At 49.3% G+C, this 245146-nt stretch overlaps 2 protein-coding genes and 1 non-coding gene across 12 annotated transcripts in view; 1 reads left to right on the forward strand and 2 right to left on the reverse strand.

Annotated features, from left to right (window-relative positions):
* Positions 1-2819, reverse strand: part of WDR87 (WD repeat domain 87) — an 11138-nt gene extending 8319 nt beyond the window's left edge. The window contains exons 1-3 of the mRNA XM_068527125.1: positions 2745-2819; positions 1555-1725; positions 1-1184 (exon numbers count right to left, since the gene is read on the reverse strand). The exon at positions 1-1184 is cut by the window's left edge and continues 1695 nt beyond it. Of these exons, the coding sequence (XP_068383226.1) occupies positions 1-1184; positions 1555-1725; positions 2745-2819 (1430 nt within the window). The remainder of the gene's footprint in view (positions 1185-1554; positions 1726-2744) is intronic.
* Positions 2820-7814: 4995 nt separating this feature from the next.
* Positions 7815-243368, forward strand: SIPA1L3 (signal induced proliferation associated 1 like 3). Of its 10 annotated transcripts, XM_068527222.1 has the most exons (24): positions 7815-8333; positions 23276-23381; positions 23591-23613; positions 101572-101638; positions 145932-147760; positions 151641-151771; positions 159938-160126; positions 161447-161621; positions 163471-163574; positions 166379-166536; positions 172329-172905; positions 179299-179573; positions 186895-187146; positions 187972-188109; positions 196637-196764; positions 202042-202160; positions 204726-205153; positions 217440-217661; positions 228808-228973; positions 229834-230077; positions 234795-234938; positions 237925-238060; positions 239767-239848; positions 241132-243368. In XM_068527222.1, the coding sequence occupies exons 5-24, from the start codon at positions 146239-146241 to the stop codon at positions 241273-241275; spliced, it is 5334 nt and encodes a 1777-aa protein (XP_068383323.1). In that variant the 5' UTR covers positions 7815-8333; positions 23276-23381; positions 23591-23613; positions 101572-101638; positions 145932-146238; the 3' UTR covers positions 241276-243368. The 10 variants fall into 10 exon arrangements, with proteins under 10 accessions (XP_068383323.1, XP_068383321.1, XP_068383322.1 ...); XM_068527220.1 differs by lacking the exon at positions 23591-23613; XM_068527221.1 differs by lacking the exons at positions 23276-23381; positions 23591-23613 and adding an exon at positions 105922-105998.
* TRNAG-GCC (transfer RNA glycine (anticodon GCC)) lies at positions 78641-78713 on the reverse strand. Its single transcript has one exon. It is a non-coding gene; the product is annotated as a tRNA-Gly (tRNA).
* Positions 243369-245146: the final 1778 nt, after the last annotated feature.

Here is a 245146-nt window from a genome sequence, read left to right on the forward strand (position 1 = left end):
ATTAGTCCTTCTAGACCCCGACCCAGGTGGAAATGCCCATAAGCCAGGCATTGTACCAAGTCCTGAGAATCTGGTGAGGTGCATATAAGATACTTGGCTGGGCAAGGGCAGCGGGTTGTGTCAAATACCAGCACATCTGAGCTGCCTGTTGCTACAAAGAGCTCCTCTTTATCTGGGTCATAGGCCCAATCCACAGCCTTGTCCAGGATTGAGAAGGGCCAGGTGATAACCAGAAGATTCCCTGTTAGTGGGGACACAAAGCGCAACAAGCCATCCTCAGTAGTGCACAGGATCCGGAACCAGTTATTGCCACAGCGGACCCGACGTATCTGCTGGGGAGCAGAGCCACAGACATTGAAGAGGTTATAGAAGCAGGGCAGACTGCGCAAGGAGAAAGAATGGGTAGTCTGGCAGAAGAAAGTAGTGCTATCAATAAACTGGAGTTGATACAGTTCCTCGCCAAGCTCTAGCTGCCGCAGCAGACTCCCTGAAGTCAGGTTCCACTCCTTGATTAAGCCTTCTTGGCCGGCTGTTAGCAGGGTGTGGGCTTCTGGCCGGCTGCGGATACAAATCACCGATGAGAAATGGGCCTTGAAACTGTGGAGTGCGTGGCCCTGATTGAGGCTCCACACTTGGATTTCCCCGGTCTTGTTTCCGGCATAGAGAAAGCCCTGCTCAAAACAGGTGAAGCAGCAGGTGACTGAGGAGCCACTGGTGGTGGAAGGGAACCTCTTCACCTCTGCCAGCCGGCCGTGGCCCTGGCGCTCAAGGACCCTCACCACAGTCTCACACAGGGCTACAAGGGAGCCATTGGGGCCATTCAACATGATGTTGTGGACAAGCTCATCACCAGGCATGGAAACCATGTGGGCTATTTGGAGACCCTTGCCACTCCACTCCATGATCCAGGTGACCACTGCCCCCAGGATTCCCGACAGAAGCATCTTCATTTCTGGGTCATAGCAGAGGCAGTTGATGTTAAAGCGGCAGGGCACTATACTCAGGGGTTTGAATGACTGAAAGTGGTCCCCAAAGAGCCGCAGGAGCAGATCACCACAGTAGACCACGAGGATATGAAAGGAACCTGTGTGAACCATGGACTGGATGGGCGGCAGTCGTTCGGTCATGGAGAATGTTCTCTTCTCCACCATGTCCTCAGTTTTGCTCTTCATCCATACCACAGCCTAGAAGAGAAAAAGATGGGAACTGCCTAGAAAAGATAGTAGAAGAAGAAAGGGCAGAATATTCAGCTATTTTTCTCTTGCTAAGGAGAAACTGGAAGACTCTAGAGTGATTTTACCCCCTGGTTTTGGGAGTTGGAAATATTGTAGAAGCAGGAAACCTAGGACTCTTTCCCTAACCTTGGCCTACTTTAGGAGAACCATAAAATCTGTCCAACACAGAGACTGTAATTGGAGAAAGGATGAACGGGGAATCCTGGATCCAGGTCACTTTCATTCAAGGGGTATATCTTCCTGGGTTAATCTAGGGTCAGAACTTACATGGGCATGGCCCCTGTAGAATGGGCTAAGAAGAAAGGCTGGGTAGTTTTACCTGTATTTCTTTTGTGCTTGTTGTCACCCACGAGAGGGAAGCAAAGAAGTGGGCATCACTGAAGTAATAGCATATAAGTGGCATATTTTGAGGATGGCGAGACTCTTTGAACAGGATCTGGGACCGGTCACTCAACACAACCACATCAGTCTTTGGGTCATCTAAAGTTTGCTGGGGAGAGGCATGGCATAAACTAAGAGACCAGGAACACATGCACTAAATATATTATCATACAAGTCACAATTGAAGCAGTTCTCAAAGTTACGCCTCAGCCCCAAGGATCACTCCTGTGACTCCCACACATGAACAATTTATCACCTGTGGGACACTACACTTCACAAGCGTGTAAAAAAACCCCCAACACAAAAGCGAACCAAACCACTATAGGGCCTATATGGGCAAATTTTATGGTGTGAGCACAGGGGAAAACTGTTCTTCCCAACATGTCCTCTAACGTTCTCCCTCCTATCTAAAAGGTACATATGCCATAAAAGACACATTTAACAGATTACAAAGGCAAGTGCACTGCCATATGCCCACATGTAAAGTAACACAGTATCCCAAAAGTCAGTGCAGCTTTATTAAAGCCTAAAACTGCACTAAGTAAGACTTTTAGGACACCCTATCTGGCCTTTAAGTTTGACAGAGGAAGATTTTTTATGTGTGTATATATATACACACACACACACACACATATATACACATTTTTAATATATACATTATATATATATACACACACACACATATATATACACACATTATATATATATAGACACACACATACTATATATATATGTGTGTGTGTGTGTGTATTATCCCACTGTGATAGAGCATGTGCTATGAAACATGCACCTGGGATCCTTTTACACAGAGCCAGCCATAGCAAAACTGAGGTTGGCAGATGTTCTCTCTGCTGCCTTCTCCATTCTCTTTTAGAAAAATCTCTCTTCCCAGAGGGTTGGTTCTTCTGAAATGCTTCAAAGTGTTAACCTCTCACCATCAAAATGTCCTTGCAAGAGGTCTCTAGACTCATGTGGAAGTTGATGGCCCACTTTCTACTAAGGGGACAGTTGTCTTTATCATCTACCCTGCCTGCTTCCTGCATAGAGGATCTATGCTCCTCTGAAGTGCTCATAACTCTTAAGATAGATAGAGGCCAATAACATGTTTATGTTCTACATATACATTACCTTGCTTTTATGTATCATGTCATTTATAAGGTGTTTAAAATCCTTCCACAGGGGAATGAGTCTGGGGGAAGTCATCACCTTGATTATCCCCTGGCCCTCCTCAGGATCGTTGTTTAAAAACCTGTAGGAATACAAAAGAGGCCAGCTTAGCCACTGATACTTTTTGAGGAGCTAGAAATCAGAAGGCAAGATCCATGAACTCATGTTTATTGGACACTTTTTGAATGTCAGGAACTATGCATAAGATACCTTCTCATTTAATCCTCACTGCAGCCCAGTGAGGTAGGTATTACCTCATTTGAGAAAACTGAGGCTTGGAGAGGGTAAATAAAGGAGTTGGAGGTTGAATCTTAGCATTGGCTATCATCCAATAGGATATTATGGGGGAGGGAAGCAGAGAAACCTAAGAGGGGCTGGAAAGGAATACTGTCACAGGCAAATAATTGTTCTTTGCTGGTGATGGGCTGTCAAGAGATCTTTTTGCAAGAACTAGTAGTTCCCAAAGTGTGGACCCTGGACCTCCTGCACCGGGATTCCTGGGGGAGAGGTACATCTTAAAATGCAGATCCTTAGGTACTGAAGCAGAACCATGGTGGTGGGCCCCTGAGTCCTTCACTTGTAACAAGCTCCCTAGGTGATTCTGTGGACATTGAAGTCTGGCTGCTGAAACAGGAAATCGAGATAAAGCGTGCCCAGGACAAAGAGTCAGCTCCATGTAGCCCAGCTGGAGAAAGGATCCAGCCGTTCGGCCTTGCAGGCTTTCCCAGGCTTGTGGAATCAAGTAGCTCTCTTGCATGTGACACATCTGCTATTCATCCTCCTCCTCCCCATTCCCTTCTCTTTGGCCTTCATGAGGACAAACCTCTACTTTTCTCAGTTGGATGGTGAATAAATCCTACTTTTAACAAGTTCCCTCTGTCAGGGGGTCTGTCATTACTGATCGGACGATGGGCTTGTTTTCCTCATGTGTGAAATGAAAATGCCAGATCCTTGCAACTTCACAGGATTGTTGCAAGGATCAACTAAGATAATTCCTGTGAATACTTTTTAAAGTATACTCTGAAGCAACAAACAGTTATGATTGCTGTTTTTAGGCTGGTTTCGTTCTCAGAGAAGTACTAGTTATTTCCTTCCAACCTATACTTTGTACTTTTCAGTTGCTCTGGAAACATTACAGCTAAATTTAATAGTCTGGCCAGCAGAGGGCAGTGGAAGCCACCCTTGTGCCTGCCAGATGAAGGAAAACTGATGGACTTTCAGTTTAAAGTGGTCCCCAAAGCGCGATCCTCAGGACAGCAGCATCAGCATCACCCGGGAACTTGTTAGAAATGCAAATTATCAGGCCCCACCCTAGACCTACTAAATCGGAAACTCCGAGCGTAGGGCCCAAAAATCCGAGTCTTAACAAGCTCTCCAGCTGGTCTTAAAGTCTGAGAAACACTGGTTTGGAGAGCTGTTGGAGTTCCAGATCATTTGGCCTGGGCCTCCTGAGGCAAGGTCAGCAGAACCCACCCTCTGGCATGGCTAAGCCTAGGCCCTGTGTTGCCACAGAGACTTGATGGCTGGATCTGCGGGGGGAAGCAACAGGCAAAACTTACCATCATCTTATGTGTGGGGTGGTTTAGTGCCCACAAAAAAAAAGCTTTCACAGGGACTTCCCTGGCGGTCCAGTGGTTAGGACTCTGCGCTTCCACCGTAGGGGGCGTGGGTTGGATCTGTGGTCAGGGAACTAAGATTCCGCATGCCTCACAGTGCAGCCAAAAAAAAAAAGCTTTCACATCAATCACTTCATTAGTTCTTGAAAGAATTCTGAGAGGCAGATACCATCGTCTCCATTGTACATATAAGGAGCGTGAGTTCAGAGAGGAAAAGGGATGTGCTCAAAGCTACACAGGGCAGATTCAAGACTAAGATCCAACTCACAGTTCAAGATTCTTCTATCATTTGAGAGAAGTAAAAGGTTCTCCCAGCTAACACTAAGTGAGCTCTCTTCCCCACAAACCCACTAATGGGAACTGGGGACTGGCTTTCCGACATTAGCATCCCCTATGTCTTTCCACTCTCCCCAAGGCTGCATGCTGCCCTCCTGCCATACCTTTTTCCATTCTATTCCCCTGTAACCCTGCACTTGCTGTTCTTTTGGGCCACCTTTCAGGAGCCACTGTGATCTGCTGAAATGGATTGGTGGATGGCCCTACGGGCCAGGGCCCCACAGCTCAGATTTACCCAACCAGCTCCTTCTTGGGGCCCCAGAGCTGCTGAGAGAGTAGTCATTTGTAGTCAACAAATTTGCAGTCATTGCCATCAGTTTCCATTTTTCCTAATTATCTCCTCTGGGTCCAACTTCTCTTGACCAGCCTATAAAAAGCAAGCGGTTGGGACCCTTTGGGGGCATATTCTTTGGAGGTTAAGTGAGAAGGAAGGCCTTCAACCCCCATACCTATGTTTGTTGTTGTTGCCACTCTCTCCCATCCCATATACCAGTTTCCTTAGAGGAAATCTCTCCTAAAATGCCCCACATTTGATTCCCTAATCCCATTATCTGTCCTTAAAAGCGAGTCCAGAGAGAGCACCAGATGCCTTAATCCCAATGGTCTGACTTTTTAATATCTTGATAACCCAAAGATGATCTAAAGGGAGAGTTCAAGTCCTGCAGCCAACTTAGAGGAGTCAGAATTTGGGGGCTGAGATATGGTATCTGACTGTAGCTGACTATAGAGACAAACCAGGTCTACGATTGGGCATTGATGCTGGCACCACATCCTTTTTCTTAGCTGCAGTCCATTCCAAGGTACTGTGTCGGTGGTGGTGGGATGGAAAGCCAGCATCCCATAAGCCCTGCCTTTGTAATACAGAGAATTGGCTCTAGGGGGTACTGCACTCCATGACACTATTGGGCCCCTGTTAAAGAAGGAAAAGAACAAAGTATTTTGAGTACATATAACAAGGAGACTGACCACCCAAAAGAAGAGTGATGTGTGCTCCACACTTTGAGGTAAAGCCCTGCATGGATCCTACAGCCTTGCAGGTGGCTCTCACGTTTGGGGACAACGATGCAGAAAGCCCAGCTGGCATCAGTTGACTGTAAAGTCAGAGGGACTGTAAAGCCCGAAGGCAATCTTGGCTTACTCTTTTTGAATTACTGATAAGGATCCCAAGTCTGTCCCCAGGCCTGGGACTGCTACTCTGGCCTTATAAGTGACTTCACAGCTAGGGCTGGGACTGGAATGCACTTAACTTGACAGAAAGAAACAATTTTCCAGGCTGACAAACATATATTACTAGGGTGGGCTAGTTTCTATTGAGTGAAGAATTATCCAGCATGGAAGTAGTGATAGCATCCAGAACTGATTAAGGTTGTAAAGTGGTAGCCAGGCATTTTACATACATTGTTTCGTTTAATTGTTATACAATGATTCTATGACTTAGCTATCATCCTCCATTAATTAAACAACTTTTAAAAATGGACATGGTAAAAATATTCAAAACATACCAAGGAACATATACTGAAGAGAAAGTCACCTGTTCTGTTTCCCCTTCAGAAAGGTAACCCTGGTTGTGTCTTTCTACAGGTGTTCTGTACACACACAAGCATGCATGTAAAAAATATTATTTTTCTTATACAAATGGTAGTATGCTATATACACTTTTCTCACTTAATAATCTTAAAGATTAACTCATATTAAAACATACAGCTCTGTCTCATTTTTCAACAGTTGTCAGCTGCAGTGTATTCCACTGCGTGGCTGAACTACCATTTATTTATTTAAACTTCTATTAATGGAAATTGGGCAGTTTCCAACCTTTTGCTATAACCCATGCCACAAATGAATATCTTTGTTAATGCCTCAGAGTTTTAATTAAATTTTAAAATTGAAGCAATGTAAATCTTTTATTCATTAAGCATAACTTATTTTAGATATACTGGCTTAAATAAATTATTAAAATTAATTTCACCTGTTTCTTTTTAATGTAAATTTTAAAATTGCATATTTGGCTTGCATTATATTTCTATTAGATAGTACTGCTTTAAATTATCACCGTCTGGTGGTGGTGTGGACTTCGCTCCTTGAGAGTAGGAACCCAATCTATCTTGATTTCTCCCGTGTCCTCATAATCACCCAACCTGGCATGAAGTAGGTGCTTAATACATTTTTGTTGAATGAATGAGCAAATGAATGACCCTCTGCCCTCTCTCAGGAAGAAGAAATATATGCTTCCCAGCTCAAGTCTTACTGAGCATCTTCTTGGAAGGAAGATGACGTGCGAAGGGTATTGACTGGGTTTTCTTGACCAGAGAACCTTGCAATTCTAGCCAGTTCCCTCGGTAACCCCTAGTGGAGTAGGAGTGGCAACATCCATTTTTTGAAAAAAAGGGGTCGGATCCTTGATTATGCCAGCAGGTGGACTAAATTTGAACAAAATTTTCCAGGCCGTAAGTACTCAACAAACACTGGTTACCCTAAGAATGTGCGATAAACGAATGAATGGTAGGTAACCGGGCCTCCAGGGCAACCCCCTGGGTGATGGTCATGAGACTCCCGTCGAAGGCAGAGCTCCGGAGCCGCCTAGTACGGGGAGAGGCGACCAGACCCGAATCCCAACACATTCGGTCGTCCCGGCTCTCCGGCCGGAGGGAAGAAGGGCGTGTCCGCCTCTTCAAGACCGGGGCCGCGCCTGTTACCTGCGACGACTGCACTCCCGACTAGGGACGGGCACGGCGTGTGTGGCGGCACTCAGAAGCTATGTGAAGGATCAGACCTAGAATAGGAGGGCCTGAGGAGAGACCTTGGGGATGCTGCGAGAGGACTCTACCAACAGGACGGTTAGCTCCCCAACCCCGTGCCCGGCAGACTGACCGAGGCGAAGGGAGTGAGCGCGCGTGCGCACTAGCGCGCGCCCGGCAGGAAAAAGCCCAGCGCAAGACCCCTCGCGCGCGCGCGCGCGCGCGTTCGAAAGGAAAAAAAGTCCTCCCCGCGGGAGCCCGCGGCAATTTAGGCCGGAGTTGGCCGGCGAGCGCGCGTGCGCGAGCGCGCATAGACGCCCTTCTCCAAGGCTCCCCTCGGTTGGGGGTCTAGCGCGCTGCTCCGCTATTCCCGCCTCTCCCGAGGCTCGCGCCCTCGGGGTAAGTATCTCGCACTTTGCGGAGAGGGAGGAAGAGCGTCCACTGAAGGAAGGGAGGAGGCGGACAGGGCTTGGAAAAAGGGAAAAACCGCCCTCGCCGAGCGAGGAGCGCGGTCAACGGGCTGGAGTCTGCAGAAGGCACGCCTCCATCCCTCACGCCCCTCGGGGCTGCGGAAGTACTCTGGAGACTCCAGAGGCACGGAGGCGACAGGCGGACTACGATTCCCAGAAGGCGGCGCGGCCCCGCGCCTACAGCTCCCGGCAGCACCTGCGCACCAGGCCTTTTTCAGCTTGCTGCCGCCTAGGGCGAAACTACAGTTCCCAGGAGGCATCGCGCGAAGCGGCTTGGAAGTGGGCAGCCTGGAAGTCACTCGGGCCACAAGAGCTGGCGGCGTCTCCAGCAAGCGGCGCGGATCTGGATACCGTGGTCGTGGGGCCCGCTGGGCGGGCAGCCGGGACGCCCAGGTATGTGGCTTCGGGTGCATGGTCGGCCTCGCGCAAGGGTTGTGGGGAATCGGTGTCCCCTCGGACCCCGAGGGTCAGCGCGGGCGGGCGACTGGGCGGACGGCCGGGTGTGGGCACCGGTTGTTGGGGGCGGCGGCGGCGGCGGCGGGACTCTAGCCCTCCGGACCTGGCCGGTCTCTTGCCCGCATGCTTCAACTTTCCAGACGAGCTACCTGGCGCTGTTGCCGAAGAGCGTGGCATGGGAGTCGGGTAGCAGTGAGTTCGGGTCCTGGCTCTGCCACTCGGGAGGTGCGATATAGGGAAACCGCGCCGAACCTCAGTTTCCCCTTTCAGTCTAACCGGGGAAGAATAGTGTCTGTCTTTTGTTGGGAATTCTGTTGAAATGTTGAGATCTGGTGAATACAGCATTTGGCACATAGAAGGCACTTATTACGTGTTTGCGTTATTGTTAGCTCCCGAGGGTGAAGGTATTATCGACCGAATGTGGTAAGTTGAGGGTGAGCCGAGTCCATAGTTGGCCCTCAATGCAGGGTGGCTGCTGTTAACTGAAATTATTTTGTTGAAGAGCTTTGGTTTGGGAGGCAGAGCCAAGTTCAACCATTAGGTTCTACCATTTACTAGCTGTGTGACCTTGAGCGACAGACTTCACTGCTCTATGCCTTCGTTTCTCTGTCTATAAAATGGGATTTTAATAGTAGCCACCTCGTAGAGTCGTTTTGAGGATGCAATGAGAATACCATTTGTGAAGTGCTTAGAGCAGCAGCTGGCACATAGTCAGCATTTAATAAATGGTACCATTTATTCAGCGTTTTTCCAGTTTCTCAGAGACCCCCTGAGGGTGGGGCTCTGGCTGTAGTGTTGGTCTTCCAGTGGGCCAGACTCAAAACTGGTCTGGTTGACTTCCTCTCCTGCAGCGTCAGGTTCCATCTATGTAAAATGGGGTAACAATATCAGCCTCAGAGGGTTGTAAGGATTTGCTGAGATTGTATTCCTACTCCAGAGCCATCTCTCACTAAGTAGCAGCTCTTATATATTATAATTGTTCTTCTTCAGTGTTCTCCATCTGGCCCAGAGACTGCCTAACTGTGGTGGTATGTGACGTGACAGCCCTGAGCTACCCCACATGTTCACTCAGCCTCAGTGTCCCATCTGTGAAATGGTAGTCATAGGATATTTGTGCTAGGGTTGCTTTGATGATCCCAGGAGATAATTCATATTTAGTGTTCAGCACAGGGCCAGGTGCATAGTAAGCACTTAATAAACATGTCTTGTTTTTCTTGATAGGCCTTTGCTGCTTATGTTTGTATTTACAGGGCAGAGCAGGGACAAGGTTAATGTCTCCCCCCCAACCGCCCCAATTTTTATTCACCAGATGTTAAATTGTGGAACATACTGCAGTATAAGGGCCTGAGAAGAAATGGTAGTGACTTGCTATCAGCAGCCCCCCGCTCAGCTCTCACACACTCCTCCCTGCAAGCCAACACATTCACTCTAGTGCTTTATGTACTGTACCACTGCTGCCAGCACTTGATTCTGTCTCAAAGCCCTATTAGCACCCTGAGCTCCAGCTCCAGATGTGGAGCCCGTGTTCCGTGATGTCCTCTGGTGACTGTCCCCTTGGGTACCATGAACTCAAAATGTTCAACCTAAACTCCTTTTCCTCTCAGACCCAGTAGTCACCATCTTGGCAAATGGACCAAGCCAGAAACTTGGGAGTTGCTCTTCTCCCCCAGGCTTCCCAGGTCTAATTGATTGGCAAGAAGGATGGAGCTGTCTTATTTCATAGCAACCATTTCATTGGCCCTTCTTGATCTCCCATCTTGTGGGCACTGAAATTCTCCCTTGGCCACTGAATATGGCCTTTTCCAACAAGGTTGAGTTGTTTCTTTCAAGTCACCGAGGATTGATGTATGTGAAACATTGTATTCGTAGGGTGCCGAGAAGGCACTACGGACTTGGCCAGATTGCAATGGCCACAAGTCGGGAGTAAAGCCCTGGCTTTCAGGGGGCCCATTTCTACAGTTTTAGCCTGGCAGAGCTCGGCTGAGTCGCTAAATTTCTTTCTGAAAAGTTACACCGTGTCAGCGGCTTAGAATATCTTCTGTGGGAAGGGCCATCCTGAGCATTTTGGGAGGTAGCATACATACCAGGGAAGAGGCTGGGCAGGGAATTCATTAGCTCTCCGTTTAGGGTGAATCTGTTGTCAGATCTTTCATTGTAATTGCACTTGGAGATGGGAACCGGTGGTCTCAAATTTGTGCTGACCACTAAATTTGCCTAAGTGCTTTTTTATTATTTATTTATTTATTAAGTTAATTAATTAATCATTTATGGCTGCGTCGCAGGGCTTGCCAGGATCTTAGTTCCCCGACCAGGGATCGAACCAGGGCCTGGGCAGTGAAAGTGCTGAGTCCTAACCACTGGACTGCCAGGGAATTCCCCCTAAGTGCTTTTTTAAATCTGAGGAAATAAAGCAATGACTTAAAAATCTTGGTCTTAATTGTTAGTGACAACAGCATGTGGGTTTTTTAGCAGTCTGTGTGGAATGGTCAGAGTTAAACATGAGCCTGTTTTTCAGACATTGCAGTTGTTAGGCGGTAAATCAAAAATGGAATTTAGAATGTGCAGTGATTGGCGCCTTTTTTTCCCTGTAAAAGGTATCTTGTGGTTATATTTCAAACTTAGGTGTAAAAAAATGACACAGGTTATGATAACAGATTAACCTTGTTATGTGTTTAATTCCCCAAATCTAAATTAAATGTCTGTATGTTTTAATAAAAGAATTGAACAGTCATTTCCTCTAAAGTAAAGGGTTTGTTTTTAGCCGTTAGAATGAGATGCTATTGGACCAGTTTGTGCATTTGTGCTTTCTTTAAGACTGACACTGCTGTTTCTTAGAACTGCTCTGGTCATGGCTTTAATTTGTGTGTGTGTGTGTGAATTGGTTGAATTTGGCTTTTAAAAAGTTATGCGGAGATATACATGCTCATAGTAACATGTCAATACAGAGACACATAAGGAAAACAATAGGTGCCACCCTCCACTCCAAAATCCCATCCCCCGAAGACAACCATTTATTCAGACAATGAGTATTTACTGAGTATCCAGTGTCAGGTTTTGGAGATGTCTGAGAGAACAAAGTAGATTCTCTGCCCTTGGAAATTCGGGTAGATGCTCTCACTTACCTCTTTCTATACTTATATGGATGTATGTATGCAAATATTGACTGTTTTCTTCCTTCTCCCTCACCACTCCCCAAAAAAGGAGGGATCAAGACACACATATTTGTAACTTGATTTTTTAAATATTTGATAGGGTATATCTTTTCAAGTCATTACATACAGATCTGAATCATTCTTTTTTTAAAAAAAAATATTTATTTATTTATTTATTTGGCTGTGCCGGGTCTTAGTTGCAGCATGCGGGATCTGTAGTTGCAGCATGCGGAATCTTTTAGTTGCGGCATGAGAACTCTTAGTTGCAGCATGTGGGATCTAGTTCCCCAACCAGGGATCGAACCCGGGCCCCCCGCATTGGGAGTGCGGCATCTAAGCACTGGACCGCCAGGGAAGTCCCTGACTCATTCTTTTTAACGGCTAGACACGCATTCTTCAGTGTGGACAGACCATGCTCCACACCACCATCTCCCTATTGCTGGACATTTAAGTTGTTTCTGGGATTTCTTTTACATTCACAAACGCACATCCAGTAAGCATTCTGGTACATAGTCAATATAGCATAGTGGCTAACAGCATAAACTCTGGACAGTGAACAAGACAGACAAGATCCTTGCTCACCTAGGGTTTACATTCTAGCTGAGGGGACACACAATAAACAAGGTAATTTCAGGTGGTTTTAGTTTCAGATGGAGGAAATAACAGGGTGGGGGTGATGGAGAGAGGCGTTGGGGCAGACTGGCGGTGGGGAAGGGATTTTTTTTTTTTAATAAAGTATGCTTTCCTCTTCAGATTTTTTTTAATGTTTATATTTTATTTTATTTACTTATTTTTATGGCTGCATCCGGTCTTTGTTGCAGCATGCGGGCTCTTCATTGTGGCACACGGGCTTCTCTCTAGTTGCGGCACACGGACTCCCTAGTTGAGGCACGTGAGCTCAGTAGTTGCAGTGCGCGGGCTTAGTTGCCCCGCGGCATGTGGGATCTTAGTTCCCCGACCAGGGATCAAACCCGAGTCCCCTGCATTGGAAGGCAGATTCTTTACCACTGGACCACCAGGGAAGTCCCAGGGATGGTTACTTTAGCTTGTGTGGCCCGGGAAGGCCTTCCAGGCCTCGCTGAAGGGGAGTCACGTGAGCTGAGACCTGAATGAGCAAGAGGCATCAGCTGTGCCAGGAGCTGGCCGGGAAGACTATTTCCAGGCAGAGGGAACAGCAAGTGCAAAGGCTCAGATGTGAGAATGAGTTTGCTACAAAAACAGTATCGTTGTGGCTGGAGAAGAGTGAATTCCCATTGTTCAAGTTCACACTACTTTAATTTTTGTAAAATAATAATAATGATGATAATAGCAGCTAACGTTTCCTAGTACTTTACTCTGTACTTGGTGCTCTTCTAAGCATTTCACACTTTTCCTCAGTTAATCCTCACAAGGGTCTGGGGAAGATAACTCACTTTACAGACGAGGAAGCCGACTCCAGGGTCCAGGCTCTTCACCCATATGCCAAACTCCTCTTCCCAGGCCCTCTTTAGTAGGCTGAGGCGAGTTTAAGAAGTGGATGCAGCATTTCCTTTCCATGTCGTCTGACATGCAAAGCACTGCGGACTATATTTAGTACCTCATTCATGTGGCAGCAGGAGTGGTCTGACAGTGAGACACGATGGGGTCAGTTTCTGTTGGGATGTTTAATTGGTTGTTTCAAAACTGAAGGCCCTTCAGCAGAACCTGTCCTCAAATAAAACAAGGTTGACTGCGTGGCTGCCACACCAGACGCAAGTTAGCAAGAAATGAGGTGTGGTGTCGAAGGAGCGTGAACAAGGTGGTGTCCCATTTGGGTGAGCTTTGCAAGAGGACTTGGGCCAGCCAGGGAAAGAGTGTTTCTAAGCACCAGACCAGCTTTATGGACTGTTAAAGTATTAAAATGCAGTCCAGTAATTAAGGTGGTGATGCCTGGCCCTGCAGGGGCTCTGGGACCTGTTCCAGCCACCGTGACTGTGTCCATTTTGATCTGGTGTAGCTTTGACCTTAAGGGTTGTGCACTATTTTGAATGAAGGGCAGGCCTGGTTAGATGTGAGGATGGTAGTGGTTGCTTTTAAGACCAGGAAAAGTATGGAGAGCATCTTTCATCCAGCCATCTATGAAACATTTTTTTCTACCCAGCCTATGTGCCAGGCACCATGCTAGACACTGACAGTATGAAGTCAAATAAGAAGACTCTGGTTCTCAAGGGTCTGCACCAGTACTGTCCATTAGAAATATAATGCGAGCCACCAATGTGAGCCATATACATAATTTAAGATTTTATGGGGAATCACATTTAAAAGAGTAAAAAGAAACAGGAAATTGATTTTAATAATATATTTTATTTAGTCCAAAATAGTATCATTTCGGACTTCCCTGGTGGTCCAGTGGTTAAGACTGTGCTTCCAGTGCAGAGGTCACGGGTTCGATACCTGGTCAGGGAACTAAGATCCGTGTGGCATGGCCAAAAAAAAAAAAAGCATTATTTCAACATGTAGTCAGTATAAAAATTATTGAGATATTTTACATTCTTTTTTTTTCACATTAAGTCTTCAAAATACAATGTGTATTTTACACCTTCAGCATCTCCATTTGCACCGGCCACATTTCAAGTGCTCAGTAGCCACATGTATTGGACAGTGTGGACCTAGGGTATGAGACTCATATCCTAGGTGATAGGTCAAAGATGCCATCCCTGTTTTATCTTGGTGAATAAGGGCAGATGAGTGGTGAAAAGCATATTTATCATAGGCAGGGGTAGCTAAACTCACAGCTGTCATCCATCAAAGGCACCTTCTGGGCCTGGCAGTGTGCTTGGCGTGTGTGACCTGTGTTCTGAGGTGGCAGGGACTCGGATCATCCCCGCTCTGCAGATGGAGAAGCTGAGGTGTGGCAACGAGAGGCCACTTGCTCACGGTTAGGAAGTGATGGAGGCAGAATTTGAACTCAGGTGCATACTCTTAAATCTCTTCAATCTCTGTTGTATATGTTGTGTTTGTTTGAGGGTTTGAGGGATGGGGTCTGAGCTTTGAGCCACAGAAACCATAGGAAGGACTCATCACACAAAATGCATTCCCGGAGTCTGTCAGCATTGATCCTCGAGTTGTATATTGGTGCTGGAGTGCTGGTTTAGACCTGCGTGACTGGCTGATCCCCTCTTTACGATGAGCTCGAGGTTTCCTGGGAACAGGTCTTTACTTCCCAGGAAGGAGAAGGGTCTTTGGGCCCTGAGGACGGTGGGCAGGGTGAGTGAAGGAAACGAGAAAAGGACGCAGCCTGCTGAAAGCCCATTCTAAGCAAGCAGCTTATTTGGGTGTGAAGCCTCTCTTCTCTTTTGTCTGCCTCCTGTGGGAGCTGTGTGGCCTTTTCCTGTGAGCTCAGCGACGGCAGAGTTTACCCAGTGTGTGAATCTTGCCCTTGCTCTGATCCAGAGGCATTGCTGGGCTGGGGGATAGCGGTAAGGGGACTCTTTCATCTATGGGAGTCATTGTTCTAGACCCTTAATTGATCTCTTGGTTCAGGGTTCCCCATCTCAGGAGCAAGGAGTGCTTGTTTCTCCTACCCAGACAAGGCAGGTGCTGGAGATTCTGAGTCTGTTCATGACCTCAGGTGGTTGACCTCGTGCCAGCCCCTGTTTCCAGGTGGTAATTCATGAGAGCTTTAACCTCGTAACCACTCTTACCTCCTACTGCTGGACAGTGCCTGGCGTGTAAAAGATGCTCACTAAGTGTCTGTTGGCTGAATTATTGATACGACCCAGCATTCATTGAGCTCTTACTGTGTGCAAGGCACTGCTCCGAGCGCTTTTCATGTAATAGCTCACTTAATCCTCATAAGTACTCCATGGTGTAGGTACTCTTATTATTCACATTGCCTATGTAAAGAAACTCAGATCTTGAGAAGTGCAGATGACAAAGTTGGTGAGTGTCAAAGTCAGGATTCAAATCCAAGCCAAGTCCAGGCTCTTAAACGCTCATTCTGCGGTCTCTCCGTGGACGACAGACAGCCGAATGGGGTGGTCAAGCAAGACCACACTGACTAGTTGTAGCCTCTCTATTCCACGTGTGGTCTCTGATCTCCTGGTCCAGGGTAGCCCCGCAGCAAGTCTCAGGCCCCTTTGGGCCTGGAGGCTTGACCATCACTCTGGGTGTGGGGTTTTTCTGTGATTTTGGAACCTGCACTTCCCCTTTCTTTACTTTTTTATTTTTAATTATTTTGGCCGCGTTGCGTGACGTGTGGGGTCTTAGCTCCCTGACCAGAGATTGAACCTGCACCCCCTGCCTTGGAAGCGCAGAGTCTTAACCCCTGGACTACCAGGGAAGTCACCCTTTTAAGTAACAAAAACGCACTGGATATTTGACATTATTAAGAAATTCTTGTTAATTTTTTAGGTGTGATAATGATACTGTGGTTCTGCTTAAGAAAAAGTCTTATCTTTAAGACTTATATTCTTTTTTTTATAAATTTATTTTATTTATTTTATTTTTGACTGCGTTGGGCCTTCGTTGCTGCGCGCGGGCTTTCTCTAGTTGTGGCGAGCGGGGGCTACTCTTCGTTGCAGTGCACGGGCTTCTCACTGCGGTGGCTTCTCTTGTTGCGGAGCACGGGCTCTAGGTGCGCGGGCTTCAGTAGTTGTGGCTTGCGGGCTCTAGAGTGCAGGCTCAGTAGTTGTGGTGCACGGGCTTAGTTGCTCTGCAGCATGTGGGATCTTCCCAGACCAGGGCTCGAACCCGTGTCCCCTGCATTGGCAGGCGGATTCTTAACCACTGCGCCACCAGGAAAGCCAAGATTTATATTCTGAAATACCTATGAACTGTTAAGACATCTGAGATTTGCTTCAAGATAATGTGGATGGGCAGGGAGTGGAGGGGGCGAAGTGTATGGACGAGTAAAGAGATAAAGGAAGATTGGCCATGAGGTGATTCTGTTGAAGCTGGCTAGAGGAGGTTTATTCCTCTTCTTTTTTTTTAAATTTATTTATTTATTTATTTATATTTTTTGGCTGTGTTGGGTCTTCGTTTCTGTGCGAGGGCTTTCTCTAGTTGCGGTGAGCGGGGGCCACTCTTCAACGCGGTGCACGGGCCTCTCACTATCGCGGCCTCTCTTGTTGCGGAGCACAGGCTCCAGACGCGCAGGCTCAGTAGTTGTGGCTCACAGGCCCAGCTGCTCCGCGGTATGTGGGATCCTCCCAGACCAGGGCTCGAACCCGTGTCCCCTGCATTGGCAGGCAGATTCTCAACCACTGCGCCACCAGGGAAGCCCTATACTCTTCTTTTCACCTTTGTGTGCTTGAAACATCTCACCATGAAAAGTTAGAAGCAAGTATAACAAATTTCACTCAGCGTTTGTGTGTTTCAAGCTCGAGTGTAGTATGGAGGAATTCCCTGCCTCTGCCCAGTTCACTTATATAGTAAAAAGGGTTTTTGTTTTTTTTTTCATCAGACGAGTCAATACTTGGCTCAAAGCTCTGGAAACCCCTTTGGTAAAGCAGCATCCGGCCACAGCGAGGGCATCAGCGAGCCTGCAGAGGCCACACGCTTCCCCAGCTGCTCTGAGCACTGACCACGAGGGCGCTGGTTCTCTGAGTCAGTTTGCAGAAGTCCCTCTTCCCTGAGATCTGGTTCCCTCCAGCACCTGACCGTGGAGCGCCTCCCACATTTTTTCCAGAGACGTGTTCCAGCAGGAGGCCTCAGATCCTCCCCCCATCCTCCCCTCAGGACAGCCGTGCGCAGATCCTTCCTCTGATGTGTCTTTGTCAGGGCCCCACATGGAACCAGAATCCAGCATTTGGTTTGCCTCCAGCCCTGCAGCGGGAGGCAGGGAAAGTGCCCCCTTTCAGTTCTGACTTTTGACTTTTGACAACGCTGCAAGATGCAGCATGTGCCGGTGCCGCGGACCTGATGATATTTCTCATCAAGCCAGCAGGTAAAACTCCTTGACAACATACGTTCACTCTGCCCCCCTTCACATCAAGCAGAGATTCCTGTTGCATTTGTTCTTTTGGGGTCTCTAACTGAACAGCAAGTCAGTGTGGGGCAGAAATCCTTGTGTGAAAGTGGCAGGAAAAGAGGGCACCCTCATTTGGGGGTTTCTGCTTGGGGTTTGCTTGCTAGATGGGTAGCAGCGGTTGATGTGAACAGGAGCTCGGCACTGATCCTGCCCAAGGCTGGCGGCATTTGTTCTGATGCTTAGCTCTTTATACCACGCTCTTGGTTTGCAGGAGGAAGGCAGGCAAAGTCCTGCAGCCCCTCCGGCTCCATCAAGTATCTGCCTCCAGCACCCTCATCAGTTCTGCCTTTCCTTTTCCTTCACAGGCTCTGAGGTGGCGTCCAGCATGGAGAGAACATTAGGATCACTGTCACCAGTTTAGGCGGCTTGCTTTTTCCGGGTTTCCCAGTATAGACCTGGCACATGTTGGATCTGAGGGTGGCAAACCCCAAACACTGACACTGATTCTGAGTTTTTATTTATTTATTTATTTATATTTTATTTTGGCTGCGCTGGGTCTTTGTCGCTGTGTGCAGGCTCTTTGTTGCGGTGCGTGGGTTCTAGAGCGCCGGGCTCAGTAGTTGCTGTGTGTGGGCTTAGTTGCCCCGCGGCATGTGGGATCTTAGTTCCCCGACCAAGGATCGAACCCGTGTCCCCTGCATTGGAAAGTGGATTCTTAACCACTGGACCACCAGGGAAGTCCCTGACTTTTAAACTTACTCATTCAACAGGTGTTCACCCAGCTGAATGCTCTTCTAGGTACCAGGTTTACAGCAGTGAGCAAGGCAGACAAGGCTTCTCCCCTTCCGGGGCTCTCGTTCAAGTGGGGAATTCAGACAGTAAACAGATAAATAAGATGTATACTGTGTTAGATGGTAATAAATGCTAAGCAGAAGAAATTAAGAAAGGGGATGTGAGGTATCAGGGTGGAGGGTGTTGAAGTTTTAGACAGGGTGGCCAGGGATGGCCTCCCTGGGAGGTGGCTTGAGTTCACACCTAAAGGAGGTGAGGCAGTGTGAGCAGTGGAGGTTTCTGGGCAGAGGGAGCAGCCAGTGCAAAGGCCCTGAGACAGTGGCTAAGAGCAGAGTGGAGGAGGATAGAGTGGGAAGGCATGAGGGCAGAGAGGTGTCGGGTTTGCAACTAGTGCAGCCTTGTCTTTTCTCTGAGATGGGCCATATTGCAGGGTTGATTGAGTTATTAAATTTCATTAAACTTTTTTAAAAACTTTTTATTTTATATTGGAGTATAGTTGATTAACAATGTTGTGTTAGTTTCAGGTATACAGTACAGTGATTCAGTTATACATATACGTGTATCTATTCTTTTTCTAATTATTTTCCCATTTAGGTTGTAAAAGGATAAATTTCACTAAGTTTTGAATAGTGGACACACACACGGAACCAAAGGGACAAAAATAAAGCACCGAATTCCCTTCCGCAGAGGCCACCACCATCCCAAATTCTTGTTGACCAGTTCCTTGACACTGCACTGAGTCAGTTTCCTGGCTTATATTAGGTTGAATCGAATGAAATTGCTTTTTTGTGGGTCAAGAATGGTTGAATATTGGCAGTTTTATGACGTTCAGCCTAATAGCTTCCTTTCCAGCGTCCAGGAACTTGACCCATCCTTTCTTGCCCCAGGGGTTGGTGGTCAGAGGTTGGGACCCCCTTTCTGCACCCACACATCTCTTTCAGTGTCAGCGACACCAGTGTGTGAAAAACCCCTGCCCCACCCATAGCCCCTGGCTGCTGTTAAGCCTGACAAGAAGCTGCCTCTTCCCACTGGAGCCTTATCTAGGGGTGGTATTAGTCATTCTTTGGCTTTCTGCATCTTGGTGCCACCAGTTTTGAAATCACAGATAGCTCCCAGAGGGAAGGGCACCCCTGGACTCTTGCCAGATGTTTGGCATGACTTACATGGCAGGGGTGCTCTCTGGGGCTGGGCAGAACTTGTGGCCATTCTGGATCAGTAACTGGGCAGAGTAGCTGGCAGAGTACCCAGCCTGGAGTGTCCAGGAGAAGCTGCTGGGACCGTGGAGGCTCAGGCTGTGGGAGGAGGTCTGGAGAGCGATGGTTTGGACTCGGGAGAAAGGCCTTCCGCCCCTCCTGTGTGTCACAACCCTGTGCTGACCAGAGAGTCACACAAACGGAGCCCCAGGGCGCTGGGCTGGGTCCTGGAGGTGAAAAGATTTATGGATCCAGCTTTGGGGGAGTTCAGTCAGAAAGTTGTGTCAGTTGGTATGCCTTTGGCTGTAAACTATAGTTAATAGCAACAACAGCAGCAGCAAATAGGTCATTTATACAATGTCTACTGTATGCTAAGCACTGTGCTAGGCGCTTCCCACAAAGTGACTCATTTAAGCCTCCCAACAACGCTGTAAGTGTGCTTATTATTCCCCTTTTGCAGATGAGGCAACTAAATTTAAATAACTTGCCCAACAGCTAGACAGTGGTGGTGACAGGATTTGGAACCCGGGAGCCTGACTCCAGAGGCCACACTCTGAACATTTTATCACTTTGTGCTACTGCAGTGGTGCTCAAACCTGAGCAGGCTCCGGAGTCCCCTGGAGGGCTTGTTAAAACACATATTGCTGGGCCCCACCCAGCGCCTCTGATTCAGTAGGTCTGGCTTGAGAATTTGCATTTCTAACAAGTCCATAGATAGGCAGCACCAGGGTAGAATAATTAAGCAGTTCCACAATGCCTGTAAGAAGCCCAGCCCTCTCCACCATCCTTGGTGTGTCTTCTGTGTCCTCAGGATGTCCTTGTGGCCACAGGATGACTGTCACAGCTCTGGTCATCACACCCTGACAAGGCTATATCCAGCAGCAGAAAGAGGGCATCTCTCACTGTGTCTCTCTTAGGAGCGTGGAAACCTTTCAAAGACACCCTGCCTCCCAGATTCCCCTCATACCTCATTGGCCAGCATTGTGACACATGACCATGCTTGGGCAAATCACAGGCAAGGGCCAATCAGGATTTACTGTCGGCGCTGGGGCTAAAAGCATCCTCACCTGAAGGACAGGACTGCCGGGAGGAGTGCCACTACAGGAATAAAATTGGAGTACTATTTAGGAAAAGACTGGGAGAGGGGGATGGATATTGGGTAGGCAAACAATTGGATCTGCTACAGAAGTTAGGGAAACAAAGTGGAAGCATAGTACCTATATGTTTCTGTGTCATTGTCCTTGCCAACTTCATTTTGTAATTACCTGATTCAGGACATAGCTTTTTGTTCTCTAATCATTTCCACCTTCAAGAATGTGTATATAGAGTCCCTGTATCATAGGAATTCTCGGTCTTGACAAGAAACAAAATATTTTATCTGAACATTCAGAGAAACCCAAGCTGGATGACAAGGCAGCAGTCTGAGGGGCAGTGTGCAGGGTCCATGAGTGCACTCAGTCTGCTCAGAAACACTTGGATCTCCTCTCTCTGCTTCTGACCAGTTCCTATTCAAGGTACTCCTCAAAGAGGCTCAGTTTCCCCCTTTGAGGACTGCCTTGTACGGTGGTTGTGAGGATGAAAGAATAGGATGCAGGGAGTTCCCTGGCAGTCCAGTGGTTAGGACTCAGCACTTTCACTGCTGGGGCCCAGGTTTAGTCCCTGGTTGGGATACTAAGATTCCACAAGCTGGCATAGTGCCAAAAACAAAAAAAAAAGGATGCGGGTCAGGTGCTTACCCCCAGTAACTGGCTCACGGTGGTAAGTGCTCAAGAATGTGGCCCCTCTGGGCATATACCCAGAGAAAACCATAATTCAAAAAGACACATCTACCCCAATGTTCACTGCAGCACTATTTACAATAACCAGGTCATGGAAGCAACCTAAATGCCCATCAACAGATAAATGGATAAAGAAGATGTGGTACATATATACAGTGGAATATTAGTCAGCCATAAAAAGGAACGAAATTGGGTCATTTGTGGAGACATGGATGGGCCTAGAGACTGTCATACAGAGTGAAGTAAGTCAGAAAGAGAAAAACAAATATCGTATATTAACGCATATATGTGGAATCTAGAAAAATGGTACAGATGAAACAGTTTGCAAGGCAGAAATAGAGACACAGATGTAGAGAACAAACGTATGGACACTAAGGGGGGAAAGTGGCAGGGGTGGTGGTGATGGTGGGATGAATTGGGAGATTGGGATTGACATATATACACTAATATGTATAAAATAGATAACTAATAAGAACCTGCTGTGTAAAAAAATAATAAAATAAAATTTTAAAAAATGGCAACAAAAATTTTTTTTCTTGGAATTAAAAAAGAATGTGGCCCCTGCTATTAACATATTAAATGTGACATTAATTGAACAGTTATAATTTAATTATCCCACCCTCTCCTCCCAACAACACATGAAAGTGACCATTCATTTTGCAGACTGACATTTCCTATGGGTGCCTGTTGCTACTGCTTATGGACCCAGCATAAAGCCGTTGCCCTGCAGGACTGCCGAGGGACTGAGGAGTGAAGCGCAGGCTGTGGAGCCAGACTACTTGGGCGTAAGTCCTGGTTCCATCTCAGGCTCCCGTGTGACCTTGGGCAAGCCACTAGCCTTGCAGTGCCTCAGTTTCCATATCTTTAAGGTGGTAATGGTACTGTCCTCCTAGGTTGTTGAGAGAGTTCAGTGCATTCAGGCACGTAAAGCATTTAGAGCACTGCAGCGCCTGGCCCACAGTGACCGCTCAGTACACATGCTGTATCTTGTTCTTTCAATATTTTGTGCCAGTTTATTCACAGGAAACTGTAAGCTCCCTGAGGGCAGGGTTTATGTGGTTTTTGTTTATCACTGAGTCCTAATGCAGGACTCAGAGTAGATGTTTTGTATATTTTTTCTGTGGATGAAAAGAAGGACAGTAAGAGTCGTTCTTTTTTTTTTTTTTCTTCCCTTCAGCTGCCCAGAATTTAAACTCCGTGACTATAATTACCCCCTGTTTTGAAGATAAAAGCTGAACCTGATTGAATCTGAGGGCAGCATGTGATAACTGCAGCTGGTGTTTATTGAGCGTTTTTGTGCGTTAGGGCTAAGCGCTCACTCTAAGCTGTCACTGACACCCCACACTCACCCCATTTTACGGATGAGGAAACTGAGGCCCAGTTGGGCGGACCTGTCTTTCCTCTTGAGAGGAGATGTAGTGCAGCGGTTAACAACTGGAAACCCAGAGTTGCTCTGCTTGGCTTAACCCTCTGCCCCACCACTTTCTTGCTGGGTGACCTTTAGCCTGTGACTTCTCTGTTCTTGAACTTTCTCTTATGTAAAATAGGAATGCTAATAGTGCTGACTTAGAGGGTGGCTGTGAGGGTTGGGGGAGGTAATTCACGTGAGGTGCTCAGAACAGTGTTCGTGCAGAGTGAGCGAGGTGGCAGGGTGCGGGGAGGGGGTTAGGGTTCTGGGGGCTGTTATTGTTAGGCAGAACCATTCCGTTGTGCTTCCCAAGCTGGCCGGAGGAGTCCAGCAGCAGTGCTTAATCATTAAGCGACGCTGCCCCTGCGAGCTAGCTCCCCCATCTGCATGGGGAAAGGAGCCCACCTTTGGTGTGTGCGGCTGTGAATGAAGCGGGCAAGCCCAGGGCAGGGGATGCTGTGGGCGCTGATCCAACCCCCGCTCTGTCAGCGAACAGGTGGCCTGTTCCTGGATCCAAGGTAACCGACCAGCCGCCTTTGTTACCTTGAGCTTTCACTTAAGCCCATTCAGGCTCCTCAGACCACGTGTCTCATGAGTAAGGAGTCCTTTTATTTCCCTCCCCCACAGGGACCCTTGGCAAAACAGCCCTCTTTGGGAACTCGCCTGTTCGCAGAGACCAGCCATCTCTCGGGGAACTCCGGTGGCTGGCGTGTGTTGTTCTTGCGGCCGTTGAGTAAGTCGCTGTTAGAAGCTGGCACGGCAGGTTCCCGCTTCCGCATTCCAGACACCCACAGCGGGCTGCGGGGGAGGCACCACCCACCCGACGGGGAGGGCGAGGGCGGGGCGGCCTGCTGAGCGCAGGCAGGTGGCCTTGGCCTGGACGGGACTGGAGCCGAGAGCCTGGAGCTCCCCTCACAGTCACCTGCCTACTTTGTGATCCAGGCTGAGCTCGGGACATCTTTCAGGTGAGTGGTGATTGTTAAGTTTGGTAGTGACTTGTAGAGGAGAGGAAGTTAATAGCGTGTTTTTTCTTTTCGGGAATTAGACCCGAGTTTTTTTTGTTTTCTTTTTCCCTCCACTCCCATGAAATGTTTACCTGTCTGCTGCTAACTGTGAAGAAAGGGTGGGCGGAGCGTTGAGGGAGTGAGAAGGAAATGGAGGATATTTCTCTCCGGAGAAGGCATCGTGAATGTTGAGCTCCCAGGGGATGCAAACTTCTGTACCAGTGGGGCATCCCAGCCTGGTACAGATGAGCTGTGTGGTCTCAGGCGAGTTCCTTTCCCTCTCTGGGCCTCAGTTTCCTCATCCGATGAAGTGAGAAATAGCAGTACCCACTCACCTTTCCAATGAATCACCTTTGTAAAGTGCTCGCAGCCTGGGCACAGAGTGGTGCTCAGTGTCAGCTGTTCCCGCCCCCACCCCAACCCCCAGCCCCCCAAATTCCCTGTCTGACCTTGTCTCTGACTTCTCAGCTGCTGCTGGCTGTACTCCAGCTACACTGGCCTCCTGCTGTTCCTCCCTCAGGGCCTTTGCCCTGGCTGTTCCCTCTGCCTGGAACACTTCCCTGGTATCCCCAAAGCTCCCACCCGCTTCGGGTCTCTGCTCAAATGTCACCTTCTCAGTGAGGCCTCTCTCCTCATTAAACAGCACCTTCTCCATCACACTCTGGCCCTTTACTCTGCTTTAGTTTTCTTCATGGCATGACCACTTGACATGTTTCTTATCCCCTCCTCCCCCACTGTAGGCTCCAGGAAAGCACAGGTACTTCTGTCTCTCCTTGTAGAACAGTTCCTGGCATGTGGTAGGTGTGGGATAAACTGTTTTATGAGTGAATTTATGATGGTGTCCGAGGAAGGGTGGCTGTTCCTATCTGGGTTTTGAGGAGAATGTCAACATATCCTCAGATCTGCAACTGAGGGTGGGGCGGTGGCGTGCACACACCCCACCTTGGTCACCCAGTGGTCCTCGGGCCTCCCTGCAGTGTCCGGCCCTCTGACTTCCCGTCCCTCAGCCCCTCCTGTCTGTGCAGCCTGGGCCCTGGCAGTGGCATGGGTGCATGTGGCATGGAACAGATGGCCTTGGCCCTAGTGAGTGCAGAGGATGTGTGCAGGTTAGTTCAGGTGAGGAAGGCTTTGTCAAAGACACGACACACACACACACACACACACACACACACACACACCCATGTGTATGGAAAGCCGACTTTATTCAGGTGAGGAAGGCTTTGTCAAAGACACGACACACACACACACACACACACACACACACACACACACACCCATGTGTATGGAAAGCCAACTTTATTCAGGTGAGGAAGGCTTTGTCAAAGACACGACACACACACACACACACACACACACACACACACACCCATGTGTATGGAAAGCCGACTTTATTATCAGGCCCTCTTGAGTGTTCCTGCAGTAGTGGGGGTCAGGGAATGCCTTGGAAATAAGAATTAACTGTCCAGGCAGAGTTTTTCGGTCTCCCCTGCTTTAACAGGCAATAATTCTTGTTCTGGGGCTGAACAGGTTTTAATTAAATGGTGAACCTCCAAGAGTCTCTGTAATAGCTGACACCTCCTCATCTGTTTCCTCCCGGTGTCAGCAATCGATTCTATAAAAATATCTTGGGCAGGGCTTCCCAAAGCTCCACAGAGCGAGCTCAGCAGCCCTCTCGGGTTTCTCCCAACAGCATGAGGCACTGAGGGACTGAGGTGTGTACTGCCTTCACACACATCATCACACCTCAGTGCCTGCTGCTACTAGAAGAATGTGCAAAGTGTCAGAGGAGCAGCTTCTACGACATCTGACTGTGTCCTTTGAGCTCCAAGTGCAGTGGTTTTGGAGTTGTGTCGGGGACCCTGTTGCACATAACGTTCAAGTCCCAGCACTGCCCAAGCTCTAGGCATAGCACTTATCTTCACTAAACCTCGGTTTCCTTATCTGGAAAATGGGAATAATTAATAGTACCTGCCTTAAATGAGAAGTTAAAAGTGAGATGGGGTGACCTAGTTAGCAGTGCGTCTAGTGCATTGAGCACTCACTGAGTGGGGATAATAATTATTTTTATGAATTGGTTTCAAGCCCTTTAAAATTTTTTCCAGTCCCTTTTTTGTGGGCTCCTCTCTACCCCACCCCCATGTCAAGCATCCTCCCACAATCCTTCACCCATGGGAACAATCAAGTACTGTATGTATCTTTCCACATAATTTTCCATGGTTATATAATCCTATGGGGGAAATATTATCCTATAAGGGATAATATTGCTGTCAGATTCCCACATTTTGCTTTTCTTACATGGCAATACTGTGTGGAAATGCCTCCAGTTTCTCAGGGTAATGCTCGAATTTGCTTTTTAAGGGCTGTGTAACACATGGAGGTGTGGGTGTACCATAATTTATTTGACCTGGCTGTTACTGATGTGCATTCCCTTTGTTTCTAGTTGATTTTTCCCTCCAAATTATTATTTTTATTGATAGCTTTTAAAAATTAGATTGCAGACATCCAGCCTGCTTAGCCACTTTGTTAAGCTGTAAGCCTTTGAGAATGAATAGGAAGTACCATTAGTATAATGAGGCAGGCCTCTTGCCCAGATAGGAGATGTATTTTCTGAGGGTTCTCACCAGGTCCAGCACAATGTTGAACCACGTACTTTATTTTTATTTTTTACTTTATTTTTTTATTTTATTTTATTTTTTATTATTTATTTATTTGGTTGCATGGAGCCCTGGAGCTGCAACTAAGGAACCCTTCTGCCACAACTAAGGAGCCCACGTGCTGCAAATATCATCACCCCCGTTTCAGAAGCAGAAACAGAGGTACAGAGAAATTAAATAACCTGCCATACGGCTAAGGAGTAGTAGAGTCGACATGCAGTCTCTGGTGGTCAGGCTCAAGAGTCTGTGTACTGAACCACTGGGCTCTACTGCTTTAGTTTGTTTATTACAAGAAACGATTCTTCTTGAAATGAATATGTAAGTGACAGCAGAACAAAACATGAGATAGAAACCATTTACTACTCCATCCCTCACTCCTGCTTCCTGCCTCATTGGTCTTAATCTGTCAGTAAGCTGGTGTATGTTCTTTCTCACCTCTTTGTAAATGCATTCCGTTTTTTAAAGACGGCCTTTGGACACACAGAATCAGATTAATCATAACCCTTGGTGCATGATACAATGGTGTTTTTAGTCTGTACAAAAATGTCTGTTACAATGAATAGCCTTTAACCTACTACCTGCCCAAGAACTAGAACATTACCTACCAATAACTTATATGAAACTGTGGTATTTCCCATTCAATCCCCGGTCTGCTCTCCCAGGGGTGACCACCATCTTCAATATTTTGTTTATCATTCTTTGTCTTAAAATAATTATTTTTGAACTTTTACAAATGATATCATAGTCTTCTGGGACTTGCATTTTTCAGTTAATACTGTGATTGATCCAGACCATTTGGTATAGTGGTATTTCATTTTTTACTGCTATGTAATATTCCACTGGCTGAATATACCACATTTTTGTTTAAGTCATTTCCATGACAATGCATATTTTAATAGTTTCCAGATTTTTTTGCTATTCATGGGCTACTGTGAATGTTGTTACACACATTTCCTGATGTGCACGGACAAGAATTTCTTTGAGGTATGTACTAGGCACAAGATTGGTGGGTGTAGGATATGAGCATCTTTAACTTTGCCAAATATCATCAAACTGTTCTCTAAACATTCCCACCAAGGATGTATAAGAGTTCCTGTTGTTCTGTATCCTGTTACACTCGGTTTTGTAAAAGCTTTTTTATTTTTGTCAGTCTGATGGATAAGAAATGAAATCTCATTGTGGTTTTAATTTGTATTCTTCTGAAGACTAGTAAGGCAGTCTTTTCATTTTTGTTTCTTCTTTTGGATATAGCCTGTTCATGCTTTTTGCTTCTTTTTCTTTTTCTTATTGGTTTGTGGGTGTTCTTTATATAGCCTGGTTAGTCATCCTGGGGCTACAGCCTATTTAACCTAATGAAAGTTTTATGATTCTCATGTCCCTGTTTCCTTGGTTGTCTCTGCTTGTTCTCTCTCTCCCCAACTCCATGATACCTCTTTGTGTACCCCAGCTCACAGTGATTCTCTCTGGAACAGTTCTCAAATTATGGGCATTTTTATACATTTGTATGGATATATGACTATACTTGTTCCACCCACTGTAACATAGCTTTGTAATCCCAGGTGTATCAGGATTAGGTTCAACTGTATATAATAGAATTATTTATTTATTTCTCTCTCACATAAAGGAGCCCAGTGATAAGGAGGCCAGGGCTGCACTCTAATCAGGGACTCAGGTTCCTTCTCCGTTTTTGCTCTACCATCCTTGTGCTGTCACCTCATGGTTCAAGATGGCTGCTCAAGCTCCAGCCATTGTATCTCAGCAAGCAAGAAAGAAGGGATGAAGATGGGCACCCCTACTTAATGGAAGTTGCACACAATAATTCTGCTTACAGACTCTTGCCCAGAACTTAGTCACAGTACCATATATAGTTATAAGGGAATCTGGGAAATGTATTTCACATGGCCTTGTTCTTAGTTAAAAATCAGACAATATTACTAAGTTAAAAGGGGAGACTAAATACTGGATTAGGCAACCAACAACTTTACTAGTTCTGAAATGTTCCCTAAAAATGGCTCTTAAAAGAGTTGCCAGACACCAGGGTGGTACCTCTAGATGATGCACCCCCCTTTTTTTTAAAATTTATTATTTTTGGCTGTGTTGGGTCTTTGTTGCTGTGTGCAGGCTTCTCTAGTTGCGGCGAGCAGGGCTGCTGTTTGTTGTGGTGTGCGGGCTTCTCATCGTGGTGGTTTCTCTTGTTGTGGAGCATGGGCTCTAGGTGCACGGGCTTCAGTAGTTGCAGCACGCGGCTTCAGTAGTTGTGGTGCGTGAGCTCAGTAGTTGTGGTGTGCGGGCTCAGTAGTTGTGGCTCGCGGGCTCTGGAGCTCAGGCTCAGTAGTTGTGGCGCATGGGCTTAGTTGCTCCGCGGCATGTGGGATCTTCCCAGGCCAGGGATAGAAGCCGTGTCCCCTGCATTGGCAGGTAGATTCTTAACCACTGCACCACCAGGGAAGTCCCATAAATATCTTTTTAGAATTGATTTGTTCCAATCAAGACCCAGCAAGTTTCACTGTTGGATTTGGTTCACATGCCTATTATGTGTTGTTTAATCTACAGGTTCCCCGTCCCTCCCTTTTTTTTTTTTTTCTTTTATAATTTATTTGTTGAGAGAAGCCATGTCATTTGTCTTGCAGATTTTGTACAGTCTGTGTCTGGCTGATTGTATACCTGTGGTGATATTTAACGAGTTCTTCTGTCCCTGTGTTTCCTATGAATGGGTAGTTGGATTCCGAGACTGGATCAGATTCATATTTGAGATGTACACACACACACACACGTGTGTGTTGCTGGTGTGTGTATATCCATTAGGGTATGTAAAGCCTGTTGTCTCTTTCTGTGATGTTCTGTAGAGTTAACGACTGTAAATGACCGTTGCCTAGACCCATGCTTTCACTTGGGGTTTGCAAAAATTGCAAACTTCCTCTTCATTTATTAGCTGGAATATTCCTCTAGAGAGAAACCTCCCTCATCTATTATTCAGTTATCCTGAGGGTACTGACTCTTTTGAACTTTTGTTTACATTAGAAATGAGTAGTGAACAATTGGGCTGGTGGTTTCTAATCGGCTGATTTTTCCTTCAGTGATTCCAATCTTCTGTCTTTGTTTTTGTGTTCATTCATTTGTGATATTTACTGGTTTCTGCTACTGCCCACGTCCGTCATGGATTTGGGAACAAACAGATGAGCCACGGTCACAGTCATCTCATTGTATAGGCATGGCTGCCTCAGGCCTTACCTTTGACCAGGTGGAGCCCTATGTGCTTGTCAGTGTAACCAGGGAGAGTCGACTCTAGACTGTTGACATTTTCATTTTTTTCCCCTCTCTTTCCTGGCCATGTATTTTCAAACCTACAGCCTCTGGAGAGTTCCTGCTCTGTGCCAGGGGATTCAACCTTTATGCTTGGGGCAAGAGGTTTTCGAGCATTTGAATTTATTCTGATCTGAAACTCCATTCCTAGACAAAAGAACAATAAAGGGCTGTGCTCCATTGGAAAGGCCAGTCCTTCTAGTAGCCTGGCCAGGGCGAGCTCTGACCGCAGCCACTGTTGTCTGGGTCATAAATTCTTAAGAGCGCAACACGCTTGAAATCATTTGGATGCCTTGGGATCAGTTACACACTATATACCTGAGGATTTTCTTTCCTTCTGGAGATTACAACACATTTATTCCCTCTGGGTGGGGAGAGAAGATTTGATGTGGAATGATGCAGAATTCCTTCATTCAGTCAGTCAATGACTTGTTCATTTGGCAAATATTTATTGAGCTTCACGTGTTCCAGGTGCTGGGGTCAGAGCCTGCGAAGGCCCATACTCTTGGAGTTTATGTTCACGTTGAAGGACACAGATGATAAAGTAAACAAATTGATCAGATATTGTACTTTCAGGTGGGAATGAATAATGCTCTGAAGTCACTGAAGCAGAATGTGAGAGGACACACCTGGTTTAAGGTGGAGGGGGGCTGTGAGAGGCTGGATAGCTGGGGTGGTTGGGGGAGAGCTTTGCCGGGGTAGTGGTACGTCAGCTGAGCCTGGGATGGTACAAAGGTGGCAGCCTTGTGAACGACCTGGGGGAAGAGCCTTCCTGACAGAAGGAGCAGCGAGTGAAGAGGTGGGAGTGAGCTTGGTGTGGCAGGGAACAGCGGAGGACACAGCATGGCTGGGGCGCAGGAGGGTGGGGTTGGAGGATGGACAGGGATGAGAGCCTGGTGGAGAATTTGGGTTTGATTCTGAGCGTCATGTCTCTCATTCCCTCTGGCTGCTGTGGGGAGCGTAGATGGCAGAGGTGGGGGTGGAAGTGAGGTGATGAGGGTGGTGGAGTGAGCAGAGGGGTGTGGTGCCAGACCTGAATGGTCTCATTGGTGCTGGAGAGAAGCGCACAGCTGGACAGAACTTGCCAGGGGATTGGTCAGAGTGGGCGGTGAGTGGGGTGAAAGCTTTTCCAGGGGCTTTGGGCTTTGGTCTGCAGGTTTGGGTGGCAGTCATAACAGTCCCAGGCCCCCTTTAACGTGGGCTGAGGGTCCTACCCACACATGTCTCGTTTAACCATCATTGCAGTAGACTCTTATTCCCCATTTCACAGATGAGGACACTGAGGCCCAGGGAAGGGAAGCCCGTGATCCTTGTCACCCAGCTACTTGGGGCTGGGGTTGGGACCTGGCTAGCCCGACCCGCAGTCTGACCTTGCTCCCCTTTTCTCTCACTGCATCCACAGCTGTTAATTCATTATGTTGACACAGTCTGTGCCCAGGAGGAGCTGAATGTCAGTGTCCTACATTTATGAAATCGGGGTGGAAGGGATCAAGTCCACATCGGTGGCCCTTCCACCATCCTGCTAACCTGGATCCTGACACACCTTTTATTACAGTATTTATTACAGGGCAGAAAACAGGGACTTTCTGGTTGCTGACACAGATGTAACTTGACGTTTGTAACTTGACACTTGGGCCAGATAAGGTGTATATAGGCCCCGGACTTTGAGCTCCCGAGCCTGCTTCACTGATGGGGCAGAAAGTCTCCCCAACCATCAGATCGTTTTTATCTTCTCCTCCAGCGCTCCACGTGTCAAGGGAGCTCACTCCCCACGAGGTGTGTCCTGTGTGATGCCTCAGCCAGACACATGCCTTTACTTGGTGTCCTCTAGGAGAGAGGTGTGACCCCCACCTCCCTCTGTGTCGTGGCTCCTGGGAAAGGCGGTGTGGAGTCTGGTCCTGCTCACCACCTACCCTTTAACGGCGCTGATAGATGCTGATCAGCTGCTCCCACCTGCATTTAGGGCAGGTGGCAAAATTTTATGTTGATCGGTTTTTAAAAATTCTATTTAAAAAAAATCTTTGTTGATTTAAAACTTACAGAAGCCACACACTGGTTGTAAAACAGTCCACAGAGTAGAGCAGCATGTAAAGCGTGGAAGTTCCGCATTCCCATTGTGGCCCCAGCACCTGGCCTTCTCCTCGCCTCCCTCACCTGCCCAGAGGGACATGAAGTGCACCCTTCCTTGCTGTGTGTACTGTGGATTGTGTGTGGTAAGAGCCCGGGCTCTGGAGCCACAGTGCTTGGGTTCAAATCCCAGTTTTGCTGTGTGCTGACTTGGGCCTTGACTTAATTGCTCTGTGCCTCAGTTTCCCCATCTGTAAAATGGTGGTGATGGTTCTTGGCTAGTAAGGATTCATTGCATTGAGCATGTAACAGAGTGGCACCTTGCAAGTGACATGCACTTACACGTTAGCTATTTTTATTACACACATATATGCATATATTGTTTTACACACATATTTTTTCTGGGTATATTGTTCTGCAGGTTGCACTTTCCTTTAATAGTCTATCTTGGAGAGCCTCCCATGGCACTGGGTCAAGGTCAGCCACATTCTTTTTTTCCCCCCCTTTTAAAAATTTATTTATTTATTTTAAAGAATTTATTTATTTATTATTTATTTTTGGCTGCGTTGGGTCTTTGTTGCTACGCATGGGTTTTCTCTAGTTGTGGCGAGCAGGGGCTACTCTTCGTTGCGGTGCATGGGCTTCTCATTGTGGTGGCTTCTCTTGTTGCGGAGCACAGGCTCTAGGCGCGCAGGCTTCAGTAGTTATGGCCCGCGGGCTCAGTAGTTGTGGCTTGCGGGCCCTAGAGCTCAGGCTCAGTAGTTGTGGCTCACGGGCTTAGTTGCTCCGCGGTGTGTGGGGTCTTCACGGACCAGGGCTCGAACCTGTGTCCCCTGCATTGGCAGGTGGATTCTTAAGCACTACGCCACCAGGGAAGCCCTGCCACATTCTTTTTAAAGACTTCACAGTGTTCCATCCTGTCAATGCCCTGTTATCAAACACACTGTTTGTTTCCAACCTTTATTGTTATAACTCTGAACACCTCACACACAAAAACCTTTGTTTGCTTCTTAGATTTTTCTTAGAACAAAGTCCTGGGGTTGCAATTACTGCAACGAAGTGAATAAATATATTTAAAGACTTGTGATACTTACTGCGAACTTGTTTTCTGGGATCTGTTTATTAACCATATGTATTCCTTGTTCCTATTTTTCTAGGGTTTTTTTTTTCTTACAGATTTGTAGGGGATCTTTACATTGTTGAAGGTAGAATCTTTTGTTATATGTTGCAAATTTAATTTTTTTTAATCAAAAAAAAATTTTTTTTTTAAATTTTTTGGCCATGCCACGCGGCTTACGGGGTCTTAGCTCCCCAACCAGGGATTGAACCCAGGCCCGGCAGTGAAAGTGCTGAATCCTAACCACAGGACCACTAGAGGATTCCCTATGCTGCAAGTTTATATTCCTACTTAGTTTACTTTTTAATTTTTTTATGTTATTAAACATACTGAGACTTTTTTTTTTAAGGCTTTGGCCTTTAAGATAAGTATATTCCTAGTTATTTTATGGCTTCATTTTTTACATCTAATGTCTGTAAGTTTTTTTTTGGTGTTAGGTGTGGGATAAAGATCTTAAACCCACCCTTCACCCACCCCCGACCAATAGTTAAGCAGTTATCCCCATCATATGGTCTGAATAATCCATCCTTTCCCACTAACTTGAAAATCTTATTAGCTAGGCCCCAGTCTTAAGTGTTTGAACATTTACCTTTCGGTCCCCTGTCGTAACTCAGTGAAGTAGGTTGGTAATATCTCCATTCTCAGGGAGGAAACTGAAGCACAAAGAGGTGACCTTGCTTGCTTCATGTCTCACAACATGGATGAGGCAGAGTCTGGCTTGCAATATTGTGGATTTATTCAGTAATGAGCTTCCTTGTTTCTAATATATTTTCAGCAGCTTTTCCTGCAGTTTCTTGGCAAACCTTCCTTTCGTCCACTAGTAATAGGCATTTCGATTGCTCCTGTGCTCTTCTCTACCTCGTTGCCCTGGCCAGGACTTCCATGACAGTGTTAAACACCGGTGGGGGTTGCAGACAGGCATGGGTACCTCAAGATGTTTTATCCTGCAGGTCCCCCCTCCATGGGGGCCTAGTTAGGCAAGGGCCAGAAAAGTGGCAATGTCAGTGCAATGAAGGACTCCTCTATCCCCATGGCTGGGCCAAACCAGGGAAGAAGCAGGCATCAAGGGTCATAACTTGAGTGCAAGCAGCAGTGGACAACATTCTGGGGCCTTGATTAATAGGAAGGCGGGAAAAAAAAAAAGGTCCAGCAGCGAGGATGTGTGGAGCCCAGCGAGGAGCTAGCACAGTGAACCCAAACATGGAGAGGGCGGCCTCAGAGTTGGTTGCTGGCTCTGTGGAACTGGTTGCCCACCTGGATCTCATGAGGCCTGACATCAGACTGCCAGCTTCACACTGCACCCTTGCCTCTTCCAAGCGGGTGGCCTTGGACAAGCATCTTACCGTCTCTGTGCCTCAGCTTCACCTTCTGTAAAATGGAATAATTGGAGCTTTTACCTTAGGTTTCTGTGAGGATTAAATGATCCATGTAAAGTGCTTAGAATTGTGGTTGGCACATAGTAAACACTCAAATAAATGTTAGTCATGATTTCTTCTCTGCTAAGAAGAAAATAGATCAGGGCAAAGGCTAGAGAGTGTCTGAGGCTACTATTTCAGCAGAGGTGATCAAGGCAGGCCTCTGAATGTTTGGTCAAGACCTCAAAGATAAGGAGCCAGCTATGGAGACATTTGGGAAAGAGCATTCCAGACAGCGCAGCAAATGCAAAGGCCCTGAGGCAGGAGCTTGCAGAGCATGTTCTTAGAAGTACAGAGAGGCCACTGTGGCCAGAGGGCAGTGAGGGAAGAGAAGATAAAGGAGATGAGGTCAGAGAGGGTGCCAGCTGGGAAGTTCTTAGCCTAGGTTCTTTTGGTTGAAAATAAGAGAAACCCAGGTCAGATCCACTGAAGCCTAAAAGAATTCTGAAATGCCTTGAAACCTGAACTGGTATCATCGGCTGGTGTCATGATCAGTAAATAGGCCCAGGGCCCAGACAGTTTTCTCTCTTCTCTTCCCACCTTGCCTCTTCTTTCTCTTTGCTTCCTTTCCTCTCTGGGTTTCTCCAGGCATTTGGCTGTTCCATAGCTCCTTCCTTCTGTGGTCTCCATTTCCCAGCCACCAGCGAAGACTCGACTGGCTATCTCCATCCCAGGAAGGGGGCCTGATTGGCCCAGCTTTGGTCAGATGGCTCCCTCTCATCCAGCGAGCTATGATGAGGCAGTAAGCATGGCACACACACTTCTCATAAAATGAGGGCTTTCGGAAGCCCAGCAGACCCGCCCCTTTGCTCTCTTGGCCTAGGGCATCATTGCTCTTCTTACATATGAAACATCATCATGCTGTTGAATATGGACCATATGGCCTGGATTCAAAGCTCAACCAGTTGCTAGTTCTGTGACCTTGTGTTTATCACTTCACCTCTCAGGGCCTCAGACTCCTTACCTGTAAAATATGGATGATAAAGACTTGTACCTCAAGGGGCGACTAAGAGTATTAAATAAACTTAATGGAAAGTGTTTATCAGTAGTTTGAGCCTGATGCACTGTGAGCCCTCAGGAAGTGCTCAGGAAGTATTAGTTGTCATCACCATCATTATCCTTATGTTTTCCTCCCAAGACTGGATAGCGTTCTCTTGTTCAGGCTGGGACTTGGCAATAAAGAATCAGGAATTGATCTCAGCTCCACCACCAACTAGCTCTGTGACCTTGGCCAAGTGAGTAACTTCTGAAGGAGCTTTGGGTTCTTCATCTGCAAAGTAGGGAGAATAACAAGCAGACAGGGCTCATCCCCTGGATGTACGTGTGTTGTCTGAGGTTTGGGGTGACTGTGGAAATGCAGGAGATCCCAGGTGTTTGGGCTTGGTGCGGCCCGGGCCCCTGATCATACACCCCACGAATGTGAGCTGATGGCGAGGGTGGTGTTAGGACCTGCCTCGCCTCCTTCACAGAGGTTTGCGCAGGGCTCTTCTGCACATGGCGTGGCACCGTACCTGTTCCCTGGAAGCCCATCTGCTGCCCCTGGACTGTGAGAGGAGCACCCAGCTCTGACCCATCCGTTCCCAGTTCCCTGGCATCAGTGCTGAGCGGGAATGCAGGACGCTCACCCTCTTCAGGCTTCTTCTCTGGTGAAAGACAGACCTGGAAAACAGAGTCTCAGGAAATGCTGTGTTTGTGTCTGTTCATACCCATTCCCCAGACGGTGGTGTTTCTGAAACCTGGCTGGGAATTCGCCTCACCTGGGGAATCTTATTAACAGTTGGGCTTATCTGGCTTCACTCCTGGAGCTCCTGTTTGGGCAGGCGTAGAAGATGACCGTCTGCTGGTTTGGCCGCCTGGCAACCATTCACCATTCTTTTGAGGTTTTCCTCTGGGGAACTGCTTCTTCCATCATCCAGTCCGTTCATTTACTGAGCCCTGCTGTATGTACGACGCCACGTTACTCTAGCACCGGGGCTGGGGCAGTGAATCAGACGCTGAAAGCCCTGCCCTTGAAGATGGAATGAGATGACAGTATCTTGTAAGTTATAAATTATCTTGTAAGTTAAATATTAGGTAATTATACGTTAGATAACACTTTCTGATTTCAGTAATTGTACCATGATTGGGCGTTTTCTTTGGAAACAGCCACTGACTTCTGTAGGGATTAAAGAGAACAAATTCTTAGAAAAAGGAAGGCAAACCAGTATTGGCTGAACAATCATAAAATTGACTAAAAATATTTATCTTTTTTCAGTTTGGGGGTATTGTCATGAACACTCAGCCATAACAAAATGCTTTGTTGTACAGAATACGTTTCTATTGAAGAAATCAGTGCTCATATGCACAGTTTTGAGTTTAAAGGTTCTAAAAAACATTAGTTGGTAGGAAGTTTATAGATTCTTTTCTTTCTTTATACGTCTATGTATTTTTCACATTTTCGAGAAGGAACTTCCAGAAATAGGAGTAAAAAACAGCTTTAAAAACAAAAACCCCTCCTGCCTCGTGGACCGTTCTGGTCCTTGTGGTTTGGCTGTGGAACCACCTCAGGAGCAGGCATGGGCCCTTCCCATCGGTCCGCCCCTCCCTGCCACAGTGATTGGCTCAGGAAAGGGCTCCCGTTAGACCACTCAGAATTAACACGTGTCTTTTGCTGGAAAGCACCAGGAAAGAGGTGCTTTCTTTCTGCTCGGGTCCTAAGTTGTGGGGCAGAAAACTAATGCCGTTGGGGACCATTTTTCCCAAAGGGTCAGATAGAAGGGACACGGAAATGATTGGTTTCTGATAAGCTCTCTGGGTAACTGGGGACTTCCATGATGGCGCAGTGGTTAAGAATCCTGCCTGCCCATGCAGGGGACGTGGGTGCGAGCCCTGGTCCAGGAAGATCCCACATACCACAGAGCAACTAAGCCCATGTGCCACAACTACTGAGCCTGCGCTCTAGAGCCCACGAGCCCCTACTGCTGAGCCCACGTGCCACAACTACTGAAGCCCACGTGCTCTAGAGCCCATGCTCCGCAACAAAGGAAGCCACCACAATGAGAAGCCTGCGCACCGCAACGAAGAGTAGCCCCTGCTCGCGGCAACTAGAGAAAGCCCACATGCAGCAACAAAGACCCAAAGCAGCCAAAAAATAAAAATAAATAAATTTTAAAAAACCCAAAAAACTCTTTGGGTAACTGGAAGTTGGAATAACCTCTGCACTTGTCAGTATGGTGAGCCAAAAAGTTGCTTTTTTTTTTTTTTTTCCTCAAGCCAGTTTGAGTTGGGTCTTGGCCACTTGCAACCAAAAGAGCCCTGTAAGTAACACAATAATCTTAGTGGGCCCTAGAATCTGTAGCTTAAAAATTTTCCACAAATGATTTGTATGAAGTTTGAGAACCACTTTGCTAGAGTTTTCTGAGTGGTAGTTCTCAGACTTAAGTGAGCAGCAGACTTGCCTGGGGGGTGGTCTCATTAAAAATACGGAGTCTCTGCTCCAAACTGCTGGAGATTCTGATCTGGAGGCTGGGGCCAAGGGATCTGAGTTTTGAGCGACATCCTGGGTGATGGGATGCACATCAGAGTTTGAGAACCACTCTGATAAAGGGCAGGGATCATGCCCAGTCTAAGGCTTCACCCGTAGAGGGGGCCCAGGGTCTTTCTCAAATGAATGAAAGTAGAATTTGAGTTTAGATCTTCTTTGGAAAATCATTCCTTTCCTGCCTGTTACCCAGCCTTGCATGCTACGTCATGTTTTAAAAAATCTAACCAAAGGAACTATGGTTAGATATGTGAGCTTTATTAATATAATGGTTTAACCGGCGTGGAACCCTTCAAGTAACTTGGAAACAGGTGGATATTGTGCCTGCTGAAATTGTTGCTGCAGATTCAGAACTAAGTCTGCTCTTGAAGAAAGATTTTGATAGTAGCAGAAAATGTTCAAGAGGGTAATTACTTACTGACTTAGTCTGAGGTAATTTACGGTGAATGCTTCCCTCACGTGTGTGTGTGTGTGTGCGCGCGCGCGTGTGTGTACATGTGTACCCATACTTACTTGGAGGTGAAGGAAGGGCCACAGCCCTTTTACTTGGGTGAAAGGGAATCTTTTGAGTTGACCCATTAGGCCAGAAAATCCCTTTTCAAATACTGTCTTGTAGCAGCTTTGCTTTTGAGACCCCAGAGAGCTGGGGGAAAGGGAGTGTGGAGCCTGAATGACATGCCCTGTTGGCCCTAACCCCAAGCACGTGTGACTTTGCCATTGTCTGAAGTCTTTTTTCCCCCAGGCCTTGTACCCCATGCTGAGTTCCTGTAGCTCAGCCATCAGGAATTAGGGTGTGGGTTGGCCAGGATTACGCAAATTTAAACTGATCATCTTCAAATATTTTTGTGTGTCCCCTCAAGAGAATTTTATAGTGTACCCCTCCGTGTACATTATAAAGCTAACATCTAAAATAATTTTATGGTAACTTAAGATTTTTCTTATTTGTGGGAGAAAGAAAAGACCGCATATTTTGTAAGGTGAGGTAAGATGAAGATTGACTGTAATTGAAATAAATATTCTAGGATATGATTAGATAAGGTAGGTTTTCACTACCTTATTAAATAAAGCACACAGAATCTGAAAGAAATCAATTTTTTCCCTGGGAAGTTTTTCTGGTGGATTTCAAAAAGTTTGGTGGTCCTGCAGAACATTCCATTTAAATGAATTCCAAGGCCACTAACCTATACCGCTTTGACTGTTCTGAATTTAGGAGATCCCAGCATGGGCCAAAAAATTATGTTTTTAAAGCCAAGTTTCATATTTAACAGAAATATGTATAAGTCGGGGAAAGACAGGCAAGTCTAGGAGCTTAAGGAGCTTTATTATTCATTAAAGACTACTTCCCTGAAACCAGTATTTTGATGCTTTCTGTTGTTTGGAGTCCTAGAGATTTTATACACCCCTGTGGGCAGTGCTTTTTGGGAAGAGGTGGGCGGTTGTGCAGTGGGGGATGGACAGCTGAGAAGGCTGGTTGGTTCACAGATCAGTTTCAGGAAAGGAAACTTGTGACAATGGAGGATCTCTTCCCTGAGAGACAGTTGTCCTCTCGGATCCATTGAAAGTCTCTGTAAACCCCTGGGGGTAAGCACTTCCAAGCCTGAAGACTCAGCTGAAAGAATCTCACAGTTTCTTATCTCATAGAACAGGAAGTCCAGAGGTAGCTAGGTTACAGAGATGGTTGACTGGTTCACCACCACCACTACCATCATCATTGCAGATCCAGTTGATCTCATCTCCTGGCCCTACAGACTTCCTCCTCCTGTGTGCCGCCCCAGCGTGGTCCAGGGAGTACTTGCGCAACCTTGGACATCCTGGCCAGATAGGATAGTGTGTAAAGGAGAAGGAAGCCGGCATCTGTCCCCAGAAACCCCAGCCGGTCTCTTCTTGCTTCTTGTTGGCCCAACTGGCTTAGGCCAGCCCATCTCCTACAGATAAGTAACAGACTATCATGTTAGTATGTAAAAGTTCAGAACATCACTTCCTGATCACTAATCAATATGGTGGCTAAAAAACAGCTGTCACATGCCTTCACACCATTATTCCCCTCCAGTCAACAACGTCTAAATTTGCATCACCTATGTTTGTCTTGATCACCTGTTTCGTGTCCACACGTGGTTCTGACCTTCTGATTGTATTTAAAATGTAACCCCTTGCGACTTTTCCTGCTCATCATTTTGTTAAAAATGTTGTAATGAGGGACTTCCCTGGTGGCGCAGTGGTTCAGAATCCGCCTGCCAATGCAGGGGACACGGGTTCAAGCCCTGGTCCGGGAAGATCCCACACGCCGTGGAGCAGCTAAGCCTGTGAGCCACAACTACTGAGCCTGCACTCTAGAACCCGCGAGCCCCAACTACTGAGCCTGCGTGCCACAACTACTGAAGCCCCTGCGCACCTAGAGCCTGTGCTCCTCAACAAGAGAAGCCACCACAATGAGAAGCCCGCACACCGCAACGAAGAGTAGCCCCCGCTCACCACAACTAGAGAAAGCCCGTGCGTAGCAATGAAGACCCAATGCAGCCAAAAATAAATAATTAATTTAATTTTTTAAAAAAGTTGTAATGAGTTTTGAGAGCATAAATTTTTCCCACATAAAAATTAGGTGAGAACACATCAAGAACTATTTACACTCCATGAAGTTCAAGTATTAAAAACCAAAGAGGCATTTTACTGGGAAAAAAACGTTAACCTGGAAGACATTGTTTGCAGTGGTACCTGGCTCATAATAAGCCCTCAATAAATGTTAGTTGTTAATTTTACTGGTAGCGTATTTGTTAAAATCTATAATACCCTTCTTCCCCTAAACTAACAGTGTCTAATAAAGTAGCCATTCAGAAAATGTTTGTTGAGTGAATTAGGAGGAAGCACAGGGTAGTGATTGAATTGACAGCACTGGAATTAGACCTAAATTCGAATCCCACCTCTGCCATCTTTTAACTGTGTTTTTGAACAAATCATTTAACTTATCTGAGCCTTGGTTAATTTTCTGGTAAAAACAGGATTAACTCAAAGGGTACTGAATCAATAAGGATAGGCTAGTTTATGCTGCTAACAAATAACCCTAGTATCTCAGTGACTTAAAAGACAGGGATCGAGTTCTCATTACTACCACATGTTCCTCATGGATTGGTAACGTTTCCCCGTTCTACGTCATCCTCATTCAGGCCCCCAGGTTTCACCATCTGGAACAGGTTCACTCATGGAAGGAGGGGAGGATAGGGGATTGTACATCAGCTCTCAGAGGATCCCACACGGAACCGACCCACATTGTTCCTACTCATATTTCACTGGCCAGTGCAAGTCTTCAGGGTGGTGGGGAATTGTAGCCCTACTCTGTGCCTGAAAGGTGAATCAGAACTAATACAATTGCTAATGGTGTTTAAATAAGGTAAAATTGTGAAGCATCATATTTTAAGTAGGAAATGTAAGTGCTATTTTGTTACGGTTGACAATGATGATAGGAGAATAAGTGGTTTTTACATTAATCCTGCAAATTGCAGTGAGGTCTGGTTGGTGAGCTTGGTGACTACGGTGTTGGCTTGGGTTCCAAAGTCAATTTCCCTACTTGCTAATAACCCGGTCATTGAAGAGAGGTTATAGTAGTGAACTCCTGGGGACGTGGGGATTTGACGTTCATGCATGGAAGGGATCAGTCCAGAGCCTGTGTTAGACACAACCAAAAGTAGATTGTTACTGTTGTTGTCACCTCTTAGCTGGCCCTGAATTATCCTACATAGAGTAAATTTAAAATTACTTACCTTTTCTCTTCTGCTTCTTTCCCCCTATACCCCATTCGCTCCACCCATATCCTACAGGTTTTGATATGTCATTTCTCATGAATCATTCATTTCTAAATGATTAGCAATTTTTAATTACCTTTATTGAGGTACAACTTTTTATACCTGGCTTCTGTCACTTAGCAATATGTTTTTTAGGCTCTCCATGTTATAACATGTATCAGTTCACTCCTTTTGTTGCTGAATAGTATCCTATTGTATGGGTGTACCACAGTTTGTTTATCCATTCACCAGTTGATAGATATTTGGATTGTTTCCAGTGTCGGGCTGGTATGAGTAATGCTGTTATGAACATTCATGTAGGAGTATCTGTGTGGACATATGTTTTCACTTCCACCTAGGAGTGGAATTGCTGGGTCATTTGGTAACTCTGTGTTTAACTTCTTAAGAAACTGCCAAATTGTTTTCCAAAGTGACCACACCATTTTATAGTCCCACCAGCAATGTATTGAGGATTCCAGTTTTTCCATCTTCTCACCAATACCTGTTATTATAGCCATCCTAGTGGATGTGCAGTGGTATCTCATTGTGGTTTTGATTCACATTTCGCTGATGTCTGAGGATGTTGATCATCTTTTTATGTGCTTGTTGGCCATGTTTATATCTTCTTCAGTGAAATGTCTCTTTGAATCTTTTACTCATTGTTAATCTTGTCTTCTTATTGGGTTGTAAGACTTCTTTTACCTTGTGGATAACAGTCACTCATCAGATATATAATTTGCGAATAATTTCCCCCAGACTGGGATTTGTCTTTTCATTTTCTTAATGATGTCTTTTGAAGTGCAGAAGTTTTAAATTTTGGTAAATCAAGTTTATCAACTTGTTCTTTTATGGAACCTGCCTTTGTGTCATGTCTAAGAACTCTGCCTGATCCAGTGTCACAAAGATTTTTTTCTTACGTTTTCTCCTTGAAGTTTCAGACTTTTAGTGTAATCTCACCTAAAGCTCGGTAATCCATTTTGACATCGTTTTTGTGCATTATTTGAGGTAAGAGTCTAAATTTATCTTTTTGCATGTGACTATCCAATTGTCCCAGCACCATTTGTTGAAAAAAGACCATATTACTCCCACTGAATTGTGTTGTTGGCACTTTTGTTGAAAATAAGTTGACTATTCATATAAAGGTATGTTTCTGGACTCTCAGTTTTTTTGTTGTTGTTGCTTTTTTTTTTTTTTTGGTTGTGCCTCGTGGCTTGTGGGTTCTTAATTCCCTGACCAGGGATTGAACCTGGGCCACCACCACAGTGAAAGTGCCGAGTCCTAACGACTGGACTGCCAGGGAGTTCCCTGGACTCTCAGTTCTGATCCATTGATCTAAATTTGTGTTTACAGATGTTAAATCAACTTTGCATTCCTGGGATAAATCCCTCTTGGTCATGTTGCTGGATTCAGTTGCTAATATTTGTTGAGGATTTTGGTGTATATATTCATGAATCATATTGGTATGTAGTTGGTTTGTTTGGTTTTTTATGATTTTATCTGACTTTGGTAGCAGGGTAACACTGGTTCCACAGCACGAATTGGAAGTATCCCCTCCTCCTATATATTTTTTAGAAATTTGTGAAGGATTGGTATTATATCTTCTGTACTCCTTTCATAGAGTTAACCAGTGAAGGCATCTGGGCTGAGCTTTTCTTTGTGGGAAGATTTTAAGTTACTAACTCATTTTCTTGTTAGGTCTACTCAGATTCTTTTCTTTCTTTTTCTTTTTTTTTTTTTTAATGTAAGTTTTGGTAATTTGCATCCTTCTAGGAATTTGTCCACTTCATCTAAGTTGACTAATTTCTTGGCATAAAAGTTGTTCGTAGTACTCCCTTATATTCCTTTTAATTTCTGTAAGGTTGGGATATTTTTTCATTCCTCATATTTTCTATCTTTTCTCTCTCTCTCTTTTTTCTTTTTGGTTAGTCTAGCTAAAGATTTGTTCATTTTGTTGATCTTTTCAGCAAGAACCAACTTTTAGTTTAATTCTTTTCTGTTTTGTCAGTTTTTAATTTTATTGATTTATTTTTTTTATTGAAGTATATTGACATATAACATTATATTAGTTTCAGGTTTCAAATCATTACAATATAATGTTTTGATATTTGTATGTATTGTGAAGTGATGACCACAGTAAGTCTAGTTACATCCGTTATCATACATAGTTACAAAATTTTTTTCTTTTCATAAGAACTTTTAAGATTTACTCTTAGCAACTTTCAAATATGCAATATAGTATTATTAACTATGTTCACCATACTGTATGTTACATCCCCATGACTTATTTATTTTATAAGTGGAAGTTTGTACCTTTTGACCAACTTCATCCATTCTGCCATCCCCACTCCCCACCTCTGGCAACCCCCAGTTTGTTTTCTGTATCTGTGAAGTTGTTTCCTGTTTGTTTAGGTTCCACGTGTAAGTGAGATCATATGGTATTTGTCTTCTTCTGACTTATTTCACTTAGCATAATGCCTTCAGGGACCATCTGTGTTGTCACCAATGGCAAGATTTTATTCTTTTTACGGTTGAAAAGTATTCCATTGTATATATACCACATTTTCTTTATGCATTCATCCATTGAAGGAAACTTATGTTTCCATATCTTGGCTATTGTAAATAATGTCTGCAGTGAACACGGGGGTGCATATATCTTTTTGAATTAGTATTTTTGTTTTCTTTGCATAAACACTCAGAAGTGGAATTGCTGGATCATATGGTAGTTCCATTTTTAATTTTTTGAGGAACTGCCATACTGTCAATTTCATTGATCTCTATCCTTTAATATTTTCTTCTTTCTGCTTGCTTTGAGTGTAGCTTGCTTATCTATTTCTAGTTTCTTCAGGTGAAAGCTTAAATTATTATTTTTTAAAAATTTATTTATTTATTTATTTTTGCCTGCATTGGGTCTTCGTTGCTGCGCGCAGGCTTTCTCTAGTTGTGGCAAACGGGGGCTACTCTTTGTTGCGGTGCTCAGGCTTCTCATTGTGGTGGCTTCTCTTGTTGCGGAGCATGGGCTCTAGGCACGCAGGCTTCAGTAGTTGGGGCACGTGGGCTCAGTAGTTGTGGCTCTCAGGCTCTAGAGCGCAGGCTCAGTAGTTGTGGCACACAGGCTTAGTTACTCCGTGGCATGTGGGATCTTCCCGGAGCACGGATCAAACCCGTGTCCCCTGCATTGGTGGGAGGATTCTTAACCACTGCGCCACCAGGGAAGTCCAAAAGCTTAAATTATTGATTTGAACTCTTTCTTCTTTTCTAATGTAGGTATTTAAAGCTATAAATTTCCTTCTAAATACTGCTTTAACTTATATTCCATAAATGTTGATGTGTTGTGTTTTTATTTTATTCAGTTTAAAATATTTTCTAATTTCCCTTGTGATTTCTTCTTTGACTCCTGAGTTATTTAAAAGCATCTTGTTTAATCCAAATATTTGGAGGTTTATCAAATTTCTTTCTGTTGTTGATTTTCAATTTAATTACATTGTGATGGAATACCATTCTTTGTATCATTTCAATCCTTTTAAAAAATTATTTTACTTAAAAAAAATTTTAAGTCTCACAAGAAAATGTAAAAATACCACAGGTGGAACAAATGGTTATCTACATGCCAAAGAATGAAGTTAGATCCTTACCTCACTCCATATACAAAATTACCTCAAAATAGATCGTAGACCTAAATGTAAAAACTAAAACTATAAAACTCCTAGAAGAGAACATAGGAGTATGCCTTCATGACCTTGGGATAGGTAGTGGTTTCTTGGTTTTTTATTTATTTATTTATTTTTTAAAAAATATTTATTTATGTATGTATTTATTTTGGCTGCTCCAGGTCTTAGTTGCGGCACGTGAGGTCTTCGTTGTGACATGCGAACTCTTTAGTTGTGGCATATGAACTCTTAGTTGTGGCATGCATGCAGGATCTAGTTCCCTGGCCAGGGATCAAACCCGGGCCCCCTGCATTGGGAGCTCAGAGTCTTACCCACTGGCCCACCAGGGAAGTCCCAGGTATTGGTTTCTTAGATATGACACTAAAAGTACAAGCAACAAAAGAAAAATATAGATATGTTGGACTTCATCAAAATAAAAATTTTTTATGTGATTCAAACGACACATCAAGAATGTAAAAACACAAACCATAGAATGGGAGAAGATATTTGCAAATCATATGTCTCATAAGGGATTTGTGTCCAGAATTTACAAAGAACTCTTGCAACTTGACAATATAAAAACAAATAACCCAATTTAAAAATGGACAAAGGATTTGAATGGATATTTCTCCCCTAGAGACATATAAATGGCCTATAAGCACATGAAAAGATGCTCAATACCATTAGTCATTAGGGTAATTCTAATCAAAACCACAATGAGATTCCACTTAACTAGAATGGCTGTAACAAAAAAGATGGACGATAATAAGTGTTGCCAAGGAGGTGGGGAAACTGGAATCCTTATATATGGCCGGTGGGATTGTAAAATGGTGTAGTCACTTTGGAAAATAGTTTGACAGTTCCTTAAAAAGTTACACCAAATTACCATATGACCCAACAATTCCACTCCTAGGTATATACCCAAGAGAAATACAAACATATGTCCACACAAAAACCTATACACAAATGTTCATAGCAGCATTATTCATAATAGCCCAGAAGTAGAAACAACCCAAATGTTCATTGACTGGTGATAGGATAAACAAAATGTGGCATATACACACAACAGTATATTATTCTACCATAGAAAGGAATGAAGTACTGATATATACCACAACGTGGATGAGCCTTGAAAACATTATGGCAGATGAAGGAAACCAGACACAAAAGACCACATATTATATGATTCCATTTATATGAAATGTTCAGAGTAAACAAATCCATAGACAGAAAGTAGATTAGTGTTTGACTAAGCTGGGAATGAATGGTGTGAGGGGGGAATGAGAAGTGATTGCTTTTATCAGTTTATTTTTGAGGTGATGAAAATGTTCTAAGCTTAGGTTATGGTGATGGTTGCACAACTTTGAATATACTAAAAACCAGTGAATGAGTGAATTTCATTCATTCACATTTGATGTAATTATGGATATGTTTGGATTAACATGTCTTTTTGCTGTTTGTTTTCTGTATGTCTCATGTCTTTTTCCCTCTGTTCCTCCGTTACTGCCTTCTTTCCAATAAGTACATATTTCCTAGTGTTTTAGTTTAATTCCTTTGGGTTTTTAAAAACTCTTTTTCTTGTTATTTCCTTAGTGGGTCTCTAGGGATTACAATATGCATCTTAATTTATCACAGTCTACTTCAGATTAATATTAAAACTTAGAGTTAGGGCTTCCCTGGTGGCACAGTGGTTGAGAATCCACCTGCCAATGCAGGGGACACAGGTTCAAGCCCTGGTCCGGGAAGATCCCACAGGCTGCGGAGCAGCTAAGCCCGTGTGCCACAACTACTGAGCCTGCGCTCTAGAGCCCACAAGCCACAACTACTGAAGCCCGTGTGCCTAGAGCCCGTGCTTCTCAACAAGAGAAGCCACCACAATGAGAAGCCCGTGCACCGCAACAAAGAGTAGCCTCCGCTCGCCACAACTAGAGATAGCCCGCATGCAGCAACGAAGACCCAAAGCAGCCAAAAATAAATAAATAAATTTATAAGGAAAAAAACCAACTTAGAGTTAAATATAGAAACTTTGCTCTGATATAGCACCATTTCCTCTTCCCTCTTTTGTGTTATTATTGTCATGTATATTTTTATATGTTATAAGCTTCACAGTAGAGTTTTATAATTGTTTTATGAAATATAACATCTTTTAAATCAGTCAAGAAAAGAAAAGAAAAAATACACATGCAGTCCTTTCTATTTACTACCTATTTACCCTTTCTGGTATTCTTTATTTCTTCTTGTCAGTTTGGAGTTACCATATGGTGTCTTTTTCTTTCACCCTAAAGGACTTCCAGTAGTATTTCTTGCAAATCAAATCTGGTAGCAGTGAATTCTCTGTCTTTGTTTGTTTGGGAGTGCCTTTATTGTGCCTTGATTTTTGAAGGATAGTTTTGCTGGATATAGACTTTTTGTTTGATAGGAGTTTCTTTTTTTCAGCATTTTGAATATGTTATCCTGATGCCTTTTGGCCTTTATTATTTTTGGTGGGAAACGAGCTATTGATTGCACTGATGCTCCCTGTGCATGATAACCTGTTTCTCTCTTCCTACTTTAAAGATTTTCTCCTTCTTTGTCTTTCAACAACTTATGTGTGTCTAGATGTGGCTGTCTTTTTAGTTATCCTATGTGGAGTTTGTTGGACTTCTTGGACATGTAGACTAATGTTTTTCATTAAATCTGAGATGTTTTGGCCATTACTTATTCAGATTTTTTTCCTGCCCTTTTCTCTTTCCTCCTCTTCTGGGGCTTCCATTATTCCTATGTTAATGTCCTTGATAGTATCCCACATGTCTCTGAGATTCTGTTTATTTTGATTCATTTTTCCCCCTTTTGTGTTGCTGTTTCAGATTGGATAAGTTTTGTTGATCCATCTTTAAGCTCACTGGTTATTTCTTCTGCCATTTGAAATCTGCTGTTGAGCCCCTCAAGTGAATTTTTCATTGCAGTTATTATAATATTCAACTTTAGAAGTTCCTTTTTTAAAAAATTTCTATTTCTTCATTTCTCTACTTTTAATCCTTTTTGTTTTTTTAATATTTAGTTAGTTAGTTAGTTATTGGCTGTGTTGGGTCTTCGTTGCTGCGCACGGGCTTTCTCTAGTTACGGCGAGCAGGGGCTACTCTTAATAGCAGTGCATGGGCTTCTCACTGCTGTGGCTTCTCTTGTTGTGGAGCACGGACTCTAGGTGCACGGACTTCAGTAGTTGTGGCACGCGGGCCCTAGAGTGCATGGGCTTCAGTAGTTGTGGTGCATGGGCACAGTAGTTGTGGCACGCAGGCTCTAGGGCACGTGGGCTTCAGTAGTTGTGGTGTGCAGGCTCAGTAGTTGTGGCTCATGGGCTCTAGAGCACAGGCTCAGTAGTTGTGGTGCATGGGCTTAGTTGCTCTGCGGCATGTGGGATCTTCCCGGACCAGGGATTGAACCCGTGTCCCCTGCATGGGCAGTTGGATTCTTAACCACTGTGCCACCAGGGAAGTCCTCTACTTTTAATTCTTTAAACATGATTTCCTTTAGTTTGTTAACATATTTGTAGTAGATATTTGAACTCTTTGTTTGCTAAGTCTAACTTCTGAACCTTCTCAAAGAGAGTTTCTATTACCTGCTGCTTTTCCTGAGTATGGGTCACACCTTACTATTTCTGTGTGTCTGTCACAATTTTTTTTTTGTTGAGAACTGCACATTTCAGATCATATATTGTAGCAATTCTGGATTCTGATCCCTCCTTCCACAGGCCATTGTTGTTATTTTTTTAAGTTGTTTTGTTCTTTTTGTTCATTTAATGACTTTCATGGGCTAATTCTTGGTGTCTCTTTCTCTCTTCCGTGGTACCGAGACTGATACCTATGCTCTTAAAAAAAAAAAAAAAAAAAAAGTCTTACCTTAATTTTAATCTGTAGTTACTAGGGGTTGCCCTTGGTTCAGTATGATTTAGTGGTCAGCTAATGCTTGATCATAGGTTGTGCTGAAAAACCTTGAGCCAGTGGATCTCTGTGTGGGTTGGGGAATATTTTCAAAGTTCAAGCAGTCTATGAATTTGCCCCAGTTACTGCTTTATGCCTGACCATCTGGTGTCTTCTTTTTTTTTTTTTTTTTTTTTTTGTTAAAACAACCTTTTTTTTTTTTTTTTTAAGAGATTGGAGTTTATTTATTTATTTATTTATGGCAGTGTTGGGTCTTCGTTTCTGTGCGAGGGCTTTCTCCAGTTGCGGTGAGCGGGGGCCACTCTTCATCGCGGTGCGCGGGCTTCTCACTATTGTGGCCTCTCTTGTTGCAGAGCACAGGCTCCAGACGCGCAGGCTCAGTAGTTGTGGCTCACGGGCCTAGTTGCCCCACAGCACGTGGGATCTTCCCAGACCAGGGCTCGAACCCGTGTCCCCTGCATTGGCAGGCAGATTCTCAACTACTGCGCCATCTGGTGTCTTCTTTGCATACTCTGAAGGGCTCATGTTCAGCCACGCATATATGGATAGCTAAGGCCCTCTCTAGTCTCTTTGGAGGTTGCATACAGCCTTGTATATATGTACATTCTTCCAGACCAGTAGGGATACACAGGAGCTTACCAAGGCCCAGTATGGCTGTCTCATTCTCTGGATCTTCCTGTGAAATTTCTGGTTAGTCTGCAGGTCTGTTGCTTGCTCCAACCAGATTGTAACCACAGGCCAGCTGTGATGGTAGTGTTTCCCATCTGTTTGCCACTGAGACTGCTGCTGTTTCAACAATGCCCAGGGGTGTGGGGTTTTGCCTTGCCCCGCTCCAATTCAGTCAGCCTCTCCAGCAGTGAAGTTTTCATAGCTTGCTCCGCTTTGGTTAAACTATAGCACAGATGGAGCATGTGATGGAAGTAACCTAAGTTAAATATCACATATTCCCACTGTTCTTACTCAGAGTTCAGCAGTTTTTCTTGAATAAATGCTGCTCAGGTTGTTGTATGCCTATGGGTGATTTCTAGTTTCCTCAAATATTGTATTTAATAGTTTTATCCATTTTTTTCACTGGTTTTTGGAAAAAAAGAATTTTCTGAGCTCCTCATTTCACCACTCCAGAAGTTTGGTTGGCTCTTTTGACTTTTGATTTCCTCTTTAACTTAAGACATACCCACAAGTATTTACAAATTTACAGATTTCAATTACATAACCCTGGCTATACATTTTGATCCATTGGAGAACTTTTAAAATTGTTTTTGGTTTTTTACATTTTACTTTCTATTATGAACAATTGCAAACATGTAGAAGTACAGCACATGTAATCTAATCATGACCGATCTTATTAATATTCTGATTTTGCCTGCTCTCCCACCCATTATTTTGAAACAAGTGTTATACATCATATCCAAACCACAAATATTTCAGTATGTAGTTCTACAAAGAGAAGGGTCACTTTTTAAAAACATAACCACAGGACTTCCCCAGTGGCGCAGTGGTTAAGACTCCTCCTGCCAATGCAGGGGACACGGGTTCGAGCCCTGGTCCGGGAAGATCCCACATGCCACGGAGCAACTAAGCCCGTGCACCACAACTACTGAGCCTGCGCTCTAGAGCCTGTGAGCCACAACTACTGAGCCCATGTGCCACAGCTACTGAAGCCCACGCGCCTAGAGCCCGTGCTCCGCAACAAGAGAAGCCACCGCAGTGAGAAGCCCGCGCACCGCAAGGAAGAGTGGCCCCCGCTCACCACAACTAGAGAAAGCCCGCGCACAGCAACGAAGACCCAATGCAGACAAAAATAAATAAATTAAATAAATTTAAAAAAACACAAAAAACATAACCACAATACCATTATTACAACTAAAACAATTAATAGCAATTGCTTAATATCAAATAGATTTGGGGAACTTTGAAAAATAAGGTGCCCAGTCCAATGAAATCAGAGTCTCCGCGGATGAGCATCAGGATATAGTATTAACCTCCCCAGATAATTGTGACATGCCACTGAGGTTGAGAACCATTAAGTTAGATTTCTCTTTATCCTTTTCCAAAATTGTGTTCATTTCTAGTTTAAATGCATTAGGGTCAGTGTATTGTGATAGGAAAAATTCTCTTTGGGGGGAATTTGAGAATTTTCTTAACATAGGATCAGTTTTTATGAATATTCAGTGGATATTTTATAAGGAATGAATCTCATCTGCTTTCTGGTAAAGAGTTTTTGTTTTTTTTTAATTTTTTTAAAAAATTTATTTATTTATTTATTTATTTATGGCTGTGTTGGGTCTTCGTTTCTGTGCGAGGGCTTTCTCTAGTTGTGGCAAGTGGGGGCCACTCTTCATCGCGGTGCGCGGGCCTCTCACTATAGTGGCCTCTCTTGTTGCGGAGCACAGGCTCCAGACGCGCAGGCTCAGTAATTGTGGCTCACGGGCCCAGCTGCTCCGCGGCATGTGGGATCTTCCCGGACCAGGGCTCGAACCCATGTCCCCTGCATTGGCAGGCAGATTCTCAACCACTGCGCCACCAGGGAAGCCCTGGTAAAGAGTTTTATATCAGCCTTTGAAACCAAGTTGCTACCAACAAGGACCTACTGTGTAGCACAGGGAACTCTGCTCAATATTCTGCAGTAACCTAAATGGGAAAAGAATTTGAAAAAGAATAGATACATGTGTATGTATAACTGAATCACTTTGCCATACACCTGAAACTAACACAGCATTGTTAATCAACTATAATCCAATAGAAAAAAAAAAAAAACCATGTTGCTGATTTGTGTTATTCAGATTCTCTCCAGCCTTATTTTTGGTCGATTTATCTATTGTCACTCTCCTGAAGCATGTGTGTATTTCCCACAGTGGTCATGATTCTGTCAGTTCTTATATTTCTAATGGCTTCTGTTTTGAACAGTTAGATTCACATTTCCCTCATAACTTTTTGCCACGAAAAGTTGAGGCAAACAACAGCAGACTGTCTCCTACCCAGCCCCCAGTTCCTTCATTTCCAAATCCTTAATTGTAGTTGGAATGTTCTCTGATGTCGGTGTCATCAAATGTGTTGGGTGACATCAAATGCCATTTCAGTCCTTTTGTAATAGGCCCTGTCAATCCAAGGTTCATCTTACGGTCCCGGCCTTTGACTGTGCCTCAGTACGTCTGGACGTTGCCACCTCCTGCCCACCTCAAAAGCACCTGCCGCATTTCTGATCTTTGTGCGTGGTGGGCTCTTTGGGGAAATGTGCACATTAGAAGCAGCAAGCTGTGATTTAACACCTGATTTTGCGTGGCTCGGGTGTGTGCTGGGCTAGCTCCCCACCCCCTCTTTTGTTACCATTTGGTCCAGACACAGAGTCGTCGGCCCCCCACCCCACTCCCCTGCTGTGTGATCCACGGCTCACTGTTTTTCCCGAAATGAGTGCTAATTGGTTTTCAATTCCACTTGGAGTTTAAAAACTGCCCACTTCAGCCTTGTCCAGAAACACTGATCTGTTTGAAGAAATGCTCTTCAGGAGGAGGAATCAGCATTGCGGGGAGCTGGCAGCCGCTGCCCTTCCCAGCTTGCCATGGTGGCCGTGGGCCTCTGCCAGCCACATGTGCCACCTGCTTAGGCTCAGCAAGGGATGTTTTGCAGAGACTTGCTCACAATGGCGAGGACAGGTTTGGACAGAGCTCCTTTTCCTCCATGTGTGGAGAGTGACCGGGCCTTGGTTGGTAGGCGCTGGAGGAATGTCATTCGACCAGCTTGGGGTGGTGGGTCGTGGACTCCTGATCTGGGATCCAGGAGCGTTCCTGTGTCTTCTGGAAAGCTCCTGCAAGAGGCTCACCTCCCTCCGCATCCCCCATCTGGGGCCGGCTCTGTTCTCCGGTCTGCCGCGGAAGAGCCTGGATTGTGCCGTGCCAGCCATCTGCGGTGGGGAGGTGATTTTGATCCGCCTCCACCCTCCTCTCTAGTGTTTACTTCTGTGCAGAATACTGTCCAGGTTTGCCCCGCTTCTGTGCTGTCTCCAGAGGCCTGCACCTCTGCAGCTGTTCTTTCATTCTTCTCATTCATCCAGGCTTTGGGGGGGCGGGGAGGCAGATGTCAGTCGTGCAGATGGAGAACAGGGGCACGTGGAGGGCCCGGGGCTTTTCTAGACGCCAGGGTGGGGGATGGAGCAGTTCCCACAGGCGGGAGGAGCAGTGCAGTGGTTGGAAACATGGCCTCCCAAGGTAGAAGACCCAGCACCTCCACCGCTGGCTGGGGAGTTTGGTGCAGGTGACCATACCCCTCTGGGCCTCAGGTTCCTCTTCACAGTATTAGTTTGCTTGAGCTGCCATGACCAAGTACAATGAACTGGGTGACTTAAACAACTAAAATGTGTCATCTCACAGTTCTAGAGGCTAGAAGTCCAGGATTGAGGTGTTGGCAGGGTTAATTCTTTCTGAGGACCGTGGGGAAGAGTGTTCCATACCTCACTCCTAGCTCCTGGGGCTTTGCTGGCAGTATTTGGTGCTCCCTGGCTTCTGGTGCATCGCTTATGATCTGTCTTCATCTTCACGTGGTGTTCTCCCTGAATGTATGTGTGTGTCCAAATTTCTCCTTCTTCTAAGGACACCAGTCATACTGGATTAGGGGCCCACCCTATTCCAGTATAACTTTATTCTAACTTAACCAGTTACATCTACAACAACTCTATCTCCAAATAAGGTCACATTCTGAGGTACTGAAGATTAGGACTTCAGCACATGAATTTTGGAGGGACACAGTTCAACCCATACCAGAAAAAAGCAGCATTAATAATACTACTCATGAACTAGGGTTGTTAGGTTATAAATTAAAGCACTGACTTCCTGTTACATAGTAAGTGCTCAGTAAATGTTAGTCTTATTAATGGGCTCTGGTGACCTCATCTCTCAGACTATTAAAGTAGCCTCCTAATTGGCTCACTGCTTCTATTCTTGCTTTCTTGATTCATTCTCCAAATATAGAAATAAAGTCACGTTATACCCCATATGTAAACCCTTCAGTGGTTTCCCATTTCTAGTAGTCAGGAAATCAGGGTCGCAAGTAACAGAAAACACAATCCAAACTGGCTTAGGGAAATTTAGAAATCATTGGCATGACATAATTGAAGTCCAAGGGTAATCTGCTTTAGGTGCAACTTGATGCAGAGCTCAAATAATGCTATTACCAATACTGAGTTTTTCTCCTTGATCTCTCAGTTGGTTCCTCTGAGCTGTTTTTACTCATAACAGTTCTGACACCAAACGTGTGGGTGTTTCCCTCAAACCAACCAATTCTCCAGCTCTCTGGACACTAACTGGGTGTCCAACAATTCAATCGAGTTCTGAAAATAGCTTCCCCGGGGTTGGTGCAGACCCCACAGGTGAAGGGCTCAGTTCCACATGGCTGCCCTCACTTCAGATGCCAGGTGCAAGTCCCAGGTTGCCACCCATCCTATTGACCAACCGGCTATAAATTGGGGCTTCCAGTGACCCTTTCCTCAGGTTTGATAATTTGCTAGAACAGCTCACAGAAGTCAGGAAAACACTGTGCTTATATTTTACCCATTTATTATAAAGAATGCAACACAGGAAGAGCCAAACGGAAGGGATGCACGGGCCAGCACGTGGGAGGAGGGGCACAGAGCTTCCATGACTTCTTGGCACCACACTCCCAGCGCCTCCACCTGTTCACCAGCCTGGAAGCTCTCCAGACCCGTTGTTTAGGGTTTTATGGAGCGCTTAGCATGTAGGTGCGGTTGATTAAATCATTGGCCTTTGGTGATTATCTCAACCTCCAGCCCCTCTCCCTTCCTGTAGGTCAAGGGGTGAGGCTGACAGTTCCAACCCTTTGATCGTGCCTTGGTCTTTCTAATGACTGACCCCCCTCCTGAAGCTCTCCAGGGGCCTCTCTCTCATTCAAGAGTCACTTTATTAGCGTCAACTCACGTATAGTTACACATAGCACAAGATGTGTTCCTATCACCCCTGTCATTCAGGAAATTCCAAGGGTTTTAGAAGCTCTGTGTCAGCAACTGGGGACAAAGACCAAATATATATTTATCACAGTTCCAGTCTTAAATTGGTTGTTCTTTGATAGTTATGATTGCAAGAACTCTAGCCTCAAATTATGAGGCTCAAGTCCAGCAGTAAAAGAGCTTTCTTGAGCCTTTTTTTTTTTTTTTTTGGTGTGTGGGAATTTCTACAAAAGTTCTGAAGTTCACTATGAGCCAGCGTAGGTCATGTGAGCAAGTATTACCATTGCTATAACCAGGGGAAGTTGGGGCACCTTGATGGGCTTAGTCCTGGGTCAGGGCTAGAGCCCCACTGACATCTCCTGGCCTGAAAGTGGGGGCCATCTGGGCTCCAAGTGCAAATAAGGTGCTTTGTGGGAAAAGCGACAGTGGCTTCCAGTGGGGAACAAAGAACAGTTACCTACTAATTTACTCCTGTACTTAAAATAACTTTCAGAAATCCTTATCATGGCCGGGACTTACCTGGCAGTCCAATGGTTAAGACTCCGTGCTTCCACTGCAGGGGCACGGGTTCAGTCCCTGGTCGGGGAACTAAGATCCTGCATGCCACGTGGTGTGGCAAAAAAAAAAAAATTCCTTATCGTGGCCTACAAGGTGCCCCACGATGTAGCCCCTGCTGGCCTCACTGCATACCAGCCAGTTTTTCATTTAGTTTCTCAAACAAGCCAAGCTTTTCTGACCTCAGAGCCTTTGTATGTGCTCTTCCTTGTCCTTGAAATGCTTTTCCTGATGGCTTTTCTCCTACCCTTCTTTTTCATCCCTTAGATTGCAGCCTAAATGGCAAGGCTTCTAAGAGGCCCTCCCTAGACCATCCTGAATCTAAACCGGGTCCCCTGTTATCCTCGCCTGGCAAACCTTCAGAGCAGTTATCATAATATTTAATTATACGTTATGTTTGCCTTCACGTGTTTAATGTCTGTCTTCTTCACTGGGCTGTAAGTCCCAGCAGGTCAAGCCCAGGCCCGTTTTTATTTCCGCCCATTGCATCCCCAGTACATACTAGGTGCTTCAGAAAAACTCTTTATTAAATGAATATGGTTGAAGTGGAAAGGTTTACTCATTTAAAATTATGATTAACCTGTTATTGAACTGAGTTCAATAACAATGAACTGACAGGAACAGGAAACAGTGACTGACCGGAAGTTTTTAAAAGCCTGGCAGTGAAATTTCAAAGTGAAAGTTTTACTAGTAGATTAAATGAAATGCCTGCTTCAGCCATATTTTTTATAGGCCTCTTGGTATTAATGATGCCCAAAGTGACCTTCCTTTTGGGGTCTTGGGGCCAGTTGAGGTGATATCTCTCCTAACAATAAAAGCTTCACCACATTAACTAGAGAAGGATGATTAACACACATTTTTAATTAGCCTGTTAGTCATCTTGTATCTAAGGAGGCCAGGGAGTGGGAAGCTAAGGTCAGGCGTCTTAACACTTGGTTATTCAAATACCTTCAAGGAACTATCCCATGCTGCTGACACTGACACCATCCTGAATCTCTGCAGGCCGTCAGGGCTCCTGCAGTCAGAAGCCTTTTTCCAGGTGGCTCTGTTCTCTCCTAAAGCCACACTCAGCCTCTCAGTGCAGAGTGGAGAGGTCACCAAACTGGCATGACAGCCAAGGTGGCTGAACCCTCCTTTCCTGCAGGAGGCAGGGGTGGGGACACTTGAGGTTGGAGGGGGGGGTGCATCTCATGGAAGAGTTAGCTTTGGCTAAGAGAGTTAGTCATCGGGTAAAAGCAAAAGTGCTGTAGAGTCAGATCACCTTGGACTTTCTCTTAAGATATTGGGTATTACTGGACAAAACTATAATTCAAAAAGATACATGCACTCCTATGTTCATAGCAGCACTGTTCACAATAGCCAAAACATGGAAACAATCTAAATGTCCCTCGCAGATGAATGGATAAAGAAGATGTGGTACATACGTACAATGGAATTCTACTCAGCCATAAAAAAAGAACAAAATAATGCCATTTGCAGCAACATGGATGCAACTAGAGATTATCATACTAAGTGAAATAAGTCAGAAAGAGAACGACAAATACCATATGATATCACTTATGTATGGGATCTAAAATATGGCGCAAATGAACCTGTCTACAAAACAGAAACAGACTCACAGACATAGAGAACAGACTTGTGGTTGCCAAGGGGGGAGGGGGGAGAGGGATGCACTGGGAGTTTGGGGTTGGTAGATGCAAACTATTACATTTAGAATGGATAAACAACAAGGTCCTACTGTATAGCACAGGGAACTATATTCAATATCCTGTGATAAACCATAATGGAAAAGAAAATTTAAAAAAGAATGTATGTATGTGTATCACTGAGTCACTTTGCTGTACAGCAGAGATTGGTACAACATGGTAAATCAACTCTACTTCAATTAAAAAAAAAAAAAAAAGGTGTCGGGTATTAGTTGAATATAGGTTTGGCTGCTGTAACAGACCCAGAATAGCAGTGGCATCAGTGAGAGAGCAATTGATTTCTCTCTCCTGAAACGTTTGACAGTGAGCAGCCCAGGTCCAACACGGCAGCTCCATAGTCTTGGGGATCCAGGCTCCAGCCATCTTCCTGCTCCCCATTCCTGGGATTTTGCCCTCATCTTCGTGGTCCAGAATGACTCTCCACCATCACCATGTGTGCCTTCCAGCCCATGAGAAGGGAGGATGTAAGAGAAGAGGGTGCCTCCCCTTCTTCTTAAAGCAGGAGTTACTTCTGTTTTGAGAGAGAATTCACGTACCATAAAAGTTACCCTTTTAAAATGTACAGTTCAGTGGTTTTTAGTGTATTCACAAGGTTGTGCAGTTATCTAATCTGGTTGCACAACATTTTCATCACCCCAAAAAAGAAACTCTGAACCCATTTACTCCCCATTTCCCCCTCCTCTCAGCCCCTGGCAACCACTAATCTACTTTGTGTGTCTGTGGATTTACCTTTTCTGAACATTTCATGTAAACTTAATAATGCAATATATGGCCTTCTGTGTCTGGCTTCTCACTTAGCATAATGTTTTCAAGTTTCATCCATGTTGTAGCATGTATCAATACTTCATTCCTTTCTATGCCTGAATAGTATTCCATTGTACAGCTACACCATGTTCTGTTTATCCATTCATCAGTTGATGGATATTTGGGTTGTTTTCACTTTTTGGTTTTTATGAATAAGTAATGCTGCTGTGAATGTTTGTGTGCAAGTTTTTGCATGAGCATATTTTTCAGTTTTCTTGGATATATACCTAAGAGTGGAATTGCTGGGTCATGTAGTAACTGTTTAACTTTTTGAAGAACAGGGCAGAGATGCTTAACATTTGTGTGCCATGGACTCTGGGACATCTACGTCCCACAATCATGTTTTTAAATTCATAAAATATGTGGGATTACAAAGTAAACCAATTGTGTTGAAATATAATTTTCGAAATAGGAAGAGAACAAATTTGTGTTACAGTATGGCAAAACCCAGTGACAGGCCTAATAACTACATGATTTCAAAGTACTAAAGGGCATCGATACTATTTTGAGATGTTTGTAAGTACTGTAGTGTGATTTAAAAGAAAACCCTGTGATTTCTATTGTTGGTGACAAATTCACAGGTGTGAAAACTACTGTGGTTCGCCTATGTTAATAATGGAAGGAAATGCTGAATTTCAGTTAGAAGCTAGTGAAAATAAAGAGGTAATTTCACCCCTCTAAATTAAGGGAGCTCCTGAATTCTGTCACGCTTCCAAGGGTTGATCCAGAAGTCGAATACACCTCTTCCACTCTGTCCTGTTGGGCTGAACTTAGTCACATGACCACACCTAGCTGCAAGGGAGGCAGGGAAATGCAGTCTTTATCCGCGTCAGCCATGTGTCTGGCTAAAATGTAGGAGTTCAGTCATTAAAGAAAAAAAGGAGAACGTGTATTGAGGGACAACAAAAAATATTACACCACACTCCCTACAGCCAGTTTCTTGCCCCGGTTCGGAACATGCATTCTTCTTTTTGACGAGCACCTGCCAGAGGAGTTGGTTTGCCTTTAGAGGCCATGTTGTATGAAAAGTGTGCATCTTGAAACACTGGAATGCTGCTCAGAGTGGTGAGCTGCTCCATAAGGAAGAGCTGAGCCTGCCTGAGGGAGTAGCATATGCTTGACTCCCATCTCACATTCACACCAGAGCAAATGCTCGTGAAGTGGAAGGCTGGACATCTGTTCCACCTTAATGATTTGTCCTTTGAAGGGGAGGAGGGGTCGCTTGCAGCATTAAGTATGTGTGAGGGAAACATTTGATGCAACCTCTCGGTACCTCTTGACTGTGCCATAAGGTGTGCAGTTGGCCTCTCAAATGGCTGGAAGTTGATGTTATATTGGAACGCTTGATTTTAGGTGTCAGAACTCGTCTTAGATCACCCAGGGCAGAAGAGGGACTAATTTGTTGGCTCTGAATCCAAGAAGGTCAGCAACAGAGAGTGTGGACAGCTTAGGCATCAAAGGCAGGAAATCACAGGACAGGTACGGCCCGTTGGCAAGGTGACCTCCCCATTATCTCGGTCGTAGGGGTGAAGAGCAGTGATGCTGATCATGATAATGGTAACAGGTAGTCTTTACTGAGCGCTTACTGTGTGCCTAGCGGTGTTCGTGGGTGAACTAACTTTACAACAACCTTATGAGCTGGATCCTGCTGTATCCCCATTTTCCTGATGCACAGGGGTTAATTGGCCCACGCACGATCATATAGTTATTCGTGGCAGAGATGGGATTTGAACATAGAAGGTGTGGTTCTGGCCTGTGCTCTTAATTAACCCTGTTGTCATGAGGACAGAAGGCGAAATGCAGGAGTAGGAAGCTTGAAATTCTGGACAGAGGAGCGTGTTGACTTTCATGCCTTTGTTTCCCCAGTATTTACTTTTATGCTGACTTTTGAGTTTCCATGATGGTGCCGTCACAGACTCCCTTCCCTCTGTTCCAGCACCCAGTGGCGCATCCCCACTTCCTCAGCTCCACCGCTGAAATGCTCAAGTGACTCTGTTGATCTCTTTGTCTCCCTCAATTCTAGGCCAGCCCTTCACCCTGGTTTCAGTTTTAAGAGCCAGTGTTTTGCTGTCCTAGTTTTAAATGTGAATTTTTAAAAAGTGGTTGATTTGTTACTCAGCTAGTATTGCCAGGGGCCAGATCTGGGCCACCAGACACAGGTACATCATTAAGCAAGTCCCTGCCTTCATGGAATTGACAGTCTAGAGGGGAGGCGAAAGACTCAGGCACTCAACAGATAACTTCACCAGCACTGATTGCCGCTGTGACAAATGCCATTAAGGAAAAATACAGGGAGCTCGGAGGGCACGTGAACGTGTGGAACGCAGGTCCTGGGTCGGGGGAGGGCGGTAGGAGGGCTTCCTGAGGAGGCGCACGTCTGTCTGTGCCGAGGCCTAAAGCTGATTGGTGGTGAGTGGGCAACATCCAAGCAGAGGAGAAGCAGACCACCTGCTGGGCGAACTGGAAAGCCCTGGACACTGGTCATAACCCCGGTCCCACTGGACTCTGAGGAGACTGCCTCCAAGCGAGGCCCCCCCACCTACGAGCAAGTCCTGCAGCCTATCCAGGCTCGGTTTCCTCATCTGTAAGATGGCAGTGACCTTGGTCATGGTGCCCACTTCATTGGTGGCTGTGAGGGTTAAATGAGTTGCTAGATGTAAGACGTTTAGAACAGCTCCTGGCATGTAGCAGGGGCTCTCTCCTTGTTAACACGTAATGAAAACTTGTGTGTTGTGGGACTTAAAGCAGCTAATAGAAAATCAGAGAACCCAGCCTAAGGCCAGAATCCAAGTTAGGAAAGAGCTGGACAGGGGCTACCAGACCGGGGACTTGGTGTGGGGCTCAGGGCTGCAGCCATTGGAAACCATTCCCAGGAGGCATTCAGAAGTGTGTGGGGTGGTTTTGGTCTCACAGTGAAGTGGCAGCGACACCACAGGAGTTTAGGGCCTGGGGACCAAGGATGCTAAATGTCCTGTAATGCAGAGGATTGGTCTAGTAACAAAGGATTGTTCCACCCCAAATGCCAGCAGCAGTCCCTTGGGGAGGGCTCTCCCCTAATGTATCTCCTTGATTCTCCCCTTGCTGTCTGTTTCCTGTTGGGTTCTCCCCCTCCCTTCCCCCCCTTTCTCCCTGCTGTGGAAAGAGGCTGCTCTTGCAGCTGCAGGCTGCCCTCAAATGCCCTGACCACCAACCTCACCTCCTAAAATGTTTATAAGCTGCCCCTGCCCTGTAGCACTTGGAAGCATTTTCTGCCCGTCTGGCAGAAAGTGTGAAACCAATTCCTGGTTTATCAATCAGGGTTCTTGGGTTGCAAGCAACAGAAACCAGCTTGGGCCACCGGCAGTAAAAGAGAAACCGGGGTCAAGCAGCTCTGGGGCACCTCGAGGTGGGTGTTCAGGGCCAGCCCAGGGGTAGAGGAGCCAGTGGAGGGTAGCAGTGAAAAGCTCTGACTCTGTAGCTGGCCTCCTGGGCATGAATCCCAACCTCACTACTAATTCATAAGTTCCCCAGCCTTTCTGTGCCTCAGTTTGTCAGCTGTAAGATGGGGATAAGAATAGAAGGGGCGGGCTTCCCTGGTGGCGCAGTGGTTAAGAATCCGCCTGCCAATGCAGGGGACACGGGTTTGATCCCTGGTCTGGGAAGATCCCACATGCCGCGGAGCAGCTAAGCTCGTGCGCCACAACTACTGAAGCCCGCACGCCTAGAGCCCGTGCTCCACAACAAGCGAAGCCACCGCAATGAGAAGCCCGTGCACCGCAACGAAGAGTGGCCCCTGCTCACTGCAACTAGAGAAAGCTGCATGCAGCAACGAAGACCTAATGCAGCAAAATAAAAAAAGAATAGGGTCGCTGAGAGGATATAAGTTGAAACTTGAGGCAGGTTTAGAGTAGTGCATAGTATAGAGTATGTGGCTAGAGAAATATTAGCTGCTATTGTTTTTATTTTATTGCCGTTATTACTGTTATCACTGGACTTTAAAAAAGTCCACATCAGGACTTCCCTGGTGGCGCAGTGGTTAAGAATCTGCCTGCCCATGCAAGGGACAAGGGTTCTATCCCTGGTCCGGGAAGATCCCACATGCCGCGGAGCAACTAAGCCCGTGTGCCACAACTACTGAGCCTGCGTTCTAGAGCCCGCGAGCCACAACGACTGAGCCCTCGTGCCACAGCTACGGAAGCCCACGCGCCTAGAGCCCATGCTCCGCAACAAGAGAAGCCACCGCAATGAGAAGCCCATGCACCACATCGAAGAGCAGCCCCAGTTGCTGCAACTAGAGAAAGCCCACACGCAGCAACAAAGACCCAGCAAAACCAAAAATAAATTTAAAAAATAAAATAAAATTTCCATCCTGTTGGGAAGAAGTCTCTTGATTTTCCCCTTAGCTTTAAAAAAAAAAAAAGCAGCTGATTGGCCTAAGCTTGTATTGTGTGGGTGGGTGGGGTCCCATGATTGGCAGCCCTCTCCTCCCCAAGCTAGGAGGAATTGGGGAGGAACTGTTGTCCTAGGAAAAGTGGGCTGCTGTCACCCGAAGTTGGGGCACAGATACCAGGTAGGCCCAGACCCCAGACGTCCTCCATGCTCAGTAATTTGACCCGGCAAATGTTGTTATTTGCCTGCCTTGTACCATGGCCTGTGCTAAGCACAGAGGACAGAGAAGGGACAATGATGTACCAGATCTTTTCCTGACAGGTCTCAAAGTTCAGAGGGAAACAGCTGAAAAATGAGGGTCCTGGTTAAGACCGAGTGCTTAGAACAATGCCTGGCTCTTAGGAGGTCAGTATATATTTGTTGAATGAATAAACACACAGTGAAATGCAAGAGATTTGCAGGAGCACACAGCCAATGAGTCTACCCTCCCTCTGGTCTCATCAGTTGTTTTAAAAGAAGCCCGTGTTTGCACCTGCAGCCTCCAGGGCAGGGTGCAGAGGGGGTGTCCACCTGCATATCCTGGCACACTGTAGGCGTTTAATAAATGGGCACTGAGTGATCTCATGGGTGCACGGCCCTGCAGTCCACCCAGTGGGATAGTCAGGGACAGACCCTGGGTTGGGAAGCTGTCTGCTTTCTCTGCTGAACAGGATGTGCAGACGTGGCTCCAGGATGCATCTTTGTGGAATGTGGTTGCTAATACAAATGAGCTTCCTCACGTCACAAGGCGTCCATTATGTGGACGGTCGGATGACTCGCTGTGGGACGGGGCGGCTCTTGAGGGGAATTCTGTAGCCGCAGTCGTGTTTCAGGCTTCCCTTCGGAGAAGGGCTTTTCCCCATGAATGACTGCTAATGAGAAAGATAATAATAGCCGGCACTTTCCAGGTGCCTGACACTGTGCAGAAGGCTTAACCCGTGGAATCTCCCAACAGCCCGTGAAGCCAATGCTAATATTATCCCCGTGTGCTGAGGCTCAGAGAGGGAAAATAACTTGCCTGTTGGGTTCACAGCAAGTGAGGAAAAGTTTGGGATTCTTATTGCAGAGCGTGGGCTCTTAACCCCATACACAGCCTCCTTTCTCATTTAAGCACTAACTTTATTTAATTTATTTATTTATTTTTGGCTGCATCGGGTCTTAGTTGCGGCATGCAGGATCTTTCGTTGCAGCAGGCGGGCTCTTCGTTGCGGCGTGCGGGCTTCTCTCTAGCTGTGGCGTGTGGGCTCAGTAGTTGTGGCATGTGGGCTGAGTTGCCCCACGGCATGTGGGATCTTAGTTCCCCGACCAGGGATTGAACCCCCGTCCTCTGCATTGGAAGGCAGATTCTTAACCACTGGACCACCAGCAAGTCCCAGTACTAACTTTAAAGCAATATTTCGTTAACTTGTACGTGGTACATCATTTAAGAATAAAAAAGTGAGCTTCCTTCCCATCTCTGAAGCCTCCATAAAATTAGCCATTGTGACCTATCTCCTTCCAGAAATTCTCTGTGTATATACAACAAACACAAACATGGTAGCTGTTCTCTACACCAAGGGCAGCAGACTGCAGTCCATCGGCCATTCGGCCCACCTCCTGTTTTGTTTTGTTTTTATTTTTTTATTTTATATTGGAGCATAGTTGATTAACAGTGTTGTGTTAGTTTCAGGTATAGCAAAGTGATTCAGTTATGCATATACATATATCCTTTTTCAAATTCTTCTCCCATTTAGGTTATTACAGAACATTGAGCAGAGTTCCCTGTGCTATACAATAGGTCCTTGTTGGTTATCTATTTCGAATACAGCAGTGTGTACATGTCAGTCCCAAACTCCCAATCTATCCTCCCCACCCGCCTTCCACTGCCTGTTTTTGTACGGCCCAGGAGCTAAGAATGGTTTTTACATTTTTTAATGGTTAAAAAAAAAAATCAAAAGAATATTTTGTGACATGTAAAATTAGATGAACTTGGGGTTTCAGTGCCCATGAATAAAGTCGTGTTGGAACACAGCCGTGCTCATATTGCCAGGGCTGCTTTCACACTGCAGGGCAGAGTTGCGTACTTGAAACAGAACCATGTGGTCCCCCAAAACTTAAAATATTTACTCTCTGGCCATTTACAGGAAAAGGTTTCTGATCCCGGCACGAGGCAGTGTGTCTTCGAGCTCTTTTCTTGTGCAGTAACTGTGTTCCCGTCCCCCTCACCCATTAATGTATTTCACGGAAACGGGCAAGCAGTGGGCTAAGCCCAGGTGTGTGGCTAGAGGTGGGTTGGATGGTGTGTCCACTCCCGCTCACTCTGAGCATTTCTCGGGCACCAGCTGCGTGGGAGGCCCCTGACTGGCAGCCCGAGCATGTCCAGGCTTGACCTCAGGAATCCGCAGGCCACTGGGGGCGTCAGTCATTATCACGCAGTCCCACAGATGGATGTATTCAGGTCTGCGGTCACAGACCACCTCTGACCCTCTGCCCATCACTCCTGCCTTGTTTTTATTTGTGACACTTTTAAAAAAGTAGGTCATACGTCTGTATGCTTCAAAAGTCAATTCTGTGTGCATGCCTGTGTGTGTGAGTGCGCATGTGTAGATGTACACACTGAGCACTCTCTCCTACCCCTTTCCCTGCCCACCTTGTTCTCCACCCCTTAAGTAATCATTTGTATTAGTCTCTTGCATATCCTTTTAAGGTTTCCTTATGCAAATACGAATGTCTATTTTTATCTTCCCCTCCTTTCTTACACAAAATGCACCCTACTCCACACCCTGTCCTGCACTTTGCTTTTTTTTTTAACTTACCAGCACATCCTGAGATCTCTCGTTATCCAGCCCAGTGGCTAAACACTGAAGGATGGGTAGGAGTTAATTAAGGGAGAGAGAAAGATGTGTACCGGGGCAAGAGGGGCATGAGGAAGAGCATTCTAGGCCAGGAGAACAGTGTGTGTCGAGGCCCTGGGGAGTGTGGCTTCCTCCAGAGCAGAGACGAGGCCTGTGAGGCTACAGCAAGAGGGGAGGGGCCTACTCTAGCTGCAAGGGCCTGATGGTCAAGGGAGGGACTGTGGCCTTGATTCTAGGAGCACCTGGGTGTGGGGTTCTGCTCTGCTTCCTTCCATGCCCTGCTTTTCTCTGGGGCCAAGTACACGTGGCCTTTATCACACATGGCCAAGGAGAGGCCAAGAATGTCCTTGAGAACAGGTTACTGAGTGTGGTTAATAATGAAAGAAAATGTCTCCTGCTAGCTATTTCCAAGAGGCGTGATCTGGTGTCTAGGGGTTTACAGGCCTGTACCTCTGACCTCCATGGTCCTTACCAATCATGTGACAGAGGTCAAGTCCAATCACCTCTCAGCTTTTCAGTGGACACGGTCACGGTGCCGAGCACAGGGGGTGTTTGGAGGGTAACACACACTGGGCTTGGTTCTAAGGTTGCCACATAGTAGTAAGTGCTCAGTATGTGGTAGTGATAGCTTCGATTATTTTTACAGGGCTGCCTCAGGCTCAAACTTTGTTAGTGTAGCTCACAGTGAAGACTTTTGATTAGGAAGCCTGGTCACCTGGGTTCTCATAGCCCCTCTACACTTACTATCTATGTTGGGCAGGTTACTTAAACTCTTTGTACTTGATTTTGGTCATCTGTAAATGAAGATGGTAATACACCTGCTTTTTGGTCCTGTGCTAAGGATGAAATGAGGTAACATTTGTATTGCACTTAAAATAGTGCACAGCAAGTAGTGACATCAGGGGATGCCAGCTATTATTATCACATTACTGTACACCCTCTGCTTTCCATCCGGAGGTCTGTACACTGTATACTCAGGGGAACTTGATGTCAGTGATGGCAGTACCACCACCATTTCAGGAGAGCAGTTCCCTTCATTTGCAGTAACATCTTTTCCAAAGAACATCTGCAAATACCTGGAGAAAAGGATTGTCTGTTTAGTCAGGAATGATAATTCCACCAGACTTCCCTTTATGTTATTGGCCATATAAAGTCACGTGACCACTCTTAACTGCAAGGAGGGCTGGGAAATAGTTTCCTAATTGTCTCTCCCAGTAGAATACAAATAACATAACCACAGACATGCTCAGTAAATATTTGCAAGTGTATAAATTCATTTACCAATCTAGCCATCATGAGGCATCCCAGCATTTTACACACGTCCGTGTTGTGGTCAGTTTGCAGAAAGTGACCCATGGAGTGTGGCAAAACAGCTGGCCCCCAACCTAAAGTGCTGGAAGGAAGCTTGTGAGGGACACAGTTTTAAAGCCTCTTGAGTTGTATCTATCTAATCAGGGAAATAATTATACCTCCTAGACCAAAGTCGAGGGGCAGGCTCTGGGAACTGGGCCCAGAGCAGCCAGAGAAAGGCTGCAGAACCGGTTTCTTAAATTTATGGTTGCCAAGGGGGGAAAGGGGGGGAGGGACAAATTGGGAGATTGGGATTGACATATACACGCTACTGTATATAAAATAGATAACTAATAAGGACCTACTGTATAGCACAGGGAACCCTAGATACTCTGAATTTAAAAGAATCTAAAAAAGACTGATATATGTATAACTGATTCACTGTGCTGTACAGCAGAAACTAACACAACATTGTAAATCAACTACACTCCAATTAAAAAAAAAAAAAAAAAGAACTGGTTTCTTGGGGTAGGTCTGTTTACCTGCTTGTCTGATTCCTAGTGAACAATCCCATTGGCTCCCAGAGGCCTCCCAGATAGGCTCCTCCCTTGGGCTGGGCCTCTCTTTGCAGATGGCTAAGCCCCCTGGGGCCACGGAGTGCCTACTGTGTGTCTGGTGCTGTCCGAAGTGCTGGAGATAAAATAATAGGTAACATTTATTGGGTGCTCACCATATGCCAGGCATTACAGGTGCTTGGGTTAGCTCATTTAGTCTTATCAGTAGCCCCATGAGGTGGGTCTTGTGTTAGGCCCATTACAGATGTGTAAAAAATAAAGTTTTTTTGTTTGTTTTTTCCTTTGTTAAAGTGTAGTTGATTTATGGTATTGTGTTAGTTTCAGGTGTACAGCAAAGTGATTCAGTTATTTCAGATTCTTTTCCCTTATAGATTATTACAAGATATTGAGTATAGTTTTCTGTGCTATACAGTGGGTCCTTGTTGGTTATCTGTTTTACGTATAGTAGTATGTATATGTTAATCCCAAACTTCTAATTTATCTCTGCACCCCCTTTCCCCCTTAGGTAACCATAAATTTGTTTTCTATGTCTGTGAGTCTATTTCTGTTTTATAAATAAGTTCATTCCTATCATTTTTTTAGATTAAGTTTGGGGTTTTTTAATTGAGGTATATAGTTGATATAACATTATATTAGTTTCAGGTGTACAATGTAGTGATTTGATATTTGTATATATTGCAAAATGATCCTAAAGTCTTTATTAAAAAACCCTTATTTTACATAATGCTCAATATTTTTAAATTATATTTGTTATCTCACAATAACATAAGCCTTTTCATTGATGACTTATTTTGTTAGATTGATTTTTTTAAAAATAAACTTTTAATTTTTAAAATTAATTAATTAATTAATTAATTTTTGGCTGCTGGGTCTTTGTTGCTTCACGCGGGCTTTCTCTAGTTGCGGCGAGCAGGGGCTACTCTTCGTTGCGGTGCATGGGCTTCTCATTGCGGTGGCTTCTCGTTGCAGAGCACGGGCTCTAGGCACGTGGGCTTCAGTAGTTGTGGCATGTGGGCTCAGTAGTTGTGGCTCACAGGCTCTAGAGCACAGGCTCAGTAGTTGTGGCGCACGGGCTTAGTTGCTCCACAGCATGTGGGATCTTCCTGGACCAGGGCTTCAACCCGTGTCCCCTGCATTGGCAGGCGGATTCTTAACCACTGCGCCACCAGGGAAGCCCTCATATAGCGCTCTTATATGTATTTTATTATATCTTTACCTAAGTATTTCATTTTGGGTGGTGCTAATGTAAATGATAATTGTGCTTTTTTTGTTTGTTTTTTTGGTGCCTTGGGTCTTCGTTGCTGCATGCGGGCTTTCTCTAGTTGTGGTGAGCGGGGGCTACTCTTCGTTTTGGTGCATGGGCTTCTCGTGGCAGTGGTTTCTCTTGTGGCGGAGCACGGGCTCTAGGCCTGTGGGCTTCAGTAGTTGTGGCATGCGGGCTCAGTAGTTGTGGCTCATGAGCTTTAGAGTACAAGCTCAGTAGTTGTGGCACACAGGCTTAGTTGCTCCACGGCATGTGGGATCTTCCCGGACTGGGTATCAAACCGGTGTCCCCTGCATTGGCAGGCAGACCACTGCACCACCAGGGAAGTCCCGATAATTGTGTTTTTAATTTCAGATTCCACTTGTCCGTTGCTGGTATATAGGAAAGCAATTGACTTTTTTATATTAACCTTATATCCTACAACGTTACTATAATCACTTCCAGGAGGTCTTTTTTCCCCCCTCAATTCTTTAGGATTTTTGACATATGATCATGTCATCTGCAAACAAAGGCAGTTTTGCTTCTTCCTTCTTAATCTATATTTTTAAAATTTCCTTTTCTTGTCTTATTACATTAGCTAGGACTGCCAGTACAATGTTGAAAAGCAGTGGTGAGAAGGGACATCCTTGTCTTGTTCCTGATCTTAGTGGCAAAGTTTTGAGTTTCTCACTATTAAGTATGATGTTATGAAATTGACTTTTCTCTCATTTGTCCCCCTAAGCCAAACATTTGGAGGGTGGGGGCATTGCATCTACTTCCCTTAGCCCAATCCTGACCGTGTAATCGGTTTTAAAAACATGTCAATGAATGAATGAATAAATGACTCTAGTGGTACAACTAACAGCTAAACAGAACTTACTTGCAGTATTTTCTGGGCAGATGTCAAATCAGAGTTAGATAGGCAGTGGAGGGTAGTGATTGTCAATAGAGTTTGGAGCCATGGGCTGGTGTTCAAATCTGTAGTTGTGAGGTTTAAATAAATTGGAATTTTAAAGTGTCTGGAAAACAGGCACATGTGTGAGAGTTATCTACTGCTATTAGGTGTTATGTGGTAGTTTTGACTGTGAAGAGTAGTTGAGTCTTAGCTTCAAGTGTGTAGAGAGACAAGCTCAATTCCAGGGGAAATGAAGTTCAACCCATGAGCCTGAGAACAAGTGATTTCAGCCAAAAATGGCTGCTTGGCACTGATGTGGAATTGTAAATCCAGCCCTAATCAATATGCTTGCTTAGTACAGGTATGATTAGAGTTGGAATTTTTGGAGTTGTGTTCTTTGTGGGAGAAGTTGGGAGAAAGACACAGCCTGGCTCAATCTCCTGAGCACAGTGAGTCAGTTTCCCAGATGCCCTGTCGTTCCAGTCTTAGGGAGCACTGCCATACACCCTGTGCAGCATGGGGCAGGGCAGTGGTTAAGGGCTCTGCACTGTATTCAGTCCTTGCTGAAGTGTGACCTTGGGCAAGTGACATAGCCTTTCCAAGCTTCGGTGTCTGTCTCTGCAAAACAACGAGAAAAACAAGATACTACATCTCAAGCCTATTAATGAACTTTGAACTAGTAAAGCACCTTGCACAGTTTCTGACACATAGTAAGTGCACATTAAATGTTAGCCGCGATACTGTTATTATAATTGTAATTGTTACTATCGTGCTTTAAATTGCTGTGGAATATGGCTGGTCTGCTATTCCACAAATATCTCCTATGCAGGCCACTCTGTAGCAAACCAGAGCATCGTGGTCTTGGTGAACCCTTAAGAAGATAATAGTTATTTATTTCATTAACCTGAATAGAAATGAAGATTCATGTATTCATTCAACAAATATATATATATATACATAGATATATATATATATATATATATATATATATATATATATATGTATATACACACACACACACACACACACACACACACATACATATGCCTTCTACTCTGCGCCAAGCACTGTTGTAAGGTTGTAAGCCCCAGGTACACAGTGGGCAAGACAGACCCAGTCCCTGCTCTCCTGGAGTGCAAGGTCCAGTGGGGGAGACAGACTAGAAATAAACAGTGTATATCAGAGGTGATTGGTAGTGCTAAACTAAACTAAAGCAGGATACTGAGATGTGAGCGGTGGTAGGAGGGCTACCTTGGCGAGTGGGGTCAGGAAGATGTCATTTGATCTGAGACTTGAAGGATAAAAAGGTGCCAGCCATGCAAGAGGTGAAGAAAGAAGGTGCCTGCAGAGAGAACAGCAAATGCAAAGGCCCTGAGGTGGGAATGAGCTTGGCAAGTTGTAGGAAAAGAAAGGAGGCTGTCCTGGCTTCAGTTAGGTGAACAAGGGTGAGAATGTGTGGGAGGGATTTGTAGGCCCTGAGTTTGCTCCCTGAAGCCTGCGCTTTCTTCCATCCCTGGGAGTGTTTAAAGAGAAGGGCTGTGGAGGGCTGACTTCAGCACCTAGAAGGAGGCATGGGGGGACCAGAGGCCTGGCCCCTGCCTCACTCTTACAGACGTTCTCAAAGCCCTAACCCAGGGATTTCAGGCCACGAGGAAGAGACCCTTCACCCCACAGCTGATTTCTCTGACTTCCCAGCCAAGAATGTGGTTTGCATTTTTTTTTTGTCTCAAAGGTGGCCTAGCCATGCTGTTATGTACAGCAAAGCCTCAGTGCTCTGTGCCGGAAGCCCACTTTCTTCCGCAAAGGAGGACAGCTGAAAGCTAGCTGCCCTGGAGAAGTGCCAGGAAGCAACCTGGCCAAACCAAGCCTGCTTCTTGGGGATGTGGGAGATTCTTTGTACTGAAGGTGAAGAAGGTAGTAAAGCACCAGGTCTTGGTGAGAGAGACCAGAGCAGCAGTGAGGAGCCTAGACTCTGGGTTTCGGCTCTGGCTTCACCACCTACCAGCTGTGTGACCTTGGGCAAGTAACTTACCTGTGCCTTGCCTTAGCTTTCTCATCTGTAGAACAGGGAAAATAGCTCCGATGCTTAGAAACGTGCACACAGGAAGTTCTGGCTATTATTATCATTACCTTCCGATTTGAAGTCACAGTGACATAAGTTCCTCTTTCTTCTAGTTTCTTGTGAACAGTTAAGACGCTTGGATTTACTCCTGTTTCTCCACATAGACCTAGTTCTTGCCCAGGAGCTTGGCGTCTGGCAGACAGCCAGGCTCTGGGTGCCAAAAGCACCGCTGCTTCTGGGAGGCAGGTTATTCAATGCCAGGAAGCTGAGAGTTGATAGGGTGTTTGTCACCAGAGGTCAGGGATTGTGTGGAGCCTCTACATGGTGACTGTTCCTACCTGCCAGGGAGAAAAGACTGCTTCCTCCAGGGCAGTGCTTCTGTGCTTCTCAGCCCTGAGATTGAATTGTTATTGAATTGGGAGGGTGGAGCTGGACTATTAAAACCTTACCCCCCGACCCCCCCAAAAAAACAACAAAACTTCCCCAGGCCTTCCCCCGCCCCCCCCCCCCCCCCCATGTAAAGGGCCTGAGGCCCAAGCAGGGAGAATTTTTTCAGGGCTCCCTAACGTGCCGCCAGGATTTCCAATCACTGAATGTACCTGGGAATCTTGTTAAAATGCAGATTCTGATTCAGCAGGTCTGGGAAGGGGCGAGTGTCTGCATTTCTAAGGCGCTCCCAGGTGTTATTGATGCCGCTGCTCCCTGGACCACAGCTTTGAGGTTCAAGGGTCTAGAAGTTGGCGTCACAGACTGCAGAATCTCAGACCCCCCACACTGAATCCCAGTCTGCATTTTTACCGACTCCCTTGGTGATTCAACCTCCTTTACAGTTTGAGAGCCTAGACCCAGGGTTTCTCAGCTTCGACACTGTCGACCGCTGGGGGCAGATCGTTCTCTGTTGTGGGGCTGTCCTGTGCAGCGTGGGACAGTTAGCGGCATCCCTGGCCACTACCCATGAGATGCCAGTAGCAGCCCCCCACTGCCAGCCATGATATTCAGAAATGCGACTGTCCCTGGGGTAGGGGTGGCGAAATTGCCCTCAGAAGCGAACCAGTGGCCTAAAGCCCTCAAGCTTAGCCATGCCTGGGAATCTCTGGGCCAGATGGGCACACAGGTGTCCAGGCCCCGCAGCAGAGGTCATGGCTGCTTTAGTTCTGGGTGGGGTCGGAATTCATACGAAGAATAAACACACAAACCTCCAAACAAGCCAAATAATTATAAGTGGACCATAATTACTGCTGTCTCACAGCTGGTCAGCAGGAACTAAGAACCCTACCCCAACTCTAGGCTACTGTGCCCTTTGCCACCAGCAGGCCAGTGGGCTCCTGTGAGAGAGTCTGCTTTTTTAAAAAATATGTAGCTGGTGGGTAATCACAGGGTCTTAGAGGCCGGGTGGAAATCTCTGCCCTCCCAGTGGGTGTGAATGTGCTTAACTGGGCCACTCTTAACTACAGTAGCAACCCATGACATTGGTACCATCATTATCCCCTTTTTCCAGGTGAGGAACTAAGACACACAGAGGGGAGGTAACTTGTCTGAGGTCCCACAGCTAGTAAGTGGCAAAGTTGGGATTTGAACCCAGGCCATCTGGTTTCAGAGTCCTCGCTCTTAAGCACCCTGTGGACATACCGGGAGGTTGGACAGGACTAAGATTGCTCACTGCTTGATCTCTCTGGGGACGTGAGGAAGGCCCTGCCAGTGCAGAAAGGAGCAGTCCCAATTCCAGACCTTCAGGGAAGAAACAGCTCCCCACGTCCCCAGAACAAAGGCCATGGAGTACACCTGAAACTAGCACAACATTGTTAATCAACTATACTCCAATATAAAATAAAAATTAAAAAAAAAAAAAAGAAAATTAATAGGAAAAAGTCAGGCAAGATTATTCATTAAAAAAGAGAGAAGGCTTAAAGAAAATTAAAAAGCAAAAAAGAACACAATTATAGATGCTGCAGAGATTAAACATATATTGTGAATAACTTTATGCCAATCAAGCTCAGAATTCACAGGAAACAGATCCACTCCTAGAGATAGAGAACTTACCAAAAATTGCTCTGTAGAAATAACAAACTGAATAGTACTAAAATAATTACCAAAAATTAATTAGACATTGATGGTTGTACAACATTGTGAATGTGGTTAATGCCACTGAATTGTATGTTTAAAAATCGTTACATTGCAAATTATATGTTATATATATTTTACTACAATTTAAAAAAATGTAAAAAAATAAAACCCTCAATCTAGAAGACAAAAAAAAAAAAAAAAAAAAAGGCCATGGAGAAAACTTAAGGGCAGGGCTGGGGAGAGAGCATTGTCACTGGCCAGTCATCGTCATCCTGTAAAGCCCTAGCCTGGCTCCTTTACCCCACCTGCACCTGAGTTCAGGGGGCTCATTACTGAGAAGGGGGAACAGTGCAGAGCAGCAGTTACCGGGCGGTGTGCAGCTGCCGAGCTGTATCCTGCCCTTGGAATTGACCAGGGCTCCCTGACACTGTGATGCCCTGTAGCAGAGATGACAGTCCACCATGATTTCTTGGAATTAGAGACCGATTTCTCTTAGGGGGCTTGCTGGAAACAGGGTGGAGATTTGGGACGTTTGGAATTTGGGTGTGAGGCTGCAGAGGCTTTCAGCTAATGGCTTTGGAGCCACACTGTAGGCACCTGTGTCCTGGTCTATCCTGTAGACCTGTATCCTGGTCTAGCTGTGCGACCTTGGACAGGTGACTTCACTTCTCTGAACTTCAGGCTCTTTGTTTTTATTTATTTTTATTTTATTATTATTATTTTTAAAATATTTATTTATTTGGCTGTGCCAGGTCTTAGTCGCAGCTTCAGCCTCTATGGAGCCGCATTTGTTCATCCTAAAACAAGGATAATGCTAGTCCCTACCTCATAATGATGCTGTGAGCATTCGGTGAGCCAGAACCTGTGAGGCAGTTAGCACAGGGCCTGGTGCTCATAGCCCCACAAGCATTAGCTATCATGATTTAATCATCAATTAAGAATGGGCCTGAGGCCTAGCAACCAGGTGAGGAGAAAACCTTGCACAGAATAATGTTATGAATGTGCCGGTTTTAGAAAACTCCACTTTGGTCAGCCAGCTTCCCTTTAGGCACAAGAGACAGTGACATGAGGCTCTGTCTGGTTGTGTCAGGGACTCTTTTCCTCCTCTGAGAGGAGAGTTGGCCTCTTGGGGCTGAATAACCTGAGCTAAAAGGGGACGTGAGGAAGCCAGGGAGTGGAGGTGCACCAGGGCCTCAGGCCCGAGTTCCACTCCAGTTCCCTTATGTGCTGGCTGTGTGGGCAGTTATGCAGGGCGAGAGTGAGCGTGGGGATTGGCCAGCCTGGATTCCAGCTCCCAGCTGCATGACTTTAGGCAAATTCCTCAATGTCAGTGTTCAGTCGGCACAGAGCTTGGTCAGCGCTGGCTGTTCTGGGGGCAGCAGGGTAGTGAGGAGGTTAGGAGGGTGGGCCCCTGGGTTAGTCACCTGGATTCAACCCTGGCTGTGTCACATCCATGCTGGGGGACCTTGAGCAAGTGACTTAATCCCTTCTGAGCCTCAGTTTCCTCATCTGTGAAATGAGGGTGATACTGCTTTACATGGGGCCATGTGAGGGTCATGAGTTTTTCTATATAAAGTCCTTAAAGCAGTACCTAGTGCAGGGAAAGTCTTTAGTGCACATTGGCTATTATTATTATTATTATAAACCCATCCTGGAAGACAATGTAAGTGAAAAGTATGAACCATGGATCTATTCCAGGGGGACAGAGCCCTAATGAGGGAGTTTGGGAGAGATCTCAGCCTCCAGAGGGGTGGTTTAGAGCTAGCATTCGAGCTTTTGTGTTTCTAGAATGTAAGTGAAGGAATGTGCAAAGGAAAGGGGTAGGAGCGTGCTGACTAGCAATGATGTCTTATTGCCATAGGGACAGGTTTCCCAAAGTCAGATCATTCCACTAGATAGTTTGAGGTGGTGGTATGAATAAACACCTTACACATTTTAATAGTTGTACTTATATTTTCATGTGTAACAGGAAAAGAATTTCACTAGCTCGTCAAACCCAGTATTCCATGGCTGTTTCTGCTTTGGGTGAGGCTAATGATGGTATGCAAGCCAAAATAAAAGTGAGTGCAGTTAAAGAAAAATGCAAAGTAAGTCATATTACAGGTGGTCTGAGGATATGGCAAAAATGGTGCCAGCGCATACAGATTCTGGCAGTCGGGACACACGCATTAGGAGAAACGGGTCTGAGCTGGGTTTTAACCTTGTTTTTTAGCCTTGGAAAGCCTGAGCCTCCCTCGGGAGGCTGCTGAGCTTTTAGGCCCCCTTTGCCTCTCTTCTCCTTGGCTCTTTCATGCCACTGAAGGAGGGGTTGTAGCTGCCTCAGAGTAGGGCAGCAGCCCCGGTGACTGTAGTTCCCTCCGTCAGAGGCAGCAGGGCGAGTGCTGAAATGTACCAGGTGTCTGCAGCTGGCACCTGCTGTCTCTGCCATGGGATGTGGAAGCTGTGGTATGGCCTCGAGCAGCTCACTGTGATAATGGTAATGATCTTTAACCAACATTGACTGAGCGCCAACAACATACTAAACACTTTACATGCATGATGGCATTGAAACCCTGCTCTGTGAGGTGATGTGTCAGTGAGGACACATGGGGCTGCAAGAAACAAGATGCCTGGTGAATCTTGGCTGAGCGGTAGAGACGAGTGATTCTCTCATTGCAAAGTGTGGTTGGCTCCACAGTGGGTACAGAGGTTCAGTGACACCTCCGAGAACTGGGTGCTTTCTCTCCTTCTGTTTCACAGCCCTTTGTGTACATGTGTTTCATCCTGATGTTGCATGGTCATGGGATGGCCACCCCAGCCCTGTGATCACATCCTTATACACAGTGTCCCAAGCGGGGAGAAGAGGCAGGGGGAAAGGCTTTCTCTTCCTGTGCCTTTCCTTTCTAAAGGGAATATGTGCCCATAGACACCCCTACCCCCGGCAGACGTCTCTGTCTCTCATTGGTTGTAAAGGAGTCACTGGCTGCCCCTAGCTGCAAGGGAGGCTGGGAGAGTGGATGCCCGTACAGTGGGAGGCAGCAGGAGAAGTGGGAGTTGGGAATGGCCATAAGCTATACCACCAAGTGTCTGCTGCAGGCGCGTTCTCTTACTACCCCCTCGGAGGATGAGAAAAATCAAGGATCAGAGAGGTGAGAAGATGACTTGCTTGCCCGGGATCTCATAGAGCTTGTGGTGGCAGAGCAGGATTTGAACCCACGTCTTTCCTTCTGCGGAGCCTGCGGTCTTAACCTCTGTATGGTACTGCCTTGCCAGCAGGGGACACCCAGATGGTCGTAATGCAGGGTGTTGAGTGGTGGACCCCAGGTGCTGGGAGAACTCAGAGGAAAGAGAAATTCTGCTTGGGTATGGTCAGGGAGAGCGAGCTGTAGAGAAGAGAGAAGAGTGTGTAGAGAATCATGGCCAGTGATTGGGCTGGCCTTTGAAAGGTGCGTTGGGGTTCTGCCAGGTGCACAGGGATAATGGCATGAGGAGGGTGGGCCCCAGGCAGAGGGTACAGCATAAACAAAAGTGGGGGGATGGGACAGTGCATGCTGGGTGGGTTAATCAAGGCTCTTTTGATTGTAAGATGAATTTGTCTTATGTCACTGGGAAGTCTGGAGGGCGGAGCTTCAGACCTAGCCGGATAAGGGGGCTCTGTTGCTTTTCCTTGCTCTGCTTGGCTTCACTGTACAGACTGGCTGGGTTCAGGTGCAAATTCTCCTGCTTTATCAACCCAGTGAAAAGAGGCTTTCTTGTCCACTGGTTCTTTAAATCGGCTCTAACAAAAATACCATAGACTAGGTAACTTACAAACAACAGAAATTTCTTTTTTCACAATTCTAGAGCCTGCGGAGTCCAAGGTCAAGGCGCCGCAGATTCGGTGTCTGGTGAGGATCCACCTCCTGGTTCACAGATGACCGTCTTTTTGGCATGTCCTCACATGGAAGAAGGGGCAAGCGAACTCCCTGGTTCCTCCTTTATAAGGATGCTAATCCCATTCATGAGGGCTGTGCCCTCAAGGCCTAATTACTTCCCAACGGCCCCACCTCTTAATACCATCACATTGGAGATTAGGTTTCAACATATGAATTTGGGGGGAAACACAAAACATGCAGTTTATAGCAGTAGTTCATGTGCCCGTCTCTGAAGGTGGTGTCTAAAGCAGGGTTGAAGGATGAGCACAGTGAACCACAGCCTTGCCAGGATAGAGGAGTGTGACCTTCAGCCTCTGTACTCAGTTTCCTCATCTGAAAAATGGGGCTAATATAATTATCCCTACCTCATACGTAGGGTCTGGGGTAGGTAGATTCCACATAGAGAGTGTTCACCAGTGCAGGTAGGAAGTGCTCTGTGGAACCTAGAGCAATGGCCTCTCAGGTGGAAGGCCCTGAATGCTACCTTGCCAGGACCCAGTGTTGTCATTTAAACCTTGATTGCTCGCATACGACTATCAGCTCTGGCACGTAAGGACTGTGTAACCCTGAGCAGATGACTTTGCCTCTCTGTGCCTCAGTTTCCACATTTGTACCAGGGAGAAAAATGCTTAGGACACTGCCAGGCACGTGGTAGACATCAGTAATTTTTTTTTTTTTTTTTTTTTTGGTCTTTTGGTTTGGCCGCACTGCGCGGCATGTGGGATCTTAGTTCCCCAGCCAGGGATCGAACCTGTGCCCCCTGCAGTGGAAGCACAGAGTCTTAACCGCTGGACTGCCAGGGAAGTCCCAGTAAATATTTTTTTTGATGAGTACATGAATAGAAGAGCTGAGTCAGAAGATACATGCAGGTTGTTAAACCTTTTTGGATCCGTATTGCCAAGAGGCCCTGCAGAAAGGCATTACTCCATCATAGAAGCTGAGATGACCCATTTCCCTACTCCTTAGTCAACACTAGGTCTTACCTGCTAGGAAAAAATTCATTGTTATTTTGGTCAGTAAAGAAACCAGCTTAATATTGTGGACACATAAGAACGTGTCTGTATATTTCAGACGTGCAAACTGAAACATGTAAAGGTGAGATGACATAATGTCTAGGATTTACTTTTTTTAAAAAATATTTATTTATTTATTTGTTTGTTTGTTTATTTGTTTAGCTGCGACACACGGAATCTTCGTTGCCGCGTGCGAGATCTTTGTTGCAGCATGTGGGATCTTTTAGTTGCGGCATGTGGGCTTTTAGTTGTGGCATGCGTGCGGGGTCTAGTTCCCCGACTGGGGATGGAACCCAGGCCCCCTGCATTGGCAGTGAGGAGTCTTAACCACTGGACCACCAGGGAAGTTCCTAGGGTTTACTTTAAAGTACTTCAGGCAGAAGAAAAAGGGAGGAAAAGGAATGGATAGGGAATAGATGAAGCTAATAGGGCAGACTTTTTGATAACTACTGAATCTTCGTTTGAGTACATTGGGAGTTCATTGTACCTTTCTCTCTCTACTTTTTTAGAATGTTGACAAAATTGAAAAAACTAGCACCCCCAACACACACACACACACACACACACACACACACACACACACACACACACACACACACACACACACGGAAAGCCTAAAGATTGAACAGTTGTGAAACATTACTGAGCCCCCGCTGTACACAGGCACTAAGAAGTACCCTGGGGCCCAGGTGGTGTTGGAAAAATGACAGCCTTATAGCCCTCTGTTCCCCCAGCCTTTCTCTGCATGGATCCCCTTTGTGGGGAGACCCTTTTGGCTCAGCACCTGGAAGGATAGTAGCTCTCAGACCCCAAGGCGCAACTTCTCATCTCCTTCCCTGAACCAGGCATTCAAGGACCTTTTCCTGAAATGGAGGTTTTCCCTTCCTAGCCTGAAGGGAAGACAAACTCCCTAGCGATTACCTCCTGGGAAAACCCCTCTTGGTTGTGGGTCTGGTTTTGCCGCGGGGTAGAGGGAGTCAGGAGCTGCTTTTCTCCAAAGATCTATGTGATGATGGCAAAATCATAACTGGCTGATCCTCCACAGTGACTAAATATTGACTGTAGCCCTACTAAGCCTCTGAACATGCAAGAGCAGTCCTTGCCCATCCCTGTCAAATAGCTGTGGTCCCCAGCCCTTTCTCCAGATTCACATGTAAATAGGTGGTAGTCGGTGAGTTTTCCGGGCTGTGGGCTGTTCTCTATCCCACTGCGAGGTGAAGTTAGGGTGGGGCTTTCACAACCCATCTGGCACTGGGTGGGGTCTCAGTCAGTGGAGCGTGATCCACCCAGTAACTGACCCCTGGTCCCCTCCAGAAAGGTCATCATTTAAGAATGTTTCTTAGGCAGCTCAGCAGAGACCCACGTGTACATGTGGTCAGCTGTAGCTTCCGGCTGTCTCACTTCTGCTGAATTTCAGCAATTTCTCATTTCCTTTAGGAAACAAAACGAGTCTGGAGAGAAGTATGAATAATCATGATGACAAACTTGGCAATAGGGACGTTGGGAACCTCGCCCTGAAGCTCATAGTCGGTGTCATTGTTGCCAGGTTCTTGAGCAGTTGGACCAGGGGAAAGAGGGCACCTGGGGCCAGATGGCCTGGGTTCAAATCCCAGCACCACCCCTTAACGGCCATGTGACCTTGGGAAAGTTGCTTAACCTCTCTGCCTCAGTTTCCTCATCTATAAAATGATAATAGTACCTGCCTTATAGGATTGTAAAGATTAAATTAAGTACTCTGTAAAATGTTTAAAATGGCGTCTTCTAAAGTAGTTGCTCAGTTAATAGTGGTGGTGGCGATTATTGTATCCTACTGTTATGGTCATGCAGAGTTAGGATTGAGAACCACTGGTCTGTAATAGTGGTTCAGATGGAAACAGAAGTTGGAGGATCAGAAGAGGGGAGCGTTCTTCCATCCCAAGTCTGTAGTTTGGGGAAATAGACTTAATTTCGCCATTTAAAAATATTTTTCATTTGATGTTTAAAATCTAGAAAAGAACAGGTGAAAGACTTAAAGGGGAAAAATCTCTTCACTTCTCTATACACGTACCACACACACCAGAAAAAAAAGACCAGAAGGAAATGAGCTAACGTCTTTACAGTGGTCGTTCTTTGGTGGGGAGATTATGCGTAACTTTATAGTCTTCTTTGCACATTTATTTTCCAGGTTTTTTATATGTATATATAAGCATATACCACTTTCATAAGCAAGAAGAATATTTAAAAAGGTAAGGAATCATGTGAGCTGTGGCTTTTGGGGAAGTTGGGTGGAATTCTCCCAGAATGGAGCTGCCTGTTTAATGTTTGAGAAGCTTGTGTTCCAGCCTTCCTTGACGAGATGTTCTCCGGCCCTAGAAAATTTCTACTCAGGAAATTCTTGATATCAAAGCCAGTTCCTCAACATCCATCCCTCCACCTGCCCGGCCTTGCTGTAGGTATTCACGCTCTCTCCCATCCTTCTCTTGAGATTAAAGAACTCCAGTTTTTTTTGTGGCTCTGACCTTGAGGAGAAGGCTCATCTTTTAAACAGGCCTGACAGTAGTAAGTACCTCATGCATGAGGTGTCGTGCATCTCAGCTCACTACCCTGTGGATACAGGTGCTTGCATGTTAGCTGAAGTTATGAATAGCTATAAAATTGGGAACAAAGCAGTTGATTTACTTATTCAGTGAACATTAGTTGAAGACTAGGTACCAGTGAGCAAGGCAGACACAGTCTGCCCCATCACAGAGCGGGAGGACGCAAGAAACACTTGGCCACACTGCTAAGCCCCAGGTTCTGAACATTCAGAAGAAGGATAAGACTTTTTGAGCCATAGAACAGCGGTTTCCCAGAGGCTCTCCAAGGAAGTAAAGTTTAAGTAACATAATCCGGGTGCAAATGGAAAAAATGAACTTGGTGTGCATCTCTAGATAAGCTCGCTTCCGAATGTTTCCAGCTGTGGGCAGGGATCTCCAGATGGGCGTTGCCATGGAAGCATCTTCCAGTTCTCACTTCCTGACTGAGCTTATTTCCGACTTTCCTGTGCCCATGCCAGTTCCCAGCTGTAGATACAGACGTGGCAGGGTCCAGTCTTCCTGCTGCCTCATAGCCGTGCGGACAACGGATGTGGCTGGCAGCCAGCCAGCAGCCTCCTCCCGACCGAGTTAGTTGTGGAACCTGCCATGTCGTGGTTTCACTTGCATCCGGGCTGTTTCCTTTGTCCTCTCGTGGGACTGTGCCAGCATGTTCCAGCCTGTGTTTTGAAACTTTAGACCCCAGCTTGTATTTGACAGAGAAATGAGCTCACGAGGGCTTCCTCCGCCACCAGCTACAGGAGAAGTTGAGTCAAATCTCTTTCATTCAGATCCCCCACTGAGGCTAGATTTGCCACCCTCCTGACAGAAACTGGGCTGGCTGTTCTTTGGGACTGTTTGTGAATAAAGGACTTGATGACCTAAACAAAGGAATAGCAAACAAGATGGGGGAGGGCTGTAGCTAATTGCTTTCTGGGCTTGAGACCTTTCAGCTACCCTTCAATGCTTTAGAGTAATCATTGCTAACTTGTTGAGAATTTACAATGTGCTAGGTATTCTTTAAATCATTTGTAATCCTCTTAACCCAGTGAAGTGTTTATTATTATTATCCCCGTTTTACAGCTGGGTAAACTGTGGCAGGAAACAAGTTATGTTGTTGGCCAAATTGCTATATTGCTCTCTTAGAGCTCCTTAAGGCCTGCCATTTTAGCAGCTTAGGCAAAACAGGAGGATTTAACTAGAGGGTGCTGGGATGGCCCAGAGAACCAAAGCAAGACCTCAGGAAGGACTGCGTACCAGTTACTTGGTTACAAGTAACAGAAATACCATCTCAAATGGGCATAAACCCTAGGGGAAAGGATTGACTCGCAACCAGAAAGCCCAGAGGTGGGGCAAGCTTTGGCAAGGCCATCACTAGCGACCCACTTTCTTTCTGTCCTTCCATTCTTCCCTCTGCTTCCACGTCATCCTCAAACCTGGCTCCCTTGGAAGTAGCAGACTGGCTGCCAGCACTGGTCCAGGCTTTTGTCTTCTCATCCTTGGCCTAAGAGATAGAGAGGGTGTCTTGTCCTGCAGCCATAGTGCAAAGCTTCAGAGCTCCTATCTAGTTGGAATAGCACAGGTCGTGTGACCCTCCCTGAACCAATCCCTGTGGCAAAGGGGTGGGGCGTAGTACCAGGCTGGTTGCGCCCACCCAAAACCACTCATGGGGAAGGGTGGAATGGGTGCTGGGAAGCAAACAACCTGTGGATTGGAACCAGAACACAAATGCCACTAGCGGGATTCTCTTCCTTGTTACTGCCCCGACTCCTTGTCTGCTTTATTCATTCTTTCACATCTATAGTCTCTGTTTCTGCCTTTCCCTCTGCTGGGTGACGACCATCCACAGACTAAGCTGTACACCTTGCAGTACAGGCTCAAAGAGCCCAAAACAACCCAAGGAAAGGAAACTGTCTCCCTTTGGACTCATTAACCAGGGCCAGGGAAGGGGTTCTTGAGACAGGCCAGTTGAGGTCAGGTGCTCTTTCTGGGCCAATCAGCTGTAGGCAGGGTTGGGGTCATTGTTCCCTCTGTCCAACCCCGCCCCCCCTCCCCCCTTCCCCCTACCTACTGTATCCTTTTCCCAGGACCTCTGAGCTGGGAGTCATTTAAGCAGGACCCCTGAGGATACCAGTTGGGCTGCACTTCCTGACTGTAGTGACACTAAAACCTCATTTTATTCCCAAGCTGCTGGAGGATGAGGGGTGTCCCTTGTGTTTTCCACATTCCCAGAGCAGTTCCCTGCGGAAAGGCCAACTCTTCAACATAGCCCAGCAGGCCGAGCATGCTATGGCCCCCGCTGGCTGCCGGCCCCCGGCCTCATCCTGCAGCTCACTCCACACTCTGCCCTCCAGCCACCTGGCCATGCTTTGGGTTCCTTCAACGCATGGCATTTGTTCCCTATCCCTGGAGTGCTTCCTCTTCTCCCCTGTCTTGCTCCCCACACCCCACCCCCATTCTGGCCTACCCGTGCCACTCCTCTTTCAGATCTCCCTTGAGACATCTCTGCAAGGGGCCTGCCCTGACCGCACACCCCACTCTTCTGTCCTGAACTACTCAGCTTGCATACTCAGGGCCTTTCATCCTCTCAGTGATGTCAGCTCCATAAAGGCAGGGATCAAATCTGTTTGGTTAAAGGTGTAACCTTTTCCATCAAAGATATGCCTTACTAAGTTTTGCTGAGGGAATGAATGAGGCGATAATAGTAACATAATTAACAGTTGCTGGCTTTTGAGTGGCTGCTTCCTAATAGGCACTGTACTAAGCTCTTTTACCTACAAAACCTTTAAATGGTTACTCCCATTTAACAGAATATAATGATGATGATAGTCATTGATTGAGCCATGTCAACCATTGTCCCGAGTCCCTTACCTGTGTCATCTCATTGAATCCTGACAACAGCGCCCTGAGGCCAGTATTGCCATCATCCCGACTTCACAGTTGAGGAAATGGTGCACAGTGACCTTGCCCGGATCACTCAGCTAGGAAGCGGCAAAGCTGGGATGCCAGCCCAGACCGTGTACCCACTAGCCTGTCTCCCTGCACTGATGGTGACACAGTCCTAGAGAGCTCTAGTCATTTGACCAAGGCCACACAGGTAGGAGGTGGTAAGAGCCCATCGTTTACCCATCAGCCATTTTTGGTGGGATCGAGTCACACACCAGCTTGCTGTGTATATGTGTAAGGGAAAGACACACTTCTGTGTGTGTCCTTGACTCACACACTATTGCAGCACTACTTCATTTCTGACACCAAAGGGGTGGGGTTTCCACATCAAGCAACTAACTCGATTCTGACACTCTCTATAGCATCAGACCCCACAGGCTAAGGGCTCAGCCCTACAAGGTGTCCCCCCACCCCCAATCTCCCCACCTGTGCTTCTGACCCACCACCTGTACATCGGAGGTTCCCACAACCCCCTCCTTTGGATTCAGTTAATTTGCTTCAGCGGCTAGCCACAGAACTCAGGAAAACATTCACTTACTAGATTGCAGGTTTGTTAAAAAGGACGTAATTCAGGAACAGCCAGGAGAAGATGCACAGGGCGAGTTATGGGAAGGGGCGTGGAGCTTCGGGGCCCTCTCAGGGTGCCACTCTCCCTGCACCTCCATGGGTCTGCCAGCCCGGAAGCTCTCCCAACCACATCCTTTTGGGTTTTTTCTGCAGGCTTCATTACAGAGACATGATTGATTATGGCAATTGAACTCAATCTCCAGTCCCTGTCCTGTCCTCACAGGTCAAGGGATGGGGCTGAAAGTGCCAACCCACTAACCCAGGTTGGTCCTCCTGGCAGCCAGGTACCACCCCGCACGCCCCCATCCTTAGGTTACCCTAGGGGCCTTTCCATTAATCAACCCCTTAACGAACTCTGGTGTGGTTGGAAGGGGCTTTTCTGAATTAACAGGACACTCCTTTCACCTTTATCACTCTGAAGCTATTTTAGGAATTTAGGACAAAAGACCAAATAATACAAAACAAAAGATTCCCTTTGCTCTTATCACTTAGGAAATTACCAGGGTTTTAGGAACTCTGTGCCAGAAACAAAGACCACCTCTATTTCTTACTATAAATCACAATACCACAATATGTATTTCTATACATTCTATGTGTGTATTCTATATATATTCAACATGGTATATAGTAAGAGAAATGCCAATTAAAGTCATGCTGAGATAATAGTTTTCACCTCTCCGAAGGGCAGGAGCAGCAGGTGAGCCGCTGGCAGTGGTGTGGTGAAGCAGGCAGGCTTGTCCAGTGCCGGGGGGTGGAAGCAGGACCCTCACTTTGGAGGGACTTGGGCAATGTCAGCATGACCTTTGCACAAACCTCCCTTTGCCCCAGCGCTCCCACTTTGAGGAATTCTTGCCTACAGATATTCCTGAGTGTGAGACGTGATGTGTGTCCAGGGTAGTTCATTGCAGCACCGTTTGGCAGAGCAGAAGCTGGGAACTGTCCTACATGTCCAGCACTACGAGGGGACTGGATGCATTGGTGAGGTTCATCTGTACAGTGGAGCACTGTGCAGCTTTGCAGGGGGGTGGGGTCCTGATCCGGAGCGCCTTCTGTGTCTGTGGTTCACCGCCAAGTGTGAAAAAGGGAAGGAAAAGGAACACCTTTTACAAGTAGTCCTCAGTTGGGAAAGGCATATTGGAACCTGGGGGAAGAGTGTAGGTTTTATGAAGATTCCAATCCCAGGCAGCCCTAGAGCACGCATCACTATCAAACTAGATACCTTAGGTTTCCGTAGCAGGGGCTGTGTTCTTGGCTCTATGCATGTGTGTATATTATACATACAGACAGACAGCCATATCCAAAATTATGTGTATGTATGGGTATGTGTGTATATATAATTTCACTACTTTATTCAGGTCTCCACTTGAATGGCTGAGACCCTACCGCAGAGAGGCCTTCCTGAGCACCCCGTCTAAAACGGTCCCTGCTTTATTTTCCTTCATAACACTTGTCACCTTCTGCTGTTATACGTTTGTTTGCTTTCTGCGCCATCCTCCTCAGCTCTGAGGGCAGCGATCATGGTTTCATTCCTTGCTATATCTCAGCATTTAGAGCAGTGTCTGGCCCATAGTAGTTGCTTAATAAGTATGTGCTGAATGAATGTGAACGAGCCTATAGTGAAAATTATCCCCATGTTAGATGTGGACCTGAGGCCCCCAGAGGCCTTGCCCTCCCTGCATGGAACAAGCTGAGGGCCCACTGCTCTTCTGACTGGGGGAAGAGGCAAGAAGTTGCCCTAGACGGCCTTTTATGTGGCTAAAATTCTCCCTTTACTTACATTTCCTTTTCAGAGTCACCTTGAGAGACACGGATGCAGGCCGGGGTCTCTTCAGGGGGGCAGGGGGACACTGCCTGTGAAGCACTGAAAAACGTGCCTATACTGTTCTCATTTGATGCCCGCTTCCCCGACTCTTTGGGGCCCGTCTCTCCTCTCTGGCTTGCATGATGCTTGTTCCGGGCAGTGATGCCACGGAGAATAGGTAGAGGGAGAGAGAAACTTCCGACCTGATGGCCTCTCTCCTCTGGAGGACCCTTCACTTCAGTCCTATGCTCGATATTATCAAAGTCCAGTTTGGCCAAGGGATGTCGTCAGACTTATTATTTCTTCAGTGTTTCAGTTATAACAGTTTTGCTGACATCTTTTAGGGCTTCCTCTGTGCCAGGCATTTTTCCAGTCCCTTGATCCCTGTTACCTCATTTAACCCTCCCAACGGGCCTGTTCAGGGGTGGAAATTACCCTCCCCCCCCCCTTACTGATAAGCAAACTTGGACTCAGAAAGGTCTAGTAATGAGTAATGGGTCACCCAGCTGCTAAGAGCCAGAGCTGGGATTTGATTCTGGCTCTCGCTGACCACCATGAAGGCATTCTCACAGCCACGTGGCCTACTGCTTCCCCATCTGCTTTTGGGATTCTCCCAGTGGCCAGTGGAAGAGGGTCTGATTTCCTACAATGTGATATGGATTGTTAATCATGTTGCAAAGCCCTGCTGGCCAGCATGAGGCCTTGACGGGCTGGAGGAAGTGGGTGGAGAGCCTTCTGCTTGTTTATTTCTCATAGACACTTGGCACACAAATGACCAAACTTCTGTTTCTCTTCGAGATTAGTTTCCATGTTGGGCAGGGGAGAGGGTTAGATAGCATCCAGAGGAACCCTGTTACCACCCAATCAGATCTGTCCCTCCTCTCCTGGGAACCCTCCATGGCTCCCTGTTACCCAGAGTAAAAGCCAAAGTCCTCACCATCCCCAACCAGACCCCACGCGATCTGCCCCCATTACCTCCCACTCCTCTCCTCACTTGCTCTGCTCCTTACATGGCACCAGGGTATGTGCCTGCCCCAGGACCCTTGCACTGGCTCTTCCTGCTATTAGGAAGGCTCTTCTCTCATACCCATGTGGTTCACTCCCTTACATCCTTCAAACCTTTGTTCATTCATTGTCTTCTCAGGGAGGTCCCTGTCTCCCTTCTCTGTTTTTCTCTATAGCACTTACCTAACATGTTATATCTTTTAGTTATTTTGTTTATTGTTCAGCTTCCCTACTAGAATTATCAGCTCCAGTGTCCTGTTCACCTGAATCCCTGGTGCCTAGCACAGTGCCTGGCACCAAATAGACACTCAGTAAACATTTCTTGAAAGAATGAATGGTTGGATCCTGTCATTATGGTGCTGGGGGTGGGGGGGAAGGGGGGTTGGTTTTGCTTATCAAGCCTCAGTGAGACCCTCCCATGTGCCAGGCTGCAGCTCTGGGTTCCAGACACCAAGGTGAATAAGCCCTGGTTCTGCAGGCAAATTTAAGCCGTGGAGGAAGGGTGCATCTGCTGAGGAGAGCCCAGATCCTGCGCCCATGGCCTGGCTGCAAGGAAGGCAGTAAGAGTCAGTTCCCAGCCTTCATAATATTTTACCTTGAGAGGCAGGCCCGGCCTCCTACAAAGGATCATAGGTGGGAAATTCCCAAGTCATAGGAAAGATTATGGGCTGCCAAAATGTTTTAATTCTTTAAACTTTTTATTAAACTGTAATATACATCCAGAAAAAGACAAGGGCACATATTAAAAGTGTATGTAGCTAGAAGAACTTTAACAAACGACACACTCATGTAACCAGCTCTAAAAGCAATATTTCCAGGCCCCAGAAGTCCCTTTCCTACTCTCTCTGAGTCACTCCTACCTTCCAAGCAAAACCACTTTGAACTTTGTGTAAATGCAGTCATACTTTATGTAGATGCTCCTTTGTGTCTGGCCTTTCTGTTCAGCATTACATCTGTGAGATGTCCATGTCGTTGCATGTAGTTAGCTTTCATGTCTACTCGTTACCGTCTACAGTCACAGGGGGACCTGACTGGCAGATCTGGAGAATAGCTAGGGCAAAATGTGCAAAGGCCCTGGGGTAGGAATAAGCTTAGAAGGCAAAAAAGGCCAGTGTGATGGGAGCATTTGGGTGAGGGATAAAGTAGAAGGGGACGAGCTCCTAGAGGTGTTGAAGAATTTTAAGCAGGAAGGCGACCTGATGTGATCCCTGTTTTATTTGATCCCTCTGTCTGTGTGTGGAGAGTAGAACCTAGGAAGGCAAGAGTGGACTCAGGGAGACCAGTGGGGGATGTCATGGAGTTGTCCGGGTGAAAGATGGTGCTGGCAGCTTGGCCTACGAAGAAGGAGAAAGGAAATGGATTCAGGATCTATTTTGGAGGTAGTGGCAGCAGAACTTGCTCATAGACTTGTCACAGAGGATGAGGGGAGGAGAGACATAAAGGATTGCGTTGTGTGTCTGCATCGCACTTTGTTGGCCCGTCCCTGCTGATGGTCACTCAGGTAATCTCTCATTCTCCCTGCTCACAGAGGCCTCTCCAGCCAGCACTCATATGCACACATCCTTGATGAGCTGAGTCTCGAAGGATCAAGGGCAAGAGCGTTCCAGGTAGTGGGAACCATTAGAGCTAAGGCTGGGGCCTCCCCAACACCTGGCTCAGCTCGTGCCAGAGTGTAGGCTGCAGAATGGTAGCACACGGCCTCAATCCACCACCTGAATCGTGTGGACCCACTGCCGATTTTGAGATGTTTCTTTATGCTCTCCCATCCCGCACCTTCCCCGAGTTGCTTTCTCCTCTGGCCACATCCAGTCCCCTCCCCTCTGTAGGTTAGTCCAGAGCTCCAGCCAGCGTTGCCGCAGCAGGTGTGTTCAGTTGGCGTTGCTGCCATGCTCGGGGGCCCTGCCTCTCTGCACTGGCTCAGCTTTGTTGTCCTGTTGCGTGAGCCACAGTGGGGCTTAAAAACAGTGGCCGGTGAGGCCTTTGGCTCTGGGCCAGCCCTGGAGGCTGACAGGCCTGTAGGAAGTGAACAAGAAGACCTCTTGTTTGTCTGAGCTGGATTTTTCCATGTTCTTCATCCCCCGTTCCCTCCTGTTTCTCATCTCTGACCTTGTTCTTGAGAATGCAGGGCCTACGGGCAGCAGCTGCTCCTGCCGGCCTCCCTTGCCCTTTCTCAGAGGCTTTGGGCGTTTGGGGGCTCTAGGCCCACTCAGCTCATGAGGCAGCTCAGCCAGCAGGAGTTTAAAACAGCGTGACCTGCAAGCACTTGAGGAGAGAGTGCCCTGCTTCTGTTTTTGCCATTGGTTCCCTTGGGTCCCTGAAGACCAACTCCCACCCTGGCTTGGGTTTCTCTCTTGTGCTGTTGGGAGGTGCCAGCCAGGCTGACTTGTCAAAATTAATATCTCTGGCAGTTTGCTTTCTGCCTGCCCAAGGGTTGTAGAATTGGAGGCATTGTGGCTATCATGAGCAGGTGAAATTTGACGTTTGAGCTTGCAGTAGGTCAAAAAAACAGGGGGTGGGGGGACAACCTTGAAGGAGAAAATATAGGGCATTAATGAGCTCAACTGAGTATTCTCCCAAGTTGCTGGAGGACATGTGACTCATCGCAACCTTTTTAGAAGACAGCCTAAAAAAGAAATCTTATTTATTTTTGAATAAGCAGTCCATGCACGTGATAAAGCAGTCAAATGACACAAAAAAACATGTACAGTGAAAATTAAGTCTCCCTCCCCTGTCCATTGTCACCCAGCTCCCCTCCCGTGAGGACACCCATTTCAGCTGTATTCTTCCAGAGATACTCAATACCGAAACAAGCACATATTATACATACGGTTCTATCCTTTGATCTTGGAAGCCATTCTCTATACTCCATAAGTAGCCTTTGATGCAGAACTACCACGCCTGAGAAGCTACCCTACAGAAAAAAATGGCCCCAGTACAAAAGGTTATTTACCACAGCATTATTTGCAGTGGCCAAACAAAAAACAAAGTGAAACCCTGGAAGTAAAATGAATGCCCATTTTTCAGGGGATGATTGGTAAAATATGGCACCTCCACACTATGGAATATCAGCTGCTGAAAAGAGTGGGTAAGAGCACTGCTAGTTGATTTGGAGGCATTTCTGTGATGCAGCTGAGGGAAAGCAAGATTCCAAGAAGTCAATATGATGTGACCCTGATTATGTAAAATGCAGGGACAAGAGTCTGTGAATCGTGTTGGAGTGGTGGGCATAGTACTCATGCTCTTCCTCATCACACGGCCCAGCACTCTGTCTGGGAGACTTCAGTGTCCTCAGTTGTGGTCAAAACAAACTTCACAGGTTAGACAACACTAGAGGCCCCCTTGGGAGGGTATCTGGCCCACGGGTGGAGAGCCCGTGACGTCGGTGTTGGGAAAGGCTCCCTGGACCTCTGTCAGCCTAGAAGGGGCTAACGTGCGTAGTGAGAAGTCACTTCTAACTGACTGTGACAGGCTATTTTGACCTACTTCCCAGGCATTTGGTAGAATGAAATAAGGGCAGAGTTTGGTCAGCTGTGTGAAGCATGCAGCACCACCAAGTCTGCCCCTTGTGAGAATAAGGCAGAGGAATTATAGAAACGCTGACGTCAAGGCATCAGATCAGGTCCCTGGCTGTGATCCCGATGAAGCTGCACAGGGCAGGCGGCACAGGTGGCAACTTACCTCACGACCACCCGCAGCCCACCACACAGAGCCACCCAGTGGGATGCTTCTCACGCCCCGCTCCTAAAACGGACGAGCCCTATTGCCGGGGAGAGTGGACCTGGAGGGAAGGTGTTGGGTGGACACACGCCCACAGGACCACTGCGTCTCGCCACTCCTGGGGCTCTGTTTGTGCTGTGGTCTGTCATCGTGGTGGCCCTGGAGTTGTTCTCTGTGAAGCTCGGCTTCCCTTCCCCTTTCCTGCTCCTAGACCCCGGATAAGGATGCATTCCTCCAGGGTTCTGGCGTTCCCCTCAGTATGGACGTGGCTGTCAGTGGGGTGGGGGCTCATGACCCCTTTGTGTCATAACTTGTCTCCTGCTGGGCTTCACTTGCAGTGGCTGTTCTCAAACTGAGGCTTCCCCCCTCGACCAGACCACGTTTATTCACAGTGCTCTCTCCCCACTCTTGACCGTGTTCCTTACCCTTTCACCACCACCGAAAAGAAAGAACACGTCCTCTCCCTGAAGCAGCATCTCTTCCTCTGTTTCCTCTCCTACTGGTCGTTCATCAGAAGTGAGAGCTCAGTTCTCACTGGCTAATCTATTCCTCTGACCCCCTCAGAGAAGGAAGGACCTGGTTGTTACAGACTCCAAGGCTTTATCTTGCTTGGGTGTGTGTGTGTGTGTGTGTGTGTGTGTGTGTGTGTGTGTGTGTGTGTGTGTGTGTGTGTGTGAATATTCTCAGGTTTCTGGTTTGGGTAGTTGATGGTGTCTAGTGGACCACTATCTATCTGTGGATGGGAGAGAAACAGGTACAATTAAGGATATTACATGGAGAGAGAGAGAGAATATATATGTGTGTGTGTGTGTGTGTGTGTGTGTGTGTGTGTGTGTGTGTGTATGAATATTCTCAGGTTTCTGGTTTGGGTAGTTGGTGGTGTCTAGTGGACCACTATCTATCTGTGGATGGGAGAGAAACAGGTACAATTAAGGATATTACATGGAGAGAGAGAGAGAGAATATATATGTGTGTGTGTGTGTGTGTGTGTGTGTGTATGTATGAATATTCTCAGGTTTCTGGTTTGGGTAGTTGATGGTGTCTAGTGGACCACTATCTATCTGTGGATGGGAGAGAAACAGGTACAATTAAGGATATTACATGGAGAGAGAGAGAGAGAATATATATGTGTGTGTGTGTGTGTGTGTGTGTGTGTATGCACGCACACACACATGGAGAGAGAGAATTCATATCTTTATTGAAAATACAAAAATATGCCCTACAAAAAATTAGGCAGTGGCTGGTCATTTATTGAAATTCGTTTAACAGGCATTTGCTGATCTGCTCTTATTGTGCTGTGTACAATTTGAATCTGGCAGAAAACCACTTTGGGAAAACTCATAAGACCGTGTGAAGATCACTCTCGGATCTCCCTTTTCTGCCTCACCCCCGACGGCCAGTCCAGCAGCAAGGCTTGTTTGTCCTTGACCTGAAACAGATCTTCACCAGCCTCCTCCTTTCCATTCCACTGCCCTCCCCCCGCTCCCAGCCACCACCATCTCTCCTTGGGTGTCACAGCAGCCACTTCACTGTTCTCCCTGCTGCTTTTCAACCCCGGCAGTCTCTGTGCAACAGCCAGAGGGGTCTTTCAGAAATGTCAGCCGGAACACATCATTCTCCTCCTCCCCGTCATACTTAGAATAAAGAGCATATGGCCGACCGTGGCTCACGCGGCCCGCGAGCTTCTGCCGCATCTCCTAGCACCCCTCCCTCCCTCTCCACAGCCGTCTAGGCAGGAGGGCCTGCTATGAGCTTCTTTAACAGATTCCTCCATCCTCCTCCATCTCCTGGAATATTCTTTTTTTTTTTTTTTAACTTTCATTAGAGACTTTATTACCAATCCAGTAATTCAGTCTGGGTAGCCCTTTGAGTGTCTTTTAATTGAGAAATAATTCACATACCATAAAATTCACCCTTTTAAAGTCTACATTTCACTGGTTTTTAGTGTTTTCATAAGATTGTGCAGCCATCACCAGTATCTAATTCCAGTACATTTTCGTCAACCCAGAAAGACACCGTGTACCCACTAGCAGTTACTCTCCTTCTGTGTCCCCCTCCTCCAGCCCCTGGCAACCACTACTCTACTTTCTGTCTCTCTGGATTTGCCTATTCTAGACATTTCATATAAATGGAATCCTTTGATATGTGGTCTTCTGTGACTGGCCTCTTTCACTCAGCATGATGTTTTCAGTGTTCATCCATGTTGTACACAAATCAGTACTTCATTCTTTTTATAGTTGAATAATATTCCACTGTATGGATGGGCTGTGTTTTGTTTATCCATTCTTCATTTGATGGACATTCTGGGATATTCTTACTTCCATTCTCCACATGGCTTCCTTCTCCTTTCTCTTCAGTTCTGTGTTGAAACTCACTCTGGTTTCCTGCATACTATTTCTTACCATTTGTACTTATGAATATATTTGTTTCCCTGTTTGTTTATCTTCTGTCCCCTGTTCTGGACTGTGCATCTTGTAAGGGCGTGGACTCTGTCTGCTTTTGTTCACTGTGTCTACCACCCTGCCTTGCACAGTGCCCAGCGCAGGGTACTGCTTAATAGTTGCTGGATGAATGACTCAGTGTATCTCATCTTGTTCTCATTTTACCTCCTCCTAAGGCAAAATGATTGTAACCCTGTTGTGTGGGAAATTCTATATCTAGCTTTCTACTTGCTGTATCTAGCTCTCTACTTTAAATAGTGGCAGGTTGCTGGAAGGATTTCTGTGGTGTAAAACACTGCTCCGTTGGTCATCTGCTGTGTAAGTCCACGGTATCATTTGAAAGTGCATGTGGCTGCCAGTAGGAGAGATCAGAAGTAACAATGGTGTAAACTCAATGGAAGGTGGTTTCTCTTGTGAGTAAAATGTCCTGAGATCTGCAGTCTTGGGCTGGGCTGGCAGCTCCACAGTCCTCAGGTAAAGCAAGATCCTTCTATCTTTCTGCTTAACCATGGCTAGCACAAAGCTTTCATCCTTAAGGTGGCTTCATGGTCCACTGTGACTGCCGGAGTCCAGCCAGTGAGTCTGTAGTCCAGGTGGGAATCGGGGTAGGGAATGGGCACAAAAGTGTAGTCCAGCTCTTTGTTCTTGGTGAGGAATTTTCCTTGAAGTCCCACAACAATGTCTGCCTACCTCTTGTTGACCATCCCTAGCTGCAGGGGAGTTTGGGAGATGTAGTCTTAGCTGAGCATCCCGAGAAGAAGGGGGAGAATGGCTACTGGCTGGGCAGCTAGCACCAGCAGGTCTGTTTCCTGCCCCTGGTACCCTGGGCCATGGCAGCCAGCTTCTGCCCATTGGCCTGGGCCTTCAAGCCTCCTCCTTCCCTAAGTGGCCAGAATCAGAGCAGTGCCTTTTTCTGTCAGGTTGACCAGAGGGTGAGATTTTGAAGCCCCTCAAGGGCCTTCAGTCGAAAAAACTGACCATGTCACCAGCAATAAGAATGATGGTAGCTCACCTTTATTGAACCCTTACTACATGATAAGTCCTGCTCTAAACATTTTTCATGGAGTCATTTACTTCATCCTCATCTCCATTTTACAGATGAGGAAACTGAGGCACAGAGCGGTTAAGTAACCCTAGACATTCTCGCTGTTAATAATGTTGTTTTTGTTCATTCTTCCCTTTCAATATATATAATGAATAAGAGGATTAAAAATAAAGCCTGACCTATTTTGGTAGATTGACCAGCGTTCTGTCTCCCATCTGATGAGCTGAGGTCTAGAGAGTGCTTTGTGGAAAAGCACTCGGCAGTTGAAGCCACATTGACAGACTGGTTTTATAGGAGTGCAGGAAGGGGCTTAACACTTGGCACATCCAGCAAATGCCTGGTGACAGGAGGAAGAAGGATCCACAAGCTATGCAGGATTTCCCCGGCCCCTGAGCCTGCGGCTAGCAGACCACAAAGCGGTTGTGCCAGTGGGCTGGGCTTGGCCTTTAAAATCATAGTCTACCTGACTGCTCTTAGAGGTCTGTGGGGAGAAAGAAGGCTGTCTCCAATTCAGGTCCTCTGAGAATTAATTCAGGCACCAAGTCATCTTTCTGGATGCCTCTGATCGGCCATGCTTGGTGGAAATTTTTGATTCCCAAAGTTGACCTCTGAGTTGAGTCTTTTTGAGACACCTTCAGGTCCCTGTTAGTGGCTGTTTGCAGACTCTCCAGGGTGATGGCACAGCATGTGGCTGCTGGAGTCTGGATGTAGCAGGTGTTTCGCTTAGGAGTGCATTTGGCCGCAAGTATCAGACTACACAGGTGGCATTGTCACTTTAACACATTGGAAGTTGTTTGTGTCTTATAACATCTGGAGGGAGATAATGTGGCTCAGTGGCTTGGCAGAGTGAATGCCAGCGCTGCTCTGACTCTCTTGCCCCCTCATGGCCACAAAACGGCTGCTGCACCCACCTTCCCCAGTGTGCTGGGGGACACTGAGAGTTCAGCCCTTCTATTCTGAGTAGTGTTCTGGGGACAAGAGGGACCCTCTCAAATCCAGGTGTCATGTCCACACTCCAAGCTGGAAAAAGGCAGACTGGCGAAGAGGCAGAGGACTGTGTGGATGAGTCTGACCCTCTTTGTGAAGAGAACAAACACTTTCCCAGATTCCCTGAATGAGAAACCTTCGCTTACCCCAATGTGAAGATATGCTTCTGCATTATCTAGATACACTCGTATTTTCCTTTTGCATTTAGGTCTTGGATCCATCTGAAAACAATGTCTGAATGTAGAATGAGATTGGGTTCAAGGCTGAGCCTTTCCTCTTAACTCTGTGTTTGGGAAATGGCATTGTTGGTAGTTCTGGAGCCAGACGCACTGGGTTCGAATCCTTCCTGGCTGTGCCACCTACTTGGCTGTGTGATCTTGGGTAGGCTGCCCCACTCTGTGCAGCAGTTTTCTGGTCTGTTAAAAGTGGGGAATGCTGGTAGACCCGACTACACAGGGTTGTTACGATGGTTAAATGGGTTGATAGTTAACTTGAAAACAGTGCCTGGCATGTAGCAAAATCAAAGCAAAACCTCATGCTTCAAGCCAGAATGAGAATTTGCAAGGCCACGTGGGTCTGGGAACTTGGCAGGGAATCCCAGACCCCAGTCATTTGGGAAGGCGAAGCATGTCACTGAGGTCACCGTCTCTTTCTCTTTACAAGAAATTGCCAAACTGTTATGAAAATGTCTGTTCCAATGTACAGTCCCACCTGCAGTGACTTCTCCTTATTCCATAACTTCAGTACGTTTGGCGGTGTCAGACTCTGATGTTTTGACCAATCTGCTGTGCATGAGATGGTCATGCATTGATGCTTTTCCTGAGCAGTTTCTCTGCAGGGGTCTGTCGTGTGCCACTGTACCGCAGAGTTACTTGGGCTAGGCTGGAGGCAGGGCAGCCATTAGACCCTCCGGCACAGTGAAGTCCTCAGAGCCCTGTGTTCAGAGCCCAATACCATGACGCTTCCCTTGTGGGAGGGGAGGGGCTGGGGAGAGGACAGAAGATGAGGACGTAAGACCCTCGTAGTCAGCAATACAGCCTTAGTCACATTTGTGGACTGAATCAATCAGTGAAAGAACCAGTGCTGAATCGTTAGTGTATGTTATTAATAGAATATAGGTCATAAGAGAAAACATGATTAATTACAAGATGATCCCAGCGGCTGTCATACAGGATAGTGATTGAGGGCTTAGATTTTCCCAAGGCAAAGTCCTTTCTTCGCAAAGCAACTTTTCTTTGTTGGCAGGTGGGTAGAGGCAGTTAAATGAATGGAGATTTTCCTAAGTCACTGTTTCAAAGACAGGATGGGGATGGGTATAATGGGAATCTTCTCTAAATGAAGGACGACTGAACCACTTTATTAGTAGGTGAGTAGGTCCCTGATGCCCCAATGTGAAGCTCTGGTAAAGTCTAAAAAGGAGAATGCAGCTTGTAGCAGAAGGCCCCTGTGGGCTTGGTTCTCCTTCAGCTCAAACTAAATGCCTAGATCAGCCACTTATACACCTGGCCGCCCCCATCACCGCTTGGTCAGGAGGGGTGCATGTGGCCAGGCCCTCTTAGAGGTTGGGTGCCCAGGGTGTGTGTCCTGTTCCGAGACAGAAAGCAGAAGAGAAAGCTGCCGTCTCTGGGCGCAGGGAGAGAAAAGAGCTAGTAGCCCTGGTCCCAGCCTTTGGGGCTGTTAATTCCGTGCACTGGGAAAGTGGGTGCCAGCAACAGTCACAGGCTCTGACCAGTCAGATTAGCCACCCCTTCTTCCTTCCTTGGTCTTCGTGGAGAGGTGCGAATGGATGATCTTTTCCACATGAGTTGAGATGAAATACGAGGGAAGAAGTGCAGGAACAGGAAGGCCCAGGTGCACAGGCTGAGGCTGCCTTGGGGTCAGGAGAGCAGCGCCCTGGCTGGCTGGCCCTGCAGAAGCACCTCGCCCGGAGCCATGGCATGCAATAATGCCAGCTTCACAAGATTTCAGTGAGGCTGGAAACCAAGGTCATTAACATGTAAATACTTTGAAATGTGATATGAGCGATTGGTTTTCAGGATGTTGATTGTGGAGTAATGGAACTTTTGTCGGACACTTCCCTGAAAGCCCATTTTTAAAAACAGAAAAAAGTGGAGCTGCTGTAGGTGAATGGGGGTGCAGAGGCCTGGAGCCTCGCCTGGTGCCCCCCCTTACCCTCTGCTGTCTCCCCAAGGACCATACTCAGGGGAGTTCAAGGTGAAACCTCCTGGGGCTCTAGGGAGGCCTGGCTCTGCCTCCAGCTGGCCCTGGGCCCCAAGCAAGTCATCTCAGCATTCTGAACCTCAGTTTTCTTATCTATCAAGTGGGCAGATCAGACTAGATTGAAGAGTTCTTCACCCAGTTCCTATGAACAGAGGCTTCAGAGATCTTTGACATCCTTGAAATAGTTGTGTGTGTGTGTGTGTGTGTGTGTGTGTGTGTGTTTCCTGGAGAGACATGACATAGTTTTGTTTTGTCAGCTCCTCAGAAGGATTGTATTCACTGGAACATGAAGGAACACTGTATTGATTTCTGAGGTCCCTTCCAGTTCTATCAGTCAGTTATTTCTGTTGTAAATGACAGAATCTCCCCAACTCAAACTGTCTTAAACTGCAAAGGGAAGTTAATGGCTCTGGGACCTGAAAATCTCAGAGCTACCCTGACTGGAGTCTGCACTCAGGTATTCTTGTCAGGAATACACCCTTCACCACTTCTGGATTCTGCCTCTTTCACCTTTCACTTTATCCTTAGGTGTCCATCCCCTCCCTCAGGTGGCAAAGAAGCCTTCAACAGCCCCTGCCTTACACCCATTTCTTTCCCCCAGTAATCCAGCAAAATTTCCAGGGCCAACTCTGATTGGCCTTGCTTGGATCATGTGTCTCTCCCAGAGCCAATCATTGTGGCTGAGGGGAGGAACCATCAGGCTAGGAGTCAGGCCTGGACACCCTCTCACTCCCAGGTCCTCTCATCTTGGCTTCTATTCCTTGGTATACACCGTGGGAAGCGAGGTGTGCAGCCCTGTGACTGTGACTTATGTGACAGATGAGCCAGGGCTGTTGCTCTGGTGGGTGCTGGAGTTGCTGAGGCAATTCCAAGGGCATTTTCCCTTCCCAGGTGGTGTAAGAGGGGCTCTGGGATGTCTGGGGTCCTGGCTGAATTCCTGGCGCTGTAGCCTGCCTTTGCTGCCATTTCCACAACCCTTCAGCATCTGCTGCGGCCCCTCCTGTGTATCAGGGACCTCAAACTGATGGACATCACAGCTTCCTCCACTTGACAGGGAGTAGATTCTCAGCTCAGAGGGACGTGGCAGCACTGCACGTCACTGCTAATGTGCCTTTAAAGAGCCATGAACATCACTCTAGAGAAAGAAAGGGGGGAAAATGAGTGGCAGAAAAGCAATTTCTGATGCAGTTTAAAAGGCAGTGATTACAATTTTACAGGAGCTTTATTGCAGGGGCTTCCTGATCATCCCAGGAATTTTTTTAATGGGAAGTCTGGTGATAAAGGAAAATGTTCTGGGTGCTTCTGGTTCCCTCCTGGCCTGCCAAAAGCATCTTGAAAATCAAAATTGTTAGTGTTTCATAGACCAGCTTTAGGGATAGCAACTACCCAAGAGGCTATTTCTGATCTTTCAAAGAGTGTGTGTTTTTCTGTATTTGCTGATTCTATGTATAGTAACTTTTTCTAATTTTATTTTATGCTTTCCTAAGTGGCTTGGTAGTAAGCTGTGCGAATTGTCAAGAACCGTACTCACTTCTTCCCTTCTATGTTAGTTGAGAGTCATTCGGTTGTGTGAACAAATAGAAATTCAGGTCAGCCTGCGTAAGTATAAAAGGAAATGTTTGAACTCACAGCCTGGAACATTCTATGTGTAATGGCTTCAGGGTTGCCAGGACCCTGTTTCCTTCCATCTCCTGGCTGCAGTCCTCTGTTGGTTTTATGGTCAGATAGGCTCTGAGGCAGCTCCACATATATATCCAACCAACTTAGCAGCCCCAGAGATTTCCCCGTAATCCCAGCACATGTCCTGAGACTGTTTAGTGGACCTGATCAGCCTGGCTTTGGTTCCAGGGCCACTCTGAGCCATCTCTGAGGCCAGGGGCGGGGAAGAGGGGATGCGGTGGCTTTATTGGCCAGGCCTGGGTTTTGTGACACCACTCCCTTCCCTACCAACACATGGATTGGGTCATTCCCATAGGAATTCCATGGGCTGAGTGAGAACGATGAGGTCCGGAGGGCCTACCTGGAAAGGGAAATGGATGCAGGATGAACCAAAACCACCAATGCTCAGGACCCCTTCCCATACGAAACTCACGAGGATCTGAATCTGCCGCACACCCCCTAGTTGTCACCTTCCCTGGGCACACACTCCACCTTTACCCTATCTCAGGGCTAGCGTAGGGGTTCTTAACCTCAGGTCCATGGACCCTTGAAGGGTCCTTGGATGGAATTTAGAGGATTGTGAAGTTGGCTGGGAAAAAAATTACATCTTTATTTTCTCTACCATCTAACTGAAATTTAGCATTTCCATTCCTTCTGAACAAGGGCCACAAACCACGTTGTATCAGCAACGCCTGTGACTTTGTCGCTGCTAGAGATCAAAACGTTTTCCATGTAACATTACAGTTGTTGTAGATATTACAAGGTACTGTTTACACTCATCTCTTTCTAAATTACTGTAGTTATTGGACCCACCACTAAGATCTCATAATTTAAAGCATTCACAAAGAAGCACAAATATTACTGTATCTCAGGTTAGGTTTTGTTTTACAGATATTTTGATATCTGAATATAATCGATTTCCCTTGTAATCTTGTGTATTGTATTTTGTACATTTGAACACATGATTCTGAGAAGGAGCCCAAACCCTTCTTCACCAGGCTGCCAACAGGGGTCCCTGGCCTGAGAAAGGTAAAGAACTAAGAACCCCTTCTGGCTTCTCCAGAGCCCCTAAGGGCAAGATTATTGAAGCTATCCTGATTCCTGGACTCTGGAACGTAGGCCAGCTGCTTGCTAGGTTTCCTTCCTCTGAGGCCCCCTGGAGGAGCTGGCTGGCATTTGAGGTTGGCCTTGGCATGTGGATGGCATGTGGACATGGCAGCATTGGGGAAGGATGGGGAGAGGCCTTGCCAGCCTGCAGTTAGCCCTGTCTTCATTGACCGCCATGACCGTGTGGCCTGGCCAAGTGGTCGGGAGCAGGCTGTGGAGCCAGGCTGCCTGGGTTCGTCCCACCTATAGTGTACTTTTGACTGGCTGGGCAGCCTCTAGGGTTACTGGGGGAGTGAAATGAGTCGGCACATTCTGCTAGGATGGAGCCTGGCACATAGGGAGTGAGAGTCATCGTTTAGCGTATAGGAGGGTTCTAGGTTGTCCTCTCAGATCTCATCTCCCTGGCTTAGTAAGTGCCTGGCCTAAACCAAAATGTGATGGTGAGCAATGCAGACAAGTGGCTTCTTGGCCTGGAGACATTCATTCATCCATGAAATACCCACTCAAATATGCACAACCATACTAAATATTCAAAAACGTAAATTAATAATACAAAGTTACAAGCCAGTGCTTTTTCTCTGCCACTCCTCTGCTCACAGTTGTCTGAAGGAAATGTCTTTATAATGGGCTTCCAGCTGCCCCGTCACCTCCCTGCCCTCGTGTCCCTCACTCACCCTGCGCCAGGCACACGGGCCTCCTGCTGCTCCTGAACACCCCCCCCACCGCCGCCACCCCTCTCTCTCTCCCTCCTGCCTCAGGTCCTGTGCAGTGGCCGTTCCTGTGCCTGGAAGGCTCTTTCCCAGATAGTCACCCAATTCGTGGTCTCCTGTATTCAGGCCTCTGTCCTCAGGCCTCCTCTGACGTCTCTGTGAAGCGGCAGCCCGTTGCTCTCCCCAGCCTACTTAGTCTCCATCAAGGCGCCGCGGCTCCCTGGCTGAGGACTGTGTTTGTTCAGTGTCTCCCTCCCCTGCTGGAGTGTCTGCTCCCTGAGGACAGCGACTTTGTCTTGGTCACTGGTGTACCCTCGGTGCCTGGCACGCAGCAGGCGTTCAGTAAATATTTGTTGAGGGAGTGACTTCGTGAATGACAGGTGGGTACTACAGCAGGAAGGCTCATGCTGGCCGAAGATGTAACCTCATTTTTTTTCTCTCCATAGATGCACAGTCTTTGACCTCGGCTCTCCTGGGACCCTCAAGGAGCACTAGTGTCCAGAACATACTAAGGTTGAGTACTGAGATTTGTGTGACTTTCGTTTGCTTAAGTTTTACGGCTCATACATATAAGCCTCTTTATTATTTAAAAAAAAAATTTATTTGAAAGAGTACCAAGGGAAAGATGTATGACTCCTCCCCTGTCCCTCCCAACACCCACAGTCTGACATCTTCCCTCCGAGGTCATTGCAGTCGGTAGTTGGGTGGGGGTCTGGCTGGACCTCTCTTCCTGCTCATGAACATTCCTCCTTATCCAAATACACCCTCATTATTTTAATTTCTTACATGGAGAACAAAGAAGCCGTGCTAGATGACGCTTCTGCAGCATGTTTCCCACTGTCCCCAGTGGTAGTGTGTCTTGAAGATCTTTCTTCATAGCATCCATCAGTGTATCACAGTCTTTTTTTTTTTTAACTTTTTAATTTCCATTTTAAAATTTACACAGAGTGAAATTCACTTTTTGGTGTGTGGTTCTTTGAGTTTAGGCAAATGCATGCCGTTGTGTGACTACCACCACAGTTAAGATACAGAATGGCCCCATCACCCCATGTGTGGATGTGCTGTTTATCTATAGGCTAAAAGTATAGTGCAGGTAGTTACACGAAATTAAAATATGTATACATGTTAAGTACTTACCTGTAATATAAAGATTTTGAATGTGTTATAATTAGGTTTCTGGGTTTTTTGCTAGTGAGCACCCTCTTTGGTTTCTTTGGCCCAGACCAAGTAAAGGAGGGGGCCTCAGGGTGTGGGGCAGTCCAGGTGGTAGTGGGGCATTCCAAACGAGGATGTCAACCTTTGTTGGCAGGATGCCACAAGGGTCTTGGGAGAGGGGGTGCTGTCTGATCCTGGAATCACCAAGAGACCCCAATAGCGTGGAAAGTGGGAGAACAGAAGATTCTGGCATCCAGACTCTGGACACAGATAGTGGTGTTGGCTGAGTTGCAGGGACCAGTCAGTCGAGTTTGGGAACTGAGTGCATCTAGACAGGGGGACTTCCCCGGCGGTCCAGTGGTTAGGACTCCGCACTCTCACTGCCGAGGGCCTGGGTTCGATCCCTGGTCGGGGAACTAAGATCCCGTAAGCCGTGTGGCGTGGCCAAAAAAAAAAAGTTAAAAAAACAAAATCTAGACAGTATCTTCTCCCTTGGCTGTTTCTTGGGTCTCTTCATATTCCTTCGTCCTGGCCTAAGGCTCTGCCCGGGTACCTGGAGCTTGTTTGTGGGACAGTCTCTTGGGGCCAGATTTCCATTAAGGGATGTTTCTTGGCACAATTCTGTTTTTTTTTAAACATCTTTATTGGAGTATAATTGCTTTACAATGGTGTGTTAGTTTCTGCTTTATAACAAAGTGAGTCATCTATACATATACATATATCCCCATATCTCCTCCCTCTTGGGTCTCCCTCCCACCCTCCCTATCCCACCCCTCTAGGTGGTCATAAATCACTGAGCTGATCTCCCTGTGCTATGCGGCTGCTTCCCACTAGCTATCTGTTTTACATTTGGTAGTGTATACATGTCCATGCCACTCTCTCACTTCGTCCCAGCTTACCCTTCCCCCTGCCCGTGTCCTCAAGTCCATTCTCTACGTCTGCATCTTTATCACTGTCCTGCCCCTAGGTTCATCAGAACCTTTTTTTTTTTTTTTAAGATTCCATATATATGTGTTAGCATGCGGTATTTATTTTTCTCTTTCTGACTTACTTCACTCTGTATGACAGTCTCTAGGTCCATCCATCTCACTACAAATAACTCAATTTCATTTCTTTTTATGGCTGAGTAATATTCCATTGTATATATGTGCCACATCTTTATCCATTCATCTGTCGATGGACACTTAGGTTGCTTCCATGTCCTGGCTATTGTGAATAGAGCTGCAATGAACATTGTGGTACATGACTCTTTTTGAATTATGGTTTTCTCAGGGTATATGCCCAGTAGTGGGATTGCTGGGTCATACGGCAGCTCTATTTTTAGTTTCTTAAGGAACCTCCATACTGTTCTCCATAGTGGCTGTATCAATTTACGTTCCCACCAACAGTGCAAGAGGGTTCCCTTTTCTCCACACCCTCTCCAGCATTTATTGTTTGTAGACTTTTTGATGATGGCCATACAATTCTGTATTAACTTTTTTATTTTAAAGGAATTTTAGACTTACAAAAAAGTGACAAAAATAGTACAGAGAGTTCACATTATCTACCCTTCACCCAGCATCCCCAAATGCTACCATCTTATACAACTGTAGCACAACTATTAAAACTAGGAAATGAACACTGGTCTAGTACTATGAACTAAGTTACAGACTTCAGTCAAATTTCACTAGTTTTTCTACTGATGTCCTTTCTCTTTTCCAAGACCCTATCCAGGATCCTTACTGCATTTAGTTGTCATGTCTCTTTAATCCTCCTCCAATCCGCATCGGTTCCTCAGTATTTCCTTGTCTTTTATGACCACGACACTCTGGAAGAGAGCTGTCCTGTTATTTTGTAGATTGTCTCAGTTTGGCTTTGTCTGATGTTTCCTCATGACAGGGTTGAGCTTATGCATTATTTGGCAGAGGTGAGGTGCCCGCCTCGGTGCATGGCACCAGCGGGTCCCCGTGTCTCATCACTGGTGATGTTAACCTGGATCACTTCATCAAGGTGCTGTCTGCTGGGTTTCTCCACTGTCCGGTAACTGTTTTTTCCCTTTGCAATTGATAGTTATCTTGGGGGAGGTGCTTTGAGACTACACTTGTTTCTCCTTGAACTTGCACCTGCTCATTTTGGCATGCGTTGGTAGGGTGAATCTTGCCTGCAACAGTTATCACTGTGGTATTTCCCTAATGGTGATTTTTGTACGTCCCTCATTTCTTCTACATTTATGAATTGTCCACATAATTAGTTGTGTTAAGGGAGACCTGTCCCTTCTCCCTCATTTATTTCAGTTATTCGGTTATTAACATATATCTGTATGGCATCATAGATACTCATTTTAATCTAGCTCGTCCCTTTTTAATGCGGTAAAAGGTTCCAGTTTCTGAGTGAATTCCTAGTATTGCCTCTAAAACCGCAGGAGGACCGGCATCATTCCTACATGGTAACGAGCGCCTCAGGGACTGGAAAGCAGGAGACAGGGTTTCATTTGTTCCTTCATTCGTTTCTTTCCTTCACTCAACAAATAGGCCTTTGAGCACCTACTGTTATGGTCCAGGCACTGGGGATTCAGGAATGAACAAAACAAACAAAATCCTTTCCCTACAGGAACTGACATCCTACTGGAGGATAAAACAATAAGCAGACAAACGAGTAAATGTGGGGATAAGTGCTACAGGGATCAGTAAAGCAGGAAAGAGGACTGACGGGGAGCAACAGTGATTTTATTTTATTTTATTTTTATTTTTATTTTTTTTGGCCGCGCCGTGCGGCTTGTGGGATCTTAGTTCCCAGACCAGGGATTGAACCTGTGCCCCCTGCATTGGGAGCATGGAGTCTTAACCACTGGACCGCCAGGGAAGTCCAAGGGGGTGATTTTAGACCAGGTGATCCAGGAAGGCCTCTCTGAGGAGGCCCTGAAGGGAAGGAACAAGGCAAGTCCCCGACTTAATTCTTCCATCTGCCAGCCAGGAGAGCTAAACGAATTCTCTCACTTCTGAACAGGGTTTCAGGAATTGTGGCAAACAGGAAAACGTGTTACCTCTCTGAGGGGCAGCCCCTACTGAGCTCTAGCCCATTTGTTGCCCTGGGGAAATGCCAAGTCTTGCCAGATCTGCTGATATTTTTTCCCCAATAGAAGACAGAAATGAGGAATTCTTGCTTGTCCATCGAACCCAAATTATGCTACATCAGCTAACTTTCAGGGATATGTGGATGAATATCTTTTGTTCATTTTCATTGTATTTATTTATTTATTTATTTATCTATTTATTTATTTTAAATATTTATTTATTGGGCTGTGCCAGGTCTTAGTTGCGGCATGCACGATCTAATTCCCCGACCAGGGATCGAACCCAGGCCCCCTGCATTGGAAGCGCGGAGTCTTAGCCACTGGACCACCAGGGAATTCCCTCATTGTATTTATTCATTGTTACCTTTGGAACAAAAGATACCAGTTTTTCATTTTGGTAGGAATGTAGATTTTGTTTTAAATATATGTATATATATTCAAGTTTAAAAGTGAGTTGTTTTAAAGGAACTACTAAGTAATTGTACAGCTGGGACATAGATGCAGTTGAAAAGGAAGGGTAAAACACAGCTAGTGAGGTTTGGTAAATGCTGTCCTGTCTTGACGTTCCACTCTTTCTCCTCTGGATCAGGGGTTCTCAGCCGGGGACCTGAACTGAGGCTGGCAAACGATGACCATGGACATGTGCCCTGAGCCCTTTGTGTCATGGTGGGTGTATCAGCCAGGAATGCTTTCAGCGGCAAGAACAGAAAACCCAGCTCACGCAGCTTAAACAAATGAGGCTCAATTTCTCTCCCATAACAACAAACCCAGAGGTACTTGGCTGCCGATGTCAGTTCAGAGGCTGAGGGATGTCTGGGCTGGGGCCTCCTTGATTCCCTTGGCTTTTCCCTCATGGTTGCAAGGTTGCTGCTTGCAGCTCCAACCGGAACAAGGAAGAGGGAGAGTCAACTCCAAGCAGTGTGGTTTTTTTTCAGTTCTGAACCACTTCAGCAATCCCAGAATCCCCCTCCCCAGAAGATTCCACTTACATCTCATTGGCCAGAAATGGGTCACATAGCCTCCCCCTATTTCAGGGAAGGTGAGAAATGTTGTTTGGCTTTTCAGCCTCTCCCGAGGAGGAAGCCAGAGAAAAAGGGAACTGAGAGTGTCAGTTGGGTTATCCAGCCAACAGTGTCTGGCTCCACGGGAGAACAAAAACAATAATAATGAACATTAATGGGTGCAGACTCTACGCCGCGCCCTGCTGTAAGCACTTTACGTGCATGATCTCATTCAGTCCTTCCACCCACCCTATGATGTCGCTGCTGTGATCTCCCCATAGTAATGACTTGGAAACTGAGGCAGAGAGTGGTGACGCCCTTTATCAAGCAGAGGAGCCAGGGTGGGAACCTTTGCAATGTCTCCAGAGCCCTCGCTCTTGGCCACTACACTTTGTCGCTTCATAAGAGGTCCTGGGGTCCCAGACTGCTAGCTATCTGACCTCAGTTTAAATTCTTCTAGGAAGGGAGGAACAGGGCAGCATATTTTGCTTTAGGGAAGTTTTGATCATTAAAAAGCTTCCTCGTGAATCACATCTGTTCTGTGTAACTGCCTCTCACTGGTCCTGGTCCAGTCCTGATGAAGGGCACCAGCCACACATCTTCCTCCTGGCAGCCCTTTGTGGCTTGCAGATGGCAGAGTCTTCTCCTGGCCTCCTTTTCCAAACACACTGTACCTGTGCTTTTAACTCTTCTTCCCAGAATGGCGCTTCCAGCCTTCTTTCCTTTCTTGGGGTTCTGCTGGTTGATTCAACACACATTTAATATGCGCCTCCTCGGTGCCCATCCCTGTAGTGTAGTGGTGTGGGTGAGACGGCCTCATGGCTGAGTGGGCCCTGTACTCAGGGGGCTCCTCGTCCAGGGAGGGAGGCAGGCCCTCAGACAGTGACAGCCCAGGGTGGTCAGGGCTGTATGGGGGAACCCCAGGGGCTGATCAGAGCCCACAGGAGGTGTCCAGGCAAGCCTGGGGGTCAGGGAGATCTCCTGCAAGCAGCTTTGGGCTTTGAAGGAAGAATAGAGATTTGTCAAGGAGCAATTTCCCCCCTCTTCTCCACCTCCCCTTTCTTCAGTGAAACTCTTTCACTGCAGCTCTCGTTGCTGAATCTGCACCCCCTTCCTCTGTAAGATGTAGGGTTTGGACTTGGGTTTCCATCCGTCCATCCAGCAAACATATCCCACGTGAGCACTAGGCTTACAGGGATACCATCTTGGATCGAGAGTATTTGGGGAAAGCTCTGTAGGCAAACAACCCAGAGTCATGAGAGTCCTAAGAGGGAAAGCCACAGGGCCATGGGAACTCTGAGGAGACACCTGACACTGACTTGGGGCTTCAGGGCCAGCTTCTTGAAGGCTGCGAAATCCATCACAATGGGCTGACACAGTGGCCAAGAGCACAGGCTCCAGAGTCCAGCTAACCTGGGGTCTAGTCTTAGCTTGATCACTGACGAGCCCCAAGTAGGGAGCCTAACTCTAGGAGCTTCTGTTTTCTCCTGAGGTTGTTTTGGGAATTACAACGTGACTGTGAATCTCAAGTACTTAGTGCCTGATTGAAGTAGTCACATAATAGATGAGATGGCGATGGTGGCCACTTGGATTCATTAGCCTTTACTGCACGGCAGAAGTTAGGCAGCCTGGTCACCAGCCTGGAAGAGAATAATAAGCATTCACTGCTGCTGCTAGGATTATTTATTCAGCAAATATAAGTGTTTACCCTGTGCCCAGCCCTGAGCCAGCATGGTGCCTGGATATAGCTGGACTGTGCTCTGCAAACAGGGCTTGTGCAGCTGAGGCCTGGGCCAGAAATTTTACGGGAGAAGAGACGAGTTTCCTTGGTGGGTATTGGAAATCCATAACTTTCGGTCTCCCAGTCCCCTTTCCAATTAGTCCCCAGGCCTTTCAGCATTGGCCTCTAGCGTGTGGGCTGCCCTTGACCTCTGTGGCCAGAACGCATGGATGCTCTCTCTGCTCAACCCATCAGCCGAGTCCCAAATTAGACCTGACAGTGTGATTTATTCTCTGGGATGGAGCTGGGAGGGCAGAGCCCCAGTGGGTGATTCCGAGGGAAGGTTGTCAGCCCGAATTAGCCCAGGCCCTTCACGCGGACTTGCTGTTTCAGCTTCCTCTAACTAATAGGGTTTTCCCAGGGTGTTGCTGGCTTCTGAGCAGCCTCTTCCCAATTCCCAGGGGCTGAGACTTGGCTGTGATCCCTAAGGAGCTGTGTTTGATGAGGGCCCCGAGGCCTCAGGCTCTGTCTGAAGGGAGTGGGGGCTCTGGGTCCTTTCATCTGCCTCATCAGGCATTGAAAGTGGCGATTCCCCAGGGAGTAGTTATGCAGTCTGCCCCTCTCATCCTGAGTTCAGTACTGGCAGCTGAAGGCCACTGCCTTGCTCCTCACCTCCCGGTCTGTAATCACAGCTGTCTCTGCCTTTAGCTGCCTTCATTCATTCACACAGAGTGCCAGTGAGAGGCAAGAGTCTGCTGCAGAAGCAAATTAACCCTGAAATCCTAGAGGTTGAACACAGCAAATGTCTATTTCTTACTCATGACCCAAGTCAGGTCAGCTGGGGGCTTTGCCTTGAACCTCAGGGACCCAGGATGGGGCTCCCCTGTCTTGTAGCATCACAACTGGAACACACAGTCTCCAGGGTCACCACGGCAGGACAAGGGAACTAGAGGGTCACACCGCAGCACTTAGATGCCAAGGCCAGAGTGATGCAGTCCACCTCTGCTCACACCCAGAACTAGCCGTGTGGCCTTGCCTAACTAACTGCAAGGGGCTGGGATGTGGGAGCATGTGGGTGTTCAGCGAGCAGTAAATATCCTGGCCACAAGAGGCAAGTGTGGTATTTATTAAGCACGTACTGTGTGCCGGGTTTTCTAAGAGGGCTCTGGAAGTACAAAGGGGCCTCTGTCTTCCTGGAGCTCATGGTTCGGTGGAGGAAACAGAACCTCAGTAAGAATTCATAGAAGCAGCTGTGTCATTACATCTGCACTAAGTGCCCTGATGGAGGAGCCATGACAGCCTATCCGGGGGGACCTGACATGTTTCGAGAGGTCAGGAGATGTCTCTCATAAGGACTGCCATTTGAGGGGAGGCCTGAAGGATGTGTAGACCTTAATGGATGGGGGGAGCATTCCCAGTAGAGGGAACAGCATCAGCGGAGTTCTGGAGGTAGGAAGGAGCTTGATTCTGGGAAGGAACTGGAAGGTGGCCAGCAAAGCTGTAGGATACTGAGTCGGGGAGAGGAAGCTGGGGGCAGACCATGCAGGGTCTGCGTGGCTGTGAGGAGGAGTTTGGTATTTGTTAACACCTACCTTTTGGAGCTGTTGAAAGAATCAAATGAGCTCAGTCATTCTTTCAGCAAATGCTGAGTTTCAACTCTTTGGCAGACAGTGTTTCAGGTCCGAGGGACGTAACTATGAACAAGATGGACAAATGTCCCTGCTCCCCTGGAGCTGGCATTCTTGAGGGAGAGACAGATAAGAAACCAGAAAAGAAACAAATAAAATAATTTTACTTCGTGAAAAAACTTCTGACCAATGAAAGAGGGTAATTTAATAGAGAGCATTTAGTTTGGATTCTTTTGGCTATAAGTAACAGAAAACCCCATTTGTGCCGACTTAAACTGTCAGGAAATGTGAAGGCTCCCCAACCCCAAGTCCAAGTGTTTTGGGGGGCTGCCTTCTGGACTGGTGACTCGGCAGCTCAACATGGATGGCGTGGAGAACCCAGGTTCATTCTGCAGCAGCTGGGCTGTCCATGATGCACTTTTACCTTAAGACAGGTCCCTCCCATGATCATTGGGTGGCAGTTGGGACATTGCAGGGAGTCTCAGGGGTGGGAACAGAAGCTTTTTCAAACTCTGTGTGCCCCAAGGATCTCTGTAGTCCACCTTTGTAGGCAGTGAATTATAGGGCCAGTGGGAGAGCAGCGGGGAGGCTTCTGCCATAGTCCAGATGGGAGACGATGGAGGACAGAACCAGGATGGGAGGGAGTGGAAGGTGAGGAGGGGGGCAGGTTAGGAGGTAGAATGGCCGGGGCTTGCTAACAACACGGCTGCTGGAAAGGATGCTGAGCACATGCACGCGTGCACACACACACACACACACACGCACACACACGCACACACACACGCACACACAGAGATATCTATCCGCCTTGTACTGTGTCCTCCTCTTGTAAAAGTCTTGGTACACATTTTTATAGTACAGGCTCTGAGAAATCTTGCAGGGAAGAAACCTGCTTCTTTGACTATGGAACCTTTTTATTTTCTGAAAGGCACTTAGTAACATGTTCTGCGGAAAAATTTGAAAATTTTTGCTTTAATAATAATTCTCATTTTTGTGGCATATTAGAGTCACGTGGGGAGCTTTAAGAAACCCCAAGGCCTGGGCCCCACCCCAGAACATTTCACTAGAGTCACCAAGGGTAGGACCAGGCGTGGGATGGGGTTTCTTTTTAAAGCTCCCCAGATGTTTCCAGGGCGTGGCTGAGGGTGGGAACTATTGCTTTATTGTGTCCTTCAGTGAGCTTCATGTTATAAAGCTGTGTTGTTTATATGCATGTCTGATTATCAAAGTAATACTTGCTTGTTGTTTAAAAAAAAGAAATCAAAGGACCCAGACTCTGCCAAGATAAATCACTTTTTCAAGCCTGGAGCGTTCCTTCCAGATTAAAAAAAAAATACTTGCACTAAAAAAAAAAAATACTGTATGTATCCCAAAACAAGATGATTCCCCATCTTTCCAAAGAGAAAATTTTTTTTAAAGTTTTGGGGTCTACTTGAAATGTTTAGGGATATTGATGATGTAATCAGTTGCCTATCTATGTTTTTCAGTTTATTAATTTTGTGACACATTTAGAATCATGACATCAAAAATGTTGAATTCAAAATGTGGCTTAGATCCTCTCACATCATAAAATGTTACACTCTTCACAGGCCTCCTTATCATCATTAGAGCCCCTTTTTTGAGTCATCCACCCATATTTCCAGAGTACACTTCCACCTCCATCTGAAGTGCTTGTGATGTGGAACTTCTTGAATCTGTGTATTAAGTTGTTGCTGGAAACTGTATCCCAAGTAGTCATATATCATTAGACAATTTTTTTTTAATTCCCCTTTTAGTTGTATATTGGTGATCTCTAAAGTGTAGCCAATAACTTTTACTATGTTACATTAAGGAAAAAAAAACACTTTGATTTTTTTTTTTAAAGACAGTTACTGAAAATGAATAAATGAAAAAATGTGAACATATAAAAGCAGTTACATAAGCACTCATTTTTGAGTCAATCAGACTAATGATTCCGATATGAATAATAAATGACAGTTTAGGAAAATTCAGTTTCATCCCACACAGCAGCACTTTGCCTCAAGATAGTTTTCAGAAAGACACAGCCTTTTTTCAGTTTTCAAAATTCTAGTTAATTAAATGAATGTTGCTTACAATTATTTGTCCCTATCTTGCTCTCTGTCTTTAAAGGGCCTCTTTAAGTGACTTATAACACTTGGAATCGTGAGGTCAAGCCCTCGGGAACAGTTCCTGAGTCTATTATAATATATGCCTCCTTTTTCATTGTTGCCAAAACTAGCATCACTGAAATCTTTAGATGCTAATGTGGCTTTTCCCAAGTTGCACTTTGTTCAAAATAAAATAATATGAAAACTTTGAAACACAACTCTTATTGCTGAGGATCATTTTCCAGGGGGGAAATCTTGGTTTATATTTGGGTAGGTCTTGTATTCAAACTAAATTAAGTAGGTTAAACACATACAGTTAGCTCAGTGGTATTTGATCTTCCTGCTATGAGCAATAACTTCTTGGAAAGCCTGAGTTCTCTAACTTGCCCAGCTTAATCTCATTCATTCATTCATTCATTCATTCAGTATTGATTAATTTCCTGTCAGCTACCCTAAGAACCAGTAAAGAGGACAGTAGTACAAAAGGCCCATGTTGGAATCCCAGCCTTCCACTTCTACCTGTGCAAGTGTGGCCAAGGCACTTAACCTTCCCATGCCTCAGTTTCCCCATCTATAAACTAGAGATGATAACACTGCCTTCCTCGCAAAGTGGTTGTGGGGATTCAGGGGTTTAATACAGATCCACAATCCCAGGTGGAATGTTACCCAAATAGACAGATTATCATCACTGCAGAAATATCGATGTGATGGATGCTTCCCTAGACCCTGCTGGGTATAAGCTGTCCATTGCTTTTCTAAAATCAAAATCATCCAGAATCCCAAAACTCATTTGGCCTAAGAGGTTCGGAAAGGGCAGCTGTATATATAAAACCCTTAGCATAGTGCCTGGCACATAATAAGTTCTGTGTAAATGGTAACCATTTGTTACTGTTATTATTATTTAAAGTACCTACCTCACCATCCTTAATCATCATCATGGAAATGCAAGTGATAACCACAATGAGATGCCATTACACACCCACCTCAATAGGTGAAATAAAGACAACATAGGAGGAGATGAGGTCAGAGAGCTACATGTGAGGCCTTACAGGGACTGAGGCTTTTTCCTGAATGTGTAGTGGGAGGGTTCCGAGCAGAGGAGGGATATGATCTGACTCAAGTTAGCAGAGTCCCTCTGGTTGTGTGTGGGACCAGGGGAGGGAGCCGGGAAATCAGGGAGGGAGCTCCTGCTACAGTTCATGGTCCAGGCTGGCGGGGGTGGGAGGTGGTGCAGGGAGAAGCACGCAGGTCCTAACCATGATTTGAAGGTGGAGCCAATACTAACTATGAATGGACTGAATGTGGGGTTGAGAGAAGGAGAGGGGTGGAGGCTGGCACTGAGGTTTTGGCCTGAGCACCAGGTGACTAGTGAAGGCATTGAGTTGAGAGCCAGCAGAGTGGCGATTTGCAAGGAGAAGGTGAAGATGGTGGGAGAATCAAGGATAGAGCTGATGGGAGTGGATTCAAGAGAAACACAGCTTTGCTTTTTTTTTTTTTTTTAAGAGCTGTTTTAAAAGGTGTACAGAATATTGATCATGAAATACAGAGAGTTCCCACGAACTCCCTCTCTCCCCACTCTAAATAAAAGTTTCCCCTTTTATTTACATTCGTATTAGTGTGGTACATTTTTTTTAAAACTGATGAACCAATACTGATACATCGTTGCTAACTAAAGTACGTAGTTTACAGTTAGGGTTCATGCTTTGTGTTCTACATGCTATGGGTTTTGACACGTGTGATATGTATCCACTGTTACAGTATCATACAGGGTAGCTTCACAGCCCTGCCTATTTGTTTGCACCCTTCCACCCCTTGCCCCGCCCCCCCACACAAAACCACTGATCTGTTTACTGCAGAACAACAGGACTTTGTATCCATCTCCCTGGCAGACATGAGCCTGTGAAGGTGTCTTCCGTCGTCGCCCCTCCCACCCCGCCGTGTGTTTTGTTTGTTGCTGTGTCTCTAGTGCTTTGGCCACACCTGACACAGTAGCTGCACAATAAAGATATGCTCAGTTAGTGTCTTCTTGGATTGGGGAGGGATTAGAATCAGAAGGAGCCCTTGGAATCAGAGGCTGTCATGCCAGAGTGTGACAGTAGTGTGTTCTGTGGACCTGGGCTTCCCAGTGGGCTCCCCTCCACACACCATGGGTATTAGGGGGAAGGAATAATTGGAAGTGTAACCCAGACATCTGTGTGCCCTCCCCCAAACTAACCATTTACTGAGTGCCTGGCCCCGTGGACAGGACTGACATGTCTTCCCCATCTGTAAATTAGCATAATGAGAGTATTGACCTCATAGAGCTATTGTAAGGGGTCAGTGGGATAATGCTGTAAGACACCTGTAGGTGTTTCATAAATGTGATGAGCTATTAGTCTGACTTCATGGCATTCCCCATCTACTGGGGGGAGATAGATATCAAATAATCACTCAAATAACCACATAATTTAACTGGTAATTAAACTCTAAAAGAAAAGTCCAGAATGCCTTTGAAAGAGAGTTACAGGGCTGGAGGTGGGGTCTTATTCAAGGCTGGAGTGGGGTTGGGAGTGTCTGAGAAGAAGTGACCTGTAAGCCTAGACTTGAAGGATAAGTGGGAACTTGCCCAGGGGCGGGCTGGAGGCTGGTGTTTTGGGGCAGGAAGAAGAGCCTGTACAAAGGCCCTGAGGTGTGCTGGAGGAACAGAGGCTGGTGTGCCCTGAGCAGAGGGATGGGGGGACAGGTCAGCAGCCTGGGTCATACTGGGCCTGGCGAACCATCCATAATGATTTGGACTTCTTCCCATGGCCCCTGAAGGGTTTTAGGAGACCCACGATGCTGGTTTGGTTTGGTTTAGCTTTTTAGCTCCTGTGTGCACTTTCAAGGCCTGGTGTCCTGACTCCCTCCTCCCCCAGAACAGTTTGTACCAACTGCTGCAAGCCAGGGTCAGGGTCAGAGACTCCAGCCCTCCCCCGTCACCTTGAAGTGCCGTGCTGCCTTCTGGCCGTCAGTCTGCAGGTCTGGAAGGAGCTTTACATAAGGAGAAGGTGCCCTGGTTCCAGACTCATCAATCCTTAGGAAAGAAGCAGCTGGCTGATCCATCCCAGGCCACTGGGAGGCCCGCAGAACAGGTCACTGCAGCATCGCCTCTTCCTCAGAAAGGCTCGGGGCCTCACTGGTTCATGATCCCATCCTCTCAGAGAAGGGACCCCAGCCTGCCCCCCTCAAAGATGGCCTTGTTTCCTCCTGGGCCTGGAGCTGCCAATAGCTCCACCCCCACCCATTTCCCTGTTTCTTTTGTAAGGTGCCAACCAATATGCTTCTCTCAGTTCCCTCTTGCGGGCCAGGCCCTGGAGAGAGGTGGGACAGGGTGGGGAGGAGAGTTTCCAGGTTACCTTTGTCTCCTCAGCTCTGCACAGGAAATGGCTATTTTGTGGGCCAGGAGTTTGGGGAGGCCCTGTGCCCCAGCCCCTCAGCAAGGGCTCAGATGAGTCCTCCAGCCTGGGAATGGTGTCGGACTCCCAGGGTATATGGAGAGGCCCAGGTACCCTGAGCGGCTCCTCTGATCCTGCCCTGGCCTCTCCTCTGCTGGAGTGGCCTCTGCCAGTTGCTGGGTAAGTGGAGGGCCTTGCTGTCCCTTCTTCTGTCCTGTCCATGGCCGCCCATTCCCAGAGCTTCCAGAGCGGGGCTCTGACCCTTGCGGGGGGATTGGGGAGGTTCCCTTCTGAGCACTTGGGTGCATCCTGTCTCGGGAAACCCACAAAACTTTTAAGTGTGGCTTCTCAGCAATGCGGTAGTTCAGAGGCTCTTATAGAGACTTTTAAACTGATGGAGTCCACATCCAGACCTGAGTGGCTGGCCCCGTGGCACTCAGGATCTTGCTCAATCCTCCCAACAACCCTAGGAGGTAGGTATTCATAGGAAACAGATGAGGAAACCAGGGCACAGATAGGTCAGGTCACTTGCCTAAGCCCCACAGCTGGGAAGTGGTGGAGTCAGGATTTGAACCCAGGCTGTTTGGCTTCATAATCACTGTGCTGTGCTGCCTGCCTGCCCACTCTCCTTATCACATCACTGTTTTATTTTCTTCTTAGTACTTACTCAGTTTGTTGACTTGTGTACTGCCTATCTACACCCTTTAGGATGTAAGCTCCTATTTGATAATATGAATTATGTGTCTTGTTTGGTGGTGTAAACCCAACATCTAGTACCTGGCACACAGGAGCTGCTCAATAAATATCTGTTGAATGAATGATCCAAAGTTGCCAGTGAAAAGGATGTGGAGGAACTGGATCTCTCATACTTTGCTGGTGGGAATGTCAAATGGTACAGCCACTCTGGAAAACAGATTGGCACTTTCTTAAAAGCTAAGTGTGCAACTGTCATATGACCCAGCCATTGCACTCTTTTTTTTTTTTTTTAATTCATTTATTTATTTATTTTTGGCTGCGTTGTGTCTTCGTTGCTGCACGCGGGCTTTCTCTAGTTGAGGTGAGCAGGGGCTACTCTTCGTTGCGATGCGTGGGCTTCTCATTGCGGTGGCTTCTCTTGTTGCGGAGAACGGGCTTCAGTAGTTGTGGTACGTGGGCTCAGTAGTTGCGACTTGCCGGCTCTAGAGTGCAGGCTCAGTAGTTGTGGCTCACGGGCCCTGTTGCTCCGCAGCATGTGGGATCTTCCCAGACCAGGGCTCGAACCCGTGTACCCTGCATTGACAGGCAGACTCTCAACCACTGCACCACCAGGGAAGCCCCTATACAACATTTTTAAATGGCAGAATCATGCAAATGGAGAACGTATTGGTGGTTGTCAAGGGTTAGGGATAGGGGGTTATGAAGGAGTGGGTGTGATTATAAAAGGTAACATGAGGGATCTCTCTTTGTGATAATGAAACTGCTCATATCTTGGTTGTGATAGTGGATACACAGACATACACAAGTGATGAAGTGGTATAGAACAGAAGACACACACGCAAATGAATACAGGAAACCTGAATAAAATCAGTAGATTGTTTCAATGTCCATTTCCTGGTTATGATATTGTACTTCATTTTTGCAAAAAGTTACCATTTGCCATACCGGGTAAAGTGTATATAGTATCTCTCTGTATCATATCTTACAAGTGTACTTGAGTTTACAATTACCTCAGTAAAAATGGCTATTAAAAAAAGTTGCCAGTGAGATGGGAAGAGAGAGAAAGGGGGAAGTGGAAGATGGATCTGTCTGCAGAGGTGAGGGAGATGGGCAGGGCAGGGCAGAGCATAGGGCCTGTAGGCCATGGGAGGGGTTTAGGGTTTACCCTGAGGTCAGCCCCCGGAAGGGTTTCAGGCAGGAGAGGGACCTGGTCAGATCTGCATTTTTAAGTGATAACTGTGGCTGCAACACTGAGAGATTGGGGTCAGGGAAACTGGAGGACAGAGCCTACAGCAAGTGGGCCTGAATGCAGAGGAAAACGAACTGGCCAGAGAGCCTTGTAGGTCTTCAACAGACCAGTCTGTGAAGGAGAGGGTCAGGGATGACTCCTGAAGCAAGGCGCTCAGTTAATGTGTGTGGTCGGCAGCCTCTATGTCTTGTTTGGGGTGTGAGTTACACAGGTGTAGACATGGGTGAAAATTCATCAAACTGTGCACTTAAAACAGGTACATGTTACTGTATGTAATTATACTTTATTAGATAGATACCATGAAATCATAATGATAATAAAATAGCTCACATTTCTTAAAGCTTTTACTCTGTGCCAGGCTCCATGCTAAGCACTTTGCACGTGTTAGTTCATTTTATCCATACAACAGTTCTGTGAGATGGGTACTTCTGTTCTTATTTTATTTTATTCTTAAATTTTTTTATTAAAAAAATTTTTTCTTTTTGGCCGCCCTGCATGGCATGCGGAACTTCCCCAACCAGGGATCGAACCTGTGTCCCCTGCAGTAGAAGCGCAGAGTCTTAACCACCGGACCACCAAGGAAGTCCCTGTTCTTGTTTTATAGATGAGGCAGCTCAAATGAAATCACTTGTCCAGGGTCACAGTGGCAGAGCGGCCACTGGCACCAGGGCAGGCCAGCTCCAGAGGGCAGGTCTCCTTGACTCCCCTTTCATCTCATTTGGGGCTTTCCCTTGATTCCGATGTAGTAGTGCTGCACCGCAGCTGGTGGGGTCTCCTCACTGAAGTCCTGAGGCCGTGTGCTATGTCAGAGAGCCCAGCTGTAGTCAGATCTCAGGGTACCTACATCCAGAAGTCCAACCTTTGATTCAGGAACAGAGTCGCTGCAGGAGAGCCAGGCTGGGCTCCTTGTCCTGTCTCTCATCCTCAGCTCCAGCCAGCTGGGGATTAACCCTCTGCCGTTTTCAGGAGAAATAGAACATAAGAAACTGGCTGCAACTGGGTTCTTGTGAAGAATGAAGGAAACGAAGTAACCCACTGCTGAAGGTTTCCAGACCCCTTGTGTGCCAGGGACAGCGCCACTGCCTGTTTCTGCGGAATCACATGTGTGGTGCTGACCCAACAGGCAGGGGACGTGCAACTTGAGACTTGTAAATGTTCTCTGTACGTTGGGATTCAGCATCCCTTCCCGTTGGTGTCTCAGATGCCCCATTTCCCTCTTGCAGGGATTTTCCTCTGTTTATTAACAGTCGAAAAATGGCTGCCTCGTTTGCGGTTCTCGGTTAGGATGCTTTTAGTTGCAAGTAACAAAAACACTGACATCATCTGGCCAACGGTAAAGACATTTAATATGTCTTGGAAGTCTAGAGGTGGGTGGGCTGCAGGCGAGGTAGGGTCAGCGGCTCAGATGTCTGCCATCAAGGTTCTCAGTGTTAGCTTCGTCCTAGAGCTTTCTCTCTATATATACATATGTGCCTCTTGGTCCCAAGCTGGCTGCCAGTGACAGGGCCACCTGCTTTCTTGTCCACAGACATCGGGAGAGAGAGAGGAAAAAAAGAGCCCAGTCCCTCGTGGGTTATAAATACTTCCCTTTAGTCTAGGATTGGTCCAGCTGAGGTCATGTGCTCTCCTTACCGGGCCAGTCAACTCCGCAGAGGAATGCCATGTCCTGATTGCCTTTGACCAGTTGGGGTCCACCTTCGAGGGGAGTGGGTATTGAGTAGACAACCAGATGCCTGCCACAGCTGGGAAAGGCCTCCAGACTCAGTCCCTGACCGAGGCAAAGTTAACAAATTGTGTCAGGCCCAACAGATCGTGGCATTTGAGAACAAAGATTTTCTTTTGAAGGAGTGGAGTGATTTGTGTCCAGTTTCTGCCTTCTGCCTCTTCTTCCACCCTCACGTAACCCCAGAAATGGAGGGCAAGTCAAGTCCTGCTCCCACAGACTACTTGTCTGTTGGCGGAAACAATGTGTGTGTTGCCTCCCGTGTCACTGGGTAAATTTTTGTTGTTATTTTTTCCTTCTTCATCCTCTAGCCCTCCTTCCATCCCCTCCCCGACTCTGGGGTGACTGTGGTGTGTCTGTAGCTAGGTACATATCCTTGCAAAATATATATTGAGGTTTGAGGAAGGAGTCTGCTTCCAGAAATGGTTTTGGGCTCCATATCTTATTCTTATTCTTCCTTTTTCTTCCGGGTTTCACCAAATGCCGTGTTTTTGAGATCTCGTTGCTCTGCGTGCTGCAGTGCATTACGTCTGCCTGCTGAACAGTCGTATGTGATGTGCATCTGCCACCCTCACATTTCTAGTCCCCTGGTGTTCAAGTCACCCCCAGCTCCACACCACCACGGCCAGTACTTCCGTGAGCCCCCACATACCTGTGTCCTTCTGAACCCCTGGGGTTTATGTCCAGGGGTCACATTGTGGCTGGAGACGGGCATTCTCTCTTCCCCCAGGGATGGCCAGGGTTGCTCTCCGTGCTGCTGCTCTGGCCAATGCTCTCCCCAGCGGGCAGGAGGGTCCAGCCTTCCCATTGGCTCCTCACCACTTGCTGTCATTATCCTGCTTCCTAATTTGTGTCACCCCAATGAAGTGGGGTCTCGGGTTTTAATGCTCTGATTACTGGTCTGGCTGAATGCATCTTCGTGCCTCTTCTTGCACCTCTTACCCTGAGTCAGGCTTCCCTTTCTATGAGTGGCCCCTTCAGAGCTGAGGCGAGGCAGGAGAGCATGGTCATGAGAGGCAAATTCTGGAGCCAGATGGCCTAGGTTCGAATCCTGACCCTGCCATTTAACCCAGCGAGTTAACCTCTCTGAGCCTCAGAATTTCCTTAAATACAAAACAGGAATGGTAATAGGATCTATATCCTAAAATATTTTGAGGACTTAACAGATAATATATATAAAGCACTTAGGATAGGGACTTGCCTGGTGGCGCAGTGGTTAAGAATCCGCCTGCCAGTGCAGGGGACACGGGTTCAAGCCTTGGTCCGGGAAGATCCCACATGCCACGGAGCAGCTAAGCCCACGTGCCGCAACTACTGAGCCCACGTGCCACAACTCCTGAAGCCCGCGTGCCTAGAGGCCATGCTCTGCAACAAGAGAAGCCACTGCAATGAGAAGCCCGCGCACCGCAATGAAGAATAGCCCCCGCTCGCCGCAACTAGAGAAAGCCCACGCGCAGCAACGAAGACCCAACGCGGCCAAAAATTTTTTAAAAAGCACTTAGGACAGTATCTAGCATACATATGATATGAAAATATCAGCAATTATTATTATCACTATCATCATCATTATTGGGTGTTTCAAAGTTTCTAGGGGAATTCCGTGGCGGCTCAGTGGTCAGGACGTGGGCTTTCACTGCCATGGATCCAGGTTCGATTCCTGGTCAGGGAGCTAAGATCCCACAAGCTGCGTGGTGTGGCCAAAAAAAAAAAAAAAAAAAGGTTTCTAAAGATTCAAATATTTTATCCTTTCTTCTTTTCATTCACATCAGAATGTCTGCCTGTGCAGGCGCTTCCGGCTTCTCTCTGGTGGCTCCTTAGGAACCATGAGAGACAGTGAAACTTGTAAAAGACAGATCAGGTCTAGATATACTCCTTTCTCCCACATTTGAGTTGGGTGGTATATGTTCATTTCCATGTAAGTGGTTTTTAATTTTTAAAAATATGATATATTTTAAGAAATTATAAAACATTATAAAAGCCTATGAAGTAAAAATCCAAAGTCTCACTCCTCCTTTCCCTGTACCCCCCCCCCCCCAGTCTCACTTTCTGGAGATAAAACAACCATTGTAAAGGGTTAGCTGTGTCGGCCGTGTTGTTAAGCGTATGGGCTCTGGAGCCCTGCCGGCCTGGGCTCAAATCCCGGTTCCAGCACCGACTGGCTGTGTGACCTAGTTATATTAGTTTGGTATTGCTGCCATAACAAAAAAAACACAGACTGGGTGGTTTAAACAACAGTTTTTTTTTCCAGTTCTGGAGGCTAGAAGTCCAGGATCAAGGTGCCAGCAGAGTTGGTTTCCTCCAAGGCCTCTCTCCTCGGCTTGCTGGCAGCCGCGCTGTTGCTGTCTCTCCACATGGTCGTGTCTCTGTGTGTGTAATTACCTCTGGCTTTATCTCCAAATACAGTCACATTCTGAGGTACTGGGGCTTAGGACTTCAACATGTATGCTTGACAATTCTGTGCCTCAGTTTCCTTATCTGTAAAACGGAGACAGTAATTGTATCTACCTTGTAGGGTTTTCTGAACATATGATATGTAACATACATACACACACACACATATATATATATATATATACACACACACACACACACATATATAAAGTGCTGGCGCATGGTAAATGCTAGATTCATATTTGTAGATATTATTATTATTACTATTTATCAGACTTTTTCCTCCAGATATCACATACTTTTATATATATGTATGTATGTATGTATGTGTGTATATATGTGATAATACTGTTTCTCCACGGCTTGGTTTGTCCCTTATCAGTGTCTCTTGGGTATTTTACCCTATCAGCATGTTAGATGTGCCCTCATTCTTTTTAATGGCTGCTTGGGGTTGTATTATATGGATTTATCAAAATGCATTTAATCAGTTCTTTAGTGAGGGACTTTCAGGTTGCCTTCACTTTCTTCTGTCTCAAGCAGCTGGGGAGCCTTGTCCAGGCAGCTTTGGGTTCTTGGGCCAACATTTCTCTTGGTTTTGGAATCACTGGATCCACAGACATGCATGGTTTTAATCTAATTGACAAATTGCCTTCAAAAAAGGTTATGCCAGTTTGTACCCCCAACAACAGAATAGGGACCGGTTTTCCCTTTCGTGTTGGGTTTTGTTTTGTTTTTTAATAAATTTATTTTATTTACTTTTGGCTGCATTGGGTCTTCGTTGCTGTGCGCGGGCTTTCTCTAGTTGCGGCGAGCGGGGGCTACTCTTCATTGCGGTGCGCGGGCTTCTCATTGCGGTATGCGGGCTTCTCATTGCGGTGTCTTCTCTTGTTGCGGAGCACGGGCTCTAGGCCTGTGGGCTTCAGTAGTTGTGGCATATGAGCTCAGTAGTTGTGTCTCGCGGGCTCTAGAGCGCAAGCTCAATAGTTGTGGCACATGGGCTTAATTGCTCCGCGGTATGTGGGATCTTCCCAGACCAGGGCTTGAACCCGTGTCCCCTGCATTGGCAGGCAGATTCTTAACCACTGCACCACCAGGGAAGCCCGTATGTGTTGGTTTTGATTAATGGAAAATTTCAAACATATACGGAGGTAGTAAGAAGAGTGTACAGAGCCTGTCTCCAAATCCCACAGTTTTCATCACACAATCAAGCTCGCTTCATCCATCCCCCTGTCTCTGGATTATTTTGAAGCAAATCTCAAACATTGTATCATTTCATTTGGGGCATTTTAAACTCCACACCCTCAACGCGCCTGTACATTATGGAAGAGAGGAAGGCGTTTCCATAAGATAATCCTTGCTTTGTGTGGTGCTCTTCACTTTCCAAGTGTATCTTCTCCTTTCATTATCAGGTGCTCCTAAAATGTAGTCAAGGCAGGTGTATCTGTCAGGAAAACAAAATCCACTCTAGGTGTTTCAGACAGAGGGAATTCAACATAGAGAATTTGGTTAAATTAGTGATGGAGGAGCAGAGAAGCCAAACAGGGGCAGAGGGGCAAGCAACCAGAGCTGGAGGGATGCAAGAGGGAGAGGTTATTACCAGCACCCAGGGCTTTGAGGGGAGTGGGGAGGCATGTCCTACCCGAGATGCTGTCCAAGGTGGAGGGACAAGAGGGAGAACCATCCTGGCTTCTCACCTCCTCCACCATCCAGGTTTCTGCCATTGACCCCCATTGGCGGAACCTAGCCAGAATCCTGGGAAATGTAGTTCCCTGTGATCCGGAGCAGGTCAGGCAATGGGTCAATCAGGGAAGTTTATCCCATTTTATTCATTTATTTATTTATTGGCCACGCCGTGTGGCATGCGGGATCTTAGTTTCCCGACCAGGGATCGAACCTGAGTCCCCTGGAGTGGTAGCGTGGAGTCTTAACCACTGGACAACCAGGGAAGTCCCTGACCCCATTTTATAGATGAGAAAGCCAGAGGGTCTAAATGACCTGGACAGGGGCACGTTGCTTAGGGATAAGCACCACTTCAGACACTGTGGTCCCTTGTTTGCCTGGGAAAGCTGCGGCAGCTCTGTGGTCATTGCCTGCTGGTCACTGCTGCCTGGGACAGGCCTCCCTTGGGAGGCTCCAGGCTGTTTGCCCATGGTTACGGGTTCTTCCTTTGCTGGAGGAATCCTCTCCAAGCTTCCCCATCCCACGCTCAGAGCAGACACTTCCTTTTGTTCTGGGTCAGAGGATTGTGTGCCCTGACGTAAGGAAGGCCCTCCTGAGGACACTCTGTGCCCGCAGGCAGAGTGGCTCCTCTTGATGGGAGAGTTATGGATGGTGTGGTGTTCTCAGGGAGCCCCTGCATGAGGCGCCTGTGTCCTGGGCCAGGAGAGAGGCCAGAGGAGTGTCATACCACTGAGCAACGCCAGCGGACATTTAGCAGGCAGCTGCGCACCCAGCTGGGCACTGGGCTTGTGGGAGGGGCAGGGTGTGCCGTGCGCCCTCCTGGAGCTGATGGTTTCCTGGAGGTGGGGAGGCTTGGGGGGGAAGGGTCGCGCCAGATCTGCAGACAAGGAAGTTAAACAGCAATGTGAGGGTTAAATGCAAGTGTAGGAGGTCAGTCACACAAGAGAGCCCCCAGTCAGAAATGATGAGGATCGCTAACATCCACTGTGCCCTTCTTATAAGCAGGCCTGGTTTCAAGTACGTGACACTTCACATGGATTAACTTATTTAATTCTCATAATAATCCTATGAAGGAGGTATTACTAGTAGCCCCGTCTTAGGAGAAAGGCAGAGGGTTAAGTAACTTGCCCAAGGTCATACATCTAGGAAGTGGTGTACCAGGAATCCATATACCAGTAGTGGTAATAGCAGCTAACACTTCTTGGTGGTTACCTGTGCCAGGCGCTGCCCTCAGAGCTTTATATATTAACTCGCTTAATCTTCACGTCAACCCTGTGAGAGAAGTACTTTTGTTATTTCCATTTTACAGATGAGATAACTGAGGCACAAAGAGGTTAAGTGACTTGCCCAAGGTCACACGGCAGAACTGGGATTCAAACCCAGGCAGCCTGAGTTCAGAATCCGTGCTCTTAACTGCCACACTGCACTAAGTCAAAGATGAGAATTAACATTTGCTTGCAGGACGCTTTATGCTGTACTTTTTCAGATTTTATCTCATTAGAGCAGAGACAGATCACGGTAGCCATTTGCCAGGCAAGGAAACTGAGAGGATAAAAGAGGCTGATAGAAGCTACCATGCATCCCTGGCATCACACCAGGTCCTGTGCTAAGTGCTCCACACGTATGGATATTGATGTTTCCTCCGGAAGCCTCACAGATGAGGAAACTAAAGCTCAGAGAGATGAAGTGCCCTGTTCGGAGCTGGAAGGTAGTGTAGTTGGCACTCAGACTGTAGTGCCTGTGCTCCCAACACAGTATACGTTCTCCAGAGACATCATTCAGGATCATTCACCAAATGTTGCCTGTGTGCCCGCTGTGCCAGGCACTGTGCTGGTGCTGAGACACAACAGTGCACAACATTGGCATTGATCCCAACCCTCAAGGAGCTCCCATTCAAGTAATCAGATACAAGCAAGGCTGATGTTCACCAGCCACCACCTGTTCTGATTGCCTGTTGCCTGTGCCATATGGGATTCTAAATATTTTATATCTCAATCTGGTATATAAGTAACACAAACTCAACTCACAGTGGCTTATTCAGCTAGAAAGTCCAGAGAAAAGGCAGTTCTGGGATTGGTTCCACAGCTGCACATGTCAGGGCCCCAAGTGCATGCTCCTGAAATCATCTTGACCTTTCCTCATGGTTGCAAGATGGTTGCTGGGGCTCCAGGTAACACATCCTCTCACAGCCATGAGGCAGAAAGCAGGGAGCCAGCTAGGACCATGGTACTGCTCTTTTATGAGGAAGCATTCGTACCTTCTAGCAGACTTCTCAGCTGGAAAAGTGAGTGTCTGGCTTTTCAGCCTCAATATTGGCAGGTTAGCAAAGAAGAAGGGGGTTGGAATGTGGCGAGACGGGTTGAGAGTGTTTGTTCTGGCTTAGGGGGAAAATAGTGAGCTTTGCCTTCCACCCAAGCCTGGCCCCAGGCGGCTCTCTTCATGCCATGGACATTTGTACATTTATTCATACAACGAGGGAAGAGAGCCTAGAGGTTAAGAGCGTGGACTCTGGAGTCAGTCTGCAGGATTTGAACCCAGCTTTGCCATTAACCAACAGTGTGACCTTGGGCAGATTACCTCACTCTATGCCTCAGTTTCCTCATGTGTAAAGTAGGGTTGATAATAGTACCACTCTCAAAGGATTGTTGTGCCAGGACTTACCTGGTGGTCCAGTGGGTAAGACTCCGTGCTCCCAATGCAGGGGGCCCGGCTTCAATCCGTGGTCGGGGAGCTAGATCCCGCATGCATGCTGCAACTAAGAGTCCGCATGCCACAACTAAGACCCGGCGCAGCCAAAATGAATTAAATAAGTAAATAAATAAATATTAAAAAAAGGGGGGGGATTGTTGTGCCGATCAAATGAGCTAATACACATAAAGTGCTTAGAACAATGCCGGGCACATAATAGACCCCATATAAACATTAGGCAGCGTGATTATTCATTCTCCTGTTCATTAGACGGACTTGAACATGTCCTCAAGGTGCCAGCACTCCTGAGAGAGTCGATACAGACCCCAAGACCACAGGAGCTGCTCTTGTGGGGGGCTGATGCATGCACACACAGCACCCAACAGGCGTGCCAGGCAGTCGGCCTTTCCAGACACCACATCAGGCAGCGGATGGGCCAGACGGGGCCCCAGTAGCTTTCCTGAGGGGCAGTGCCAGATGGGCTGGGGAAATCAGAGAAGGCCTCACCCAGGAGGTGGCTTGGGAACTGGCCAAAGGAAGAGGAAGGATTGGTGTACACAGCAGTTACTGCAAGCAGAATACAAGGCCACACAAAGCCAAGGCTGGGAGGTGAGGAGGCTGGTCTGGTTACAGAGCAGTTGGGAATTCGTGGGGAAGCCTGGGGGTATTTGGCCTGTGAGTTATAGCTAGTTTGCATAGAGAAATCATTTTTGCATCCAAGTTTTAAAAAAGAATCCTCTAGAGATGATGAACCCTTTTGGTCACGAGGAGAGGTCTTTGGAAGAGGAGATCCACATTATACCCCTGTGATGGTAATAGTGGAACCAGTTATTGGGCACTAACTGAACACCATGCCCTGTGCTTTCCATTCATCCCTCACTGAACCCTCACAGCCTCCTGTGAAGCCAGTGATGGCGTTCCCATTTTCCAGAAGAGTCACTCCATCTTGCCATGCATTCGGTCATTGCTCTTTTGGCGGGGGGTGTGGGGTGGGGGGGTGGGGGTTGATTTGAGCACCGCCACCAGCCCAGCGCTGTTCTAGGTGGCAGAGAGCAAGCAGAGCGAAGGGAGCGCGTGCTTCCGGTGAGGGGGAGATGGGCAAACAAACTACTAAATGGAGAAGTGAATTGAAGCCAAGTTTTCTCCAAAGCTAGTATTCTTCAATAAGATTCAAGGAGCTACTATGAAGTGGTTAGGAATACCGGCTCACATTCCAGCCTCATCTCTTCCGGGCTCTATGTGACCTTGGGCTAGTGACGCCCCCTCGAAGAGCTTCCATTTCCTTATCTGTAAAATGAGGATCTGGGTAGGACCTCTATCAGTCAAGATTGTACTCTGCTACAAGTAACAGAAAGCCAGGGAGCAGCGTCATAAATAAGGCAACTAGTCTCTGTTGCACATGAGAAGGAAAAGGGAGTGTGGGTGGACCAGGGCAGAGCCACTGGCTGGGAGAGTGGGCTCCTTCTGAATCCTTGTGCTGCCGTCCTCAGTTTGTGGCTTTCAGCCTCACAATTACAGGATGGCTGCCACACCTCCAGATATGGTGTCCACATTCCAGGAAGGAGAATGATGCAAAGGGTATGCTTCTTTTTATGGGAAAGCAGTAGCTTTACCAGAAGACCCCTTCACCCATCCCCAGCGGTCTTCTGCTTAACCTCTTGTTGGCCAGAATGGGACACATATTTAGCCATAGCTGCGAGGGAACCTGCGAAAGCAAGCTTTTTGGATGGGCATCCTGCTGCTCCAAGCAAATTGAGACTTCTCTCAAGGAAGAAGAGGAGAGTGGGTTTGGATTTGACAACCAGCAACCAGTGATGTCCATGCAGCCGTGAGTATGAAGCAGTCAGTGTCGTGCTTAACACGGGAGCAGGCCCGGGTAGAGGGTCACAGTACTCTCACGCTGAAGGCCTGAGTTCTTGCTCTTGTTATCAAGAAGCACAACCGCTTTGTGCCCAGTTTCCTCATCCGCCCATTGGGAGTGATGCTTCTTGCCTTAGGGTCGACTGAGCAGCACCTGTGGAAGCCTGGCTGGGAAGGACTTTGAAATACATCCCACCTAGTAAGAGGGCGGGGACTGGCTTTTGTTTGGAAAACTGTCAGATTTCTTAAAGCTGAATCCAGCCCTACCAGGTGACTGTCAGCCCAAACACATTGCCCTGTAATGGCTCATTTGTTCTTCTCTGTTCCCCTCTGGTCTGAACAGTGTGGGTGTGAGAGCAGGAGTGGTGACCTGCATCTCTCTGACCCGGTCTGGCCTGTACCCACCTGGTACTCTGTTTAGGACTGAATGCCCTGGAGCTCCTCTTCAATGTGAGGAAGCAACCAAATCTTCTCCAATCTACCTGCTTCTCTATGTCAGCACCACCCCTGTTCTGGGCCAGGCCGCTCCTGCGCTTCACAGGGATGGCTACCCCAGCTCCCAGCGGGACTAGACTCTGCTGCTCACCGGGTTAATCGTCTACGTGGCAGGCAGATCGGGTCACTATCTCCTAAACCTGCAATGGAGGGCAACTCCAGTCTCCTAAACACTCCAGGGTCTTTGCACTTGCTGTTCATCTGTACCCCTCACCTGCTACCACCCCTTTCCTTGGTCAACTTCGAATCCTTCAGGGCTTAAACACCACTGCTTCTGAGAAGCCTTCCTTGACCAACCACGCCCTGTTCCTGTCCTCCGTCAGTTTATCCTTTCTTTGCATCCATCGTTTATGCTGACACGCGTATTTGGTAAGGGCACTGAATTCATACGCATCTCCCCCTCCAGCCATAGGGCAGAGAGGGGCTACGTCATTCGCTGCTTTATTACGTGGTCAGATTTCAGGAAACATTCATCTAATGAATGGAAATCAATTAAATGAATGAAAACTTACTGCTTTTTTCCCCTGATTTTGAAAACACGTTCATTAAAGGTAATTTGGGAAAATATAGGAAGGTATAAAGAACACGTTTTCAAAAATCACTGGTAGTCCCAGCACCAAAACGTAACCCCAGTGAACATTTCAGAGTTTTTATCCAATCTTTTTTCTATGACTGCATCTGCGTATATATATATTTTAATGTCATAAGGATGTGCGGTAATTTATTTAACCATTCTCCTGTTGTTGGACGTTGAGGTTGGGCCTTTTTCTCTCCCCCCTCCCCCGCCGTTTATAACCAATGCCGTGAATTTCTTTGGGATCAATTTCCAGAAGTAGCACTACTGGTTCAGAGGGTAAGAACATTTTTAAAAGCTGTTGCCAGACTGCCTCTAAAAGGTTTCCACCAACTGTGACCATTTAAAAAAAAAAATGTTTGTTGTCCTGGAAGTGAGTTGCTGATTTCCTAGTGTCCTGGCTTCCTTTGAGCTCCCAGAGAGCCCCCTCCCTAGTCTCTTAAGGGCCCGGTGCCCCCTTCCAGCCTGTCTTCCTCTGCATTGGCCTTGGTCTGAGTACCCATCCTGCGTGCAGTCCTGGGGTAGGATGTTTGATCACAGTGTTGTTCAAACAGAGCTGCAGGCCCTCGCCAACTGTCAGCCAGTCCATGGGCCCGAGAGGAGGCTGGGTACCCAGTCTAGGGTCAGGAGCCCTTCTAGTGCTCACTTGTATCAGTGCAGGGGCAGGGCTGGGATGCATGCTCCTTACAGCAGCCTGGCCCCATACCCTTATGCCCTGGAAGCCCTCCTGTATTTCTCAGGTGGGCGCCAGTCCCTCCTACTCTGTCCTCTGCTGTCACTTGGTGAGTTGTCCAGAAACTGCTGCTATGAGATAACCCTGCCCTCCCTGCCTCCCCCCTGCCCCCACCTCGGGGCTAGGAGGAAGTACATGTTCCCCCAGCCTGCCCAGGATGTTTGTGTTCATACAGGCGATGTGGCCCTGCAGGTTCTGGGAAGTGGAAACCTTTTATAGCAGAGAAAGTGAGCCAGGAGAGTGGGAGTGACTGGGGTGGCTGTGTGTGTGTGTGTGTGTCTGTCTGTTTGTATGCACTGCACACGAAGGCATGAAACTGATTCTCAGGTCTTCACAGTGGGTCTGCAAAGATCAAACAACTGAGACTTTTAAATGTATTTACCTGTTTTTTAAAATTACATATATAATACAAGAGTACGATCTCATTTTAAAAACGAATTCATACAATGCAAGAGACGTTTAAAAACTTTGTTACTAGGAAATGTAACACATGCACAGAGAAGTACATCAGATGTAAATATACAGTTTAGCAAACAATTACAAGGCAAGCACTCCTGTAACCCCCAGATCAAGAAGAGAATCTTGCCAGAACCCCCGGAAGCCTCTCCCTCCCCCAGAAGCCACTACTCTCAGGACTTCCGATCGCCATTTCTTGCTTTCGAAGTTGGGTCACCTGTGTGAACAACCCTGCATAACATGGTTCCATTTTGCCTGTTTTTGAACTTTATAGAAATGGAATCATAACCCATATTATGTTCTGCGTCTGGCTTTTTTTTTTGCTCAGGATCATGTCTGGGAGCTGCATCCTGGTTTTGATATCAGTGCATTTCTGGTATAAAAGCTCGTTTTCATTGATGTACAGACAAGCCTTACGAGTTCTCATGTTTGTGCATTTTGTTTGATGAGTATTGGAAAAAAATAATGACTCCAACACTGATATTATTAAGGCTTTAATAAACAAGCTGGTTGAAAGGACCGTCTTAAATGGTCTGCGATTGTGTCAGTGGAGGTATGTGACTTCGGGAAGTTTGGGAGCTTCAGGGTCTAGGACAGGATGATCACATGTACACACACGCCACTCCCCTCCCTGGGGTAACTGCTTACAGCTGGATCTCAGCCTTCCAGATTTTCGCTCTGTGTTGACCTAGGTGGCTATATAGATATAAAATAGGTAGCTGGGGATTTTTTCTTAATACTAATTTTTTTTTTTTTTTTTTTTTTTGGTAAGAGGGTGTGCCATTCTTCTAAATTACTTCTTGGGATTTCTGAGTTTGCTCTCTGATTAAAGCAGCTAGTTTCCTTATAAGATTGTATACTTCAGGATGGGGGTGAGACTGGATATATATACATATATATGGTCTTGGCCTGCAGATGTTGGGAACTTGGAATCTGGAAGGGAGTTAGCAGAGGGACCAGGCAGAGGCTGCCAGCCTGGAGCACATGCCCAGTGGTGAGTTAACATGGGATTGTGACTCAGGGGCCTGAAATGTGCATGGCTGTGGTGTGGCCGTCTGTGCGTGCACATGTGTGAGAGAGACACACAGAGGAACAAGATCAGGGACATGGAGAGACGGGAACAGGGACACAGAGAGGTAGAGCAGAGACACATAGAAACATGGGACCTGTTGGCTGGCTAACTTGCTGGGTGGCTGGTTGGTTAGTCGGCCATCTGGCTTGGTGGCTGACTGGTTGCCTGGTTGGTTTTGGTTTGGGGTTTTTTTTTTTTTTTTATGGACTCAGGAAATCCAGGACTCCCTGGTCTATGGAAGACTTCCCCTGATCTCGGCACTGCTGTGAACCTAGGGATAGAGAGGTTAACAGTGGCTGCAGGCATTTGGGTGTCTGATCACCCCTCCCGCCATGAAGGTACTTTGAGTGCAGCTGCTTTGTCTTCATTATTATTGTGTGGTTTTTTTGGTTTGTTTTTTTTTGTTTTTTTCTTTAATCTTGGATGAGGATGTATGAGTGCTTATTATTGTGCCGTTACTGTGGGGAGTGGGGCCTTATGGAGATCATCTTGGGCTCCTCCAGCAGTCCAGTGAGGTGGCACTGTTATCCTCTCTGGGCTGCGTTGGGGCCGGAATTTAATCCCAGGAGATCTGACTCCAGAGCAGAAGCCTAATTTCTGCCATAAAAGTACCCAGGGACAGAGGGCAGGCATTTATCAAAGACCCACCATGTTCACGACTCTATCCCTGTAGAGATGACAATAGTTACGATGGCCTAGAGTCACCCACCTGGGTTCGAGCCCCACCTCTGCCTTTTCCCTCACTGGGTGATCTCAAACAGGTAACTTGCCGCTCTGAGCCTCGGTGTTCCTTTCTGCAGTGTGGGGCAGGATGGTAGCGCCTTCCCCCTGGGAGGCTGCATGGGTTGAGTTAGGGCCAGGTGTGAGGCCAGTGCTTCTTAGCGGGGCTGCCATTGTTAAGTGTAGCTGAGGGAACTGGACCATGGGAGCGGGCCTCCAGCCTGGGCTCCTGGCTCCGTAAGTGCCAGATTTTGCTCTCACTTTTGACAACTTGGACTCATGTCCATGAGTGGTCTCAGGACAGACTCTGGAGTGAGTCAGAGTTCAGAGTCCTGAGACCCAGGTTCAGACCCCCGCTCCTCCAACCTTGGGCAAGTAATGTCGCCTCTCAGAACCTTGCTTTCCCCATTCTGAAATGGAGGTGATGAGAACACTGCCTCCACGGGTCACTAGAAAACTTGAATTCAGTGTTTTGTGGCAGGTACTCTGCAGGGGGGCCTGGCGCTCCGGATGGGGGAGGGGGGCAGTTAGGATGGTTACTGTTGGCAGCTGGGTGCCACCCAGGATAACAAGGCCCAGCTATGTGTGTCCCCCTCACCCCCCTCCCCTCCCACCACGGGGAGCCTTCCTGGCCGCGGTGTTCCTGGTGGGCTCCACTGCTCCCCGCCCCCCACCCCAGAGTCGTCCTCAGGTGAGGACAAGCAGAGCCCCAGACACCTCCGGCCTGGCCCCGCCAAGAGCAGGATGGAAAGAACAGGGCTTTAACAGATATTCTTTGACAAGAATTCCCTGGCTCTGTTTAATCAAGATTGTCAAATATTGATTTAATCTCTAGACCCAACAGATGTGATCTTAGCAGGTTTCAGTGGCAATTAGCTGGGATTAGTTAGCAAGTCAGGCTCCAAGCTGACAAGACAACCATCTTCTAAAGGAAGTTTGGCCTGGCCACAGGAGTGAGCCCTGCGGGGGAACGTACTGAATATTTAATCACCAGTCCGACCTGGGCACCAGCTGCCACGAGAGCAGCCTCAGAAGCAGGGTCCTGGAAGCCTCTGTGGGCCCAGCGTTGCCCCACACAGTGATAGCGGGAACACTCGGGGTTCGAGGCAGCAGCCGTAGACCGAAAAGCTTCAATATCAAAATAAACGGCACGGCCATACCAGTGCATGCGGCTTGACATTGGGCCTGGCTAGAGCCAGGAGATCCCTCAAGGGATGTCCAGCTCCCTGGAGCAGGGGTTGTGCCCCTGATTAAGTCTTCCCAGAAGGGGCTCCCCTGAACACAGAGGCCCATAGCCCAGCTCTGTCACTGTATCCCCACTCTACGAGCATGGCTGCAGCTCCTGGGTGGGCCTGGTGCACGTGCCTGTACTCCAGGAAGCATCCTTTTTTTTATGGCTGTGTTGGGTCTTCGTTTCTGTGCGAGGGCTTTCTCTAGTTGCGGCAAGTGGGGGCCACTCTTCATCGCGGTGCACGGGCCCCTCACTATCGCGGCCTCTCTTGTTGCGGAGCACAGGCTCCAGACGCGCAGGCTCAGTCGTTGTGGCTCACGGGCCTTGTTGCTCCGTGGCATGTGGGATCTTCCCAGACCAGGGCTCGAACCCGTGTCCCGTGCATTGGCAGGCAGATTCTCAACCACTGCGCCACCAGGGAAGCCCGCATCCTTTTTAATTCTGGATTTCAAAGTCTCATTTGAAGTGAGTGGGACTGCGCCCAGAATTGGAACAAGATGCTCAATCCACATGTGCTTCACGGGAGGTAGTGACACCCTCGCCCAACCCACCCAACCCCACAGGGACTCAGCAGCAGGTGCCTTCCCTGGCCCTGGCTCTGGGGCCACCAGGAAGGAGGGGCTTGCCCTTCCTCTTGTTCAAGGTTGGCCAGCGTGGGTTACCTGGCTCCTGAGCCCAGAGGAGCCAGGGTTCATTCCAAGGCCACCTTTGGTCCTAGTTGTTTGCTTAAGATATTACTATTATTATTATTACGTAAGTGAAAATGATAATAGCTAGTACTTATATGTCACTGTGTGCCAGGGATATTCTAAGTCTCTACGTTCATTAATTCATAACATTCCTACTAGTTAAGCCCTATTATTATCTCCATTTTACAGATGGGAAAAGTGAGGTATAGGGAGGCTAAGTCACCTGCCCAAGGTCTGAGTGGCAGAGGTGGGAATTGAACCTGGGTGGTCTTTGCCTCTAACCACTACTCTACAGCTGTCACATCAGGAAGCATCTTCAAGATCTGGTAATAAGTAAGAAAAGCAACTATGGAGGTATTAGCTCATTTTTTTAAAAAAAAATTCTTTTCTGTATATAAGCGTTTATTGCAGTTTAAGCATTTTGGGTAAGCACTGCTTCTGTTTCACTGAGGACACATGAACATGAGATGGGGTGCCCCTTCCTTCCCTCAGTGGGGCTGGGGGCGAGCATCTTGCTAGGCCACAGAGGAATCTCCACTTGGAAAGATGCGTATTTTTCAGACTCCATGGCCCTAGAGGTGAGGTTGAGGTGGGGACTTGTGCTCTACCCAGGGGGTGGGGCAACTCTTCCATTCTAACTGCATCCATCAGGGCTTTTCGGGGCGTGGCTTTCCCTCCACTCATGTTTCCCTTCACATGCTCACTTTTAATACTGAAAACTTAACCCCAGCCTGAGGCGCCCCACCCCTGTGCAATTGTGAGCATTTCCTTATAGACTCACAGAGAAAGGTCTGGAAGAAGACATGCAAAACCTATTCACAGGGCTGCTCGCCAGGATTTGGATTGGGGCAGAGCCTCATAGGGGTCTTGAAGAGGGCCTGAAACTTACATACTTGTAAAAATTCATACACAGACATGGAGAATTTTTTTTTTTAAGTTTTCCTTTATCTCCATTCCATTTTACTCCTTAGAAGTAACCACTTTTAATGGTTTGGTGGATGTCTTCCTAGACCCTTTCTTGTACGTTTTATAGAATTTATGTATATACACACGCACACTAACAAAATCTTTCCCCCTCTTATTTAAACCAAATGGGGTCATGCTACACAAACTATTCCACAACTTGCTGCTTTCCCTTCCCAAGTGGCAGCATAGAGTAAAAGAGTATAAGGTAGGAAGCTGGATAGCCTCGGTTCAGATCCCAGCGCTACTGGATTCTAGCTGAGTGACCTTGGGCAAGTTACTCAGCCTCTCTGGACTGAGTTGCATTGGCTTTAAATGAGCATGGTCCCTCAGGTAGTCCCTCCCTCACAGGCTTGTCATGAAGATTAAATGGGTGAATGTGTGTAAGCATTTCACCTGGTGCACAGTAAGCACTCAGGAAGTATGAGCCCTGCTCATTCCCTTCAGGCCGTGTGGACGATCTGCACGCACGACACATGGCGCTACCTCACTGTTTACCACAGCTGCGGCACCTTCCCTGGAATAGAGGCACCCAGATTCACTTAACCCATCCTCTGCTCGTGGGCATTGGTGCTGTTCCCAGCGCTTCCATGTTAACGGCAGTGCGGCAGTGGGAGCACCCCTGCAGCTGAACCACCTTGAGTCTGTCTTTCAGGGTGCACTGGGGTGAATATCTGAGGAAGAGATTCCTAGAAGGGGAATTGCTGGGTACAAATAAAACAATACGCACACCTACATTTTCAATGCATAATTCCAGTTCATTCTTCCTATTTCCCCAAGGGGGAAAAACCGATACCGATTTAACTCTGACTTGTGTGGGACCCTCACCTGTTTTGAGCGTAATAGTTGTACATGGCTACTCTTGCCCCTGTGGGGACTGCCCTTGACTCCTAGGTAGGAATGTGGAGCTCTCCTGGATGCCTGGGAAAGTTTAAATTAGAAACACCCATCCGCTGGGCTCTGACATTAAATATGAAAGTGCAGGTTCTCACAGTGTGATACTTTGATATAATAAGAAAAATATTTTGGTCTTCATTCAGGTTCCTGGCACAAGAGCTTCTAAAACCCTTGGAATTTCCTGAGAGATATGGGTGATACCGTCTTTTGTTATTCAAAATAAGCTCCTTTGAACCGTACCTGAGTTTATGCTAAAGAGGTGACTCTTGGTGGACCCCTAAATATCTTCAGGATGGGGCTGGTTGCCAGAGGAACCAACCACGTGATTAGAGGCTTGGGACTTTCAGCTCCACCCCCCTGACCTTTGGGAAGGGAGAGGGGCTGCAGATTAAATCACCAATAGCCAGTGATTTAATCCATCAGGCCTTCATAACAGAACCTCCATGGAGCCCTAAACAGCACGGTTCAGAGAGCTTCTAGGTTGGTGAACGCATGCACATGCTGGGAGGGCGGCACACCCCAAACTCCACAGGAACAGAAGCTTCTGCACTCAGGACCCTTCTAGACCTCATCCTGTGTATCTCTTCATCTGACTGTTCATCTGTATCCTTTATAATAAACCAGGAGTAGTAAGTAGTGTTTCCTGAGTTATGTAAGCTGTTATAGCTAATTATTGAACTTGAGGAGGGGGTCGTGGGAACCTCTGATTTGCAGCCAAGTCGGACAGAAGTGTGGGTAACCTAGACCCCCACTGCCTGCAGTTGGGATCTGAAGTGGGGACAGTCTTATGGGACTGAGCCCTTTACCTACGGGGTTTGTGCTCACTCCGGGTAGTTAGTGTCAGGATTGAGTTAAATTGTGGGACACCCAGCCCTAAGAGAATTGCTTGGTATGGAAAACCCACACATTTGGTGTCAGAATTGTTGAGCATACAAAACAGATCACAGTAGTATATGGCCATGGTCAAGGCCCTGCTCATTGTTCTTTGGGCTGATGGAGCAAAGTCTCTGCCATGATACTTTCTAATGAGATTTCTGAGATTTCCATCCATCTTGTTTCCTGGGGGAGCTCCAAAGTGGTCCTGTGTATGCTCAGATTTCCAATAAAGTGGGGAAAGATATAGTGGGGAGAAAACAGATTCTTAATCTGAAATCTGCTGAGGTGTTGCTGACATTCCAGAGCTTTGTCCTTATGAATTGATTTCAGAGATCCTTGCGTCATTCATGTATTCACACAACACACCCATTGGACCTGCTGTATCTTTTATTTAGAGCATAGGTGTGGGAGCCAGACTGTCGAGGTCTGAATCCCAGCTGTGTGACTTGGCCGTGTTACCCTTGCCTCATCTGTAACACGGGCATGCTAGGGTCCCTACCTGATAGGGTTATTATAACACACAAGTTTATACACCCCACGAGGGTAGCCCCGCACCTGGCCCATCAGGAGAGCTCATAAGTATTCGCCTTATTTTTATAAGCATCACCACCATATCATTCCTCCCCTCTACCCAACCCATGCGGCCAGAACACAAACGTTAGACCCCAGTCCACCACAAACTTGGAGCTGTTCAAGGTCTAAGGAGAACAAAAGATACTCAGAGGCTTAAGAATCCTGTGGGCTAACTCTTGTAGTCGAGAGTGTGTGCAGCCCAGAGCCCTGGGAGCTCAGGGAGGGGAGGACAAAGGTGATTCTGCCTGGGGTGTGGAGGGGCTGGCGGGAGGAAGTCACTGCGCGCTGGCCAGCAGCACCCGGGGCGAGGGGCGTGGACAAGGCTCCCTGGAGCGGCAGGCCCCGGAAATACCTCTTGCAGTGGTCGCGGTGCCCTTCAGACTGGTAATTGTCACCAAAGGTGACCCTCTCAGCAGCATCCAGCCTGTGAACCACCTGGTCCTCCCCAGACCACACCCCCCTCCAGGGCCTCTCGCACACCTGCCCTCCTGCCCCTCTGCCTGGGCCCGCTGTGGCCAGTGTGCTCACTCCCTCTGACTTCTGCAGCCTCTCGAGGCTTGGTGTCAGACCCTCCTCTCTTTGCTCTCTCCATTTCTTCCTCTCTCCTCAGCCCTGGCTGCATATTGGAATCAGCTGCAGAGCTTTTAAAAGACACTCAGGCCTGGGCCCCACCCCAAACCAGCTGATTCAGACTCTCTGCGGGTGGGGTGTGAACACCTGTATTTTTACTAAGCTCCCCGGTGCCTCTAATGGACAGCTGGGGGAGAGAGCCATCGCCTCAGCCAACCCCAGAGAGCCTTGTATATGGGCCGCTCCCAGCTTTCCTGCCCTGGCACGTCAGCCTCGCTCATCAGCACACCTGGGGCACGGCAGGCGCCCTCTCCTGATGCAGACCCCAGGTCAGAGGGCACCCCCTCTCTGAGCCATCAGGGTGGGACCTCCTCCCAACCTATCACAGCGTTACATTTTATTCCTTTATATGGCTGACTACCCTTTGAAGTTCCCTTCTTTTCTGTCTTTGTTTACTTATTTCTCTGGCTTCCTTCTGCTGGAAGTAAGTTCTTAAGAGGTGGGGAGCGTGGTCTGTCCTGCTCAGGGCTATATCTTCAGCTCCTATAACAGCACATAGTAGATGCTTTAGGAAATTTATTGAATAAATTAATGGATTTTAAGTGCTTAGTGTTTGTGGAATAAATGAGTTATACATGCCTAGTAAATGTTGAATAAGTGAATAAGTTTTTAGTGCTTTTTTTGACTGAATGAATTTTTTGGACTGAATGATTTGTAAGAACGTGGTAGGTGTGGGAATTCCCTGGCGGTCCAGCGGTTAGGGCTCCGCGCTTTCACTGCCAAGGGCCCAGGTTCCATCCCTGGTCGGGCAACTAAGATCCCACAAGCCCTGCAGTGCGGCCAAAAAAAAAAAAAAGAATGTGGTAGGTGTTTGTTGTATGAGTGAGTGAATGAATGAATGAGTTTTAAGGATTAACTAGTTCTTTTTTTTTTTTTAATTTATTATTTTTGGCTGCATTGGGTCTCTGTTGCTGCTCGCAGGCTTTCTCTAGTTGTGGCGAGTGGGGGCTACTCTTTGTTGCGGTGCGTGAGCTTCTTACTGCAGTGGCTTCTCTTGTTGCAGAGCACGGGCTCTAGGCGCGCAGGCTTCAGTAGTTGTGGCTCGCGGGCTCTAGAGTGCAGGCTTACTAGTTGTAGTGCACTGGCTTAGTTGCTCCGCGGCGTATGGGTTCTTCCTGGACCAGGGCTCGAACCCGTGTCCCCTGCGTTGGCAGGCAGATTCTTAATCACTGCGCCACCAGGGAAGCCCAAGGACTAACTAGTTCTTACTGGACAAATGAATGACTTGTATGTGGCCCGAAACTGCTGAATCGCCACTGTGTCCCTGGAGGAGTCATTGTTCTCCCAGAGCCTCTGAGAGTAGCCCTCAGACTTGGTGCCACAACGCTGAGCTATCCAGAGGTCACAGGTCCCACTGAGCCCCCATCACAATGACTGGGTCATGTTTCCATAAAGGAGAAACATCTGGAATAGATCAGGGCAGCCCTAGACACAGAGGCTATATAGGATGGAGACCCTGGATACCTACTTAGCCCCTCTCATCCAAGGCCTGTGAAGGGGCAGCATACATACACACACACACAGACACTCTCTCTCCCCCCGACACATTACTTTCAGCTTCTTCCCAAGGGCAGACACACTTGGGCACCACGCAAGCCCTACCTACCCTCAGGTCATGGACCCCAACTGAGACGGTGCTTCCTGGTGCAGAATGAAGTTGTCATTCATCCACTCATTTATTCAGCAGATATTTATTAATGGCCTACTGTGCGTCAGGCTTGTGCCACAGGTGCAGGCAGTGACTCACATTCAGTGCCTCACAAACTTTACATACGGCAAACAATTAATTACATGGTAAATTACTTACATATATGTATATATTTTTAATATTTATTTATTTGTTTTTGACTGCATTGGGTCTTAGTTGGGGCACGCAGGATCTTCCTTGTGGCGTGCGGGCTCTTCGTTGCGGCGCGTGGGCTTCTGTCTAGTTGTGGCGGGTGGGCTCCAGAGTGTGTGGGCTCTGTAGTTGCGGCACGTGGGCTCTTTAGTTGAGGCGCATGGGCTCAGTAGTTGCGGCGCGTGGGCTTAGTTGCCCCGCAGTATGTGGGATTTTAGTTCCCCAACCAGGGATCGAACCCATGTCCCCTGCATTAGAAGGCGGATTCTTAACCCTGGCCCACCAGGGAGGTCTCTACTTACATATATTGATGCAGGTACCACCAAAGGGAAATGCAGAGAGCTCAGGTTGGGGATTGAACAGGTTGGTGAGAAACGAAGCTTAGGTGGAGAAAGTGTCATTTGCCCTGAGTCTTGAGAAAGAATTACCTAGGTAAAGGAAGGGGAGCAGGAATGGCATTTACAAAGGTCCTGAGACAGCAGGGAAGATGGGTGTGAGGGGAACTGAAAGAGGGACATTGTGGCCTGGGCTCCAAGAGCAAGGGGAAGAGGAAAGGGAGCCTGGAGGACTGAGAGGAAGGTTTTGAATTTTATTGTGTGGAAAAGGGCCCTTAGGAGAGCAGGAACAGAAGCAGAGACACCAGTGAGGCTGTGGTGTAGTGAACCAGTGAAAGTCACAGCAGCTCAGACCAGAGGGCTGGTGGGAGAGAAAGATGGACTTGGATATGCTGTGGGGAGAGTCAACAGGACGTGGGGTGGTGAATTGGACGTGTGGAGTGAGGGAGAGGAAGTGTGAAGGATGACATTGACGTTTCCAGTTTGAGCCCTTGGGTGGAAGTAAGTGCTTTTTGCTGAGATGCAGAGGAAGCAGATGGCCAGTTGCATTCCTGTTCTGACAGATATTCTGGTGTACCACCCTGTTGACATCTCTTGTCTTGATTTGGCCAATAAAATGTAGTTTGCAGAAGTGACACGTGTCATTCCTGAGCAGGAACTTTAAGTGCCATTGCATGGTTCAACCATGTCTTTTCCCTCTGAGATTGGCAGGGTCTCAGGTGAAGGGCTACTCCCTCAACTGGGAACAAAGCTGACATGAGCAGGGCCCTTGGCCAATCCATGATGGACATGCAGTATGAACTAGAAACAAACCCTTGTTGTGTAAGCCTCTGAGCACTTGGGGTCCTTTGTTAGTGTAGCATAGCTCAGCCCATCCTGACTATCCTGAGAAGGAGCAAGTTTTGTGGTTGGGAGAGATCAAGAGGTCAGGTTGGGAATGTTCAGTTTGCAGTGCATATGAGATACAGACATGGTGGTGTCAAGTAAGCAGGTAAGTACCTGAGTTTGGAACTCAGAAGAGCAATTGGATCTGGAGATAATTTATTGGGTGTCACCAATGAAGAAAATGAGAATCACGAGGTGCAGGAGTCTGCCTGTGATCACTGGGAGGGCTGGTGCTTGAGCTCAGGACTGCCTTACTTCAGGAATGAAACAGCTGGGGTCAGTCCCAACTCTGCCACCTCATAGTCATATGGTCTAGGACACATTACTTCCTTCCTGTTTCCTCATGTGTAAGCTGGAGATAATAATGATATCTACCCCATGGAGCTGTTGTGAGGGTTAAGAGAAATAACAAATGTCAGGTGCTTAGACAAGGACCTGGACCATAGAAGGGTCATACGTGGTAGCTGTTGTTATAGATGTTGTTTTGTTGTTGTTGTTTTGTCATGTAACTAAAATGTCCACAGGTGGGAAGTGGAATCGGGTTGGCTTCAGGTCCAGGCTTGATGTAGAGACTCAAATGATGACTACAGCCCCCAGATTGTCTGTAACTCTCAGCCCCTTTCACAGATGGTTCTCCCCTCGTGGTCACAAGATGGCTACAGTGATTCCATCTTTCACATCCTCTCCAGCTCGGGGTAAAAGGGAAAAGCACAGTCTTCAGCCCCAGCACTTCTAGCAAAGACATCACTAGGTCTCTGGTTTTGATTGGGTTGTGTGATTTGTTCCTGACCTTGAGAAGAAGCCCTCCTCTAGCCCATTGGGTGGAGGTCAGAGCGGGCAGGTTCTCAAAGGGAAATCTGGGCTGTTGTTGGAAAAAGAAGTCATGGAGGCTGGGGGAGCAAACTACAAATGTCTAACACTGGAAGGCTTGTGTTTTTCCCTTTTCCTCTGCTCTGTGAGGTTCCGGCAGATATTGTGGCCCCCACAGAGCAGGGCCCTTCAGAGCCAGGACACTGGGGCCATGGTGCTTGCCTGTCCGTCTGCTGTTCTAGCCTCCAGGCTTTGGGGGCCTGATAAGGAAGCATCCTCTCAGCTCAGAGTTCTCCAGCTTCTTCACAAATGACAGTCTGGGAGCACTTACACAGATACACCATTAGTTGCCTGCTCTTCTAACAGACGCTGATGTTTTCTGGGAACCAGTGTGGCCAGCCCCAGGGATGAGTCCTCAGTGGCCCAAGGGCAGTCAGGATGATCATAGACTCTGGCTTCACCAGCTTCTCTGGCAACTGGAGTGGCCATAAGGGACCACATCCTGGCCAATGAGACATAAAAGAATGTCTGTGGAGGTAGGGGCAATGTTCTGGCAATGTTCTCCTTCCTGATTAGGGTCAGATCGGTAAGAACACTCTTACATCATCCCTTTCTTTACCCCTCGCCAGTAGTTCAGTGAGAGGCATGGCTGTGGCTGCCAGCTTGTGACCACAGGGCCACAAGCCAAAGATGTAAGCCAGCAGCACACTGTGGGACCGCAGTGGGGGAGAAAGAGAAAACACCTGACGTCATTTCCCTGTACCAAGCGTGGAGCTGCCATATCTGGCCTCCTTGTTACATGAGATAATGAAATCTCTTCATTGCCCAGGACACCACTGGATGGTATTGTTACTTGCAGCCAAATGCCTCCCACCTGACTCACCCACTGTCGCTTGCTTCTCATTGTGCCACTGCCTTGGCCCCATTTGTTCCCCTCCACCATCCGCAGCTGCCTTCTTTGCACACAGCACCGTGTCTTAGTCAAGGTCCTCAGATGCCAGCAGCAAAAGCCTTGCTTGACAGTCTTGGGCAGAGGCAGATTTATCAGTGGCTTACAGAATCAACAGGAGGCCAGAGGAGCAATTGTAGAAAACAGGCAGGAGCCAAGCAACACTGGAAGAAAGGAACGCCAGGGTCCCTAGCAAGTGACATGTAGGAAAAGTCAGATCCACATCCCCCGCTACTGCAGGACACCCTCCAGCCTTTTATGCTCTGCTGAGGTCCTGTGCCCACCCCTGGCTGTGCTTCTGTAATTGTGGGGAGGGGGAAGAACTCCTGCCAAAGATATGCGAAGGAACAGTTATAATAGCAGGGACCATGAGGTAGATGGTATTATCCCCATTTTACGGACTGAAATTGAGTCACAGTTTCAGTAACCAGTCCATGGCACACCAGTATCTGAACCCAGGCCGTCTGGCTCTCATAACAAGAGGTTCCCCATCAGGAAGATCAGAGTGCTTTTAGGAAGAGGGAGTTGGACAGAGACAGCTAGAAAGGGACCAGTGTGCACCGGTCCCTGAATCCCAGAGAGGCTGTGGGTATCATACACTCAGTCTGTGAACGTCACAAGCAGACTCAGCTGCACCTGCTCGGGGAAGGGATTTGTGCAGAGAGACCAGGGCCTCAAGAACATCTGTGTGTTTTCATAGAAGGGAGCAAAGCGAATTGGGGGTTTCCGACTGAGCTGGAAACAAAATGCCATCAGCAAAGCCCATCTGTCAGAGGTTTTTGCATAAGCAAGTCAGGGTCGCATCGGGGCCACTGCGTTTCCCAACCAGCCCAAACGTGACCTCAAAGGACTAATCCTCTGAACTCTGCCAGGCTGGCCCAAGGGCACAGCTGGGCTGCCAAGCGGAGCCAACAGTGCCCTCAGCTGGTCGGGATACCCCAGCCTGGCCTGGGATCCAGGGCCCAGCAGAGTTTGGGGCTGCCCTCAGGCCCTCATCTCTGGCGAAGCTGAAGACCAGTCACCGAAAGTCACAAACCAGCAGCCCCTGCTCAAATCAGGCCCGCATACTTACTTTGTTGGCCCTCATTGTGGTGTGTGTTGGTAATTCATCTGTTGACTAAGAATACATGTAAGTAATGCAAATGGTAGCCAGTGGTGTGCAATAAAAAGTAAGGCTCCTTTCTGCCCCTTCTTCCAAAACACAGATCCTGGGGATACACAGTAGGTCACATTCTTATGGGGAGGGAGGCCAGGAATAAATCAGAGACATAAGTGAGTATAAGTACTAAAGAAAATAAATGAAGCAGGGATGGGGCTGGGAGTGGAGAGGAAAGATACCCAGTTTCCCTCCCCAGGGGCAACCACCATGAGCAGTTTCTTGAAAATCCTTTTAGAGGTCATCTCTGCATGTTAGTTTGTTGCTGTCATAGCTGTTGTTTTTGTTTTTCAGATTGGGAGATGTTGCATACGGTTCTAGATTTCTGGTTTCTCTTGAAAAATCCCATGATCAGGCATCCACATGCCTGCAAGGCTCGGTTGCAGGAGCTGAGGCCCAGCTGCCTCTTTAGAGGACGCCTCTGCTGTCCAGGTCACCGCAGCTTCACCTGGCCTCCATCTCCCTTAACTAGCCCGACCCTGGGGACTCTCCACTTTCCTGCCCCTTCTCTGCCACCTCCCCTGTATGCCTCCCCGTGGTATCTTCAGGAATGCTCATGGGGAACCAGGAAGAGGGTGCACTCTTGCTCCCCACCCCCACCTCTCCCCTCACCTGGTTCTCACTTTCTCAAAGGCTATAGGCTCCCCTTCTTTTTTGCTCCATGAATCTGCTTCATGCTTCCCCGGCGGTGCCTCTCTGCCAGCTAACTCCATACCTCTAGGCATGAGTTGTGAAATGCCTCCTACACATGTACACGTGCACGTGCACACATGCTCACACAGGAGGCCTTCCACTTACTCAAAACACCAACACTCACTGACTCACATGAGTCAGTCACATCACTCACAATGGCCATGTCCACGTCTACATTCCAAGGGAAAGTAATTGTTAGTCACCTTGAGTCAGATGCCCAGGCCGACCCAGCACTCTGCTGCCCTGAATAAAATCAGTTCTGTTGGCAGGAGAAAGGGGCACAGCTGCTGGGACAAGCAGCAGGTTCTGCCACAGGCCATGATCTACTTTCCCCTTCCTTCCCCACTGAGGGTTTCATCTTCCAGAAGCTCAGGGCAGAGACAAAGGGAAGTGATCCTCCAGAGTACTTTATGTTGCCGGGCGGAAGAAGAATGAACTCCCTTCCCCAGAGGTCTGCAAGTCAGGATGCACTAAACACATCAGGTCAGGTAGAGGCTGTCTGTTCGCTCATTCATACACTAGTGAACGAGTGTCCTGGACACTATCCCAGGAGCTGGGGCTACATCAGTGAACAACACAGATAGCCCTGCCGTTCTGGAACTGATAATTTAGTGATGGAGATAATCAGTAAATAGCAAACTAATTTCAATTAGTGGTAACCTCTAAGGAAAAAGAAGAAAGCAGAGTGACAGAGAAAGGCTCCCAGAGTGGTTTGGGAAGGCTTCATTAAAGAATGAATATCAAGTTAGGGAACCAGCCTGGTGAAGGACCGAGGAAGGATACCCACATATCCTGGATGGGGCCTGATATGTCAGAAGAACAGAAGGCCAGTGTGATGGGAGAGGCACATCCCTTAGTTGGGGCTGGGGAGAGGCATCAGGGAGACTGGCCAGTCCTGTGGGGCTCATGAGCCAGCAGAAGGAATTTGGATTTTATTCTAATGCAGTAAGAAGCCACTGGGGACATGTCAGCAAAGAAGCAATAGGAGCTGATCTGCCAGCTCTCATAGTATCAATATTTATTAATCACACAGATTTCTAGAGACATTCCCTCCCCCAAATCCACCAGTGCTCATGGTGATTCCTCCATCTTTTTCACTTCCTTTCTGGCGGGGTGGCTGGTCAGGTGGACTACAAAACAAATGGACAACCGTGCAGCCTCTGTGTACAACCACCAGTAGACAGGACTCATGGGGGGCAGAGGAACATGTTCAGTGACACCACAGGGAACAGTCAGCCAGATCCTGAAAGTGGGAAGCTCCACAGGACAAGTGACCTCATTCCTTCCATATGTAAATAGCATCAAGATGGGGGAGGGGGGATTGTAGAGTAGTGGGGACTTAAGAAATATATATGCCAAAGCAGAGTACAGATCTTGTTTGGATCCTGATTTGAACAAGTCAACTTTCAAAAGACATCTGTGAGACAATGCGGGGAAATGTAATGCAGTTGGGGTATTACATGACATTAAAGAATTCTTATTTATCTAGATGGGTACGATAAAGGTATCGTGGTTTTTATTTTTATTTTTTGAAGGCCTTATATGCTAGAGATACAAGCTAAATTATTTATAGGTAAAATGGCCCGATGTCTGGGATTTATTCTAAAATATTCTGCCAAAAACAAAGTGGAGGAGTAGGGGAACAGATGAAACAGGAATGGCAAATAGTTAATAGTGTTGAAGCTGGTGGGGTGGCTTATCGTGTCCTTCTCTCTGCTTTTGGGTATGTTTGAAATTTTCCATAATAAAACGGTTTTTCTGTTTTTGCTTGTTTGTTTTTAAATGAGTAAAGCCGTCAAAAACAAAAGGTCATTCTCTGGGAGCAGTAACATCATATCTCACCTTTGCCTTTTCTCCCTTTTCAGCATGGCAGGGAAGGCACCCCTGCAGCCTGCCAGCCCTCGTGCACACCTGCTGCTTGCTCTGCCCCGCTGAGCCACTCAGTCTGGAGGCCCCGGGACAGTGCCTGCCTCGTGAGGTTGTCCTGGCTCAGTTGTCCACAGCGATGGTGGAGAACTGGACTGCACAGGCTCACAACCTTCCCGACAGGCTTCAGGGGCCAGAATCCTTCATCCTGGGACTGGTGGCCCTGAACAATGGCTGAGGGCCAGGGGACCCCGTAAAGTTCGTCTGCAGCTTTCAGGGGCCAGTAGCACCCCAGTGACCGGGAATATGACCACCTATCGGCCCATTCCCAATGATGCTGTGGACCTGGCGGTCAGCTGTGGGACCAGGGCAGCCGATGTCCTCCCCGGCCCGCACACAGGGGACTACGCTCCCATGGGATTCTGGGTCCAGAACGGCAGCATGCCCCAGCCTGTGGGTGAGAGCCCGGCCAGTGCCACCACCCGCCCCAGTCCCACCACCCCTGCGGTGCCCAAGATGGGCGTGCGGGCAAGAGTGGCCGACTGGCCGCCCAAGCGGGAGGCCCTGAGAGAACAGAACAACCCCAGCCCCTCACAGGACACAGATGGCACGAAGGCCACAAAGGTGGCCCATTCCATGAGAAGCGTACAGAACGGACAGCCCCCCGCCAGCACCCCGGCTTCCTCAGGGTCCAAAGCCTTGCACCGACTCTCCAGGAGAAGGTCTAAGGATGTGGAGTTCCAGGACGGGTGGCCCCGGTCCCCCGGCAGGGCCTTCCTCCCGCTGCGGCACCGCAGCAGCAGCGAGATCACCCTCAGCGAGTGCGACCTGGAGGACGCGGTGGAGCCCCGGGGCGCCCGGCACACGGGGGCACTGCCGCTCTTCCGCGAGTATGGGAGTACGTCTTCCATCGACGTGCAGGGCGTGCCCGAGCAGAGCTTCTTCGACATCCTCAATGAGTTCCGCAGCGAGCAGCCCGAGGCCCGGGTCGCCCCGAGCCTCACTGAGCTCCTGCGGGCCGATCCCGGCCCACACGTCGCGGGGGGCGGCGGTGGAGCCAAGGGGGACGCCCGCAACGGGCAGCCCGCCAAGGACGGCCTGCTGCCACTGCAGCCCATGAAGGAGAAGGAGAAGGCCCGGAAGAAGCCCGCGCGGGGCCTGGGCGGCGGGGACGCGGTGGACTCGTCCATCTTCCGGAAGCTGCGGAGCAGTAAAGCCGAGGGCGAAGCGTCCCGGTGCCCCGGGGAGGCCGAGGACGGCCGGAGCCCCCCGGAGGCCAGTAGGCCGTGGGTCTGCCAGAAGAGCTTTGCCCATTTCGACGTGCAGAGCATGCTGTTCGACCTCAACGAGGCGGCCGCCAACCGGGCGTCCACGGCCCAGCGGCGGAACACGACCACCGGGGCCTCGGCCGCCTCGGCCATGGCGTCCCTCACGGCGTCGCGGGCCCACAGCCTCGGCGGCCTGGACCCCGCCTTCACCAGCACGGAGGACTTGAACTGCAAGGAGAACCTGGAGCAGGACCTCGGCGACGACAACAGCAACGACCTGCTGCTCAGCTGCCCGCACTTCCGCAACGAGATGGGCGGTGAGTGCGAGCGCAACGTGAGCTTCTCCTGGGCGGCCGCGGGCTCCACGGGCGGCAGCGGTGGGAGCGGCGGAGAGGGCCGCCCGCCGGAGCCCGCCCTGAGCGCCTACCGCACCAACGCCAGCATCTCGGTGCTGGAGGTGCCCAAGGAACAGCAGAGGACGCAGAGTCGCCCGCGGCAGTACAGCATCGAGCACGTGGACCTGGGCGCCCGCTACTACCAGGACTACTTCGTGGGCAAAGGTGAGGTGGGGGCGGACAGGCGGGCAGCACCTGGTCTGTGAGATCGTCACTGCTCATTCATTCGCTGTCTGCCAGGCCCTGCCCTGGGCACCGAGGATGCAGAAAGACACAAGACCTCCCTCAGAGAGGGGCCGTGAGGATGCAGGGAGTCCAGCCTCATGACACATGGGTAGCACTTCAAAACCCTGAGCTACATGAAACAGTAGATATGCATTAACTTAGCAAATATGTGCTTGGGTCAGCTATGTGCCAGGGCACTTTCTAGAGCTGGGGGATACAGTATTGACCAGCTTGAAACGAAAACCTTGTCTTCCTAATGTCTTAGTGGGGTAAGACAAACAATAAAACTAGATAAATACGTAAACTGTCTAAGGTATGGTGGGTGGTGAGTGCGGTGGAGAAAAGTAAAGCAGGGAAGAGGGAAACAGTGTCAGTGCCAGGGGTTGCATTTTCAGTAGGGAATGGTCAGGGAGGGCCTTCTCGGTGGGTGCCCTTTGAGTGCTGAGGTGAAGGAGGTGAGGGAGGGAGCCTTGTGGAGATCGAGGACAGTGTTCCTGACACGGGAAACAAGTACAGTAGTCCTGGAATACTGGAGGAATAGGACGGAGGCCAGTGTTGCTGGGACAGAGTGGCTGAGGGAGAGTGGAAGGAGCTGAGACAGGTGACAGGGGCAGATCATGTGGGACTCTGTGAGCCACAGTGAGGACTCTCACTTTTACCCTGAGTGAGATGGGGCCGCAGGAAAGTTCTGAGCAGGAGAGGGCCTTGACCTGACTCAGGTATTCTCAGCCTCCCTCTAGGGAACAGGCTGTGGGGACAGGGGAGGCTGGGAGACCAAGGAGGAGGCTGCTGCAGTGGTCCAGGCAGGAGATGATGATGGGCAGGTCTAGGGGAGCCTAGGAGGGGGGAAGAAGCTGGCAGGTCTGGATTCCCTTTGACGGCGGAGCTGTTGATGTTTGGAGGGTGTTAACACAGGCATCACACATGATTAAGTTCATTGGTGCTGATGAGGCAATCCTAGGAGGCAGCAGAGCATAGTGCAGAGACCACAAACCCAGGCAGCCTCAGGGACCAGGCAGGAGACAATAGAGGGAAGCAAACCAGGCAGGGGCTGCACAAAGGGCAGCTCCTGCTCAGCTCCAGCTCACTGTTGTCATCAGGAAGTAGAGACAAGCCCAGTGTTGCCAGCCTTTCCAATTTTTCTGATTCTCCTGAAATTCAGATATTTTTAATATGGATTCTCCTATATCAGTTCAGAATTGAATTGATATAGTAACAGGCTTAAACAACATAGAAGTTTATTTCTCTCACATAAAAAAGTCCGGAGATGTGCAGCCCAGGACTGGTATGGTTACTCCTCAGAAACAGTGGAATGCCACCCTTAGTGCATGGCCTCCAAGCCCTCAGGGTGGTCTCCTGGTCCAAGATGGCTGCTGGAGTTCCAGCCATCACATCCGTGTTTCCAGGCAAAGAAAAGGAGGAAAGGATTCGGGCGAAATGTCAAGTCAGCACCCCTACCTTTTTTTTTTTTTTTCAAGTCAGCCCCTTTTAAAGAACATTCTCAGAAGTCCCAGCCAACTGCTTCTGGTTATTGGCCACACCTGTCTGCAAGGCAGGCTGGGAAATGTTAGTTTTTAGGTAGACATAGCCCCTCTCTTTTCTTCCCCCAAGAACAGAGAGTTTCTCTTAAAATGAAAGAAGGGAAGAATAGGTAATGGATAGGCAACCAGTACTCCACAGCAACTAATTTAAAAATTTTTTTAAAGCAGTATCCTAGTCAAATACAGCAAATGTCAACTAGATCGTCCAGAGTACAGTCTCTGGAGGTCCACCAGTGTTGGAGTCCGACAGCCCTGGGTTTGGGATGTCTTTTCCATAGCTTATTAGCTACGTGACACATTTTACCCCTTGGACTCCGTGTCCTCATGTGAGGAGCAGAGATGATTGTAGCAGCATCACATGCCCAGAAACAAAATGACACAGAGACTGAAAATTAAGGGATGAAAAAAGAAGTTCAGACAGTCACTAACCAAGAGAAAACTGGTGAGGTGACATCAGTATCACACAAAATAGATTTCAAGGCTAAAAGCATTTGTTAGAAGAACCAAAAGGGCCATTTCTTATTGACTTCTTAAAAATTTACCAAGAAACTGTAATAGTTGTGAACCTTTGTATACCTGGCAACCTGTTTGAGGGGTATATAAATAAAAAACTAATACAGCGACAGGGAGACATGAACAAAGCCACAACCCATGGGAGAAGTTGACAGGGTCGCTCTTTGAAATTGACTAATCTAGTAGCCAGAAAGTAAGGCTGAGAGGATTTGAAACCTGGTTTTGCATTTATATTATATTAATTTTCTACCTAAACCAACAGAGAACACGTTCTTTTCAACTTGCATGTAGGAATGCATACACGGAAGGACTGTGGTAAGGATCAAATAAGATTGTACATCAAAACAGTTCTTCATCAGGCAGATAGTGAGTATTTATAATGGAGCATTGAAAAGAAGCTGTTTTCTTTCAAAAAATGATTTCTTTGTAGCCCTGGAAACTCATAAATAAGTTAGTCATTGGTCAGTGTTTATTGATTGCCTATTCTATGCTAAGACCGCAAGGTACTGCGTATGCATTGGCGGAAAACAAAACAAAACAGATCCTGCAGCTGTTTCAGGAATGAACTGATATCTGTGGAGCACACTTATTCTGTTCTCTGACCAGCTGGGGAGATGGTTTAACCCACTGCAGGTGCTGTTCTGATTGGGACCATTAATTAACACACATTTGAGCCTTAGGTAAGCCTTTGATTCACCAAGAGCATCTCATGAGAATAGGAACCATCATTTAAATATTGAGAGCACTGGGGTGGGAAGGAATTTCTGGCAGTGCGTAGCTGCTGACTTCATGGACTTAAGACAGACTGCTGGTGGGCAACCACCACAAGCAGGAGATACTTGGGTTACATATCAGTTAGAACTGTTTGCCTGGAAGGATTATAAGACAGCAGCATATTTTTTTAAAAAGGGGAGACAGCTGTCATTTTGGGGAGAGAACAGGAGACTTCCTCCGTGACTTGTTAAAGACTTTGTCACCATAAGGAAAAAAAGAGTAGTGTTTAAGTTTTCTACGTCTATAGAAATATGGTTAGATAAAGGTGACGCTTGGGGACTGGAATCATGGTCCTTTTCTGTGACAAACATCATGCCCTGGGGGTAGTACTAGCCAACACATCTCATGTGCTTACTCTGTGCCCGGCCCTGTGCTGAGTGCTCCATGCTTATTAACCTATTTAGTCCTTACAACCAGCTGAGAGGGGGGAATCCATCCTTCCTGATACCATTGTACTGATGAGAATGCCATCAAGCGACTTGGGCCACACATCTAATGAGTCCAGGGCCCGGATTTCAGCCGGGCAGAAGCCTCTCTAGACTAGAATCTAACCACTTCACGAGGGCTAATTGGCAGCTAAGCTGCTGAACGTTTGCAAATATGGGATAATCACCGCGAAGCTAGGTTTATAACATGGCACGCACTGCACTAAGCATTTTTTGTTCGTAGCCTCATTTCACTCTCACGTCGGTCTATGAATCACGGGTAGCATGAGGGCACCCCATTTCCCAGATGAGAGCACTGAGACTCAGGAAATTTCTGTGACTGGCAAGGGGGTATAGTAAGGTGGGCTTTAACCTCTTACGGTCTCTCCATTGAGTGTGGACGTGACCAGCCGTGAGGTTTGTGTGACCAGGATCCCAAGAGCCTGCACAAGAGCTCACGGGTTGCACAAGAGCCTTCCCCGGCTGTCCTCTCAGCAGGCCTGCCAAGGGACGTCACCCCTCCTTCCCAGAGAGCTGACTCTGAGCTCACCTGCTCTTCCCTCTCAGAGCATGCCAATTACTTTGGCGTGGACGAGAAGCTGGGACCAGTGGCCGTGAGCATCAAGCGGGAGAAGCTGGAGGACCACAAGGACCACGGGCCTCAGTACCAGTACAGGATCATCTTCCGGACCCGCGAGGTAGGTCCCATCGCTATTGTTAGTATTACATAAATCACAGCCACTCACATCTATGAGCCCTTACTCTGTGCCAGGTTCTGTGGGCAAGTGCTTCCCCTGTTTAAACTCGTAATCCTTCCAACAGCCTCAGGAGAGCAATCCTGTCAGTCTCCCCATTTTACGGAAGGGAAGACTGAGACTCAGAAACATGTCTGAAATCAGTGACTAAGTGGCCAGGATTGGAATCCAGTGTGTCTGACTGCAGAGCCCAAGATTCTGACATTTGCAAAAGATTAACTGTGATGAGCATAAAAAATAAAGGGAGAGATATAGGGGATTCTTTCAGGATTTTGAGATGCCCTGCAGAGTGGAAAGGAGAATTAAGGCAGCAAGTCTCGGGCAGGGCAGGAATTGGGGAATCTCAGCAGCAGGCACTGCTGTTGATGTTGATCAGCTCAAAACACTCCCAGCCTGCCTACTTTCATTCAGAATAGAGGATCCCATTGTCCTGGCTTGGTCAGAGGTCTTGCCTTGGAATAAATGCCAGCTGTGGCTAGGGAACAAGGCCCGTTGGGGGCACCCTGCTCGATTAGGACTCTTAAGTTGTAAGTGGCAGAAATCTACTTCTATCTGGTTTAAGCCAGAAATAGAATTCATTGGTTCATGTAACTGCAAATCCAGGGGTAGGAATGGCTTCAGGCATAGCTGGACCCAGGCACTCAAATGATGTCACCAGAACTCTGCCTCCTTATCTCTCCCGCTCAGCTGGCTCTGCTGCTTTTTGCATTGTGAATGTCATCGTCTTCTGCTACCAACAGGCTCTCTCCATGTCATGGGAAAATGGGGACCGGCTGCTCAAATCTTTTCCATCTTTATACTTTCTTCTCCACGTTCTTATCTGCTGAATCTCTGGGAAGGACTCTGAATGGCTCTGCTTGGATCACAAGCCTGGGCCAGTCACTGTTGTCAGGGATGGTAGAGGACTCTGTCTAGATCTAGGACATGTGCTCCACCCTGGGTCCAGGGGCCAGGCCGGGCACTGTGATTGACAGTTCTGTCAGAGCCACCCACAGGTGGTGGTAGGGAGGCGGTTCCTCAGCAAAAGGTGGGGAGCTAGGCCAGTAGAAATGATAGAGACTTCCAAAACACCTCAAAGGAAGACCTGTTCAGAAAAGGAGCAATCATCAGCTGGGCAGGCCCCCAAAATGGATCTCCCTCACCCCTGCATTACGCCATGCCCCTTGGGCCTGGCCTTTTGCACAGACACGGGAGCCCAACAGGCAGGCACTGCCAGGGAGTTTCGATGTGGGGCGGGCCGATCCTGGACCTCATCCAGACCGGCAGATGCTGCACCGAGGGCCGTAGCCCCATCCCCTCGCAAAGACCTTCCCGCCGAGGGGGAATGAGATGCCACAGATGGCAGCGTAGGGGAAGCAGCCCCAAAAACTTGGTGCCCCAGATCACAGGTGGTCACCGGCCCCTGAGTCTCCCCAGCACCCTCCTCCTTCCCTCTCCTCACCTTTCTGGCTAGATGAGCACCAGGGCAGAATGTGAGGTGACAGCTCACACTATATCCAAGTGTTGTATGACATGTGGGGAGCTGCCAGGTGAAATGACAACGGCAATCATATACTAATCAATAATATTACAGCTGCTGTTACACTGCAGATTTACTCAACACTGTGTGTCAGGCATCTTCTACACCGATTATGTACATTCACTCACTTAAACGTCGTGACAGTTCTATGATGAAGGCACTATAGTCCTCATTTACAACTGATGAAACAGGCACAGAAAGGTTAAGGGACCTCAGTGAGTGACGGGACGAAGTGTCGGCCCATGCGCCAGCCAGCGCTCGGCCGCCTCTGGGATTCCACTGACTTGGCTCAGACTGCATATCAGACCCATTCAAGAGTTATGAACTCAACTTAATGCCAGCATTTTATGTTATTGGTTTTGTTGTTGTTGTTGTTGTTGTTTTAAATGAAAACAAAATATGTAGAATGATTTTTTTTTTTTTTAATACCAGACTTTGTTGTAGGTACTGAGAGTCGTGAGACTCTAGTGTGGTCAGGGGATAATGTTTTGCTGTGGTTCCTATTCAGTAGGTTAGAAACTGGCTTGGTGCCATTCCTGGCTCGTTCCTGCTTCCGTTCACTTCCCACCCCCAGCGCCCACAAACTAGCCTCTGATCCACCCCAGGCTGGGCACAGGGCCTTCGCAGCTCAGGGGCACAGGCCTGGGGTTCATCCACTCCACGGAGATTCACTCAGCACCACCACCGGCCAGCCCTGTGCTGGGCACTGAGGAAACAGTGTAAACAAGGCAGCAGAGATGCTCAGGGGACTGCATTTTTGCTGGGGAGGCAGACAATACAGAGATACTCTTGTAAATTATACTACGTGGTACGTGATGACAAGGTGGAAAGTAAAGCAAGGAAGAGAGATAAGTGCGGGGGTGGTAAGATTTTTAGACAGGATGGTCAAGGGAAGTGTCACTCGGAAGGGAACATTTGAGTAAAAGACCTGAAGAAGATGAGAGGAGCCATGTGGACATCTGGAAGAGTGTTCCAGACACAGGGAACATCCAGTGCAAAGGTCCTGAGGCAGGACCGGGCCTGGCACAGTCACTCAGCAGCTATGAAACGTTGGGCACGTGGCTTCTTCTCTCAGAGCCTCTGTTTTCCCCGTGGGAATCCCACTCTCACAGGACCATAGTGTGGGCTTGGTGAGGTTGCCCATATAAAATAGGCAGTGCTGGGCCTGGCACTTGGGGAGAGCCCAGTGAGGATAGCTGTTGGGAGAGGTCTCAGTTTCTTGTCCCCTTGTCACATTCCAGTCAGCCCTGTGACTTTTGGCCCACCGTGAGGTTCACAGCCACAAGCAGGCCTTTCTCTGCCCTCACACACATGCAGGCCACACGTGTACTCAGTCCTGGCCCCAGCCCCTTGCAGAGCTGCCTATTGGGCACTAAGGCCTGAGGACCTCGTCATCCTGTCGTCTGGAGGGAGGGGCAGTGGCCAACAAGGTTTGCCTTGCCTCTTCCTAAGGCCCTTCCTGCCATGGAGGCAGAGAGTCACATAACCCAAAAGTAGTAATGACAGTAGTAATAAGAATAGCTAACACTTTTAGCACATATTCCTGCCAGGCACTCTTCCAGGTGTTTTATATGCATTGACCCTTCAGATTCTCTCAGTAGTCCCATGATGTGGGTCCCATTCCCCCCATTCTACAGATGAGGACTCTTGAGGCCTAGGGCTGTCACTCGTCAGGGTCCCCCAGTGGCAGAGCCAGGATATGAACCCAGACTGCCTGTGTCCCCAGCCCGTGCTCTTAACCACTCACCACTCCCTGTGGGGTTGAGTTTGTATTCTGGCTCTGGGAACAGACAGCTTGGGGTTTGGTTGGGCTCTGCCACACACTAGCCTTGTGAGCTTAGGCAGATGGCTTTACCCCAGATGCCTCAGTTTCTTCATCTGTAAAATAGACTTCGTACTGTTTGTTCCCTGTGTCCTGGAAAGGCGGGAAGGTTCTCCTGGACTGGCACACACCAGGTGGGATAGCACAAGGCTGCAGGCAAGTGAGTGCTCTGAGCGGCAGATATTGTGATGACGCTGCCGTCGTGCTGTCGCTCTTTCCCGAAAGGTCAGAGGGCTTTTCTGGGGAGTGAAGGTTCAGCTTACGGTCAGAGTTCTGCCCTTCTCCTGTCTACACACACGTCTCGGGCTCCGGTTAACCAAGGCATGGGGGCCAGAGCGAAGGGCCCAGGCTGTTTTCCAAGCCAGCCGGCTGGCCTGCCCCAGATGGCCACCCCCGGCCGCCAAGCAGACCGAGTGGGCTCACATCTCCCAGCAGATGGGATGGGCGTGTTGGCAGCTCTGAGCCTCCCGCCGGGGCGGGAACAGACTGGCGCTGGGCTTCAGGACCACACGCCGAAACATCAGCCCCACCCACCCTGAGCCTGGACAGGACAAGCCGCAGGCCAGGGCTGCCCTGTCCTGAGCCCCTTGCTGGCAGAACACAAGGGATGCCAAGTAGCCAGGGACTCTTTGGCCCAGCAGGCTCGGTGGGTTCCCTTTGGCCCCAAGTATGAGTTTTTGACAGCCTTAGTTTTGTTAGGGTTAGAGGTTTAGATTTTTTTTTTTTCTTTATTGAAAAAGTAACAGTCACTCATTAAGAATTTAAACAGTATATATGTATACAAAGTAGAAAAGGAAGAATCTTGTATTAAGTGAAAAAAGCAAGTGTAGTAGTGAACCTCATTTGGGACCTCATTTGTGTTCAGTAGGCACCAATGATTTTGTGATGTAATCTCCAAAGCATACTGTTAAGTGGGGGGAAAAACAAACTGTAGCTTCCTATTAAGGTTAAATTTTCTTTAAATTTTTAACTACACATATGGCTTTGTGTAAAAACATTCGACGTGTGTAATGTGATAATGGCTAACACATATATTGAGTGCTCACTGTATGCCAGATACAGTGGTAAAAAAACACTGTACATGGATTATCTTACTGAGTCTTTATAACCCTTTGCGACAGGCACTGTTATTCCCCATTTTATAGATAAGGGAACAGGCACAGAGAAATTCAGCAGCTTGCCCAGAGTCACACAGCTCGAGAAGGGGTAGAGCCGGGATTTGAACCGAGGCAGACTGACTCCCAAGTGACCTCCCCGGAAGAGCTCTTGGAGGGTGGACGCAGCACAGAGGAAGGCAGGGATGCATCTGAGTCGGGAGCTGGTGGAGAACAACCTGTGCCGATGGGAACCTCCTTGCTGATGTGGCCCTGAATCCCTTTCACAGCTCAGTGAGATGATGCCAGATGTCATCAAGGGTCAGAGCACACAGGGTCTCGCAGCCTGAGCAGTGAGTGTAGTTTTGTTTTGTTTTGTTTTAAGGCAAGGGTTTTTTTTTTTGAATTTTTCTTTTGGCTGTGTCGGGTTTTAGTTGCAGCACGCGGGATGTTCGTTGAGGCATGCAGGATCTTTCGTTGCGGCGTGCGGGCTTTTCTCTTCTCTAGTTGTGTGTGGGTTCTAGGGCACGTGGGCTCTGTAGTTGTGCCGCACAGGCTCCAGAGCACCTGGGCTCTGTAGTTTGCGGCAGGCGGGCTCTCTCGTTGAGGCATGCAAGCTCAGTAGTTGCGGCGTGTGGGCTTAGTTGCCCCGTGGCATGTGGGATCTTAGTTCCCTGACCAGGGATCGAACCCATGTCCCCTGCAATTGTAAGGTGGATTCTTTACCACTGGACCACCAGGGAAGTCGCGCGAGTGTAGATTTTATTGGGAGAGAGATGGAACGCTGTCAGCAGGTTCTGCACAGAGGAGAGACACGATCTGACTCAAGCTGCTGCAGGAAGAATGGACTGGAGTGGGGTGGTGGCCGGGCAGGTGCAGGGAGACCAGGAAAAGGCTGCTGTCACAGTCCAGGTAGGACGTGACGGTGGACAGGGCCAGGTGGAGGGCAGAGGGGGCCACACGTTGCAGCCTGCCAGTGCCCTACTTATTATCGCCAGCAGAGAAAGAAAAGCTGGGAGCTTTCCAAGTAGCGGCTTTTGGTCAAGTCTTCAGAGCCAAAAATGTGACGGTAGGCCGCCTGTCTCGAGGGTGGAAGAGAATGAGGATTTCTGGTCCACGCTGTCTCTTGGCCCCAGCAGAGGGCGCTGTGGGGCAGTGTCAGCAGGATAGAAAGGCGCTGATCCTGTTGGTGCCTTAATCGAAATTCACAATCTCAGGGCCACCCAGATTGGCAGGGCAGAGCATCCATATCACAGTTTTTCGTGATGTATTTCAAGACTGTCCTGCTTATCCTAAGAGAGATTTGTTTATTAATTACCAAAGCCAGAACTGGGAACTCCCAACCATGAGATCATTCATTCCGAACACACATGCCTCTTGCCCAGGTCCTGTTTGGCAGGGTTAGGCTGTATGCTTAGAGGCAGTGTCATGACACGTCATTTTTGCCATCTCTTGCATCTGTTGACTTGGGGTGACCGTGTTTTTCCAGTTAACGCTGATCCTCCCTCGTCTTTAACCTGTAGCCCCAAGTGTATTTTGGGCGCTGACAGCAATCCCCTTGGGGGAGGATTTTTTTCCCCTGTCCTGCTGCAGACTAGGGAGTCTTCTTGCTGTGGTGCAGGAGCTGCTGTGCCTCACCCAGAGCACAGCATAGCCTGGCGGCCAGCAACACAGCGTAGATGGAAGCCTGAGCTAGTGATAGTGACGACGGGAAGCAGCAGGGGCTCTCAGACGGGGCTGGCGGCGTGTAAATTGGTACAACCACTTGGAAAACGATTTGGCAGTTCAGTAAAATTGAAGATTAACATGCCTGGTGACTCAGCAATTTCTCTCCTAGGTATAAACCCAGACGAAAATGTGTTCATGTGCACTAGGAGGTGCTTCCGTGAGTGTTCCTAACAGCACTGTTCACAGTTGTCAAACGCTGGAAGCAGTTTCCGTGCTCATCAGCAGTAGGGTGGATTAAATCCATTGTGGTAAAAACGTCAGCCTCTTACTGCAACGTGGTCGTATCTCACATCCATAGCATTGAGAGAAAGAAGCCAGATAGAAAAGAACACAAACGACATGAAGCTCAGAAGCAGGCAGAAATAAATTATGGTGTGAAAAGTCAGGGTAGGGTTACCATTAGGGAGGTGGGAAGGGGCACGAAAGAGTTTCCGGAGGCTAGTGATGTATTTCTTGGTCTGGGTGGTGATACCTAGGTATTCACTCTGTGATAATTCCTTGAGCTGTACTTATATGTGTTGTATACTTTTCTGTATATGGATTATATGTCACAGTTAGAAAAAAATTTCAAAGAGAAAAATCATGAGCTTTGGAGACGTCAGACCTGGTTTGGAATCCTGGTTCAGCCACTTAGCTGTGGTGACCTTGGCTAAGGCACCTAGCCTCTTAGAGCTTCAGTTTTCTTATCTGTAAAATGGAGATAGTAAAATCTCCCCTGAACAGACCTATACCTAGATAACTGCTGTCATTCCTGGAATACAGTGCAGTGAACTGTGCCTTCATAAATGTGACTCGTTATTAAGATGTATCTGTTAGAAATTGCTTTGTCTGCAAAGTAACAGAAAACATGACTATAGCTAAAACAAATACGGGGTTATTTTAATTATCTAACAGAAGTCTGGGAGTAGGAAGTGGCAGGAAATGACTTCTGTGTGAATTTTTTTGTTGTTGTTTCTTTACTTATGATCACAAGATGGCTTCCACAGCTCCAAACATCTTATCCTTATCCCAGTGTCCTTAGAAAAAATGGGCAGGTGGAAAGGGGCTTTCCTTTTACCAGGGAAGAAAATCTGCCCTGGATGTCCTCCCCAAGCTGAATTCCATCCCATCTCATTGCCTGGAACTAGTCATGTAGCCAACTATAGGAAAAACTTGGAAAGCAGCACCTGCGAAAGGGGAATGAGATGGCCATGATTGGCTTGACTCAAGGTTTTCAACCCTGGCTGCACATCAGAATCACCTGAGTAATATTAAAAGAGACAGAGAGAGAGAGAGAGTGAGTGTGTGTGTGTAAGTATACAAATATACAAATATGTAAGTGTGTGTATACATACATACGTGCGTGTATACATACATGTCTGGGCCCCACCACAGACCAGCCAAATCAGAACCATTGGTGGTGATTTTATCAGGAAACCAGGTTGAAAACCAGTGCCACAATTCAAGATCCAAGATGGTACCGGTGTCCAGGGCAGGCAGGTGTTTTACATAAGAGCTTATGGTAATAAGTGTACACATAGTATTATTGTGATAATGACAGTAAGAGTGTTTGTTTGAGTGTCTGCATCGTGGAGCTTGTTTTATTCATTATACCTCTTATTACCTGACATAATCCATCTCCTCACCCGCACGTCAGCTCCAGGAAGACAGGGGTCTTTCTTTTTTCATCATTCGTTGAACAAATGAAGGATGTTCCATCCACTGTCTCATTTAGTTCTCCCAACAGTCCTTGGAAGCTGAGGCTCACAGATAGGCAGTCACTTGGTCAAGATCACACAGCCAGGAGGCAGCAAGTTCAAGTTGGTCCAGACCTAGTGCTTTCTGGCCCAAGAGCCCAGGCTACTAACCATCCCACATGTCGCTTTGAGAACAGGACACCCTCATGTGCTCTCATCCCTTCCCGAGTCCTGAGAGCCTCCTAACCTTCCCTCCTCTCCCTCGAGCAGCTCACCACCCTGCGTGGCTCCATCCTGGAGGACGCCACACCCACAGCTATGAAGCATGGGACAGGGCGGGGCCTGCCCCTGAAGGACGCCCTGGAGTATGTCATCCCCGAGCTCAACATCCACTGCCTGCGGCTGGCTCTCAACACTCCCAAGGTGACGGAGCAGCTGCTGAAGCTCGACGAGCAAGGGGTGAGCCGGGGGCCAGGGAGGGGGATGGGGGGGCACTGGGGCAGCAGCCTGCAGCCCCACTCCCGGTACCTCCTTCTGTCTTGGTCACTTGTTTTTTTCTCCGAAGAAGAGAAACCCACTCAGGTTAGTTCCAGTAAAAGGAGGGGTCTCTTATCAAATTCTAGGGGTGCCAAGAGCCGGAATGTGACTGGGTCTTAGGAGGGAAATAGTCTAGGAACAAAACAGCCACCAGGTTCCCGTGTGTGTGTGTGTGTGTGTGTGTGTGTGTGTGTGTGTGTGTGTGTGTGTGTGTGTGTGTGTGTGTGTGTGTGTGTGCGCGCGCGCGCGCGTGCGTGCTCCCTCTCCCTCACTGCACACTGCCTCCCTCTGCTTCTCTAGCCCTCCCACAGCTCACAGAATTACTGTTAGGATTATAGGCACACACAGGCCCCAGCTAGCTGGCTCTCAGTCCCAGGAGAGCCTCTGACTGGCCCACACTTAGGTCACATGACTGTCGATGGTCCAATCACCAGTGAACAGAGGAATCAGGGATACATAAAACAAACATGGGGGACTTCCCTGGTGGCGCAATGATAAGAATCTGCCTGCCAACGCAGGGGACACGGGTTCGAGCCCTGGTCCGGGAGGATCCCACATGCCGTGGAGCAACTAAGCCCGTGCACCACAACTACTGAGCCTGCGCTCTAGAGCCCGTGAGCCACAACTACCGAGCCCGCGAGCCACAACTACTGAAGCCCACGTGCCTAGAACCTGTGCTCTGCAGCGAGAGAAGCCACCGCAATGAGAAGCCCGCGCACCGCAACAAAGAGTAGCCCCCGCTCGCCACAACTAGGGAAAACCCGCGCGCAGCAACAAAGACCCAACGCACCAAAAATAAATAAATAAAATTAATTAATTAATTAAAAAAAACAACAACATGTGGTTATCAAGGGCTCACCCCCTAAAAAACAATGTCGACTAGACTGAGTCCTCCAGAATCTCCTTTTGCAGAACCTTAGCCAGGTCCAGTCCACCTACTGTGGGAAGCCCGCCAAGGTCTTTCCCTTGAGAAAATGGCGTCGCCAGCCGCCCTCCGCCCTCATGTAAAAAGCACGAGAATGGTGGCACCAGCACCTTGTTGTGCCTCTCTGGAATGGCAGGGTGGGAGAGGGACAACTGGGACGTGCCCCCATGCCTTTTTTTCTTTTTTGTCTGTGGCACTGAATTCCTGTGTGACCCCGGCAGCTCCCCGGGCTCCGCGCCCGAGAGAGCCTGCTTTGTTCCATGCCCCCCTCCATCTCTGCCTGGCCTGCCTCCCTGACGCCACTCTCGCCTCTGCAGCTCTGCCGGAAACACAAAGTGGGCATCCTCTACTGCAAGGCCGGGCAGAGCTCGGAGGAGGAGATGTACAACAACGAGGAGGCCGGGCCGGCCTTTGAGGAGTTCCTCTCCCTCATCGGAGAGAAGGTCTGCCTGAAGGGCTTTACCAAGTACGCCGCCCAGCTGGACGTCAAGAGTAAGTGGCAGCGGCGGGTGGCCTTGCGGGGGGAACAGGGTGAGTCCCAACCGCACACTCATCCCGTGAGCTAAGGTCCAAAGGCCTGGTGATACCCAGGTGAGGACTCCGGGCAGCGGGAGCTCGAGGACTCCGTTGGTGGGAGTGCGGGCAGTGCAGCCACTCTGGACAGCACTACCTCATATTCTAGTAAAGTCTGAAGACTCACTTGCCCTGTGTGTCAGCCCTTGCGCTCCTAGACACGTCCTCTGAGATCCTGTGCACATGTGCGCTGGGAGACGTCCTGAGGGGTCATAGCCACAGACACCTGCGTGGTGCCCAGTGTGCACAAGGCCCCCGGGGAATACAGTGCTCCTGGCCAGTGTCCCCATCTAACAGGCAGGGCTGCCCTGGCCTCACAGCCACCTGGAGGTCACCTGGCTCTGGCACTGGCCAACCAAGGCTTCAGTGACCTCACCTGTCACAGCTTCTCCCCTAGAATGGAAGCCCACAAGGATAGGGATTCCTCGGTCTGTTTTACTGCTGTTTCCCCTGCACCTACAGTTAAATAAAGCTGGTGGACCTCAGTGCTCAAAAAGGCCAAGGAGTAGGCTTCCAGGGTGAGTGTGGCACCGTGGAGTTACTTGCAGTGCGGTTTGTGGGTTCACTCACGCATCCAGCAAAAACAACCTCCTGGCTGTCCTCCCTGGGCAGGAAGGAGCAGTTCAAGATGATACGAGCAAATATGGGGAACCCAACCTCATGTGGGCGCTGGGCCTCAAGAGCATGGCACGTGACCCGAGAGGGATGAGTTGGAATAAAATAGGCAAAGAGGGAGCAGGAAGTGCGTTCCAGGGAGAAAGAACAGCACGTGCAAAAGCCCTGAGGTCTAAAGGCTGTTGTTCAGGGAATTAATGTGAAGGAGGAAGTGAGGGAGACCGGTGGGGGCCTCACCATGCAGGACCTTTAGGGCTAAAGATTAGGGATTTGGGTCTGTTTCCTATGAGAAACTCATAAGAGGCAGCATTGAATACTGTTAAGGAAACACTCTGGAGTCAGACAGCCTGAGTTCCGGTCCAGACGCCACCACTCACTGAAGCGTGTGTGACCTTGGGCAAGTCACTCCCTCCCTGTGCCTCAGTTTCCCCCATGGAGCCCCTAATCAGGTGTTTCTCCCTGGTCATAACGCCCTCCCATTAGAGATGAACAGTATTCTGACTCTTATGATTATCATTTCCTTCTTTTCTTCATAGTTTTGCCATCTTCATATGCATCTCTAAATAATATAATTCGTTTTGCCTGTTTGACAACGTAATGTGAATGGAATCATACGGTTTGTGCTCCTTTGTGTCTGGCCATCGTATTAGTGGGATTTGCCCATGTGGTGGCTGTGACTCATTTCTTTTCACGGCCGTGTACTTTTCCACAGTATGAACTGTTTATCTATTCCTTGGACTAACATTTGGAGGATACTTGTACCCATATTCCGGGGCATCTGTGTACAATTTCTCCAGGCTGTGATCCTAGGAGGTGAAGTGCTGGGTCATCAATTAAGCCTATCTTCAGGTTCAGTCGATCTTACTAAAGAGTTTTCCAAAGTGGTTGTACCAATTTACACACCTGACCAGCCACACAGAGGGTTCCAGTTGCTCCACATCCCCACCAACCCTTGGCACTGTCAGACTCTTCAATGTTTACCAGCCTGGTGGGTGCTTAATGTACACTTTCCTTTTTATCTTAAATTTACTGAATTTTAAAGGGTGGAGTTAAGTGAAAACATCGAGTTAAAAACTAACACAGATGGCATGTGGGATATGGCAGGAGCCCAGGGGTTTTGGAGACGTGGTGCTAACTGGTGTTTCTGTTTCAGCTGACTCCACGGGAACCCACTCCCTCTACACGACGTACCAGGACTATGAGATCATGTTCCACGTCTCCACTCTGCTCCCTTATACCCCCAACAACAGGCAGCAGGTCAGTGGGGCCCACGGTGGGGGCCCCAAGTGACTTCCGGTGGGTGCACAGCTGAACCCACGGCACTCTCCCTCCCCACAGCTGGTTAGCTGGCTGCCTGCCCGGCACTGGCTCCCCTGGCGCCATCCTGTGCAGCACGTGGAGGCCTTTGGCCCTGGAGACCCTCTGCATCATGGTCTCATCACCTGGGGGTTGGAGACTAGGTCAGGTGTCATTCACTGTCAGTTTTTTTCTAACGGTTTCCTTGGCCATCCTGCTACCCCAACTCTCCTCAAGAGTCTCTTGAGTCATCAGGGATCCTGTGGGGAAAAAAAAAAGTGAATCAGTCAACATTATTTTGACTGCAAGTGACAGAAGCACAAATCAAACTGGCAAAAGCAAAAAATGGGATTTACTGGGTTAGGTAATTCTCAAGTACTGGGAGAGGGCTGGCTTTAGGTATGGCTGGATCTAGGAGCTCAAACAGTGTTAGGAATTCTTTGCATTTCTCGCCTCTGCTTTTCTTCGTAGTGGCCTTATTCACAGATCTTCCCAAGTAGTGCAGAGTCGCCCCCCAGCCGCCCTCGCCTTACATCCCACCAGCTTTGCTACCATGGGAGAAAGAGAGCTGTGTCTTGCAGAAGTCCCAGAAACGTTTCAGGAATGAATCTCATTGGACCACTCACTTGCCAGGCCCAGGGCAGGGATGGAATAGGCTGATGGGCCAAGCCTGAAGGACATGCCCACCCCTAGAGAGGGCGAGTGAGGTCAGCTCAGCTTGAAACGTTGACAGAGATCAGGGAGGTGCTTTCCCAAGCGGGATGGACACGGCTGCCAGAAGGAGGAGGAGGAGGAGGTGCTGGGTGGGTACAACAGCTGACGCCCACCGCCAGGGGCCTCCTCTCCTGGACACGCCATGCATGCTCAGTCCGGGAGCAGTTTCTAATGAACAGAAACCCCACAGACTTATGGTTTAGTGTATATATTTTTTTCCATTGGTGCAGGTGATGTTGTAGATTTCACTGGCCGAAAATGGTCAAATATCGTTGATTTCAGAAGGTGCACCTAATAGCAGCTGTAAGAGCATTGCTGTCATTAGGCTTGGGTTGGAGTTCTTTCTCTGCCACTTCCTAGCTGTGTAATCTCACCTCCCTGAGCCTCAGATCCCTCCTCTGTAAAATGGGCGGAATGGAGCACCCATGTCTCGGGGTCATTGGGAAAGGACCCTGCACTCACGCGTGAAACTGGGGCTCGAGTCAGGGCCCGACAAGGGAGGCTCACAGGAAGCAGACAGAAACCTACTCCTGGACGTCTGGGAGGCATGGTGAGGAAAGCTTGGGTTGTGGAGTCAAGCAGAAGTGGGTTCAAATCCTGGCTGTTTCCCTCCATGACTGTGTGACTTAGGGCAAGACGTTTAACCCCCGGGAACCTAACTTTTCTCATCGGTAGAAGGAGGTAGGATGAGTTAACGCCTCACAGCCTTGTTGTAAAGATGAAACGAGGACTTCCCTGGTGGCACGGTGGTTAAGAATCCGCCTGCCAATGCAGGGGACACGGGTTCGATCCCTGGTCCGGGAAGATCCCACATGCTGCGGAGCAACTAAGCCCATGCACCGCAACTACTTAGCCTGCGCTCTAGAGCCCGTAAGCCACAACTACTGAGCCCGCACACCCTAGAGCCCGCGTGCAGCAAAGAAGACCCAGTGCAGCCCCAAAATAAATAAATAAATAAAAAATTGTTTTAAAAACAGATGAAACGAGGTTGCAGCTTTCAGATGTGGATGTAAAATGCCTAGTACAGGGCCGGCCACAGTAATGGGTGCTTTATCTAGCAATTTAATTTAATCCAGTGTAAAACACACATAAAGAGCTAACAGTTTAACAGTGTGAGTTGTGCCACTCAGTGTGACTGGATTTCACACCGCGGGCCGCCTCATGTAGAGCTACATGTGTCTCCCATCTGCGGACCTCACGTGGCCAATGGGAATTCCTAACAGTTACATGAAGACTAAACTTGTACACATAAGAACAATGTAATTTCAGCAAACAAGTAAAATGCTGTGAGTACATGATCGCCTACAAAGATGACAGAGTTTTTCTCAGAGACCGTGACAGGTGGGGGAGAAAGGACAGGGTTCCTGTGGGCTGGTCTGAAGCCGCTGCCCCAACCGTCTCAACTCAGGTGTCCGGGGAAGGGGGGGCAGCAGGGATGGGCCCTGCCAGCGGTCTCGGGTCTGACTCTGCCATCGTCTGTGAGCATGGCCTTGAGCAAGTCGAAAGCCGCCAGCCCATGCTCTTCTCCAAGAGATGTTTCTTGAGCAGCTGCTGTGTGCCAGGCTCTGCTCTAGGCACTGAGGATACAGCAGTGGGCAGCGAACAAAGCAGACAAAACCCTTGTTCTCATGGAGCTGACACTGTAGTGGGAAAAGACAGACAAGAAACAAAAGGAAGAGGGGAAGCCGCTGTACGCTAAGTGTCAACGAGTGTTAAGTAATAAAGGCAGAAAAGCAGAGGGGGTGACATCATGGATAAGACAGTCAGCGAAGGCCTCGTGGGAGGGTGACATTTCAGCCAAGACCTGAAGGAGGGAGGGCGGGAGCGAGCCATGTGGGCATCTGGGGGAAGAATGTTCCAGGCAGCGGGAAGACACAGGGCAGGGGCCTTGAGGAGGAAATGTCTCTGGAGTGTTTGAGGGGCAGCAGGAGGCCAGTGTGGCTGGAGCAGAGTGAGCGAGGGGGGCACTGAAGGAGCCGGCAGAGAGGTGACGGGGCAGATCGTGAGCCTTGAGCCGACCATGACGTTTTCCTCTCCCCGCCGTTTACCAGCTACTAAGGAAGAGGCACATAGGAAATGACATCGTGACGATCATCTTCCAGGAGCCCGGGGCGCTGCCTTTCACCCCCAAGAACATCCGCTCCCACTTCCAGCATGTCTTCATCATTGTCCGGGTCCACAAGCCCTGCACTGACAGCGTCTGCTACAGGTATGCGCCCGCGCCCCGCCCCTGCGTGCACCGGAGACCACCAAAGCTGGTTTCCAGCATCCGGGCAGCGCGGCAGAGAGAGAGAGGGGACAGCTGGCCCAGGTGGGCTGCCTCCTGCGTTTCTTGTTTGTGCTTCAGCAGGGGAGTGCTGTTCACACCTTCCCACACCCTCTGAGAGAGTGATTCTTAACCAGAAAAGGGGCATGTCACCCCAGTTTCGATAAGCAAACCATCAGGGATTTGTATTTGCCTGGAATCTTTTGGTTGCAAGGGACAGAAAACCCACCTCAAAAAGGCAGTTATATACGTTGGTTCTCATAAATGACACGTTCAGGCCTAGCCGCATGTGCTCTACTTCCCTGTCTGTCGCTTCGTTTGCTGGCAGCTCCAAGCTTAACATCTTCCCAGCTGCAAATCCAGCAAAAAGAGAGCTTTCCTTTCCCAGGAAGAGAAGCCCCAGGATTGAGGCTCATTGACCTGCTTGGGGTCACGTGCCCATCCTAGAGTAAGACCACCAGCTGTGCCTGGGCACAGGGCGCATGGGCTGAGAGTCACAGGAAAATCGGAATATGGAAGGATGGAGACAGGGCAGGCAGGGGCCCCCCTCGGGAGGCAGAGCTGAGGGTTCTCTTAGTTCGCAGGTCAAGAAGTGACACAAGCCTCAGACCCATTCAGCGTCCTCCCCAAGCACCAGTTCTCACCCGGGGGCGTGGCCGGCCCCCAAAGGACAAATGGAAAGCTCTCTGGCCTCTCACCTCTGACCCCCAACCACCCAGTTGCCTGTCACAGAGGCAACTACTATTAGCTATTTCTCATGTATCCTGATACCTTCGGGCCATACAAGCAAATGCTTACAAATATTCCTTTTCCACCTTTTTAACACACACGGTACCATATCCCACACACTGTTCTGCATCCTGTATTTCTTCGCTCAGCAGCCTTTGAGAACTTTGCACACCAGTCCGCAAAGTGCCTCTTCCTTCTTCATGACTGCGTATTAGTCCATCACGTGGATGCCTGAGAATCTACCCCCATCCCTTATCGATGGAAGTTTGGGTTGTTTCCTGTCGCCTGCTGTTACACTCCCCCCTGCAGTGCATAACCTAGTTTTGTGGGGGGGGTTTTGTTTTTGTGTTTTGGCCGTGCTGTGCTGCTTGTGGGATCTTAGTTCCCCCACCAGGGATTGAACCCAGGCCCTCAGCAGTGAAAGCACTGAGTCCTAACCACTGGACTGTCAGGGAAGTCCCCAGAACCTAGTTTAGACTGTCATTGCACACGCGTCCAAGTACACAGCTGGAATAGATAAAGTCCCAAGCATGGAGTTACTGGGCCAAAGGGTACGTGCGTAGGTACACTGGGTGGTCTCAGTGGAATTGCCAGAATCTCCCAGTTTCTTCTTGGCCAAATGTGTGAGAGAAGGGAGGTGGATTCCAATATGCAGGACATGCTGCTTGACCACCAGGCTGGATATGTTGCCCAGTGGCCGCTGGGAGCCAGTACACCGCATGGCAGGGCCTTCACAAGGCACAGGCCCAGGCCTGCAGCCCCCCCTCCCTTACCCCCACCCATTTGTTCCCGGGACAGAGCAGCAGCTACGAGGGCCTGCACCTCCAGGCTCCATGTGGGCCTGAGGTTACTTAGATGCTGTCGATGTTCCTCAGCAGCTCAAAGGTAGCCCTGGTGAGCAAAGATGGAGTTGTTCTCGAGCTCATACACACATACACACAGACACAGAAGGAGACAGCCCTCCTGTAGTACATCAGAAGCAGGGGGCTGCTGGGTGGGCCCTTCTCCCCTTTCTCCTAACTGTGAGCTCCCCTCTCCTACCTGGGTTATCGCAGGAGCCTGCGGCTGACCTCCTGCCTTTCCAGGCCGGCCTTCACATGGTTTCCAGAACAATCTCTTTTTTTCTGACGCACAAAGCTTTCTTGTTTTTTTTGCAATTTAATTTAAAATATTTTTATTATGCAACATTTTGAACGTTCTGAAAAGTACAGAGGATAATATAACAGATACCCATGTGCCTACCACCAAATCTAACAGATGTTAACATTTTGCCATATTTGCTTCAGCTCTCCCTTTATTTCTGAAGAAAGAAAACGTTAGAGATACAACCAAAGCTGGCCCTCCCGCAACCCCTTTCCTCCCCTCCTCTCCTTCCCCACACGCAGCTGCTCTCTGGACAGACCTTCCCCTGTCCCCCACCCCCGCCGGTGTCCCCAAACACGTTTCTGTCTCAGCACTCATCACCCTGTAGGAACAAACTGTCGATGTGACTCTTGCCTCCCTCGAGGGTAACCCCACGTCATACTCACCTTCATACATCTATGCTGGCCCGGCGCTCGCCATGTAGAGGACCCCAAAGACGCCTTTGCCAACTAGACGCATGCCTGGCCCAAACATTGTAGGCCCTGAGAAGATAGTTGTTGAATAAATAATTGTGAGTGTTCTAGAAATACTGAGCTACAGCTACAGGTGACCTGGTGGTCGCACCATCTCCTGGCTGCATAAGGAGGTGCCGCCCTTTCCCGCTCGCTTCAAGTGCATACTTTCTGCATAGCGCACCAGCATCCCTGCAGCCTGTGGGCTGGGGAAACCCCAGCCCTCCTGCTGGGGAAGTGAGGGACCAGCTGTTCTGATTGTCCAGAAACCTTCAGCAGCTTGCAGTTTCATAATTCTTAAAATCATGAATCAGGACTATGGGAAGAGCCCAAATCTGTCACTCTAAGCAGCCACGTCCTGAGTGAAGAAGCTGCAGGGCCATTCACATCTGTAAAGCACAGTCTGAACACGGCTTTAATTAGAGTAGAGAGACTGGCGAGGTTGTCTTATCCATCCCCCTGCCTGGAGGCAAGGCCACGCCCACAGAAGAAAAGCTGCCTGGTTTGTGTGGCCTTTGAAGAACCTCTCCACGGGGAAATGCCTTTTTCTGTCCAACCTACACATTGGTAGGAATCTGTTTCTTCTTGGTCTGTCTGTTCAAGTTTAAATCATTACTTTAATCAGTATTGAACACCTGTGCCAGCTCTGGGGCATCAGCTGAGCCCAGGTGGGTGGCACCTGCCCACACACATTCCCAGGATGTAGAGAAGATTTCACTGGCCAGTGAACCGTGGAGGTGGAGAGCAAGGGGTCTGGCCTGACCCACCCGGGTCTGCAGTAGCTCCCTCCATGGTCTCCTGCACATTCTCTGGTCCTGTCCATCCCTTTCTTCATGGGGCAGCCACGGTGATCCTTGCAGATTGTCAACCTGGCACGTGCATTCATCAGGGACCCGCAAGAAGCAGGTGCCCCCCACTCTGGGTTTTAACTGAGGGATTAATGAACAGACTAATAGGTGTGGGTATGTTAAGGGAACCAATACAGGAAAGTGAGACATCCAGGGACCAGCAACAGCAGGGATCCATTACCCCACCCCCAGGGATGAGGTCAGAAGGGGATGGGAGAAGTTTCTGGAAACTAGGGAGAACTATGGCTTTGGGAGAGGGGCTGCGCAGCAGAAGCTGTGGCTGTTGAGTAAAGGGCCCAGGACCACAGCCACTGCCACCATCCGAGCCCAGCAGGGAGGCAGTGAAGAGAAATAAATACTCCACCCTCTTTCCTCTCCCCTTCCCGTAGCCTGGCCAGGGGAACCCAGTGAAGGTCGCACAGCCTGTAGAAACCCACCTTCCAGGGCAGGAAATGGTAGAGACTGCATCTGGGGGCACAGGCGGTGAATAGCCAGCCCAGATGGTAAAATGGTTGCTTGTTTCGAGATGAAAAGCGCTAACTCACCATCAAGGCCCTGCCTAGCCTGGTCCCTGGTGGCCTCATCAGCCTTCCACCCTTCACTGCCTGGGGTCTGGGCACCCCGGCCTCAACTCGCCCTGCGCGTGCTCTTTCCTGTCGGGCCTTGTTCCTCCCATGCCCACTGCCTGCACGGCCCTCCCCTCAGCTCTTCCTCTGTCTCCTACTCAGCTGCAGATCCCAGCGTAATTTCTCTTCCTCACAGCGGCCCTCCCAGAACACTAAATCCCCAGGGCCCAAGAGGGGGGACGTCCCAGAAGCGCTGGTCAAACAAATGCATGAATGTCACCCTGTCCCCTTGTCAAGTTGGGTGGGGGCTTGGGAGTTGAAACCTGACGAAGCCTTTCATTGTGGTTGGGTTTCACAAAACAGGTTTTAATCAAGAATCTCATTATTTTAAAAATTGTCTTACGGTATGAAATCTCTCCCAACACCGTAATCACAAGCTGACATTTTTATAGAAGGTGAATGCAGTACTCTCTAAGAAAAACGTCGTTTTCAGCACCTCATACTGTTTTTTAATCGTCATTATGTAAACAGCATAACTCATGGTGTCTCTGGAGCCCCTTTAAATGTCTTTCCGTGAGAGTTGTCTTCCCCTGCCCCCTGGGTGTTCACTCTGGCAGGTGCTATAGCCTTTCTGCCTGATACTAGAAATCGTCGAACTTGTAGCCACTGAGTCTCGATTTGGTCATTAGAATGTCACAAACAAGGTTCATCAAGTCTAAACTTGACTTATCAGCAAATCTCCTGCCTCCCAGCTCAGGATTGCCTCTGCCTGGGAACCTCAGTGGCTGGGGAGGCTGCTTCCCTCTCCTCTGTTTCTCCGCCTTGCACTTCCCCTCCCCCAGGCCTGCTCACTGCCAGTTTCTGACCTGTCCAGGGTTGGAGCACAAGGAGAAAACGGGAGACAGGGAAGTGTCACTGGGGCTCTGGTCACAGCTGGCTGCGTGCTCTCTGGGCTCTGCGGGGGCTCCCTGCCCACCTTCTAGATCTCCCAGGCAGGAGCAGACCCAAGTATCCTCCCAAATATAAGGGTCACCTAGGACGGCCCCTATTCATGGGGCCGCTTTCTCCAAAGATTTTCCTCCCAGTGAGATCCTCCCTCTCTAATTTGCATAGTGGGTGAGAAGGTTATTTGGGGGAACAGGTTTTAGATCATTTCCTTTTTACTTTCTCACTCAGTTGCTATCTGATTTCTATCATAATAGCATCTCAGTCAAAACTGAAGTAGGAAGAGCCCCATCCTAACTTCCCTGTACAATGAATTTTCAGAACAACCTTTGTAGAGATGATTTACAAAGCGTGTTAGTCTTACACAAGTGTCTGAAAGAAGTAAATCACAGAATGTTCCATATCAGTCAGGTGTTCCTACAATAATGCTGCTTAACAAACCACCCTGAAGCTCAGTGGCTCACAAACATTATCATTTCTTCTTGGCTCACACATCTGCAGGTCAGCTGAGGTCTGGCTGGCCCTGGCTGCAGGTCTGCTCCAGGTGTCCTCATCCTCCTGGACCAGTAGGCCCCGGGACATGTTCACCTCATGGCGAGGGCAGGTGCATAGGAGGCAAGCCTGGCCTGCACACACATTTGTGCCTTTGCTCAAAAGCCATTGGCCAAATCAAGTCACATGACCAGGCTCAGGCTCAATGGGATGGGGATGTACCTGCCCACAAAGGTAGAGAGGGAGGGGTGAATTTTTGCCAAACTAATTTACCGCAAGCCTGTATGTATGTAAAACAAGATTAACTTAAGTTGAACAATGCTAGGAAAATTATCCTTTGAATATCAGTGGATGTTCTAACATCTTTTGTACAGGAAGTAAAAATGCATGCATGTGCCCTAAGACTTTCTCCAGTTTCCAGTCTAGTTGGCTGGCAACTTACTAGTTAGACGTAGACTTCCGTTCTTAGAAAGGAAACTCCTTCTGGTCATGTATTGTCTTTCTAAAGGAACTCTCAAGTGCCTATCTTTCTACCATCTAAATAATTTCTCCCTCCTCAGTATGGCTGTGACCCGATCCAAAGACGCTCCTCCTTTCGGACCCCCCATCCCCAGTGGAACCACATTCCGCAAATCTGATGTCTTCAGAGACTTCTTGCTGGCCAAGGTGATTAATGCTGAGAATGCCGCGCACAAGTCCGACAAGTTCCACACCATGGCCACCAGGACCCGCCAGGAGTACCTCAAGGACCTGGCTGAAAACTGTGTCTCCAACACACCCATTGACTCCACCGGCAAGTTCAACCTCATCTCCCTGACCTCCAAGAAGAAGGAGAAGACAAAAGCCCGGGCAGGCGCTGAGCAGCACAGCGCCGGGGCCATCGCCTGGAGGGTGGCGGCTGAGGACTTCGCCCAGGGGGTAGAAATCGACTGCATTTTGGGAATTTCCAACGAGTTTGTGGTGCTCCTGGATCTACGCACCAAAGAGGTGGTGTTCAACTGCTACTGCGGGGATGTCATCGGCTGGACCCCAGACTCCTCGACACTCAAAATCTTCTACGGGCGAGGGGACCACATCTTCCTAAAGGCCTCTGAGGGTTCTGTGGAGGACATAAGGGAAATTGTCCAGAGGCTGAAGGTAAGGGAGAGAGCTTCTCAAGGGTGCAGCAGTTCTGTGGTCTGGCAGAGGCCTTAGGAACCACTAAAATGCCTCCCTGAGCCCAGTCAGTTAGGCCAGGACACTCATCGGCCCCAAGAGAATCAGAATTGTCACTTACACACCAGGGGTCTAGTGGGTCCCACAGCCTGGGTTCTTTCTGGGGAAGGTGTCCGAGGCTCTCCGTGCCATCACCTTGGGAGAACAAAAGGCATATTTACTCACTCAAGATGTTGATAGGAAAGATAAGTTTAAACTCATGTTAAAAATGTAAGGACACTTTACAGAAGAATTAAAACAGAATGAAAGGCTTCCAGACCATTAAAATATAGGACAGAAACAGGATGTTGCGGTGGGGAGTATACAAAAGCATAATAAAAGAAACAAAACAAACAGAAAATTATATGGCAGGAATAATTCCACATCAGTAATCACAATAAACGTGAGTGGTTTAACATCTCCTGTTAAAAAACAAAGACTCACAGTCTGGATAAAAATCTTAACCCTAAACTCTCGGTAGCTCAGGCTCGGACTGTTGCCAAACCAAGGATAGCAGATTGGTTTCAAGTCAGATGACAGCTTAGTTGGTAATGGCTGTTTGAAGCATTGGGCCAAGAAGTACTAAGGCCACATCTGAGCCCTGTGTGAAGGAATGCTGTGGTCGGTGATTGGCTCTCAGTGGGTTTAGCAGAATGGCATGTCATGCGTGGAATAGAGATGGCAGTGTATCACGGGAGTTAACAACACAGGTTCTTGAATCGGAAGGCCTGGCTTCAACTCCCAGCACTGCCACTTACCAGCTGTGTAACCTCACCCTGTTACTTAACCGCTGGGTGACTCAGTTTCCCCATCTGAAAAATGGGAACAGTAATCATCCTACATCATGTAAAAGTTTTAAGGATTGGATGAGTTATGTGGCCCAGGCAAGCTGGCCTGACTTGGGAGGCCGTGACCTCCAGAGGCCACTGTGACAGCTGTCTGTCCTCACCCTTCTAGGCCTTTGCACTTGCTCTTTGAGTTCAGTTGGATTGGTAAAGCCCTGCTCTGGGCTTCCCTGACTCCAAAATTCATGCCGCGCCTTAGACTACCACAGTAGCTTGTATGTAGATTTCCCATTAGGATGGGAGGTCCGTGAACGAGGGCCTCTGACTGTTTTGCTCACTTGCTTATCTCATATGCACAGATCAGAGCTGGCACATAGTAGGTGGTCAGTAAATGCTGATTAGTTGGTTAGTTGAATGAGATGACTGAACCCTGACTCTGTGCTAATGAGCCATTTACGTGCATGACCTCACAGTTCTTCACCCACCCCGTGGAATGTAGGCACTGTTTTTATCCCCACTTGACAGAAGAGAAATGCAAGGTTCAGAGAGGTATAGATACTCACAGAAGGTCATACAGTAGGTGGCAGACTGGGATCTGAATCCAGATTTTTCTGACTCCAAAACCTGTTTGTGCCCAGACTTGAGGCTGATAACTAACTGCTTACTTGGCATCTCCACTTGACCTTGAAACTTAATGTCTAAGAGCAAGCTCCTAGTTTCCTTCCCCATGCCTCCCAGGGTTCTCCTGTCTCAGCAGAGGACAAGCCCAAATGAGTGCATTTGTGGGATCAGAGGCCTCGCCATCAGCCTCACTCCCCTTTCTCTCACACCCACATCCAATCTGTCAGCTCCGTCTCCAACAGGCAGGCTACCCTACTTCTCCCCCTTCCATAGCCCCTCCTGGCCTATCCGGTAGCCTCCTCGCTGGTCTCCTTTGCGTCAACACTTGCTTCCCTGTGGTCTCTTCTCAGTAAGGTCGTCAGAGGGATCCAATCATGTCACTGCTCTGCTCAAACCCCTCAGCTCACTCTGGGTAAAAGCCCAATTCCTTACGGTGGCCCATGAGGCCCTGCACGGCCTCTCTGTCAGCCTCTCTGATCTTGTCCCCCCTTGCTCTCCCTGCTCCAGGCACACAGACCTCTGCTGTTTCCAGAGTGTGCTCATCAGGCATCCAGCCTCAGGGCCTTTGCACTGCCTGTGCGCTCTTGCTGGAACACTTTCCCTCATCCCCACATGGCTCCCTCCCCTTCTATATGCCTTTAGTCAGATGTCACCTGTCAGTGAGGCCTCATTATCCAAAATTGCAAACTCCCCTCCCCAACTTGGCCCTGAGCTTATTCCACCCACTTTCCCTGCTTTAATTTTCTCGATAGCACCTACCACCATCTGACGTGTATTTTTACGTATTTGTTGTTTGCCGCTCTGTCCTCAGCACCTAGGCCAGCGTCTGCTGTGCAGTAGGCACTCAGTGACCGTGGACTGAATGCTCGCATGCGTGCAACCCTGTAGTAATAGCAAAAGTGGCCATTCATGGGGGGCTGACTGTCTGACTGCTTGCAGCCTTGCACAACCTTGCATTTCTTCTTCCCAAAAGCCCAGTGAGGGAGATACTGTTATCACCCCCGATTCACAGATGAGGAAGCTGAGGCCCAGAGAGGTAAAGCGACTTGCCCAGGGCCCAGAGTGAGTTAAGGGCCTGGGTTCTTAAACATGAGAGGTCTTCCTCCCAAAATCCTGACAGCAGCTTGCGTTTCTTGAGCAGTGACCGTGCCAGGCACTGTGCCAGACTACATGTTTTACCCACATCCTCTCTGTCCCACGCCCACCCCCGTGCCTACTGTTGGTGCAGTGCTTTTAGAGCACATTTCCACATCCCCCCTCACAATCTCAATGCCCCAAAGCCCGCTGAGAAACCGGGCAGCCAGGAAGTGATGACATAAGCCATCTTCTGTGAAGGGACAGGTCCATCTTAAATGGCTCACAAGGTGTGTCTTCTTTGTGAAGTCCTCCAGGGTGAGGGGTCCACACCCTCCCCCGGCACAGCTGGGATTCAGACATCCTTTGTTTGTTAAGTCGACAGGTTTTATTATGTGCCGGGCCCTGGGCCGGGCAGTGCTGGGACTCAGCAGTGACCATGGTGGGCCCAGGCTCCCGTCTGAGGCAGACACTGAACAGGAATCACAAGTGCCAAGATGCTAAAAGGCAGAGTGTTGAGGATGCCAGGGGAACCTATCATGGCGGGCGGTCTCAAACCCACAGATGGGATGCAGCCCCCAGACATATTTAATTAGTTACCAATGCTTAACATTCCGAGGATTTCGTATGAACCTAGCTTTCTGGCTTCTCTTGAAAAACTGGGGGATCTGGCTATCCAGGGCCTGTGTTTATACTGGTCAGGGGTCAGCTGAAGCAGGGTGTTGGGTGCCCCCTTTACACAGGGCATGAGTGCACCGTTTGACCATGGTTCTCACCAGCCTGCATCTCCCATTACCCACCAAGCACCCCAGCTTGTGAGCCTTGGCCCGGGGTGGAGCAAGGCTTCCCTGAGGAAATGACTTAAACTGAGACTAGAGCAGTAAGTAGGAATCATCCTGGTGAAGAATGAGGGGGAAAATAAATAAAAGAGAAAAAAAAAAAAAAAAAGGCAGAGGAAGCAGCATAGCAGCAGGGAAAACAGCACAGGGGCTAAAAGATAGAGTTAAGGAGTCAGATCTGCTTTATGACCTTGGGCAACTGACATGCCTCAGATTCCCCAGCTGTAAAACAAGCAAATTATTGTATGTACGTCATAAGTGAGATATTAGAGAAATTGGGCATTGAAAGGACTTAACCAATGCCTGGCACACAAAGATCGGTCCCCAAGAAAATTAGCTTTAAAGGGGGCAGGGTGGCTGCTTGACACAGCAGAGGTTCCTCTGAACTGATTGTGTGTTTGGTCTCATAAGGTGTTCTGTGTGCCATGGAGCCTTTCTGGAACCTTGTGAACATCAGGAACGGTGTTCTTCTTTGGGTGGGGCTGCCTTCGGGTTGTTAACAAAAGCACATGGCACAGAAGTTTCAGGACACTAAGCCAGAGCAGCCCGAGTTCCCCTACTGGCTCTCTCTCCCCCATCCAAAATGACCCAAAGCAGCCATACTGGGTAGTTACAGGCTGAGCTGCTAAAAGAAAGAGAGAGACTGAGAAATCCAGTGGCTGAAATAAGATGGGAGTTTATTTCTTTTGTAGTTAGCACTCAGGCTGCTCAAAGCTGGCAGAGACAGCTCAGGGACTCACGTCCCTTCCTCCTGTGGCTCCTTCTTTCCCTTCGATATTGTACTTTTCAGCATGGTCAACGTGGAGTCACTCCATATCCATGTTCCTGTCTGCAGGAAGGGAGAAAGCGTGAGCGTGGAGGACAAGCAATTTTATTTTTAAAAACACCGTTCCATCACTGTTGCCCAAAACCAAGTCATGTCCACACCCAGCTGCAAGGGAAGCTGAGAAATGTGGTCCCCAGCCAGTTGGCCATGCACCCATCAAAACTCTTGATTTGCGGTGGGCAGGGGAGTCTCATTACTCAAAGGAAGAAGGGGAGGATGGAGAGTGGACGGCACTTAGCAGTCCTGCACAGCAGTGCCTGAGCCGTCGGGGCCTCTGCGGGGGTGGCTCTCGGAACAGCCCGGGACTCCCAGGGCTGGTGCTGCCTAATCGGGCACAGGCACGGACACACAGGACTCTCCTGTGAATCACCCACAGCCAAATTCTTCAGACACAAGGGTGACGGCTTCAAAGGGAAGAAGAATTTTGACTCCCAAAGCAGAAGTAGTGGTCTAGGATGGAGCCACTCACAACTTTCTCTTTTGAGGCACTGAACAGTAGACTTGCCTTTCCAACCAACTTTTTAAAACTTATTAATCATGGAAATTTTCAAACATACAGAAAAGTAAAGAGACTCACATAGTGAACTTGTAGCTCCATCACCAGTTTCCATAGTTATCAGCCCGTGGCCCGTCTTGTTTTTCCCTTCCCTCCCTTCTCTTCCCCTGACTATTTTGAAACAAATCCTAGACATCCTATCATTTCATCGGTAAACATCTCAGTATTTATCTCTAAAACATATGGACTCTGTAAAAATAACTATTTTGTCATTATCACACATAAAAAATTAACAGTAACTCCTTATTGTCATGTAAACAAGTTGGGTTATGAAATCAATTACTGGGTCTCAATCAACAATTCTCAAAGATAGGGTAGAAAAGATTGAAACATATCCAATGGATCCCAGTGGGGAAGGACTTGGTTTCGTGGAGCTTTGTTCCAGTTTTACATGTTTCCTCACTTCCCAAATTCTCACTGTCCAGACCAGGAACAAATGTGTTTACATTTTCAGGTAAGTCCTTTGCCATCCAAACTCATTTCTCGCTACCCACGCTCGGGAATGTCAGTGTGGATTGCAAGGAATATTTTTGTGTATATGGATACGTGTGTAAATGTGTGAATGCATAACGTGGCTTGTGACATAAAATTCTTTCTTACTGTGCTGCTCTAATAGGTACATCAGGTAGCCTCGTTTCTAGCCAGGGAATGACTTCTCACAGGAAATGTGAACCATTACACGAACTCTTTCCTTAATGCAGTTTTAGGATAGGGCAGACAAATCTTGATGTAACTTGTTTATTAACAGCTGCGGCTTGTTAAGTTAATCTTTTTGTCCCAGGAAGAGGAGGGAATCCCTAAGGACATGCTGAAGAACCAGGGGTTCTGTTCAGTGGCTTCTCATATCTATGGTAATCATGACAAAAGTCTCATACAAATGAAGCAGGGAGTAAATTGGAGGCAAGGCTCTGTGTGGTCTGGTCGGCTCCAGGATGGGGGACGGTCTGGGAAGGAGACTGGGAAGGGGTTTGTACCTCTAAGAATGATGTCATGAAGTAAAAAATATGGCCCGAGCCCCCAACCTAGAAAAGGTCACAGGATCTCTGGTCTGTTGCCTCTCTGGCTTTTACTCTTGTCACAGTCACCGTATCGGTCAGGATGCATTATTAGTGGCTTCAAATAACAAAGGTTTATGTCACTCCCACCACGTGTCCATCTTAGGTTCAGCTGGTGTCTGTGCTCCACATTATTCTAACTTCGGGACCCTGGCTGACCAAACAGCCACTCTCCGGAATAATGCTAGAGGCTGTGGCTGAGGGGAAAGGCCTGCAAAGGGTCTTGAATTGGCAGTGAAATGCCCCAGCCCAGACAGTTTGCCAGTTCCATTCACACTTCATTGGCCAGAACAAATCCCAGAGACCACCAACGGCGGGGCGGGGGTTGGGGGGGGGGTGCATTTGGAGATCACAGCTCATGACCGCCACCTCTGTGTGAGGTATCCACGTTTCTCCAGAAGTCAGGAACCCCGGGCTGGGACTAGGTGGGTGTTTGCGCTCCCGTACCCTGACATCACCTGGGAGGGTAGACGGGGGTCAGCAGGGTCTTTGGCCTCAAAGGGCAGAATCTGACCAGGAGCCTCCCACAAGAGCTGACCCCGAGCAGCTTGTGAGGCTAGACCCCACGTGTTGCCTGCAGGTGATGACCAATGGCTGGGAGACGGTGGACATGACCCTGCGGCGGAATGGGCTCGGGCAGCTGGGCTTCCACGTGAAGTACGACGGGACCGTGGCCGAGGTGGAGGACTACGGGTTTGCCTGGCAGGCCGGCCTCCGGCAGGGCAGCCGCCTGGTGGAGATCTGCAAGGTGGCCGTGGTCACGCTGACCCACGACCAGATGATCGACCTGCTGCGCACCTCCGTCACCGTCAAGGTGGTCATCATCCCACCTTTCGACGACGGCACGCCCCGGAGGTAAGCCTGAAAGGTCGGCAGCGCCCCAGGTGCTAGCACTTGAAGCCCTCCCTCAGTAGGAAAAGTGATAGTGGTGACGGGGTCAGAGCTAATATCTGTGGAACCCCTCCTGCAAGCCAGTCGCGGTCTAAGCTCTCCACGTACGTGCTGTCCCATCCAGCCTCCACAACAGCCCTGTGAGGCGGGCGACCTCCTTAGTCGCACACAGCGTTAAAAGTCCTTGCCTGAGGGCACATGGCACTTCACTCACTTGTTCAACACATATGTATTGAGCCTCTACTGTGTGCACGCTCCATTTGAAGTGCTCAGGATACAGCGGTGAACAAAATAAAGTGGCTGTTCCCTTGGAGTTTGTGTCCTGAGGGAAGGACAGGCAATCACCAAATAGATGTATAATACAGGACCTGGCAGTGACGAGGTCTGAGAAGAGAAAGTGGGGTCATTGAAGGGTTTGCAGCGTGGCGGGAGAGCGGCTTACGGGGTGGTCAGGACAGGCTCCCGGGTGGAGGCCACCATGTAGTTTTCCGGGCTAGCGGGTCCGAGACAGGAACAAGCCAGGACAGGGTCTCCAAAGTGTCAGTGTGTGTGGTGCGTTCCTGCAGCACAGGGAGGCCGGTGTGGCTGGAGCACAGAGAGCAAGGCTGTGAGATGGGAGAGACGGACAGACTGGGGGGCCTTTCTGGACATGGTGATGAGCTTGGGTTTTGTTCACTAGGAAGCCAGTGCAGTGTTTGTTTCTTTTCATTTTGTTTTCTTTTGTTTTAATGGAACATTTCAAACATATGAAAAGTATGCTGAGCCCCTTGTTTCAACATTTATCAACATGTGGCCAGTTCTTGTTTTGTTTTTTGTTTGTTTTTAATGATTTATTTGGTTGCGCTGGGTGTTAGTTGCAGCAGGTGGGCTCCTTAGTTGCGGCTCATCGGCTCCTTAGTTGCAGCACACAGGGTCTTTAGTCGTGGTTTGCCAGCTCGTCAGTTGTGGCATGCAAACTCTTAGTTACAGCATGCATGTGGGATCTAGTTCCCTGACCAGGGATCGAACCTGGGCCCCCTGCATTGGGAGCATGGAGTCGTATTCACTGTGCCACCAGGGAAGTCCCAGTTTTTGTTTTTTTTTTAATTCCATACCTCCCCACCTTGGATTATTTGAAGCAATCCCAACTCCTTGGAATGTATCTCTACCCAGTCAGGACCTTTAAAAAGTTATTATTACACTTAAAAATTTTAGCAGAAAGTCAGCATCAACTGCCCAGTCTATCTTTAACTTCTTTTGTATCAGAGAGATATTTTTTAGAAACAGTGGCATTTGGTTGATGTGCCTCTTCAGGCTCTTCTAATCAGTGAGTTTCCCCTCCCTCTTATTTTTTTCTTACAACTTACTTTGGGAGGAAAGCAGCTCACTTGTCCTTTAGAGTTTCCCACGTCCTGGATTTAGCCGCTTGGACACCACCCCTCTGGTGTCCTTTAACCTGTTTTTCTAGCATGTGTATTTCCTATAAACTGAAGTTCGGCATAGAAGCTTGATCAGATTCTGATTGAATTTCTTTTGGTAACGGCACTTCCCAGGTGTGCATCCATTAGGAGGCATCGAATGTCCGGTTGTCCCTGTGTGAGTGATACTAAGGGCGCTCAGAGGGTTCAGATGGTGGCAACCTGGCCCTTGACCATACGTTTCCCTTCAGCTGTCAGCAGCCATTCGTGATCATTGCCTGGATCCCCTATGTCATTAGGAGGCATCAAATGTCGGTTGTCCCTGTGTGAGTGATACTAAGGGCGCTCAGAGGGTTCAGATGGTGGCAACCTGACCTGTGACCATACGTTTCCCTTCAGCTCTCAGCAGCCATTCGTGATCATTGCCTGGATCCCCTATGTCATTACAGGGCACATGGAAGTGATGTCCTCATTTCTGTCATTCCTGTGTTATTTATTGGCTGGAATTCTTCCCTTTTTTTTTTTAATTTTTATTTTATTTTTTGGCCGTCCTGCGATATGCGGGATCTTAGTTCCCCGACCACGGATCGAACCTGTGCCCCCTGCGTTGGAAGCCCAGAGTCTTAACCACTGGACTGCCAGGGACGTCCCTGGAATTCTTCTAAAAAGAACTATCCTTCAGCAACTATATGATTCTTCTGAGGTATAATTTGTACAGGGAAGGCAGGACAGATGCAGTTCTTAGGATAATGAGTTGGTACCCTCGCAACCCCCAGAGGGGTCTGGAGACAGTGATTCTCTCTAGCATCACTATATTCCAAGTGCCGGAAACACAGCTGCACAGAGGACAGTCAAGGCCTGGGCCCTCACAACCCTGCTGAATGTATCGGGGGAGACAAACAATAAACAAGTAAGCAAGTAAGATGGTTCATATAGCCAAAGGGGGAGGCAGCTGAGCATAGTAGGAAGGCAGGTTCTGCAGGGAGCTTGCCTACGTTTGAATCCAAGCTCCTCCTCTTATTAACTGTGACCCTGGGCAGGTGGCCTCACCGCTCTCTGCCTGTTTCCTCATTTGTAAAATAGGGACAAGAATAGATCTTTCCCTAGAGGTGGTTGTGAGGTCGGGGGAGGTCAGGCCTGCAGAGCACATGGAACAGGACTTGGCCTGTAGGAGGCACTCTGAAGACACCAGCTATGAGATCCTGGGTGTGAGGAGCGTGAAGGGCGTGACCCGACATTGGATAAGGGGGTCAGGGAAGGCCTGAAGACGAGAAGGAGCCAGGAGAGGGGCCTTGCGGGCAGGGAGTAGCCATCACAAAGGTGAGGACAGAGGCCCTTGGCTTGTTGATGGACCAGAAAAGGGTCATGTAGCTGGAGCTGAGTGAGCCACGAGAAAGGCACGAGATGAGGAGACACTGAGTGCTTATATACATGACCTCGCAGGGCTGGTGTGATCCCCGCTTTACCAGTGAGAAAACTGACGCCCAGAGTGGCCCAGTGTCTTGTGCAGAGCTGTACGGCTACTGAGTAGCGAGCAAAACTCAGTCCAGCTTCCGTGTCCAGATCCTCAGCTGCCTCGAAAGCGATTGCGAGCTGTGGGCGTGTGCGTTCTGGTTGCACCAGCCCCACCTTCTTGAGTCTTGTTGCTCTGACCTTGGTCAGGGGTGGTCTGGGCAGGCTTAAACCCTGCTGCAACCAAGGGCTTAGCCACCCACACCCCAGCCCCTCAGCCTCGGGACTTCGGCCAGGCCTCAGGCGTCCCCTCTTCCCAGCCCTCTTCCGGGGCCGCCTCCACCCCTGCGTGGAGCCAAGGCCTGGCCACACCTGCTCCGTGCTCTGCAGGGGCAAGTCAAGCTGAGGTAACCCCACAGGCGAGCACACACACACACGCACGACACACACATCACATGCACACACACACAGACACACGCACGAGATACCCTGCCTTCAAAACTTGGGAGCGCCAGAGGCTGCAAAGGCGTCCTTGGACCCACAGGTGGGGACCAGCTGAAGCAAAAGGAAATGTCTGCAGGCTCCCTTCTCCAACTCTGGGGAGATGGGGCCGGGAGGGTGTGGCCAGACGGTTCCGCTCCCTGCCCTATTTAGGAGAAAAACTATCATCCTGCTCCCTTTACAAGGCAGCCACCGAAACAGGATCTCCTGCTTACAGGGGCGGGTGTGGGTTGGGACTTGCGTGGTTTTTGTTGTTCTTCAAGTGCAGAGGCGTCTGGCTGGCCTCATTTGCAGAGCTGATAACCCCAGCGCTGGGGTCCCTCCAGCCTCTTGCTGCAACCCTGGCCTCCTGGCTCAAATGTCACGATAAGCTCTGAGGGGAAACACACCAGGACGAGCAGAGGGTTCTCCCTGCCTCCAGCCAGGCTCTGTGTGGCGTGTGTCTGGACCCCATGTTCTTCAGACACTGAACAGAATACAGGGGATCATCCTCACATCCCCCAGGCCGCAAGGCTGGGGTTCTCAAGTGAGCCCTGCCCTGCTGGGCCATTGCCAGGCTGGGCCAGGTAGCCGGGAGGACATTCCAGGGCCCCCAGTGAAGTGTGTCGTGGTGACCTTGGGTGCTTGCACAGGCTCAGGAGGGATGTTCTTATCTTGCTGTCTCTCGCTGCCTGATGGGGAAGGCGACCTGGGCTGCTTTTGTCCTCTGCAGTTGGACTTAAGACATCTGAAGGGGGAGGGGATAGAAACTCCTGCTTGAGAAGGGAAATTGAAACCCCACAAGTGAGTGAGTAGTAGAGATAAGAAAGGAATCCCCATGGCCCCCAGAAACTAGGCTGTCAGGAATCAAGGACAAGGAGGCAGAGAGGAAAAGTGGTCTGCAAACCAGGGGCATCTGCTCTCAGATGTCTCCCACACGTAGCTGAGGGCAGCGTTGTTGGGCAAGCAAAAGACTAGAAGAAACCTCAATATCCAGCCGCAGGGGATTGGCTGAGTAGATCCCAGGTCATCCACGTGATGGAATAGTAATGGATTGTTTATAAAGAAAATGCAGTGAGTCTCTTTGTGCTGAGAGGGCCTGGTGAGAAATGTCGTTAATTGGGAAGAATAGAAAAAAGCAAGATGGGATCTGGAGTTAAGTGTAATATTCTTTTTATTTCTGTTTTAAATCATGTTTACGTATGTGCATAGGCTATTTCTGTAAGAATATGTAAAAACCTGGCAGCTGTGGGTGCTTCTGGTGGGTGTGACTGGGGGACGGAGACGGGGACAGGGATGCCCTTTTATACCACTTTAATTTTTAAAAACAATTCAAAAACTAAATCAGTGAAATGGGCTTTGTAAACTTTTTCTCATGTCCGCATCATCCCTGGCAGCTTGGTAAAATGCAGCTTCCTGGGCCCCACCTCAAAGAGGACTCTGATTCAGAGGGGCTGAGCTGGGGCCCAGGAATCTGTGTTCCTTTACTGAGTGCTCAGGGTAATTTAAATGCTGCCGGATCTCAGATCACTGGGAAGGAATTTGTTCCAGAGCCCCCAGGTGGGTGTGGTTGGACTTCAGAAGGCGGAAGGGAGACTTTCGCTTCTGAGCATGTGGGAATGACGGGTAGACAGTCCACAGAATTGGCTGGAGAAGGCGACAACAGCAAGAGCTCCTGTTTGTTAAGCACTTGGCACGCGCCAGACTTTCTGCTAATGCTCGCAGCCATCTTACAGATTAGGAAACTGAAGCTCTGAGAAGGAAAATCCCTCACCCATGGCCACACAGGCCATAAGTGGCGGAGCTGGGATCTGAGCCAGCCATCTGGCCTCAGAGCCCTGGCTCTCCATCACTCTGTGCTGCCTTCAAGATGACTGTTTCCCTCTTTGACGTCATGCCCAGAAACTCTTGACCAAAGACGAAGCTGTCAGTAACTGGGGCAGAAGGGACCCAAAAAATCTACTCACAGGTTCCCAAACCACTGTTCAGTGGGCCAGTGTATATGGTGGTTAAAGCTGTGGGCTTTCAAGTCAGCTTACTATCCAGTTTCCGGGAATTCCCTTGCAATCCAGTGGTTAGGACAACGCACTTTCACTGCCAAGAGTGTGGGTTCTATCCCTGGTTGGGGAACTAAGATACCACAAGCCGTGTGGCATGGCCAAAAAAAGAAAAAAGAATAGATAGATAGATAGATACATACATACATACATACATACATGGGTACCTACATAGGTACATAGATACATAGATAAATCCAGTTTCCACCTCTTACTGGCTGTGTGACCTTAGATAGGTTACTTAACTTCTCTGTGCCTCGATTTACTTCTCTCTTCAGTGTATCTACTGATTAGAATTCTGGTTACCAGCAACAGAGGTGAAGCAAAAGAGAGACTTTACTAGCTAATGCACCTGATAAGACTAGGAGATGGGGCAAGATTTAAGTGTGGCTTTATGCAGAGACATCTTCATCAGGAATCTTTATGACCTGTCTCCTTTTGTGCGTTGCTGTCATTCTCAAGCCATCTCCCACTTCACGGGGACAAAGATGACCTCTCCCTCCTCACAGCTCCAGCTTAGGTCTCCCCAGCTCAGCAGCCCAGGGAAATAGATCTCTCCCCCGGTAGTTCCAGAGCTGATGCTCACTGCCTCTGATTGGCTCAGCTTGGGGCACATGACAATCCTGTGCCTGTCATTGTGTCCAGAGAGAGAAGAGTTTCTGACCAGCAGGCCTGGGTTACGTGCTCATACCTGGAGCCAAGAAGTGGGGTCAGCCCCACCTAGAGCACACAGACCTGTTCTCAGGAGAAGGGGTGTAGAAGCTGAGCAGGCAGGAGTAGCAGGTGTGCACTGCCTGGGGCCATGATGGTACCCCCTCCACCTCTGCTCAGGCCTGGCGTATCTGTGGGTTCTGGTAGACATTTGTATGTTGTCATTCCTCACCTGGTACCTTGTGAGGCATGGGCACCTGCTAATCTAGAGAGGCTGCTGGAAGGAGCTGCTGAACGTCAGCTCAGCTCCGACTCTAGTGCTACTGAGCGGCGCTGTGTGTCTGGCCCAGGTGCCAGAGCACATCCTCAGGTCACCTTTTAATGACTCCTTAGCAGACATGACCTGGGCCCACAGGCTCCCAGCCACCAAGTCCACCAGATCTTTTGCTGGATGCCCTGAAAGTTCCCCAGGCTCCAGGGGACTCAGGAGAACCACAGAGGATCGGCTCAGTGTGGGCAGGAGAACTTCTAGGCCAAGGGCTCCTCTGAGTTCAGCTCCCACAGCTGCTAGGAGGTGGATTTTGTGAGCACGGCCCCCTCCTCGGGCTCAGAGCCCCCTCCCGTGCTGCACTGCAGCAGTGGTGGAGATGCCAGCCCAGCCTGCGGATCTCCCTACCTAGAGCCAGGAACGCTGCGGTGCATGTGTGGCAGCCTGGTCTGGGGGAATTCACGGGCCGTTCTGCATCTATTTCAAGGTTCTGGATTTCGTGGCTTTTTTTTTTTTTTTTTTTAACCACCCTGCAAAGTAGGTCACCTGCTCCTCTTCCAGCTGCCTTTGAGCTTCTTTGGAACAAGGCAGATACTGTCCTTTGATTCTGAGGGCATCCGCCTTCCTGGCCCCAAGAACCACCAAGGGGGGCCGAGCCAGCCCATGGAGGACACTGGCTGACCCAAGGCCTGGGTCAGGGAGAAGGGAGAGGAAGGGAGACGAGGAGAGAGGAAGAGAAGGGGAGAGGAGATGAGGCAGAGAGCGCCAAGCGTTGGAGCCACATTGTTGGGCCCTGTCCCGGTTGAGGCCTCCAAGCTGCTACACGTCAGACCAGTTTAAAGGGTACCTACTGGGCCTTTAAAATAGGCCGTGTCCGTTCAGATTGGGTGGGAAAGCCCAGCCCGTGCTGCTGCGACGCTCAGCAGGCGTGCGCGCTGGTGGGCCGGGGCCTGTCTGAGTAACGCAGTTTTTCTTCCCAGGGGGTGGCCAGAGACCTATGACATGAATACCTCGGAGTCCAAGACGGAGCTGGAGAGCCTGGTCGCGGGGGGCCGGCCCCCCTATCGCAGCAACGCTCCCTGGCAGTGGAGCGGGCCCGCGTCCCACAACTCTCTCCCAGCCTCCAAGTGGGCCGTTCCCGCCACCCCCGGGCACGCCCAGTCCCTGAGCCGGCCCCCGAAGCAGACCCCCATGGTCCCCTTCCGGGAGTCCCAGCCCCTGCACAGCAAGAGGTAAGGACTCCACCCCCCGCACCCCACCCAGGGCACCAGCCCAGCCCGCACCTCCCTCCTGTCTGCAGCCGCCCTTTGCCCTTTTCTCTCTCCTTCCCCTGCTGTCCAGTCTCTTCCTCTCCTCAGTCTTTCTCCTTTTCTTCTTGTGCTTATATGCCCCCCGCTTCCTCCTTCCCTTAAACTTGCCTTATGAGCCTCTTGTGTGAGGGCCCAGGGCTGGGGAGCTCAGGGTCTGAGGTTGGAAATCCACCCTACTGTATACGATTAAAACTATATATTTTTTTAAAAGGTCAAAGGACTGATAAGCACAAAATTTAGGACAGTGATTCCTTCTGGCAGGGAAGTGGGAAGGGGAGGAGCCCACCAGTGGACAGGTATTGCCGCCACTCTAGCTCTTGGGTTGGGTGGTAGCTTCAGGGAGTTTGTTTTATTATGATGGCATATACCTTAAAGATAAATGCTTTTGAATGTATTATATATTAAAAGATAAAGAAAATTTTCCAAGTAATGAAGGAATCCACCTTGCAGAGGAGCGTCTTGTCCCAGGCGTGGGCGAGAACGGTCTTCGCGGCCCCATCAGAGCCCCATCAGGCCACAGAAGCTGGGGGGCAGGCTCAGCCGCAGTGGGAAGGCATGCAAGGGGTGCCCTGGCTTCCTGCTGCCCTTTGCTCTGCAGCCCTCTCTCTGTCCCCATGGGAGGATAGCAGGTGAATCAGATGGGATGTGGTTGGGCCTGAGGGAGAGGTCTGGCTGTCCCTCCTCGGAGGGCAGGGGTATCCTCCTCGCCCACCCCCACCGCCTTCCTCCCTCCTGTCTCTGTTCCAGGCCCGTCAGCTTCCCAGAAACCCCTTACACAGCATCACCAGCAGGGGTCGACAAAGTCCCTCCCTACCGACAGCCTTCTGGGAGCTTCTCCACCCCCGGCTCGGCCACCTACGCAAGATACAAGCCATCCCCAGAAAGGTCAGAGTCTCTTCACTCTTTTCAGTTAAGGAATCTGGTGAAAGCCAGAATCCTTCTTCCTCAGGAAATGCACTTACCCCACAAGTTTATTTGCCATTTTATGGGGCTTATGGATCCCTGAAGGTCATCAGAGGACCTCCAGGAGGGTGGGCTGTGTGTGTTAAGATGTAGGGCCAAGCCGGCCTGGGCAGGACTTGCCGTGCCTGTCCTTGCAGCAGCATTTCGGTTGCCGTTCTCCTGACACCTGAATCACTTGTCTGAGCAAGAGCAGGCGCCTTCCAGAACAGCCATTCACCTCACTCCAGCCTGTGCTCCCCAGGACCAGGCCACCAGCATTACCCAGTTGTCATGGCCTGTCGGGCTTCAGTCCTGTCCCCTTCTCCAGTCTGGCAGCCTGAGGGATCTTCCCAACTCCTCCCTGGCTCCCCAGTGCCTTCGGGATAAACCCAAGCTCTCTAGCTTGCTCTCCAGCAGCCTTCAGCCCTGGTGCCCAATAACCTTCCTCCTCCAGGGTCCCTGTCTGAGGGGCAGCCCCACCACTCCCCTGTCTTCAGGCCAGAGCCGTGCACCTCATCCTGGATGTCTCCCTCCCCCCCCCCCCACCGCGGTCCATCCCTTCCACCTCCTGAGCATCTCCGCCCCCTCCTCCTTTCCCCAGTGCCCCACCCTGGCCACCTCCCTGAGCCCCCAGCCTCTGTGCCACCTCCTCTGGTCCACCCCCCACTCAGTAACTGGGGGGTCTTTGCATATCTGGCCATGTCTGTCCCCTGCTCCAAACCCTCCTTGTGTCCCAGAGCCCTCAGGACACAGCCTCCATGCCTCACTCTGGCCACCGGGACGCACCCGCCTCTCCAGCCTTGTGCGGTGCCCTGCACATCAGCCGCCCTGGCCACTTCTGATTTCCTAGGCAGGCTGTGTGCATTTCAGAATCCTCCCCATGGAAATTCTTCATGATCTTCACCCCCACCCACTCCACAGACACCATTCCTCCAATGTGAGTGCTGAAGCTCCTCCTCCAGGAAGGCTTCCCTGTACCTCCCCCCGCACTAGGTGACATGCTGCCCCTGTGCCCTTCGCTTCATGTGTATTTCCTGACCATGGCCTTGAGCACTCTCCATTCTGTTAGCCCAGTTAAGCGTGTGTGCGCACACATGTGCATGCATACTCATGCATGTGTGCACGAACAAGCCTGCTCTCCAGGATACGATACCTTTCCAGGTCGTTTTGTATAACATTATTACCATCACACAGCACAGGGTCTGGCACATGGTAGATCCTTGGTATATATTTGATGAAAGATGGATTGAGTGAGTGAGTTTGTTTAAATAGTGAGCTTCAGAATCACCTGGAGGGAGGGCTTGTTAAAGTACAGATTACTGGTCTGACCCCTGAGTTTCCAGCTTGGTAGGACTGGGGTAGAGCATGCGATACCAAGGCTGCTGGTCCAGGGAACACACTTTGAGAGCCACCACACTAAACATTGTTTGATTCTAAGCCTCTGTTGTAAAACTGGGGGAAACATACTCAGTCTTTCATCTTCTAGTGGTCACCATTCAGCTTTCATCAGCAAAGGATCCCCAGAGCCTTCCATGTGCCAGGTGCCAGGAGAAATATTTGAGATACTCACTTACAGGGGTTCCTGTTGTCAGTGCTGCTGTGGTGGAGAGAGAGTCTTAGAAGGGATGCGCACTCTGATGAGAGCTCTAATAGACTCAGGCCTCAGAGGAGGGAGCTCAGCCCAGCGTCAGGTCTAGGCTGGCTGCCAGGAGGAAGCGGCATTTGAATAAGGCTTTGAGAGATTAGTAGGAGTTTGCCGTGGAGAAGAGGGAGAAGGTCATTCCAGACAGAGCAAAGGCTACAGATGTGAGTAAGCAGAATGGTGTGGAATGCAGAAGGGAAAAAAAAGTTGAACTCAGAGAAACAGAGTAGAATGGTGGTTGCCTGGGGGTGGGGGAAATGGAGCGATGTTGGTCAAAGGGCACAAACTTTGGGTTATGAGATGAATAAGTTCTGAGGATTTAATGTGTAGCATGGTGGCTGTAGTTAGTAATTCTGTATTGTACACTTAAAATCTGCTAAGAGAGTAGATCTTAAGCATTCTCACCCCAAAAAAAATAAGTATGTGAGATGATAGATGTGTTAACTCAATTGTGGTACTCATTTCACAATGTATACATAAATCATTACGTTGTACACTTTAAATATATTACAGTTTTATTATATATTTGTCAGTTACACTGCAGTAAAGCTCCGGGGCGTGGGGGAGAGATGTTTCTAAGAGTGCTATTTACTCAAGGAGTTGAGAACATTGTTATTTCTGTGAAGGGGTATGCTGACCAATTCTGTATTACGTGTAGACAAGTGTTTAGGAAGAAAAGAGAATACAATTGCTTACTTTGCGGTAAGTCCATTTTTAGTTTTAAAAAGAGCTGCCAAACTATTTTCCAGAGTGGTTGTACCATTGTCCATTCCCACTGGCAAGGTATGAGTCACCCCGTTTCTCCACATCCTTGTCGCTCTCTGGTGTCATCACCGTTTTTCGTTTCAGCTGTTCTCATAGGTGTGTGATGATGTCTCATTGTGGGTTTTTGTTTGTTTGTTTGTTTGTTTTGTTTTTGGCTGCGACGGGTCTTCATTGCTGCGCATGGGCTTTCTGTAGTTGCAGTGAGCAGGGGCTACTCTTCGCTGCAGTGCGCAGGCTTCTCATTGCGGTGGCTTCTCTTGTTGTGGAGCACGGGCTCAGTAGTTGTGGCTCGCGGGCTCTAGAGCGCAGGTTCAGTAGTTGTGGTGCACGGGCTTAGTTGCTCCGAGGCATGTGGGATCCTCCCGGACCAGGGCTCGAACCCGTGTCCCCTGCATTGGCAGGCGGATTCTTAACCACTGGGCCACCTGGGAAGCCCTCATTGTGGTTTTAATTTGCATTTCTCTAACGGCTAATGATGTTGAACATCTTTGTTTTTCAATGTTTATATATTCTAGATACAAGTCCTTTGTTAGCTTTGTGGTTTGCAACTATTTTCTCCCAGTCATTAGTTTGTCTTTTCATCTTCATAACAGGGTCTTTCACAAAAGTTTTTAATTTTGATGAGCTCCAAATTATCATTGTTTTCCTTTTATGGATCATGCTTCTGGTGTTAAATCTTAGAGCTCTGCCTAGTCCTGAGTCCTGAAGATTTTTTTTTCCCAGAAGTTTTTCCTTTTTTTTTTTTTTTTTTTTTTTGCCACGCTGTGCAGCATGCGGGATCCTAGTTCCCCGACCAGGGATCAAACCCGTGCCCCTTGCAGTGGAAGCGCAGAATCCCAACCACTAGACCGCCAGGGAATTCCCTTCTTAGAAGTTTTAATTGTTTTCTATTTTACATTTAAGTCCATGATCCACTTCGAGTTTTTCAAAGCTAGTTTTTGCCCAAGGTGAAAGGTTTAGGTTGAGGTTCCTTTTTTTTGCCTGCCGATGTCCAGCACCATTTATGGAAAAGGCTCTCCCTCCTCCAGTGTATTGCTTTTGCTTCTTAAAGCAAAAATTCATTGGAAGGGGAAATTAATTGGACACATTTGTGTGGGTCTATTTCTGTAATCTCTAGACTGTTCCATTGAGCTATATGCATGACCTCAATGAGTGCCTCCAGCAATTCCATGAAGTGAGTAGCGTGTCCCATTTTACAGAGGGAGAGGGAAAACTGAGGCTCAACAAGGTGAATCCACTTGGCCAAGATCACTTTTCCAGGAACCCAGGCCTATGTGATTCCAAGGGACCGACTCTGACCCAGAGCTGTCCTGCCTGCCCACGAGACTCTGAGCGCATCCTCCAAATCAGGGTGACATGCGTGGTCCCTACTGGAGTCCCCACCCCACAGTGACACTTGATGGCTGTGATTTTGTGTTTCAGGCTTTCTGGCATTGGCAAGTGAAAAACTCTCACTTTTCCCTTGGATTCCAGCTCTTCCCAGCCCACCCCTCTCTTCCCAGGGCTCCAGTGGAGCTTGTCTCGGCTCTCTGTGGCCTAGGTCTCGGCAATTTTTATCTCTGTCAACAGCTAGGTTCCAAATTTTGCCAACCATTCCTAGCACACCTCAGCCCCTAAACCCGCAAAAGTGTGTCTCATGGCCAGTCACCAGCCGGCAATAAGAGGCCCGGGAACAAGTCAGGCTGCCCCAGTGGCCTTTGGCCTCAGCTCCTTTCCCCTTTTCCTGCCGCGCAGTTGACATCCTGGAGCCTGTGTGACCCAAGCGAGAGACAGTCCAGCCCAGCCACGGACATTCCCCCCTCAGGACTCCTGTGTCTCCTGCTGTCTTCTCCAGCGGGCCTGCAACTTGCCGAATTCATCAAACTTTTAGGAGCTCGAAGGCCCTCATAGACAGAACCTATCCCATGACCCATTTTAGATTTACTGAGACAGGAGGGCAAGATGGCCTGCACCTCATCAGCCATGTGAGAGTGGGCTTCACCTCTCTGCCCCTGTTTGCTCACATGTAAAACGTCTGCCCTTGGTAATTCCCTGGCGGTCCAATGGTTAGGGCTCTGCACTTCCACTGCAGGGGGCACAAGTTCCATCCCTGGTCAGGGAACTAGGATCCCTCATGCTACACAGCAAGGCCCAAAAAAAAAGAAAAGAAAAAAAAAAAAATTAGCTGTTAAAAAAAAAAGTCTGCCTCTGAGCAGTGTTGAGAACATTCTAGGAGGGAATCTCTCTCGAGCACTTAGGACTGAGCCCGGCACACAGTAAGTGCTCTGTGAGGGTTCTGACTGTTACTGCTGCCTGCAGGGCTGTGCCGGCAGCTGCAGATGCGGTCCCCGTCCTCAGGAGTTTGCCACTCTCGTGTTCAACATGAGCAAACCTCCAAACTCAGTACAGAGCGCTAGGACAGAATTGTGTACCCAGCCCAGCACCCTGCAGGGCTGGCGTGGACCCCAGACATTTGCTCATTAGGCCACTTGGCTGGCTTTTTTTTTTTTTTCCTTTGCTTTTCTCTGCCAGTTCCATGAAGAGTGGTACATCAGTTAGGAGGCATTTGACTTCAGACAGAAAACCTAACTCAAGAAAGCATGAGCGTCAGGGGGATTTATCATCATCACGTAATAAGTCCAGAGGTGGGGTGGCTCTAGGGCTGGTTAATTGTACAGGGTCATCCTCAGGGACCTGGCTCCATTCATGACCCACGAGGGCTACTGTGGCCCCAAGCAAAACCGGTGCCCTGCAGAAAAAGAAGGAAGAGCTTCTCTGTGTTTCCTACAGTAAAGGAACTCGGTCACTTGCCCACCCCTGAACTAACCCCTGGCAAGGTCACATTGGACCCCCATGACTGTCTTAAACCATCAGGACTTACACAAGTCGTGTGGCAGAGGGATGGCTGCCAGAGCAGAATCTGGACTCCACCAGCAGAGGCAAAGAAGATGATGCCAAGTGGGGTGGCAGCCAACAATGGCTGCATCGTCCGTCCACCCTTTACCCAGTCCTCCTGTAATGCACCCATCATCCACTGTTCCATCCAGGCCTGGAGCCCTGCCCTCAGGAGTTCAATTCTGTCTTGGTACTTTCCTATATGGCAGAATGGGAAGTTCAAAGCCAAGATCCTGGCAGCCCAAACCTGCTTCTGGGAAGTTTTGCCCAGAGCTATGCATGGTGAGATTCTAGAATGTTCCAGTTTCCAATCAGCTTGACCAGGATGTGGTAATGATAGAAATGGCCCCAAATAGGACATTTTCAGCACCGAAAGAATGGTCAACATAGGTCAGTCAGTTTGCGTTGGGATAATAAGAAGGCTTTTTAGTGAGAGAATTACATAAATGGACAAAGTACAGGTTGTCTTGATTGAGGACAGTTAGCTGAGAGATTAAGCTGGTAACATATATCCAGCCTAAGGCAGTCCATCAGGGGAATTCTCCGGCGGTCCAGTGGTTAGGATGTGGCGCTTTCACTGCCAGGGCCCAGGTTCAATCCCTGGTCGGGGAGCTAAGATCCCATAAGCCACGCAGTGCAGCCAAAAAAAAAAAAAAAAAAAAAATTGGGATTAGGTTTGTCTGCTCCTCCTCGCCGATGTTCTGCCACCCTTGGCCTGTGGCCTACTGGTCTTAAGGTGGCTGCTCAGCCTTAAGGAGATAATGAGGTAAAGGCACCCACCGCACATTTCCAGAGAGTGCCTGGGAGTCACGTGCAGTACTCTTATCTCATTGGCCAGGACTGCAAGGGAGCCTGGGAAATGTAGTTTGTTAACCGATCACATTGCTGCCCCCAGTACAGTTGGGATTCCGTTACCAAGGTGGAAGCAGAGAGTAGACATTGAGGGAGCAGCCTGCAGCATCTGCCACTTGGACCTTCCGCTTTCCTTTGGCTGATCCCAGCTACTGCCGTCTTCCTTTAGTACTCAGAATTCAATACGGACATTTTGAGAAAATGGAATAAACACATCAACACTTCAGTTTCCAGCTGTGCTGGAGCCACATTTTACCAGGAAGTTGGCTGGCTGCTAAGTCAGCCAATAAGATGAAGACTGCCTATGCTTTTTTATTGTTTTGACTCTTTTTTTCCTGGAGGCATTAGAGTTCAAGGTCTGGAGAAGCGGGGATAATATGTATTTTCTTGGCGGGTGAGTAAAGATGAGTTATCAGGAAGTCCAGTGCACCTCTGCAGCACCCCTCTGCTGCCCTGGAGGCGTTGAAGCCAGGGGTTTAGAGTTGGTCTCTACAGAGACAGCCTTGGCTTGGGGCTGGCAGGGTGACCCTGGAGAAGTCAGTTAACTCCTCTTTTGGATTTTGGGGGGTCCTGGTTTATCATCCTCTCAAGTTGCAAGTATAGGCACAGGAGCCAAATGGGGAATCACAATATCAGCTTGATTAATGGAGGCTCAGTGACTCCTGCAAAGTCCAGGGCTTATGTCAATGGGATGTTTCTGGTGGCAAGTAGCCAAAACTTGGCTGACTCAAATGCTGTAGGAATGTGTTATCTCACAGCAAAGAAGGTTCAGAGGCAGAGTAGCCTCCAGGGAGGGTTAATCCAGCATCTCGACAACATCATCAAGGGCCCGGTGCCTACTCTCTTCCACGCTCAGCATTGGCCTTGTTCTCAGGCTGGTTGGGAGAGGGTGACAGCGGCTCATGGTGTTATATCTGAACCCAGCAACACCTGGTGAAGAAGAGAGGCCATCTTTCCTTGTCAGCTCCCTTCGGAGCAAGGAGACTTTTCCCCAAAGCTCCTCAGCAGACTTCCCCCATTTCAGTCAGGTTATTCTGGGTAACAGATGCCTGAAAATTGCAGTGACCAAAGTCAGCGAAGGTTTATTTTGCACCCACACTGCAGGTCCACCACTGGTTGGACCTCTCAGGATGCAGGCTGCCTCACAGCTCACTGGCGAGAACTAGTCACACAGTCCCAGCCAGCCTGTCTCAAGGGGCTAGGAAGTGTGGTCCTGCCGTGTGCTTGCCAGGTGAAGAGCCAGAAGTATTTCATGGGAGTCTTAATGACTCACATCCTCTCACATCTCATGTGCCTGTCTCTAACCAACCCCAGGCAAGGAGAAGGTTTCCGCCATGACTGGCTCTGATCTGAGGTGGAATGGACGTTGGGAGGCGCCCACAGGATTCACTCCGGGTTCATAGAGAATGTCTGTGGGACCTGAGGCCACAGAGAACCTTTTGCCAATCCCTCTGTTAAATCTCAGCCCTTGCCTGCAGGTGTGCAGGGCCAGCCTCCAGGAGAAGCTCTGTCTAGGAGACAACTTTGTTATTTCATTCCTTCACAACCCTGTGAAGCAGAAAATGTCATTTTTCAGACAGGAAAACTGCAGCTCAAACTGATGAGCACTTGCCCGACCAAGGTCACGCAGCTAGTAAGGGATGGAGCTGGGGTTGAGCCCAGACCTGCCTTGTTCTGAAGCCTGAGCCCCAGCTTCTCCTCTGCAGCTCTTTCCTCCACCAGAGAGACATACACACTTCCGGCCTGTCAGCCTCAGGCTAAGCTCTGGACACACAGGATGACATTCAGTCCTCCAAGGAAGGACCTACTGCAGTTGCCTCTTGACAACTAGGGAAACTGAGGCTCAGGGCAAGGAAGTGACTGTACCTGGCTGGGCGAGAGGCCGAGGGGAGGTTTGATCCCCAGGCCGCTGGGTTCCAGGCCTCCTGTACCTACAAACGCTGCCTTATCCTGCTCTCCTCCACCAGAGAGAAAGGGAGCCCAAGACAGGCCTGGGGGCGGGGGGCTGCTGATGACAGCTCACCCCGTTTCGCAGCCAAGAAACAGGACCCCGGAGGAGCCTCTGGGTAGGGCTGTTGCCCACGTGGCTTCTGCCCCCTTCTTCCTTGAGGACCCCACCTGGCCCCACACGCCCTGCCACCACCGGCTCCCTGGCATGCTTCCCGCGCAGAACTCACTCCTGACCCTCAGTTAATAGCACGTTTCCAGGCTTCCTCACCTAGCCTCCCCTCCGCGCGGAGCCTCCCGTGTATTTAAAACCCCACATCGAGGAAGTCTCAGGTGGTTTTTGGCACACCAGCCCTTCACCCTGTGTTTGCTCCTCTCGCCCCGCTGCAGGTATGCAGCCGCCCCACACCCACTGCTGTCTTTTGATCCCCACTTCAGCCACGATGGGACGTCCAGCGGCGAGTCCTCCTCAGGCGGCCTGACCAGCCAGGAGAGCACCATGGAGCGGCAGAAGCCAGGTAAGGTGGTCTCCCCAGGCCAGCTGTGCCCCTGGCCTCGCCCTGCACGACCTCTTAGTTACAGCGTGACAGGTGACACCCCTCCTCCTGTCGGTGATGGATAAAACACACAAGAAAGCTCTAAGTGCCACACGTAAGACTAGAGAGGTCTCCCGGGAGAGCGGCGGGGACCAGTGAGCCAGATCCGTCTCCACCCAGGCAGGGCATCAGCAGGTGGGGTCTGCCGACACTGTCGGTCAGGAGCCAGGGCACAGACGTGCGTGCGACTTGGAGGTGGGGACCACCAGCGGAAGTCGTTGAAAAGGACTGAAAGTGGTGCTCTCAGGGGAGCGGGGCCGGCAGCGTTCTGAGGCTGCTCATTACGTAAGGCTTCCCGTGTTGCTTCTCGACTGCTGTGCTGAGAAGCGACGCTCCAAATATGGAGCATCTAGTGTGATAACATGTCACAAAGTGAGCACGCCCGTGTTCCACACCCAGCGCGAGAGACAGACGTGGCCAGCCTCCTGGAAGGCCCCAGCGCCTCCCAATCGGTATCCCCAAAGGCCACCCCTGTCTTGCTTCCCACGACCAGACTTAATCTTGCCTGGTTTTGAACTTCACGCATATGGAATGTAGACTCCCACTGGATGCACTGTGTGTGTGTGTGTGTGTGTGTGTGTGTGTGTGTGTGTGTGTGTGTGTGTGTGTGTGAGAGTGTGGCTTCTGTTGCTCAGTATTGTGTTGGTAAGGGTCGGCCACGTGGCTGTGTGTAGCCACGCCATTTCTGAGTAGCATATCCATTGTCTGAATGACCCACAATTTCTTACTCGAGTCTCACGTTGAAGGACATTTGGATTGTTTCCAGTTTGGGGCTGCTTAGAATAGTGCTGCCAGGAATATCCTCATACCTGTCTTTTGATGAACACATACTCACATTTCTGCAGGGAATATACCTAGGAGTGGAATTGCTGGGTCATGCGTTTAACTTTATAAGAGACTGCCAAACCATTTACCACTCCCACCAACGACAGAGAGAGTTCTCTTTGCTCCGGTCCTCACCAGCCTTTTCATTTCAGCCTTCCTAGTGGGCACGTAGTAGTATCCTGTTGTGTTTTTAATTTGCATTTTTCTGATGCCTGATGAGACTGAGCATCTTCTCATCTGTTTATTCTTCTGTGTATAAGTATTAATCATGGGCATGTACTACTTAGATGAATATCTTAAACATGATTCCTCATAACAAAGTTGTAGCCCCTTTGAAGTGTGAGAACCAGCAGATGATGGGTGGGTTCAAAAGAACGAAAATCAATGAAGTGTCAGAGAGCGCTGACATCAGAGGGGCAGGAGATGGAGATGTCCACGCAGCGGGTGTTCGAGAGTATCCAGGCAGCTCTCGGCGGGGAGGACCCTGGCAGCACATCACCGGCTCCCCCGGGCACTGTGGGGCAGGGGAGAGGTTGCCTGCCCCAGGATTAGCGGCCTGGAGAATTCCTCAGCACCCCCGCCCCATGGTTCTCTTAAACCAGGGACAACGGTTGGACTGCAGGCAAGCAGATCGCGTCACCCCGACCCCCAACTGTCCCCCACTGCTGCTGCCTCCGGGGCCTGTAGACACGGGTTCGCTCCTCTCCTCAGCACGCTTGATCGTGCCCGCGGTCTGTGATCTTTGCTCCAGCACAGGCAGATTCGCATCCTTTTCCCCCCACCCCACCCAGTTGAGAAGGAGAGAAACGCGTTGCTTGGCGATGTCATTACACCAAAGTGTAAAATAAGAAGGAAGTTTTTCCAGCATTCACCATGGACCCCAAATAAGGAGTCACAGAAGCTCACCGTGGTCCCTCCTTTCTTTCCTCTTCTGTCCCTTAGAGCTCGTCTCCCCTCTCACTTCCTTGAGACCTTGTTATAAGTTGACTAACCCCTCCCGGCACACACACAGATCAGGGCAGTCTGTGTCTAGGAGTCGTCATAAAGTTTAGAATGTATTCAAGACCAGGGTGGGGGAATCAGGTGCCACGATGGATGTGGGGATGTGCCCAGCCCTGGTCAGGTGACCGTGATTGCAGTGACAGCAGTACGGTTTCCGGTGCTGTACACTCCCTCCTGTTTAATCATCTCAGGAACACGACAGATTGGGTGCCGTGACTGCCCTGTTTTAGAAACGAGGAAGATGAGGCACAGAAAGGTTGTCCCTTGTCAGAGGTCCCTGCTGGTGAGTAGCATCACTGAGATTTGGACCAAGGCCTATTAGTTCTAGAACCCTCCTTAACCCTCATCACCCACAGACACCACCACAGTCCCTCACCCACAGAGTGAGCGTTTCTCAAGCCTCAGCACACCCAGGTTAGGAAGGTGGCCCCAGAGCCACCAGCTGCCCCAGGCCTGTGCCTGGCCGTGTTTTCAACACATCTCTCACAGCCACGTCCATGTCTGTCACCCACCCAGTGTGTCAAGGGTGAAGCAGGAGCGCCAGAAGGTCACTGGGGCCCAGTTCAGAGGGCCAGTGAAGGGCCCAGGATCAGGGCCTGCTAAGGGCAGGGCTAGGGGCAAAGGGGACACTGGGGCAGCCAAGGAGGGGCAGGAACCTAGCCCTTCATCCCTCCATTCATTCGACACATCACCAATGATACGTGCCAGGCTGGGCACCAGGGATACAGTGTGAGCCAGACAGGCGTGTCCCCTGCCTTCTTGGAGCTGACAGTTTGTGGGAGAGACGGACAATAGCAGGAGCACCGAGTAATAAATACTCACTAATAATGCTGAGTATTAAGTGGAAACAAACACAGTGCCTAGAGAGAGCTTGGTGGGGTCTGGGGGTGAGGGTGTCTCTGAGCAAATCACATTTCAGGCAAGGCTAGAAGAATGCAGAGGAGCCAACTGGGAGGAGAACATTCCAGGGAAAGAGAGCTGGTTGAAGACCCTGAGGTAGCAGGGGGTATGGTGTTGGTTGAACAGGAAAGAGGCCTAGTGGCTGGAGAAGTGGGAGATGAGGCCAGGGAGGTGACGGGGACAGCATGGTGGGGACTCTGTCCTTCAGTCAGAACCACGGGTCTCAATTCTTCTGAGCACAGGAGGGATGGGATCTGACTCGGGTGTTCACAGGGTCCCTCTAGCTACAGATTCTTGCAGGGTGGGGCCAGTGGAGGGGGAGAGATGGGCAGGTTCTGGATACGGTCCTTTGGAGGTAAAGTTAGAATTTCCTGATGCTCAAGGATGATACCCAGTTTCTGACCCGAGCAGCTAAAAGGACGGAGATGATGAGAGATGCAGGTTTGGGGGAAGATAAGGAGTTGACTTTGGCCGTGTCCAGTGGGAGGTGCCCAGTAGACACCCAGTGGAGGCGTGTGAGGGAGCCATATATACAAGTCTGAAGTCATGGGGAGAGGTCCAGCCAGAGACAGAAGTGTGGGAGCCACTGGTGTCATATAGGTGGTAGAGAAGGCTGGGTGTGACTGCCACGGGCTTGGCTCTCTGCAGAAATGTGGTCTCCTGGCATGGTCTGCCCACCTTCCAGGGGACCAGAGCCTCCTGGGCGTGTCGGATGCTTCCAAGGAGGAAAAGCATCTGTGGAGGTAAAGTAGGTGGACAAAGTGGCCAGCCTGCCCGCTCTGATGACCATGATTCCCAAATGAAAGCCACATGGGCAGTGACACCCTCGGCAATGTCCAGCCAGGCTGCTGTCTGCCATGTCCCTGAGTGCCGTGCCTGGCCCTCCAGGCCCACCTTCCCCAGCAGGAACACGGGCCCAGAGCCCTCTGGGGCTGCACCGGGGGCAGCAGTGTGTACGGTTGTGAGCTCAGCCTCCGTCAGGCCTGGTGAGAAGTTCTGAGTCAGCTGTGTGACCTTGGCGGTGACCTCACCTCTCCCAGCCTCAGGTCCCTCTGCTGCGGCAGACACCCTAAGTGTCTTTCCTTGCAGGGTGGTTTCGGGGTCCAGTGAGATCACAGCTGCCCAGCCCTCGGCACAGGACCCAGCCCATCATGAAGGGAAAGACGACTTCTGCTTCTCGAGCACTCACTCTGCACTGTCGCTGGAGTTGTCACTGTTGGGGAAGCACAGAGAGGGTACGGGGGTTGAGAGCGCAGGTCTGAAGCTCTTTCTGACTTTGTGACCTTGGACCAGTTACTTAACCTCTCTGAGTCTTGATGTTCTCCTTCATCTATTAAACTGGTACTAATATCCACCTCACAGTATCACTGGGAGGATGTAGCAAGGTAACGCGTGCTAAAGCACTTACGGTAGTACCTGATACAGACGTGTGCTTAATGATAATTATCGTTATTATTTTAAATACAGCACTGATCAAAATTGTGGGCTCTGGTGTTAGACCGCCTGGGTTTGGGCCCTCTGTTAGTGCGTTTTGCAAGTTTGATAGATATTAACTAGCCCTCCACTGGCGTTGTGTGTTTTTTTAAGATCCAATGCTCCATTCAGGCACATTGGCCAGCCTTGGGAATTTAGACTAATTTACACCCACACCAGCCGTCATGACTTTAAACCTATTTCACCTTTGAACCAGCCATTCCACTTGTAGAATTCTGTCCCAAACATAATTCCACACTTGCTCAAAGTTGGGTGTAGAGGGAAGGCCACCAGAATGTTAAGAAAAATCGAAAATACCCTGAATGTCCATCAGCAGGAAACTGGTTAAATAATTGATGTCCATTCACATGATGGAATACTGTACAGCTCTTAAAAATAAGATAACTTCATGTTCAGTTAACTTATGTGAAGATGTATTGTGAAGATACAGAGCAAAAAGCAAGTGTAAGTATTATTTATTTGTAAAGTAAGAAATCAAGTTGTGAGACAATGCTTATTATGATTCCACTTTCATTTAACCAAAAAAAGCTACACACGTTTAAGCAACAAAGGAACGCGACCTTGATTATATAAAGAATCTTATTCACCAAAAGACAGTCAATCCCGTAGAAAAATGGGTAAAGGATATGAACAAGTAATTTACAAAATAGAAAATCCAAATGGCCAGTAAGGATGAAAACGTGCTCAAGCTCCTTTGTGGATGGAGGACTGTTGGAAGGCTTCGCGAAGTTAACGCATGTTAAGCACTAGAATGGTGCCTGGCACACAGTAAGTGCTCAGAGGTAAATATTCTGTTACTGAGTGTTGTTAGACCCCAAGACATGAGTTGATGGGGGTCATGGCCGTGTGTGAGCTGAGCAGACAAGCTGGCAGAGGGGTGGGACCATCCAACCACATTTAGGACCAGATTCTTTGGGTGAACTTGGACCAGAGCCTGAGTCACCTCTGACCACTGGTGTGTCTCCCATCTTAATGCAGAGCCTTTGTGGCATGTGCCCGCCCAGGCCCGGCTCTCGGCCATGGCTGGAAGCAGCGGGAGCAAGCACACCTCCAGGCAGGACACAGCAGGCAAAGATTCCCCCAACAGGCATTCCAAGGTGAGTCTGGGCCCCGCCTGCCAACCCCGGGGAGCCAGGGCTGTGGGAGCTGGCCGCCTTACCCGCCCTGACTGCCGAGGGCTGGGCGGCTTCACCTGCGTGTGGGCCTCTGAGCACCACACATGAGCACATGCTCCGCCTCTGCCCCCTTCCACTCCAGCAGAGGGGGAGATGCCTGGTCTGGAGTTAGGCCCAGCCAGGTGCACGTCCTGGCTCCAGCCCCCGCCGTCCACGTCATCTTGAGCAAATACCTTCACCCCCCTGAAGCCACAGTTTCCTCATTACCTCAGCTGTGGTAGGTGTCTTCACCAGCTTGGGCTGCTGTAAGAAAAGTACCACAGACTGGGTGGCTGATAAACAACAGAAATTTATTTCTTACAGTTCTGGAGGCTGGGAAGTCCAAGCTCAAGGTGCAGGGAGATTCAGTGTCTGGTGAGAACCTGCCTCCTGGTTCACAGACAGCCTTCCCTCCACCTCATGTGTGAAGGGAGCTCTCTGTGGTCTCTTTTATAAGGATATAAATACACATACGGATTTTATAACCCCATTCATGAGGAATATATAAACATGTATAGGATAAATATGTGAAAATATATAGCGGTTTTCTAATCCCATTCATGAGGGCTCTACCCTCATAACCTAATCGCTTCCCAAAGGCCCTCCCTCCTAATACCTTCCCATTGGAGATTAGGATTCAGCGTATGAATGTTGGGGGAACACAGACTATTCAATCTATAGCAATAGGTTAACTGCTGTTCCAGACAGCCCCCAAATCTCAGTGACCTCACACAATAGAAGTTTATTCCCCTTTCATGTAACAATTCAGTGTGGGTACTCGGTGAGCAGCTTTCCACATGGTGGTTCAGGAACCCAGGCTGCCTCCCTCTTGTAGCTGTCCCTCAGGGCCTCAGAGCCCTCCCCTGGGTCCCTGCCTCTTTGCAGCAGATGAGAGTAGGAGGGAGAGGGAAGGTTTTTGTGGCTCAGACCTGGAAATGGCATAAATCACTTTTTTTTTTGGCTGTGTTGGGTCTTCGTTGCTGCGCGCAGGCTTCTCATTCATTGAGGTGGATTCTCTTGTTGCAGAGCTCAGGCTCTAGGCACACGGGTTCAGTAGTTGTGGTGCCTGGGCTTAGTTGCTCCGCGGCATGTGGGATCTTCCCGGACCAGGGCTCGAACCCGTGTCCCCTGCATTGGCAGGCAGATTCTTAACCACTGTGCCATCAGGGAAGCCCCGGCAAAAATCACTTTTACCTATATTGCATTGTCCAGGACTCTTATCACGTGGCCACAGGTCACTGCAGGAGGAACTGGGAAATGTCCTGTGTGCCCAGAAGGAGATAGTTTTGGTGAGCACTTGGGAGTCTCTTCACATCTATTCACTCAGTGGGTGTTTGATGAGCACGTACAACATGCCAGGCCTTGGGACCACAGTGATGAAGAGGGCAGATGCACCCCTGTGCTCACAAAGCTGGCGTCCCAGTGGGGGCAACAAGCAGTAAGCAAAGAAACAGATTTCATTATATAATGGTAAGAACCAATTCTTGCTGTGAAAGAAAAACAAAGTACAGTTAAGGGAAAAGAGCGTCAAGCACAGCTACTTTAGGATGAGGTGGTCAGAGAAGGCCTTTGAGGAGGTAACCTTTAAGCAAAATCTTGAATGAAGTAAGGAGCAACCCATGAAGATATCTGAGGGAAGAGCACTGTAGGCAGAGGGAACAGCAAGTACAAAGGCCCTGAGGGGGCAGTGTGCCTGGCATACTCAGAGAACAGCGAGAAAGCCAGTGTGGCTGGAGGAGGGTGATCAAGAGGGAGGCGGGAGATAAAGTTAGAGACCAGAACCTGGAACCAGATCACAGAGGCCATGGTGAGGACTCTTGCTTTTCCCCTGAGTGAGCAGGGAAAGGACATGAACTGACGCAAGTGTTCACAGCCTGTCTCTGGCTGCGTGTAGGGAACAAATTGGGGGCCGGGGTGAGGGGAGACAGGGACAGGGAGTTGGGAGACCAGGGAGGAGGCTCCTGCCATAGTCCAGCAGGAGGCAGTGGTGGACAGGACCAGGGTGGAGCCACAGAGGGAGGAGAAGTGGCAGGTTTGGACCTGTTTCGAAGATTCAGGCGACAGGATTTGCCGTTGGACTAGATACGGGTGTGAGAGCAAAAGCAGCGTCGAGTGGCTCCACGGCTCTTGGCTGGAGCAGCTGAAAGGACGGAGGTGCCATTATGAGACAGGGAAGAGGCGAATTCAGGAGGGAAGGCCAGAAGCTCAGTTTCAGATGTGTTCAGCTTAAGCTGTGGGCAGCATGTTACATATGTGCTGTCATTTGTTCCTCTGATCAACCTCATGGGGCAGGGTTATTACCAACCCATTTTACAGATGTGGAAACTGAGGCACGGGGAAGTTCAACCAATTGCCCAAGATAACAAGGCCAGTAAGTGGGGGAGCCATAGTTCGAAGCTGTCTGGCTCCAGGGTTCACACTTAGGTGTGGGGAGGACCCAGAGAAGGAAGTTTGCCCCCCGCCCCCCCACCCAGAGTCTAGGAATGACACACTTCTCCTGCCTTCCAGGGAGAGCCTCAGTACTCCAGCCATTCCAGCAGCAATACCCTCTCCAGCAACGCGTCCAGCAGCCACAGCGACGATCGCTGGTTCGACCCCCTGGACCCACTGGAGCCAGAGCAAGACCCTCTCTCCAAGGGAGGCTCCAGTGACAGTGGCATTGACACCACCCTCTACACCTCTAGCCCCAGCTGCTTGTCCCTGGCCAAGACATCTCGGCCGGCCAAGCCACACAAGCCCCCGGGAAGTGTGGGCCTCTGTGGGGGCGGGCGCGAGGCTGCTGGGCGGTCCCACCATACAGACCGGCGTCGGGAGGTCTCGCCCGCCCCTGGGGTCACTGGCCAGAACAAGGGCTACCGACCGAAGCTGTACTCCTCAGGCTCCAGCACCCCTACAGGCCTGGCTGGGGGCAGCCGCGACCCACCGAGGCAGTCCAGGTAAGACACTGAATCTAGTCCAAGTCCTTCAGGGGCCCTGACCACCTTCTGCATCCCCCACAGTCCTGACACTGGTGTTCCCCTCCCCAGAAACATGCTCAAAGGTGGGAATGCTCGCACCTTAGTTTGCTTACAGGGTTGGGAGACTCGTGGACCTCCCCCTGCTGCCATCCATTGGCCTTTAAGAATCCCAGTAGAGGGAGGTAAATCCCTGGCTGTCTGTCTCATCTGTCTCTGGTTCACTCTGACCCTCAGTCTCTTTCCTTTTCTCTCTCCTGAGACTAGTAGTTTTTACATTTTCTGGGAACCACAGACTGTTTCTGTTAGGAGTGCATTTGTCTGGAGGTAATAGGAAACCTGACCCACAGTGGCTTAAACAAGTAGAGGTTTAATAGTCCCCTTTTGGGAAGTCCAGAGAGGGCAGAGCTGGGCTGGTGCAGCAGCGGCTCAGGGAGGGCCTCAAGGCCTAGCACCCTGTGTCTTCCTGCTCCATCACCCTCCTCATGCTGGCTGTGACTTCCTGGTCTCCAGATGGCTGTGGTGCCCCTGGGGGACATGGGGACAGAGAACAGAGGAAAGACGGCAACGTCTGTGTAGCTCCCTGTCTGTGGAGAAAGCAAAAGCTTTCCCAGAACCCCCTTCAGCAGGCAGTGTCACATGGCCATCTCAGCTACAAGGAAGTCTGGGAGATCACGGGTTAGCCTTCCAGCCTTCATAGTGAAGGGCAGTGTGGTCTCCAGACAGTCCACTGGAAGGCTGTTCAACACAGATTCCCCTGCCCTACGGGGTGGGGCCTGAGACTATGCATTTTTACAAAGTTCCGTGTAGATGCCAATGTTGCTGGTCCCGGGACCACGCTTTGAGAACCACTGGTAGAGAGGCAGACAGGGTAATAAGTGAGAATGAACAGGCATTGACTAACCAACAACCTGGAGTCTGGACCACACACAATTTGCGAATGTGATGAAAGCCACGAACTGCCTCCTGGAAAAGTCGTTCTGCCGTCACAGGACTCAGCCCGGTCCAGGGGCCCCCTCAGAGGTCTGCGGCCCCAGGCAGGGATTACTGTGCTGCAGTCCCCAGTGTGCACCCCTGAGGCCACCACCTCCTTTCTCTTCCCTGACCACACCTGAGCAGGGGCCAGCCCGTGTCCAGGACCCCTATTAGGGGTCTTCATCTCCCTTGACTTCCTGACACCTTGGCCCGTCCCCAGACCTGAGCCTCTCGCCACACAGGACACGTGCACCCAGGCAGTGGCCTCAGACCTCCTTGACCACAACCCACAGTGGACCTGGGTCTTTGACTATACAGAAATATCTATATTTTTTTAAAAGGTGAAGCAAAAATCTCCCTAGCAGTTCTTAGCCTGACCGTGCGAAGCCCTTTAATCCAGTCTACTCTGTTCAGAATGTTTGAACGCTGCTCACTACCTCCTTAAAGGATCTCATGACCTAGCAGCGGTTCTGTTGTTACCAAACTCAGGTTCTGCTGCTTGACACTCGAAAGCCAATGTTGGACAGACAGGTGTTGATTGGAAAGGAAAATATGCAGAAGCGTAAGGGAGTTTAGCTGTTGTAGAAGTTGAAGTATAACTAGATTCTAAGACCAAGGGGCTGCTTACACTCTGACAGACTTGGAAACCACAGTATTTGAGAGTGTCCGTCTGTCAGTGCTTTCCCTCACTGTGGCCCTGGTCCCCCTGGAGTCGGGAGCCAGGAGAAGGGTGAGGGTAGAGAGAAAGGGTGCCCCAGGGAGTTAAGTCTCTGTCTGAGCCAGCCTCCCTAGACAGATAGATGTTAATCATTTGAACTCACGGACTCTTTTGAACAGCTCCTTCATTCATTTATTTATCCATTCATTTCATTCACAAATATTTCTCAGGGATTTGTTGTGTCCCAGGGACTATGCTGAGAGCTAAGGAGAAGTAACGAGCAAATTCAGACGAGGCCCCTAGCCCTCACCTCACCCACCATCTATTGAGGGAGACAGACTAGAATCAGGTCATCACTGAGACAGATGTCAAAGTGCGCCCACCGAGAGGGCCTCGGTGCCATGGGGGTCCCAGGTCCCGGCTGTGGTAGCCCCTGTGTTGGGCACAGGCCCGTGTTAGTAAAGCTCAGTAGCTATAGGGTTTTGGAGTCTGATATAAAGGCAGCGGTGCTGGGGAGTAGACTGTGTCTGAGGCAGGGGGGTGGGTATAAAATTACTCTGTGTCTGAGAGAAGGATTTGCTGAACCCAGAAATGAAGGGAATAAAATGGGAGAGGAACCTGCTACAAAAGAGGGCCCTGCGGTTGGGAGCTTTAATTTGCATACAGACAATTGATGCTAATTGCAAATCATTCTTATCTACTCATTAAAGCTGCTTCCTGAAGTTTTCTCCTAGGCAACCAGGCTTTAGTGTGAAGCAGCATTTCCCAAAATGGGGTGCTTGAGGTGATTTGGGTGGTGTGGGGAGGAAAGTGTTTTATTTTAAATGGATATTAGGAAAAGTGTTATCAACCCATCCCCTGATTTTACAGATATTGCCTTGGACAAATTAAGGAAAATTAAATGAGTTGATTTAAAGAAACAAACGTGTTCATGGTAGATGAGAGCGTGGGCTCCAGAGTCAGCCCACTGGGGTTTGAGCGCCACCCCACACCACCTTGTCTTGGCTGTGTGGCCTTGGGCAAATCACTGAACCTCTCTGGGCCTCAGTTTCCTCATCTGTGAAATGGGGGCCCTGTCACTGTCCCTAACTAAGGCCACGTCGATGTCCCTAGCTAAGGCCCTGACACTGTCCCTAACAGCCTGAGCTGTCCCTAACTAAAACTCTGCCGCTGTCGGTAAGAAAGGCCCTGATGCTCTTTCCAACTAAGGCCCTGACGCTGTCCCTAACTAAGGGCCTGAGCTGTTTCTAACTAACGGCCTGAGCTGTCCCTAACTAAAGCTTGACCCTGTCACTAATGCCCTGACGCTGTCCCTAACTAAGGGCCTGATGCTTTTCCCAACCAAGGCCCTGAATCTGTCCCTAACTAAGACCCTGAATCTGTCCCTAACTAAGGCCGTGACGCTGTCCCTAACTAAAAGCCTGACTCTGTCTTACTTAAGAACCTGAGCATCAACACTTTATTTAGGGACAGCGCCAGGGCCTTAGTGAGGGCTCAGAGTCAATGGGGGAGACATATCCATCCCCAGACAGTGACAGCCCATAGTGGTCAGGGCCAGGGTGAGGGAAGTGGTCAGGGTGTGGGAGCCCAAAGGAGGGGCCTGACCCAGTATGGGAGGTGCTTTCCTGAAGGAAAGAGGCTAAGCTACCGGGAACTAGGAAGGCAGAGTGTTCTAGGCAGAGAAGATGTGCAAGTCCCACCTCACCCTGCCAGTCCTCCCACAATCTTCCCATCTCAGTAGGTACAAGTTCCCAGCAGGTCGCGGAGCACCTGTGCTCGAGGGGCCCACACGTGCCTCTGCCTGCCGCTAGCCACACTGCCCCTTGCTCGGGGCAGCCCAGCAGCCCTGTGCATCTGCTGTCATCCGTCCATTCCCTGGGGCCGAGCCGGAATGACAACCTGCTGCCCAGCCTTGGCTCCCCGAAGAGAGGCACAGGCACTCCATAGCCACCCTTGTGTCTACTTCCAGGCACTTCTAGCCCAACACTTTGCGTTCATTCATACAGCAGGCGCCTACTGTATGCTCAGCCCTCTGCCGCAGAGGGCCCCGGCTGTCCTGGCACTGACAGGGTGCCAGGGGAGACAGCAAGCAAATAATTACAAAAGCAATGAATCAGTTATGCTAGGGGAAAGCCTTCAAGGGAGACCTCCTGGGATCTGAGAGTGGATGTGATGCAGGGGCTGGAGGGGGTGTCTAATATAGGCGGGGGGTTGGGGGGCAGGGATAATTTCCCTGAGAAGGCGTCATTTCTGCCAAAGATGGGAGGGAGCAGGTGAAGTGGTTTCAGGGGGACTGATGATATACTCTTGATGCAGTTATGTGGGTGTTTGCTTTGTAAGTGTTTGTTAAATTGTACATACACGTTTTGTACACTTTGTTCTATGTGGGCTATTTTACAATTTTTTTTTTAAAAGAGAAAAAGGAAAGATGATGTGTGGAGAAGGCATCCCTATGAGAGGGGAGTAGCGTGTGCAGAGGCCCTAGGGTGGGGAGGAGGGTGGGTGCCATCAGGTCAGTGAACACAGGCCCCTTGGCTCAAGTATAGAAATTGAGGGGGGCAGCTGATGGGAGGTTGGCAGGGGCCAGATCACGCAAGGCGCTGTCAGCCACATTACAGAGTTTGGATTTGATCCTAAGAGCTGTGGCCAGCAAGGAAAGGCTTCAGCAGAAAGGATAATGCAGGCAGATAGATGTTTTGAAAGATGGTGCTGGAGGCGCAATTGCAGAAGTCTCAGGGATGGGTCTGAGGCCGAGATATGAGTGAGAAGGAAGGGGACCTTGACTAGAGGACAGAGCAACTGTGGATGTGTCAGCAGGTGGCACCACCAGGACCTAAGGAGGGAGGGAGGCAAAGGTCCAGGACAGTGCCGGTGACTGCTCAGTGTCGGGAGGCTGCTGCAGATGGGGAATGTTGAGATTCTTGAGAGAGGAGAGGAGAGCAGGGCTGGGCAGGCCTGAGAGGAATGTTATTCTCACATTCACTGACACCAAAGCACCCACTGTGTGCCGGGTACTGTTCCAAACATGGCGATACAGCAGGGGACAAAGTCGAGCCCTCTTTTGTGGAGCTGATGGTCTCCTGGAGGGAGAGTGAGGCAGACAGACAACTGAGCAACCGTGTAATATTAATATGCCAGGTGGAGATAAGGTCTGGGGAGAAAATCAAACCGGGCAGAGGTCCCAGAAGGCCTCTAGGAGGAGGTGATATTTTGCAGGGAGCGTGGAAGTGATCCAGGCAGGAAAATAGCAAATGCTGAGGCCCTGAAGGTAAACTCATTTGCAGTGCTCTGGAAATGCTCTGGTGGCCAGACAGGCCAAAGGAAGGCAAGAGGTCTGGTTTGCAAGGTGGGCAGGGGCCCAGCTCTGGCAGGCTTACCGACCACGGTCAGATGCTGGGATTCGATTCTGAGGGACGTGGGAGCCACGGGAGCACATAATCTGACTTACATTTTAAGTAGATCACTCTGGACTACTCGGGGGAAAGTGGACTGTTTCAGGGGTTGGGGGGATTGAGTTCACCAGCATAATGTGAGGACTGCCAGGAAAGGGATGGGCCCTGCCATGCCCAAACCCCCTACCCACTCCCTCCCTGCGCTCCAGCCCTCTCCGTGGAAGCCACCGCAGCCTGTAGCAGCTTGTGCCTGTGGATGATTCCAGTGACTTCACAGACTCTTCCCCCGAGACGTTCGTCATGGGAGCCCGGCTTCCAGGCACAGTGCCAGGCGCCAGTGCCTGCTGTGGGCATCGCGGTGGGCTGAGTGATCCCAGGCAGGCAGCCACCTGCCCCCCCCACCCCACCCTCTCTCGAGGCAACATACACTCCAAAGCTTCCTGGGCTTCCTGAGCAATTTGTCAAGAGCTGTTTAGAGGCAGTGAGAGGCTCTCCGCTCCATGTGGAGCTGACATCGCCGGGTGTTCCCAGGCAGGCAGGAAGCACGTGGCCTTGCTTCCGCGGGTGGGGCTGCGGTCTCCGGGATACCCTTCTGGGTGCACAGCCCTGAAAGGTGATGTGAGGGCCTTGGCATCCACTGGGGCCCACCCCACCTGTGTTGGCTAGGAAGCCAGCGTCACACAGCAGAGACCTACTCGGAGAGTCGCAGTCAGCTTGGGAAGAGGAACGCAGGCCATCTCCAGGAACTCAAGGGAAGGAGGGAACCTTGCAGAGATCTTGGGGCTGGGGCAGGGAGGAGTGCAAAGGCACTGAGGTGGGAATGTTTCTGGGGTGTTTGGGGAACAGCTTCCATGTGGCCAGAGCAGAGTGAGCGAGAGGGAGAGTGGGAGGATCTGAGGGCAGAGAGGGGTCGGCCCAGATGGTGTGGGGCCTTGTGGACTGGGGGAGAGCTCTGACTCACCCTGAGCAGAGGAGGGCGGTGGTTGCACTCGGGCGTTCACAGCCTCCCTCTGGCTGGGTCTGGGGGCGAGGGCAGGAGGAGGCCGCTGTGATGATACAGGTGCACAGTGGTTGGTGGAGGTGGCCAGTGGTGGTTGGATTCCGCATCGATTTTGTGCCAGTGAGTTTTTCTCCCATGTCATCTCTGCTTCCACCTCCTGAAGACCTACTGTTTTTGCTCACAGGCCGCAGGGCAGAATGTTGCTGCATATGGCTCCTACACTGAGCCTGATAATTCCAGCCACGTGCAGGGACTGATTCAACTCTCAAGCCCCTGCCAGACACCTGGGAGAGAGAGCGAGATCAGTCCAGCAGTTAAGGCCCCACAGGGGCCCACCTGGGGGTACCTGGGTGAGGTATTATTTCTCAGGCTCTGACCTCTGGCTGCCTGTGTCCAGGTCACAGCTCCACCACTCACCGACTGTGTGATCTCCACCAGGCTCCTTAATTCCTCTGAGGCTCAGTTTCCTCATCTGTAAAATGGGGGTGAAGATGGGCTCTGTAGTCCAAGGCTGCGAGTATGAACCTACACCATGTGTTTAAGGTAGTTAGCACAGGGCCTGAGACATAGCTGGTCCAAATATATCAGCTGCTGCTTGGTTTTATTTTTATGTGTTATGTATTTATCATGTATACCGTTGTCATTGAAAGTACAGGTTGGTGGTTAAACACACTGTCTCTTGAGCCACACTGCCTGGCTTTGTATCCTGGCTCTATCCCTGACCAGCTATGTTATTTGAGGCAAGTTACTTAATCTCTCTGGGCCTTGGTTTCCCCACGTGGAACTTGCGGGAGGTGGTAGTTCCTGCCTCGTGGGGTTGCTGGGGCAACTAGATGAAGTGATGCCTATGAGATGCTTAGAACAGGGCCTGGCCGTGTTCACAGGCTCGGCGCGGTCACCACCATCACTACCACCTGCTCCGTCACTGCTCTTCCTCCTAAAGGCAAGGGCACAGCTCCCTTTGTGCCTGTTGCCAACCCTGGGCCACCCATCAGCGCCCACGGGGGTGAATAGACCAAAGCATCGCACATGCCCAGGCAGCTGTGCGATTTCTCCATCCAGCCTACAGTTTTTCAGCTTTTTTTTGTAAGCCACAGAACCTTTTACTCCAACAAAATCTTAACTGCTCCCCTAAGATACAACACAGATAAATGCACAGCCTCTCTGGGTGAGGGTGGGGTGGGAGCAGGATGGCCCCCGCCCCCGCCAGTCCTGGCTGAGCCCAGAGCCCAGGCTTTCAGCCCCTGGGCGCACCACGTCCCTGTACATTTGCAGCTCGGGGAGCACACCCCGGTGCCTGGGCCTGTGCTGGGCACTGTGCGCGCATGATCGTGTGAGGCAGGTGCTGTCGTTGCCTCAATTCTCAGAGGAGGAAACTGAGGCTCACTGAGGGGAAGGGGCTTGAGCAAAGAGCGCGGTGTGTCAGGGGAGCAGCGTGGCCCATGTTCCCATCCACCACGAGGTGCTGCTTCGTTTTTCAGGCTGAGGCCCGGGGAGGGCACCTGGCCTCACCAGTGCTTCAGGAGGAAAGTGATTGGCAGGTGGGGTAAGAACTCCACCCTGTACGTGGCACCTGACACAACTCGTGGTCCAAGGGATGTGTGAGAAGGGGCGCCCACCCCAAAGGGCCGGGTCAAGATGCACAGCATATTCAGGAGAATAGTTTTTTGTTGCCCTACTATGTGGGGGGCACCATCCGTCCCTGAGGCTGGTAGACGTTGAAAACAGGGACAGTCGTGGGAATGCCTTTGGCTCCAAGCAACAAGAAATCCCGGCTCAATTGGGGGAAGTCTGTTATCTCTCAGAACGTGAAGGCACAAGGTAGGAAGGGCCCCACGACTGGGTAATTTATTGACTGGAGGACCCAGGTTCTTTCCCTTTCTTTGTTCTGCCTCCATCAGCCTATAGACTGGCTCCCCTCACAGTCTCAAAGTGGCTGTCATTCAACCAGATAGTCACAGTGTCCGGTGGAAGAACACGTGATATTTGCTGCAAGTGGTCTGTGTTAGTTTTCTAGTGAAGAAATCTTCCCCAGAAGTCCCCTAGCACACAGTCCACACTTATACACCCGAAGTCTCACTGGCCAGAAGTAGATCGCAGACCTACCCCAGACCCATTGCAGACAAGTGGCATCAGCCATTCAGGATTTGTGCCCTGGGCTGGGTGCCAGCCAGGTCACCTTCCTTGAGGATGAGTACAGTCAGCCTTCATTTACAGGGTAACGGGGATTAGCATGACACCCAGTGCCTGGCACAGGCCTGAGGAGGGGGCGAACCCCTCCCAAAAGAGGCAATGGCTGGAGCCAGCTGGCAGACACAGAGGCAAAGGGTGTTCATCTTATTCCCTTCCTTTTGTTTTCAATCATCTCTTGTTTTTTTCAGCTCGTAAAAGCTGAACATGCCTGATGACAAGGTAGAGAAATATGTACTGTAGAAAGTAAAAGTTAGGGTTAAAATCAATTAGGATATATTCATAGAGTGGACCCTCTGCAGCTATTGAAGGGAGAGGGGCTTGTGTGGACTGACACGGAGAAGTCTCCAGAGCACCATGTTAAGGTTAAAGCCAGGTGCAGAACAAGCTCATGATAGGCTGCCATTTATGTTGCAAAGGAAGGTTGTGCTTGTGTGTACTACGCTCTCTGTTGAAGAAAGGGGGAGGGGCAGGTTGCCTTGAAGGAGACTGAGGTGTCAGATGGCACTTCCTTTCTACCCTGCGCCTTTTATATGGTTTCATTTCCCCCATCATTACTATCTCCAGAGGTAATCAGTTAGTGTACACTCCCCCAGAGATTTTTCTCCAAACCTGTACCAGCCCAGATCTTTCACACATTTTTGACCATTAACCAAAACAGGAAAAGCATTTTATATTACAATCCAGCGTGGACATCCAGAATAAGGTTTCACAAAACCACTTACCCTTACCTCACAAGAGGTACACTGAGGTTTTTCATTCTAGTCTATTTTTTTAAATTTTCCTCTTAATAACAGGCAAGATCCACTAAGTTGATTTCATGACCCACAGTTGGGGAAAAATTGTGCATTTCCTTTTCATAAAAAGATCCCCCCAAAAAAGCCCAGTAATCATATAGTATACATACATTTTTTTAAAATAAATAAATTTATTTATTTATTTATTTTTGGCTGCGTTGGGTCTTCGTTGCAGCGCACGGGCTTTCTCTAGTTGCGGTGAGCGGGGGGCTACTCTTCGTTGCCGTGCGCGGGCTTCTCACTGCAGTGGCTTCTATTGTTGCGGAGCACGGGCTCTAGGCACGCGGGCTTCAGTAGTTGTGGCACTCGGGCTCAGTAGTGTAGCACACAGGCTTAGTTGCTCCGTGACATGTGGGATCTTCCTGGACCAGGGCTCAAACCCATGTCCCCTACATTGGCAGGCGGATTCTTAACCACTGCGCCACCAGGGAAGCCCCCTATATACACATTTTAAGAAAAGAAAAAGCATGCTTTACACAATGCCTTTTTTCCACTTACTGTAGCTCAGACATCTGTCCTCACCCATAAACAGAAATCGACCTCATTCTTCTCAGTGGCTGCATAGATTTTGATCATATGGATGTGCTTGGAACAATCTATTAATCCCCAGTTAAAAGACATTCAGTCCATGTCCATGTTTTCCTGATTACACACAGCATTGCAGTGACCATCCTTGTATGTGCCTGCATGTACTTGTGCAGGCTTTTCTGTGGTGTGGATTTCTGGGAGGTCAGATCTGTTAGACTAAGGCTGTATCTCCTTCAGTTCTCAGCTCAGACACCGTTGCCTCGTTGGGGAAGCCCCTGACCACCCCAGACCAAGTCCAATCCCGATGTTACATGCTCCATGGCTCCCTGGACATCCCCCCACCAATGTGCAACCTTGGGCCTGTTAGTAGATGTTGCTTAATTATAGAAAGTATATACAAGTCAGTCAGAGCTTGCTTTTTTTAATCCAGTCTGACAATCTGCCTTAGAATTGGGGTGTTTCAGCATTCACGTTTAATGAAGTTACTGATAATGATTTGATTTATATTTGCCGTTTTTCTCTTTGTTTTCTATATGTTTACTGGTTTTCTTGCTCCTCTTTTCTTCCTTTACTGCCGCCTTTTGTGTTAAATAAATGCATTTTAGTGCACCATTTGGATTCCTCTTGATTTTTTGGACTATTTTTTTTAGTTGTTATAGTACGTGCCTTTTCAGTGTAATTCAGATTAATACTAACTTAATTCCAATAAAATATGGAGACTTTTTTCCAATATAGCCCCATTCCATTTCCCCTCCTTTGTGCTATTTTTGTCATCTATACTATTACATCCATACCTGTTATTAACCCAACAGTATAGTGTTGTTATTATTGCCTTATACAGTCTTATGTTTAAGGAAGTTAGAGAAGAAATAAGGAAACATAAATCTGTAGAGTTTTTAATTCTAATCCACAAATTTACCATCTTGGATCCTTCATTTCTCCGAATGGATTCAGGTCACCATCTGCAGTCATTTCCTTTCGGCCCAAGGACTTATTTTATTATTTATTAGGCAGATGTGTAGCAATGAATTCTCTGAGTCTCTGTTTATCTGGGGACAGCTTTATTTTGCCTTCATTTGTGAAGGATACTTTTGCTGGACATAAAAGTCTTGGCTGACAGTTTTTTCTCTCAGCACTTTGAAAATATCATTCCCTTCCATTGTTTCAAATGACAAGTCAGCAGTTAATTGTACTGTGCTCCTCTGTATGTGATGAATCCTTTTCTCTTGGTGCTTTCAGGGGTTTTGTCTTAATGTTTGACTTTCACCTGTTTTTCTGGATGATGTCTTTATATTTATCCTGGTGGGGCTTTGTTGAGTTTCTTAGATGTGTGGATGAATGTTTTTTGTCCAGTTTGAGAAGTTTTCAGCCATTATTTCTTCAAACCTTTCTTCTGCCCCTTTTTCTCTTCTCCTTCTGAAACTCTCAATGAGCATGTGTTGATATGCTTGATGCAGCCCCAGAGGTTCCACTGTGGCAGAACCTGCCTGTTCACTGAGCTGGGCAGTGGGATAAGAGAGAGCCCCCAGGCCACAATGTCAGATTCCCCTTGTTCTTACCTGAAGTTCAGTTTTTCAAGCATAAACGATAGTTGGATTCTTGCATGCCCTTGGTCAGTTTCCAGAGTGCTGAAATGATTGTTTTTGTCGATTTTGTGCTTTGGGGGAAAGAATTTGCCAATCTCCTCATTCTGCCATAGTCAGAAATCCCACCCCTCAATATTGCTAAATTGACTTTCAATAAGGATTTATTGACTTGCACTCCAAGGACATTAATTTTCCCATTAAAGACCTCTTACTTGAAGTGGAATTGGAATTTTATTTAGGAGTTTTAAAAGCTGATTTGCCTCAATGGGATCAGCAGTTGGGTCCCCAAGAGTTGGGTCCTAGTTAACAGCGTGAGGTTCATTGTAGCATTAACTTCACAGGAATCCAGCATTTGGGATATCGAGCTGTGGTTTTAGATTAGATCATCTGGAGTCGTGTCCATCGTGTAATAGTGCTCAAAAAATATTTGAATGAAGAGGCGTGGCAAGGTATAAGTTAAAAAAAAAAGAAACCCGTAAGTTACAGAGCAAGTTATTAGCACAATCCCAGTTATATATAAAAACAATTCTCCCACCCCTCAAAAAAAAGCTCCTGTTTTCTGATTATATGCACTTCTTTGTTTTTTTGTTTGTTTTTTTGTTTATTTGTTTTTGGCTGCAACATGCAGCTCGTGGGATCTTAGTTCCCCGACCAGGGATCGAACCCAGGACCCCCGGCGGTGAAAGTGCTGCGTCCTAACCATTGGACCACCCGGGAATTCCCAACACGTGTGTTTTTAATCATAAGAAAGGGTTAAGAAGGAAATAGAGCAAGCTGTAAACCACGGTCACCTCCAGAGACAGGCAGGTGGGACCCCCACCTTCAGCTGTGTAGGTTGTGCCTAGGAGACAGGGAATCTCTGGGGTGGGGTGGGAGCCTCCACCCACAGGGGGTGACTTTTTAGATTCCCATAGAGGTACCAGCTGTGCTAGAAGGGCATCCCTGGGGTGGGATCGGGACTATGAAGGCAGCTTTACGTTTTCTCCACATAGACATCTATGTATTGGAATTTTCCACAGCAGTAAAGTACTTGTATCTCTCCTCGGTGAATGAAGTTTTGTTTCCCAAGAGGAAATTTAAACAGATCGGTTTTTCAAAACGTGGGATGGAATTGGCTTATTTCTCTCATTTTCACATTGCAGCGACATGAGCTCGAGGGCCGGCTACCCTACTCAGGTTCACAAGACGGCCAGCGCAGAGACCCCGCGGCCCTCACAGCTGGCCCAGCCCAGCGCCTTCCAGCTCTCCGCCTCCGTCCCCAAGTCCTTCTTCTCCAAGCAGCCCATGCGCAACAAGCACCCAACGGGGTGGAAGAGAACAGACGAGCCCCCGCCACGGCCGCTCCCCTTCACTGACCCAAAGAAGTAAGTGCCTGGACGCCCGGTGAGGCACTGCCGGAGCTGAGCTCGGGCGTCTTGGGATGGGGAGGAGGGTGACACCTCGCTCCCTCATTCATCAGGACACCGTGCCAGTCTACACACTGGGAACACAGCTGTGAACAGGCGGGCAGGGGTCCCTGTCAGCTTGGGGAGCTGACAATGCCTGTTGGGGAGGCGGACAGCAAGTAGGGTAACTAAGAAAAGCACGCGGCAGGTCAGGTGGTGGCTAGCGCTGTGTGGCATGTAAACGAAGGCTGTTCCAGGCAGAGGGACCAGCCGCTGCCCAGACCCGGAGGCAGGAGCATGCTTGGTCTGCTGGAGGAAGGCCAGTGTGGCTGGGATCACGTGAGCACGCGAGGTCAGAGAGGCGATGGACACAGACCGGGAGGGTCTTGTGGGCCCCACATAAGGGCCTGGGCGTCTGCTGTGAGTGAGGGGGAGCCGCGGGAGGATCTGGAACAGAGGAGGGACATGACCTAAATTGGGTGTCCACAGGGTCCCTGTGGCTGCGTGCAGAGCATGGCCTGCGAGGGGCAGGGAGACCAGTGGGGCGCTGCTGCGATGGTCCAGGCAGGAGACGAGGGGCCTGGAGCAGGATGGAGGCCAGGGAGGGTCAAGGGGGCAGTTTCGGGATAGATTCTCTGACGTGGGAGCAGGCAGGCCTTGCGGGCAGCTTGGCTGTGGTGTGAGAGAAGACGAGGTTGAACATGATCCCAGGTCTCGCAGCCTGAAGGATGGATGGACTCTCCTCGGGCTGAGATGGGGACTGAGTGGGGAGCGGGCTCGGGGGAGCTCAGAGCTCAGTCCTGGACAGGTTAAGTTTGCAACTAGAAGAAAACGTGGAGGAGGCAGTCGGGTAAGGAGTCTGGAGCTCGGGGGAGAGGTCAGGCTGGAGAGAGAAATTTGGGCGTTGTCAGCATAAAGGCACGAGGCTGGAGAGGAAGGGAGGTGTAGGACTCAGCCTGAGACCCCTCAGTGTTCATACGAGGAGGAGCGCGGGGTGACAACTGTGAGCCGTCAGCGGGACGAGCCCGGGAACTGAGCGTCGGTTGAGCCTCACGGAGGTGACTGGAGGGTCAGAGAAGGGAGAGAAGGGCAGGGCAGAACAGGAGGCAGCTGGTTTGGGGCACTTCGCTGCGAAGCGAAAGAGAGAGGAGAGGAGTCATCAGTTAAGAAAGGGTTTTTGTGTTTCTAAGTTAGAACATGATGATACCGAACATTTATCGAGCACTCACTGTGTGCCAGTCTCAGTTCCGAGCTCTCGTCCGTGAATTTATTCACCGAATCCTCCTCAACAACAGCTCCGTGAGGTGGACCTGTTATTCTTCCAGTTTTACTGATGAGGCACCTGAGGCCCAGAGGCTCAGAGCTGGGAAGGGACGGAGCTTGGATCAGAGCCTAGGAAGCTCGGTCCAAGGCTCCTCTTCAGTTGGGTTTGGGGGGGGGTCTGCCCTTCTCCATCCTGTTCTCGGTGATGTCCTCTTTCATGACCTGGTTGGGGCCATTCAGATGTGTGCTGACACAGAGCTCCTAAGGAGAGAGGTGTCAGGAGACAGAAACGGGATCCCTGGAGATGTGGGCAGGGAAGCAAGCTGAGAATCCAGTTCACGCACCTCACTAACAGCTGGGGGCACCCGGAAAACTAGATTTGGATCCTTCGCTCCCCTGATTAAAACCTCCAGTGTCTTGCCCCGCTCCCAGGATTAATGATAAAGGCTCACGTTTACAGAGCACATATATCGTACCAGGCACTAGGGCACAGTGTGCTTTGCCCAAAATCCCACCTGGACCCTGCATGACCCGCCCTGTCACCCCTCTGCCCTCATCCCCTCCCACTCTCGCCTGCACTCACTCCACTCCAGCCACCTGGCCTCTTCCTACTCCTCAGACTTGCCAAGTACAGGCTGACCTCAGGGCCATTGCACTGGCTGTCTCCGGTCCCTGGAATGCTCTTCCCCCACATCTGTGGCTGTCTCGGGGAGGGGAGGGGTTTGGTCCAATGCCACCTCCTCAGACGGGCCTTCCCAGCCTTCTGTAGCCCCTGCCGTCATTCTATCACTGGTCTCTGTTCCACTGCTCATTTCTCCCACTGGAAAGCAGGTGACTCTGTCTTGACTTGTAGCCACCTGGCACTGTGTGGGTGCTCCGTCAGTGAATGGAAGGTATGAGCCTCATATCTCACTTCATTCTCACTGTAACCCCAAAAATACAGTAAGGCTCCCACTTTTCAGGGTGGCCGGAGGGTCAGGCCCTGTTGACCCCACTGTGCTCCATGAGGGCAGCTGCTCTGGCCTTCCCCGGCGTGTGTGCTGTTCCTCCTGCCCAGGTCCCCGCCAGCCCCACCTGGCTCACTGCTGCCCATCTGTAGTTTGCTAGGGCTGCCATAACAAAGTACTGCAGACCAAGTGGCTCAACAGCAGAAATGTATCTTCTCAGAGTTCTGGAGGCTGGAAGTCGGAGTCAGGGTGTCAGCAGGGTTGGTTCCCTCTGCGGGCTGTGAGGAAGGCTCTGTTCCACGCCTCTGTCCCAGCTTCTGGTTGACCTGCTGGCAATCTGTGGGATTCCTAGGCGTGTAGGTGCATCACCCCAACCCCTGCCTTCGTCTTCACATGGCCTTCTCCCTGTGTGCGTGTCTCTGTGTTTACACTTCCTCTTTTTATAAGGATACCAGTCATTAGATTAGGGTCGATCCTAATTGCCTCATTTCACCTTGATGACCTCTGTAAAGACCCTATTTCCAAATCAGGTCACCTTCTGAGACACTAGGGGTTAGGACTTCAACATCTCTTTTGCTTGGGGGACCCATAACACCACCCCTCAGGTCTCAACACAGACATGCTGTTCTCGGAGAAGCTCTCCCATTCCCCACACCAGGCTCATCCCTCCCACTGACCTCATGCTTCTTCCCTTCCTCAGCCTCTGTCCCAGGGCACATCAGGCAGTTGTTTCCTAGAGGCTTGCTTCCTCCCCGTCGGCCCACTGGACTGAGGGTTCTGGGAGAGCAGAGACACCCGAGCCCCATCCAGGGCCCAGCACATACATAGTAGGCACTCAGAAAACATACCTGGATACGTGACAACCGTAAACAAACAGCGGCCCCCCTTTTCCCAACATAAAATCCAAAGAAGGCTTTTTACATATGTATGTGTGTTGTGTAAACATGTAAACTAAATATATAAAATACTGGGGGACACAAAATAGTTTCATGGTTTCTTATGTTTATTTATTTAGTTACAGATACATTTTTAAAATCACATGCATAAAATAACATGTTAATTTAGAATTCATGCTTTTGTCCACACACTCCCATTTCGGAAAGCTGTTTTATTCAAACTCTCCCTGAGCATTTTGGAGACAATATCTTTGTCATTTAAAGACACTTCTGAGTCACCTAACCTAGTTTTCCAGAAAACATTGTCTTTACTTCCAGCTAAATTATTTGAGGCTAAAACGTTTTTTTTTTTTTTTAAGCTGTAATTCTGTTGCTGAAATTTTATCCCAAGGCACAAGAACTCATTTGCATAACTTATTTACCTACGTTTACTGATACCTCTCCTGCCAAGTACTGTCATAAGCCCTGTACCTACTTTAACTCATTTAATCTTCACTACAGAACAATGAGGTGTAGGTACTTTGTATCCCATTTTCCAGATAAGAAAAATCGAGGTACAGAATGGTTAAGTCACTTGCCCAAATTCACTCAGTTAAGGTCAAAAACTGCAAATATTATGGTTGTTGGTTTTGTAATTTGTCCCCACAGGTCACCACATATTATGAGATTATCCCCAAAGGAGTAATTACCAAATCTGCCTCCTTTCTCATTGATTCTGGTCAGGGACCTCTAATGCATCCCCAGAGGAATGATAAATGGCTGCGGCCGACACGGGGGCGCTGCCTTTCAGCCAGGCTGCTGGCTAGGGCTGTACCAACCTGGCCCCATTGATCCTCCCGGCAACTTCCAGAGGAAGAGACCGAGGCACAGCCAGAAGTGCGTAGCCCAGGTCACCCAGCTGCAAGTGGCAGAACCAGGATTCACGCCCAGAAAGATAACTAACAGAGCATCTCGTCTTGGGAGAGACTCAGGGAAGACGTGCATCCAAGGCAGTGACGTGCATTTTCTGAGGACTGACTTCTTGGATTTGGGCGCGTGGTCTGTTAAACGAAAGACAGAGTGAGCTGGTAAAGGACAGAGGGGACACTGAGGGGACCGAGAGCACCTGCCACGGAAGGTCCCTCACCTCGGCCCCTCTGCTGAAGGCTGCGGTCAACTCTGTGGGACGGGCCAGCAGCTCTGCCTTGGGAGATGGCCTGACAGCCCCGTTTTGACCGCTTTGTCCCAAGACGCTGAATTTACTGGACTGCCTTCTCCCAACCAGTAGAGGAACAGAACAGCATGGGGTCAGGGTGGGATTCCCTCATCGGCTGCTTACCCCCTCTTTAACCCCTCAGTTTCCCTCTCTTTAAACTGGCCTGACGGTCCTCCCTACCTCCCAGTTGTGAGGATTTCCTGAGTTAATCCATGTGAGTACCCCAGCACCGAGGTTGAGCTGCACAGGGCTTAGCGGTGAGGGACGACTAGGCCGATGGGTTGCCAGGCTGGAGCCCGCGGAGCAGGAGGCAGAACCAGCGGCCCTGCGTCCTCAGCCGTCCTGGGCACCTCCTCCCCGCCAGGCTGGTCTCAGCCCAACTGAAAGGCTGGCGTGTTGCTGCCCTGCTGGCCCCCGTCCCTGCTGGCAGGCCCAGTGAGGAGGGGGCAGGCCCTAGGGAACAGCCTGTTTGTTGCCTTAAGGTGGAGTGGTGGTTGGGAGGCTAAGCCGCCAGGTCACGCCTGAGGACCCAGGCCCCAAACGTCCTCATCCTTAAGAAGGGCAGCCCTGGGACTTCCCTGATGACGCAGTGGTTAAGAATCCACCTGCCAATGTAGGGGACACGGGTTCGATCTCTGGTCCGGGAAGATCCCACATGCCGCGGAGCAGCTAAGCCCGCGTGCCACAACTACTGAGCCTGCGCTCTAGAGCCCGCGAGCCACAACTACTGAGCCCGCGTGCCACAACTCCTGAAGCCTGCGCGCCTAGAGACCATGCTCTGCAACAAGAGAAGCCACCGCAATGAGGAGCCTGCACACTGCAGCGAAGAGTAGCCCCCACTGGCCACAACTAGAGAAAGCCCGTGGGCAGCAACGAAGAGCCAACACAGCCAAAAATAAATAAATAAATAAATTAATTAATTAATTAATTAAAAAAAAAAAAAAAAAAGAAGGGCAGCCCTGCCTCATGTAGGGCCACTGAGGGGATGAGATGAAGTAATGTTTGTGAAGGGCAGCCTGGGGCCTGGGAGAGAGTGAGCGCTCAGGAGGTGAGCTTTGCTGCTGCTGCCGTTACCACCACTGCAGTCACGAGCAGTCCCCCGAGTCAAGCCCCCAATCCGACTCCGCTGTGACCGTTTCAGAACGGTGCTCTCGGAGCATCAGTGCTCCACCAGTAGAGCGAGGTGATGGAGGTGATGGCCCTGAGAAAGGAATGTAGCCCCGTGGGACGCACCAGCCCCAGGGTGAGGGCCCGCATCCCCCAGAGCCGCCGTCACCGCGTTCCATGCACACTCGGCACTGTGTTCATCGTGAGCAAATCTCAGGCGGCTCAGCGCGTCTGGCAGGTGTGGGTTCTGAGTGTCCTCAGCTCACTGCGCCTCGGTCCCCCAGCCTCGAAAGGGGAAGACAGGAGTGCCTGCCTCCCAGAGGTGGCATGAGGAGGCAGTGAGGCATGGGGAAGTGCCCGGTCAGCGTTGGCTGGGCTGACAGGCACTGGCATCTAGTGGTTGACACCTGGCTTTCGGGCTCCCTCCTTCCTCACGTTTAGGGGCCCTGGGGCCAGCTCAGTGCAGCCCCGGAAGGGACAGCATCCCCACCCCACGGCAGCGTTGTCCCCCACTCCCACCGGCCTCTTCCAGCCATCCTTCCAGGAAAATCCACCTGCTGCCTGAGATGCAGACCTGGTGAGTGTCCTCGCCAGCGAGGTTGGCAGAACCCCCAGCTCGGGCTGGCTGACAGTGGTGCTAATTAGCTTAATTAACCCGGCCCCAAGGGAGCCGCCCCAGTTGGAGGCCAGAGCTCCAAGTCAGCTGGGATCCGGCCCAGACAAGTCGGAGCCATTGGTCTCCTTCCACTCCTGGCGCTTCTGTCACGGGAGAAAGAAGTTGCTGTTGTCCGGGTCCTAACTGCAGAGCCTTCTTTGTAATTTTTCTGTCTTCCTTTTTCTTTTCTAATGTGAGTGGTTTAATGCCACAGTGTGGCAAATGGAAGTTCAGACAACATGAGCAAATTAGAGGCTCTGTCCAATGCTGTCAGTCAGAACCTTGAGAGAGAGTTACCTCCTCCTGGATGTTTTCTTCATTTGTGTTTTAGAAGGTAAAACATGCACAGGATAAAAACCAAACTAGTACAAAAGGGTATGCAGTGGAAACCAGGCCTCTCTCCCTTCCCTGGCCCCCTGCCATCCAGCTCCCCTCCCCAGAAGCAACCATTGTTTCATTTATTCTGCATCCTTACAGAAATGTTCCGAACATGACTGAGCATACGTGATTGAATGTTGCTTCCCTTACGCCCCTTTTTATTTATCCATGTGGTCACCTCCTGTCTGTGCTCCAGCCTTTTTCACTTACTCTTAGCGACAGTTCCGTATTAGTACATAGAAGTTGATCTCATTCTTTTTAGCAGTCAGAGAATAGTCCATTTTATCCTCAGAGGTCATTAGGTTTAAGCATTTATGGAGACCAGAGATCTTGAGAAGAAGGAAAAAGATCAGAGATGCACAAGCCCAGTTTGGTTTGGTTTTTTTTTTTTAACCTGGAATTAATGCCATTGTAAATTATTGCTTAAAATTTTCAATTTAGAAAATACATTGGGGGACTTCCCTGGTGGTGCAGTGGTTAAGAATCCGCCTGCCAATGCAGGGGACACGGGTTCAATCCCTGGTCCAGGAAGATCCCACATGCCACGGAGCAACTAAGCCCGTGCGCCACAACTACTGAGCCTGTGCTCTAGAGCCTGCAAGCCACAACTAGTGAGCCAGCACGCCACAACTACTGAAGCCCACATGCCCTAGAGCCCGCATGCCACAACTACTGAGCCCACATGCTGCAACTACTGAAGCCTGTGTGCTCTGGGGCCTGCGCACCACAACAAAGAGTAGCCCCCATTCACCACAGCTAGAGAAAGCCTGCACGCAGCAACGAAGACCCAACATAGCCAAAAATAAATTAAAAAAAAAAAAAGAAAATACATTGGAAAATTCTTTCAGAAGAAAGTGAATAAGGGCAAAAATGATCAGTTTGACTCTCCAAACTGAATTTCATCATACTTTTTCTCTTTAGACATGTCCCAGCAGCCCACTAACAGTGTCAGCCATGTGGAACTTGCAGTGGATAGATAGGTGTGGAGTTGAGGGTCAGGGGAGAAGGTTCTAGCAGGATTTCTTCCAGTGAGCCAGGCTTCCACTGTAGAATTAGGAGTCCTGGAGGTCCTGGGAGCTGGGAAGGCAATTTAGCAAATGAACCCAAACAGAGCAGGGAAGGAATAGTTGTGTTCTTTTGGCTTGACTTTTTAAAGTATAGAGAGTAAAGTATCTCTATACTTTTTCCTGTTTTATAAAAGTCATTTAAGCTTGTTGGAAAAAGAAAGGAGAGAGTAAGGAAGGTTGGAAGGAAGGAAGAAGATGGGTAGGGAGGTTGGCTGGTTGGTTGGAAGGAAGGTTGGTTCCATGTGATACACATTTAACAACTAATTTGGAGTGCCTGCAATGTGGCAGGTCTTGTTCCCAACACTGGACATAGAATACAGAAGGCTCTGAGTCAGGTGGGAGGAGTGGAACCACAAACACAAGCACACAGGACAAATCATCATGAGATGGATACAGTGAAGAAGTAGCACAGGATTGCGTGTTGGAACTCACCTGGGCTGGGAGGGAGCACCAGAAGGTCAGGTGGCCAGGGGAGGTGAGAAGGTGACAGTTGAGCCAAGCTGGATGGATGAGAAGCTGCCATTCACGGGGAATCCTGGGGAGGGCGCTCTAGGCAGACAGAGCAGCCAGTGCAAAGGCCCTGAGGCAGGAACATGCCTGGCATGTTTAAGGAACCTTGGGAAGCCTGTGTGGGAGGAGATGAGGGCTGAGACCGGGCAGGACAGATTGTTTCGGACCTCGTGGGCTGTGGTGAGGAACATTTTTAGAAAGTGAATCCCCACATATCCACCTTTGGAGCTGAGACTTTGGTAAACTTAAGTATACCAAGCTAAGCAGTGTGTGAGTTTTGTTTTCTAAAAATGATTTCGCACCATAAGTACCACTTCTTTATTCCCATGACACATATCTGGGCGAACCTCTTCCCATGTCATGTGGACCAACTCCACTTCTCTTCAGCAGCTAGATAGTATTATTCTGTGATGCCACTGTCCCTCCCTGTGGGGCCTCGCCCTTCCCCTGCTGACCAATTCTGTTTGCTCCATAGACAGGACCCCATGAAGTGTCCCCGCACACCTGGCACACATGGGTCCCCATACACCTGGCACATTAAAGGACACACTCCCAGATGTAGAACTCCCAAGGTGGAGAAAGTGCACGTTTTAAAGTTTTCGGCAGGTCATTTTACACCCCTTGCAGAGGGGAGCCTCGGGGACGGCGCCCCTTTATTGCGGTGGATGAGCTGGAGGCCCGGCCTGCTCCCTCACCAGGTTGATGGGCTCAGGCGCGCTCTGCGCTGAGTCACATACTCCCCTTGTGCAGAGGATTCTGGGAAATGGCAAAATCAAAAGGGAAGAGGGAGGGGTGAATCCCCTTCCAGCTCCCAAGGGAGCAACATGTACCCTGGGCTGTATACGTCTCTTTCTCTCTTTGTGTCTCTATTTCTCTCTTTTGGATAGAACGCTTTTCCTTTGCCCAAAGAGCATACTTCCCTAATAATGACAGAGCCAGAATTACCCTAGACCTGGAATTCTCATTTGAGAAGGAATACGACCTAACAAGAAAAAACTTACTACCTTTTCTTCCTTCCTTTGTTAAAATCCCAAGGCTGGCAGCTGAGAAAATGAGAAAAAACGTAGACTTCAATACCCTCAAGAGCCCAAGATGTCTTATTTCTTCCTGGGTTCAAGGATTCTTTTTCTTTCTTGAGTTACAAAATGATGAAGTCTAGGTGTCAGCTCTAGTTTTTATATTATTATTGTTATAACACACGATTATAGCAAAATAAATTCAGACAGTTCAGAAGGGTGTTGTAGCAGATGAAAAGTAAAAATCTCATTTTTCCACCGCCTAATAAGACTCCTACTTCCCAGAAGTAATCGTTCATAATTGCTTCCAGAATTTTTTTTCAGCATATAAAAGCATATTATTAAACCAAATGTGATTATGCTCCACATACTGTACAGCTTTCATATGCCATCTCTATGGTACAAACGTGACAGCCAAGCGTGATCGTGACACCATGGGCTCTGAGGCCTGGTGGCCTTGGCTGGCATCCTGGCTCCTCCATTCATAGGCTGTGTGACTTTGGACAGTTACTTTATCTCTCTGTGCCTCAGTTTCCCACCTGTAAAATGGAGATGCTAGTAATAGTGGCTCCCAGGGAGGGCTGCTGCGCAGATTTCACAGGTTCGCACACATGGAGCCCTCGGGCTGGTGGATCGTGCCTGGTGCTGTGCTCCTCTTAGCTGTCGTTATTTCTTTCCTGGGGGGTGGCAGCACCTCAGGTGAGGGATCTAGTTTTCACTGGGGAAGTAAAACCTGATCCCAAAGGCTGGGCCGGAATCAGAAGGCAAGAGGAGATCTCAGGGGAAGTCCCAGGAGTGGAGGACACAGAGCCCCCAGGAGGCAGCCTTGGCCAGGAGAGGGCCCGGGAGCCGGGGAGGACGGCCTGCGGAGCCAGCGGAGGGGATTAGGAGCAGCAGGAGAGGACCATGTGCAGCTCAGGTCGCCGGGCAGCCTCAGGTGAACAGTTACAAGAGCAGCTCTCATTTCCCCATCGTCTGTTCTGTGAGGTGCTGGCCAAGCGCTTTGCAGCAAACCCCAAAATGCTGTGAGGTCAGCGTGTTTTCCAGATGAGCAAACCAAGGATCAGAGGAGTGGTGTGACTTGCCCAGGGTCCCACAGCAGGAACAGGTGCAGGTACCTCATGTCTGGATCCTCCCAGCCACCCCGTGATGCGTGAGCTGTGGTGGATGAGGAAACCAAAGTTAGGGAGATCTGGTGCCAGGCCCTGGAGCACTCAGGCCAGGGGTCTGCTGCCTTTGGCCCTGTACTTGCCCAAAGGGACTGGTCCGTTTGGGGGATTCTCCCTCTGTGGGACTCCATCCCTCTTCTGTGGTTGGAACCCCTGGTCCAGGCCACCCCAGTCTCCCACCTGAACAACTGCCTCCCTTCCTCACTGTCTCCCTGCTTCCATGAGGGTCACTTTTCTGTCTGAGACCCTTCTAAAATGCACATCAGGACCTAGCACTCAACAGATCAGAGGCTCCCTAGATGCAACCCCAAGTCCCCTCTGTGGCTCATACGTTCCAGAACATCTGCCCCAGCGCCTCCCAGGTCTCACCTCCTCCCCCTCAGCTACTCATCCCCGCCACTCCGCAAACTCACCGAGCCTGTTCCCACCTCACAGCCCAACACTTGCTGTTCCCTCTGCCCTGTGTCCTCTTCTACAATACCAGGTGGATTCCTGCCTTCCTCTCTCCAAGTTTCCGCTCCGATGTCATCCCCTCAGAAAAGCCAGCCTCCATCCCCAGCGATCCCTATCCATTTGCTCTTCAGAATACCTCTCTCTACCTCACATTATGGGGTCTCTGTCTTTACTCATTTATTCATTGTCAGTCTCTCTGACTGGAGTCAGCTTCACATTCACCGCTGTATCCCCCCCTCCCCCTGCCGAGAACACGCATGGCACAGGGTGGGTTCCCAGGCAACATCTGTGGGATGAGCGAGGGGAGAGAATAAACCAAGTCTCTCCTCTGTCCCACTTTCACCAGATGTTGTGGAGAAGCTGTGGTCACTCGCCCAGTGGCGGCCAGCCTTCCTGGGTCAGGACAACCTTGAGAAGCAGCTTGAGCCTCCCGAGACCCCTCTGACCTTGACCATGACCCTCATTCCAGGCAGGTGGACAGCAACACCAAAAACGTCTTTGGGCAGCCGCGGTTGAGGGCCTCCCTCCGAGACCTCCGCTCTCCCCGGAAGAACTACAAGTCCACCATCGAGGACGACCTGAAGAAACTCATCATCATGGACAACCTGGCACCCGAGCAGGAGAGAGACGCCAGAGTACGTAGAGGCTGCCCCGCCCCTGCCCCCCCCCACACACACACAATCAGACAGGCTGGTGTGGGGAGGAGGACTGCCTCTGCCTGCCCACCGCCTCTGCCCGCGGCACCTGCCGGCCTGTTTGGGTGTGTGGCTCCGCAGCCAGGAGTCAGGACGTCGAGCTGGTCGGGCAGGATCACAGCGTGAGCCAGCCTGGCAGGCTTGCAGGGGATTTATCCCCACCGTAGCTCACGTGACTGGACCGGCATGCTCTTACTGGCTCTCACGTCCTTCTCGTGGAGCCCAGGGTGGAAGCAGCCCCCACCACCCCCGGACCACAGGACCGGGAGTGCAGGAGCGGGGCCCAGGGGGCATTTAGGCTCTTGTGACCCAGGGGTGGGGGGAAGCCAAAACAGCAGGCGTCCTCAGTCCCTTCACATATCCCCTGCTTCTTTTCCCTCTTGTCCCTGCCTCCCTCTTGTTGGCTGCGAGCTCTCTTGTGGGGACCTGGGTGGCAGCAGTCTCTCCAGGGTTCCCTCCCACCAGCCTGAGCTCTGGGGGAAGCCAGCACTCTGTCCCGCGTGGTCCCCACCAATGACTGGCTCTCAAGCTCCAGCTCGGGTCACCCTGCCTTCCCTGACCTCACCTGGAGCTGGAGGGTGGGGTCAGCCCTCCAGAATAAGGTGGGCTGCAGCGGGGGTGGGGCGGGCAGGAATCCCCAGGAGAAAATTGGAGTACGTTGACCAAAAAGGGAGCAGAAATGGATGCTGGTTGGGTAAAGACCGCAGACGTCCCGGACGGGAAGAAGCCTCTGAGGACGGCGACCCTGGGCCTGGCCGTGACCACGCCTGGCGTCCCGCCTCCCATCCCTGTCTTGGCAGCAGTCGCCACAGAAGAGCCTGCAGCGGACGCTGTCGGACGAGAGCCTGTGCAGCGGGCGTCGGGAGCCCAGCTTTGCCAACCCTGCCGGCCTGGAGCCGGGCCTGCCCAGCGACGTGCTCTTCACCAGCACCTGCGCCTTCCCCTCCAGCACGCTGCCCGCCCGCCGCCAGCACCAGCACGCCCACCCACCCGGCGGCCCCAGCACCATCCCTGCCACCGGCAATGGCTTCCCGGAGAAGAAATGTGAGCCCGGGCACCCAGGAGCTGGTTGGGGGTGAGGGGGTGGGAAGCAGGGGGCACGAGCACGCAGATCACCTAGAGGTCAAAGGCTGGGGGTCATCAGTGTCAGAGTCAGCTGACAGAGGGAACCGAAGTGCACGGGAGCTTCAGGGAGCCCTGATGATTGAGCACCGGGTGTCACCCACAGAGCAAGGGGTTGTTGCCCAAGCATCAGGGGTCTCCTGGGGGTCACCTAGGAATGGGGGCACCCAAGGATTGGGGTCATCTGAGACCAGAGAGAGGGCGTTAGTCTCTCTAGGTGTCTCCAGACTGGAGAGCTCATCCCTAGGGTCCTGAGGATCGAGGGTTTCTATTAGCTGCCCCCCTTCCCCAGCTCCGTGTTCCAGCACCAAGCAGATCGCCTCGTGAATATTTATTTATGTAAGTGACGCCCCCCAGGCCTGCCAGCTCTTGAAGGGAAGGGGGTACAGGGGTGTGACCAGCATCAGCAAATAATTAGTGAAGGGGGCGCTGTGCACACGGCCCCCATCAAAAAGCTGTGCACTGGCTGGGGTTGGCCGTGCCTTCAGCCCACCCTGTAATCCCTTATCCACAACCCCAAAGGCTCTGAAACTGAAAGGCAAAGCAGAAGTTTGGGCCAAGCTCACTGGGCAGCAGTGCTCGACCTGCATGGATGTGAGGCTGTTTATGGTCCTTCTTTACCCCACTTGGTGTGAACGATCAGTTGCTTCGTTGAGGAGCGCTAGTGTGTTGAATAGGGGTACTGCTGACCTTTCTGGGTGTGTATGTATGTATAGCGCATCGTGCTTTATCAAATCCCAACAAATCTTGACTTCAGAGATGTGTCCACCCCAAGGGTTTCAGCTGAGGGCCTGTACCCTGTAGCATCTAGATGGAACCCTTTTGTACATTGCAGGGGATGGGTTGGAGGAGGCTCTGGGACTTTTTTGAGGGGTTCTATCTCCCCACTTAAAATTCTTCCATGGCTCCCCATTAACCTAGTATCTGGGTCCATACTCCTTGCCCTGGTGTTTTGGGGCTCCCACCATGGGGCCCCACCTCAGTCCCTCTACTTCACAGTACCCTCCCTTGGATCCTTCTGTCCCCCACTCTCTCGCCTCAGGGCATTCCACATGGCTGGTCCCTCTGCTGGCCATGCTCTTCCCCTAACCCGGTTCTTGATACCTAACTCCTGCTTCTCCTTCAGGGCTTTGCTCAGTTGTTGCTCTGGAGGCCTCCCTTAAGCTCCAGCCTGGGTCATCCCTCCCATCTTAAACTCCAGGGCACCCGGCCTGCCCCTCCATTGCCTTTGTTCCACAGGTGTTTCTTGAGCACCTCCTCTGGGCGGGGCTCTGCTCTAGGCACTAGAGCACGTCAGAGCAGCCCTGCCCTTGTGGGGCTGAGCTTCATGGCAGTTCCTCTTGCTTCCCTCAGCTTCACTCTGTGTCTCCTTCATTTGCATCTTGCCTATACTGCCCTGTCCGTGCTGAAGGCAGGGCCTGGCACATAGTAGGCATTTGACACGTCGTGAGGAGAAGGCGAGAGAGGGGCCAGGGCAGGGGTAATATGCACAGAGATCACAGACCCACACAAGGCAGACAGAATGCCCCTGACTAGCTCTGCCTCATCCTTTCAGTCTCAACTAAGATGCCGCTGCCAGGACTTCCCTGGCGGTCCAGTGGTTAAGACTTCGCCTTCTAATGCAGGGGGTGCGGGTTCGATCCCTGGTCGGGGAGCTAAGATCCCACGTGCCTTTGGGCCAAAAAAAAACAAAGAAATAAAACAGAGGCAATATTGTGACAAATTCAACAAAGACTTTAAAAATGGTCCGCATCAGGGACTTCCCTGGTAGCACAGTGATTAAGAATCCACCTGCCAGTGCAGGGGACCACGGGTTCAACCCCTGGTCCAGGAAGATCCCACATGCCGCGGAGCAACTAAGCCTGTGCGTCACAACTACTGAGTCTGCGCTCTAGAGCCCGCGAGCCACAACTACTGAGCCTGCGTGCCATAACTACTGAAGCCCATGTGCCTAGAGCCTGTGCTTCGCAACAAGAGAAGCCACCACAATGAGAAACCCGTGCACCGCAACGAAGAGTAGCCCCCACTCGCCGCAACTAGAGAAAGCCCGCGTGCAGCAACAAAGACCCAACACAGCCAAAAATAAATTAATTAATTTTTTAAAAAATGGCCCGCATCAAAAAAAAAAAAAAGATGCCGCTGCCTCCAGGGAATCCTCCTTCCCCAACCAGGCTGCCAGGCTGAGTCAGACGCCTCCTCTGGGCCCCCACAGCCCCCTGGCTTGCTCCCATCCCATCCTGCTCACTCTGCCTTACGTTTTCCCATCACAGCCCCACTCACTCCGGGCTGTCACTGTGTGGGAATGAGTCTGTCTCCCCTGTTGGACTGGGGGCTCCCTAAGAGCCGGGTCCAGGGTTGTCTGGGTCCCTGTGGGGACCACAGCCCAGGGCCCTCTGTCTCATGAAGCACACACATATACCTCTCTTTGCCCATCTGACTCCCCTGTCCCCCTGAACCACAGAGAGTCCCATCTGGCCTCAGTGTGGCCGGGGGCCCTGGGCCTGTCCACCTCTCCACACCTGCTCGAGAGCCCTTCCCAAGCCACGTCGGGGCTGAAGAGATGCCGTCAGCCCAGGCCTGGGCTTCACGGATGAAGAGCTCTCCATGCCAAGGAGCCTCTCACAGCAGCGCCCGCTGATATCTTGCTTGGCTGTGGCAGCTGCTCCCGCAACCCTCACCCGCTCGGTAGTGAGATGCTAGGAGGCTGGAGATGGAGAGCATGGAGGTCAAGGGCTCGGCATCCTTCCTGCCCTCATTCATTCCCCTGTGCTTTCATTCACTGGGCAACACTTACTAGCACCACACGTCCTGAGAGCTGGATGGCTCAAGTTTGTAGCCCAGGTCCTGAAGTCACAGCTGTAACCTCTCTGTGCCTGTAAAAACGTGGGCAAAAATAGTGCCCACTTCACTGGGTTAATCGGAGAATCAAACAAGTTCTTCATGGAAAACACTAAGCTCAATGCCTGATATGCAGTAAGCGCGGAAAAAAAACCACAAGCTGTTCATGCATTTTTCTGTTAGTGTGCTGTCACCAGGAGCGAGCGTTCTAATCTGTCATCAGTCAGGTTTGTGCCCCTGGACTAGAGAGCAGGGTTAAAATAGGATATTAACAGGGACCCTCTGAACACCAGAGCCGTGTGGGGTTGGGCTTAGAGCAGGGTCAGTGTCAGACCCCACGTGTCACACCCAAGTGCCACTACCGGCGAGCGTGAGTCTGCACGCAAGGGAGCTTCCCGCTCTTGAGTGTAGGCTGCCCCCTCCGCCTCACGGGATCATAGCGGCACCTCCCTCCCGGCTAATTGGAGGTGGGACTCTGAGATGATCCCTGTAACACCCAGCATGGTGCCCGGAGAGAGGACACGCTCGTTGGGGGGGGGGGACATGGCTTTTCCTGCCTGAGTCACCTCCTGACCTCTATGCTTCACTGTCATCCTCTGTCCCCTTCCCTTTAGGGGCTGTGAGGCCTCGGTGAGCTGAGGCCGAGGGCCTAAGCCCAGCACGGGGGTCTCGCTCTATCTCTGCAGCAAATGCAGCTGTTGGCGCAGTGCTTGTGCCATCTGTCACTTCCAACACCCTGAGACTCTTTCTCTGCCCGACGTGTCATACCTGAACCGACCAGGTCTCCCCACGGTGACTCTGCCACGTCTAAACGTCATCCATGCGCTGAAGCGCCCCACATTGTATCTGCAGCCTGGCACTCTCTCCTCCACTCCAAAACTCACGTGGCCAGCGCCCCACAGGTGTCTGAGGCATCTCACACTCACGCCCCCAGGAACTAACTTTTGATCCCACCCCCAGCCTTCCCCATCTTGGTGCCAGCTCCAAGATCTTGAAGTCATCCTGGACCCTTCTCTGTCTCATGTCCACATCTACTCTCAGGAAATACTATTGACTGCACCTACAAAATAGACTCAGGATCCGTCCACTTGTTCCTGCAGCCCCACCTGGTCCTGTCTGCCCTCATCTCACTCCTGGACCATCGCAGGAGCCTCCCTGCTGCCTCCCTGCTCCCTGCTCCCCCCGCCCACCATCTGTCCCCCACATGAAGCCAGAGGGACCCTCTGGACACCTGTGACAGGTCACACTCCTTCCTGCTCAGAGCCCACCTGTGGCTCCCTGTCACCCAGGGGAAGAGAGAAAGTTCTCATCATGGCCCCACAGGGCCCCACACAGTCCAGCACTGTCACCTGTGACTTCACCTCCCACTGCTCTCTGCCTCTCCTGTCCCAGCCACGCGGGCCCCCTCAATGTTTCTTAAACCTCTAGGCATGTTCCTGCCTCAGGGCTTTTTCACTGGCTGTTTCAGCTGCCCAGAATGCTCTTCCTCCAGGTGCCACCTCCCCGCCCCGCCTCCCTTCCTTCAGACCTTTGTGCAAAGGCCATCTCAGCGAGGCCTCCCCCAGCACCCTAAAATCGTACCTACGTAAACATCCAACGCTCCTACCCCCTTACCCTGCTGGATGTTTTCCCTGGCATTTATCATCTAATAAGTATAGTGTACTCGTTTAATTATATGTAACAGGTGTAACAGTTACATAATGTTACATAATTGTGTGTGAAGTGTAACATAACGTGTTAGTTTCTTTGTTTCTCCCACATCGTCACTCACCCATCTCCCCTCTCCGCTCTCCCCACCCAGCCACCATCTCAGCCTCCGAGCTCTCACTGGCCGATGGGCGGGACCGGCCCCTGCGGCGCCTGGACCCAGGGATGATGCCGCTGCCCGACACGGCTGCTGGCCTTGAGTGGTCCAGCCTCGTAAACGCAGCCAAGGCATACGAAGGTAGGCACCTTCCACCCAGCCGCGCCAGACCCCTCCTCCCTTCTCTGTTCTGGAAGGATCCACGGAGGGTCTTGGGGCTTTGAAGGGGGACGCACTCGGGTTCCAGAATGAGGGGGAGCAGGGCTCACATCCTGCCCTGTCCCTTGGTCACCGTGCAGTCCTGGGCAAATGCCTTCATCTGTCTGCCTCCCCCAGTTACCTTGTCTCCAAAGCTGGGATGAGACTGTACCCAACTGCCTGGAGCCGCGGGGGGAGCCTGTGGGTAGAACGTGTCAGGCACGGAACACGCGCTCAGCAGACAGGACTTGCTGTTATTATTACCGTGCAGAATTGCCATAATCCAAATTGTGCTTAGACGTACTTTGGCTGCAAGTGGCAGAAAATCCAAATTAACAATGGCTTAAACAAACAAAGTTTTATGCAGTAAAAATGCCTGGGGTGGGCAGTCTGGGGCTGGTGTGGCGCTTCCACAAACATATTACAGCTCAAGCCCCTTCCGCGCCTGCTCTGCCATTCCTGGGGGGCCTCACCCTCACAGTCAGGCCACTAGAGCTCTGGCCATCATGTCCAGCTCTGACCAGCGGGGGAGACATCCCCTCCCTTTGAGGACATTTCCCAAAGCCTTATACTCCTCCTACACTTGCTTCCCGTTGGTCAGAGTGTCACGGCCACACCTTGTTCCAGGGCAAGCTGGGGTGTGAGGCCTCGAGCGAGGCTGAAATTTGTGATGTGTTATTACCGAGAAGGGGAAAGAAAAACCATGAGGGACAGCTGGCAGTCTCTGCCACTTCTCTCCCGTGTGACCTTGGGCAAGCGGCTTTACCTTTCTAAGCCTCAGTTCCCTCATCTGTGAAACCCTGACAGACAAGAACATATTCTTCTGGCTCATTTTTCATCTTTTAGGCCACAGCTTTGCTGTCCCTCCTCCAGGAAGCCTTCCCTGATATCCCTTAGTCTGGATCAGGCACCTCCTCTGGGCTCCTATAGCCCTGACCCCTCTGCCTGTGCCCTGGCTTTCTAATGATGGCAAGACCCGGGGCTGTCTCAGTCACCACTGGGTGCCCAGCATGGGTCTGGCACAGAGCAGGATCTGTTAAACCAGACCCATACGATACACATCCTTCTTATTTCCATGTGTGAGCCAGCCCACATCTGACAGGTGGCCCTGGAGGAAGCTCCTCCCTCTTTGCTTCCATTCATTGCTTCCATCCTGTCCTGCAGCCTCTCCCCAAGCCACGGGATGAAGGCAGTCAGGCCTCTGGGGTGGGGAGGGCATGGTAGGAGGGAGAGCGACAGAGAATACAAGGCCCGGCCTCAGGGATACCCCAGCCTTACGCTCCAGAACCAGTGGGGAGTGGCTGCCAGGCAGTGGCCCAGCGCTGCTGTCCAGAGGCCTGATGAGCTCGGGGGTGGGGGGCACTTCCTGAAGAAGGTAACTCTGCAGCCACAGTGACGTTACGGAGCATTTCCTCAGCCAGCACGTTACCACTTTACAAACATCATCTCTTCCGCTCTTCAGTCTGAGGGATGTATTCGGATCCCGTTTACAGATGAGGCGACTGAGGCTCGACTGCCACAGTCACCAGGCCAGATTGTACACTTTTCAGCATGCGCAGTGGGTCGTATGTTGGTTAAACCACAATAAGCTGTTTTTAAAAAGTAAAGGAGAGGAGTGATCAGGGGAATAAAAAAACCAAAGAGAGTGCAAGGGAGGGAACCAGAGTATGTTGAAAAGTGTTGAAACTGGCGATGAGTTCATGAGGACCCGTGATGCTCTTTTCTCTGCTTTGGGGCCTGTTTGAGACTGTTTATAGAAAAGTATTTTCGAAGAGAAGAAATATTGTATCCAAGATAGAAAACCACAGCTATAAAGGATGTTATTTAGAGAATTGGAGAAATTTCAAGATGACTATCTATTAGACAGTAATACCATATAAATGTTAAATTTCCTGAGTACGATGTTGTTTCATGATTATATAGGAGCATGTCTTTACTTTTTGGAGATGGGTAGTAAAGTACACAGAGATGAAGTGCCAGGATGTTGGCAATTTACTCTCACATGGTTAGGGAATAAAATACACACACACACACACACACACACACACGCAGAAAATAAGTGTGGCAAACCGTTAACTGTGGGTGGGTCTTGGGGAAGGGTATTTGGGTTTTCACTGCACTGTTCTTTGAGCACAGAGATATAAAGAGCACAGAGATGTAAAGGAGCCCGCCTTTGCCAGGTAGCGGTGCCCTCTCCCCACAGGGCAACACGCACCCCCTCCTCTGGTTGTTCACTCCCCACACATTCCATTGTCTGGCTGTCCTAGGGCTCACTCAGCCAGCTGCTTTTTGGATGCATCAGGACTGTCGCCAGTTCTTGCCATTGTAGAAGGATCACCTAATGGTCCCATCTGAAAATGCAGGCGCTCGGGCCCCTCCCCCAGAGCCAGTCACGTGTCTGGGGTGGGACCCGGGAATCTTTGCTTTAATGGGCAACCCCCTGAGATTTTTTTCTCTCTTCCGTATCCATGATATTCTCTGTTTCGCTTTCCTTTTTGCTTTTGAAGTTTCACATTCTCAGAACTAGGATGATGAATCCCACGTCCTCATCACCCGGCGTCAATCCCATCCACTTCTGGCCATTTTTCCCCCTACCATTTATTTATTGACGAAACCAGGTCACTTCTGCCCAGTTTGGGTGGTCACTTCCCCACGCCGCAACTTAATTTCTTTCTCTATCCCTTGTATTTTGCATAAACTGGTCATCGGGTCTGGCGGCTTGCTCAGAATCAGGACGGGTTATTGTTGTTTGTGTCCTGATTTGCTTTGGTATTTTGGCAAGAATCCATCCTAAATGCCTGTGTGATCTCACCGGGGTGTGATTGGCAATGTCCTGGAGTTTCCAGGGAGGGGTTGGTCATTGGGGGGAGGGGGTGGTGTGAGGAGGAGCCGGGAGCCCTGCCGACCACCGCCCCCCTCTCCCCGGCAGTGCAAAGAGCCGTCTCGCTCTTCTCTCTCAACGACCCAGCTGTGAGCCCGGACATCCCGCCAGCACACAGTCCTGTCCACAGCCACCTGAGCCTGGAGAGGGGGCCCCCGACCCCCAGGACTACCCCTACCATGAGGTGAGGTTCCCTTCCCCCACGCTGGGTGAGAGGCCCCCTTGGCAGTAGCTGGGGGAGCAACCGCCCCTCTCACCTGACAGACTTCGGACTAATCCACGTGCTGGGGCCCAGCAGGGACCAAGTCGGGGTCAGCCCTGTGATCAGCCCTCAGGATTGTTTCACTGCCAACTTGGAAAATCGCTAAGTAGTGCCCCGCAGTCTCCCCCCCGCCCCCGGGCCTCTCGTCTGCCCCCTCTGTCTGCCCGCTCCCGGCCTTCAGCCTCCCGTCTGTCTGCTCCCGGGTCTCCTCCTCTGCAGGTTCCTAAATTATGCACATGTTCCCCTGACATTTACCTCTCACTCTTCCCCGGCAGGCCCCGTGCTGGGCTGTCTGGGGACACAGTGGTGATGGAGGCCCAAGCCCTGCCCTCACGAGGCTTCCGGGGGAGGGAGGAGGACGGGGAGGCAGGCATCTCACATGTAGTGCAGCAGATTCAACTGCACCAGCTTGGCAGAAAATAGAACTACAAAGAGGGGGAGAGGATGGAAATGGCATGTTTGCATGTCCGTGGATTTCAGTAGTGCATTTCACACTCATCTGCACACCTCATCGTGCAGGGTTCTGTATACAACAGTCGTGCACTGTACTTTATGGGCAGTTCAAGCGATTTTCGAGGGTGGTTTTGACTCTCCTTGTTTTTTGCTTCACACAGTGGCTTTAGAACTCAACCTCCACCAAAGACTGGCCCCACTATAATAGCAGAGCTGGGTGGTTACAGATGGGGCAGCGCGGCAGGGGTAGGAGCAGGGTGGGTGTGGAAATGGCGGGACCTCCGGGCACGCTTCCGGACGCCTTTTGCCCTGAACTGATGACCTCCCTCCACCTGCCTTCTGTCTCCCCTTGTGGCTGCAGCTCCCCAAGATGCAGCACCACCAGGGAGGAAAGGGTGGGAGAGGCGGGAGGGCCGAGTCCTCTCCCCTTCTTAGGCGGAGACCCCCCCGTCTCCCTCTCGTCTGCTGCAGCCCACGCGCCCCCCCCCCCGACCCCGGCACCCCTACCGGGTGTGTGCGTTCCCACAGCGCCCAGTGGAGCCTTCTCGGCTGCCCGCCCTCCTCTGCAGGGGCCAGGCGGGCCCAGGCCTGGGGAATCTGCACAGAGGGGGAGCCACAGGCTGGGGTCCTGGGTGCAGAGTCCCCGCCTGAGCCTGGGTTTCCCCTCTGTCCAGTGGGGAAACCACCGTCCGCCCTGTTAGGTGAGACCTCACGCAGTACAGGGTGGGCTCTCGGTAACGGGGGGGCTGTTATTGTCCGTATCGTTATTGGTCCTGTCCACCAGGCAGGCTCTCCCGTCCGTTTGCCCACTTACATGCCCCGTGTGCCGGAGCGATGCTCGGGCCTGCCGGGGGCTCGGTGGATGGGCGTGGGGGGGGTGTTCTTTGTACTGTGCCGCCTGAGGTGGTCATACGTGGGGGGAGTCTCTCCCAAAAGCACACGCACGGTCCATCCTCGGGAGGAATGCACACACGGCAGGCCTGGTGCTCCCACGACCCACATCCACATCCACAGACGTGCCCTCGCCAGGTGGAGCGTGGCCTTCTCCTCCAGGCATCCCTTGGGACTCCAGCAAGAAAAGGGCTCCCCAGAGCCTCAGGGACAAGAGGGAGCCTGTATCCCGGGCTCCTCCCAGCTGTGGGCCTAGAGCCTGACCCCGCCCCCTGCCTTTCCAGTGAGGGGCCACCGCTGGATCTGACGGGCAAGGTGTACCAACTGGAGGTGATGCTGAAACAGCTGCACACGGACCTCCAGAAGGTAAGGCTGCCAAGCAGCCGCTTCACGTGGCACGCACCTCCCCACTGCACTTCCCAGCCCCCCGGAGGGTGGCGGGGGACAGCGAGGCTGAGGCACCCGTCCCCACCCACACCCCATCTCTTCTAGGGGAGGCCACCCAGCTTTGAATGTAGTCATGAGTGAAGAGTAAAAAGTGACAGTAGGGAAGGCTGGTAAAGCACACAGAGAAACCCTCATACCCTCTTGGAGGGAGAATAAATTGGCCCAGCCTTTTTGGAGGGCAATCGGACAACGTTTGTCAGAACTGTAATTGCGTACCTTGTCGACCCAGCAGTTTCACTGTGGGAACTTGTCCAACAGAATTTCAGGCACAGGCACAAAGAAACCCATGAGCAAGGATGTTCGCTGCTGCACCGCTGGTGATAAAAATTGGAGCCAGTGCAGCTGTCCGTCAACAGGAGAATGGTTATATAAATGACAGGACACCCGTGCAGCGGAATGTCCTGCAGCCAATTAAAGTAGTAACAGAAATCTATATATTTACTAACATACAAAAGAAGTCCGGTAACTCAAGCAGAAAATTAAGCAAGTTGCAAAACCGTTTCCTAGAACATCGTCATACTTAAAAAATGTTTAACAGCTATGGGTCAGAGGGGTATCTAGAAGGTGACATTCCAGATTGTTCCTTGTACTTATCTCCAGGGTGTGGAAGAGTGAGGGGAAATAAGAGTGGAAGAGACTTTGACTTGCCGTTTTATATATGTTTGGGTAAAAAGCCAAAAGGTGGCCGGCTAGAACATGGGAGTCTCAAGCACAGGAGTCATAGGGGCCCAGGTTCAAATCCCACCCCACCACTTAATGCTGTGTGACCTTGCACAAGTCACTGCCTGAGCATGTTACACTGTCCTGGAAGGGCAGCCCTGCATCCACATCCCAGCCCCCTACTTGCTGTGTGAGGTCTGGTCTCCTCTTCCAGGAAAATGGGGGTAACAACAGTCCCCAACCCTTGGGTGGCTGTGAGGGTGGAATGAGGTGCTCCTAATTACGGTGACGTTTGTCAGTTACTGCACGTCAGGCTGTGTTCTAAGAGCTCAACATATGTGACCTCAGGGAGACCTCTCAACTGCCCCTTTCAGAGCGGAGGAAACTGGGGCCCAGACTTGCCCGAGGTTGCTCAGCTGTTGAGAAGCAGAGCTGGGATTTGAACCCTGGCAGCCTGGCTCTAAACCACGGCCTAGCAGGGCTCGCAGGCCCCGGGGAGCCATTCAAGGTGCGCCCGCTGATGGCAGCCCCCGCCCCCGCAGGAGAAGCAGGACAAGGCCGTGCTGCAGTCGGAGGTGGCCAGCCTGAGGCAGAACAACCAGCGGTTGCAGGAGGAGTCCCAGGCCGCCAGCGAGCAGCTACGCAAGTTCGCCGAGATCTTCTGCAGGGAAAAGAAGGAACTCTGAGGTGGAGAGGCTGCCACCTCCACCCCTCCACCTGGGCAGACCTGGGGCTCCTGCTCTCCTCTCCTTCAGCCCGGCTTCTGGTTGCAGGTGTGACCGAGCTATGCAGCCAGGGCCCCACCGCCCTCCCGTGGACACGGACACTCGGGGTGGCAGTGGGACCTGAGGGAGGCCTCACCGGGCTGTGAGCTGGGGTCTGCTCCTGGCCCTTGAGCCCCAGAGGGTGACGTGGTCTCCAGCCTCCCTCTGAGCCGCCATCTGAGGTTCCTGGGGGCTGGGCCACGCCCACACTGCCCCCAGGGTCCCATCCTGCCATCCGCATCCAGCCTCTTCCTAGGACCAAGCCATTGGAAGCTGTAGGAAGGGGGTGGAGGGTAGGAGTGAGTCTCCAAACCCCACAGCTCCAGGAATCCCCAAACCGGGTTTCTTCACCACGTACAGCAGCGTCTGGGCTTATGGGGCCAAGACCCCTGCCTGAGAAATCACGGTGGGAAACCAGCCCGCTCTCCCTCACGCCCGGAGAGGTGCAGGCCGGCGTGGAAGCGGGCCAGGGCTCTTGGTTCCTGGTGCACTGGCTCCAGAAAGCATGGACATTGCCCCCTCCCTACCCTATCCTCCAAAAAGCAACCAGGAGCACTTTCTTAGAGTTTGACTTATTTTCTTGGGGGGTCCCAGGGTGGAGCGAGGAAACCCCAGCATCCAGAGTTAACTTCTTTGAGGGGGAAGGTATTTGCACGCTCCGGACCATTTCTCCAGTCTTTGTCTACCAGTCCCTTGACTGCCAGAGGCCACGGCACCTGGGCCTCTCCGCCTGCGAGCTGCTGACCCGGCCAGGCCCAGCGGCGGAGCCGGCATGGCCCACCCCTCCTCCTCCCCGGCTCCGTCAGCCCCGGCCCCTCCCGGGCACCAGGAGGGGCTCCACGGAGCCGTGAGGTCCGGGCCGGAGGGAGGCAGCCTCCCTCTCCTCTCCGCTTTTGTTTCCCTTTGCAAAGCCCCTCGGCCCATCTCGTAGGCCCCGCAGTAGCAGCAGCAACGTCGGACACCGTCACTGTGCTCCCCGGGGAGCGCCTTGCTGTGCGAACCCCACAAGACGCTGGTTCTCTCAAGGCAATAAGGGGCAGCTTGCCAGGCAGCCAAGCCGGTGTGGTACTACGCTGTTCACCCAGGAAACAGTTTCTTTTTTTCCTTTAAAAACAAACAAACAAAAAAAAATATATATATATATTTATTTTTTCATGTGGAGTTGCGCCAGAACAAGTCTGTACGGCCACAGTCTGTGGATTCCCCCAACCTCAAGCTGAGGATCGAGGCGCGTCCCCCGAGGGCTGGGGACGGAGGCAGCGTGGGCAGACAGGCCGGGGGGCCCAGCTGAGAGCAGCACGCTCCGGCCGGGGGCCAGCACCCGGAGGGCCAACCCCGTCCGGAGACCCCGCCGCCTCCTCTCTGGGGCCAGAAACCTCAGGGAAGGAGGCTCTGGGGACCGACCACACGGGACACAGTCGTTGAAGGAGCAAGAGAAAAGGACCCTCATCGTGCCTCCCTGCCATCACCCTCTGGCAGCACTGCAGCCCCGCGAGAAAGGCCCTCAGGTCTGCCATCTCTTCTCCCTCACCTGTGGTTTGCGAGGGGGGCCTGCCGGGTCCTCAGCCCTGGCCAACTACTGTGATGTCTCTGCCCCTCTTCCCGGGTCCCTTTTGGGAAGGGTTCTCCAGGACCACTTAACCACCCCACCCTTTCCTCAGACCTTAACCTGGGGCTCACCCCTCCCCCACCCGTTTTTGTTTGTTTGTTTTTTTAAGTTGTCTCCTCATATCTTCAGATCATTTGAATCATTTTGGGGACCTAATCATGTACATCGACAAGTGTAAATTATGATTTTGGGTTTTGTTGTCTGTTATTTCTAAAGGATCTCTGCAAAGCACATCTATTTAATTTGAGTTTGGTGTTCTATCTGATGGCTGAAGATAGCAGCAGGGTTTTCTTCTTTTTTTTTTTTTTTTTCATATGTTGATTTGTTTCATTTGGATTTTTTTATTCTTTATTATCTCCCCCCACCCCCCAGCCCCATCCCCGTCTTGAGATTTTCTGGCATGTTTCTGGAGGTTTTAAAGGAAATAAATGTTTCATAGAAGTGGCCTGTGTGTTCGCTAGCTGAGCAGCTGCCTGGACTCCCCGAGAAGCGGGTGTGATCCAGTGTCAGCCCCTCCCCCTGTCCCCCTAGTCCCAAACGCCGTCACCCCCGATGCACGCACACACCCCTGAGAACCAGGGGGCACCATTCTCTTTTTCTTGAAACCCAAGTGACAGAAATCCAACACTCAGAACGTAAGAAATTTAGTGAGAGCGCCGAGTCCTAACCACTGGACCGCCGGGGAGTTCCCCCGGATGTAAGAAATTCTTAAGTTAAAAAGAGGGAGGTTTCACCTCAGAATTCATATACTTGAGGCCTAAAAGCCAGACCCGGCCCATGGAGTTGTGTTGGTTTTAAAATTAATGGTCAACTTTTTAAAATCTGGAGATGGTACAGAAAGAAAGCTGGATTTCGAGCTTTGTAACTCTGTCCTCTGCAGCAAGACTTCGAACTGAGGGGCCCCTGCCTCCTTGAGCAGGGCTGTCACCCCAGGCCACACCCTGCCGGTGCTGGCTTATTGGCACCACACCCGCCCTTGGTGGGAGTAGGCCTCCCTCTGCCAGTCAGCTAGTCGGTGGTTTGGAGTGGAGAGCAGCCCCTGCTTCCAGGCCCCGGGGGCTCGGGGAGAGGTGGAGGTGTCTTGGAAAGATACCGACACAGCCAGGGACCTCAGCCCCGGGCCTAGGGGCTCTCCTAGCTGGGAGCGGTCTTAAACTCCTGGCCCCAGATCTGCAGCTGCCCTGGCGAAACGCTTTTCGCAGTTTGACCCGGGGATCAGGGTCAAACTTATTTTCCAAATCTCGAAATTTCATGTGAGAATCCCAAGGTCCGGCCTCTGGTGGGAAGTCTAGGTCCAGCTCCACCTGGATCTGAGAATCAGCCCCTCCTCTTGACAGGGCTGACCTCACGGCTGGGGCTTTCTGGCCCACCTAGCCGTTTACCTGTGATGGAGTTTACTGTTTCCGAGCTCAAACCTGATGCTTCTGTAACCTAGACTCTCCCGCACACACACACCCGCCCCACACACACAAAAAATCTTTTTCCAAAACGGGTATATGTCTTTTTTCCAGAGGAGGTGGACCAGCTATTTCCACATCTCCTAAAAATTCTAGAGTGTTCCAGACACTCTCCCTGTCTCCGCCCTCCCTGAGGCCCCATCCTCAACCCGTGCTGCCCTCCCCCCTCCAGCACGGAAACGGCAGAACAAGCTGTTCTCACATCCTCTCCTGGCGCCTGTGACACACACCAACTTCCAACACCGCACAACTCGCACACGCCGGCCTGCGCTCTCGCCTGAACTGTGCCCTGCTCGTCCCTGCCCCATCTTGCCCCAGTTTTCCACTTGCTCTGCCTGTCACCCTCTCGCTGGCCCGGGCGCCCTCCTCGACCCTCTCCCAGTCTCCTCTGCCTCCCACCCCGCCTCTGGCTCTCCCCTCACCCAGGCTCTGAATCCCTTCCTGCTTTCGGCTCTCTCCAGATTTTTCTATTGTCTCCCTAAATTCTTTGTGTCCTCTCCCCTGAAATCTCATCTCTGTGTCATTGTCCTAGGACTTCGCCTGTGCTGGGTCCTAACTTCATCTCTCTCCCCAAATGTGCCTCCCCCCTCTTATTCTCTCTTCCGCTCTCCTATTTTACGTGCCCTGGTTCCCTGCCTCCCCACATGGAATCTCTTCTGCTTCTCTCTCCAGATCCCTGTACTTCCTCCTCTGTCTCTCCCCATGTGTCTGCTGTTTTTTATTACTA

Source organism: Eschrichtius robustus, chromosome 19 (assembly GCF_028021215.1).
Source record: "Eschrichtius robustus isolate mEscRob2 chromosome 19, mEscRob2.pri, whole genome shotgun sequence".
Taxonomy (NCBI): domain Eukaryota; kingdom Metazoa; phylum Chordata; class Mammalia; order Artiodactyla; family Eschrichtiidae; genus Eschrichtius; species Eschrichtius robustus.

What these genes read in the sequence shown, in the direction of transcription:
- SIPA1L3 (XM_068527222.1), top strand. Translation starts at nt 146,239, where the DNA reads ATGACCACCTATCGGCCCATTCCCAATGATGCTGTGGACCTGGCGGTC. An exon ending in GGACTACTTCGTGGGCAAAG is followed by an intron (nt 147,761 to 151,640) that starts GTGAGGTGGGGG and finishes CTTCCCTCTCAG; the next exon opens with AGCATGCCAATTACTTTGGC. An exon ending in CGCAGCCAAGGCATACGAAG is followed by an intron (nt 234,939 to 237,924) that starts GTAGGCACCTTC and finishes TCTCCCCGGCAG; the next exon opens with TGCAAAGAGCCGTCTCGCTC.